The 288,358-nt window shown below is 34.8% G+C and overlaps 3 protein-coding genes across 9 annotated transcripts; 1 reads left to right on the forward strand and 2 right to left on the reverse strand.

The window, feature by feature from the left end:
* Window positions 1-66,717: 66,717 nt before the first annotated feature.
* Window positions 66,718-200,048, forward strand: LOC123674581 (optomotor-blind protein). Of its 6 annotated transcripts, none has more exons than XM_045609500.1 (9): window positions 66,718-66,933; window positions 85,897-87,044; window positions 126,086-126,199; window positions 126,969-127,122; window positions 165,648-165,674; window positions 184,801-184,947; window positions 187,090-187,166; window positions 197,914-198,107; window positions 198,182-200,048. In XM_045609500.1, the coding sequence occupies exons 2-9, from the start codon at window positions 86,563-86,565 to the stop codon at window positions 198,904-198,906; spliced, it is 1,920 nt and encodes a 639-aa protein (XP_045465456.1). In that variant the 5' UTR covers window positions 66,718-66,933; window positions 85,897-86,562; the 3' UTR covers window positions 198,907-200,048. The 6 variants fall into 6 exon arrangements, with proteins under 6 accessions (XP_045465456.1, XP_045465454.1, XP_045465455.1 ...); XM_045609498.1 differs by lacking the exons at window positions 66,718-66,933; window positions 126,086-126,199 and adding exons at window positions 84,428-84,598; window positions 125,922-126,035; XM_045609499.1 differs by lacking the exon at window positions 66,718-66,933 and adding an exon at window positions 84,428-84,598.
* LOC123674582 (leptin receptor gene-related protein) lies at window positions 144,092-144,914 on the reverse strand. Its single transcript, XM_045609505.1, has 2 exons — window positions 144,420-144,914; window positions 144,092-144,156 (listed from the first exon to the last, which is right to left on the reverse strand). Exons 1-2 carry the CDS (start codon window positions 144,745-144,747, stop codon window positions 144,110-144,112), a joined length of 375 nt encoding a protein of 124 aa, XP_045465461.1. The 5' UTR covers window positions 144,748-144,914; the 3' UTR covers window positions 144,092-144,109.
* A 24,034-nt stretch (window positions 200,049-224,082) lies between the features above and the next one.
* LOC123676442 lies at window positions 224,083-225,656 on the reverse strand. 2 transcript variants are annotated; one of them, XR_006746943.1, is made up of 4 exons: window positions 224,834-225,656; window positions 224,592-224,696; window positions 224,304-224,530; window positions 224,083-224,221 (listed from the first exon to the last, which is right to left on the reverse strand). XR_006746943.1 is itself a non-coding variant. In XM_045612322.1 (3 exons), the coding sequence occupies exons 1-3, from the start codon at window positions 225,473-225,475 to the stop codon at window positions 224,195-224,197; spliced, it is 1,062 nt and encodes a 353-aa protein (XP_045468278.1). In that variant the 5' UTR covers window positions 225,476-225,656; the 3' UTR covers window positions 224,083-224,194. The 2 variants fall into 2 exon arrangements, 1 of the variants encoding a protein (XP_045468278.1); XM_045612322.1 differs by having other exon boundaries at window positions 224,304-224,696.
* Between the last annotated feature and the right edge of the window lie 62,702 nt (window positions 225,657-288,358).

Raw genomic sequence — 288,358 nt, forward strand, 5'->3', positions numbered from 1 at the left:
TCTAGTAAGGAATTTGGTAGTTAATGCAACGGGTGAACCCTTGGTTAACTTTCATCATATCGGCCCTAAACGCCTTTAGAATAATTTTTATTGGGGTTAATTCATTTGTTTATACCCACAAGCCAACAATTCTTGAATCATTGAAAGTCATCATTCAAGCCACTATTGACGCCATACGGCCAGATTTATTGAAAAATTGAACAGGTTGAAGGGAGTATGTTACTCGTAGCCGCGGCGGATATATGCCAAAAATCATATTTAAAAAATAAGTACCATGAAATCATCTATCAAAGTAAGATAATAAAAATTTCGTTGCAACATAATTCCTGTCTTGTATTATCAGTTAAAGTTCTGCTTAAAGCTCTCAATAAAACACCAATCACCGATTTATCAAATAAAGATTAGGTAATAATCATTCAAAAAACCCGCTGAAAGTATCGTTGAAATTTTTGGGAATCATTATGTCATTCAGTTTACTAGTAATAGATAGAGATTACTGATGTGATTCTCCATAATTAATTCCACTGAACAATTAATGGAAATAATAATTCAATTTGCATAATCGAAATATTGCGTTGACTGAAATTTGTAGTTGGGATTATGTTCTTTTATTCTACAGTATGGAATTTAATTGTCATGCAATAAAATTTCTAATTGAATCATTTGTTACTGTAATAAGGTTATACCACTTCATCCTTTCAAATCGGTCTATATGCGTTGATTAAATCCAAATTATCAGTGGTAACGATAGCAAAACCTATTTAGGTCTTCATTTCTATTAGAAAATACTGAAATGATTCGTCATATCCATTCTTCCGGGTAATTTGAAATCACGATCTCGATTATATTATTTCAACAACATATTTTCACAAGAGCATGTTTCAAGAAGCACATATGAAAACAAACCAGTTAAAATATCACAAGAGCATAGACAATATTCGATATTACACCGATTCACGAGACGGTGCTTTTTGAAAAATTCAATGAGATTTCACAGAGCATAACTTTTATTAATTTTTTTTTTTCTTGGGGGAACGTCCCAGAACGTAGATCATAATATAGCAGAAGACAAAAAAATTATTCCACGTCATCGAGGATATATTCATTCATCAATAATTATGGAAAATTCTCGAATTTTATTGGTTTTTTAGAATGTATTTATCTCTTTGATTATTCATCAATTAAGTAATTAATGAATTAATTGATTGATTAATTGATTGATTTGATTATTCATATATTTATTAATTAATTCATTCATTCATTTATTCATTTATTTATTTATTTATTTATTCATTCATTTATTTGTTTGTTCATTTATTTATTCATTTATTTATTTATTTATTCATTCATTCATTAATCTATTCATATATTTATTTATTTATTTATTCATTCATTTATTTATTTATTCATTTATTCATTTATTTATTTATTTATTCATTTATTTATTCATTTATTTTTTTATTTATTCATTTATTTATTTATTTATTCATTTATTTATTTATTTATTCATTTATTTATTTATTTATTCATTTATTTTTTTATTTATTCATTTATTTATTTATTTATTCATTCATTCATTTATTTATTTATTTATTTATTTATTTATTTATTTATTTATCTATTTATTTATTTATTTTTTATTTGATCATTCATTCATTTATTCATCTATCTGACTATTTATTCATTCATTCATTCATTTATTTATTCATCTATTCATTCAACTATTTATTCATTTATTTATTTATTTATTAATTCATTCATTTATTTCTTCATTTATTCATTAATTCATTCATTCATTCATTTATTTATTCATAGATTCATTTATTCATTCATAGATTCATTTATTTATTCATAAATTCATTTATTTCTTCATTTATCATCAGATGCATATAGTCGGAACAGTAATTCGACATTTTTTATTCATTCATTCATCATTTTATTCATCCATTCATTCATCCATTCATTCATTAATTTATTCATTAATTAATTCATTTTTATATTCATTCATTTATTATTCATTCATTCATTTGAGCCTTTAATCATTTATTCATTTATTTAGGTATTTATTCATTTAAAGTGAACAACAGATGAGGCAGTAGCCTTTAAATGTCAGTTACATACAACATTGAGCTATGAAAGTTATTCAAAATGTAAAATAATAATAATAAAAGCTACTGTGTAGCCAAACAGGCTGAAGACAAAATAATGAAGTTGAAATTATTATTGATGCCACGATATCGAATGAAATAAATTCCTCAACATACCGTGGCATTCGAGATGTGCAGATATATGTACTAAATACCATAAAATAAATAAACATATTCTGCTGTTGTTGGAATATCATTTGAATTGATTCATTTATTTATTCGATACTCTACGTTGATTTTTTATAATTCTGGAGACTAGGAATTTAGAATCAAGCCTCAAATTTTTACTATACAGTCTATCCACAACACGCAAAATTTCAACTCGGTCGGATCTGTTGTCACAGAAACATTCACACAATGATCCCAGCCGTCCCACACAAAATATCAGTAGCAAATCCATCCTTTCCCTTTCATATCCAAACCCCGGTTCATTGTCAACAAAGCAATTTGTTCAGAACTCATCTCTTTATGTTTCTCCCCAACACCCGAAGCTGCGATAAAAAAACGCGAAATAAACCGTTTCTATCAATCCACACAACGGCAATTAATACGATTTCCAAACAAACCTATCCCACGGCAAAAAAACCTACAGGTTCATCGGAGTCGAAATTCCTCCTGTTTTCTACAACGTCCACAAAGGAATAACCCTGGGGCTTCTTTCTAGAGGGAACATGCAACCACTTAACGCGTTAAATGAAATGTTAAATCTTCATTTCGGAACGATTGTGCCGACTGGCATATCCAATCCATGATAGCGTCTCCGAGAGTATTGTGAGGAAGCCTGAAAACGTTTCTACGATTCGCAAGAAACGTCTTCCTTTTATTCTTGTTCAGGGGTGCATCCAGCGGTATCTCGTGCTTTATTTCCTTCAAATTTGCCGGGTAATCCGGCGCTGGGGGATATAGATACTTGGGCAATAATAGAAAAGGTTGGCTGGATACGTTTCTTTAATTCTTTACGTGTAAGGTCTGAGGAGGATGACCTGATATTTACTGTACCTGGGTTGACCGATTTAGAGCGAGATCCTGGCGATTCTTGGTATATCTAGAGAATTTCTTGGAATGTTGGCTGATTCACAGGGGTTTGAAGTAGGTGATTGCAAAAAAAATGGACTCGAGACTGAAAAAAATATGAAAAACGAAGAAATCACTCACGTAAAGTCAAGTGCTTTTTCCCACTTCTGGATTTTACTTACGAGGGTAAAATACTCATACAGAACTATTGCAGTTTGCATAATAATGTTATCAAATAGTATTTTGTTACGGTTGGATCAATTATAAACCAACATTCAAATATTTCACCTGTGCTGAAGAGTTAATGAATCTTTCAATCATATTTTATCTGTATGATGAATGTGATAAAATTCTAAAATATAACTGATATTCTTTACATGACAACAACATTACTTGAGAGTTTGTGCCTGGAAATTGTTAAGCCGTTAATCTTCATTAGAAATAATTGTCTCAAGGAAGAAATTTTTCCACAAGAACTGGAAATTGAAATGTAATATCTACGTATTAAAGTAATTTGGCCAGCATTAACAAAAGTTTTCGATGAGGATGTAAGGATTAGAATGTTAATTGGAATATTTCGAAAAAAAATGCTTCTTTGGTGAATAAAATGAGTCTACTGAAATTAAAGATCAACAAAGAACAAGTTGAGTGACAACATAAGGGATGGGATAGAACATATAAAAAAATTGGCGTTCCCCAAGGCTTCATATTGGGACCTATATTGTTTCTGATTTTTGGGACAAATATGACATCACGGGTGAAAACGTACATACTGGTTTGAGAACAATTCCGTTTACTGGTGATACTATCTTTTTTTGAAGGCATCAGAGTCAAAATTCAAGAAGAAATAGAAAAAATATTCGATCTTAAAACAATCATCGGTTCAACTGTAATTTCTCTCGAAGAATGAACGACAGAACAACTTGTCATTAGACCAAAAAAAGAAAATGTTGAGAATATGAAGCAAAAACTAGCAGTAGCCATCAAGGTACTGGGATGACAGCCCTAACAACCTACTTTGTGTCTTTATATGAAATTCTCCTTTTGAGTACGTTCATGTGAGTGAAAGATTCACTTTTATACCAAAATTGAGCAAAAAAAGACTCTTTGAAACAAACATAGAGCTGCAGAGAGGAATTTTGAGTCTTTAAAATTGATGCTACATAGAGAAATGAAGAACACCTGATCCTGATCATTCCTCACCATGGATACAGACCGAACATCAACAATAATCTGCCCTCACGTTTGATAGTACTGACAAGAAAAAAGAATTAAATATGTACAAAGGAATATTCACTTCCTAATACGATATATTCAGTAGATGAATTCATACAAAGTTGATAACTAAAATTTTTTAGACTCGTAATGGATTAATGTTATAAATATATGGGCCTTTGAAAACGAAACAGACGAGAAAACACGCGGAATGAACTCATTTTGAAGGGGACAACTTTTCAGATCGAATTCACATCCATATCGTTTCAGCCTAAAGTTACAACGTTAGAACCCCTACCCCTAAATTTCGAATAGTGAAGATTGTGTAAATGATATCTCATTTGAAGTGCCTTTCTTCAGCAAATTAAATGTTTTCTCATAAGATCCATTGGTTTCCAAAATATTCATATTTAAATTTTGAATAACATTGGTTTTTCCGTCTAAACTGCTGTTTATCAGAATACTGTTCTCCCCTCAAAAATAAAAGTTTATGAATTTTCTTTTTTATTTTAAGAACCTTAAAAAAAACAATTTCAAAAAACATGTTTCGAGAACATTCGATGACAAAAAAAAAACATAAATAATAGCTGAAACTCTGTAAGATACTAGGGTATCGTTCCTTCTCCCACGCTCTCACACTGATATTCTGTGGAATCTAGTCCTCACGTTTTCTAGCATTATTGGCGTTATTTTTCCACATTCTTTTTTAATTCATCGCCCCAACTCCCCTTAACGATACTCGCTGTGTAGCGTAGGTTTTCCTCTTTAGATGATTACAGCGAAAAATATTAAACGTAAAATTTTTGGAACGATTTCTAAAACGTTCTTTGTCTTGACGTGCATTTCTGGGAGCACTTCATTGAATAAATCTGATGTACGATTCTGGAACGTTATTTTTGAAAAATGAAGAAATCATTTTAAGTCTATCCACCATCTGCCAACAAATGAAACATTTTCACCTTATGTAGTTTTTGATGAATTTAATAAAAAATAATTATTTTGTTGTCTAGTGTTCAAGGATTGTCATTGTAACCACAAAATAAATCAGTGAACATTTCATTAATTCATATGGGATGCTTCACGGAATGACTAAAGCTGAACAAAATTTAAACTTGAATATCTCAAAGACGAATGGATCAAGTAAAAAAAAATTGTTATACTGAACTCAGGATAGAAAAACCTTTCTAATGAGGTATCACTGATTCCATCTTTCCTATTCAAAATTTGGGGGTTGGTGGTCTAATACTAAGGGTTGAAGCGATATGGTTGTGAATTTGATCTTTGAAGTTGTCATCCTAGATGCTAAAATCAATGTGTCTGTTTTCAGAAGCCCACCCTGTGGCCTGTATATACGTATATTATTGTTATTATAGATCTTATAAATTCTTTCCCTATTACGTATATAAGACATTAAGACTGACTTCGGAAGGAACCACCCATCATGGCCTATTAAATCTGATCTATAAAACAAACATTCCTCAAAATCCACGTTAATAAAGATAAAACTCCCGTTTTCACCCTTCCTTATCTCCATATACGAACCACAGAGGACGTCCCACACTTCCTCAACTTTTACCACAACTCTTCTCGTACTATAGCAGATAAGACAGCCACAGAAAAACAGGTAAACACCGTATCTTATCCCGATTTCCGGTACGTTCAAACGCCGCCGGAAGCGCCAGTGGCGCCGCCGCGTCGGTGGCGCCCTCCCGCTCGACAGTCGTTCATTATGTTCTGCAACTACCCGTGAAAAACCTCACGGGTAGTTGCTAATTCGTTTCTTTGAGATATCGGCGAAAGGATGCTGCTTGCGTTACATGTGCTTCGAGTTAAGGGGATTCGTCACGACGAGGAAGGTGGAACTCTGACTAGACGGTTGATTAAGGAGGTATATAGATGATATTAGTGAGGTTAGGCGTGAATTTGGACTTACAACTGAGAATCCGACCACTGAACTAATCCCGTCGGTTGTAAAAAACTTTTGCAAATTTTTCAGGATATATTTGTTTTCAAGCACACTCCTTAACATTTATTAACTAGCTATAATCAATAATTTACACAAATTTTAAACTTTCATAAAAATTTCATATAATACACACACCAGCAAAATGAGGGGAACGGGCAAAATCTGAATGAAGTTATAGTTTCCTTTCTCGTAAGCCCTGTAGCCGATTATAAAATCCCTTTTTCGAATTTCACATTGATATAAAGGGTGTTTTTTTTAGAGCTATAGAACTTTAAATTGCAATAAAGCAATCATGGTTGTTCAATTCAGGAATGAAAAAGTTAGTAATCATGGCTCTATACCGATCACCATTGACTGTAACGTTCTGGCCATCATCGTTTTTGAAGAAGTAGGGACCAAGGATTCCACCAGGCCATAAAGCGCACCAAACAGTCAGTTTTTCTGGATGTAACGATGTTTCGACATACACTTGAGGATTAGCTCCACTCCAAATGCGGCAAATGACGAACCAGAAGTGCGCTTCATAGCTAAACAAAATAAAATGGACGTAGTGCGCGGTACGTATTCCGCACAGAACCATTATTTTCCAAATGAAATTGCACTATTTGCAATCGTTGTTCAGGCGTGAGTCTATTCATTATGAATTGCCAAACCAAACTGAGAATAAATCAATTGACAGCTGTTAAATCCGTCTCCATCTTGAACAGTTATGCCAACTTAAAGTTATATACCTCCAAAAAAAAACCCCCCTTATATTACGAAAATAAAGATATTGCCTCATCTTTTCTGAATATTTTCTCTTTTATATTTCATAGAGTACTGTTGTTGGACGAGAAATTAATATTTTGAATCGTAAAGCTCTTGAAGTTAATGTCAATTGATACACAGAACCAGAAGTTTATATAAAAATCATTAAATGGTTGAATGTATTGAAGAATTCAGTTATCATTTTTCGACCCATAAACAGAACCATCAATACAATGAAAAGACGTTCGTCACATTGATGAATTGTTTTCATTGAATCAAAGAAAAACTACCATTAAATCGATGAAAAGTTCATTATTACACTTTTCGGTTCAACAACTAACACTTGACGTCAATTTCAGAATCGTGTTATTAGTGACCAAGGATTCATAATATCAATGAATAGGGGTATACGTTGAGGAATGAATTTATATTATATATATTGAAGAAAAAGTACATTTTATATCGATGAAATTCCGATGATTGCTATTCTTTAATAATATGGATACATTTTTTTCAATGTACTGAAACCATTCAAAATGCTGTAATTTCACTCGAATAAAGATATCGCAATTACTAAAAAAAAAGGAAATATTGAGAAAAGATGGGGCAACATCCTATGTGTTCGTAATCTTTCTCGTCTGTCAACGATTAACTCCACAAGGTATCCTGCATGAAAAACCACAATTGTTTGTTTGCCCCTGTAAATAACAAAAAATAAAGTAACTGAGGACGTGATTTAAACAGTTATGTAACGAGGAATCAAGCTACAAATCAAACTTAAATTGCTATAATAAGACAAAGATTCAAATGAAAAAACTACTTTGCTATTGTGTATAATTATGGGGTCGAAAAATTCTAAAAAAATTCTGACTTATCTATACTATCTTTCTGAAATTCATCATGAACAATCCAGTGATAATTTCACATGTATAAACCAAATTTCAACCCAATCTGTTGTTACGGAAATATTTTTTTTTTTTTTCGATGTTTCACTTGAATTTTCTACGATTCCTGTGGCGCAAGCAACATGAAATTCCGCAAGAATATTCTATCATTTTACAACCAACTGAAGAGATATTTAATTGATTGTGTCAGAAATTTTGGAAATATGGGTAAAATAAGATTTCCTATACATAGCCATTGAGTGGATTTTTTTCTTTATACTCACAGGGAACACCACCAACAACAACAACAATTTTAATGAGGTTTTCCAATAATCTTTTAACAATAACCTACACTGTAGAATTCCAATATTTTTGATTTGCGAAAAAAAAAATAGTTTTTGTAACTTGTCGTTTTTCGTACAAGAATCAAGTTATGGTGTCCCCACAAAGCACTAATGTGATTTCAAATATTCGTAAAAAATCCTACAAAAACTCATTATTAAAGAGGCCAAACGCAAGTTTTGTGAAAATTCATAAAAAGACTCCTAAAAAACTTCCTTTCGATGAAAGTTGGACCTAGTGGGATATTCCTAACTCCTACTAATCCTTCAAGATTTCAGTTGATTATAGAAACTATGAAACTATCGAAAAATTGAAAATTTATAAGAAAAGAAACTAGAATGAGTGACAAACACAAAAATTAATTACAAACAATGTGAGAAACATGTATCATGAATAAATGAACTAATATTCCTTGAAATATGAGAAAAAACCTTTAGCATAACAAGGAGTCACACTGTCACATCGTTATCCCAGGAGTAAGCCACGTTTATGCAAGGAAAACAAACACTGGTTTGCGGTCTGGAGTTCAGTGAAATAAGATTTGCACAAATAAGTAACCACTCAAAAGCCTGGATTCTATACTTATCTGAGGATGATCATGTAGGTATCGAAGGAATTCCTTTCTTGTACTTAATAGTCAGATCAGATTCGCCAGAAGAACTTCTCTTGTGAAACTCCCTACGAAGATCTTGAGTTTATGACGTAAAATATTGCTAGGTATAGCCAAATTCGAAATCTCTATCTTTTGTCCAACATTATTTGATTTGATAATTTTATTGCTATCATCCACATACATATATAAATTTTGAAAGTTCATATTACTATCTGGTAAGTCACTGAAATAGATCACAAATAGTACAGGTCCCAGAATGCTACCCTGAGGAACTCCATCTCGTGATGCCTCCTTGCACGACTTAATCACTTCTGCTTCAACGTCCAAAGCAACTCGTTGTCTACGATTTTCTAAATAACTCTTGATCAGCAGCAGTTCCATAGCTTTCTAATTTACTCAAGAGAATTTCGTGCTCAACGCAATCAAAGCCTTTGGTTAGGTCAAGAAAAGGCCCACCTGTTGTTTCACCCTTTTCAAAACCCCCACAATGCTCTCAACAAGTTCAAACATAGCTGTATCCGTGATTCTGTTTTTGATGAATCCATGTTGGGATATGTTGAAAATCCCAAATTGATTAAAGAACTTTACCTTTGCATCTGCTTAAAATTTTTCAAAGTGATGACAAATGATTGATAGGTCTATTATTTTTTATTTCTTCGTGGTTGCCTCTTTTTAATGAAGAAAAATACACTCTCTAAAAGATCGGTTGATGATATAGCATTAGAATAATGGTTTATTGCCTTTTTTGACACGATCTAATTTGGATCGATGCAAAATGTTAGTTCAAAATTACTAGTCTCGAATGCCGGTGCGAATATTTTCGAAAAAATATTACTCTTCTCCAACCCAATAACACAAATGGAATACTTCAAGAAATGGAGATCTACTTCGGAGGAACTACAGTAAAGAAAGAGAAAGCAGAAAACGTCAAAATAGAAAACCAGACGAAAGAATGGAAAAAGGAAGCAAAATATTTGGGAGTAATGAATTTAAACAAACAGATAGAAGAAAACAGAAAAAAGACAAGGCTATTGCACGGCACACTGTACCCGTTGCTCAACCCTAAAAGTAAACTTTCTATAGAAAACAAACTGAAGATAATCAAAATAGTGCTAATACCAAGAATTACGTATGCAGGAGTAGCCTGGTATGATACGAAAGACAATAAAAATGAACAGTTGCAAAATACGCTAAATTCAGTAATAAGAACAGCGGTTGACGCCTCATTGTATATAATTAACCAATAAATCAGAGAAGAACTGAAAATTGAAACTATCGAAGAAATGGTCAATAAACAAAGAAAGAAGACAATAGAGATGCTGAAAGAGCAGGAGAATAAGGAATTAAAAAAGATAATACAAATCAAAATAAGAAAGACAGATAAGAAGAAATACCTCTTTCAAAGAACTAAATAGAAGACAAAAGTGACATGAAGTAGGGAGGAAAGCCTTCCGATCAGACAACAGCAGAAAATAGGAGAAATGAAATAAGAGGCGAAGGGAATGTAACTGTAATCAACCCAACTGATTTTTCAGCTCAGAACTCTCTGCAGAAATGTATGGGATATCTTGAGAACACACAGATCTCCACCCCCCTAAACAGTACCATAGCTACGCCACTGTATTGTCGGCAAATCAATCGCACGTTCGCGCATAATGGCAACCGATACGCGATGCGACCGCGATCCCACACAACGCGGTCCGGTCGCGCCGTAAACAACGCTACGGTCGGTAGAGGGCAGCACAAGAACTACCCAGGTCGCGTCGGACGGACGACAGCTGAGGCAGGGACCACCCCGACATCTCGTTACCGCGCCGGCCGTTGCAGCCTCGGTCCGAAATGCGCTTCACGACGGCCTCCTAGTATCGGCGGGAATAAATCATCGAATAAAGCTGGACGGACGACGAAAACGTCGAAGGACTGTGGGAGGCGGAGAGGGTTCAGGGACGAAACGGTCATAAACGTTGATAGGGACGTTCTTCTTCTTCTTCTTTCGTTTTTGGGCACCGCGGTGGCGACAATGCGGCGTTATTATACATCATATTATGTTCGATCGATGATCTACATTATTTTAGTGGCAATACTTGGATTCAAATGTGTCAGACTCCGAATGAAACCCCACCATCTCCATTTCCTTACCTTCCTGTATTATAGTTACATTAATATTCGGTTTCAGTGTTATAACGTCTGTTTCAATTGTTGTTGTCCATGGTTTGAAGGTTGAGAATCTCAAACTATGTTGACATTTCTGTTCAGTAAGGTTTGGTATTTCTTTATGAATCGTTTAACGCCAGAACCACACTTTCCAAATGTGGAAATTTACTTTGAAAGAAATAAATCTGTTCACTTCGTTCATTTTACGGTCAATATGAGCAGAAAATGAGCAAGCAACTCGTGCAGTTATTGATACCACACATTTCAGTGTTTTGATTCAAAACCATCAACAATAACTCAGATCTTCTTTTTGTTTGAGGTCGGGAATTTACATTCCCTACGCCTCTGATTTCATTTCTCCTATTGTCTGCTGTTGTCTGATCGGAAGGCTTTCCTCCCTACTTCACGTCACTTTTTTCTTCTTTTTGTTTCTTTGAATGAGGTATTTCCTCTAATCTGTCTTTCTTACTTTAATTTGTATTATCCTTCTTTATTCCTCATTCTCGTGCTATTTCAGCGTCTCTATTGTGTTCTTTCTTTGTTTATTGACTATTTCTTCAATAGTTTCAATTTTCAGTTCTTCTCTGATTTGTTGGTTAGTTATATACCATGGGGCTTCAACCGTTGTTGTTATTACTGAATTTAGCGTACTTTGCAACTGTTCATTATTATTGTCTTTCGTATTGTCCCAGGTAACTCCTGCATACGTAATGCTTGGTATTAGCACTGTTTTTATTATCTTCAGCTTGTTGTCTAAAGAAAGTTTACTTCTAGGGTTGAGCAATTGGTACAGTCTGCCGTGCAATTGCCTTGTCTTTTTTCTGTTTTCTTTTATCTGCTTGTTAAAATTCATTATTTCGTCCAGTATTACTCCCAGATATTTTGCCTCCTTTTTCCATTCTATCGTCTGGTTTTCTATTTCGACGTTTCCTGATTTCGCTTTTTTTACTGTTGTTCCTTCGAAGTAGATTGCAACTGTTTTCGATGTGTTCACTTCGAATCTCCATTTCTTGAAGTATTCCATCAGTTTATCTAGGTCTATCTGTAACTGCCTAGTGAGTTTTCTGTATTCTACTGTGATAGTATATGCAGTGTCATCTGCAAACTGGGCTATCTTTTTCTATTCATTTTCGGTATATATGCCATGAATAAGTTGAACAGCAGCGGTTCTATCACCGATCCTTGGGGAACTCCGGCTTCTATTTCTCTGATCGTTGACCTGGTACTATCGATATTCACCCTAAATTTTCTATTTGCCATGTACGATTGTATCAATCTCGTAAGTTTGATTGGAAATTTCATCAACTTCATTATGTATATCAGACCCCGATGCCACATTTTATCAAAAGCCATTTCTATATCCAAGAATATTGAGAGGTTCATTTCTTCCTTAATATTTTCAGTAAGTCATATCAGTTGATGAATCGTTGAACGCTCTTTACGAAACCCAAACTGGTGATCTGGAATTATTTTCTTTTCTTCTACGAAATCGGTCAGTCTTCTGTGGATTAATTTCTCTGCCACTTTATTAATTGCCGATAATAGGCTTATGGCTCGATAATTCGTTGGGTCTGTTTTGTCTTTTCCTTTCTTCCAAATTAATATTGTATCCGCCCTTTTTCCATTTGTTTGGATAATATCCTGCTTTTAGTATGAATCTGGCTATTTCAACGATTCAATCTGCTTTTCTAATTTTAATGTTTTGATAACTTCTTCAATTTCTTCTGCAGTCACTTTTGTTGAATCTTCTTCCATTTCATTGTGATCTTCGTCTCTTATATTTCCGTGTATTTCGACTGATTGGTTGAACTGGTCGTCGTTGATTTTTGGATTCGACTTAAATTGACGTCCAGTGATTCTGCCTTTTCTTCATTTATAACAGCTACTTGATTTTCCTCCTTCAGTTTTGGTATCTTCACTTTCGTTTATCTTCTAGTTAGTGCTACCGTCATTTTCCACAGTGATTGGTCTTCCGTATCTAGTTATTCTAGCTTCTTATCCCGTTCTACGTTGAACACTTGTCTATATCTGTTTTTCACTTCGTTGGTCAATTTATTCAGTATAATTTTGTCACCGGGGTTTAATGTGCATCTATACTGTTTCTTCGCCTTTTTCTTTTCCTCTAACAATATACCACGTCTGAAGGCATTTTGTGAGATTTAACGACTAGTAGTGAAATCTTAGTGTTTGAACGTAGTTTTTCCACATGCCCTCAATAAGTTGTTTTTTTCATATTGCAATATTTCACACATTTATAACGAACTGCTGACAGTAGCAAAGTCGAAACACACCATATCGATGATTGCTGATGTAAAACTGTTTTTACGAGTTCCGACTATGCCGTATCGTCAAAAAAAAATGCGACCCCTCCTCCGCACCCCCGGGCCTCGAATTTCATCCGGGGTCGATTCCTTTTATTCCGGCAGGACGCACACAAACGACCCGCCGTTTCCTCCGTAACGCGCGCCGTTCCGCGCGTCCCGTATCGCTTTGCCAAATTGCTTGTCCGTCTCTCCTCTCATTGTGCGTCCGTTTCCCTTCTACTCCTTTATTGTGTATCTTGACCCTAAATTTGACAAATACGAGAGGAACACACAAACAACACGAACATATCGGCCGTAGCGCCGCTGGGGCGGAAACGGAACGCTAAAAGTGCCGGCGAGGGTTCGGCTGACGGGCATTCGCAAATTAGAATCACTTCTTCTTCTTCTTCTTCTTCTTCTTTAGTTGGAATTATTTTCTTTTTCGGTACGAGCGATTTTGAGTAACGTTTGCGTTCTTTTAAATAAGTGGTCAAGAGTGCTGTGGAGAAATTAGAGTTGATTTTCTGTGATGACATGTTAACAAATGTTAGTAATATGGTACAAGCTAAGCGCTACTTGTAATCACAGAAAATCAACTCTGATTTTTCCACATCACCCTTGACCACGAATTTAAATGAGCACTCTGTATTTGTAAATTGCAAGGAATTTATCTATAGGGTGTAACATGAGTGGTTGGCCTATAAGTGAATGCATGCAGACTTTTCAGAAAAGTAGCTTGTTGTACAGGGTGGGGAAATAAGCGAGGTAAGCGGCTATATCTCAGGATCCACTCATCGTAGAGACTTGCGGTAAAAAATTTTACCACCCAAGTGTACAAGAAAACACACTGGAAATTGTATTGAAGTTCATACCTCTTACCGTTAGGGGGCGTAATAGCTACCGTCAAGTAGAAAAATGAATTTTACTCGAAAATGTTTCATATGAAGTTGAAGAAAAAATATCATCACTGTAATCCTTGGAAAATTCTCTATCTTTTTAAAATGTCACTTTCGATTTTACGAAATAAGGGTAGGTGAAAGGGAGAAATCTGACTGTTTGAAATGCCTGTAACTGCAGTTTGGCTTAACATTTTTGAGCGAATTAGATCTCGCCTGAAAGATAATATCTTGTTGATTGAGGACAAAAAATACTCATGATAAATGTGTTTTTGCTGGTTTCGATAGGGGGCGCTAAGTCAGAAATTCATTGTTTTGTTCATTTACTCCGAAATTTCAAATGTAATGGTAGGATTTTCTTAACAGAAACAGAAATTCCATCAGATTTGCATGAAAAACCCTGAATTTCGCAAAGCGATAGTTTCAGGCGTTCTGAAGTTATGGCCGAAAGAAGATATTCTTTCTTTTCTAAATTGTGTCGTCTTTCGGCCATAACTCCAGAACGCCTGAAGCTATCATTTTGCAACCTTTTGGTGTTTTCATACAATTTTTATGGAATTTCTGTTTCTGTTAAGAAAATCCTATCATTACATTTGAAATTTCGGAGTGAAATGAACAAAACAATGAACATCTGACTTAGCGCCCCCTATCTAGAACAGCAAAAACAAATTTATCATGATATAATTACTATAATTACTAACATAATTGACCAGACATCAAATCGTATCAATTTTGGAAAATTTCGAAATTTCTCCTTAAGAAAAACTGTGGGTCTGAGGCTGAAATTGTAAGGCGCAATTTATAAAAACATCCTCCAATAATTAATCAATGCAAATGACTTCGACTAGTCTGGTCTATTAAAAGAGGCTGGGAACAAGAATATCATGATGATGAAATAAGAAAAATCATATGTTTGGTCATTTACACTTTTTTGGTGCACCCTGTGAATATCCAAACAGATTGTAGCTCTAATGGAACCTAATGATATTATGGCGAAAAATAATTCGAACAGTTTAGCAATGAACTATAATGAAGCGAAACGACAATAGTAGAATACCCTGTAGATATATCTATTTTCATATACAATAACAGTTAATCAAATATTGTTGAGAATTATTATAATAATGATTAGTTAATCATTGTAAGAAGTATTGTTCTTCAAATAACGAATGTAAGAATTAGGTAAAAGTGTGAGAATAGCTTCAGCTGAACTTTCGCCTTATAAGGGCGGCTATTATTATATGAATCTTTTAAAATAAATTAATTCCTGGACTCATTACAAATATTTCGAATAGGAATTGAAAACTTAGATCCAATAAATAGATTCGGGCAAAAAAAAACGAAGATTAGACTTTTTGTATGTCTTTTCTTTCCATATTCTTTAGACAAGAAAAAAGATGCTCTCGGAACCCTCTGTTTTTTTGATATATGTCATCAATTTAGAGGTTGATTTTTTTTAGTTGAATCAGTAAAAAATATCGAAAAACAAATTTTTGACGAATCATCACAGATCGCTCCGAGACCTGTAAAATTGTTCGTAAACCCTCTTTTATTTATTGCCGTAGTATACAAATCTGCAATTAAATGCAGGGGTTTTATTTTGAAATTCCAAAGTTGACCCCCATATCATATTCGGATGAAATTCGAAACAAATCTGTCCTTTGTTCTGGTTCAGAGAGAAACAGATCATAAAAACGTTATTAGTTCTTCCTGCGTAGAGCCTAAAAAGCTGAATTTTGGAATAACTCTCTTTATTGATTATCTTCATTGAAACACAAATTACTAGTAGAATCTAACTGATAGAAATTTCAAAAATTTCCAATAGTAAATGAAAAATATCAGGATTTAATTACCTTCTTTCTAAATCAATTGAAAATGTCCTGCATTAGTCGTACAACTAATTAACAAAATTGTACCTAACTTCTGAATACCCTTAACACAATTTGATACTGGAAAATTGCGAGTTGGTAGGACCACAATATTTTCGGATATTCCTTTAATTGCTGTTCTTCTGCCGACAATGCGTTCAAAGAGTCGAGAACATTTAATCTGTTTATTTAGCTAACCGTGTCCTTTGGGGGTATCCGAGAGGAGTGTTATTTACCTGCTCAAGTAGGGACTTGACCAACAAAAGGTTCTAATACGATGAGTATTTATCCCTTATTGTGTGGATTGCACAAAAAGGAAATAGCGTTAAATTGATATATCAGCTTGTAGGCTCCTGTAGGTTCTGTATTTCGGTAGGAACAATGACAAGAGACGGAACCTTTTGGTTTATTATCTTCCATAGGTAACCATTGTAATCCATCACACTTTTTCAAATCCACATAGTATTAATTCGTTATGAGTACAATCAAAACATAAATATAAAACATTATACAAAAATATCATCCTAAAATAGTACATTGTGTATCTAGTAGTCAGAGCAATACTTTTCTCGACGACAGTGAGAATTGTTGGTCGAAGAACAAACGTTGAAATTTCGCACTGTGCTTGTACCACAAAGAACAAATACTATTTTTCTGGAATATCATCATAAAAGAAGGATTTTCTATTTAATTGACGATTTTCGATAACAATATTATTTCTCTTGAAATCGTCTCTTTGACAATCGATTAGTTTATCAATTTTACAAAAGACAGATTATCATTATAGGTACTTATTCCGGTTTGAAATCTACTAATTCAAATCGGAAAAATGGAGAAGGAAAAAAGGGTTTTCTTTGACCTCGGGAATATTCGATTGAAATAAATTTATGTACAAGACAAAGACTCGCCCTGTATATTAAACGATTCATAGGGGTTTCATAAAACTTTGATTGAACGATACACTCCTTGATTGTTTGAACTTCGAGGAAGTTTAAAAAATGAACTGAAATTGAACACAGAAATTATTTGATCGAGCAAATCACCAAGATAAAAGTTTACGAAACTCACCATTAAAATATTATAATTGATTGTGTTATGAAATGAAAACACCTTTTTATATTTATTTGGAATGATAGGATGGAAATGGTGAAGAGAAATCTTTTCACCAATATTTTGCAATCCTTTGATGAATAAACTTTCAATTCTAGAGGATTGAAAATAAAAATTGCTCCTGAAACATCAAGGAGCCGCCCAAAAACGGAATTAAGGTCGGCAAAGTTTGTCAAAGAGAACGCCGACAAGCCTGATGAGTGCATGAGTTTTAGCGTCAACAATTCGCAAAAGAGTACTATGAGGTTTACGCGTACGAGATATTTATGAGTATAATGCATAATGCGGTATCTTTGATTCTTTGATGCTTTTTTATGTTAAATTTCAATGCTTTCCTTACTGGTGTTTCAGACTCGATTACATTCTCATTCAGTATTTTGGATTTCTACACATGGGATTTTTGTTGATCCAACTTGAAATGCCGCCCCTGAATTATGGCGCCTTAGTCGACCGTCTACACTAGATCATAAAAAAAATGTTCACATATACAGATATTAGCACTATTTTTATTATCTTCAGCTTGTTTCTGAAGAAGTTGCACTTTTTGAGTTGATCAGCGGGTAGAGTTTCCTGTGCAATTGCCTAGCCTTTTTTCTGTTTTCTTCCATCTGTCTGCTAAAGTTCATTATTTCGTCTAGAATTACTCCCAGTGGTTTTGCTTCCCTTTTCCTTTCTATCGTCTTATTTTCGATTTTGACGTTTCTTTTCTCTTTCTTTATTGTTGTTCGTCCGAAGTAAATTGCATCTGATTTCGTCGTATTCACTTTGAATCACCATTTCTTGAAGTATTCCATCAGTTTATCTAAGTCTATCAGTAACTGCCTAGTAATTGTTTTCTGCATTTCACTGTGATATTATAAGGCAGTGTCATCTGAAAACTGGGCTATCTTGCATCTATTCGTTTTTGTATGTCTGCCATGTATAAGTTGAACAGCAGCGGCCCTATCACCGATCCTTGGGGAACTCCGGCTTCAATCTCTCTAATCGTCGACCTGGTATTATCAATATTCACTCTAAATTCTCTATTTGCCAGGGACCCTATTCTCGACAAGTGATCTTTCAAAACGTATATTTTCTTTCAATGCTGGGACCGTATTCTCGACAAGTGATCTTTCAAAACGTATACGTTCTTTCAATGCTCGGAGCATATCCAAGAATATTGCACTAGTATATTTAGACAGGTTTATTTGCTCCTTAATTAGTTACGACGTTAATCGTACCAGTTGGTGGATTGTTGAATGCTCTTTGCGGAACCCAAGCTGATAATCTGGTATTATTTTCTTTTCTTCTACGAAATCTGTTAGTTTTCTGTGAATTTGTCAAATACTTTACTAATTGCCGATAATAGGCTTATGGGTCGATAATTCGTTTGGTCTTTTCTGTTTTTTTTTTTTTCAAATTGAGATTGGATCCACCGTTTTCCATTTGTTTAGATAATATCCTGTTTTTAGTATGAATCTGGATATTTCAATGATTTCATCTCGAGTTTCTCCTGGTAACATTTTAATTGCTTGATTTTGTATTCCATCTATTCAGGGTGCTTTTCTATTTTTCAATGTTTTGATAATTTCTTCTTTATTCACTTCTTTTGGATCTTCTTCCAATTTTATTTTCATCACTCAAACTTGTTTATTCGAAGCAAAAATATTCAAATAAACCGAATTTAGATCGGTTTGTTCTCATTTCCGCCAAATATACAAGTTTTCGTGGGAAATAAAAAATTATCGATAAAATTTTAAGTACTTATAGTATTATTACCTTTGAAAATTTATAAATATCAACCGTTCTTTTTGACCTTTTTTCTTGCAACGATCTGATAAATCACATTCTGAAGTTTCGTACCCTGTATGTAAAACAATATTTTCTATCTTACTATTATGCAATTCTGAAAGAAATACGAAATCGACAACTGGTAAACTCCTATCCATTAGTGCGATGAGTCCATCATCTTGAGGACCTCCTCAATCTACCAAGTGAAACCGAACGCGGTCTGTTTTTCCGCCCACACATTCTCATGGTAGTACGAAACGCGGTAATTTGACGTTAATAGAGCCCTAATCAGGACCGGTGTACATGCAATTCCAGCCGCGGTAATTAGTTTTACATCAGTGCCATATGACATTTCGTATGATTGTCGGTTCCGTGTGACCTGGCGCTGTTTAAAATACACGTTTGAAGGCAAATTGTCTTTGTCAGGAAGCTGCCGTTCAATTACTGCAATTGGCGGTTTTGTATGTGGCCTTGATTGCCGACGTAATTATGGTGGGAGTCGATTCTGTTTTGAAATTCGGTGGAAAGAGAGAGTTAGCTACTATGGGAAAACTGACAACGAAAGTTTTCAACGTCCTAGTTTAATAAGGATAATACCTATATTCATTTTTGAGAATTTGTTGAACTAGGACGATGCAAACTTTCCTAACGTATTATTTCTTATTCATTATTGGTTTATAGTCCTATTATTCAAAGTAAATTGTACATATAGAGGCTAACTGATCTGCAGTTGATGTTCAAGAGAAACAAAAATCATTTACGAGGCCACCCTTACAAGCTTGCCAAGGAAAAATTCAAGACTACTGTTCGACAGAACTTTCTATCAAACAGAATACTTGAGAGGTGGAACCGATTGCCATCCGACGTGGTGACTGCGCCATCAGTTAATATCTTTAAGAATCGCTATGATAAGTGCGTCTCAGCTCTTTAATTTTTTTTTTTTTTAATTGCTTTTATTTATATTGTATTGAGGTTTATTACCTCAACTCTCATTGTATCTAATAATAATAACAGAACTAGGGAAATGAAATGTCGACGTTCCGACCTTCATTTCTGGTATTTTTCAAGGCTTTAAATGGAACATACCTTGAAAACTACATCACTCAGTGAAATATACAAATACAAGAAGAAACAGGGCCATGAAAAGCTGAAATAGAAACTAAGGTACGAAAGACAACAAAGCAATACGGTTAAACTTCTTATAACATATAGGTATAAACAACAACTAATACCTATTCATGTACAACACATAGGTATTCATATTTACAAAAACACCTACCTATTCACATGAAGTAGGTAAAACCTTCATATATTTCAAGAGTAAACATACACTGTGTTGTCAACAATTCATCAACTCAAGCTAGGCCTTTGTCAATTTTATAAAATCTTTAATAATTGGATTCTAATCTAGAAGGAGCATTCATTTTTTCACAATAAAAACAATAAATCCGCCCGTGTCTGAAACATATCAAGCGGCAAAATGTCTCTTTCCAACAAGCTTCTTCTTCATAAGTCAACCATTCGGCCGGTCATATCTTACGCATGTCCGGCTTGGGGATACGCCGCAAAGACGCATCTGCAGAGTCTTCAAGTCGTGCATAATACGATCCTAAGACGAACCGTAAACGCACCATGGTTTGTCAGCTACGTACGGATACATGAAGACCTGCAAATATCATTCCTGGACGACCATCTTAAAGATCTGAGCGTGAAGACCTTCATTAAAATGGAAAACCACGCAAACCCCCTAATGAGGAAGGCTTGCGACTACGATGAAAAAGCTCCTAGAAAACACAAACGACCAAAGATGGCACTTCCCTAGGAAGTATTGTGTTGAAGCCAAAACCTTACTGGCACAGAGATTGTGTAATGATCACACAAACTTTCTGAGTGGCATATTGCCACCTGCTAGATCAGAATCAAAATAACTCACCAGAGGTGAATTATATTGAGATGGAGCAGCAAAAGGATAATAACCTGACTGCAAAAGATAATGAATTTCCAAGTTCTATACCAAGCATCATGTCATATGTCTATCAAATGTCACCGAAAACTGGTATGTTCAAAAAATACAACTAACAACGAATCATCCGTTTGTAATTATCAAGGATGTTATGATATATTGATCTTACATTATGAACATCAGTTCTCAAATCAACCGTGTTATTGAAAGAGGTATGTAAACATCTCTTTCAATAAGTATTCTCTTTCTTCCAGAAAGGTAACCTTCTCAAAATCGAACCTGTGACCGTCATTGAAGTAGTGGGCAGCAAGGGGTTGTTTTTTCATTATTATCTCTATTGATGGGTAAACAATATTATTTGTACTGTTAAATTCAATTTTTGAATTGTTGTTTGGTCATTCCTATATAACATTAGTTACAATCCAGACAAGGGATCCTATATATCACATAAGTCTGCAAGTCATTAGTGGTTCCATCCTTGACTAAGTAAAAAGAATTTCCTCATATCAACAAATATATTATCACTACATACCCACTTTGTATTCAAGCTTCCTTACTCCTGGACGTTCACCTCACACAATAACAAACAACATCAATAACTAATAGACGTTCAAGGATACTTAAGATGATCTTCAAATCATTTAAAGATTCTGAAAACTATAGGAAGTTAGCTCTAAAAATATTCGTGTCATCTCTAGTACAGAATAATTGAATTTGGCTGTGGCTGAGTACTCTGACAATGATCTTCAACATCAACAGATTATCGAGCAAAACAAACGAAATGATCGCTACAAATGAGTAGATTAAATCAATCTAAAAAAAAAGTAGAAGTAACCATCTTACTGTATGTTGCTTAGAAAGTAAACAACGGTTCTACACAGAACGAAAGTTGAAGTACCAAGTTGATGTGTAATTTACAGATTTTTCCGAATCATATATTAGGTACATTCGATCATGGTTCTGAAAGTTCCAGTTTTCTCCGTCATTTAAACTAATATTCAGCTTATACCTTGCTCATAGACGTCAATGTCTCCCATCTACGTCAGAACACATCACGTCTGGGGTCCCACAGAGTAGCAAACTTGGTCCACTTTTATTCATCGCCTATCGCAAAACGACTCAACAGGAATCTTCGATATTAATTCTTAACTTTATGCTGATGATTCAAGATATACCTGGAGGTATTTACGCCTAAATTTACTTTTCCACCATATATGAATAGGAGCGACCTTCTCTGCGCGAATAGAATACCTATATGGCTTCATTGCATTTTGATACTCCTACCTTGAATATAATTGAAGGACAGTTATTGTATTATCCTATTTCCTTTATAAAAATAACCTTTGTTTCGGTAGGTACTTTATAATTAAAGAATTGGCAATAAAATAACTGTCATTCGATTTCCATTCAAATGAATTTTCATTATGTAAATACCAATTCAATGAGATATTTGAAACTTGAATATACACTGCGCAAAAAAATTGACGCACATTATGGAAATCTCAAATTTATTCTACAACTGAAGGTGTTCTCAATGATAATTATTTTTATAAGAATTATGCATACATATGTTATCCACTTTCAACGTTTTTCTTCAATACAGAGGTTTTTTCTCAGCAGTAATAAAAAAAGATGAGATTATCAGATTTTGAATGTATTGGCTCCATTTTGAAATCAATTGTTCTCGATCAATTCTAGTGATCAATAGTTTTTCTTTCGTTTGATTTTTTACACTCGATCGCTATGCAACGCGAAACATGCAATTTGACCCAAGAGGAATGTGCCCAAGTGGTAGTTTTGCGAGAAGGTGGACATACACAAGAATTGCAGAAAGGTTTGGAGTTTCCCATACAAGTGTGTCCAGAATGTTGCAGTGGTTTGAGGAGACAGGTATGAATGTCCGAATATCAGGACAGGGTAGACTACGGGTAACAACTGCCATTCAAGAACGTTACTTGAGAGTTTCTTCGCTGAGACAACGGTTTGCAACCGCTCGCCTCCTTCAAAATCAGCTTGAGCAAACTCATGGGGTGCAAATTAGCACTCAGGCAATAAGAAATCTCCTCAGAGAATATGATTTAAGGCCTCGTGTCGCGGCAAGAGACCCAGCTCTCAACCCAGCCCATCGAAGGGCGCGTTTGGATTTTGCGAGAGAGCATATCCATTGGGAAGAGGCTGATTGGGAAAGAGTTCTCTTCACAGATGAGGCTAGATTCTGCCTCTACCATTGTGATCGACGTTCCCTTGTATACAGACGTCCACATGAAAGATAATGCCAGACCCCATCGTGCGCGCATCGTTCAGGAGTACCTTGAAGAGGTTGAAGTCTCTCGAATGAAATGTCCATCAAGAAGTCCAGATCTCAATCTGATTGAGCAGGTTTGGGACAACCTCAATTGAAGGCTGAGAAGTTCAGAAAATCATCCAGCTACTCTTAATGACTTAGGAATCCAACTCAGAGAAACCTGGGAAGGATAAGATCAGAACATTTTAAGATCACTCATTTTGAGTATGAACCGTCGTTGCCGAGCTGTAATTAACACAAGGGGTGGAAATACCAAGTATTAAATCACTTATCAGCATTCCAGTATTTTGAAAATTGTTCATTTCTCTTCTTTCACATAAGATTCGGTGAAATCCTGAATTTTTCTTCCATTTAATGTGTCTTGTTTCGTTCACAACCTTCCTAAGAGAACATAAAAAATAAGTTATAAAGTCAATGTAGATTTAACTTTCATTAAAATTGAGATTTCCAGAATGTGCGTTAATTTTTTTGCGCAGTGTAGTACATTATGCTTTCTTCAGATCGAAATTGAAATACACTGCTATATTCTGGAGTTCATTCCATCAGGTGTATATTGAGAGAGTCGAAACATTAATTCGAAGTTATCGAAACCTCCTTATTCTAGCAGAATAAAAACGAAGCGAGTACTTGATTTTTTTTTTAAATACAACAAACTTATAAATGGAGGTCAGCCGAAAAATAGAATATCTGTAACCTATACTTGTATACTGCAAAAAAGAACATGTGAGAGCCGTTTTCAACATTGAGCGAAGAAAACATTCGGTTTATACACACTTAACGTATGAAAGAAAGACCACATAGCGTTACACTATAATCTTCAACGTCAACTTCACTACCCACTTTACTTCACCTACCATTTGTTACTCGAAGCGCCAAGAAGAAACAAAGACCCCATTCTCACCAAGTCCTTCGTAAACGAAGGTCTTTCATTCATATCGAAAAAAAAATGTTAAAATCGAAAAAATCTCCGGCTCCTCAAGCTGTTCCATTATGAGCCAACGTAAACACAGGTTCGAGCAGTCCGAAGACAATAATTTTCTATACGAAAACAATAATATAAAAACAATTGTGTCCGGTGGATATTCCGCCTCTGTGTTACGAAGTCGGGTGTGTTGTGTGTGAGAAAGATGCCATCTGTCGTGTGTGGATTGAATCTTCACACAGGCAAATAAAAATATGGGTGTATTATTGTTATTAAATTGTCCTTTGTCGGAACGTGCTGAATGATGCATGATGCGCTGGTTGGGACGATGTCGTTTTTTTTTTTTTGGTAATGATAGAGGGAATGAGGAGGAGTTGCCTCCATATTCAACATGGACTTTGAAACATTGTGCAAAACTTTTTAACCTTCCGATCATAGCCAGATGGCATATTATACATGGGTGTCCATTTTATTACTTTTGAACATTCACATTGTAACCGGTAACTACTCTGAACTAATATACCATATATGTGAATGTCCCGAATATTTCTTAATTAGAGAAAACTTCACCATCAGATTAACACTGAAAGATAATCTGTCTCAAGAGGCTGAAATGAAAAATACATTTGAATTCTGCAAAGAAATAAATATATATGAATGGCTATAATACTCACCATACCATTTGTGTTGACTAGGTGACATCAGTGATTGTTTTCCGCATTCTACTGTGATAATATATGGCAGTGTCATCTGCAAACTGGGTATCTTGCATCTATTCATTTTCGGTACGTCTGCCATGTATATGTTGAACAGCAGAGGTCCTATCACCGATCCTTGGGGAACTCCGGCTTCTATTTCTCTAATCGTTGACCTGGTACTATCGATATTCGATATTTTGATTGGAAATTTCATCAACTTCATTTTGTAAATCAGACCCTGATGCCACATTTTTTCAAATGCCTTTTCTATATCCAAGAAAATTGCACCGGTATCTGTAGAGAGGTTCATTTGCTCCTTAATATTTTCCGTTATTCTTACCAGTTGATGAATCATTGAATGATCTTTACGAAACCCAAACTGGTGATCTAGAATTATTTTCTTTTCTTCTACGGAATCTGTCAGTCTTCTGTTGATTAATTTCTCTACCACTTTAATGATTTTCGATAATTGGCTCATGTCGATAATTCGTTGGATCTGTTTTGTCTTTTCCTTTCTTCCAAATTAAGATTGTATTCACCATTTTTCATTTGTTTAGATAATATCCTGTTTTTAGTATGAATCTGGCTATTTCAACGATTTCATCTCGAGCTTCTCCTGGTAAGTTTTTAATTGCTTGATTGAGTATTCCGTCTATTCCGGGTGCTTTCCTATTTTTCAATTTCGATTACTTCTTCAATTTCTTCTTTAGTCACTTCTTCTTCCATTTCATTGTGATCTTCGTCTGTTATATTTCCGTGTCTTTCGACTGATTGGTTGAATTGGTCGTCGTTGATTTTTGGATTCGGCTTGAATTGATGTTCCAGAGAGATTCTGCAAACATTTCTGCCTTTTCTTCATTTGTGACAGCTACTTGATTTCCCTTCTTGAGTGCTGGTATCTTCGCTTTCGTTTTCCTTTCAGTTAGTGCTGTCGTCATTTTCCACAGTGATTGGTCTTCAGTATCTAGTTCTTCTAACTTCTTGTCCCAGTCTTCGTTGAACACTTGTCTAACCCTGTTTTTCACATCGTTCGTCAGTTTATCCAGTATAGTTCTGATGCCATCAATATTGAATCAGCATTTTAAAAAGTAACGGACACACAGAACGACAGAAAATGAAATCAAATGGTCCAGAATGTTTTTCGCGAGCTAAATTTTATATTCGGGAACCAAAATCTACTTTCCTTGAAAAAGATTTAACAGAACTGTCTACTGTCTTCGATAAACTCTGTAACAATAATTTATTCCAAAAAAATTTCAATACAGTGAAAATCTACCCGATGAAGCAAACAACCTTTGTTTTCTTCATTCAAAAATCCTCGTCATTAGTTTCATTTACATTGTAAGTTGTAAAGATAAATATACCTAGTTGGTTGTTGTGGTTACAATGGTTAAGTTACGTCGATTAATTCTGACATATGGGGTTTGACATTCAAATGACCTTTCGCCACATTTTCAAATTCAACAACCGATTGCAGTCGGTCATTAACGTCAGATTAACATTTCCCTTGCTTTGTTTCCGAAATCAACACACAAAACCATCAACTAAATCAAGGCCCACTTAGATCTATTCGGCAATTTACTAATTACGAGATAAGGGCCCCCAGTAATTAAAATCTCACTAATATTCGAATCTGCCGTCCAATTTTTTTCTGTAGCGTCCGATTTGATTAGAATTAATTGGATAAATGCGAGCCGTCGACAGGATGCTTTCAATGTTTTCTAGTGGAGGAGGGTTGACTGTTCCCTGAGCCGGGCATTAAATTTTATTGGAACAAATTGGCCCCGTTTTAGAGTAGAAGGATGCTCGTCGAAGGAATTCTTTTCACAAGATGAAACGTTTCGGGCCAATTGAAGGTCACCAGCGATGATTTTCGGTGCTGATAGAGGACCAGTTAGACGTCGGTTGGTTGTGTCGTTGTTCTAGATTGGGAAATTGGATCCTTCATTTTAATGCTCCTATCCGACTTGTTGGAGATGATTCGTAAAAGTGAATAGAGGAAGGTGGTAGTTTATCAGTTCTTGACCTCGAATAGGAACTGAACATCTCAATATCTTCAATGTATAATTTGGCCAAGGCAATAAATCATGTTCTACAACCTTCGAAACAAATATCTGATCGAAGATTCTAATTGAAGTCTTTTTAGGTATTTATACCACATCGGTTCCAATGCAAGAGTTCAAGTCCATACTTCCTTGAAGAAGCTATGATATTATTATATTATCATAAAACTCAAGGAGTCTATACTAGATGAAGATTTTTCAACATATCTTTATATTACGTTAGAGTTCTTACTCATTATTAACAGAAAAAATGAAATTCAATATTCGGAAATAATTTTTTCCAACTGAAAATATTTCCTGCTATGCATACTTATTTCACTGAATAGTAAAATAGATTATCTAAGATCTCATGGTTAGGATGTGAACAATATCAATCAGTGGTTCTCTGTGGTCTAATCTAGATTTGGGCTCAGATTCAAATCAACAGAATAAAAAGGTGAGGTTTCAGTTAATAGTGAGTTTTTGAATTGTAGAACTCTGTAGACGGCAGACTCGAAATTTTATATCAGGACTTGGTACTGACTCAAGAACCCTTTGGAGGTGGCCCATTAGTTTGAAGTTAACACCTAACAATATTTGATACTATAACATCTGACTTGTTAGTTAATATTGAAAAAAATGAATAAAAGCTTTTTGTCACTGACTGATAAGCTTAATGAGGAGATATTTAAAAAAAAGCTATGATATTGCATCATTCTCTATCTACTTTTCGATTCGCTAATCCTGAGATTATTTTGTATATTGTTCTCAACTTTAGATGCAAATGCAATGGGTGATGATAGAATTTTTAGGGTTATTTTTCAGAATTGTTCACCATATTTGTTGTCACCTAATGAAACCTCATCAATATCTGCTTGGAACTTGGCTCATATCCTACCTCGTGTAAAATAGTTGTCGGTTGTCCACTCTCTAAGGATACCAAAGATACTTAACTCTTTAGATGAACTTCGACCAATTAGTATTTTGCTGTTTTTATCTTGAATTTTAGAGAATTTGTATTATCAATAACTTTATGTTTAAGACCAAATCACGTTGCTACAGCACTTTAACGTATACTTGACGGCGTTTTGCTCGACTGGGGCAGTATTATGGCTACTATATAGGTTTTTTGGACTTTAGTAAAGCCTTCGACTAAATCAATCATGAGCTGCTTCTTGCCAAGATGGAGTATTATCAACTTTCTTTTATCATCGAGTGTTTGTTTCTCAAAGGAGTACAACAGGGTTCGATTCTGGGTTCACTCATGTTCACTCAAGTAGCTTGAGCTTGAGTTGAAATCAACTCAAGTTTAAGTCCAGTATAAATTTTCAATATCAAGTCAAGTATTTATTTATTAAGTACTCGGATTAACATTGAAAAACTACTACTTGACTTGCCCTTCAGTTGATTTCAAGCTACTTGAGCTTGAGCTTGTGTCAAGTAGTTTGAATATCAAGCCAAGCCGTGAATCCCTAATTGGAAGTGAAACAATGATTGGAAAAAACCAAAACAACAAAAGAGGAAATTCAGGCCGCGTTGTACCAAGATAGACATGTCTACCTCGGTGATCCAAATAATTATTTCGATGCATTTCGCATTTGAAACAATCGGGATCCAGTTCTCTAGTTATAGGATATTCGCACATGGCTCAGAAAATTTGGGTAGTTACAGGAGTTGTTTACGTTTTTACGGATTTTAATAAAAATGCTATTTTTTCTTCTTTCAATAGTAGTAAAATAGTAATTAATCAATATTATGGAAGACGTAAATTTTATAATCCAGTGGTGTTTTATGAGACAATAATTCTGGAGAGCTTTCATATGAAAATAATATTAATATTCAAATTAAAGAAACCCATGAACGTTTTGAATATATCCCAAAAAGAAAGCAAAGCAATGAGAAATTTTAATGTGAGATGGTATGATAAATTCTAATGGCAATGTAGAAGTGCAACAACAAACTACTATTTTTCCTGTATGGTACTTTCAAAAAACTTATTTCTTCGAACGAGTTCAGAGTTGTTTCATATCCTTAGGATATGTTTGGCCATTTTCATTTTATTTGGAGTGTTTATGCTTGTTACGTTGTTATTTTTTCTTTGCCTTTTGTTTTTGTATCCTTAGGTAGTATCTATTCGGTTATATATTTGGATTACATTATTTATGGTAATAAGATTAAAAAATTAACAAAAAACTATTTTCCCGAGAATCAGCATTCTTTATACAGCCAATTTTTAGATACGCTTTGCAGTTCTTAGTGAATGGTCGTAACAAAAATTGTACCACGTTACTGGTTTGATAATGAACTCTATGCATGTAAGACTCCACAGAACTAAAGGATATTTATAAACGCAATAAATGATTTCATTGAAAAAATAAGAATAATTTAATTGTCACACATATAGTTGTGTTGTCACAACATTGTCACTGGAAGGAAACTCTGATTATGTTGAGCTGTGAAACTACCTCAGAAAGAATGTATTCGGCGAAGATATATAAATTTGCCGAAAAACTGCCGAATTCACGTCAAGCTAATTAAACTCTCATCAATCTATCCAAAACAACTTATAAAAGTAAGATTTTATCACAACCAAAGGAAGATTTGAATCATTGGCAAATATATGTAATATTAAGTAATACTGTAGGAAATAGGATGCCATATCTTCTAAGACTTCTCAAGTGTAGAGTATCCAGTAAGATCTCGATCCAATCAAAGAACTACTAAAACCAAACTTGCCTAGCAATAAGCTGTGACTGATTAATTTTAAGCATCACAGATTATTCTAAAGAATCAACATTATCGATAAAAAATCGTTGACGCAGACCTTCAAAAAGAATTCAGTTCCAAATCACGAAGTGGAATGTGAAACATTAATAAAACATCATCCAAAAACGTCATTCACAAAAACCTTTCAAGATTCGCAGAAACGAAAAAAAATGGGTAAAAAAGAGAATTCATTAATGACCCCAAATATACCCAAACTACCAATAATTTTCTAATCAATTACCACACATCCCGAACAATCATTTTCATATCATATCCCTCGAGCCATACTTCTCATCAAAAAAACATCATTCACATAATCTTCTCAACTTTTGACCTTCTCATGACAACCAATCCATCATACGACCAAATTAACCGTCCAGGTAGACGTCTAATGCCATCCTAATGCCAATAATTTCCCCATATCTGAACACAATTCAGGAACGCCAACATAAAAAGCAACAATAACCTCCCACCCACGAATTATCACGTTATAACCTCGAAAAAAACATTGTTCCTAGATTTCCACGTACCAGTCTAACGTCTAACCTATTAGATGTTCCTCTTTTCACGGTATCATGTGTGTCACGCGATGCACGGTCTAAAAAACGGGCGAAAAAAACGGCCGCTAAATGTAAAACAAATTGTATACCATTAAAATTTTGCGCCGGACGGTTTCGAATTGATAATAAATGACAATAATGAAAAGGAGGCGTGGTAAATATTGGGTAGATCGCCGGAAGCGACTCTACCGGCAGCTTTTCTAACTAATATAACAGTCGCGACGATGTGTGTGCATGCGGTAATGATCGGGTAGATGTAATTAGGTGTAGTGGACATGCTGTTTCGTGTAAGGATGTCAACGTCGGTTTCGGTCTTTAGTTAGATCATTCTGTTTTGAAGCAGCTATGGACTTTGTGAATTGATGCTCTCGATTTTTAGGATTTTCAGACTAGAACGTCATCGTTTAATTGATTGGCGTTTGATCAATTATGGGCTGATAGGAGTGATGGGTTCGATGGTGTGATGCAGCGAAAAATAAATCTGATGGCATTTCATTACAGATGTACAGAACTGGACCGACGAAAACTTCAAAACTCAATTTTCAAGTTTAAATTGAGAAGACAGAACTTGTCTGGTTTTCTCATCCCTGTAATTTCAACTATCGATAAACATATCTGAACCAATATGGAAACCTCATAGAGAAACGGAACATTATAATGATGAGTTTGAAATCATACAATTTATAAGAAACAAAATTAACATAACAAATAAATTTTCATTCGTGCAGTAAAGGTACTATTATCGCAATAAAAGAATGAGAATATATAGAAAAAAGCTAAACATTTTTGTTTTCTAATAATTTACAAATTATTGAAAAAAATCTTACTAAAAATTCCAAAATAGCTTTGAAGCAATTCTGAACTGAATACAACCAGAAAAAGTAAATGATTTTAAAACCGCAAACGCCTCTAGTTAAATTTGAAAATTTAAATTTGTTAGTTGAATTGCATAAAAAAGATAAGCCTATATTAGACCATTTGTTTGAATTATAATAGCTCCTTCAACATAACCATCAAAAAACTGATAAAATCATGCCAACCTAAATTAATTTCAAAACAAATTATTCAATAAAAATTTCCATTCTTACCTCAAAAATATTAATTAACCACAAAATTCAAAATTATTTTCTTTCGATATCTATTATCCCTCCATACAAAACAACTGAGCTGTAAGATAATCTATTAAAAATGAATAAATAAATTCAACAATAACATATATCAATTAAATATAAATCAGAAAAAGGACGATTTTGGTTAACCCTTAAAGTACTTATGAGCAGAGATTTTTATGAATAATTCAGAAATCAAATTTGAGAACACACCTCAAGCAGAAAATTTCTTTACTGGAATAGGTAATGTCCATGATATAATGTTGCTGCATAGGCACATGGAAACAATTAACAAAAAAAAAAGGATTCTATAAGCTGCCATACAGTAATTGCCGAAAAGTATGTATAGGACAAACATGGTGCACTTTTCAAGAAGAAATCAACAAATATCTAATAATGAACATAAGAGAAATTCAACATATTCCAACCATCTATTCGAACTAGCACATAATTTTCACCACGATTTGGAAATTTTTCATTTTTTTTGGAAAATAAAAACAATGCTCTTACCTACCTAGAAGCCTTCTACGGCCCTAGATAAAAAACATAATAAAATAGGAATATTACTGAACGACCAAACAAATGTCTAATAAATCACCATAAAAAAATTGGGGTAGTAACTTAAGAAATATTATGACATCACTCTTTAAAAATGAATGACTTCATCAGTGACATTTTATGTCTTGATGTAAGGTTAGGTCATAAGGAAGTTGAGAGGGATTACCACTACGTGGTATCAGTATCAGTGAAACTTTGGTAACCACTCATTTCCCCTCTGGCGCTCCTGCGATGAACTAACTTTGTACACTGGACGAAGTTGTCATTCATTTCATCTTCTTTCTTTTTTCGGAGTAAATAAGTAGAGGGCAGCAATGTACAACGGCAGTCACGAAATTATGATTTTACCACTTTTGTGATGATTTTTGATAGGTTTTTTTCACGACTATTTTAGAAATATATCAGTGCTTTGTACAAAGTACATATCATCTATTTTTTGCGAAAAACGAAAAGTTGATAGAAATTTTTGTTTCCATCCCCAAATTGAAAATATTTAATTTCTTCCATGTAGAATATTGTCTGGGGAAATTATGTGAAAGCCCATAAAAATCGTTATTTGCAAGAAGAAATTTCTCTTATTTCGTTTTGAACAGAGCAACCACCTGGTGGTATTCCTGCACAATTGAAAACTCAAATTGACCTATCTGAGCGTTCTGCTTGAGATCATTCAATAACGGAGTTATGAAATTTGTTCCATACTTCATCCACACAATTTATGACTGTCTTCGAGAAGGTAGTATAGGGTGTTTTTTTCGAGTTATATAACTTTGAGTTGGCATTACTGTTCAAGATGGCCACCGATTTAACAGCTGTCAAGTGATTTATTCTCAGTTTGGTTTGGCAATTCATCATGAATAGACTCACGCCTGAACACTGCTTGAAAATAGTGCAATTTCATTTCGATTTTAATGGTTCTACGCGGAATACGTATCGCGCACTACATCCATTTTATTTTGTTTAGCGATGAAGCACACTTCTGGTTGAATGGCTACGTCAACAAACAAAACTGCCGCATTTGGAGTGAAGCTTATCCTCAAGTGTATGCCGAAACACCGTTACATCCAGAAAAACTGACTCTTTGGTGCGCTTTATGGGCTGGTGGAATCATTGGTCCGTACTTCTTCAAAAACGATGATGGCCAGAACATTAGAGTCAATGGTGATCGGTATAGAGCCATGATTACTAACTTTTTCATTCCTGAATTGAACAACCATGATGTCCAACAAGACGGCGCAACAGGTCACACAGCTCGTGCCACAATCGATTTATAGAAAGACACATTTGGTAACCGCCTAATTTCACGTTTTGGACCTGTGAATTGGCTTCCAAGATCTTGTGATTTAACACCGCTAGACTACTTTCTGTGGGGCTATGTAAAGTCATTGGTCTATGCGGATAAGCCACAAACCCTTGACCATTTGGAAGACAACATTCGCCGTGTTATTGCCGATATACGGCAACAAATGTTGGAAAAAGTAATCGAAAATTGGACGTCCAGATTGGACTACATCCGAGCCAGCCGTGGCGGTCATATGCCAGAAATCATATTTAAATGTAATGCCACAAGATTATCTTGCGGATAAATAAAATTCATGTCAATCGAATAGTCCATCGTTGTTTTATTGCAATTTAAAGTTCTATAGCTCCATTTATCATTAAGATTGTAGTAAATATTGCAGCAAAAATTTTTTTATGAAATTCCTGTTGGTCATTCTCATCGATATAGCCTTAAAACCTCAATCCTGACCTCTAGACGCGTTGCCACAGCACCTGCCCAGGGCCAATCTCACCGTCCTGATTTACCGCTTATTGTTAACCTCCGATATCCATCACCGAAACCTACCGACGTCCGCTCCAATCTTCGATCTTGGAGACGACGTCCGTCCCACCTTTAGCATTCCTCGAGGAAATCCGAGAAGAGACGTAACCCCGACAGGCTCTCTTTTTGTTCATTTTCTGCGCGTTTCATGTTTTGGCCGCTTTTTTCGTGGTGGCGCCACGTTCGGCCCCGGCATGCTGCGATCCGTCTTTGAGCGCACGGTGCCGACAATTATAATGCGCCCGCACCGTCCTACATATGTAAACATGCCGTATAAATTAAGCGAGCCGGGACCGGCGACGATGACGCGATGCGTGGCCGACACGGCAATCGTCTCCGATCGGTTCTGGGGACTGGGATGTGCGAGTTTTTGCGAAGCGTTCGCCGAACGTCGATGCCTCCACGAAATTTGCGACGCGAGCCTTTTTTTTTCTTGGCGGACGAATAAGACGTTGACAAATATAGGAGTTTTGAGGACCCGTCGACTGCTTTATGAATCAGTCTTCTCTCGTGCATAGGGAAGATTGAGGATGCGGTCATGCTGAAAAGATTGAAGACAATAACGGAAGAAAAGAAGATCATTTCGGTTTCCAAAGCCAACCTTCAAGGTACAACTACTCCGAGTAGTCGAACAAATCACGGATGGATAAAACCGCAAAAAAGTCACTGGGGCCGTGTTTTTGGATGAGGTCAAAACTTTTGATAAAGTATGACACAAAGGATTGCTAGGTATACAAACTGCTTGAGGCAGTCGATGGTCCAACTTATAGCCTCTTACCTGCATTCTCGCAGTTTAGAGCCAAAGTTGACGGAGTACTTTTTTCATAGAGGTCTCTTTCAGCCGGAGTTCCGTAAGGATCTCTACTGTCTCCGTTATTGTTCACAATTTATGTACCTCACATGCCGAATACGGGGAATACCTCTTTGACACTGTACGCCGACGATACCGCCATTCTTGCCAGTTCGTGATGTCCAAAATGGCAACGAAAAGGAGCTATCTGCAGACTTCAATCTTGGGATGCCTGATGGAGACTTGAAGTAAACCCTGAGAAGATCGAGGTCGTTCTTTTCAGCCGAAAGAAGAAAAATCCCCAAGGACACGTCGTAATTTTCGGTGGGAGGATCGAATGGAAAAACAAGGCCAAGTATTCGGGAGTGATACTTGACAAGAAGCTTACTTGGAAACAACAGGTCACATCAGCTGTGACAAAGGAAAATACAGCAGCGGCAGTGTTGCAACCGCAACTTTGCAAAAGCAGCAAAATGTCTCCTTCCAACAAGCTTCTTCTCTATAAGTCCACCATTCGGCCGGTCATGTCTTACGCATGCCCAGCTTGTGGATACGCCGCAAAGGTCCATATGCAGATACTTCAAGTCAAGCAGATTACGATCCTGAGACGAGCCGTAAATGCACCATGATTTGTCAGCAACGTACTGATACATGAAGACCTGCAAATACCATTCCTAGATGACCAACTTCATATGAGAGTGAAGACCTTCAGTAAAATGGAAGATCACGCAAACCCTCTTATGAGAAAGGCTTGCGATTATGATGAAAATGCCCCTAGAAAGCATAAAAGACCGAAGATGGCACTTCTCTAGGAAGTGTGTATTTAAGCCAAACTTCGACTGCCACAGAGATTGTGTATTGACTACAAAAACTTTCTGAGTGGCATAGTGCCACCTGCTAGAGCAGATCATTATATCTCACCAGATGTGAATTATATTGAGATTGAGCAGTAAAAGGCTAATAGCATAACTGCAAAAGAGAAAGGAGTTCTTTATGAATAGGTCATGAGGTTCACCTAGGAATATTTCTTCTTCTTTATGTGTCTTCTTCGGTTTGGCTATCCTAAAAGCTTTGCATATTTTTGATACTGCAGATCTAAACAGTTGGTAGTTCTTACAATTGTACCATTCTCTTAAGTTCTTCAACCATGAATTCTTTCTTCTTCCTATGGATCTTCTGCCCGTTATATTTTTCTGGATGATAAGCTGTAGCAACTGGTATTTATCTACCCTCATAATATACCCTAGGTAATGCAGCTTTGGCACTTTGAAAGTAAGTACCATTTAAATATCTGCATACTCCGCAAAATCTGAACATTCGTCACTTCCTCTGACCACGATGTTCTCAATATTCTATACAGTACATCCACATTTATTGCTTCTGATATGGATTGTGTTCAGTGTCCACGCTTTCATACCGTAAAAAAGAATTGACAGCACGAAACATCCCACAAGGCGAATTTTAAGCTTAAAAGGGATAACCATCACTCGGTTTTTCGCGTATCAGTCAAAATATGGTACCCATTAATTTCTCTTCTAGCGCTTCTGCGATGACCAATCTTTGTACGGTGTACGAAGTTGTACATTCACTTGATCTTCTTTCTTTTTTCGAAGCAAATGAGTAAAGGGTAGCACTGTACGACGACTTTCACGAAATTATAGTTTTACCTTTTTCGTAATGATTTCTGGTAGGTTTTTTCCACGAATATTTTAAAAATATTTCAGTGTTTTGTACGAAGTACATATCAACTATTTCATCGCGAAAAACGAACTGTTACCAGAATTCTTTTTTTTCATTCGCAAATTAAAAATATTTACTTTCTTCCATGTAGATTATTTTTTAAGAAAATTATGTGAAAATTCCATAAAAATCGGTGATTTGTAACAAAAATTATCTCTTATTTCTTTTTGAACTGAGAACAACGTGGTGATGTTCCCTCTTAATGTCCGCAGAATACCTTTTCTATTTTAATAAATGTGGTTCTAGCTTTTTCCACTCTGGTTCTAATTTTTTCAAAGCTTGTTATTCAGTTCCTAGGTAATAATTGATTTATGAATTTTCACACTCAATTTTTTGACGGATGACCCTGAAGTTTTTATTCGATGTCAAAACTGTAATGGAATAAAAATTTCAAAAATTCCGAATCTAATAGAGCTAGCACTTTACGGTGAAGAATATTATATTGGGAATCATATTTAAGGTGTTTCATGTGAGTTTTAGCTCATTTGAACTTAACCGCCGTTATAAGTGTCACAGGACACAATATAGAGGACAAATCAAGGGTAACGTATAGAGATATATGTGATCCCCAAGGGCACAATAACCACATAAACGAATGAGCCCTCAAAAGCTCCCAACTTCCATCAGTGCTTTCCTTTTTTTTGTAATTCTGCTTCAATTTTCTGAAAATTTGATGTTGAACAGATGAAATTTCACTCTTCGTTCTGATTTGTTATTCTTTAAATAGATGCAAAATTTCGAACCGGGCGAAACTGTTATCACTAAGAATTAGGTTTTCTTTCAACAATAGTCTGTTAGAACTTTCTATGGTCCTAATGACGGTATCCACACGAAATTTGTAATGATTTCAACCCGATCGGATATGGAAATATCGGTTATTCCTTTTTCAACATTCTTTATGAATTGTCAAAGATTTTGATGATGTGATCAGCCTGAAATTTTGCACGGATCTGAAAATCGTTATTTTATTTCGGTAGCTAAACACTCAATTCCGTCTGTACTGTGGTCACGGAAATATTGGATAATATTTTCTTTATATTCTCCTCGAATTTCTATGATTCTGGTTAAGCTGTCAACATGAAAATTTGCACAGGCTTCATATTGTAATTTTACATCCAAATGATGATTTTCATATCGATCAAATAAGTTATTTCGAAATTAATAGGAACAGAAAATCTAGCTTCAGCTGAGGTTTTAACAGCATTTTATCAACAGTTATCATGTTTACGGCCGGACTGACAAACATCCTTGAATTTGTAGTAGTAGAACCTCATCAAAACCTACTCAAAATCAGAAAAATGCAGACATTGTAATGAAATCATAGAGCGATCTGTTCGGTGAACGAGCGCTCAAAAAGAAGGCCTTCCAACTCCCTTCTCTAATCAAAACATTCATCCCCAAATCAATTCGTTCTTACATAATTCGAAAGCCAGTCCATGAAAAATCAATACAATATGTACCTATTATCCAAATGATCCGATCCTACTGAAATTAGGAAGCGATAGTAAGGCAAAACAGGGGAAAAGAATTCAATGCACGCACCAGATATCGATTAGGGAAACGGACTGAGCCCTCTGCGATCGTGACTCACACTTATCTTTGTACAATTGGACTCCATAAGATCTGGGAGAACAACAAAAGATCCTGATATGGACCAAGCGCATATCATCTCAGTCCTACTCCTTCAAACACTTTTTGTAAAATCAGGGCTATGTTAAATAATATAGCATTGGGATTATTCACTCAATTTTTGAAAGGTGAAATGAAATGGATATGATAAATGAAAAAAATATAAAAAACTCAAACAAGTTCTGAAACTGTCAAAAGTGTGAGAATAAATTGATATGTATTAATTTTAGTGGATTAATTTTTTCAATACATAATATGAAAAACTACACAACATTTAAAAAATATGCAAGAGTCATAATGTTATTCAGTAACTGGTAGTAAAGTGGTAGAGAAACTATATAGTATAGTTTAATAAGTTTGAATAGTTGATAGTTCGTATAATTTTTCTGTTGGGTAGGTGAGTGGCTTTCCGTAAATGATTTCTATTATCCACTTTTGTATTACTTCCACCTGTTTACTCGCCATTCCACACCATACCAGTACACCATAGCTCAAGTGAGGTTCAACTAACGCATAATACACTTTCATCAATTCATCTAGTTCGCATATGTCTTTCAAGGATCTAATTCTGCTTATAAGTGATCTTACTTTTTGTACTACTGATTTTGATTGTTCTTGCCATTTTAAATGAGAGTCTCTCATTATACCTAAATATTTAATTTTTTCTGCATTTCGTACTTGAAAAGGTAACCCATAACTATTTTTAACTGTGAGTATTTCAAACGTGGGCTTTCCGCTCTTTAAGCTAGTGAACAACATAAACTTGGTTTTATCCATATTGACAGTAAGTTTTGTGGAGTTGAGGAATTCTAGTATTTCTGTAAAGTCTTCCTCGATTTTTAAATCCAATGAACTCCATGTGGGGGCTTCATAAAGGACTACAGTAGTCTAGGAAGCTTACAATTTAATTCCGAGTACTTAAAGTGAATAGTTCATCAATGTACAGTAAAAATAATACTGGCCCTAGGATCGTTCCCTGCGGAACTCCATATTTTTTTTCACTGACATACCCTAACGTATCTAGTAGCTTTACTAGGTCCACGGTGTCGATATAGAATCTATAAACATGCATACAGATGGCATTTTATTGTCAATGGACTAGTTTTCATTTTTTTGTTAAGGTTTAATTCTAAAAATTTAAGTAAAATGAAACAAAAATGTGGAAGAATCATTGAAATATCTCTAGAAATGAAAAAGTTATGGGACTTTGAAGTTGCGCTTGAAAGAATAATTTCATAGTCTAGTGTGTGACGTCATGCCACTTACACGAGGCGACTGGTATTCGCAGAGTGCTTACGAATTCATTGGTACATATGGTGTATAATCACTTGTGCCGTTCGTGTCGTGTTTTGTTCATTACACGATGGCTGAAATAAAGAAAATCCTGCAAATATTGCATTGTGCCTATGTGTGCAAGCACGAAAATTAAAAACCCCAATAAATTGTTTTTTCATGTACCAAATGACATGAATCAAAGGAAGAAGTGGTGCAAATTAATGAGGCATGACTTAATTGGACCTAAAACTAAACTTCATATGTGAATGAAGACCATTTTGATGTAAGTACCTATCAGTACTAGCTGTTTATTTCTGATAATAAAAATACTAAGGTGTAGTAAGTTGGTTTGAAATAAGTTATTGAGTTAAAATTACTTTGTCCTTTCACGAAGTCTTCTTCCATTATGGTGACATAATAACAAAACTCGAGTTAAAACTACACTGTACAACTACAAACGGCGCGAGAGCCTTGGCGCGGCTCAGTATTTAAACGTAATTTATGGTCTAGCGATCACAGGCAAGTGGCGTGACGTCACAGACGAGTCGGAGACCAAAGACGTTCCGCGCTAAAATACGTAAATTTAAATAAAATATTTCTCAGTCATTTATTGATGGATTTTCTAAATTTTTTCACTGATTTATCAGTTTTGCTCTATATTTTAATTCTATCGTGTCAAATATAGTATTATCAACATAACTAAACTAGTCCATTGCTTCGGTGATTAAGCTTACAAGTTCAGCAATTTGATTTAGCAGTAAAAGGATAACTGCAAAAGAGAAAGAAGTTCCAAGTTCCAATTGGTGCTCCTGACTTCACGTCAGTGCTCTCCTTATTTATCTGATAGAAGGCATATGTAGGACACTCAGATGCGAATGTTAGTCCAATCAAAAACAACAATCTATATTTTCAGTAAAATACAATTACAGTTTCGCTTTCCATTATTGACGCAAGACAACGATCATTCCGTTGATATCACAGGATACGTAATTGTATAGCTAGAGAATCAACTTAGAAATAACAAAACCTCGTTGAGCTTGTTTTCCTTCAATCTCCCCCTCCAAACAACACCCCGACCTAACAGCGCACAACGCCAATTGCGTCTAGGAATAAATAATTCCGCGTGTCGTGTAGCTCCGTGCGACAACAAGCGCTTGACGGAAATGTTGTTGCGGTCGTGCCGAGAAGGCGCAACGCAGCCTGCTCAAAAATATCCATTAACGTCCCGGAGAACAAACAAGAAATGGCACAGATCATATCTCGTTCCGGATTTATTCGCTCATAGTGTTATTGTTCTATCCGCGAAGCCATATATGTATAAGCACGTTTGGTTCGACTCTCGCTCTCTCTCTCTCTCTCTAGGCGAATCGCGGGATCGATAAAATTATAGCAGCCTACGCGCCATATTACATACTATGCCGCTGCAATTACCTCAAACAAAAGAGGTTTTTTCGTGCCACGAACAACCAGTGACGTGGCATCGGGTGAACTCATGGAAAATCCGAACATAAATCGATTACACCGACCTAAAATGAAGAAGCCATCGAAAAATCATGAAAGAATATGAGAACAGCCTTCGGACATTATGAAAACAATCAAATCACTCCAATCGGAAATATTGGGTAATTTTTTCCACATTGTGTTTGACTTTTCTATGATTCGGTTCACCGGAAATTTTTTATCAAGCTTGCATATTATTGGATGGAAGCTTTCTCATCCAATCGTTCCTATGATGTGAGAGTCGGTGAATCATTTTCCACAGAAAAGCCAGTCACTTCTGGAGTACCCCAGGGCCCCATTTAAGTTTTACTATACACCTCTGACCTTCCCTGTTTGCTCCGCTCGATATGCTCTATGTTCGCTGGTGATACAAAAATCTACAACTTTCTCCTCGCTGGGAAACAGAGTCTGCAACATGACTTGAACGTTATTAGCTCTTGGTGTAGCGATTGGTGCCTTCCTCTGAACGTTGATAAGTGTAGTGTGCTTCATATAGGAAAGAATAATCCACGGGCGGCATATTTTATCGATGGGGGATCTCATCTCAGCAGTGCTCGTCACTACGCTTAGGTACATTCACACCATTGCTGTCCGGGACAGAATGTCAGATGAGGCCGAATGCCAGGAGTTGAGGCGACATATAGCGTCAGCCGCGAATGCAGATAAAGGGCCAAAATTATTTCGAGATGAACAGAAATCAGCTATTCTGAGATCTGGTGACTTGAGAAGAGATAAACCGTAAATGACCCTGAGGTCACTAAACAAGGGACAGTTTCTAAGGATGTGGTCGCTGAACTATGGGCGACAGTGGGCGATGGACAATGTTTCCCTTCGACTAGATCCAGTCTGAACAGATTACCTTTGAAGGGACCATGGCCTGAAATGAAACAGGCCAGAGGGAAACTTGGGCGAAACCAAGGGTTGTTGGAAATAAAATGAACAGAAGGGATCCAGTCGTAGGTACAACGACCCGAGTCAGACGTCTTCCAGTCCGACTGCCAAAAAGAAAAGAAATGGCGCAGTAAAACATCCATGGACCGACGGATCGTAGAGGCCCTACCAGGGTCGTCCAATGACATGGATGGAATGTAGAACTCTCCGAAACGAAATTCAAATCCTCTCAGAAAAAAAGCTGCAGTCCGATGAACGACGTAATAGTGTGCGGGTAAACTACCCGTCACAACTTGAAGAAAAGATGTGGTTGCAGTTCGATACGAAGGAAAAATAAGGAGGAGGAAATTCCGCTGAGCCGACAGAATGACCCGTCGAACATGGAAATGACCCAGGCGGTGATATCATGCGGAGGCGCAATGAGGAATTATTGGCAGAAAAATACCTTTATAGAAGATGATCAGAGACCGAACCTAGTGCTCGTCGAAGACGAAACAGCCTGGAAGCCACCACCTGCGCTTTTTCACGCAAGGCCTTAGCGTGAGGAATAAAAGTCAGGCCAGAGTCAACCACTACTCCAAGGTATCTATACTCCGATGACCAGCGAAACAAGCCCATAGAGGATCAAATTGTTGGAGGACGTCTACGGTCGAGAGAGCCCCTCAACATGACTTTCACAGACTTGCCCTGGGAGATGGAAAGCCACTCAAGCACCAAATCAATAAGGCGCTGAAGGGCTTCTTCGAACAAGCGCCGGCTGTCAACGCTAACAACCAGGGCTGCATACGCTATAGCAAGGCCACAGTCTCCCGCTAGGAAAAATAGCAGCTCATCAAACGGGACAAAGCACGTCAAAGGAAAACCGACTGGCGGGAGATGGGGAATCTATGAGAACTGTATCCAGCTATTGCGATCTTGGGCTGGTGGTGACTGAGGATTTGCAGTAGTCTGAGCATGTCTCCTCGATTTGCGCCAAGGCCGAACGCTTGACTTATTGTATCAACAAGATGTTCGGGGGTAGAGACGTTTCTACTGTTCGTATACTTTTCACTACATATGTGAGACCGATACTTGAATATGTGGGTCCAGTCTGGTGGCCATCTACGAAACGCGACGAGGACTTACTGAAGTCGGTGCAAAGATGGAACACGCGTATTTCTTATCGATGGGATCTCCTATCCTACGAGGATCGTCTCAAGTTTTTTGACCTCCCCTCCTTTAGAAGCAGGCACCAAAAAGGAGATTTGATTATAACATACAGTTCCCTTCGCGGTCATTTCGGAGATGAGATTTGCGACATGTTTAAGAGAAACTTAAATCATCTCAGAGGACATTGTTTTAAACTTTTTAAGGATAATTTTCGAACAACCTATAGCCAAATTTTTCTATCAAATAGAGTATTTGACGTTTGGAACAGTTTACCTATAAATGTTGTCGGTGCTGCATCGGTGAATGTTTTCAAGAATGCCTTCGACAAGTGGAGAGCGGCATCGTCAGTGATTTCGTGAAGGATTTTCTTTTTTTCAACGTGTGAACAGTTTTTCGTAGACAATACATTTTGAGTTCAAAGAATTTATTCTCAACTCTTGTATTTGAAAATAATAATAATAAAATTGCTATTAAACATATACACGCAAATTTCAACTCGGTAAAATGTGTTAACATATCAAACGAGCTTCATGGTACTTGAGCAACCAACAGATAAAGGACGACCCAAAGATAGAAAAATGGGAGAAATAATCAAGAAATAATCATGAAAGCTTCCTGAGGCAGCTTTCCTGGCAATGTTTCCAAATAATGGTGAAATTTAAGGTTTGGCTGCAGCGTGATACAAGGTGAGCATCCTATGGGGGTTTAGTTTCGAAAGTTAATCTTTGTTTTTGACGACCATTCATTTATAGTTTATTTATCTCGAACTAGGTAGCTTGTGTTCTCCGATTTAACTGCCTTAGGTAAGTCGTTTTCTTTCAATACTCGATGCTTCAGAGTGAACAACATCACTTAAATGTCTTTGAAGCTTACCTTTATTTGTCCAACAATGAAATGGATAATAAGCGAGGATTGAAGGTGATTTATACTTTTGTTTTCTGTGTTCAGAACTGGACATTTTTTCAGAAGATCTAACAAAACACAAAAATCAATTCATAACGAATTATTTATGTATAGGAGAAGTTCTGACGAAGAAAATTCATGGTGCAGTTACAATAGCGATATGATTCTTGGAATCACAGCCTAGTGTTTCTGAATCACGATTCTGATAGTTTTCCAATACTCTTATGATTTTAGTACATATAGGAATAGCATCATTTTTCCTTCTCAACAAGTATGACTTCTGTTAGTCCATAAAGCTGTCCAATGAAGAATCAAATCCATGCGCGCCACTGATCCTTATGGTAATCGACCTCCAGCACACACGATTGTCGCTAATAGTGTAGAGTTTGCCCAGAATTACCTCTGTGCATATGAACGCAGGGTAATTGAGGTACAGGCTAATTGATGTTCGGATGTTACCGGAGAGGCCATGCGACGACAATGGAATATGGATTATGCAGAGTAGGCGGTGGTGGTGGTGGCGGTTGGATGATACATATTTGTGTCGTTAACGAAATGTCAACTTGAACGCAATTACCGGAGTAGATACAATGGGAAAACTTTAAGAGTTACAACAAGGCAACAACTGATGTGAAGTCGGTTTCTTGTTCATTCTTATTTTCTATTATATTGTTTCTTACTACTAGACCTCTATGGAACTTGTGCGAGTTATAATATATACTCATTTCTTTTCACACCATTAAGTTTTTTCCATATCTTTTTTTGAGTGCTCGTTTGGCGAACCAATAGTTTCAACATTCAGTGCATTTGCAAGTTTCCTCAAATTGTCAAGCTGATTATGTCTTCAGAATAATAAAGGGTATTTTTTTTCGAGGTATATAACTTTAAGTTGGCATTACTATTCGAGATGGCGACCGATTTAACAGCTTTAAGTGATATATTCTCAGTTTGGTTTGGCAATTCATCATGAATAGACTCACGCCTGAACGACGCTTGCAAATAGTGCAATTTCATTTCGAAAATAATGGTTCTGTGCGGAATACGTATCGCACACTACGTTCATTAGCTATGAAGAGCACTTCTGGTTGAATGACTACGTCAAAAAACAAAACTGCCGCATTTGGAATGAAATTTATCCTCAATTGTATGTCGAAACACCGTTAAATCCAGAAAAACTGACTTTTTGGTGCGCTTTATGGGCTGGTGAAATCATTGGTCCGTACTTCTTCAAAAACGATGATGGCCAGAACGTTACAGTCAATGGTGATCGGTATAGAGCCATGATTACTAACTTTGTCATTCCTGAATTGAACAACCATGATGTCCAGGAGCTGTGGTTCCCAAGACGGCGCAACATGTCACACAGCTCGTGCCACAATCGATTTATTGAAAGACACGTTTGGTGACCGCCTAATTTCACGTTTTGGACCTGTGAATTGGCCTCCAAGATCTTATGATTTAACACCGCTAGACCACTTTCTGTGGGACTATGTGAAGTTATTGGTTTATGCGAATAAGCCACAAACCCTTGACCATTTGGAAGACAACATTCGCCGAGTTATTGACGATATACAGCCACAAATGTTGGAAAAAGTCATCGAAAATTGGACGTCCAGATTGGACTACATCCGAGCCAGCCGTGGCGGTCATATGCCAGAAATCATAATATTTAAAATGTAATGCCACAAGATTATCTTGCGGATAAATAAAATTCATGTTAATCGAGTAATCCATCGTTGTTTTATTGCAATTTAAAGTTCTATAGCTCTAAAAAAACACCCTTCACTGGACCTCTATGGAACTTGTGTGAGTTATAATCTATACTCATTTCTTTTCACACCGTTTAGTTTCTCCAAAATTTTTTTTTGAGTGCTCGTTCGGCAGAGCAATAGTTTCAACATTCAGTCCATTTGCAAGTTTCCTCAAATTTTCAAGCTGATTATGTCTTCAGAATTATAGAACATTTGAGAAGGATATTGGAAAAGAAATACAAGATCTAAAATCTGAATCTTTTCATGAATATACAGTATATTCGATCGGGTTCAGATTTGGCGAGTATATATGATATAAATATTTCAAAATTTCATGAATATAACTTATCCAAATCTAAGAAATCCGAATGCAAGAAGAATATCGAAATGCAGGCAACAGAATCTAAGAAAAAGCCAATCAGAATCAAAGGAAAAGAAACCAAAGAAGAAGCCAGTCAGAATCAAAGAAAAACCAAATCCAAATCTTAAATCTAAGAAATCCAAATCTAAGAAATTGAAATCTAAGAAATTCAAAACTAAGATCTCCAAATTCAAATCTAAAAAATCCAAATCAAAGAAAAAGAAGCCAAATAAGAATCCAGTCAAAATCAAAGAAAAACCAAATCCAAATCTAAGAAATCCAGATCCAAGAAGAATATCTAATAGCAGGCGTCAGAATCGAATTAAATTCAAGAAGAATACCAAAAAAATGCTGCCTCCACTGTTGGGTTGAGGCTAGTGGGCTTAGGTAGTGACGATTTCCCCAGTCTCGACTGAAAAGTTCCGAAGCTAAATTTGAACCCTGATTTTCAGAGCGATTATTCTTTCTGGAATGTATGTTTATTTATTATTATGCTGACGAAAGGAAAAATAATAGGAGCTTTTTCATTTCAACAATAAGATAAGTAACATTGTGTTGAGAAAAAGTAGCCTTATTCTAGTTTTTCATGTCATGTCTCTTTGCAGATTAATTGACTAATCCCAATGAGCATACATACGTTCGATTCAACATTTATTCAACGTTGTATCGTTGAAATTCACGTTACCGGTGGAATTTTCAACGACATAATAATAATAATAATAAGGTCTTCATTATATGTCATTGTTCATGTTGAATATAAAGTTTAATCAACCTCTCAACCTTTTTTTGACTTAAATGGTTGTGATAATGGAATATCCGTTTTAAATCCATGATGAAACTACTTTTGAATTTGCAAACAAATATTTTTTGTGGAAAATACTGATGTTTTCCTTAAAAAATGTCCATACCTATTTTCGATAGTTTTCCGATATTCATATAGCCCGTGAAAAAAAAAATGTTTCAATAAATCGTACGCAAAAGTCTAAGTTACCATCGACCGTTGCCCACCTTGTATTGATGGAGAAGACACACTAAGAAGAAGGATTTTTCGAATAACTCTTCCTCAAAAGTGCAAATAAAATATATTCCTAAACTTATATGTCTAAGTACATCGTTCCACCATAAATAATCAATTAGGCCGATGACGGTTATACCCCATTTTATTCCTCATACAATAAAAAAAAACTGTACCCAACCCCCAAATTTAAGTTTCAACAATAGGCATCCACATAAAACTATAGAATTTCTGTTCTTTATAGTCGACGAGTGCAAACCGCAATGTCCCACTTCGAACAATTGCAGGAACAATATTAGATGATAAAAAGTGAAATAAATTAATTAAAATAATAAAAAGTGGATCTTCAAGAAGCGTAGGAAATTTTCAAATTTCGTTTTAGTTCTACCTATCAAAGTTTGAAAATTGAATTCAAGATATTAGTCAATTCGATATCCATAGATTTTCTCGTCGAATGTGAGAGCCAATTTCAACTTGCTCACAAATATTCTTATTGCAACAATCACAATCATTTTGAGATTGCTGCACTTAACTTCATCTTCTACGATTTGTTTAATTTCAGTTTAAACACAGGAAAGTACCTGCAGTTATGAATTTTCAATCACAATTTTCATGAAGTCAAGTAAAAGAAATTTCATAAAATACGCAATCAAAATTCAAATGAAATGTATCCCAGATTGTTTTGTTAGTTATATTTGAAAGAATTTTAGAATTTAGAATAAGAATGTAGATAATTGGTTTTGGAAATATTAATATATACCTCGGTAGTAGAAAGATTGGAAAAACTATAAAATGATTTTGTCGTGTCAAAATAAAGTTTCAAAATATACGAGATGAAGTAATTTTGTATTTCAAAAGTTATTAAATGAATATAATTCAATTCGAAGTAAGTTAATATTGATGCATAACAATTGGCTCCCAACGTGGGGCAAAAAATTATTATCTTTTTAATTTCGAGGCATTCCATTTTTACATTTCAAATAGTGATAAACTTCTCCCTAAATGGTTGTGACAACGGAATATCTGTTTTTAATCCTTGATGAAACTACATTTGAATCTGCAAAAAATATATTTATTGTGGAAAAACAAGTGTTTGTTCGTTAAAAAATGTCTATGCCTGTTTTCGATAGTTTTCCTTTAATATATTTATACAGCCAGTGAAGAAAAATTTTTTTCAATAAATCGTACCGTAAAAGTCTTAGTTACCATCGACCGTGGCCCACCTTGTATTGATGGAGAAGACACACTAAGAAGAAGGATTTTTCGAATAACTCTTTCTCAAAAGCGCAAATAAAATATATTCCTATACTTATAAGTGTACGTACATCGTTCCACCATAAATAATCAATTGGGCCGATGACGGTTATACCCCATTTTATTCCCTATACAATAAAAAAAAAAACTGTTCCCAACCCCCAAATTTGAGTTTCAACAATGGGCACCCACATAAAACTATCGAATTTCTGTCCTTTATAGTCGACGAGTGCAAACCGCAATGGCCCACTTCGAACAATTGCAGGAACAATGTTAGATGATAAAAAGTGAAACCGCACGTATTGAGCGGACGAACCGTTCACAATGAGAGACAAAATTATTATGTTATCCAATACCTCATAAAGAACGTTTGATTTTGATTTGTCAGGGGGTGGGTCAGCATCTAACAGTGTCGGACTTAAAACATATTATGATATTTTCTGTCGAAATATGAACGAAAATGTGAAAATCATTTAAACATGAACAAAACAAATGAAATTCAAAACAGAAATGAAGATAGAATAATAACAGCAGATAAGAACATCCACACCGTTAAATACAGAATTATGAAAATTATTTTAGAATTGATGATGTTTATAAATTCTTTTGAGCATTACAAAAAAATTATTAACTGCAAACAAGAAAGCATGTGATAAATATCAGTATAAGCAGAGGAAATGTGAACGGGGCATCATACATTTCCACGTATGATACAAAACTACAGATGAAAACCTCAGAAAAAACTTCCGTAGGTGTAAGCTGACATATTTATTTATTTATCTTTTCATCTTTCTTTTTCACCAGAAGTTTTGATGACGCATATATTATAATTGAATCTCAAAACAAAAAAGAAAAGAATCAGAAAAAAGTAATAAATATTATAGTTACCATAACAGACGACATTATATTTATGATGACAATTGAAATCATCACAATAATTCTATATCGGAATTTCTAGGCCAAAGAGGCGTTTGTATACCTATAATAATGGCAAAAATATTACTACCAAAATTTAAAAGCAATGAAAAAAACTCCGTCAACTCCACCATTCCGGAGCAATTCAACATTACTAACTTATGATTTTGCAACATAATAAGCCAGACCATAAACATGAACCCAAAAGTTAATCTATCAATACATAACTGTCAAAAATTCTTCTTTCACTGAGTTTTTCTTCAGTTGCCATGTGGGTTTCTTGAAGAAAGATCACGTCACTATCTATGGTCAATGTCAATAAAAAATCACTTTAGTCATTAGAAATATATTCAATATATAACTGAATGAAACTAAATTTGCTGCATACATATTTCAAAGGAAAAATTTAACATGCATTTGTGGAATATGAATCTTCTGAATTGAAGAACTGTTCTAGATCCGTTAAATCTTATTGTTGCTCGCAAATTTCTAAAATTTTCTAATTTTGAGCTGATAATGCTCTTAAATTATTGGGTTTCACTCACCAATTGGGAATTCTATTTTGAAATCAATTAGATACGTCCACCGTGTGTGTACAGAATACTCTCAAACGGTTAGTGAAATTCTCAGAATAAGTTCAGCGACCGAATATCTGTGTTGTATTTGTTGATGCGCGAAATACGTAGTATATTTTCGGAGTTAAACTCAAAAATAATACCCAAAAATACCAAACTGATCAATCTGTGACTCATAAATTAGTTGCAGATTCAGGAGTTTATTTTTGAAAAATTTGTCAATTTCAATAAAAAGATTAATTTTATTTTGTGGCTGAATATATTTAATGGCATATATCGGAGAGGGGAAAATTTTCAATTTACTATTCCATTTATGATTTTCAAATGCTGTTTCATTTCTTCAAGATAATGTTCGAAAAAAGTGATAAATTGAAATTTCTATGTCTTCAATTTATGTTGATTTGCTGGTTGAATCAGTGATGTATTCAATTATAATTGTTAAAAATGAACTGGGGGCACATCTTTCGAAAACTAATTCAGATCAGAAAGTTCTGACTTCGCTTAGAACTTTGTGCTTAGAAGACTGAATTAAGCTGAAGCTTGAGCTCTCGAATACATGTTGGTGTCTTTCCCAATTGTATTTGATTAATTGATTGTAGGTATGTACCATCAACGTTATTGTTCGAAAGAAATCAAATCATCTTTTATTCCAGAGTATGAAAATAGGATTTGTTGAAAAGGAAACATATTTTCACAAATTTATGTTTTATTCACATATTAACTGTTCAACTCATTTTGATTATTTTGTTTTGCATGTTGAATAGATTATTCATGAAATATATTGTAATTTATTTCCATAGGTTTAAAAAATTCTTGACGTTGTCTAATTCGCTTTCAACCCAACGTATCGTCTGTATCTGTGATAGGCATCTTCAAATTCCTAGATTTCTACAACCTTCGCATTTATATTATACCAAAGAGACCCCTGTTGAAATAAATCCATTGAATCAGTGTCAACGACACCCCCTGATTCCAACCCTGGTAACCACGCACACCTAGGCCGGTAGAGATCACGTCAGAGCAGATGCAGCGGCAGCACAATGCAATCGAGAGAAAATAGAAACTACCCCATGTTTTGTGGGCATGAGCCAATGGAAATGCATATTGCGAATCCTTTGTGTCATGCAGCCATGATTAAAAGGTGATATTGGTTACTGGATTAAGTTGCCGCATTGAATCGGAGAGTGCTTTGGGGCTATGCACGTTGCAGACCCGGTGCCGGACTGGCGTGAGATATGATTGGTTCACAGCCATCCTATGTGACATATTCAACAGTCACCATGAATTTTCTTTTGTATCTTTAATAGTCCAAGAGTTGGCAACGAAAATAGGTGAGAGATTTCTAATAGCTGAAATTTCAATATATAGTTTTTGGTACGTACATGAATCAGCAACCACTCGCAAAGCCAGGTAGTGGCAAAATTATACAAAGATGCCAAATTTCGATATTTTCTATTGAAGTTTTTGATGGCTTAAAATTGGCAGGATACTAATTTTTAGTACTAAAAATGTAAGACACTGGTTAAACCAAATACAAATTATTAATTTCAAACAATGAAGCATATGTGTCTATAATCTTAGTATTAGCAGCGGAAATGTAACGGGGCATCATGCATTTCAACGTATGATACAAGAGAAGAGATCAAAACCTCAGCAAAAACTCTGTCTCCCCGTATAGCTGTGGTGATTGGTTTATGTGTTTGTTTACAAAATAAGCTGACACATTCATATTGAAGGGCTTCTTCTTCATTCAAATAAAATCCTTTCATCCTTCCTCTTCACCAGAAGTTGACAACGCATATATTGTAATTAAATCCGAGAACAAAAAAGAAAAGAACCAGAAAGGAGCAATAAATGTTATAATTTCCATCATGTACAACATTGAATGATGACAATTGAAATCACCACAATAAATTGAAGGATAAGAAAGATTCAAATCGAAATTTTTAGGCCAAAAACTTACTAATGATTTTCCTACATAATAAACCAGAGAACAAACAGAACTCAATAGGCAATAAATCAATACATAACCTGCTAAAAATCCTCTTTCACGGAGTTGTTGTTCAGTTGTTTTGCGGGTTTCTTGAAGAAGGATGACCGCCGCGTCATTGTCTATGACCAATGTCGACAAACTAAATCATTCCTGTTCTTAGAAATCCCTCCAATATTCAAGTAAATGGTACCAAATCTGCTCCAAAATCGGGAGGGTTTATTCAACCAGGACCGATTCTCCAAGTGATGATTTTTCGAATCCTCAGGTGTACCAGGATCGCTACAGGCCCCTTATATTGGTGAAGCATCTCCCGTAGATTTATACTGATTGTATTCTAAAGGCTCATTTTCGTAATGATAGTTTCTGCATTAGTTACCGTCGTTACATTCAAAAAAACTTCTTGTATCTTCCAGGACAAGTTCGCTTGTAAATGCTTGGGAAGCGTCAAATATATTTCTTCTTTGGATCTACTTTCTTATCCATATTTTCTCAACCTTTCTGTCTTCTTATTTCAATAATGGTAGCAACAGCTGCGAGTAGCTCAGTGTCTATCATTTTCACGAGGTTCGCTACTACTATCATGAAAGTATTTTCATGAGAGGACTATCATCGTTAATTTCAAATTGAAATTTCAAACCAAATTATTGTTGAACACGAATAGTCAGTACGTGAGATGTTAAAATTTCGATGTCGCTGTTAGCGTTCTATTGGCTAATAATCCGTGTACTGCTTAGTTATTCTAGATTATTCAAAATGAAATATCAAGAGAGCGTAATCACACTCATTGATTCAGTAGCCAATTGGGCCTTTGCATGGATTTTCCATATACAGTTCTGTGGTCTCCGAGAGAGACGATAGCGTATGAATAAACGTACGCTAAAAGGCTTCACTTCACGCCAGCGGTATCCTCATTTTCTCACGTGAATTATATACATAATATCTAAGCAACGAATGAGAGTCATTAGAAAACCCTAACAGCACTATCGAAATTTCAACAACTTTTTGTCAATTATTTACGCAACAGCGGATTAATAACAACACAACAAATTTCATTTTCGAATTGTTCACTACATGATCATATGATTCATAAAGGATACCGCACACTTATTCATCAGGAAAAGTGGCCTCCTCTCAAATTGGCTGAATTTTTAATATGTTATAGTCCAGTCATTTCAAACAAAACGATCAATAGGCAAAAGTTTTTCTATTGGCTAGTTTTGACACTAAAGACCCTGAAAACTCTCATTTGTTCTCCATTATTAAACAATACAAAACGTTAAGTATTTTATTTCTTTTATTATTATTGCAATGATTAGAAGAGGGGGTAAGACAGGACTGCATCCTGTCCCCATTGCTGTTCAATATTTACTACGAGTTTACGTTTAGGGAAGCTTAAGAGAAAAGATCAGAATGCATTGAGGTGAATGGTGCCGTAGTGAACAACATAAGATACGCCGATGAAACCATAGTTCTTTCAGATAATATAGAGGATCTGCAAAAACTTATAAACTTTATAGTTAGATGCAGTGAAAAATTTGGCGTTTTTACAAAGAAGCAGAAACAAAGCTACTTGTTTTCGTAAAAACAACTATAACTGCGCAAATAAAAAAACGGGCGCACTATGATAAGATGCTATGTGTTTTCCATTCTGTTACATGGGTGTGAAGGATGGACTCTCGATCCAAGTACAGAGAAGAAACTGCCGGCATTTGAGATGTACCTTTATAGACGCATGTTGCGGATATCTTGGGTGCAAAAAATGATTAATGAGCAAGTACTTACCTTAACGCGTAAAGTACTTGAGCTCCTCTTCAGCATCAATGAAAGAAAGACCAGATACATTGGGCATGTGATGAGGGGTGCAAAATATGAGCTTCTGAGTTTGATAATAAAAGGTAAGATACAGGGCAGAAGATCGGTGGGTAGTACCTAGACAAAATTCTTGGCTGAAGGATTCAAGAAGATGGTTCGGTTGCACCTCCACCGACATTTTTAGGGCAGCTACATCTAGAGTTTTGATTGCCATATGAATCGCCAACCTTCGTTAGGAGACGGCGTACTAAGAAGAAGATAATTATTGAAATTATGTTCCACCAAGTGATTAGCGAAGAATGAATTTTGTTTATTACAATTTGAATCAAAACGCGACAACTTGATCAATACAATATACAATTTGAGCTCAAAACAATGGTTGTGTACTTCAAATATGCTCGTTTTCTAAATTCGACTGAAAAGTAGATTTTCATGAATCTCTCACTCTTCTTTGTTTGGACTTTGTCTGACATCGAACGTAATTTGATTGGCCAAATCGCATCTTACCATCATAGATGGCTGCCGTGAAAAGGCATGAAAACGCAGCTCAGATACCTAATAACAACGTAGTTTGCGAATTGCGGAACCCGAGAATTTGCGCTCCAATGGTATTAAAATCAGCGTATGTCATTATGTCGTGACAGGGTCTGAAATGATGGTGACGATCGCTATCGTGCCGACATGGTCGGACGATTTTTCAAACAGTTCATGTAGAAAGGAATAGGAGGAATACTGATAATTAAAGCTAGAGTGAAGGTATTTTGTGAATCAAACTGTTCACGACAGAAATTCTCGAGAAAATATTGTACAATCAGGTAGAGGGAGCATTCGTTCAAATCCTGGAAATACAGTGCGCAAAAGAATTAACGCACAGAAATCTCAAATTTATTCTACAACTGAAGGTGTTCTCAATGATAATTATTTTTATCAGAATTATGCATGCATATGTTATCCACTTTCAACGTTTTTCTTCAATACAGATGTTTTTTCCCAGAAGGAATAAAAAAAGATGAGATTATTAGATTTTGAATATATTGGCTGCATTCTGAAATCAGTTGTTCTCGATCAATTCTAGTGATCAATAGTTTTTCTTTCGTTTGATTGTCTACACTCGATCGCTATTCAAGAATTGCAGAAAGGTTTGGAGTTTCCCATACAAGTGTGTCCAGAATGTTGCAGCGATTCAGGGAGACAGGTATGAATGTCCGAAGACCAGGACAGGGTAGACCACGGGTAACAACAGCCATTCAAGAACGTTACTTGAGAGTTTCTTCGTTGAGACAACGGTTTGCAACCGCTCGGCTCCTTCAAAATCAGCTTGAGCAAACTCATGGGGTGCAAATTAGCACTCAGACAATAAGAAATCGCCTCAGAGAATATGATTTAAGGCCTCGTGTCGCGGCAAGAGGCCCAGCTCTTACCCCAGCCCATCGAAGGGCGTGTTTGGATTTTGCGAGAGAGCATATCCATTGGGAAGAACTAAAGAAAAACTATTGATCACTAGAATTGATCGAGAACAACTGATTTCAGAATGGAGCCAATACATTCAAAATCTGATAATCTCATCTTTTTTTATTCCTGCCGGGAAAAAACATCTGTATTGAAGAAAAACGTTGAAAGTGGATAACATATGCATGCATAATTCTGATAAAAATAATTATCATTGAGAACACCTTCAGTTGTAGAATAAAATTGAGATTTCCATAATGTGCGTTAATTCTTTTGCGCAGTGTAGTTGAACCGAGAGTGGTAATGTTATGTTGGAAGAATTTTCAGTCGATCTGTTGATATTTTCTCGAATTTTTAGTGTGAAGATACAAACATTAGAAATCAATTACCTTTTTTCCACATTTGTCGATAGGATATCTCTCAATATTAAGTATCAAAAGCCGTATAGGCATATTTTACCGATCAAATATAGATTTTGGCTGAGATCAGTAGTTCTTCTCTCGTGAAGGTTTTGCTCGATTCCATTATTTTTCCTTGGTTTTAATGAATTGATGTCCACCCCTACCTAACTATTGAAAAGACAAAAGTTACATTCACATCATGATTTATCTTAAGCCATTGTACCTACAATACGTTCATATTTAATGTGTCATTTTGTTATTACTGTTGGAATTTTCTTGTTTTCGGCTCTTTATTTGTGTCATATTGATTGTTTTTTTATGGAGAAATTGGTATGTAATTAAGCAGAAAGTAAAATCGCCCACTAAAGCCTTCTGCCAAAAAAAACAATGCACAAGACGCTTGGTCCTAAAACAAATTGATTTTTACTGGTTTCATATTGATGAATCTCAACAATATCTTCAAGAAAAAAAGACATTTTGTGTTTTTAAGTTGCGATAGGTTGATCCATTTTCCAATAAAGAAGTTAATTGACCAATATAGGTACCATTTTTAATCACCCAAATCCAAGTTCATAATAAAAAGCTAATTGACTTATGAAACTCAGCGAGAATTTCAAACCATTCGATAAATTAAGTGCAATTAACAACCCTTCATTCAGATCTGTCGGGATGAGCAGCTTACAATTTCATTACAGAACATTCAAATCATTTTCTGTAACAATATCTATCCAAAATAATTCGTAAATTCTTTCAGAAAACGAATTCAACTTTCTCGGTTTTAGGTTAATACTCGTATTCTTCTCAAGTAAATTTCCTGAATTGTTTGCTTTAGTTCTTTACTTTCTGTGGTTAAATTTGGATTGATTTGTCACTATGATGATACAATCATTGAATCATTTATGATGAACCTAAATTTTTCGATAATGTGAAGGATGTTTGACGCACTATGCTGTATCAGAGCCTGAATGACGAAATTTTAGGTATACTATGACAGGTATAGCACACAGATTTTTTGAATTTTATGATTTAGAGATCATCTTATATGCCTTTGAACAAGAGAATTTTGATTATTGGCAGTAAATGTGCTTGTCCTGTCACAGTGACGGAACCATGGTAGTGTTTAGGGGGGTGGAAGGGGAAATGGATGAAAAAATTCTCATAAATTAAGAAATTATATATGAAAAAAAGTTTTTCCAATAGACATACATGTAACGGTTTATGTTCACTAAAGAATATGATAATTCTAGGTTTATAATGATCTTTTGGTGAAGATTAATAACTGCTCCAGGTTCATTACTGTTTATATAGAGGGTTTTTAGAGCTATAGAACTTCAAATTGCAATAAAACAACGATGGATTATTCGATTGACATGAATTTTATTTATCCGCAAGATAATCTTGTGGTATTACATTTCAATAATACGGCGAATGTTGTCTTTCAAATGGTCAAGGGTTTGTGGCTTATCCGCATAGACCCATGACTTCACATAGTCCCACAGAAAGTAAGTCTAGCGGTAGTCTTGTTGAAACCACAGCTCCTGAACATCATGGTTGTTCAATTCAGGAATGAAAAGTTAGTAATCATGGCTTTATACCGGTCACCATTGACTGTAACGTTCTGGCCATCATCGTTTTTGAAGAAGTACGGACCAATGATTCCACCAGCCCAGCCCATAAAGCGCACCAAACAGTCAGTTTTTCTGGTTGTAACGGTGTTTCGACATACACTTGAGGATTAGCTCCACTCCACATGCGGCAGTTTGTTAGTTGACGTAGCCATTCAACCAGAAGTGCGCTTATCGCTAAACAAAATAAAATGGACGTAGTGCGCGATACGCATTCCGCACAGAACCATTATTTTCGAAAAGAAATTGCACTATTTGCAAGCATTGTTCAGGCATGTGTCTATTCATGATGAATTGCCAAACCAAACTGAGAATAAATCACTTGACAGCTATTAAATCAGTCGCCATCTCGAACAGTAATGCCAACTTGAAGTTATATACCTCAAAAAAAAACACCCGTTAGAAAAGTACACTGACATCCAGTTCTTCAAATAAACTCCTAAATAAATCTAAATAACTAGAACCTAATTTTTCTTGAAATAAAGTGCCCTTATCAATCACTAGTGCCGAAATCCAGAGAAAACACCATTTTCTCACGTTTAATCCACAAGACCTTCACACATGGTTTACGAAGAGTACAATTTTCTTGCCAACGGTCCCCCAACCAACGCTCGCAATGCGTGCTGCAAAGTGCAATAAGATTGATCCTTAACAATTGGCGCCCAACGTGGGGCAAAAAATCATCATCTTTTTCAATTTCGAGGCATTCCATTTTTACATTTTAAATAGCAATAAACTTCCTAAAAAGTATTTTTCATAGAAAAAATGGAAACCAATAGCAAAACCACAAAACATGTGGATGAATAAAAAATGCAAGAGAAAATGTGGAAACACAACAAAAAATAGAAATGACTATACCATTATAATAATATTTTAATAAATGTAATGTAGGTTTTATGGTGTATATGAAAATTGAAATGAAAAATTTCAAGGAAAGAATGAATATTGAAATGGCAGATTTCCACAGGAGATAAAAAAAAATGTTGTTAACTATAAATAATCGAATTTGTTTTGTACGACATATTCAGAAAAATTTCAAATGAGAATGTAGATAATTGTTTTTGGAAATATTATAAATGATTTCAACGTGTCAAATAAAGTTTTAAAATATACGAGTTGAAGTAATTTTTCATGTCAAAAGTTATTAAATGAATATCATTCGATTGAAAGTGCAATTATATAATATTTCCAATAGACATACATCTAACGGTTTATGTTCTCTGAAAAATATGATGATTTTAGGTTTATAATAATCTTTTGGTGAAGATTAATAACTGGTTCAGGTTCATTACATTACTGTTAATAGAAAAGTACACCGACATTCAGTTCTTTGAATAAACTCCAAAATAAATCTGAATAACTAGAAACTAATTTATCATGAAATAAATTGCCCCTATCAATCACTTGTGCCGAAATCCAGACAAAATACCATTTTCCCACGTCTAATCCACAAGACCTTCACACATGGTTTACGAAGAGTACAATTTTCTTGCCAACGGTCCCCCAACCAACGCCCGCAATGCGTGCTGCAAAGTGCAATAATATTGATCCTTAACAATTGGCGCCCAACGTGGGGCAAAAAATCATCATCTTTTCCAATTTCGAGGCATTCCATTTTTACATTTTAAATAGCAATAAACTTCTTCCTAAAGTGTTATTTTATAAAAAAAAAATGGAAACCAATAGAAAAACCACAAAAAATGGAGAACAGGAGGATAAAGAAAAAATGCAAGAGAAAATGTGGAAACACAACAAAAAATACAAATGAATATACTATAATAATAATACTTCAATAAATGTAATGTAGGTTTTATGGTTTATATGAAAATTGAAATGAAAGATTTCAAGGAAAGAATGAATATTTGAATGGAATGGAATATTCAGATTTCCACAGGAGATAAAAAAAAATGTTGTTAACTATAAATAGTCGAATGAAATATATTCCAGTTTGTTTTGTACGATATATTTAGAAGAATTTCAAATAAGAATGAAGATAATTGTTTTTGGAAATATTAATGCATAGCTCGCTATTAGGAAAATTGAAAAAAATATAAAATGATTTCAACGTGTAAAATAAAGTTTCAAAATATACGAGTTGAAGTAATTTTTCATGTAAAAAGTTATTAAATGAACATCATTCGATTGAGAGTGCAATAATAAAATATTTGCAATAGACATACATGTAACGGTTTATGTTCTCTAAAAAATATGATGATTTTAGGTTTATAATGATCTTTCGGTGAAGATTAATAACTGGTTGGGTTCATTACTGTTAATAGAAAAGTACACCGACATTCAATTCGTTGAATGCACTCCAAATTAAATCTGAATAACTAGTAACTAATTTTTCATTAAATTAATTGCCCCTATCAATCACTAGTGCCGAAATCCAGAGAAAACACCATTTTCTCACGTCTAATCCACAAGACCTTCACACATGGTTTACGAAGAGTACAATTTTCTTGCCAACCGTCCCCCAACCAACGCCCGCAATGCGTGCTGCATGTCATTCAAGAGAAACTTATTAAGTTTAATGCGACACAGGTATGACATATGTTATTTTTCGAGCCATTAACGTGTTTACTCTTTCGGGCTGTGACCGCTGCTACCTAGAACAAATCGCGTATACGTCAGTACCTACAAATTTACATGTCCGGGGCTTCAGTTGAACGAGGAATGAAACCGGAGGAGTGAATGAAAAGATCAGATAAGCTCGGATAGGTGTCCGACCGTATTGCGCTATCTAGATATGCCTTTTACGTTTTGCTGCCCCCCAGTTACGCCCACACTGTGTACGCGTCCGGATTAAAAGGAATATAAAATATGCAAATTGGTAACGAGGCAGCGAAAGTCAGCCAGTTGTTTGTGCAAATCTTGGCAGAATTTTTATTGTTCTCGTTATTTCGATGTGATTTGGTTGGGAAATAATTTTGCAATGGATCTTCAAGAAACCTAGGAAATTTTCAAATTTCGTTTTAGTTCTACCTATCAAAGTCTGAAAATTGAATTCAAGATATTAGACGATTCGACATCCAGAGATTTTCTGGTCGAATGTCAGAGCCAATTTCAACTTGCACACAAATATTCTTATTGCAACAATCACAATCAGTTTGAGATTGCTGCACTTAACTTCATCTTCTACGGTTTGTTCGATTTTAGTTCAAACACAGAAAAATACCTACTGTTATGAATTTTCATTCACAATTATCATGAATCACAATTTTCATGAAGTCATGAAGTAAACGAAATTTCATAAAATACGCAAATAAAATTCAAATGGAATGTATCCCAGTTTGTTTTGTTAGTTATATTTGAAAGAATTTTAGAATTTAGAATAAGAATGTAGAGAATTGGTTTTGGAAATATTGATGTATACCTCGGTAGTAGGAAGATTGAAAAAACTATAAAATGATTTTATCGTGCCAAAATAAAGTTTTAAAATATACGAGTTGAAGTAATTTTGTATTTAAAAAGTTATCAAATAAGTATAATTCAATTTAAAGTAAAATAATATTGATCCATAACAACTGGCACCCAACGTAAGGCAAAAATTTTATCTTTTCAATTTCGAGGCATTTTTTTTTACATTTCAAATAGTGATAAACTTCTTCCTAAAAAGTGTTATAAAAAAAGGAAACCAATAGCAAAACCACAAAAATTGAAGAACAGGAGGATGAATGAAAAAATGAAGAGAAAATGTGGAAACAACAAAAAAAAATACAAATGTAATAACTGTAATGACAGGTTTTATGGTATATATGAAAATTGAAATGAAAGAAATCAAGGAATAAATAAATAAATAATCAAATGAAATATATTTCTGTTTGTTTTGTACGATATATTTATAAGAATTTCAAACAAGAATGTAGAGAATTGGTTTTGGAAGTATTAATGCATAGCTCAGTATTAGGAATATTGAAAAAAATGTGAAATTATTTTAACGAGCAAAATGAAGTTTTAAAATATACGAGTTGAAGTAATTTTTTATATCAAGAGTTATTAAACAAATATGATTTAATTGAAAGTGCAATAATATTGATCCATACCAATTGGCGCCCAACGTGGGGCAAAAAATTATAATCTTTTTTAATTTCGAGGCCATTCATTTTTACATTTCAAATAGCAATAAACTCCTTCCTGAAAAGTGTTTTTCATTAAAAAAAATGGAAACTAATAGCAAAACCACAAAAATAGGAGAACAGATGGATGAATAAGAAAATGCAAGAGAAAATGTGGAAACAACAAAAAAGTAGAAATGAATACAGTTCAATAGATTTTATAACTGTAATGACAGGTTTTATGGTGTATATGACCATTGAAAGGAAAGATTTCAAGGAATGAATGAATATTCAAATGGCAGATTTCCATAGGAGATAAAAAAAATGTTGTAACTGTAAACGATCAAATGAAATATATAAATATATTTCAATTTGTTTTGTACGATATATTTAGAAGAATTTTAAATGAGGATGTAGATCATTGTTTTTGGAAATATTAATGCATAGCTCGGTATGAGGAAAATTGAAAAAAATATAAAATGATTTTAACGTGTAAAATAATGTTTCAAAATATACGAGTTGAAGTAATTTTGCATGTCAAAAGTTATTAAAGAAATATCATTCAAGTGAAAGTGCAACGTGAGGCAAAAAATTATCATCTTTTTTAATTTCGAGGCATTCCATTTTTACATTTCAAATAGCAATCAACTCCTTCCTCAAAAGTGTTTTTTATAAAAAACAAATGGAAACCAATAGCAAAACCACAAAAATAGGAGAACAGGTGGATAATTAAAAAATGCAACAGAAAATGTGGAAACACAACAAAAAAATAGAAATGAATATACTTCAACAGATTTTATAACTGTATTAACATGTTTAATGGTGTATATCATTTGAAATAAAAGATTTCAAGGAATGAATAAATATTCAAATGGCAGATTCCCACACGGGATAAAAAAAATGTTGTTAACTATAAATGATCAAATGAAATATATTCCTGTTTGTTTTGTACGATATATTTAGAAAAATTTTAAATAAGAATGTAGATAATTGTTTTTGAAAATATTAATGCATAGCTCGGTATCAGGAAAATTGAAAAAAATAAATAAAATGATTTTAACGTGTACAATAATGTTTCGAAATATACGAGTTGAAGTAATTTTGCATGTCAAAAGTTATTAAAGATATATCAATTCAATTGAAAGTGCAATAATAATGATCCTTAACTTTTGGCGCCCAACGTGGGGCAAAAAATCATCATCTTTTTTAATTTCGAGGCATTCCATTGTTACATTTCAAATAGTGATCAACTTTTACTAAAAAGTGTTTGTTATAATAAAAAATGGAAACCAATAGCAAAACCACAAAAATAGGAGAACAGGTATATGAATGAAAAATGCAAGAGAAAATGTGGAAACACAACAAAAAATAGAAATGAATATACTATAATAATAATACTATAATAACTGTAATGACAGGTTCAATGGTGTATATGAAAATTGAAATGAAAGATTTCAAGGAATGAATGAATATTAAAATGGCAGATTCCAACAGGAAATGAAGAAAATGTTGTAAACTATAAATAATGGAGGGTGGACAGAGATATATAAATGAGGGCCAAATGAAATAATGGCAATCCTCTCAAAATATAGTTTCCCTCAGTCTGATAAATGAAGCGCTTCCCAACAATTAAAATGATCATAAAGCTCTAACCTCTCTGAAACACCCTCGTTTTTTCACCAATGATGTTGACATAACCCTTTCTGCACTCGAATCCATCCCTACGTCTCTGAGACGTGCCTTATCGCTGCCGTTGCCGTGGCAAATGGCAGTGGAAAATCACTTTATTACCTTCGTCTCTCTTTCCTTCGCGCTAGTGCTTGGATTTAACGTATATAGCGCCATGAAGTCCTATGATTGCTTCGAAAATCTGATGATAGCCCGCGCTCTCTTAATAGTACAGGGCAGTAATGAGCTTCCTCTGTGGGAAATTTATCAGCTATTAGAATTTTTGATGCTCGATGGTTCAAACAATGCCACATAGCTCTCAAGAATATGGTGACCAAGGAGTGGCCAGGATTTTTTTAGAGGTGCCAAGATTTTTGGGATGGAATCGAAACAATTGAGGAATGAACGGTGAAAAAAGTATTATGTGTATTGATATTTCATTAAAAAAAACATAAATTTAATGAACAGTCGAAAACAGAATTTTTTTTATGAAATACGAAATATTTATATATGTATGTGTATAAGTGTATGTTATGAAATATTATATTTTATTAAATAAATCCAGTAAATGACTAAAACGAAAAATAATAAAAATATAGCTTTTCATAAATCATCAAATAATTCAATGACAATATCTTTCAGAATAAAAAATAATATTGACTTTCCTAACAGTATTATCAATACTAATACAAAATGAAAGAAAATAGTCTATGGCATCGAGAGAATACTTTTATTATGATTTCAAATCAAATTCAAGCACTGTATTATCTAAATCGATATTTTTTGCTCTTGCCTTTTCTATACTGAGCATTGAAATATATGATGAACTATCATTCACCATAGAAGTCCTTAAATGAGTTTTTATTCTCTTCAAACAGAATAATGTTTTCTCTCAAAAAGTTGTCGAAACTGGGTAAATAGTAAGAAAATTATCGAAAGTGAGAAAATAACTCTGCAGAAGCTCACACAAATCTGCCATTGAATGAATATTTCAATTTTCGTTTGCTTTAATTAATCAATTTCCACTAGAATTGGTACATTTTTCTATTATTTTTGACGGTATTCACTTCTTCGAATGTCTCCATTAGTCCATTATACTTACGTTTTGAAAAATTGATCAAATAACTTTTTTCTCCTGGTCCATCTAGTTTAATTCATGTCAGATTTTTTTGCTCATGCAATATTTCATAGTGAGACGGTTAAAATTTAGAGGGGGCACCCCTGGCTAGCCTCTAGCGTCGCCACTATTGCTACATTTTGATTTGTTCTCTTTAAGATTCTAGGAGATTTCTTTTTAGTTATAGGTAGTTTCATGACATATCAATTGAAGAGGTTTTCTAAATAGCAGGATAACTGCATTGTATCAATCTATATTTTCTCAAATAGAACCCTTATTTTCCGAAGTAAGATATCTAGATAGCGGACTAGTTTTTTTTAAAGAAAAATTGCGATAACTTTCAAAGTTTGTCCATACAAGATTTGCTCTAAAAATAGGTTCTATGCCGTTTCAATCTTTTTATACATTGAGATTTCTATATAGAAGGCTAAAAATTAAATTTTCAATAAAAAATGGATCGAACCGCTATTAAGATGCGGTATAAATGCAGTAACTAACCTAAATTTTATGGATTATTGAAACCTGTTTGTATTTGGCCGTTGAAAAAGTCTCCTGAATATCATTTTATCATGAATTAGGTATCCATGGTTATTGCCTTTCTTTTATATCAAAACTGAAGACTAAAACCACTAGGTTCGCTAAATGATTTTAATTTTTACTTATAAATTTTTGTCAATGAGTTCATAGATTTCATGCATAGAAGTATATTGTTGTGAAATGCTCGCTTGAAACCAATTTTGTCGAATAGCAAACCACAAATGAACTAATACGGCTCTTGCTCTCCAACTAACGATTCAAATATGCTCGCGATACCTCTCACTTGGCATTTTTCAAACTCTTCGCGACAACCCTTTGCTCCCTCAAAGAGAAAATCCACACCATTGGCAATTTTCGATATCTGGTCGAATATACAAGTGAGACTGTTTATCGATCTTGTAGGGAGAGATTCGTCACACACACGGACGACTTCGATGAATAAATGATCAAGTTAGAACACGAAACTGTTGGTTTGCTCTTCTCTGGCCTGTTATCTGGTCGAGTGAACGTGCGTTACTTTCCTTTTGAAGAAAAGGAAGAGTTTTTGAATGATAAATAATGTCCATTAGTACAATTCGTTAGAATGAAAACGAAGTAACAGCAATGATGAGGGGTTGAAGTTGCTTTAATCTCACATTCAATCAGATATGTATTTCTTTTAGTCTGTAATCATTTTTTTAAAAACTCCCCCAGAAGAGCTCTATATATTATTTCGTTTCCCTATCTGTATTTTCCCAAAGTTGAGACGAAAATGTCCTTAAATTATAAAGCTTTACCGTTCAAAATTTATTTTCCTGTGAATTTGCAAAATACGAATTCCATGAAAATTAAATGTAGGATTCAGATGACAGATGTTTTCATCGAAATTTGTCACATACAATATTAAGATGAACTGAAAGTTACTTAAGACATAAAGATAAAATTACAGAAGGGATAATGAAGAAACAGACGGAAAAGTTTTTGGAGCCTCTTCAAGAAATTAAAATAGCAAAATGAGCATGGAGGTCACGATCAGAAACACTAACTAAAGTTTTTCTCTGAATAACTCCTTCTAACTTCACATACCAGTAGAAAACCCATTCGAGCAAAGTCAAGTTTATCCCAGAACCAACCGTAGAAGAAATTTATTTCAATGAGGCAATAGGCGTAAGAAAGAAATTTCGGTCCTCTAAAAAACACAGGGATCAAAGAATATTGGACGTCTACAGTGGCGTACCCAGATATAAGCCTCAGAGGGGGATAAAGAAAAAAAATTTCAAATTTTCCTTCTTTTGAAGAAGTTTTCCAAAGAAGTTTGCTTACTCATATAAGATTTTGATATATAAGGTTGTTACATGTAATGGATATTTCTCCTGGGGGGGGGAATATATCCCCCCTTATCTCCTCCTTGGGTACGCCACTGGACGTCTAGGAAGTGCTTAACTCATTCGTTTCCACTCAGGTCTTCTATGAGGTAAAATAATTCACTCATTTGACACGTTGATTGCTTGTGGCAAGCGGCTGCTGAAAGGAAAACAGTGGCTATAGTTGGTATAAGTGAATACAAGTTTATTCATCTGATATATTTGTTTAATTCTGAGCTGGTCGACTAAATTCACTATTTAAAGACCCTGTATATTGAGAAACGTATCTTTCATTTATTGTTAGACAAACTGATTTTATTGTTGGCACTCATACTCTACCTATTATCACACTGTACAAGAAAGGTCTATCGAACATCGAAACAATCTATCAACCCCTGTGTGGCGGATCCACAGTACTATTTAGGGCGTAATGTAGATATAAAAATTCTCACCTGACATAAGGAAAACATGAATATATTTTCAATAGACATAACAAAAATAATAAAAACAAATGAAATGTCGTGTCAAAAAATGGGATAAAAATATATTTCTGCTCATCCTGTAAATAGGTAATTGAAAAAAAAATTTTTTCAATAATATTATTGAAAATAAATAAAACAAACAATATTTTGAATATGTAAAAACAAATTTCCAAAATGTATATTCAAGGTGAAAATAAAGTATCACAAAATAAACTGAGTCAACATAACAAAACAAAAATAGCAAAAACAAGTAAATAAAATTCCGAATATCATTCATTAAAAAAATGACAGATAACGTTATAGTGATCGAATCGTATGAACCAACTTGGAGAAAATGCGTTTACATTTTTGATCACTGGTATTCATTCATATTTGTTAAGGGAGGTTCTCACCACGTGGCTTGCACTTTTAATTAATCCTGTCTCTTCTGCGTTGTTTTTGAGATCCCACCAATTTTCAGGATGAGTGAAGCAATCTCTTCCTCCGTTTTACCTTCATTTTCTACCATAAGAAAGAATTCGAAATGCTTTTTTACGTCTTCTTTTCTAATTTTAGTACAAACACATTGTTTTGTGTATGTTGTGTGGCCTGTTTGGTGAAATTAGTTTCATTCATATTCAACTCGAATGGGCTATATGAGAAGAAGTGTTCTGAACACATATGTAGTTTTACATATGTTTATAAGAGATCAAGATATAATTCGCAAGACCGTTGTCAAGTGCGCTACGCCAATTTTGCTCTTCGTTGTTTTCAACGCTTATGTTCGCTTTTATTGTTTATTCCTAGAATCCTTTTTAGTTTATAAACTCCGATTATTATTGCGGAAAAGTGATTGTGCCGGAGCATTGCTCAACACCCGGGAGATCATTCTGCGTTTCCATCACAAGCAGCTTAGAGGGCCCTCTACGACCACCAGGAGCACGAGCAGGGTAAGAACGTTTTTTTTCGGCCATTTCTTTTTTAAATTTTCTTTATTGTGTAGCGGTCATCTTACGGATCACACAGAATCGCCTATTACTCGCCTTCGTTAAACGTCCAGTTTTCTCTCCGGTTGAAATCGAAGGAGGGTGGATAAAATCGCTAATTTAATTTTTTTTATTATTTTGTGCTACCCTTATACGCAGCACACACATTTTCAGACTTCAATAAGACTTTATGTTCAACATTTGTATGTGAAAATTCATAAAAAAATATTGTGTGTTCGAAAAATTATATCATGCATATATTTATCCTTAAAAAAAAATCATATAATTCTTTTTTCCATTCCAAAAAATCAATGAATAAGGATTTTCCGCAATGATGAACCCTTCGAAATGAAGAAAAGTGAAAACCTCATATAAATCGATGGTGGTCTTTAGAGTAAAATAAATCGTACTCACTCATTTTAATTGATCACTGAAAGCGTTTAGACCCTTATTAAGGATGCTGTTATACTGAACGCATTTACTCTTGGTTGAAAGTTGATGTGGTTCTAAATCTAAAACTGAAAATTTCGACGAGGCTCGAGGGGAAGGGGGGCTAATTACCCCCTTTACCTCCCCCCCCCCGTAAACCGCCACTGTTCCCAAATCAATTTCACCTATTGTTGAGTTTTGGAATTCCGTTATGTTCAGTTTTTTGTTATTTTGTAATGTTAGGCTTTTTCTGTCTAGATGTGGAATTTATCGAAATAAAATATTCACGTGAATAATAAAAATTACAAGAAGGATTCAAATTCTCTGAAATTCCTATTCGAAAACGGAACCAAACACATTTTGTGTCAATACTTAATTTCTAGTCATTTTTCTTCGTTCGGTAAACAAATATCACAAGATCTAATGTATTATTATAACTTCTATTTCATAGATTTGCTTTATATTTTTTCATTTTACTTATTTAAAAAAAAAAATATTTTGATGACGATATTTTGATGAGTTCTTCAACCACTCAAAAATATTACTCATGAGAAAACCTTTCAAATGAATATTCAACGTTCAGAAACAAGAAATAAACCGTCCAAAACATCCACCGCAACCCTTCCGTCAAACGTCAATAACGCGAAATCCGTCGTTAACGACTTTACGGCCGTAGCCTCTTCAACTGTCACCTCCCCCGAAGCCACCAAACCTTGCGTTACGTAGGGCGCGCAGCCAAAGGGTAAGTTGGCGCTGCAAAGACCGCGAAGGTGGCTCGTCTAAGGATGCGACGATGACAACCTCGACCGCTCTCGATCAAAGCGAAGCCGCTTTTGTTTGGCCGCCGGTAATTAGAGGAAATCCCCTCACAATGGCCGTTTCGCGTAAAGGCCGTTTCCGTGGCGACTGGGTCTTGTTTCATTTGTCGTTTTCATTGCCGGGGTACTTAGGGACGTTTTGAGGCTTCACCCGCGGGTTCCGGCCGTGCCCCCGCGTCCGCCGTTAGGTAAGTAATCCTTTAATGCCCCAGGTGGGACGATTGAAGGGGTAATTAAGTCGGATTAGTAGTGCGGCGTTGGCGATCTGCGCGGTTTTCCGAGGTTCAGGGGAGACTTATCTGGTTTCGAGAGGGAAATTATTGGAAATGGTGTTATTTGTTATACATCTCATGATGATTAGTGGTTCAAAATTCATGGTAATTATAATCTTTACGCTCTAGGTGTAGGATGTGGTCACATCTAATGAGATTTTTGTACCAACTCAAAACTCTTTGTTAGTGCATGTAATGTAATGTAATTCTTCAAACATAATGTTATCCTGATCTGGCAACCCTCCGAATCTCCAATTATCTTCTGATTCACTTCGGGTTTTTCAGGAAGATTCGAAGTGATGCCAAGATGTGAGAATATACAGGGTGATTCACCGGGAAGGCCTATTGGACGTTTATGGAAAACTAATCATAATTTTGAGTTAAAAATTTGCATATCGGGGTTTGTGACAATGATCTTTCTCCCTAAAATATTTTCAGGTCTCTACAACTTCCGGTTTTACCGGAAACAGACTTCTACTTCCTTATTTCAAATGGCACACCCAGTATATTATTTCATCATTAGATAGCATTTTTTTATGACTATTTCGGCAATATGCCATTCCTTGGGAAAAACTCAATGGTTAATGAGTTATTGGTATTCTTATGAAAAAAATGGTGGCGATGAGGACACATATTTCTTAATATTACCGCAGAAAAAGCTTTTTAAAAAAAAATTTTTTTTTTCGATTCCGCAAATACGTAGTATTATGAGACTGTTTGCGGTTTGGGCCAAAAATGTACAGGGTGTTTATAAGAGGATCATGAACTTGGACAACTCAAATTCATTAAAACTCAAGATTTTCAAATTAGAACCAATATTTTTAATTATATCAGTCGATACTACGTCTAAAAATAGTGGGGGTTACTTAAGCGAACCCTATACCTAAAATCAATACTTTAAGAGTTATCGAGGAAGAACTTTAAATGAGGAAAAACCGCTATTTATAACTGTGTGGAGTAGTCTGCGATTTCCGAAAAACACAGAAAGAAACTGAAATTCGATGTTTTCATAACTAAATTTGACATATCAAGGTTTGTAATGAAGTAACAGATAGTTATTAACACAGTTATAAATAGCGGTTTTTCCTCATTTGAAGTTCTTCCGCGATAACTCTTGAAATATTCATTTTAGGTATAGGGTTTGCTTAAGTAACCCCCACTATTTTTGTACGTAAAATCGACTGAAGTAATAAAAAAATTTTGGTTCTAATAAAATTTCATGATAGAAACATATAACCATTTTCAATTCTACCAATAAAATAACAAACAAAAAATTGAACCCTTATCAATATAAATGTCTATATTTGGGAGAATTTCAGGACTTGGGACTTTTATATTTAGTATTTCTTGTTCTTCACTTCTTCAAATCAGGAGAATTTCACTGAACATTATTATTATTACCTGCTTTTCCAGTTTTGCCGGATCTTTTTCATTCTGTTAAATATGAGATAAATTATTTGGTTTTTCACTCAGAATTTTCCTGATCTAACCTCTAACCCGAAACCGTGCCAACGATTCCTTTCAACTTTTTTGAGTCCCCGATCGATACTGCCCAATTTTTCTATTCCCTTTCTCAAAACTGATCTCTCATAAAATGGACCTATAGCTAATGGAATTGAAATCAATCCTATGTAATTTACAAAAATTTACGTAGAAGAAATATTCAGTTCGAAACTTTTAGATCATCATTAATGGGAATTTGACCTTCGAAGACAAATTTTAAAAACTGTGTTAACCACTCAATTCATGTGACATTTATGGCTGATAAATTTTTCCGGAACAAAAGAAGAAAGAAAAAGAAGGAAACTTCTTCCTTAGGTGTTGTTCGGAATGACCACTCTTTTTATTAATTAAATTTTATTTTCCAAAGATAAAATTGAAATTTCTGTTCAATGACTGTAATAACATATTATTGCTTGATTTTTTCCATACTTACATTTCTCTTCATCTAAAAGAAAATTTAGACAACAATTCAGGTAGGTATCTACTCACATATCTATGCGATGAAATCAATAATTTTTAATAACTGGGTCTGAAATTCCAGTCAGTGTATTATTATATGAAAATATTATTCAAACTATACAATTAGACCGATAGAAGGCTGGATCATATCAGTACGCGTGCCTTCCATCCACTTTCGTATTCATAAACAGGTTAGGTGAGGTCTCCAATCAAAAACAATTTGCATCACTCAATAGTTATCAAATTCCCACTTTCATTCAACCTTAGTTCTTTGGGGTGACCACTCAAATTCCTATTTTTATTGAACAAACTTGATAGCTGACTCAATTTTAATTTTACCTTAGACTCGTAGATTTACCTATTATCATTTCATTTTTAGATATATCTGTCGTTGGTAACAAATTATTAAAAGTCTTATATCTGGTGAAATATCTGAATACATCTTCTCCTTCCTCAGAAGAAATCTGAAGGCAGCCTATATGTCCGGTAGTGAATGATATACATCTCTCATTCGTCTCATATAGATTGAAATATCAGAAATATTTAGGTACTAGGTACTGATAATAATAATAATATGATATGATTTCGTTTACTGTAATCTATCTTTTAATGTAGTTTAATTATTATTTCTTTTGAAATTCTGAAAAAATTGGGGTGGATTCTAGTCTAGAAACTTTTGAAAAATGGAAATAAAATTCTAATAATTGATCTACATTAAAAGATAGAAATCAGTGAACGAAATCATATCAATTAGCTCCCCACGTTGGGCGCCAATTTATATGAATCTCCTCAATATGAATTTTGAATATTTCCTTAAATAGATCTAAACAAAAAATATGAATTTCTACTTGAAATAACTCTTTTCTCAGGTGGGTTTGACGGAAGTAACAAAATTCATATATATTTTTTTTAAACTACAACAAACCTATCTACCTAATCAACCTAATCTAATATTACCTAACTATTAAAATGAAATATATTATATATGATACAAAAAACAAATGAAAACACTTATTTAAGAAAATGTTTTTTTCAATTCAGTCCAGCTCTGTATTTTCTTCTTTGAAAACTAAAAATCCACGATAGCCAGAAAAAGAATGGAAGAGAGATGTCAAGAAGAAAAATAAAGAAGAAGAAGAAATTGAAGGAAAAATATAAGATCAAGATCATAATATTGAATGGAATTGAAATACCGAATAAGAGTTCTGAATGGAATTTGGAATTGGAAAGAGTTTGGAGTTGGAACGTGAAAATAGCATGAAATAGGATTTTAATTTTTTAAGGAAGAAAATACAGAGATGGACTGAATTGAAAAGAACATTTTCTTAGATAAGTGTTCAGAATTTTTTTTGTAATGAATTTCATTTTAATAGTTAGGTAATATTAGATTAGGTAGATAGGTTATTTGTTGTTTAAAAAGAAAAAAAGGATAAATTTTTTTACTTTCTCTGAACCCACCTGAGAAAAGAATTATTTCAAGTAGAAATTCATATTGTTTGTTTGGATCTATTTCAGAAAATATTCAAAATTCATATTGAGGAGATCCATATCAGTAGGTACATATGTTATATTTTCTTCATGAACTTTATTGGAAATACCTCATATATTATCCATATTCATTATTCATTATTATTTATTCTTCATTATTTCCAATATGTAGGTATTTATAATATTTATTATTATTTAAACTCCAGCAATAAAAACATTGCTCTCTTAAATACCTCAACAGGTAATTGATAATTCTGGAGCGACTGGAGCAATCAATTATCTATTCATCACCAATTACCAATTTCGAACAGGATTCCAACATTTGAAAAAAATTTTGATCCTTTATCATATTTATAAAAATGATATATGTATACTTTGAATATGTCTATAACAATGAGTCTGACCTCACAACTGAACTATTTCTGCATAGTAGTATACCTAATGGTAATGGTTAACTAGCTATTCAAACTGAAAATCATAATAATGAGTTATACTGAAAAATATAGGTATGTTATCAAATTTGGAAGGAATACCTAATAATTCTATGAGTGTTAGACATTTCACTTATGAATTAGGTACTATCAATTATCCTTCTATGCAGGTACCTTCCTACAAATCGTAATCGGCTAAAATATGGGAGCGTTAAAAGAGAATTTGAGTATATTGACACTATTGGAAAGCAGGGAGAGAGACAAGAATGTACCTAAATTTCCGTGAATATTTTTCAGTAAATTCACAAACTCGGAAGAAGAATAAAGATTTCGTCAAATAGGGACAAGTTCCTAAATTGGTTCTCAAGTAATGGTAAATGAAAACGATGTTACCATTCGATCAGTAAAAAGAAAGACGGAATTACTCTGTAATAAAGCACTTTTCACGATTTTCTATTAATCTTATAAAATACATTAAATTACAAAATTGCACGTATTCTAATTCGATACCTGAAAGGTTGAATTTTACACAGGCAGGACGAATTGATATGAAACCACAAGACATCAGACTCATATCAGCCGTTCAGAAATTTTTATTGATGTTGAATAAAATTCACACAAATTCTTCAGGAGTCATCCTCAATAATGAACTTCAATTGGGTACTCGGCAAGAAAACAGGCCATTCAACTCAAACCACCATTGGTTATCTATACATTTATAAATTTCGGTGCTTACAATTTGCTCCGAAGGATGCCAAAATTCTCCTCGTAGGCATAATAATATCTATTCTCATATAGTATTAAATGTTTTACAATGGACAATGTGGTAAGTAAATATTTTGCTTTTCGATAAATCAAGCGCAATGGAAAAAAGCTAAAAACTAATAAGTAATAGGACAAGATAATACGCTGCTCCATAGTAATAAGATTTTTATTTCAATAAACTCATCAGAATGAACACAAGTCAAACTTGCGTGAAATATTTCAAAGAATGTTATTTGAGATCTCGAGAAACTATTTAGCATGAAAGCATAGCTAAAGTTATATTTTAACCGCTGTCAAAAATTAAAATTGAGATGATATCAAATGATATATTTCACATCGATAGGGAAGACATTTTGATGAATATTTCTTCATCTTTCGTAAGAATGGTCATATAAATCAATGATTTGTTGATTAACCTATCAGTAGATATCTACCCTCGGAACTATTTACGTATAGGTATTAAGAATTGATGATGTAAGACACTAACTACCTCTATGAATTCTATTATTTAACCTAATACTTGATTGAATTTTCGATCGATTGAATTGTATTCTTATGACGATTCAAGCAATTGAAATATTTTTTGAATAGCTTATCTATTCTCAGATCCCTGTTTTACACCATACGAATTTGAAGAAAAATTTTCAAAATAAATGCGCAATATTTCCGTGATATACATGAGTATTTGACTTGTACATATATTTTAACAGTAGATTTTTGACGTTAAAAGGAAGACTAATTTCCTTTACCATTTTTTCCGATTCGGCCTAGATAAGAACAATTTCATGGAAGATAAAGATAAAATATTTGTCTCTTGATTTTTATCTCATTTTTGATGATAATTACGAATTGAAATGATATCCATCTGTGAAAGTTTTAATCCTGAACTTCAAATTTCGAGTGTTGCCAAATTTAAACACGGAACACTAGAATTACAAAATAAAAATTAATTAAACTACTAAATTTATTTGAAGGTATCTTAAAAGTTCGAATAAATTATGTTCTGACCTAAGATAGTTATTTGCAACATTTATGCTGTTAGTGTTATATAGGTACGATATGTTAGAATGAAATGAAAATCTTCAAACAGAATATTGGAGTAGGTACCTACCTACATATTTTCAAGATATTTAAATTCAATTTCCCAAAAAATTATGTGGATGCAAAATAAATCACTGTGCCTTCTGATAGAAAGCCTTTCTCTATAAAATGAAGCATTTGATTCGTTCTAACTATTTCATGAAAATATTGATCTGCATCGATATTTTTGAAGCCATCAGTATGAAAACATGGAAATGAAATTTAATGGCTCTGCATGTGCACATTTTAACCAACTCGACTACTTGATTCATCTTGATTTTGGCATTGAAAATAAAGTATTCGATATAAATTTCCACAATTGAATATCCTGTTTCTTTCAATTCGTTTAATTTGTTTTCACATTAAAACAATTATGGCCGTTCTGAAAGAAAGTTAAGCTTTTGCTCTGGGATGAATCATTCGAGTAGCAAAAGAATAATAGTATTCAATCTCAATCACATAAAAATTTGTCTACTATGTACCTAGTGGTATGTTTCGATGTAAGCTTGAATGACCTGAAAAAGAATACAGTAATGATCGTTAGAAGCAGTCTTAAGTCGGATTTTCAGATCTTGTTGTCATTATAATGGGACTATTTTTTGATAACTTTTTTAAACATGGGCTTCAAGAATGATCTGGGTTCTTCAAAATAGAATGTTAAATTCAATAGTATCTTCATATTAGCAGAGTTGTGCCAAAGCTCAGTAATTTGTAATGAAATGAGGTTGTCTTATTCAAAATAACTCCATTTTCAAACTGAGTTGGCTAGTGCTTGTATTCTAAAATCTCAGACATGACATCAGAGTGAATATTCATTTCTGTGATTTTTAGCCAAAGTACCCAATTTTTCGAATTCCACAAATAATTTTTTTGTAAGATCAAAGTACTCGAAAACGGTGCTTTTTACGAGAAAATATGAATTTCACTTTGATTTTTCAAATTAGCCAAATATTTATTAATAAGCATTCAAGTTATAGGAATTTACGAGTAGGGTTGTTCGAATTTCTGGTAATTTTATGGAACGTAATGTTCCTAATAAAGGAACTGAATGTTTTGTATTGACTTTTGTGTTCAATTTTTAACAATCTGTATCCTTTTAACTGGTCCGAATCGGGAAAAATGGTAAAGAAAAACAAGTGTTTCTCTTGACCTCAGGAATCTTCGGTTGAAATATATGTACAAGTCAAAACTCACCCTGTAGGTATACATATACGCAAAATTTCCACTCGGTCGGATTAGAAATCATTGAATAATGTTGCGTATTTTTTTTCTATAGTTGTGACAATGTGAATAGTTTGAAATTCCGCAAGAATAGGTATAAAATAACGATTTCAAATTTCGTTAAAAATTTCCTTCAAATTATATCATCAGATCCAAAGGAAATTCGAATAGCTAACAAAACAGAAATATTTTAATGACGAAATTTCGTTAAAATTTAATTTTTTTTTAAATAAAAATTTAAAGCCCATTGCAAGCCTTAATTTCAGCGTTGCATATCCCGATTGTCAATAAATAAATTTAAATATTATTCTTATGTTTTCTGGTCCCCCAATCGGGTAAACACGGCCCTGTCTATTATATTGGATATAACAGGGATGGTGAAAAACTGCCTTGTTGGTTTATAAATTTGAAAAAAATTACCAAAAATACGCATGTATGAAAGAAACCATTTATGAATTTATAATTGAAGGTTGTTCAATTTAAAACACTTTTTTTCTACTTTACACTTCAATTTAATGGTAATTATAGAAAACATAAATATGAACACTACATGAAAATAATACAATTGTTCGTCTACTATTCAGATTGATAATCTTGCGACACATCACATGAACCGAAAGAAATTTTTCACAATTATCGAAATGAAATTGAATTAAATAGGTTGAAGTTATGGAATAGGTCTAGGTATAAATCATAAAGACCAACGAAGAAAATGTATAAAAGAGTAATGAATTAAATAAAAAATTCGAAAACATGCTGTATTTCCAGTCCTAAAGAATTTTCGCTGACTTTAAAAGAGTTCATTTTTTTCCACGTATTGTCTATAAAAATACGAAATACTCTATTCCTTAGGAATCTTTGAACTAAAACCAGAACCATAAACTAGAAGAAAAATAATCCTGGAAAACCAAATTCAAAAGATCCACAATATTTTATTGAGAAATTCTGTTGTCCTTATCCAGCATAATCTTCTGATGAATTTTCATCCTCACATTACCCATTACATTGACGCGCCTCATTCCCAAGCACAACATTTCTTTTCCAAGCATAAATATCGCCATCAAGCAGGCGATTCGACAAACACCGATAAATACGAACGAATCTCAACAAGGAAAAAAATGCGTGTCTCGTACGTTATCTCCTCAATATATCGTGCGTTTATTTCTGCCACGACCATCTCGAATAACAGCTAATTATATGTTGGGAACCTCAATGTACCAAAGAAATCACAAAAATCGCCACTAAAAGCGACAATAAATCAAAAGATAACGGATCAAGCAGACCAAGACTCTCATTAAAAGATCGGGGAGCCTTCTCGCATTCGACTGACGCCACAGACTATCGCGTCTGCTGTGGCCGGGGGCGGGGCCTGTCGGTGGTGGGAGGTAGGGGAACGTGGGCGTGACCTAAGCGACTTGATAGTCGACGGTCGAGTGTAAACTGACACACGGCGATGTTCTATTTTATGTGCTAAAACTATAAGCAAAGGGGACTCGATTTTACACATTAAATAGTGGTTATCGTTTGATGAAATTTTACGGTTTTTATGCGTCTGGGGTATGTCGCTGCTATCGTTCTGATTTAACGATTGTCCGTTTGGGCTCTCCGACTGGTCCTTCGAGACCGGAATGGAGATTTTGGGCGATGAATTGGAGATAAATGTTGATTGGTGGTCGTCGTCTGTCCTGGCACGAGATGATTGATGCATGACTGTTTACAGCTGTTTTTTAGGGTTATTTGGGCCTAATTTTATTGATATTGTAGGTACATATTATTATTTCATCCAAAAATTTTTTTTTATCGATAACCTACACCTACCATAGTTGTGTATTTTTGAATTCTTAAATATAGAAATTTTTTTTTATTTATCTTTCAAAGTTTCACTGAAGTATTGTAGTTGTTCTAGATGAAAAAGTTAACAAAAAATTGAGAAAATATAAAATTTATGTCTTTTACTAGCTCTAAGAGTAAAGAACTCAACTACGAGTTATAACGAACACACAAAAATTGTCTTAGACATTCGAATAAAGAAAACAGATAACATTAAATAAATACTTAGTAACAAAATAAATTCAGGTAGATTAAGTATAGGTACGATATAGTTGAAGAGGACTTAGTGATGTTTTTACAAAGAAGTTGAAATAACACTTATACAAAAGTGGATGATACTGAAAACAGTTAGTACTTATCTTATCTAATATTTTTATTCTGATCATTTGCTTTTATAACATCAATAATTGTTTTTTATAATCAACGAATCAATGTTTTTTTTATATTATGTTTTAGGCATTTCTGTTGATAAAAAAATTCCATTTTTTTTCGAAAATCGAACCAATATTATTATAATAATTCAGAGTAAATTGATATATTTCGAGATTAATCTGTGAAATTTATACTTGTTAATTGTAAATCGGAACAAAACTCTTCATGATTTGTATAAAAGAAGCGCAGTGTTACAATTCCTATGCTAATTATAGGTTTCAATACCTACTGGTGTAATTAGTAACAATTTAATTCTAATAAAAAAAAAACTTGATTATTTTATGCATCCTAATTTTGCCGAGTTTAAACAAGTTCTTTACATAGGGACATATATTTTATTAATTACTTTTTATAAACTATTTAACAGCGAATCAACATGAAATATTCATCCACATCTTGCGAATGTTAGGTATAGGCAAATACGAGGGTAAATATTAAACTCAATCTCAAAACTACGCGAAACTTCAGTTACAGATATAGCTACTTTAATCAAACAACTATATTCCCTTTCATTTTCCTTTAGATACTTGATCATTTTCTTACTGTAGGAGAGTATTATTTGTCAATACGATAGATTTCGTACTCCTCGTCTAATTGTGGTAGGTATTTATTTTTAATGGAAGCGTTAATCAAGCATTACATAAACCGAAATTAAGAGTCGCTTTTCGTATAAATATTGTTTTCGGCCACTTCCATTGCAGCTAGTACTCGCGATTTGGATTTTTGTTACCTCTCTTCATTTAATTTTGGACTGTTCCATTCTTGACAGAAAAATACATCTCAAAAGGTAGTATAAATGAAACTCGGTGTAAAATTGCAATCGATGTGTTACATTAATTTTACATTGTCCTCATAATATAAATTCTAGCAAACAAATAATCAACTTAGCAATGTTGAAGGTTTTTATGCAATATAGAAGATACCTGAATGAATTAAAAAATAAATAATAGAACAAGCCACGATTTTCTTATTTTGATAATGCCTACCATTACTTAAATATAATTTTACACTATCTAGCAAATCTAGCAATCTAGCAAAAAGTGAAAAATTTCTGTTATCTATCATATTTCTAGTGTTTGTATTATTATAACTTCTCACATAAAAGTTGATTTTCTTTTCAAGTCTCTGCCTTATTCAACAAATAACCCAATTATAACTGATTTCCATAGCGACATCTATTATTGATTGACCAATTTGGATTGCATATCTACTAGGTAAGTAATATTTTTTCAGTGCCAATTTATTTCCTACACATTTTTTTTTTAAATGTAAAAAGAAGCTTTGATCTGCTTTTTGATTTTCTGTAGTTTTGCCGGATCTGCTACCGATTTCAATAAACTTTTTCAAATAATTTTCATGAATATTCAGTTCTGATAATAATAATAAAAAAATTATTAAATTAATAATAAAAAAATTATTAGTTTTGGTGCATCTTTTCCCGATTTGTAATGGTGATTCATAAAAAGTCTATAAATTTAAAAAAGTAGGAGTATAAAAAACACGCGATTACGCGCTCATTTGTATATATATAGGAGTCTTTTTCATGAGATTATCTCTCATTTTTGTTTGTACCCCTAATTTTCCGGGTGATTTTTTTGAGTCGAATAAGTTGAAAATATCGAAAAGAAAATCTCATGGAAAATATTTCGAATAAAAAGTTGATATGGTTTTGAGGAACATATTATAATCAATTATGCTACCTCTTTCATTCACCCCCACAAGTGGAGGGAGGGGGTCGAATTTGGAATTTTGAATAGAAACTCCTGGTTTTTATTGCAGATCCGTATCCTACTACAAAAATACACAACTGTATCTACTGATAATTTTTCCAGTTAAGTCACAGGGGGGGCTGTCAAATCGAATTTAAATTATCCGTTTGAACGATCTTGTCGTATATGTGTTCCATTAATCATTCACATGAAATTCGGACGTTTGGAGGAAATTTGAAAAGCCAAAATTAGCTAGAATTTATGGGAAATGAATTGCCAATATTGGTGGAAGATCTTAATTTAGAATCATGACAGTACATGTGGTTTCAACATGATAGCTGTCCAGCCCACCAGAACAATTTTCGGTGTGTACCTATAGATTCATTTGAAACTTGAATCGATAAATGCATAGAAGTTGATGGTCACTACGTTGAACATTAAGGTGATATTTATATCTATTGAGTTTTCTGGTAGAGACAGCTTGATGGAGATTTTTATTTGATTAGAATAATTTTTATTTTTTTTTAATTTATACATGCTTTTAATGAATGAGAAGTATTTCAATCAAAAAACAGCAAATAATTTCTCAATATTCAAATGATCAATGATAGTACATGTACCTACTGAAAACAATAGTTCAGCAGGAATTCATTTGAATGATTAATAAAACGGATGTAAAGGTCGTTTCGATAGAAAATTCAAATTAGATCGCAGAGCCATCTGTGACAAATCTTGAAAAATTGTTGTGAAAAACTTTTGTTTTTCTACAATAAAAAAATAGGGATTCCCATTTGTATAGGTATACCTAGCCAACATCTTTCTAAAATATACCTAAAAATCAAAAATACCTATTTGCCAATAAATCAATTAGGTACTGAATTGAATCCAAAGATTGTTGATCAAGGGTTAGACACCTATCCATTTGCTTTAATAGTATGCGATAATTTTGACTTCTAAATTAAACTGATAATTGATTGATTGAATTACGTTTATGGTAATTATCCATTTATACCACAATATAATGAATCTGCATTAATTATACCTTATATTCTTGTTGATTGAAAGCTTCTACAACTTACATCATTTCAATGAATGAATAATTGATAGTTTAGGCATGACTTTTATTAGGTTATTTCACACAATATTTTATTATTTCCTCTTTTATTGCAAAATATTTCAACACTTGTGAAAAATTATATTGAATCGACCTACCTAGGTACATGTATAGGATCTAGGTGAATAAAATAATAATAATTACTTTAGACATATTTAAATTTTTTGAAAAAAAACTTTTTCCCAAGCTATACCTAGATGGGGCTAGAGCTTTGAAGGTTAGAATATTGCATTCTGTTTCACTGCAATAATATCTACTGTTTTTTAAAGGACCCCGCACGTTTAGTACGGAAAATGGCTTTCCGTGAATTTGGCTGAATTTTTGATATTTTGTAGTTCTTGATGAACTGATCAGAAAAGTCCTTAGCCACAAAGCTCAAAAATGGACAGTTTTCGAGATATGGAGCTTTGAAAATGGATTTTTTGCAATTTTTGGGGTTTTTGCTCATCAATCGGGGAGCTCTCATTTCTGGTTCTGATGGAATTTGGATGTTCGGCGGCCAGAACCCGACTGAGAAATGATCTACCTTGGTTATATTAGGCACCGCCATCGATAATTTTTTATACACTGCTCCACATTGGCTATGAAATGAGATATAAAATCCAAGATCTTCCATACATCTTTTCAAGGCACAAGATGACGCCAGAATAATTCACATGACCGAGAAACGACATATTGTGAGATTGTTTTAAGACAGGCCATAATATCTGAATCCTCATATATCTGATGTCCAATAATATCAAATATGTTAGCCGAAATGTTCATAACCAGGCATCGCGAGCTGTAATGGGGGAAAATGGGAAAACTATAATCATATTTCCTCGGGGATAACAATTGTGATCACTATTGATCTCATTTACATATGATATGTGATTTGTTTCTCACAAATCTCGATAATCTGACAATGGGGTGCCAAGACATTTTCCTTGGAATGTCTCGAAATTGATGATAGCATCTCACAGACAAACGAATCCGTGAAAATGTCTGCAGTTTTGATGCAATATAGTACTATACGGGTAGAATATAGAAGTCCAAGTGTTGGAAGCTAACTATGAATGGAACATCCGATATTAACCCACGAATTCTTGAAAATAATTTTTTTTTCTATGAACTTTTTGAACTTCACACATACGAATGAATACTATCTAATAATATGATCGTTGGCTAAATGAATGAGTAGATCAATCAAAAACAATATAATAATGAGAGTGACATTCATAATAATAATAACAATAATGATAATAAACAAAAAACAATTTGAAATTATATTAGCAATCGCAAGAAATCATTTAGAATATTATGAATCGAATCGAGGGCAAAATTATTATTATTGTTATTATTATTATGAATGTTATTCTCATTATTATATTGTTTTTGATTGATATACTCATTCATTTTGCCAACGATCATATTATTAGATAATTTTCATTCGTATGTGTGAAGTTCTTAAAGTTCATAGAAAAAAAAAATTATTTTCAAGAATTCGTGGGTTAATATCGGAAGTTCCATTCATAGTTAGCTTCCAACACTTGGACTTCTATATTCTACCCAGATAGTACTGTATTGTATCAAAACTGCAGACATTTTCACGGATTCGTTTGTCTGTGAGATGCTATCATCAATTTCGAGACATTCTGAGGAAAATGTCTTGGCACCCCATTGTCAGATTATCGAGATTTGTGAGAAACAAATCACATATCATATGTAAATGACATCAATAGTGATCACAATTGTTATCCCTGAGGATATATGATTATGATTTTCCCATTTTCCCCCATTACAGCTAGCGGTGCCTGGTTATGAACATTTTGGCTAACATATTTGATATGATTGGACATCAGATATATGAGGATTCAGTTATTATGGTCTCTCTCAAAAAAATCTCACAATATGTCGTTTCTCAGTCATATGAATTATTCTGTGTGTCATGAAAAGATGTATGGAAGATCCTGGATTTTGTATCTCATTTCATAGCCAATATGGAGCAGTGTATAAAAAATTATCGATGGCGGTGCCTAATATAACCAAGGTAGATCATTTCTCAGTCGGGTTCTGGCCGCCGAACATCCAAATTCCATCAAAACCATAAATGAGAGCTCCCCGATTGATGAGCAAAAACCCCAAAAATTGCAAAAAATCCATTTTCAAAGCTCCATATCTCGAAAACTGTCCATTTTTGAGCTTTGTGGCTACGGACTTTTCTGATCAGTTCATCAAAAACTACAACATATCAAAAATTCAGCCAAATTCACGGAAAGCCATTTCCCGTACTAAACGTGCGGGGTCCTTTCATGATTACTTGTCATCGAAGGTTTTTTCTGTTACACATTAATTTTATTTTATTTTTGAACGCAATATTGTAAAATTACAGGAATTCTTGTTACTTTTAGTAGCTATTTGCTTAGAAAGTGAAAGTCATTGAAAAAAATTTCTATTCTTTATCAACCAAAAAAATAAAATTGTCAAAACTACAATTCAAAATGATGAATAATAAATGATTATTGAAAATATTAAATTGAAATCCACAATTTCATAATTTGGGAATTTTTATTTATTATTTATCCTCTTTCGTGGTGTTTGGAGTTTTCAAATTGAAGTTGATGAAGCTAGTCTGCAATTATTATAGGTAGGTAACGCTTTGAAGTGGATCGGACAAATAAAATGAAAAATAAAAAAATTCCGTTACTTGGTATTCAAATTTATTCATTTATTATATTGTTTCGCTATTGTCTTGAATTGAATTTTATTTTTTTTTTATTGGTCGATGTACCTAACCTTACTTAAAATAATTCAGGATGAAATTGTGTTCCTGGAAAAATAAATATGTGTATACTAATAATAGTAATAGTAAGTAGATGCTAAACTATTCAATATCAAATATTAAATGTTGAAATTAAAATAAAATTAATTCAAATTAAAATAACTGAATACCAATTGTTAATTGAAAAAAAGTAGATAATACTACAACGATACTAAATATAATAGATACTCTTTAATACAAAGTGTAATATTTTGTAATATTAATATTAAATAATTTAACTTATACCTAGTAGGTAGGTTTAATTCACTATTTGAAATTAATAGCTTATTTATCATTTTCTTTCAATGATTTTAAGATTCACCTGCACATTTGATATGTATTTTTGAAGATGAAAAGTTAGGTATTGGAAATTAACTGAAATAAAACTTACTTTCATTATGAATGACCTAGGTATAAATTATATTTGGTGATCTAGTCATGAGATCAGAGCTTTTGAAACATAAAATGTGTCTGCTTGTATGTATGCTAGGATTGCTACGTGTGGAAGTTTGCATTTGAAATAATTCTAAAGAAGTACTTACCTATTGCTCTTTGAAATTATTACAGTTCACAATTTATAGTGGTTGAATGAAGGGGTTCATAATTTCTTTTTCTAAAGATGAATATTAATACTTACTCTTAAAATTTAATTATTAACATGCTATGATATTTCAGTCCAGTTAAGATTTATTTTGCAAAATAAAATTTTCAAGGATTACTCCAATTATCAATATGTAAGTACTTCATTTCTCTAGAACATATCATTATATAAGTTATTAGAATTTTCGTTCTAATTTTAAAAATTGAAAAGGGAGGAGCCCAAATAAATTAAATAATGCGAATTATTTAGATAGTCAAAGATTAAAATTATCATCAAATTCAAGCTCATGCTTTCGTCTGAAAGCGACCACAATTCACTCGGAAATATCGCCATCCGAGAAAAACCGAAAATGACCGGAAAAAACAAACAGGCAAGCAATTTTCCCCGAGACGAATTTTCCGATTTCCACAGGGGTAGTTTTCAATGCCGAGCGCATGCTCTCGTCCATGGACAAAGCAACGCCACCGTCAGATGCTTCACGCGACCTCAGTTGGTGCTAACGGGGATCGCGTAACGCATCATTCTAGTCGCCTATGCCGTTTTCTCAAACACTTTTTACTACGCGATTTTGTTATTGTTTTTCTCGATTTCTTATCGTGTGAAAAACCACCTCGAACATTGTCCTACGATGTGAGTAGTGGTGACTGCTGCTGGAGTGAACATAAACATAGTTGATGGTTGGTTGATTTTTTTTCTGGAAAAATTTCGATAGGAAAACTTCTTCACCATTTTTTATTAGGATGAAATATTTTCTCAACAATTATCCTCGAATTTTCGCATTACTGATTTGAACAATGCAGGACTTGGAAGAGGATCAAAAGACTGTTCCCTGATCCGTCGCTTGCTGTATATAGGCGGAGGACAATCTTGCCTTAATTCCACTCAGAATCTGAGTGAAAAATAATAATTTAAGAATTTTTCTATCAGTCAGAAATAGTTTTAATAATTTTAAATATATAAAAAATTTAAAACAATTTTTTTGTTAGATATAAAATTGAATTTTTATTGCCAGGAGGATTTCATTCAATAATAATTATAGACTTATATCGAATTGGAGTAGATATTTAATTTATATATTTTTATTGTAATTCATGCTCTTTGCAAACATCATTATTAGATTAATAAATAAATTTCTTTTAAAAAATTTCGCATAATTATTAATGATTTTGAAGTCATATATAGTAATATAAGTGAGATAGGTATGAAGAGTCAAACTATGTTCAATCGTGATTAATTTCCAAATCAAAATTGAAATATTCTCTCTGTTTACTGGGAAAAAAATATAGAATTACTAGCTAGTGGATAGGAAATATTTATTTCAATGATAATATTTTTGTCACTTCTAATTTTGAATAATTCAGTTTTTATGGTGGCTTAGAAGGTCTAGAAAAACTTGAAAAATTATGAGTATTAAAACAGGTTTGACTCAGTCAAAATACAAGAACTTATCATATGTCAATCATTGAGTAAAATTCATAATGAAAAAGAAATTATTTTCCAATTATCCAATTAGCAACAGTTTGGAGGAAAAAACTAAACAAAAACTATCATTGTGAGAAAAATTGCAGTAAAATTTCAGAGGCTAAATTATTTGATTTTCCATAAAAATTTGGTGAGATCCATCAACTACTAACAGAAAATATTTTGAAAAAATATATGCACCAATCATATATTCATAACAATGTACCTAGGCCAAAAAAAATTCCAAAGACCAAATAGCTAACAGAAAATAATAAAAAAGCAGAAATCAGGATTCATAACTATGTACCTAGGCATAAATCTCAGTGAACATAATTTCACCTCAATTATTAATAAGATAATTCAAAAATCTGAATCAATATGTATTTTCTAATAAGAGCGAAAAAAAAAGTTTATTGTAGAGTATTCTTTAGATCAAGTATTTTCCAACAATTTATGATACATCCCTGAGGCTCATCAAAAAGCATAAAACTTTAAACCAATCTCTTATTTCCAGATCAGCTAACCCTGCAAATAAAGAAGAAAAAAGGCATCTTCCAGAAAAAGAAAAAAAAAAGCGAACGAAGCCAAACTCTGCAAGTTCTAGTTCGCCCGACTGGAAATGTCCCCACACAGACTCTGCAAAAAGTAAAACAGGAACCCGGCGTAACAAAAAGCCCGAGTAACGCCTTCATAGGCATAACCTCCTAACTCCTGCCCACCATAAGTGTTAAAAGAGTGGGGACAATGTCGCCACCTGATTGGCCAATCTGTCGGAGCTGACACCAGTCGACCAATGGCAACGCGTCAGTGTCATTAACACACACTGACTAGATCCGCTACGTTTCCTTCTATAGTCTTTGCTTACACTTACAGTGGTGTAGAGGTGTCGCTGTTCACACTTCTCCAAAAACACCCTCAAATCGCAGCTAGCCCTGATTTTACACTGGGTACGTCGCGTCGCGTCATTCTCCGCGTGTGTGTAACCGGACTGTGTTCAGTGCAAAAACGAATTTTGAAAAATTCTGTTGTGATTCTTGTATGCGTTAAGATGTTGGACGACTGAGCGGGGACTATACCACACCACGAATTGGCGCTCCCGGGGGATGTTAAAGGATTTTTCATGAGAAATCTCGAGCGGTCAAGAATCGTCAGATTCTACCGCTTTAAATAAGGTGGCCAGATGCGTTTCGACACCCTGTTGGAGTCCTCCTTAGACGCCAAAGTGAAAAATACTATGGCCTATCACCCCTTCTTGCAACTGCCGCGCCAGACAGATTTCAGTGTTTCCTCGTTGTTGACGGCGGCGAACAACAACAACTCCAGCGCCTCTCCGGCAACCCCCAACTTCTTCCCGTCAGCCGCTTTGGCGGCGTTCGGGGGGCAGAATCCTCACGCTTGTTACCCGGGAACTTTGATTCCGAAAATCAACCATCCCCATGCCCACCACGCTCTCGCGGGTCATCCCTACACGACCGCCGAAGATGTGGTGTTAGCCGCTGTGGCAGCTCACAACCACCACCCTGCGATGGTCAGACCCTTACGTGCAATACAACCAGAGGAAGACGGCGTCGTCGACGACCCTAAGGTTACCTTGGAAGGCAAGGATCTATGGGAGAAATTTCACAAGCTGGGGACGGAGATGGTTATCACCAAGAGCGGAAGGTAAGGATCTTATTCAGGTCGAGAGACCGATAAAGATGCGTTTAAGATACACGTCTAGTGGCGGTTTGTACCGATCCGAGTGGATTAGTTACGTGTGAACTGCTCCTTACTTGTAGGCCTCTTTGAGAACGTCGGTGCGTTCCTAGCGACGGCAAACGTTAGGCTACGCTTTTTACATTGCCTCACGCTTCAAGCATGAGCTAAGCATATTTCACACGTAACAAATTATATTGATCAAGAAGGATGATTAAATATCCATAAGTGTTACTTGTGTGACTAATTATCCCAAAGCTATAAAATAAGACGTAAACAAAATGTGCAAACGAACTTAAATTAACGTTACAATACAACTCATGGATTTGTGTACTTTTCGTTTTGTTTGCCGTTACTTACCTTATCGATTTAAGCACTTAGAATGGGTGAAAGTGAAATGTCAGGATTTATTTCAATACTTTAGACCAATAACAAAAATACGAACATGAATAATCTTTCAAGCCGAAATTAAAATTGAAATTTGTTGGAAAACAAACGTTATACCCACATATAGATATGTGATGGATGATGAACAAGAAGCGATAACATTCAACTAACAAGTTTTACCACTTCGAATATTAACTGATATTAATAATAATAAAACATGTTCCGTCAGTACATAGGCACAACGCATAATGATACCTAAGTACCTAGTGTTTGATGAAATATTGAAAAGGGTTCATATACCTGAAGTTATCCATATAGGTAAGTAGAAATAGGTACACCTATACACATAAACAATATTATAAATAAGCATTGCCAATATAGATTAATTGGGAGAACGAAGCTAGTATTTGCTTGCCTTTACTATGGATTACAAACTTCAATTTTACTATCTAGATATTGAAATGGTATACAAATACCAAACCTACCAAACGATACAAACATTACCTCTTTATTGAAATTAAAGTTCATTGTACCTACTCGTCCAAAACATTCATCAACATATTTTTCTTACACATACAAAAATTATCTATAAAGTCAGATAAACCTTTATAAGCTTGAATTAAATATAACAATAGTTGCCCACTAATGATATAAATCGAAGGTAGCATTAAGTATATAACTGAAAGAACAATATGATTTAATTCGATATTTAGAAAGATTACTTTTTTGTTATACCTATTATCAATTTGAAATTATAACCTAAGCACTGTATGTCTTGTCAGATTTGAAAAAGTCTGAATACCTAGTTAATTATTCAGGACTGCTGCTAGGAGAAAAGAACTATGTTGTTGGATTCGGTGTTGAATGATTATATAGCTATATACCTATACCTAGGTATACTAACAAGCAAGACAAACAATGAGTGGAGATTCCAAATTTTGTTTGTTGAATTCGCAATAAAAAAAATAAAAACTAAATAAAATTTTAAAAAGTGAAAGAAGCTTTAACTTTACATTTAGTCGTTTAGACAAGAAATATGGAATTTACATAATTCCTTATCACTAGGTATATTGAAACTATTTTCCTACAGATTAGTCAGTTGATGATTAAAACAGTGTGCAGAAAAACAAATTTTGATTTATGATTTATGTTTGAAAGAATATATTTTTCTGAAGATCATTCGATTTTTGCATTCATCCTATATATTCACATTCCGCATAATAAATGTCATCTCAATTCATTTTGCATCGACGATTCCTTACTGAAAGTTGAAAGGAATCATTTTTAAACATTACCCAAAAAAATATTATTCGCAGAATAATACAAATGATAAACTGAACTAGGTTCCATTGAGTAGATTTAAGCAATAAAAAAATATTTATCCTATAAATCCAAAAATGTTTGAAGAACTATCAGATAGATATGTCACAATTATCATTCTTCCATTTATACCGAGTCAAACAACACAAATATTCCATGCATTCGATCAACACCTGTACTTCCGTTTGTATACACAAAAACATTAGGCTTATTATTATGCTTATTAAGCTTTATATAATCTTGGGATGGTTAAGTCTACAAGTTCTTTATGAAATGATTAATTCTAATGCTTGTAAATAGAAACCAACGTTCTTGAATAACAATTAAGTAGGAACGTACGAGGTGCATCCGAAATGAGAATGAACGTACATATTTCAAATCGATTCTAACTTTGTTTTGAATTCGGTTATAGCCTACTTTCAGTTGATTCTGATAGCCACGAATATTTTCTATTTGAATTCATTATGCAATACAAATATACAGGGTGTTTCCTAAACATGCGGCAAAAATTCAGGGGGTTGTTCCTTGGACTATTTTAAGCATGTTTTGTCCTTGGATGATTTTTGAAAAACCTCTTTGTTTCGAAGAGACAGGGCGAACAACATTTTTCATATTTTTAAAATTAATAATAGTTTAAATAAAAATGCGTACCGCACTGTGTTTACTAAGTAGGTACAATTTATTTTTAAATTTGTTTAACAACATTCCAATTACTAAAAACGGCCAGTTTTTTGACTAAAAATTGATAAGTGCAGATGGTAAAGGAATACAGATTAAACACGGTTTTCATTTGAAATAAGAAATGATCCTGGTGTTTTTGAAAGGGTTCGGCAGTCAATGAGGAGAAGATTGGATGCTTGTATGCTGGCTAGAGGTGGTCATTTTCAACAGTTTTTGTAGGTTGAGTTGAATTTTCATGTAATTTTTCATAATAAAATGTTATTATCTGAAATTTTGTTTCCCCTATATCTTCGAAACAAATAGGTTTCTCAAAAATCATCAAAGGACAAAATATTCTTAGAATAGTCCAAGGAACAACCCCCTGAATTTTTGCCGCATGTTTAGGAAACACCCTGTATAGGTAAAAAAATAATAAATTGTTATGATAAAGAGAATAGGCTAGGAGTGTGAAACTCTTGTAGATCTTCCATAAATCAATCAATTCAAATTGCCGTGAGCTGCTGTAGATAGCAATGAATTATCTGGAATGAAAACGAGAATAGCGCAAGTTGAAAATTCCATTCTCGCAATGCAGCTTTCATTCACTGCAAAAATCATCGAGTTATTCCAGCGTTCTCATGGAAATAACGTCTTTATATCGTAATTGCAAAAATATTTTATGTACTAGGTATAATCTCATCGTGAGATTCTTATTCAACAACCACGGTACATCTGTTAATGGATACAAAAAATACAACAATTGACTAATCTAATCATCAAGTGTAAAGTTCTAGCATATTTTTATAAACGGTATACTTAATTAATTTTGATTGGTGTGAATTCAAATGAATTTTCTCGAGGACTGCCAAGTACGCGGTGTTATCAAGATGAAAATGAACCGAACAATTCCATTGTGATGATTGCTTTTGTTGGTCTAATAGTTTAATTGAACTATTTAAATACGCTAGGCCATTGGCGAATCTATAATTTTTCTCATTGAAAAGTGGTAGAAGAAACTAGTTTTATTGTTATAAGTATTTCTTTTATTTTAATTGATGTTATCATAATCAAATATCTATAATAACTTAAAATAATATAATAAAGGCAATTTATTATTATTATAAATGTTAATGTACTTCGTACGTAGGTCCAGCAATATTAATGTTTATAACCAAAAATGATGGTTTCAGTTATTTTAATTCAAAAATACAAAGCGTTCTGAAGACTATTCAAAAAATGCACTGAATTCGATGAGTTTGATGAGTCCTCGTTCATTTATGCGCCAATTGCGATCTTTGATAACTTGCAGACGATCCTACTGCTCTTCGGCATGAACACTCAAGTGATTAATTTACACATACAAAATAAATTTCAACCAAATATTGGTTAATCCATTTTGGATATTCAGCTTGAATTTTCTGTGGCTCTTTTGACATAATCAACCTTCAATTGAGCTTGAAATTGTTATTGTATATCTACACTAAAAATTTTAACTCGGCCTGATCTGCCTTCAATGGAATATTATAGTTCTTGCTTTTCAATATTTTGATTGAATTTTCTCCGGTTCTGTTGCCGCCATTTACATTAAATTTTGCCAGAAGCTTGAAATTGATATTTTACTTATCGAACCTTATCGTTTGGGATCATTTCCGGCTCAAAATTCAAAAAAAAATTTTTCTAACTGAAGGTTGAGCCGACCTCAATTATTTTTACATTTTCGTATTTAAAATTATCGTGACCCATGTTATCTGTTTGGTTGATCATTTTTTGTAACCGTAAACCGATTTGACACGTTCATATAACCGTGTTATACCGAGCAGTTTCGAGTGGCCATATTATATACCGATAATAACCGACCAAATCGTATTAAACCGTTCAAATGGATGACGAATATCTTCCTTCTGTAAATTAGGAACAGGCTATGAAAGTGTTGAGAAATGATTTTAGAGTTGTAGGTTTTTTTGTGGACGCATGTTAGGTCCGGATGTATTGCAGGCGCTGATTTCTACAGCTGATGGCGTGATATATGATGAATATTTGACTTCTTCCGCAATTATTAATTATGTGTGAAACTGTGAAATATACTGATTGAAGAATATCATCTTCCAGACTAGCTGAAACAAGAGATAGGTTTCGGATTCAATGAAAACAATTAAAGCGAAAATTATGATTAGTTAACTACGTCGAGACTTTTTTGAGACATTTACTACTAGTTTGTGATAATCTCGTGATTTTATTTTATTTTAATAGTGTCTTTTTATCCTTACTCATACTTATACTATAGTTAATTTCATTTAAGATTTTAGTTAGTTATATCGTTCATTGATATTTTTCAATATTATTTGTCGAAATATAGATTTGCAGTTTGCGGCAATTTCTTGAATAATTAAAAATTAAATGGAAAGTTTATTTTTGTTTGATGAGAAAAAAAAATCAGATACCCCAAACTCAAAAGAGGGTCGTCGTAGACTCCATCTACCTATTCTGCTCATATCTTGAAGGAATAAATATTTAGCACAAATTTATCACACTTTCAAAGTTATTCTGAAAAAATGAAAACCATCACAGTTGTTGGTACCTACTCCAGCCAACTTTTAATTTTCTAGGAATATCGGTCCAGGCAACTTTTTTAGAGATTGAATAAAACCGCAAATTGGCCACAAAATGTGATATCACAGCGACTATTTTCAAGTTATAAAGTAAGTGGGTCGATCGAAATATTTTATTGTTCCTACCGACAAAGAATATTTGAATAGCCTAACAATTATTTTCGATAATAGAATTTTATTGAAATTGTAACACTTTAGTACCGAATTTGGCTTGGAATTTGGTTAGAGCAGGTATAATCAGTGGATGAAGATTGAAAAAAATTAAAGATGATATAATTTAATTCTTTTGAAGGATGGTAGCCTTTTCTGGCTTTTTTTGATTCAAATACCCAACAACATATTCAATTACATAATTGAAAAATGCATAGGAAATCAAAAGAAATCAAACTTACCAAAATTTCTAGGAGGAAATAATATTAATGATATAACAATTTGTTTCATTTCAATCTAATTATTTGTTATAGGTAGAGATATATACAGAACTGAAGAAACAGGTTCATTGCAAAGAATTATTCAACCCAAACCAAAATTATGTCACGTAAATCAACTCCACAATGTTGTATTGATGTGATGTTAGGTTGTATATACTTTTTCTACTGGATCCTGCATTCTTCTTCGGAATAATGTTTGGCTTTACCAGGCTTTCCATATATGGCGAAAAAAGGTTGTTTTTCACAAACGCCTTTTGTAACGTTTGATATTTAATAATATTTCAAGAAGAATTTTTTAAATGATTTGTTGATTGGAATTAGGCTAGTTCACTGATTTTGAGAAGGCACAGTGTTCATTATGGTTTATAAAAAATTATATTATAATTTAGTAGGTACCCATATATTAGCTCCATTGCCGAAATAAGTAGCCAGAACCAAAACAATACAGACAAACCAATTGAAATCGAAAATGTAGTATAAATAGATTCATTTTAGACTCGACCAGTAGGACTGTTTGCATTTATTTGTAAATGTATGTATTTGTTTTTATATTATGACTCTGCTAAGTCTCTGTAGACCTCTTAGAAGCTTGGAGCTATTTTTCAGAAGAACAGGCTGTGTTGTGTACATAGGCTATGTTATTGTGTCCCAATCAGGCACAGCGTAGGATAAATTTTTATTCTACTCACGTTTTGAGATCAATTTCTCAATAGTATTTCTATTCTTTATTTTCAGTTAGATCCCTAGATATGAATATTAGTTTATGGATATTCTAGTCTTCTTTGGAGGAACGAAAGTAGTTTGGTAGATACGTAATTAGCTTTTCGTACAGGGATTCACGGCTTGGCTTGATATTCAAGCTACTTGGCTCAAGCCCAAGCTCAAAGTGCTTGTGCTTGACTGGAAATCAACTCAAATTCAAGTCAAGTAGTAGTTTTTCAATGACAAGTCAAGTATTTATTTATTAAATACTTGATATAACATTGAAAAACTACTACTTGACTTGAACATGAGTTGATTTCAAGTCAAGCTCAAGCTCCTTGAGCTTGGGCTTGAACCAAGTAGCTTGAATATCAAGCCAAGTCGTGAATCCCTATTCGATAGATCTTCACCAATTATTATCTTATGAATTCAGAGTTAAATAAGAAATATGACACAAAATAAAATTTGTCCATCCTTCGAATCAATTTGTGAATCTTTCAATTGCATCCTCATTGCCAGTGAATGACATTTCGAGCGTTTTAGCACTTTCGCCAGCAAAATCCACCGAAGTAATCACATTAAAGGGTCGCAATAAATTTGATGAAAAAAAAAAGTGAGCTTGTGTGAGCGATGGATCTAAAGCACCGTGAGCTCATATATAAGGCTGTATCCTCCAAGAAGGGCTGGGAGAGAGGGAGGCATGTACATTCACCAGTGCAGCAAAAGCGGGGTGCCAGTAATTAGGGTCCTTATTGAAAGCGAACTCTTCTACCCTCTTGCTCTTATGTGTAGTTAGATGCTGGAGAGGGGGAAGGTACGCTGCATGCGACCGCGGTCTTTCTCTTTCCTTTTCCCACCCCTCACGCGTATAAATCAATATTCGCGGTGTACAGTTATCCTTGTACAATTTTTTTTATATTTCGCTCAGTTTCCGGCAGTTACTTCGATAAAAATTACATTCGCAGATTCGAAAATGGAAGGAAATATACTCACAAAATGTACGGCATCCAAAATGCAGTCATTGTTTTATCTACTTCAAGTTTCAAACTCTGAACTACATGAACTAATATAGGAACAATAACAATAATTTTAGTATACGTCTATGAATACTAAAATTCCTTGAAACCACATTTTTTTTTACCAGAACTAATGACTATACATCATCGTTATCGTTGGAAATGAATTTTCATTCATTCACCTACTTGTATGATGTTTCAGCATAAGTATGATTTTTTCATTTTGTTATTTTCTAATAACCACAAATTTTTGAGTTTCCAGGATTTTCGATAAATTCTATTTTTATACCTTTGATATTTTTGAATTTATTAAAATCTTTGGCTAATAGGTATATATCTCCTCTATTAAGTACCTTAACATTATTTAAAAAAAATCCTATCGGACAATGTTGCAGATCATAATAAAAAATGAAAATTACTCTTTTTAAAAGTTTTCCTATTTTTTTTTCGGAATCCTGTTTGAAAGTGAGAAAAAACGTAATACTCCGGGTGATTTTTTGTTGAATCAGTGAATAATCTAAAAAAGGGAAAAATCTTATAGATTTTTTGTGGTAGACCACTGATAGTTAAGAAAAATGTAAAAAGATATCTACCGATTGCTACCGATTTCTAGACAAAAATTTCGAACAATTCTCTAGTAGTTAATTCTCAGGAAAATCCAATCAATTATTGAAAATATCCAGTAAGTAGCGAAGATTAATAAAAATTCGATAAAATGTTATAATCATCACAAAAAAGGAGGACTACATGAAACACCCTGTTAAGGTTTTTTTTTAATTTTCCAAGGAATCTCTCATTTTTTTTGTACCTCGAATTTAGGAATACTCTTTATACCTACAATATTTTGTTTAGAACACCATTATTTACGTTTTAAAAGAAATATATAGGCTCTCAAGTGATAAAAACGAGTTTGGAACGATTTTTTCTTGGTAATATTTTCATTTTATACCTTTTTGAATGACACTTTGTCGAGTACCTTGTTCTTCAAGCTTGAAAAAATTAATATAAATAAATATATTTTATTTTCAGTAGGTACGAAATAGTCATCTTGACAATGTTTTGAAAAAAATGAATTCTAGAATGTGTTTTGTATGCGTAAAGTAAATTTTTTACATCAATGTTATCCAATATAATTGATAATTTTCATTAGGAATAGACGGAATCAACCTTTCAAAAAGCTGCCTTAAATAGGTACGAAGGTATCTGTTTCTCTTCTCGCATCAGTGTTGAACGGATATCTCCCGATTTCCCAAGTTGATTAGAGGTGGATGGATCTTTTGCCTTTCCCTTCGGCCACTTGAGTCGGGAGTGCGAGAAGAAAGTTGAAGCGATACTTCACAACTTGGGAGATTCGCCAGCAACACTCAAGTTCTGCTAGAATTCACACTTTTAAATTAGCCTCTTTTCACTGGTTTTTCCCGGAAGTATTGTTCGTTTTTGGCTTGCGAAAATCGTGAAGGAAAACGAAGAAATTTTCCCTCTTTCTGCGTTGTGTTTTTGGCGATTGCGTGATTAACGATGGAATAACAAGCTCATACTAAACATTTAAAATTAAAGGTGGTAATACTAATAAAATAAAATACTTTTGAGCCTTCAACTGACGAAAACCTTTTTTATATACTATTTTGTCTTTATGCAAGTTGTTTCATAACCATGCATCGAAATTTTGAACTCACTGCCAAAAAACTTGACATAAATAAGGAGAAATGAATTGGGAGCGTAACACTTAACTTAAGCCAACGAATCAACAAAACATTAGTTGAACGACTTCAGCAGGTAATCTATATTCTATCCTGTTCAAAAAGCGACTTTGAAGTGTTATTTTGAAATTATAACATGAAAGAAAGTCGGCAGAAGCCGTATCAGGGTAATGCGGTGGTTGTTTGATAAGATCTGTTGAACAAATCCATGTATTTTCCTGAAATCCAAGATGATGTTTATATTTAGGCACAAAAAATGAAACATATGCCATATTTATGTTTTAAAAATTATCTTGTTCTATATGAAATGAAGTTAGATTAGTCATATCATTTATAATGGAAGAATAACTGAAACGGACACTGGCAGACAATCGAAACAAAAAATTCACAAATGGAATTGAAAATGGATGAAATAAGGGAACTAAAAAGGAAGTATGATGTTGCACTGAAATTTTTACATGTCCAGAAATCCAAGAATTTATCAGATGGACAATTCGGGTCCTGTAATAATATATGACGTTTTGATAGCTTATGAGACTGTGACAATTGATGTCACATTGCAGAAAGTAGATAAACGTCCGTATATGACACATTCTTGTTGGTAGAACGAGGTGGGATTACAATTGATCCATTACGTTTGAGACGAAAATTAAATTTTAATAAGAAATTATAAGAAATTCAAATTATTCGAACAGAATTGAACCAAGTCTTGTTAATGAAATTTTCATTTCGTTTTATGATGTTTCAATGGTGGTTGTCTTGTTTAATAACGTTTTTATTTGACTTAAATATTTTATTTATTAGTTGATACTTTAACCTTCGAATTTTTCTCTCCATTTTTAGTATGGTATTTTCGTCGTCATCAATTAAATGCTACAAATCAATATAAATTCGAAATATTTCAGATTACTTGAATAGGCTCATAGGTGTTCATGTCGATTTACAAGTTTTATGAATATGGTGAGTGACGTATGAACCATCTTCTGGTATTGTATAGTGAATTGTTCTTCAAAAAACCGTTTCATCCAAGCAACTGATTCAAGTGAAAAGTTCCAACATAATAAATGTCAATAAACTTTTAAAACTGCAATGTCTAATGTTCACCATACTAAAATTCCTATCAACTAGCAAGCCATGTTCCGAAAACTAAAAACTTTATGGGAGAATTTTAGAAATGATTATTAGACATTGTAATATTAAAAGTTTATTGACTTTTATGAAAGTGAATATTGTGACCTCTTCACTTGAATCAGTTTCTTGGATGAAACAGTTTTTTGAGGAAAAACTCACTTTTGATCATTGAAGATGGCCATGACAATATAGACGAAAACTTGGATTCATGAAATACAAAGTTTTTCATTGTTCTTTTGAATCCATTACCCGTTACGCACCACCTTCATAAGTGTCGAATATACAGAGTGAACACAAAACGCCATAACTGCTCGAAACCAGCGGAGAAGATACCAGCGCGTTCTGCGGGCCTCCAAAACCCAATTTTCCGGTGAAATGTTCGAATTTGTATTCGCTTGCGCGCGTCTGTCGAGGCGAAGCCTTCGCCCAACGTGGCCTGTACGTTCTCAAAGTTCACCGCCATTAAAAAAGACGTGACTTATAATAAATTGGTAAGCGTGTTTCGCATACCAAATGAATTATGTATTTTTTACGCAAGATACCAGTTCGATCGGGTGGTCTCCTTCGAAAATTACAAATTGGGGTAATGTTCCATGGTGAGCGCGTACGGGGGGCGGTCGGAAATGAACTTACCGCTAGTTGGACAGCGCCATATTTCGACATTTTTTCAACGTAACGCTTATTCTTGAATTTCTATTTCTAATTCTCTATTTGGCTATTTGATAGGATGAAAAATATTGTATGTACTATCTATTGACATTCGCATAGGTAAGACTTTAAAAAACGATATACGTAGGCACATTATTTTGACAAAAAATGTTACTGATAAGCAAAAACAGCTCTTCACGCTCGAATAATATAAACCTATTAATAGTATTACAAAATGATGAAAACGTATTGAATTGGCCGAATGAAATGAACACGTTTACAATCAGTTGCATTTTCGTTACTTTGCCTTGCGTGTGCTATCGTGTAATTCGAAAGTTTCAACAATAAAATATTATTATTTTTTTAAGAGTCTGAACATACTTATTATGATAATAATAAAAAGAACAATAAATTTGATGTCATCAGCGTCATAAGAAATTTAAGAAGACTATAGAAAAACGAGAAACCCACTGGCGTGAAGCCAGGAGCTTTGAAAGGTCGTTCAAAAATACGTCAATCCCTTCTTTTGGGAAACACATTTACAGTGTGATTCCTAAATACGGTGCGAAACTTCAGAGGGTGATTCTTTAGGTCGTTTGAAAAAAAAATGTCTTACGAACATATGTCCGCATTTGCTTCGTTTCCGAGATACAGGGCGATGAAGTTCTCAGGTCTTTTTTTGTATAAGAACTGGAATTTTATTCCCTAAGCCTCTACTTTCATTTCTCCGATTTCATACTGTTGTCTAATTGGGAGATTTTTCTCCCTACTGCATGTCACTTTTTTCATCTATTTGGTTCTTTGAAAAAGTTATTTTATCTTATCTGTCATTCTTATTTTGATTTGTAGTATCTTTCTTAATTCTTATGCTCCTTCAGCGTCTATATTGTTTTCTTTCTTTGTTTGTTAACTATTTCCCCAATAGGTTAAATTTTCAATTCATCTCTGATTTGTTGTTTTGTTATATACTATGGGGGGCCAACCGCTGTTCTGATATTTTGCAACTCATCTTCATTATTGTCTTTCGTATAATACCAGATTACTCCTGCATATGTTCTACTTTGCATTAGCACTGTTTTTATTATCTTCATCTTGTTTTTAAGGAAATTTTACTGGCGTACAGTGTCCAATGCAATTGCCTTGCATTTTTTTGTTTTCTTCTATATGTTTGTTAGAAGTGCATTCTTTCATCTAGTACTTCCAGATATTTTGCTTCTTTTTTCCATTTTATCGTATGATTTTCTATTTCAACGTTTTTGCTTTCTCTTTCTTTACTGTTGTTCCTCCGAAGTAGATTGCAACCCTTTTCGATGTATTTACTTTGAATCACCATTTCTTGAAGTATTCCATCAGTGTGCGATGTTGAAAACGTTGATGTTGAAAACGGTATGAATAAATTATGGTCTAATGTCAAAATTTGACATTTTGGCGGTTTCAACAATGCATTATTCCTGCCAATCATTCGGGAATATACTGATAAAGCTTTCTCGTTGATAATCCCTTGTTAACATTGAAACTTTAGAATTCTATTTTGAATTTGTCATTATTGACAGCTCAAAGAGCTTCCAGGTTTATTGAAAAATGAACACAAACCGATTCAGCGCCATCACCTAAAGGAATATTAAACATTTGAATTGTTGAAAAAATATTTTTCCCAAATAAAACTCATTCTTCCAATTTTATCAGATATTTTTTTTTATTTTCATCACTCAACTTGTTTATTTAAGGCAAAAACATCAAAACAAACCTATTTTATCAATCGGTTCGTTTTCATATTTTTGCCAAATACATAAGTTTTGGTGGAAAAATTATTCGATTAAAGTTGAAACACTCGTGGTATTACCCTAAACCGATTCGCTTGAAATTTTCTGAAGTTACTTGAAGTAATAAGGCGTTCATTTTGCCTTAACTAGATTGAAATTATTAGGTCCATAGTGTCGCCTCAGTGTTTAGGAATCACCATGTCTCAAATGGTGCTGATCTATTCATGAAGAAGCGCTAAAAACTAGTGACTTTAAGGCAGTATTTTCCTAATTTTTTTGATTGGGAGATTGATGGATCAAATTTGCCTGAACGTTAACATACACTCACATCCGAAGACTCAACATTATAAAACTTTCCGATGAAAAACTCCCCTTCCACTCAATTCCGTAGAGTGAGAAGAAGAACTAACGACCCAAGTGAGGAATTCGAATATCTCGTCGGCCTCCCTTCCGTCTAGGAGGAGAAAAAACGCAAGTAATAATATGGCGCTGGTGAAATATTCAAATATACAACGCATATTTCGTCGGGGGCGATATCAACATTCGTCCTCGGTTATTCCTCGCATTTTTCCTCGCGAGAAATAGCTCTCAAATGAAATATACACATTCTACCCTTGACGCGCGAGTTTCTTCCGTCATTATCGGTCGAGCGGGTTGCTCCGGGGGGGTTGAAGAAGGGGGGTCGGAGCGTCTTGTTTTTCGTCTCTCGCGTAGCGGCGCCATTTCATGCAGATGAGTCTGGGGGTGAATTGAGAAGTTTGCTGCGGTCGTTGAATTTTTCTCCTCATTTCGGCGTCTCTCTTTCGCGATTTTTCTTCGAATTGAATTGGGGGAAAGTACAGTTGATTAACGAATTGTTTGATATTTCTCATATAACAAAAAGTCTCATGTTAGTAGTAGTAGTCATGTTTGTTTCGACTAGATAATCCAAAATTTCATTCGTTGTATAACGAAATTCCTTAAAATAAAGAATGATACCGGAAAAATCAACACTTATTGCAAAAGAGTTGATTTCCATTATTATCTCCTCAGCGTAACAGTATCTATAACAGAAAAATCACAAGATAACATTTTCAGAACATACATACAAGGATTTTTTTTTCGAATTTTGTTTAGCGTCTTCATAAATCATCCTAGTAAGATTTACTTGTAGTAAGTTTGGAAATAAGATCTCACGCAAGTTCAAACCAAATTAATTGTCAAAGACCTAGAAAGGGTGATAATTCAATGAAATTATTGAACAAATTTAATAACTACGTATTAAGCTTTTTTATTAATAGGTGTGAATAAACAAATGGTCTACTCCACTATATATATTATATTATTTTTATTGATTATGAAGCTGCATTCAAAATTACCTAATTTGTAAACCTATATTAAAAAAAAAATATTATACCTGTTTTGTCAAGCTGTATTTCTATCAAACAATTGGAAGTACCAGAGGATAAAAAAAACCAAAACTCGATTGGTAAACCTATATATCCATACTTTTTGACACGAAAAAATATTTTCTTTGTGAAAATACCACTCATTTAAGTAGAATAAAATGTTTTTTTAGTGGAAATATCACTCATTTTAATTGAATAAAATGTTTTCTCAGTGAGAATTCATTTGAATGAAATGAGAAAAATTGCCAAACGCCAATTTTGTTGAAATCGATAAGGTGCTTTGTTGAAATCGATAAGGTGCTTTCAACTAATTATGAAAATAAAAATTGGTATTAGAATTCACCTTTAAGAGCTATCTCATCTTTTTACTATATAGCGTCATAATTTTCAACAATTCAGGGCATTTTTTGATCAAATCGTCAGAACGTCCTATGATAAATTCGAAAAAGCGTTCAAAAATACAATTTCATAAAAAATAGAAAAGATGAGAGGAAAGACGGAGCTCCCTTGAAAAAAAAATCATATAAATTGGGCGAAACGGGGCGGCGAAATTCTATGTCACCGGGTCGCCAAATTCTGGCGGTGGCCCTACGGGGGGGGGGAAGGAGTTGATGGATATAAAAATTCTCCTAAGACAAAAGTAAAATAAAAAAAATTCCAATAGACATACCAAATAATAAAAACAAATAATATAGTTTGGTATGTCACCAAAATTATTTAAAAATATATTTCCAGTAAAAAATATCTGCTAAACATAAAAATATTTTTTTTTCAATTAAATATTAATAATAAATGAAACGAACACTATTCTGCATATGCAAAAACTATATTAAAACACATTTCCGAAAATGATAAAGAAGGTAAAAATAACATACACATATCACACAAATAAAATAAATTGATATAACATAACAAAAATAGTGGAAACAAATAGGTAAAGAACATTTATCACAGTCATTGAAATAAAATAATCAGTTAGGAAACATTATAGTGATCGGCTCGTATGAATAAACTTGGTATCTTTTTCACATTTCTGATCACTGTTATTTGGTTCATATTTGTTTAGAGGAGTCTATACCATTTAAGCGATTAGTTCAAGAATTAAATATAAATAAATAAATATAAATATGTTTCTTCCCAAATAAATCATCAATAACATAAATAAATTAATAAATGAATGAATTTTATACTAGAGACTATCGATTTATATGAGATTTTCATATTATTCTTCTGAAGAATTCGTCATTGCGAAAAGTTCTTATTTATTAATTTTTTTAGAATGAAAAGAAAAAAAAGAATTTGTTGATTCTTTTATTGAAGAATGAATACATTTAGAGATATAACTTTCCGAAGAAACATTTATTTTTTTATGAATTATCACTTAAAAATGTTCGAAAAAAAGTTTCATCAGAGGCTGAAAAAGGGATCTTCTCGGGGATCTTCTGAAATTAAAAATAAAGACGTAAAAACGTATTTTGAATTGTTACATGTGGTAAAAAAGGACGGTAAATTAGAAGAACGTTTGAGATTGCTTAACGCATCCTGAAAAGTGGTGGGATCTCAAAAACGCCAAGGAAAGAGGAGCAGTTCAACTTTTGGCAGATGATGAGAATGCCACGTGGTATTGACCCCTCTTAAGGATGCAGCAAGGCTTAAATCATTTAATCTTGGTTGAAAACTGATATTGAATGTATTTTGAATTTATAGTTGCTTAAATAATTATTGAAATGTATATTCATCTTGAACCGTGAAAATTCATATCCTTTATCATTAAATTTCGAACTTATATACTTCAGTGACAAATTGAGTTAGATCCGTGTGTAAAGTAGATCTACGGCTCTCTGTATCCGAATCTTTTGCGACAGCACCGAATCCCGAGACGAAAACACAGGAATTTCGGTATAGGGTGACCCGAACGACCCTTCGGTATCTTCTCCGCGACTTCAAACGCGAATTCGAGAGAGGGGTCGCTGCAACTAAGTACATCAGAGACGGGAAACCGTTCGGGCGTTAGACCGTGGCGGGCGCTACGCCGCCATGATTACCTTCTCAGTCCGCTCCCGTTCAATTTGAACCGAATTTCCCAAAGGTGCCAACCCGATGTCGGGCCAACTGAACTGTGTGCGCCGCGCGCCCGATCTCAGAGACGCCCGGGCGTGTTGGGGCGAGAGCCTCCCATCACGTCTGAGATGATGTGCAAATTGTAAAATAATAATCCGGGACTCTATTTCGACGCTCAAAGTGTTCCGGAATTATTTATCAAAGGTATCGTGGCAGCCGGGAAGGGGTCGAAGGGGTGGGGGAGGTAGAGGGAGAAGGGGATGGCGGCTATACGCTTTCATGTGTGACGGGAGGAATTTCGTCTATTTTTTTTTCTTTTGGGGGTTCGGGTCAATCTTCGATCCGAGTAATGAAAATTCTCATAACTATTCCTGTTTTGTGTCGAATCTAAAAGTCTAGGATAAATCAGTCGACTTTTGTTTTTTCCTCGACTTAAGTTATTTACCTACTCAATACACTTCGCGTAGCTTATGATAACATTAGGTGTAGTAAAAATATATTCCTTATTTTTTCAAACGTTCCACTATAGATCATTAGAAAGATGAGAGTACGTACTACAAAAACTTTTGTGACAGTATTGTGATTAGTTGATTCACTTAATTATGAGCGCGAGTCAAAAATCACTAGCAAAGAAAAAATACGCTATATTTCATAGTTTATCTTCGATAAAGGCGAAAATGCAAGCCAGGTGGCTGAAAATGGGAATAATTGTTATGGTCTTGATACTGCAAGGGCTATAATAAAGGTAGTTATTTGATTTCCAAGTGATAGGTAAAATAAAAGAATATTCACTGAAAAACCAGGCCAGAATCAGATTGACAGTAGACTGTACTATCTAATCAATTAATCATCATTCAACGAATGATTTATGTGACAAACAAACGAATATTGCTTAATTCCTCATTCTTCGGCAGTATGTTTTCTTTAAGCTCTATAGTGCAATTAATTTTGTCGTTTAGGTATCAGTAATTCTCATGATTCTTGCACACAGTTCACGAAAAACATACCTTCATTTCTTGAACCGTTCGAATGATATATATATATGATATATGAAATAATATATTTAAAAAATATAATATAAAATGTCGATCGAACATTCAATCGAATTTTTTCAAAACGAAGATGAAAATACCCCAGATTTACATATGCAAACTTTGCTCAGAGGTATTTTGAAAGTAATGCTGGGATGTTTAAGCTGTTGATTCGAGTTATTAAGGAAGTTATCTACTATGTTATGTTCTAGCCGGGTGCTAAATAAATTTTATTATTATTACGTGGCAGTATATCATTCGACCTATGAATTTCAATAGATCATCAAAATGTTTTTTGAGTTCTGAAAAATATTTTCACAAAAAACAAATTTGAAATGACAATTACTGAATTATTTCATTTTTAAAGCAGAATCATGCTCAAAATATTTTGATAATTTAATCGATCATATTAGTAGATCTTGTGATATAACGTACGAAAAAAATATTACTGATGAAAATGTATTCTTTGTGCAAAAGGTCAGAATACAAATTAGACCTATGAGTTCAATTATACAAGGTCCAGAAAGCTGAAATCACGTTGAAGATAAAATTTTTCCAATATCCGTAAACCCACTCCTTTTTGAATAGGTATTCTGAATTATTTTCTCAAGACTCAATCTATAGTTGAAGGTTTTTCTATACCTAGACTACAGAACGAAGAAAAAAGAAAAATTTATATCTATTCAGTTTATAAACTAGCATAATAATAAATGAAATGATATGTTTTCTGAATATTCCATAGCGATTGTAAGAATTATAAGATTATTCATTTCAATTCGTTCATATATTTTCAAGTACCATTATTCTTTGGATGTGACCATTCTACCGGAATAGAAGACTGTTTTTTTTATTTTATTGTGGATTCGTAGACTATCAACAATATTTTATTGAACATTAATAAGAATTTAGTAAGACGTGAATTCTTCATTAGCCATGTTAGACAGCGATAAGTAGTAATAACATTGAACAACATGTAGAATAGTTATTTATAATACAAGTGCAGAAGGCATTGATATTCTTCCACGAGTTCAAAATTCAAAAACGAGCCACGAAGTGGCGAGTTTTTGAATGAACGAGTGGTAGAATGAGCCTTCTGTACGAGTATTATACATTATTTTCTCTAATTCATTGCATTTTCATTGAAATTAATGAAATATTTCCAATAAATATATTTTAGTGATTTTTGCATTGAAAAATGTTGGTTGGCAGAACTGATTTCTTTAAGGCAAATTGATGAATTGACAGATAAAGCCGTGGCGGAAAGTTCGGAGTACCAACATAGAATAATAAAATATAACCATGAAAACTGTGCGTTTTTGATATATTCTCGCACGATTTTGTTCTACAAGATGTGGAAGAATGAACGGAATAACCACAGAATTAGAGAAAAAACATGACCAAAACAATCCAAACAAATAATTATCAAGAAGTGGTTCCTATTTTGGTTAGGATTAGTTCATATACTGGATATACGTAATACCTGGTAGATTTTGATTTCACACGATTCGAAGACATATTTTTAGTTCAAATAAAATATTTTTGTGGAAATTTTCATTGCTTGTAAAGTGAGTACCTATTGTGAAATTTTTTCGAAATCCCCTGTACCTACAGTCTCAACAACCATGTAACCATACCATCACCGAAGGCACTCGATTGCTTCACATCGGGAGATCGATTTTCCCATAACTATTCTGGTATAAATCAACCATCTATTAATGAAGAAATAGGCAAACACAAATTACCGCTTTTAGGTTTTTAAACTAAAACTAATACATCAGTCTGCTTATTAAAATCGAACCAAACGCATTATTACCTGCCTGGATAACTCCGTAAGAACCTATAAGAGGCAGATGACTTGATTTCGTAGAGAAAGGCAGGAGCAATTATCCGAGGACAGGGGCGTAGCAAGAGGGGGGGGGGTACGGCAGCAACGGATCACGGTTGAATCCATAGTTCAATTTCGTGATTGATTTGTTCCCTGACTGAATTTCAGATTTTTTATCAGGAAAGAACACTTAACATTTGAAATTTGGTATGATGCTTAGATGCAACTATACTATACAGAGCGTCTCACCATTGACGCGACGCTCTTTAAGGTTAGGAGCTGAATTTTCGTTTTTCTTTCGACACAGTATCATTAGGCTCCATTAGAACAACATTATTAAAATATTGGAAATAAACACGCTAACAAAAAAAAATTACCAAAGATATGTCTCTTCTTATGGAACACCCTGTTTTCCAATGAATTTTCTGATTACATGGACGGCAAAACCTAATAACGTCGAAATTAATAATAAGTATACTGACTTTTAGGTAATCATTAATAACTCTACTGGGTGTTCAAAATGGGACAATTTATTGGATGACTTATTCAAATGTTATAATTGGGATTATTCCAAATGCCACAACTTTTATATTTTATTTTTTTAGGTAGCTCATTTTATTATCTTCTTGAAAATTTTTGAAGTTTATCCTGCCTATTGACGTTGAAGTCATCAATGAATCGTCTTATTTCAAACATCAAGTAGAGTTCACAATATTTATCAAAAGCTCACTACTTACCTCCATTTTTTTAGTATTCACTTTGACAATCTCATTCAAATAAATGTATTCTTTTCGAAGTTATTGGATTTTGCCAAAGACCCTCCAATTCACGAAAAATAGAAATATCTCAAAAATGATGTTTTAAGCAACAATAGCGAAAGATCCAATCGAAGTTATATCATGCGTGTTAATGTATATCTTCAATTACAAACTTTCTGCGTGATTTTTGTGTCGATGGCTTTATCAAAAAAAGAGGAGAATCAAGGCAAAATATCGAATAAACATTCCAAATATTTCCAACAGATCGGAGTGGATTGCTATTTAAATATAATAATAATACGTTAGTATTACGTCTAGATAAACAACAATGATATAATAAATCAAATGCATATAATATAAAATGAATGAACTAGATCCTGACAGTCCTGACACCAAGTCAGGTAATTTTCTCAAATATTTCAGGTTTATCAACCTATATTGAATCAATAACATTACGAGAATTACCTACCATGAAGAAATAAACGAAAGAAAGAACTTAAACCTGTTCATAATACCGGAACGGATCAATTAATTGATTCTTCTGTTAATTGTAATGTTTATAGTTTGCTTTTTTTAATATCCTTCATTATATTTGAAAGAGAGAGTAAGTCAATTATTATTATTTGAAATGTTTGCATTCTAATAATCTTCAAACAGGGCACATGTTTGTGTCTGTTTGTGTTTTCCAAACTTTCAATAGTACAGATGTTATGTAAACGGCTGAATTGCTCCTTTTTTGCCATCAATAAAATTAAGAACTTATTACCCCTAAAATCAATTTTAGAAACCTATTACTGTTTATGCTATCCGCATATAGCATATAACATACTCATATGGGGCGGTACGTCTGAACTGAATAGAGTTCTCGTTTGTCAAAAGAAAATTATAAGACTGATATTTAATATCCATCCACGAACATCTTTTAGACCTTATTTTTGTGACAATGAAATATTAACAGTAGCGGGTATCTACTTGTTTAAATGATTACTTCATACTAAAAAGAATGAAAAAACCTTACTAAGCTATCAAGTTACCATTCTTACCCAACAAGGAGCGGTGATATCCTAGTAATTCCTGGGCACAGAACATCAAAATACGAACAATCTCCCAACTATCAGGGGATTATTCTATTCAATCATTTATCAGTCTCTATAAGAAGTAGAAATATGTACTATTTCAAAAAATTAGTTAAGAATCTGTTACTGAATAAATGTTACTACTCTGTAAGAGTAGTAATCTCTTCAGAGGACAATGACTTAAAACTATACGAGTAACAGTCAATTGCAAATTTTGTTTAGTTTAATCTTTTTGAATTTTCTTTCTTTTGCTTTATTATGACCGGTCCTATATTTGTTTGTCTTAAAGGATCAAAAAATGTTATTATTATTATTATTATTAATCTTCGAGGCGAATATCTGTGACCATTGGGACGGTTCCAGGAAGAATTTTTACGACAGTGAGAATTCCTCCCAATCATCACGTTACCTTCTATTTGATTATGGCTGCATAATGATTCTAGAATTAACTCTTCAAAACATCATCACCGCAAGATTTACGATATCCACGGCCTCTCTAGGCCCAGACCGTTGTTTACCACCTGCCTAGCAGAAGACCACACATAAGATTTTTACTCTGCCCGTTCGAACTTCGAAATTTGGCCGTACCATATATAAAAAAAATAATCATACGTTACGTGTTAAATACACCTTGTGACCCAGTCGTTCTCTCGCATCTTTATTTTCACTTAATGACTAGAGGAGAAGTAAAAATTACTCTGGTCCACTCTGTATACCTTATAGCGAATGTCAATAAGGTATAATTTTGTATTTATCATATTTTCAATGAGGTGGCCACAGTCGACCAGCTGGTCCTTCGAGTCGGATAGCACTGGCCGGCGGTTGATACTACGCAGGATGCCTCGGTTCGGTTGTTACGGATATACTTGTTAACATTAGTCGTTGTTTTAAGTTTTAACCCTAAGGAGTTATAGTCTAAAAGGTAGTATCAGCTCTTAACTATTCAATAATAATCCCGTATTGACCCGGCCCAGAGGCGTATCCTGGGTGTCTTTCATTTCCATCTTTCGCCTTATCTATTATGAATATATGCAACGGATGTTGAATTTTTACATAAATTATTTGAACTCACAAAATGTTATTTATTAAATGGTTATAACTTAGCCATTCAATAATAGAAAGTTGCTTGACAGATTTTTCAAAATCTCTCAAACTATTCGGTGATATTCATTAACTACATAAAACGGGAATATTATAATTCGCATGAATATTTTCGAAAAAAATTAGCTAAAAGGTAACATTTAAAACGTTGCCTAAATGTTCAGTGATTTCAGTTGGGACTCAAAACACTCAAGTCGAGACTCAAGTGATATAGGTTGTATATATACGAAACTCGAAGGCGTTTGTTTTCTTTAGATATGTTCTATGGTTTTTCCCTAACCAGTGTTTCAGTTGGATATATATTTCTGTTATATTCTTTGTTTTAATTTGATGACGCATATTTTTGTGCTAAATTAATGTTTAATTTTGATATTTATTTACCCATACATTCATATTGTGCATTGACACCCAGTCAGTGTTATAACATTAAATATTATTTTATATTACCTGTATTGAATATGTTTTTTTTTTTCAATAACTTCCGAACTGCATATTCGCTTGAGGTGAAAGTGAAGCATTCTAAAGGGTGTTTTTTTTAGAGCTATAGAACTTTAAATTGCAATAAAACAACGATGGATTATTCGATTGACATTGAATTTTATTCATCCGCAAGATAATCTTGTGGCATTACATATAAAATATGATTTATGGCATATGACCGCCACGGCTGGCTCGGATGTAGTCCAACCTGGACGTCCAATTTTCGATTACTTTTTCCAACATTTGTGGCCGTATATCGGCAATAACACGGCGAATGTTGTCTTCCAAATGATCAAGGGTTGGTCGCTTATCCGCATAGATCAATGACTTTACATAGCCCCACAGAAAGTATTCTAGCGGTGTTAAATCACAAGATCTTGGAGGCCAATTCACAGGTCCAAAACGTGATATTAGGCGGTCACCAATAAATCGATTGTGGCACGAGCTGTGTGACATGTTGCGCCGTCTTGTTGGAACCACAGCTTCTGGACATCATGGTTGTTCAATTCAGGAATGAAAAAGTTAGTAATCATGGCTCTATACCGATCACCATTGACTGTAACGTTCTGGCCATCATCGTTTTTGAAGAAGTACGGACCAATGATTCCACCAGCCCATAAAGCGCACCAAACAGTCAGTTTTTCTGGATGTAACGGTGTTTCGACATACAATTGAGGATTAGCTTTACTCCAAATGAGGCAAGTTTGTTTGTTGACGTAGCCATTCAACCAGAAGTGCGCTTCATCGCTAAACAAAATAAAATGGACGTAGTGCGCGATACGTATTCCGCACAGAACCATTATTTTCCAAATAAAATTGCACTATTTGCAAGCGTTGTTCAGGCGTGAGTCTATTCACGATGAATTGCCAAACCAAACTGAGAATAAATCACTTGACAGCTGTTAAATCGGTCGCCATCTTGAACAGTAATGCCAACTTGAAGTTATATACCTCGAAAAAAAACACCCGTCACATAAGTTCATCTTGATCGCATAGCCAGAATCTTAAAAAAAATCAGGATTATCGAAAAGACCACAAAATCGACGGTGTTGGGAATTTCACTGTTGATATGAAATAACAATTCCGTGATCCGTGCAAAATTTCGATATGATCACATCATCAGAATCATAGAAAATTCAAGAATAATTTTGGAAAAAACTACCCTTTATTTCTGTGATTACAAAGTCGATCGGGTTGAGAGTTTGAATGGAAATATCGAAATAACCATGCAAAACTGTCAAATAGCTCATTATGCAAAAAGTTTCGTTTACTGAGTAAAATCGGGTTCCCTTTTTTCCAACCAACCCCCGTATTCACACCCATATTTCATCACCTCGTATGACGAGGCACCCCATATGGCCTCCCACCCCACCTCATCATATATCGCATACAAAAAATGAAGCGTTAAAACCGTGATCATCCCTCATCTATTTAGGGCGTTTAAGGTAGCCTTACATCGAAAGGTAGCCAGAGAGACAGCTGTGGTATATACAAAACGAGGGGGGTTGTTGTCGAATAATATTCTAACGCCATTATAGCGATACCTGAGCATTCGGGCATGGCCTGTTTGGATTCTAGAACGAACGAGCTGTCATGCGAACATTTATTACATAAAGAATTATGGCAGATTGATGTTGTTTGAAGAGGGTACAAGTTTATTTTGTTGTTGTTCGCGTTGGGCCAGCGTTTTTAATATGGTAGACGATGGGGAGGGGGGGGGGTATCGATTAAAAATTTAATGAAGTTGGTGCCAATGACGTTCAGTTGTTTGTTAATGATTTGAATTTTTATTAGGACCATTTAAGACTTGATTGAAATCCAAATAACATATAAGTATACCATATTTCGTACAATGAGAACATTTGGAACAGATTTTTACATTTTCAACAATTTGATTCAAATATAGGACTTTTAAAATGGTTATCACACATCAGTTAGCATCGATTTTTATGGAAAACTATCATAGTTAATTGCATGAAAAAGGTTTTGAAATATAAACATCGATCTTCCTTGAGTTATCTGGGAGATAAAAATTGTTGTTAATGATATCATCATAACCAAAAAAGTTTTAATGATTTTGGCAATATGCAGTGCTAGTTTAGATTTGTCCTATTTACGCTCGTATTTACGTTTGTATTCTGACAGATAAATCCGTGACGGCTGACGGGAGAGTTCGAAGTACCAACATATAATAATAAAATATAACCATCAAAGCTGTGCAAATCTGATATATTCTCGTACGATTTTGTCCAGAATTTGATTGTATGAATAACAAAACGTTTGAAAAAAAATAGCATATTTCATTCGGAGTTGAAGTGACTTTTTATGGCTCGCTTAAATTACCCGCCTCGCTCCGTTCGGCGGGTAAACACAAGCTCGCCATGAAAAGTGACACTTCTCCTCCTTATGAAATAATATACTATTTTCACCAACTGTTGGCAAAAATTATAATATATAACTGATGAACGACAGAATGAAAACCGCTTAGAAGAACGAACTAAAAAAATTAACGCCTATTCATCTCAGAATTCATTCGGTATAGGTATGTTGCCCTCAAATCAGTTCAATTCAAAATGGGGAATTTAATCAGTCTTCAACTGGAAATGACTCTATCCACATCACCCTTCGAAAAACTCGAAATTTCGTCGATGATGCCCATCGAATCGAATCATCGGTTTGATACGCCAATAAATAACAATCAATACCCGAATTGAAACGTCAATTGCCGGGCTTGCAGTGCCGTGGCAATCGGAATAATTACCGCCTTCAATCGCTCGACTCTTTCTCTCTCTTTTGCAACAATTAACGTTTTAATAAACGCGCACGCATCCCGCTCTGGAAAGCTTTTGTTTGCAGGGAAGCTTCCTCGCCATACTCCGGTCAAACTGGCTAAGGGTCCCCATAGATCCCAACTGAAGAAAGGGGACAGGGAGTGTGGGAGAAAACCAATCATCGATGGGGTACCACAGGGGTCAATTCTGGGACCATCCATGATTCTGATTTATATATTACTGATTTGTGTGAAACTTTTAAATGTAATCGGATTCAGTTTGCTGACAATGGTTTCATACAGGGTCAAGCTGCAGTGTCATAATGAATTAATTGGCAGATAAATGAGGATCTCAGTTCCTTGGCATTGAAAATGAAGAATCATAATCTACACTTGAATCATGATAAGGCTAATCTTTAGTTGATCAGGAGTTTCAAACTTGGTGCGTTTTCTGTCAAGGTTCTCATTTAGGGTTCAAAGCGTTATATAATTCTATAATGTTATTTTGCCTTATTAATCATTATTCTTATATTTTTTATGAGATTGAGAAATATATTGTTGAGTGATATCATGGGTAATACTAGATTCTTTTTAAACTGGCAGTACCAAATGCAAATCGAATATATAAGAAAAACCTGATTGCACCGTAGTTTTGGGCTTATACACCGCCGAATTTCTGAATGCAAGTTTTCCGAAGAAAAACCTGGGTTCTGCCAGCTAGCTGTCTAATTAAGGTGGTGCCTAGTCAAAAATAGTGCAATTACCAGATGCAAAAAACCACTACAAATCTGATTACGGAAAAATTCTTTCCGATTATCCCGGTCTGCCTGATAGATTTTGTCCATGGGTCTGTGATAGCCTTAGTGTCCGCTTTCGTGAATGGTTCAATGATAAATGCAGATTACACCTTGTGAAACCTGTAATATAAAGATTATGTTAATCTGGTTTGTTTTGGAGTTAATAAGGCTACATGGTGATTAAAGCGAGACTGTTTTATAACGCTTTGTATATGCAGACGTTCAGTCTGCACTTTTTCGTGATTTCTCCGCATTGGCTATTATGGGAAAGTACCATTTCAGACTTCAGACATCATGATGAAAATTGTTATATATTGATTAAGGCGTCTAAAGGGATGCAAGATTGAAGATTGGTTTTGGATGTTTGGTATAGAAAGGTTTGTTTGATATTATTCATTCATGTTGTGTCAAAGCAATTTATGAGGTTACCCCACCTGTTTTTGCTTCACCTACTATGCTGTCTCTCACAACTAAACGAATAATTAATCATGAAGATATTACTTACTGAACTTCAGATATATGGTCATTTGCTTAGTTTAAGGCCAACATTATTCTCCTTTGCAGTTTTAGATCTGAATATTTGCATAGAATTATAGTTTTTTTCATGTTAATCAATGAGGTTTATTGGTTTATTATTTCGAATAATGAATCTTTGGAATTAATTGAGGAAAAAATCATTCGAATCTCACCCAATAATTATTGTTATCGGAAAATATTGAAGCTAATGATAATATGAAAGAAATTTAGAACAATCAGTTGCTAAACGACATTGCTAGAGAACAAAATCCATTATTTTTGAAAGCGAAAATTAAGGATTCAAACCAAAAAATATTACACTATAACGAAAAATTGACCCATAATCAAGAAAATTGGGAAGATCTATTGCTATATCATGATACTCAATACAACATTTTGGTTAGAAGGTATACATTTTGGAATAGGCATTTTTCAATATAATCCTCATAATCACGAATTAACCTTCAATCAAATCATTATGACGCAGTGGTATCGTTGGACTCGGCTTAGGTTCGAATCCACTGTGATCAGAAACATTTTTTTTTGTTAATCGCTAATTGCAATGATTTGATATATTCTATGAGCAAATAATGAGCAATGCTGTAAATTTTGCAGTATTTTTGACTTGAACAGTTAGGGCATCTCTGGAAATTTTTCGAAAATTAAAACTTCGACGACAGTTAGGAGACCTTTTAACTCTAGAATTATAATCGTTCGAAGAACAAACTGGAAACAGACTTCACATTGTCAGCTCAAGCAAAGCCCATATGGCAGTAGTGCCCGTTTTTGTTAGCGTCATTTTCGGTTAATTTTCGGGTGTTTATCTCAGTCGAAGATCCAATATTCCCCGGGTCCACTTATTTCACCATCAGCAATGGGTTTAAACACGGGGGACCTCGAGCAATGCCCGTTTTTTTATTGGACACTTTAACGTCGTGAAATCGCAGCCTCCATGGGAATGAAACTTTAATAATGGGTTACGTAGGTGAGAAAACGATCTTCCTCAATTATGTACAGTCCGAGACTGGAATCTGGCCGGTTGTTTATCTTAGGTATAGCAGGGTCCAAAAGTACCACAACTGTGCATGGGTATCTGGAGAATTCTTACCTTTTTGTATACTTCCGCTTCATCGTTCATTTTGATCGATTTGATTAACGGTTTTAATGCATTCCCAATGTATTTTTACCGTTTTCCTAAAAACAACATGAGTCACATCTCGATCGAGTAAAAATATTAAATTCGTTTGTGACTAATCAACTCAATAGATGATATCAGGTTAATGTCAATTAACGTTAACAGTGAAACTTAATAATAAATTCGATTGAGTCACACTTTGAAGTTTGACTCTTGGCTGGTTTCAAAGGCGATTGCATAAGCCGATTAAGATATTTTTTGAAGCATAAAACGTGTCCCTGTCATGAGTAAATCTTTAAGTATCATATTCCAAAAGCTTCGAGTGTTTTCATTCGAATATGCAGTTCGAGAAAAGAACAATAATAAATCAATGACCTATTGCATTATTTTCTGACCAGGACAGGAGGACATATATCCTGATAATCTGCTTCCAAAAATGATCCTTCTTTGCTCCAACGTCACTAAGTCCGGCATAACAAGCTGTCACTCGATAATCGCCGTTTCTCCACTGATCAAACGAAATCTACCCAGAAAAAAAATGATAAATCCCGATAAAGATCCCAAGAAACCGAATCCTTATCTGAAGCAATTCATAAAACGGACAGTTATAACGAGAAAGATACAACATTTCGCCTATCCCAAGAATAAGTTATCGCCGAACATAACCAAAAGCTAGATAAGAGACACATCTGTAGTGTCATAGGTCACTAGATTGACACCAGCGACTTCGAAGATAAATTTAAACATTACGCAATAATGTTTTCGATACTTTGATGTGCTCACTGCTGGTTTTATTGATGTTGTTTCAAAACAAAGGTTGTGTATTGATGGATAAATTAATTTTAAATGCACGAAAACTGTCATTGAAACAGTCTGCCCGATGAAACATGGCATTAAAAGTTGATACTATGTATGAACTAAGGATTCTGAAGGTGAAAACAAAGTCATAAAACTTCATTAAGTGATACTTCCACTCTAAAAATTAAGGAAGACGAAATTTAATATAATGCATTATAGAGTAGTTACATCCATTTTTAATATTCATTAAAAAGTCAATGTTTGTTTCTGCGACTTTATCGATTTTGCGTATTCTTCATCTGAGTTGAAATGTTCTACAGTTTTTGACAATTAGTAACTTCGGAAATTCTTCCCAAAAGCATTCCTTGAGGATTATTCGCAGTCGACCCATGACGGAGTAGTCGTAAAGTGGATAACAAGAAGACTTTGGCGCCATATGAATCTCTTAACTAATTTCTAGCAGCGTCCTTCGAGCCTTTCTGAAAGAGAATTAATTTATGCACTTATTCTTTGCAGTAATGCCTCTATTGCCTCACAAAGTCACCGTCCATAAGCCGACCAGTTTATGACTTCGGTGCCACTTTTTGAAAGGCACTCTCAAGTACCTTCAAGTACCTTTTAATTTCGGCCAATTTTCGGCTAGACTGGATCTCCAAAGAAATGGATTGTATCCAAAGAAAGATCCTGGAGATAATACTTATGTAATACCATTGTAGGAGCAAGGGAAGAAACATATCGGTAACAAATCGTTTGTAAGTAGGTGATAAACCCTTCTTCTCGGATAACGATCTACTGGTGAGTCGGAACGTACTCTAGGGATTGTAGGCGCCGTTTTTTTAATTGGCTCTTGTGAGTTTTTGGCCGGTGCCAGGGTCGTACCCGGTGAATCTGCGTCTTAGAAAAGTAGGCACTGATCTTGATTTTCCTTGGCAGGTGATTTTAAGTCATTTATCTACTCCTATTGAGTTATATATTCATAATTCAACTGCTTTTGAACACTTAATAATGTCTATTAACAAACAGCGTGAGTTATTATAACTCACTACTATAACTCACTATAATAAATCGGTAAAGATGGATCTGTGCTTCTATACTTCTGTGCTTCCATTCGATTGGCCGAAAGGGAACATTCCATTATTGTTATTGAGGGGAGAAATGTCACTTTGATAATTTTGACGTTTATAGATAAGTTTTGAAGTTTGTCAATAAAGTTCTTTCTCTATTCTTGTATTTTAGTATTTATTATGATAGTCGTAGATAAAGTATAGTATTCAACTTGCGGTAATGGTCATAACTCACTTGATGAATTACAGCAACTTCATATGCGTGAGTTATGACCTACATTACCGCTCGTTGAATAATATACTATTAGTTATCATGTTTGGACCACACATGAGTAAGAATCAATCATTCGAATTAATTCGCTTAGTGGGAATTTTTGTGATGTATAGCATCAAATTTCTCAGCTTTGATTCAAAGAGTAGTTCACTGTTCGATTACGGTTATTATTTCTTCACAAAATATTGATTGGTTTGAAATAAAGTTATGGATTTTTTTTATAAATCTTCAATTTCGATTGTTTGTTCCCAACAAGTTATATTTTTCAAAGATAAATTTCAGATGTGATATTTAAATCTAAAAACAACGTTGGTTGCACTGAAACACTTCGAAAAGTTTAAAATTGAGCAATTAAAAGAGTATGAGAGAAATGACTTCGAAAATGGTCAAGGGTTTGTGGCTTATCCACATAGACCAATGACTTAACATAGCCCCACAGAAAGTAGTCTAGCGGTGTTAAATCACAAGATCTTGGAGGGCAATTCACAGGTCCAAAACGTGAAATTAGGCGGTCACCAAACGTGTCTTTCAATAAATCGATTGTGGCACGAGCTGTGTAACATGTTGTGCCGTCTTGTTGGAACCACAGCTCCTGGACATCATGGTTGTTCAATTCAGGAATTAAAAAGTTTGTAATCATGGCTCTATACCGATCACCATTGACTGTAACGTTCTGGCTATTATCGTTTTTGAAGAAGTACGGACCAATGATTCCACCAGCCCAAAAAGCGCACCAAACAGTCAGTTTTTCTGGATGTAACGGTGTTTTGACATACACTTGAGGATTAGCTTCACTCCAAATGCGGCAGTTTCGTTTGTTGACGTAGCCATTCAACCAGAAGTGCGCTACATCGCTACACAAAATAAAATGGACGTAGTGCGCGATACGTATCTCGCCCTCAAATCTGTGCATTCCTTTTATATCAAAATTTCTATAAATAAAAGTCTTTATTATCATTATTAATAATGATTCTTCAGGTAGATTCATAGGAATATCATTGATAATTGATTATTTATCTAGACTCGCACGGAGCCATATATTGTTTCCCGAAATAATGAACAAAAAGATGAAAGAAAAATATAGAAAATAAAGACGAAGAAAAATTCAAATGACTCGGTGAAAAAACAGAAATTTCGAATATACAACGCACTAAGAAAATCGGAGTACCGCCCTGGAACCTTCGATTTCGGCAGGTCCGATACCTTGCTGCTCACTACGGCCGCCCCCCGCCGCGCTGCGACTGACGGGCGCCACTGGTACTTACTAAACAAATACGATACTGTAATGGCCCTACCTGGCCGTTTATACGGGCATCCTTCCTGCTCTAAACGAGGGACACAATGCAGAACGATGATTTATCTCGAGACGGTTTCAGTTTCGTTCCATCGGCAGTGGACTCGTGTCCGATTCCTTTGTTTCTGGCCACAACCAGTGGTCGAATCACGGATTATGATGAATGGTAAATTGGGCCAGGGGTTGCGCCCCAAATATTCCAGGAATTCGACGCGGTCCACCGTATATACATATAGGCGTTTATTTGTTGATGTTTTCGGAAAGGACTGTCCCTGACCGGCACCTGCATTTTAATTTCCCTGACTTTAAGTCGGTTAACTAACGATCCTCGACCGGTTTCTTGTGATAAATTGACATCTTCAGTTCGAGATTGGAATCGGACAAATGTTTAGTCCTGTCCGAACATCAGATCGATTCCGATAGCTCAACACTCCACCAGAAAGCCACTTGATTTGGGGCCTTACCTTTACTTTCCGATCCGACCAGTTTATTTATGAAATTATTCAATTGGTAAAGATGCCGAAATATTCGAACGATAAAGTCGTATATCAACATATACCTAGTTAAGTTTGTAGCTTTACTTGGAGTTGTTTTTAACAATACATTCTTAGATACTTATGTTTTGTTTACAATCTTCTCTCCTACGAATTTGAAATGGGGAGAAAATATAATTTTTATCCTTCAGGGAAGTAGTAAACTGTTTATATTTTTGGTGCTTTCATCTAATTATTTTATAAAGAAATAGTGAAATTGGTGGACCACTTAGTTCTATGATCGGCAGCCAACATAATTGTCTATCAAACTGACACCAAACCTGACACCAAACTGACATGAACCTATATAATTTGATTTCGATTCTCGAAGTCTGATATTCTTTGAAAATCTACCATTCTCTAGTTCTGTGGCTAATGCGTTCATTTTATGAACATTTTCTAGAACAGAATCTTGCGAGATAATTGCAGATTCGCACAGATTTTATGGTTATATTTCATTATTATGTGTTGATACTCAGAACTCTCCTGCTACGAATTTAAATAATATTTGTCAAATTTGTAATACAGAAAATTGTCTGCCTACCCAAATGTGCCAATGCAGAAATCACTGAACGATATTCAATGAAATTTCAATGAAATGGATTTTTATTGAAATCAATGAAATATTTCATTGAATATCGTTCAGTGATTTCTGCATTGGCACATTTGGGTAGGCAGACAATTTTCTGTATTACAAATTTGACAAATATTATTTAAATTCGTAGCAGGAGAGTTCTGAGTATCAACACATAATAATGAAATATAACCATAAAATCTGTGCGAATCTGCAATTATCTATAATAAGAATAAGAGGAAAATCATTTCTCTAATTCTGTGGTTATTCCGTTCATTCTTCCACATCTTGTAGAACAAAATCGTGTGAGAATATATCAGAAACGCACAGTTTTCATGGTTATATTTTATTATTATATGTTGGTACTCCGAACTTTCCGCCACGGCTTTATCTGTCAATTCATCAATTTGCCTTATAGAAATCAGTTCTGCCAACCAACATTTTTCATTGCAAAAATCACTAAATGATATTTATGGAAATATTTCATTAATTTCAACAAAAATGCAATTAATTAGAGAAAATAATGTATAATACTCGTTCAGAAGGCCCATTCTACCAATCGTTCATTCAAAAACTCGCCACTTCGTGGCTCGTTTTTGAATTTTGAACTCGTGGAAGAATATCAATGCCTTCTGCACTTGTTTTATAAATAACTATTATAATACTCGTACAGAAGACTCATTCTACCACTCGTTCATTCAAATTTTGAACTCCTGGAAGAACATTAATGCCTTCTGCACTTGATTAAAAATAACTATTCTTGACGTCTAGTGTCAAATAACAATACCCGGGTCGACTATGTTGATGCTTAACTCTGAGGTTTCCTTAATACTTAGGGCCAGTTGCACCATTTGCCTAAACATTGATTACTCTCTGATTTATTAAGAGAAATCAGAAATTAAGATGTTTGAATTTTAATCAATGTTTAGGCAAATGATCCAACTAGCCATTATCATTATAATGGCTAGTTGTATTTTCTAGACAAGTTTCACAAAATAATTTCGAGAGTTAGGGCCAGTTGCACCATTTGCCTAAACATTGATTGAAAATTTAAACATTGATTACTCTTTGCTTTCTTCAGAGAAATCAGAAATTAATCGATGTTCAAATTTTAATCAGTGTTTGGGCAAATGGCGCAACTGGCCATTAGCTTTTTCATAATGTCAAAAATATTTATCTACATTTATTCCTCTATGTTCTACATAACCTAGACATAAGGACACATTCTTATGAAATACCATTCAAGCTCATTTAAACTGTCACTATAGAACATTATGGAAATTCAATGTTGTTATCTCTTGCCTACAGCTTCCAGAATAGACATTTGCATAAAACCGTGGCATGTTGAAAAACATGCCATCAGAATCTACCGAAAATTCGATAACTCGATAATTTCCTACAAATTGGTCCCTGTCTGGAATTCCAAAAACGACGCGAAATAAAAAAAAAATTTGGAAAGTGTAAATTGGTATAATTGGTACGAGCATCCATCCCACGATGGGACACAGGGTACCAGACAGTCGTATCGTGCATATAGTATGCCTTGGACCCGTTGTTATGTCTTGTTTAGGCGCCTGCTTCGATGGTACCCTACAATTACGGGAGATCGCCCGGGGCAGCCTCCTGTCATAGCCTCCCATTATCCTACTGATCGTACTCTGATACTATACCTGTTACCAACATAACCATAATAATATATGCTTTTGTAAATACCATGTTGGTGGCGCTGAGTCGTGGTAACTGTTCCCTTCTTGATTTATTGATTTTTGGGACGGTAAACGCCCACGTGACTAATGCTGGTTAAATAAATGCGAATTCCGAGGGCAGTATACTCCAATTGTTTCGTCTAGTCCTCCCATCCCTAAGGCGATGGGCTTCCACTACTTCATACCTATGTGTAATTCATCTCAACTCACTCTTGAGTTGATGAACTTCAAATGACGTTTGCTATTGGCTCGTCAAGCCCTACACTACACACAACACGCTATTTGTTATTCTTTGTGGATTTCGATCCCAATTTTCAAATGTTCATGAAACATAGAATTGATTTTCGATACAATGGAAAAAGCAAAAAAATATTGATACAAACCTACTTGGAAGATTTTATTTTTCACTTTGAGATATAGGCCATTATGTATCTTATCTTTTCTCCTAATTTACGATACTCACGAAATGTTGATTGAGCATGTGTAACACTTTTTTGCAAATGATTTTCTGAATATCTGTTCGATGGGATGGAGGTTTTTTTCAATTATGGAGAAAACAAAATTCTTTAACAGTGTCTCGAAACACCAATCGTTCAAAACCATTCTCGTCGTTTCAAAATAATAAAATTATAGACATTTGACTATTTGAGCAAAACGGTATCCCGCTGTTGTTGGGAAATTAGACGAGTAATCTAAATCTGTGGCAAATCCGTTCATTCTGCCATTTCTTGTAGAACAAAATCGTGCGGGAATATCTAACGGGTATTTTTTTTTCGAAGTATATAACTTTAAGTTGGCATTACTGTTCAAGATGGAGACCGATTTAACAGCTTTCAAGTGAATTATTTTCAGCTTGGTTTGGCAATTCATCGTGATTAGACTCACGCCTAAAAAATGTTTGCAAATAGTGCAATTTCATTTCGAAAATAATGGTTCTGTGCGGAATGCGTATCGCGCACTACGTCCATTAGCGATGAAGCGCACTTCTGGTTGAATGGCTACATCAACAAACAAAACTGCCGCATTTGGAGTGAAGCTAATCCTCAAGTGTATGTCGAAACATCGTTACATCCAGAAAAACTGACCATTTGGTGCGCTTTATGGGATGGTGGAATTATTGGTCCGTACTTCTTCAAAAACGATGATAGCCAGAACGTTACAGTCAATGGTGATCGGTAAGGAGCCATGATTACTTACATTCCTGAATTGAACAATCATGATGTCCAGGAGCTGTGGTTCCAACAAGACGGCGCAACATGTCAAACAGTTCTTGCCACAATCGTTTTATTCGAGGTTTTATTGAAAGACACGTTTGGTGACCGCCTAATTTCACGTTTTGGACCTGTGAATTGGCCTCCAAGTTCTTGTGATTTAACACCACTAGACTACTTTCTGTGGGTGTATGCGGATAAGCCACAAACCCTTGACCATTTGGAAGACAACATTCGCCGCGTGTTATTGCCGATATACGGCCACAAATGTTGAAAACCGTCATCGACTCGGAACTTCACGGATTCATCTATTATCTGTTAAATTTGTGATACAGAAAACAGTTCTGCCAACCAACATTTTGCAATGCAAAAAACACTAATATTCATGAAAATGAGTTTTCATTAATTCGATGAAAAATTCAGTGAATCAGAGAAAATAATGTATAATACTCGTACAGAAGGCTGATCCTCGGCTAATTCTAACACTCGTTCATTCAAACAGAAACATTCGCCACTTCGTGGCTTATTTTTAAATTTTGAACTCGTGGCAGAATATCAATGCCTTCTGCACTTGTATCATAATAGTTATTTATAATACAAGTGCAGAAGACATTGGTATTCTTCCACGAGTTCAAAATTCAAAAACGAGCCACGAAGTGGCAAGTTTTTGAATGAACGAGTGGTAGAATGAGCCTTCTGTACGAGTATTATACATTATTTTCTCTAATTCATTGCATTCTTATTGAAATTAATGAAATATTTCCATAAATATATTTTAGTGATTTTCGTATTGAAAAATTTTGGTTGGCAGAACTGATTTCTTTAAGGCAAATTGATGAATTGACAGATAAAGCCGTGGCGGAAAGTTCGGAGTACCAACATATAATAAGAAAATATAACCATGAAAACTGTTTGTTTCTGATATATTCTCGCACGATTTTGTTCTACAAGATGTGGAAGAATGAACGGAATAACCATAGAATTAGAGAAATAATTTTTCTGAAATTGTGTTGGTGCTTAGTACTTCTTAAGACTGATTATCTTTAATGAAAGCCAAAAGAGCTGAGAGTTTGAATGGCCTTGTTTAGCAAAGTTTTTTGGAAAATGGTTATGTTAAGTCTCTACATTCATGAATGGCCGAGTAAATCAAAAAGAATCGATGAATGAAAAAGATAAAATAACAAAATCCGGTATTAATCGATGCATCATCACAAAACACAAATTGACCAGTGTATTCTCAAAACCATAATCAATCCGACCGTTCCATCCCGAGGCCCAAACATATCCGCTGAGAGAAGGACACGTAATAACAGGTTGGCCACATTAACAAAGATTTTATTTTCATAAACCATGACAATGGGGCACGGCCTACTCGACCTGTCTGATTTATGGCTTTTCTGGGTACCCCCAAATAATGGCCTTATTTCCACTGCAATTCCTACGGTCAACATCATTCGATCGAGGCCCAATTTTCCACTTCCTGTTTTTCGTTCACGTTCACGCGGGGTGGACGACGAACAGGTTAATTTTTTCTGATCGGGCTCCATAACGAGTTGACGAGAGGCAATTTTGCAGTGTGTTATTAAAGAACGGTTTGGCAGGGCGATATATCACTGCTAGAGACCGACTCGCGTGCAATTTTTTCCTTCGACTATGTGGTTATGTGGGACTGATTGATGTCGGGGTTATTTGTTTAACTACACCTAGTTGCTGCGTCATTTTCGAGCGAAAACATTGTCGGAGTGGCGTGGATCTACCGGCTTCTTATTGAGACGTGTGTTTCTGCAAATACCGCATAGGTACGGCAATTGTCGGGCTGTGAAAATTGACATGTCACATGGTTCATAATAAAGGGTGTTTTTTTTTAGAGCTATAGAACTCTAATATGCAAAAAAACACCGATGGATTATTCGATTGACATGAATTTTATTTATCCGCAAGATAATCTTGTGGCATTATATTTTAAATATGAGTTCTGGCATATGACCGCCACGGCTGTATATCGGCCGTATATCGGCAATAACAGGGCGAATGTTGTCTTTCAAATGGTCAAGGGTTTGTGGCGTATCCGCATAGACCAATGACTTTACATAGCCTCACAGAAAGTAGTCTAGTGGTGTTAAATCACAAGAACTTGGAGGCCAATTCACAGGTCCAAAACGTGAAATTAGGCGGTCGCCAAACGTGTCTTTCAATAAATCGATTGTGGCACGAGCTGTGTGTTGCGCCGTCTTGTTGGAACCACAGCTCCTGGACATCATGGTTGTTCAATTCAGGAATGAAAAAGTTAGTAATCATGGCTCTATACCGATCACCGTTGACTGTAACGTTCTGGCCACCATCGTTTTTGAAGAAGTACGGCTCAATGATTCCACCAGCCCATAAACCGCACCAAACAGTTAGTTTTTCTGGATGTAACGGTGTTTCAACATACACTTGAGGATTAGCTTCACTCCAAATGCGGCAGTTTTGTTTGTTGACGTAGCCATTCAACCAGAAGTGTTATAGTGTTATAACTATAGTTATAACACTAAAGAAAACAAATAATTTTAGGGATTTTGAACACAAAGTGCGCTTCGTCGCTAAACAAAATAAAATGGACGTAGTGCGCGATACGTATTCCGCACAGAACCATTATTTTCGAAATGAAATTGCCCTATATGCAAGCGTTGTTCAGGCTTGAGTCTACACATGATGAATTGCCAAACCAAACTGAGAATAAATCACTTGACAGCTGTTAAATCGGTCGCTATCTTGAACAGTAATGCCAACTTAAAGTTATATACCTCGAAATAAAACACCCATTATTATGAATCACCCTATATACCGGGTGTCCACCACAGACGCGTATCTCATTTAAAGGTTATTAATGAAGATATTTTGCAAATATTTCCTTGCGGTGTGTATCGGGTAGTCCGCAGTATAATATTAAATAATATTCATATATACAGGATGTTCGAAAACAAAGATATACGGCCGGTTTCTGAAATGTCAATCCACATAAAATTTGACTTAACAGCTGTCAATTCTATGGTGAAGCGTCATTTGGGTTGCTGAAAGTAAGGTTAATACTCCTTTTATTTCAGCATTCTACCATTCAACACAGTGGTCAAATAATACATGTAAATTGTACGTCAAGCGCCATTTTGGGTATCTGAAACGCAGTTTAATTTTTCTTTTCAAGTTAAAAACGCCATACAGCATAGATTAGTTAATTTCACACTGTACAACATTTCAGAAACCCAAATGGATCTGACATCGCCTTTAAGTTGAATATTGTATTGGTTGCACAAAGATTTGATCAGTCTCTCAGAAACCGGGAATAGACCAATATTAAACTTTTTTCAATGCAACAGCCTGTACATGAATCCAAAAATTAAACGGCAAGCTGTAATAATCCTTCAGATCATTTCATACTCTACTAGAAACACCATTTACAAAAAAATGGCTAAAAATTGAAAATATGGAGATTTCTAATTGGTAATTAATGAAGAAACCACTAACTTCGACGATGCAGACAATGATTTTTCGAATAGACATATTTGCTACTGCTACACAAAAAAAATTGAATTCTGGATTATAGTCAATATACGAAATTAAGTACATCATAATGAAGATTCGAACATTAATTACAAAAAATAGCCAGACACTTCCATATTTCAAAAGCGAAGAGTTTAGGAATAGAAAGCTTACGATCGATTCATATAGAAAGTGCTTTTCAGCTAAAAGCAACTTTTTTTTTCATTAAAATGAAATTATTGCAGCATCGGTTCTTCATTTTTCCTTTAGTTTCATTTTCAGAATTGTACATTTGAAGATCCGAACCCAAAGTCATCAGGAGATCAGGTGAAATCGACGGGTCTAGATCGACAGATCGCCGGTAGATACTTGTTTATAATTTTATTCATTGTAGAGACTTGAAGGTTGATATGAATCAAACTCAATCAGATTTGAACCAAGGTTAGGCAAGGTGTAGCTCATTATCGTTAGGGAAAATGCATCTCCCGAAGAAAAATTTCGAATATGAACTCAGATATACAGTCTGGTCTGGATTTCGCCATTCAGTGAATCCTTTCGAATTTCAGACAGATGTTTCCGCAGATGAAGTTCAGGGTGTCGGGCCTGGACCTCAAGGCGAAATACATCCTCCTGCTGGACATCGTCGCAGCAGACGACTACAGATACAAATTCCACAACAGGTGACTCTTGCAAAGCCAACTTTCTAATTTTTTTTATTTCTCAATTCCAGGCGCATGTTTCCTGCCTACAAAGTTCGCGTCTCGGGTCTAGACAAAAAATCGAAATATATCCTACTTATGGACATAGTGGCAGCTGACGATTGTAGATACAAATTTCACAACAGGTTAGATTTTTTTTCTCGATGTTACCTCTTAGATTTTCCCACCTTTTTGTTGTCTTGCTCGTGAATTTCGTATACTGCAGACCAACCGTTCAAAACCGTGTTGTCTTGCCGGTTCAAATGTATAGCGTTCTCTGTTGCATACGAAGTTTACGATTGCGGGTGTTTGTTTTTGGCAGGATGGATCAAACTTTGAGTTGTCAATTTTAAAGACCCCCCCACGAAAACAGATGCCCGATTGGATGTTGATAGGCACGGAGCATGCGTTTGTTAACAGTAGTCTTAGATAGTGTTTCGAAGCTGGCTGAAGAAATTGTGGGACCTCGAACAGAACCGCGAGGTACTCCACAGGTGTATCATGCATGATTTGATGTTTTATGTCTTTTGTTCAATGTTTATTGGGTATTGCTTGATGTTTACATAAACTTGAACTATCAATTTTTTCAATGATGATAAGTCGTTATAATTTCTGATTTTTGTTTGCATATACAAAATCTGAGGGAAAAATAAGTAATATATACCTCCTCACTTAGGGAAACAAATAATTTCAGGGATTTCGTTCAATCATTTCAAATATTTTAATGAATATACCCCTGTGCATTATCTTGCTCATCTTCAGCCAGCAGCAGTCTCCCAGTGTAGCCACAAACCAACACTCTCTAACTAGCATGCATCTTCCCTAACTAACATAATAATACTCAACCCTCCCAATTGAAAACGTCTTCGCTAATGTTCTTCTAAATTAACGTCTTTACTTTGTCCTGCGTTTTAGCCGATGGATGGTGGCAGGTAAAGCAGATCCGGAAATGCCCAAAAGGATGTACATTCATCCGGATAGTCCTTCCACGGGGGAACAATGGATGCAGAAGGTGGTCTCTTTTCATAAGCTGAAGCTAACGAACAATATATCCGACAAACATGGTTTCGTAAGTACATTGAACATTTTTTTTTCAATTTTTATTATAGCAATTGGGCTTATTTAATGGCGGTGACATGAATAGATCCGATTGATTTGTTTGTAGGTCTAAAATTTTTAAGAACGCCGCGATGAATCGTTCAGTTTGAATATGCTCGTATAAAAACGTAATGCTTTGAATATGTCAGTTGAGAATGAGATAAATTATGGAGAGGCTATCCACAATTCGGACACCAATTCGGACTGTTCCTTCAGATATGATCTATTCATTTTTTTATTAATATTATTCCCGGCAAGAGAACGTTTATAAACTCTCCTCATTGACTGAAGAAAATACATTTTCAGGCTCTATAGAGTCTTAATTATCGTTATATTTGACCACCCTAAGTTGGGTCCCAAATGGTAGAAATTGTTCGTCTTATTATGTCTAATACCACCTGTTTTAAAATTTGTGAATGATATTTTGATACTAATTCTCTCAAGTGGGGTGTAATTCCTTTGACAAACAGAACTGCTTCTTATGTTTTCAAAACTCATTAAAACCAACAAAATAAGCTCAAATATTTGAGCTCAGCCATAAATTAAAGGGGAACCTTTGGAATCTGAACAATTCAACAGTTTAGTCATCTTTATTAGTTATTAAGAGAGTACTCGAAAGTACTATGGGTCTTGCTGTCTTCCTATGAATATTTTTTGAAATTTTGTTGTGATCATTTAAACTGGTGAATCATGCAACCCCAATTTTTTTTAACAGAATTTTTGACGAAACGAAACAAGGCAAATCAAAAATAGGTGTTGACAAGAATGGTATCTTGCAAAATCTGTTCAACTTTTGTGTTGTCCGTAAAAGCAATATATAAAGAAAAATTACTATCACAGTAGATTGTAACTAGACAGTTACAGATAGGCCTAGATAAACTAATGGAATACTTCAAGAAATCGAGATTCAAAGTGAATATGGCGAAAACAGATGCAATATACTTCGGAGCAACAACAGTAAAGAAAGAGAAAGCATCAGGAAACGTCAAAATAAAAAATCAGAAGATAAAATGGAAAAAGGGAGCAAAATACCTGAGAGCAATCCTTGATGAAAGAATGAACTTTAACAAACAAATAAAAGAAAACAGAAAAAAGACAAGACAATTACACGGGAGACTGTACCCGCTACTCAATCCAAAAAGTAAACTTTCCTCAAAAAACAAGATGAATATAATAAAGATAGTGCTAATGCCAAGCATTACGTACGCAGGAGTAACTTGGTATAATACGAAAGACAATAATAAAGATCAGTTGCAAAGTACACTAAATAGAGTAATCAGAACGGCTGTTGGCGCCCCATGGTATTTAAGCAGCCCACAAATCAAAGAAGAATCGAAAATTGGAATTATTAAGGAAATAGTTAACAAAGAAAGAAGATAATAGATACGCTGAAACAGCATGAGAATAAGCAATTAAGAATATACTACAAATCAAAATAAGAATGGCTGATAACAGGAAATAACTCTTTTAAAGAACTAAATAAAAGAAAAAAGTGACTTGCATTAGGGAGAAAAGTCTCCCAATTAGACAAAAGTAGGAAATCGGAGAAATGAAAGTAGAGGCGTAGGGAATAAAATTCCAGTCTTTATACAAAGAGAAGAACGGAGACTTCATACGTCGGCAAGTTACCACCCTGTCACAGAGAATATTCACAAAATCATACATATTTGTGGCCTAGATAATCCTCATTATAAAAGAGTTGCCAAATAGATCACCATCTGAAATAATTAAGCAGAAGCATCCCTTCATTTTAGTCATGTATCTAAATGTCAATAATTGAGGGTGTACATTATTTTCATCACTAGGTTCTTCAATGCATATTCGTTTTGATTCTGGGCGAAAATCCCTTGATCGATTTTTTCAATTATTGAAAAAACCCTCATATGGCATAATGGTGGAATGAACTCACTGATATTTTCACCAAGAATGTATAGTTTTTGTTTTATATCACTTCAAAGAAGTTTTTCAATCAAGAAAAAAAAAGAAAAAGGAGAGAAGAAAAAAAGACCTGAAAAAAAGAAAGCCATAGACGTCTCAAATTTCTATTGGCGTGTAGTTGATTTTTCTTATTATTATATAATTTTTGAGTCATGTTATGTGTTTGAATAATCTATTGCTCGGAAACAAAATGAAATACAGGGTGTTTCAGCATTACCATCCAATTATAACTGTTCGAACTCGTTCTATCTCGACCAAAAACTCACCCCTCCATCTCTTTCCTGTCCAAATCATCCCGATCAAAAGGTCCTGCGATTCCGACGAAGATGTTTCGGATAGCTTTCGCCCCCCGGGACCTCGGACCATTTTAAAGGGCTGCGGGGATCTTGGGGGCGCGTTAAAAGCTTCCGCGGCGGGGGCAGCGGGGGTTGGAACCGAGGGAAGGGGACGCCGAGGCGGAAAACCGCCAAACCGAGTCTCTGATGCCGCCACGAATTTGTATAATGCGCTTTTGGGCGTGTGGATAGGGTATCTTTCGGCGGGTAGTACGGTATCTGGAGATTACAGTAGGTATAGATGGAGTGTTGCGGGGATTATTGGTTTACAAGAAGCGGAATTGTGTCCCTAATGGACTTATCGTATGGATTAAGGGTATTGAAATGTTCGATAGAAGCCTATCATTTTTTTTTATCCTTGTTATGTGCGGAAGGGTGCATGCAATCGTTTTGTTCTGGATGAAGGGCGCGTGTGAATCACATTATACAGAGGGTTGCTTTTAATAGGTAAAAATTCAATTCATATCGTTTTTTGGATACTCAAAAGTATGAATACTCTGTAACTTTGTACACTACCTTTCTCACTAGGTTTTTCAGTTCAGATTCTTTAAATTTGTGGAGAAAACCTTCGTATGGCAGTTTAGAATGAACTCGCTGGTTTTTTTCTCAAAAATGTATAGTTTTTCTTTTGAATCACTTTGGAAATTGAAAGGTTTTTCAATCTTATGTCAATTACTTCAATGAGGAATTCAAAATTTTTTTCATTATCATAAAATTATGGTGTTTTTCTAAAACACCGCTTCAAGCTTATTGCCATTTATCTCTTCCTTATTTGCTAATATTTCCATTTATTGATATTTTTCTTCATCAGAATGAAAAAATTTCGAAAATCTTGGTATGCTAAATTCAAATAATTGAGATAAGATTGGAAAACTTTTTATTGAAGTGATATAACACAAAAACTATACATTCTTGGTGGAAAAATCGATCTAGGGATTTTCGCCCAGAATCAAAATAAATATACATTGAAGAACCTAGTGATCAAAGTGATGTACACCCTCAATTATTGACATTTAGATACATGATCAAAATGAAGGGTTGCTTCTGCTTAATTATTTTAGATGGTGATCTATTAGGCAACTTTTTCATAAGAAAAATCATCTAGGCTTCAAATATGTATGATTTTTTCAACATTATCTGTGACAGGGTGGTAGCTTGCCAACGTATGAAGCCTCAAATTTTCTTTTTGTATGAGGACTGGAATTCCCTACTTTTCTGATTTTCTCTGATTTCCTTCTGTTGTCCAATTGGAAGACTTCTCCCTAATGCATGTCACTTTTTTCTTCTATTTGGTTCAATGAATGAGGTATTTTATCTTATCTGTCATTCTTATTTTGATTTGTAGTATCTTTCTTAATTCTTTATTCTCATGTTCTTTCATCGTCTCTTTGTCTTCTTTCTTTGTTTGTTAACTATTTAATTAATAGTTTCAATTTTCAATTCATCTTTGATTTGTTGGTTGATTATATACCATGGGGCGAAAACCGCTGTTCTGATTACTGTATTCGGCGTACTTTGGAACTGATTCTTATTATTGTCTTTCGTATTATACCAGGTTACTCCTGCATACGTAATGCTTGGCATTAGCACAATTTTCAATATCTTCAGCTCGTTTTCCAAGGAAAGTTAACTTTTTTTCGTTGAGCAGCGGGTACAGTCTCCCCTGCAATTGCCTTGCCTTTTTCTATTTTCTTGTAACTGTTTGTTAAACTCCATTCTTTCATCTGGAATTACCCCTAGTTATTTTCGTCCTTTTTCCATTCTGTCGTCTTATTTTCTCTTTTGACGTTTTCGGCTTTCTCTTCCTTTACTGTTGTTCCTCCGAAGTAGATTGGAACTGTTTTCGATGTATTCACTTTGAATCGCCATTTCTTTAAGTATTCCATCAGTTCATTATCTAGGTCTATCTGTAACTGCCTAGTAATTGTTTTCTGCATTCTACTGTGATAAAAAATAGCAGTGTCATGGTTTATTAGTATGTCTGCCATGTATGAGTTGAACAGCAGCGGTCCTATCACCGATCCTTGGGGAACTCCAGCTTCAATTCCTCTGATCATTGACCTGGTACTATCGATATTCACCCTGAATTTTCTATTTGCCAGATACGATAATATTAATCAATTAAGTTTGGTTTGAAATTTCATCAACTTCATTTTGTATTTCAGACCTCGATGCCACAATTTATCAAATACCTTTTCTATGACGTATGAAGCGAAAGAGTCAGGTTCAAATCCTAACCTAACCTTTTGAATTCCGTGATATATTTACCTTTTTTAAAAATTCATGTCAGATTATCAATAAAATAATTGCTATGGTGAACCCAAATACTTGCTGTTCGATACACTCGAATTCATTCATAGGCGTATCGAATATTCCGCATTTTTCACACCCATCATCTCTCGATATCGTTTTGTGCCCACATAACAGGAATCGCCATATCTGCGATCATTCTGGTTGATTAAACCAACACAGTTCACGTTAATTCAATGGAGTTTTGAATCGAATAAATGGCCTCCGGCCATCATGAGCCACCTAACATTATTCTATCAATCAATCAAGGCGTTCGAGATATGATAGGAGGTGATTATTGTTTGGGTCCATCTAGAGGTTGGCGCAAGAACATTTTCCGATCGACTTACACGTATCTTATCCACGTTTCGAAGGTCGAAACTCGACGATAGGCGACCTCGAGTTTTGGAGAAAAATTCTGTTGGTATAAAGTCTGGATTTTGCAATATTGGTGACAAGGAAGGTCGTCCGTGTTTTTGGTTTATTATTTTCAATAATAAAGGGTGTTTTTTTTCGAGGTATATAACTTTAAGTTGGCATAACTGTTCAAGATGGCGACCGATTTAACAACTGTCGAGTGATATATTCTCAGTTTGGTTTGGCAATTCATCATGAATAGACTCACACCTGAACAACGTTTGCAAATAGTGCAAAATGAGATTGCCGTTGTTCCCGATTTTCATAAGCGAATTTTGTTTAGCGATGAAACGCACTTCTGGTTGAATGGCTACGTCAACAAACAAAACTGCCGCATTTGTAGTGAAGCTAATCCTCAAGTGTATGTCGAAACACCGTTACATCCAGAAAAACTGACTATTTGGTGCGCTTTATGGGCTGGTGGAATCATTGGTCCGTACTTCTTCAAAAACGATGATGGCCAGAACGTTACAGTCAATGGTGATCGGTATATAGCCATGATTACTAACTTTTTCATTCTTGAATTGAACAACCATGATGTCCAGGAGCTGTGGTTCCAACAATACGGCGAAACATGTTACACAGCTCGTGCCACAATCGATTTATTAAAAGACACGTTTGGTGACCGCCTAATTTCACGTTTTGGACCTGTGAATTGGCCTCCAAAATCTTGTGATTTAAATCGCTAGACTACTTTCTGTGGGGCTATGTAAAGTCATTGGTCTATGCGGATGAGGCACAAACCCTTGACCATTTGGAAGACAACATTCGCCGTGTTATTGCCGATATACGGCCACAAATGTTGGAAAAAGTCATCGAAAATTGGACGTCAAGATTGGACTACATCCGAGCCAGCCGTAGCGGTCATATGCCAGAAATCATATTTAAAATGTAATGCCACAAGATTATCTTGCGGATATATAAAATTCGTGTCAATAGAAAAATCCATCGTTGATTTATTGCAATTTAAAGTTCTATAGCTCTAAAAAAACACCCTTTACCATTGGAATCATTCGAGGACCAATCGATTAAAGAGCATTAGGGCTATTTCTTGAAATTCGGTACGAGAATTGGTTAATATACAGGGTGTTCTTTTCAACATTTGGCACGAAAGTCTTAAGTTCCAACCCCCAGTAATCCTTTGTTTTTTTATTATGTAAACTGCTCTTATTCACGATTTCCGATATTCTATTGAGGAAATAATAGACCACAGTGCAAAAGTTGTTTTTTTCCGTCCTTGCGAAAATGTTGCAATTGGCCCAAAGGGTCGAAGGTCGAAGGGAACAGAAATGTACGAATTTCCGTCACGCCTAGAGGTGGAGCGGACCCGTCTTTTGAATAAGACATACAACGAACCATATATTATGCATTTAACACCAGAGCTTCTCTTTCGCTCGGTAAAAACGCGTAGGGCCGGGATGAATACAAAATTAGGTTAGGCGGAACAGGGGTTGACTTGATGATAGACTGCGAGGACCGAAATTCATGTTCATCATGAACCACCAGCTCTTCGTAGACTTGGTAATGAGAAAATTAAATTGTAATGGTCTTTGGTAATGTATATGCGGTCGTTGTTGATTTGGAATTAATTCAGGTGCAACCCAATATTCAATTTGTTGATTCTAGGATAATTATTGAACGGTGACACAGATAATTCTTCCGAAAAACATGTTCATAAATTGGGAGTAGAATGAAAAATGTCAGAATGTGTGGATGATTTCAAGAAAAAAATAGTCCTAATACATTGTCCCACAAACGCTTTATTTTCAAGATACAGGGTGTTAACGTTTGATTTTTTCAAGTTTTTTTTTCTCATAGCACCTTCAATTCAGAAGTTTTTCAAATAGACTTGGCGTAGATATTCCAATTTGAAGTTTTCCTCATCTGCTGATTTCGAATGGAAATATCCACTTGGCTCTCTTGGAAAATTATTCATTAAACGAAGAAAAAGGGAATAAGGACAGTCCCTTAAAGGGAAGTGCTTTCCTTAGACACGTGTGACGGGCTTTGGTCCCTCTGCAACACGATAAAAAGTGTTAGAATGAGCAACACTTGAAGGAAATAACAAACAAACAAAATCAACAACAGAAGTCAGCTGTCCATTTGTGGTTACAGCAGCAACTAACATTATCACATGGGAAGCTATAACTACCTGCGTGACATCTGAGTCGAAGAAAAACAACAATGTGGGATGGCTTACTTGGAGAATTGTTCATTAAAAAAAGGAAAAGGGGAATAAGGACAGTCCTTCAAGAAGAAACTTTGGTCCAGTACTGAACTTTTCGATTTTTTATAGTTTTGTCGTATCTCCTACCGATTTTGAGAGGAAAATATATTAAACAATACCCTAGTAATCCTCAGGAAATATCCACAGTTTTATAAAGATCCAGTTAGTAAGCTGTGATGAATAAATTAATTCTAAATTTTGGAACTTATTTACTCAATCTGTAGAGAAGATTAATTAAGATCCGATAAACTGGTATAATCATCACAAAAAACTAGGACTAAAAGAAATACCTTGTATCTCGAATAATAAACATTTGCGGGCGCATATTTGAAGGATTTTTTTTTAGTTATCCAAGGAATCTCTAATTTTTTCTGTACGTCCAATTTAAGAACACCATGTATAGACCAAATGACTCAGATATTCAATGGCAGGTTTGGGAGTTCATACGCTATTTTTCGAATAAATAACATCAATATGAATTTGAACGAGAGTACAGCATCTCCTTATTTGTCTCTATTTGAGTGTTTATTATATGATACTGAGGTACTGAAGCGCAAGCTCAATATCGATTGCTCTAGTTTTCAATTCAGTACTACATTTATATCTGGCAGTTTCAGAAATCAGAGATCTTTACTTTTTCTAAATCCAACAGTCCCAACTACGACAATTAATTAGTGGCTAGACCACCAAATACGACTAAACTCAACTTATTTGAAACGGGTCAACACATTGTGATCACTTGCTGTCTTCAGAACTGATCAAAAGCGGTATAGCCGTCTTTGACTGCGTTTCTCAGTGGCGTCTCTCGCTTTCAAAAGGGCAGATTCTTCAAATGAATGTCTGTATATAATTTTCTTTTCGTCCGCTCAAATTATTTATCAATCCTTCAACTAACAGTATCAACTTCGATCCTTTATGATATCATCGACATTTATTTTATTATTTGAGAGGCTTTCACTTTATAAATCTTTTCATAAATGGAAATCGATAATTATTCATCACTTTATTATTTTCGATTGAATGAAATATTGAACTAGAAATGAGAAATTAACTCTAATTCAATTTCTGAACTTTTATGTCCTTATTTATCCGTTTATTTATTTTTGAATTTTTTATATTGAATACACTTGTTTCAGCATTTTTACTTTACTAATTCAAAAGACGGTTGAAGCGATTAGTTCATTCTCAATTTGGATTTGATTATTTCGATTTCGGTTGAACTTGTCGGAATGATGATCATCATAATGTTTTTTATCCTTAGGACTTGGAATATTCTGCGAGAATAAGAAAAATATTTGTATAGTATTTATGGAACTAACGTCTGATCAAATGATTTGTTCGAAATCACTTTACCCATTTAATTAAAGCACGTGTCTGAATATTGAATCTTTCTCTGTTTTCATGAATGCGTGCGGTAGACGAGAGCATCAAAAAAACCCGTACGACACTGAGTGTCAAACGATTCAAAACCCACGTTTCGTCGCATTCTTCCCTAATTACCACATCGAATTCATCTTTCACGCCTTTCGTTATTCAGTAACACGAACCGATTTTTTTTATTCGTTCTCTCTAAAAAAAGGCATTCTCGGTTATTTTCCCTTCATCTCGTGTGTGAAACTGAATGATCGAGAGTGCGACACGTGAAGTGTCATTTTGGCTCATCTAGACGAAGTGGTCAATTACGAAAAAATGGTTATTTGTGTGGTTGTAATTCACGTTGTTCCATATGCCACAGTTATGTCACATTGATGCCGAATGATGAGGTTCGTTTTGAAATCGAAGTGGGTTTATAGTTTATGAATAAAGACTGAATGTACTTTCAAGAAAATTTTTATATTGTATTTTCATGAAACTTGATCATTTTGCGATATTCAATTCTTTTATGATATTTTCAATTTTTGTCAATAAGGCCGTTAGGAAGAAATTAAAGTGTTGGCCTATTTAATTGGCGTTCAAATAAGAATCATACCTGTTTATCCGATAAAGGCATGATATACGCGTGCAATATCGCAGAAGATCGCAGAATGGACCCAACTTTCTGGTCTTCAAGTTTTTTAATACTCTGCCTGTAAGTTGGAGATCGCTGCCTTTTGGCCTTTTATAGGATAAAATTAAAGCATTGTTACTGGATAAGTCTCCTTATAATTTTAATGAGTTTTCAATTTGAAGTTTGATTAGTTGCTTTTGAGACACATGGTTTTTTGTGTAATTTATAATTTTGTTTTAGATGTCTTGCTTTTTTTTTGTGATATATTCGCTTATGCGTTTGACGTGTGTAAATTCTATTGTATATTAACACCAATAAAGCTGTTTGATTGATTGATAAAGGCGTCTATTATTATTATTTTTTTTCAAATACGCATTCGTATGTATTTTAAAATATTGATCTCATGTCACATTTTGACATCATAATGATAGATTGTGTTACTCATTGCTCATATTTTCGTCTGAAGCGCAAATATTCAATTTGAATTATTAGGTTCATCCAGAAATATTCAATTTGAACTCATAATGAATCTAGGAAACACCTACTGAAGCTTGAAGATGTTTTATTCAAAATCGGTAGATACAAATAAGTTACAATATTGTCCTTCATTGGTGATGTGGAGATATCTTCAGAATACGACGGTGTAACCAAATTTCAAACACCACTTATGTCCTGGAGGACGCTTCTGTCAATGTTCATGCCACGACAAGATACAAAAGTACAGGGAACATAGACTTATTTCTGTTTTCATTGCCAAGTTGCTCATAAAAAGTTTTTTTATTTAGAGGAAGGAACTTCAGGCTTCCTCGATTCGACCCTTCACTTCACTTCTTTATTGATGTTCTTTCTTAAATTCGTATGACTCTCTGTACAAACCTTTTGTGGATCTTCAATCGAGTGGTTAGGTTAGGTAAGGTTAGAGCGGTTGGACTTCATGTTTTGATATAATCACGAATTTCCTTATTTTTCACGTTTAGATTCAGTTAATATTTTACACTCACTTTCATTATTTTGTCCATCAACCTCTGCAACTCATCACTGGCCATGATAAGGGCCGTATATATATTTCTCCATTCATAACAATGCCATCACTAGATGTCTGTCAAGTCGCTTTAAAAAAGAAAAAGCATGATTTTCTTTGGAATATTTGAAAAAAAATAGACTTCGTTTCATAGCGTGAATCTTTTACCCATCTCAAAACGGGCAGCGACTAAATGAAAACGCCAGTGTAGTCCATTAATTGTTCTCTAGCATGTCGCCAACGCTTCTGTCGCGTCTCCCGTTCTATCTGCCCGATTATCGGGTGTTAAATGACCTCATAGGCCATTTATCCTCCGCCACTCAAAAACTCCGGAACGGTAGCCGCACAGCCGAGATAGCGGACCGTAATTTAGATATCAAATACAGGGCTTTCCACTCAGCCCGGACGGCACCCGGTCTTCGTATACCCGTCCGAATATCGGAATTCTATCGGGGAATTAACCGAATTTGATGGCCGGACCAGTCCCCCGATTCGAGATTTCCGAAACTCCAGGGTGGTCCGGGCTAATTGGAGAAACGGAGATCTTTATGACGATCGAGAAAGAGTAATGTTCATCATGAGATTCGCCACGGCGAGATTCTTATTCTGTTCAAATATAAGACTGAGCAATATAAGTGAGTAAATAGGATTTCGATTTAATCGTTTATATTGCTCCGTCTTATATTTCAACAGACTCCTTATTAATCTAAGAATAAAATGTACCAAACATCTTAACATAGAATATGTATTCACATATAACTTCATGAGCTAACGGAGATTCTTCAATTCTATATTTTCTTAAATATCAACATGATAAATCTAACCTGATATTGACAAGAATAATAGAAATTATTGTAAATCTGGAGAATATCACAAAATTGAAAACATCAATAGAAATGAAATTTAAATAAATAAAAATAATGTGAAGAATCGTTCTCGTCTTCATTGTCAATTTCACAAACACAAACACATTCTTAAATTGAAAAATTCGCAAATTTTACAGAGGTGGACATCTCAAGAATAAAGCCATAGAATTTGTTTTTATATTACTCTTCTGTGAAATCGATATACAAATCATCAATTTACAATTGATATCTGTGTTCCGCTGTGAGAACGATCCTGGCAGTATGCTAGGGATGAAGAAAGAATAAGATTTATGACTATTTGAATAATATCAGTTGTCCTATGCGCAAACCATGTGATTTACTTTGTTTATATTGCTCCGTCTTACATTGAACGGACTAAATTCAGATATTGAAAAATGACTATCTGGGCAAAAGATTAGATCAGAGTTAATGAATTAATAGAATTTAAGTAGTGTATTTTTAGAATATTTGGCTTTTTTCCATTCGTTTTTTTGTCTTATAATCATTTCTTTGTTGATTACTTCGATTAGTTCGCTTCAGTCTCATTTCAAGCATTTTCCATCGTTCCAAATATTTGGCAAATGGGAACTGAGTTATCTGCTCTTCGTTTTTGGGTTATCTGAAGCTAAAATTTTGCTTCATTAAAAATTAATATCAACTGCAGAATCAAGTTAAACTTGACATATTCATTCATACACATTCATAACAGTGATTGAGTTTTGATGGACTGCAGCAAAATAATTTGTTTCTATTTACATGCCAAAACCATACTGGTTTTTTATTGGATAAATGCAATAAAATTTTCATTGCACCGTTGATGATGACAAATATAAAGGTTGAGTAACACATTACTCTTTTCTGTTTTCAACTGGATTAAAACAGTTTCAGTTTCAACATGACAGACATTGATGCCTCTTATCAACGAACATATTCATTTTTTCGAAATTATTCTTCTCTTATTAATAGTCATTTTCTTAACAAGAATCTTATTCGTGTTGATGAAGTTACAAGACGACGGGCAAAGTGATCCCAAGTAATTTTCAATCGGCCCCTAAATTGATTTATGTGTAAAGAGCGCTTATTGTGTAAATATGGCGGCTGAAGCATAAAGCCCCCTATACAAATATGTACAGAAGTATTAAACGACATTGTAGGCTCTACTTAAGAGATGGACGTTGTTGACACTGTCACAAAAAAACTAAACGAAATGTTGTGTTCTTCTCAGCTCCTTAAAGTTGTACAGAAACCGCTGAAAACACTAGTCAAGGTCACTAGAACATTCTTAATTCTTTTTTAGTCTAATTTATATATAGGTATTGTATAGAATTTGAATGTTAAAAATACTATCAGGCACTTGACGTATTGAAGTTCATTGAGTTGTATCGTATGCAAAAATTTACGTCGTTACTTTCACAACTAATACGAGAATTATGTTCAAGATAAGATTGTGAGGTAAATATTTCAAAATTGAAAGGTGTTTTCGATGGTAGTGGTTCTGAAACGAAGAGGATTCATAGAAATATAATGTTTAAGACTCCAACCGACTCATTATCTTTTTTTTATGCTTTCTTCTTCTATCTTTTTTCTACCACGAATCAATACCCTTAAAAAAAATAAAATTAATTGCTGCTTTTTTTGCACAACATCTTTGAGGTTCTTTCCATTATTTTTGGCTTGAAATTTGAAAACTACAGATATTTTTCTACGAAATGAGTAGTGAAGAAATATGTGAGCCAACTCTAGAACGAAATTTAAGTTCTGCTGTCGTTTAGGATGTTCCTAAATTGCGGAAGTGTTCTTAATTAAGGTACACACGAAAGTGGGAGATTCCTTGGATAATTTTAGGTATTGGCCCCCAAGCGCTTTGTTTTCGAGATACAGGGTGTTTCTTTCAGACTTTTGGATTACTCGAGAATTGTTTGAAATTTTTTTCTCGAAATCGGTAGCAGATACGATAAAACTACTAGAAACCGAAAAATGAGGTATTGGACTAACGTTCCTTGTATTTTTTTCTTAACTACTAGTGGCAAACCAAACAAATGTTCTGGATGAAAGAAGCGGGCACTGTTCCAGAGAAAATATCACCGTGTAGGTTTGCATTAAAAATAAGAATATCACATGATAAATACTTCAAATTGAAATATCAATTTCAAATTTGGGTTAATTATCTTGTTAAGGGAAAGTGCCTAAAACTTTAACACCCTTTATCTCTAGAACAAAACGTTTGCGGGCCCATGTTATATAGGACTTTTTTCCTAAAAATGAACCTAGGAATTTTTGTTTGTACCTTCAATTCAGGAACACTCTGTACATTCAATTTTTTGAGATTATTCTGCCGGCTATCAATCATCTGTAGATCCGATGATGACCCGATTGAATAAGAAGATGTCAGGGAGAGGAAAGAGGGAAACAAGTCTGGGGTCAGAGATGAAGCGATGAGAATGGAAGGCCTGTTCATATATTTACCTTCGGCTCCCCGGGACAAACGTTCTGCAAATATTTGACCACTATTGTCCTTCCGCCGACTACCGCCGCCCATGCCGGCTGCTGTATTTTCGCGGAATTCAATTAATAATCGCTTTTTTTCCTACTCCCGCCTCATGTTCGAGAGGGCTCTGGATGGCCGCGCGAAACGTCGTTTCTGTGAAATGAAGACAGGCGACGACGTCGTGCACTCCGGAGGATCCGAACGAGACGATAGATTTATGGACCACAAGGCTTCGACGATGTTCGAACGCATTCTCGTTCCGTAGAAACAAGATTGATTCTTTTCTCTTTTTTTTTCGGTATTTCTCGTAGACTTTCAACACTGTTGGAATTGTCGTAGTTCTCCCATTCGTTCCGTACATTTTCAACAATGTAGGGAGGGATGAGGCAAAATGCTATCAAATATTTCATAGGACTAAATTTTGAACAAATCCAGGATAAATAATAATTCATTCATTTCTTATTTTGCACAGATCTTTTTTTTGTTTAAGGTCCGGAATTTACATTCCCTTCGCCTCTAATTTAATTTCTCCTGTTTTCTGCTGTTGTCTGATCGGGAGGCTTTCCTCCCTACTTCATGTCACTTGTTTCTTCTATCAAGTTCTTTGAAAGAAGTATTTCCTCTTATCGGTCTTTCTCACTTTAATTTGTATTATCTTTCTTAATTCCTTATTCTCGTGCTCTTTCAGCGTCTCTATTGTCTTCTTTCTATGCTTATTGACTATTTCTTCAATAGTTTCAATTTTCAGTTCTTCTCTGATTTGTTGGTTAGTTATATACCATGGGGCGTCAACCGCTGTTCTTATTACTGAATTTAGTGTACCTTGCAACTGATCATTATTATTGTCCTTCGTATTGTACCAGGTAACTCCTGCATACGTAATGCTTGGTATTAACACTATTTTTATTATCTTCAGCTTGTTTTCTAAACAAAGTTTACTTCTAGGGTTGAGCAATGGGTACAATCTGCCGTGCAATGCCTTGTCTTTTTTCTGTTTTCTTCTATCTGTTTGTTGAAATTCATTATTTCATCCAGGATTACTCCCAAGTATTTTGCTTCCTTTTTCCATTCTATCGTCTGGTTTTCTATTTTGACGTTTCCTGCTCTTTCTTTCTTTACTGTTGTTCCTCCGAAGTAGATTGCAACTGTTTTCGATGTGTTCATTTTGAATCTCCATTTCTTGAAGTATTCCTTCAGTTCCTATTTTGGAAATTATTATGGTTTTCATTCTTTCCCCAATAAATTTGGGAGGAGAGGGTAATCCATCCTCCATTTACTGCGCGCTCCTCAAATTTGTTACCATATACTTTTTTCCCAAAATTTTGCATAACTATTCGCTACTCTTTGCAACTGAATTTTAAACTTTAGAACATTTTTTGTCCAATTTTAGAGAAGTATCATTACCATTAGAGCTACATTCTCGAATTGTTTGGAAATAGACAAAGTTGTCAAAATAGTAAATAACCTTACATGTTTTATATTATGGAACACACTTGATTGAATTATCCTATTGTGAGGAATAAATAAACCCAAATTTGCTGAAAAGTTACCGTTTTTGAGATATTTCGATTTTTCATGAATTTGGAGAGTCTTTGGAAAGACCCATAGAGTTATAAACATAGATACAGGAAGTATACGCAATTTTTACATGTCCTTAGCATGGTTACATTGTCGGATTGTGATATATTTTCAAATTCACAATTCTATCATATCATTATAAATGTATATTATATTGATTGAAATATATTTATTTGAGTGATTCTCAATTAAATATGTAAATTTGAATATTTGGAATCCGATATTTCCCTAATTGTCGAATTTAAAGCATGCAGAATATTTATTATTTTCTATATCTACCTGCTGAAACCCAAGGTTCTGTAACTATTGCTCTTCTAGTGTCATGGGTTGTTTCACTCCATTTGGAGCATTTGAAGTATGTTTTCTGAATTTCTGATATATTTAGATATTCATCTCAATATATTTTGAGTTGATATAAAACGTTGATTCACTATGTCCCATAAAAAGTGCGTTCTTTGTGGAGTAACCCGCGAATTTAGTGAAATATCGAATCACTGATATGTTTTCATTTCCGTGCGCTTCCTTTAAATTTGATAGTTCATGTTGGGGACAAAATTTGTTACTGAAAATTACATATGCTCCCTCTATCTATGTTTATTACTCTCAGGAAAGACCTAAAAACTTCAAAATGAATAAATTTATTCGGATGAGATTTTAAATGTGAAAACTAATAGAATGGAGGTATGTAATGACTTTTCAATAATCATTGAAATCTCTACTGGGTGTTCACAATCAGATAATTCATTGATGACTCATTCAAACGTTAAAGAAGCTTATTTCAAATGACACTCCCTATATTGTATTTCTCATTTGGTAGAGAATTCTTCGAAGAAAATAAATGTAAAATGAAACGTTCGGAGAATAATATTAAAATTTGTTTTGATATCAGTGAATGGATTGTTTTAACGACATCATGCCATTGCTAAAGTAAATGAACTATACAGGTCCTAACTTTCCGAACAGACAGCGTTATCTCAGCGGGTGAGACACCTCCACCGAAATTTTCCCATCTATCGAAAAGTTTTTACATGAAGACGTTCCAACGATGGGACGAGCATTATAAACCCGTTAAACAGTACCCGGATTATCCGCTCAAAGGTGCCGACGTATTGTCGCCGATTTGCTCTCATTATTGCCCCCACAAAGCCCGATCTAGGTACTTACCAAGCATTAGGCATGTTCAAAACACGTCGTCGCTCTCTTCTGTGGTAGCCCATATAATATTCAGTGTTCCCATTCAGCGCTACGGAACCATCCCATTGTCAGTGTGAAAGGGCTGCTCCAGACGGTTTTGTGTTCTTGTCAAACACGAGACCGCACCTGTTCAGTGTGGTGGTTGATGCGAGATGAGGATCTGACCACCTAGAGACTGCGGGAGATAGGCTGGATCCTTAATTTTCATTTAATGCGGCTTTGTTGCCCACAAAGACGAGATCGAAGCCATTCCCGAAGGTCGAGAGGCCTTTCTCTCTCAAAAACAACTGAATCCTGAGTCTTCTGAACTCATGTATGAAATCTAAACTTGCTGGCCACTATTATTTGTCAAAAAATGTACTTCCAAAGTTTCTTCCTGAAAATAATTATGGCGTGAGTCATTTATCATATTTTTGCAACAATTTTCTTGAAAAAACCAAACAGCATACTTAAGTAATACTGCATGAGTGGAAGGTTAGATTTTTTTCTCTTTCAATAAGGCCAATCTTGGAAGAAGATCATTCTGCATTCAAATTTGTCTATTACAGATGAGGGTCTTTCTATGGAAGCTTACAGACTTTTCAGAAATAAATGCTCCGTCTTCATGCTATGAATTTGTCACCTCAAGGAAATTTTCTTGCATCTTGCCATTTCTTCGAGCTTCTCTGCAAAAAACCGAAAAAATTTGGAAACAATCTGTACGTTCTCTGAAAGATATCTTTTGGTACAGGGTAATCAGATTATCAGATTTTGAACTCGAATTCTCTCGGCTCAATTTTCGAAAAATACAGTTATTTGGGCAGAATGTTAGCTTGTTGTTCCCTTGGAACAATCACGGAATAAAACAACCGACTTATGTATAATCTATATTACCACATAAAAGTAGAATCTTCACTATCGAATGTGAGGAAAAAACAAATCAGCGTACCATAAACCACTACATTACCAGATAGGGTCAAACAGCATGCACCCCATTGTATGATTGGTACTCTGGATAAAACTATCGGCAGAGCGAATGCACTGACTACTGCTCCCATCGTCAGAAATACTGCATTTTCCATACCTATATTACTGGAGCTTGATACATCAGGATATCTTCTCGCTACCATTAATGGTATTGGGGATAGTACGTAGAATAGAATGACGAGGAATGGGTACCAACTTGAATAGGCATTGAGAGCACAAGCTAAGATTACAAGCGTCATACCCAAAGATCCGGTAAAGGCAAGAGCTACAAGTGTTTTGATTCCTGCCATTATTGTCTCATTCGACTTTAATTTTGAACTTTTTGGCGTTTGGTGAAATGGTTTATTTTATTTCCAGTTTAGAGATCTACTAAGGGTTTTACATGCGAAGATCAGTGGATCACGTTGATTTCTAAGGCAAGAAAACTTTCACTGACAGTTACATATATTTTTGTCGCTTGACATTTCTATTCGATGTGATTTCATAGATATCTGGTAATATTGACAAGTGCCGTGTTTTTGCGTGTTGCTTCCAGGCTGGACATTGTAATTCCAGGAAAAGAGCGGGCTAATACAGTGTTCCTGAATTGGAGGTACTAACGAAAATGAAAGAACCGTCCGAACATTTTGAGAACGAAAAGTTCTGTAAAGCATGAACCCCTAAGCGCTTTGATTTCGAGATACAGTGTGAATTAGAGATAAAGTTTGAATTTTTTCAAGTTTTTTGCTCATAGTACCTCCACTTCTTTAGATACTTAACTTCAATTTGGCAAAGATATTCCAATTTATGGACATATAACCAGGAGCGACAATATCCAACACGTTCTTGCGCAAGGAAAAAAAGGCAAACGCAGGCGCAGTAGATTTCCCTCGTGTTGGATACATGCTGTTACACAGTTACTTAAGGGGGATTTCCGCATATCAGTCAACTTTGGTACCCATTCATGTCCCCTCTGGTGCGCCTGTATGACCAAACTTTGTATAGTACACGAAGTTGTCTATTCAAAATAAGTAGAGGGCAGCACTGTACGATGACTTATAATATAATGAAATTATAATTTTACTTCTTTTGTGATGAATTTTGGTAGGTTTTTTCACGAATATCTTAAAAATACATCAGTGCCTTGCACGAAGTACATATCATCAATTTGTTTTGCTTTTTGGAAAGTGTGAATTGTAGCCGCATCTGGGAATTACAGTGGTTGCTAGATAAAATATGTAAATTTTTTGAGTCAGGAATTCGATATTGTATGGTTAGTTTAGATTAGGTTTAGTTCGATATCGTAATGGTTATTTTTAAGAATTATGCGATTTTTCCCAGACTTTAGGAAATTCTATTGTCAATGCAAAATTTATAGAAAAGCGATTCTTTTTTAACTGTTTTATCCATCATTTAAAAATCGTATCGTTCAGAATGATCTCTCGCAATTCTGTAAATTTAATTCCTAACCGCACTTGAAAACCGATTGAATTGAATATAATAAAAAATTATCAGATTCCTCTCACAAACTGTTGGATCCCGCTTAGGCCATGTTTACACGAAAGACCATCAAATTGCCATAACTCACCATCAGAGCATTGTCCATAAGCGAAGGTAAAAACAAATGGTCGTTTGATATTCAGCCGTTGGAACGGCCGACGAAGGTAATGACGTTAATAATCATCGTTATGCCGCCACCACAACCATCTCCGATTACGCACAACAGGAATACGAAATCAAATATTAATATTCACACAATCTCCTAATGGACGTCGCTGTTATTTGACAACAATAAATTTTAAGCGGCGACTGCAATGACGGAGACGTAACCAATGTAACCATTATGCTCGTTGCTGTCATTTTTCCGGACGGTCATTTGGAAAACGGATTTCTGCCCTTATCTTACCGGCGAATCGGATATTTGATGGTCCGATGGTAATTTTATCACCATTAGTGACGACCGATGTTTGTACAATGGTTGTAATGGCTGCTGTTCTTGTGTATGCGCGCTTCCAATACGTTGTCTGCTACACGGATATCATGATAATTCTATATGTACTTTAGTTATAGATCCATTGATGGCATTTCGACACGAACTTCAGCTATTTCAATAATTGAGTTTATCTTTCCGGGTACAATCTTTCGAGAATTGGAATTGAACACAAGATTCGACGTGTGATGACAATTTTGAGTTATCAACTTTTCTCAACAAGCTATCGATTACTCGTCCTATGGTTGTTTGATACAGCTTTAGTCTATTCGCAGATTCTATATTTATAAAGGGTGTTTTTTTTAGAGCTATAGAATTTCAAATTGCAATAAAACAACGATGGATTATTCGATTGACATGAATTTTATTTATCCGCAAGATAATCTTGTGGCATTACGTTTTAAATATGATTTCTGGCATATGACCGCCACTGCTGGTTTGGTTGTAGTCCAATCTTCGATGACTTTTTCCAACATTTTTGGCCGTATCTCGGCAATAACACGGCGAATGTTGTTTTCCAAATGGTCAAGGGTTTGTGGCTTATCCGCATAGATCTTGGAGGCCAATTTACAGGTCTAAAACGTGAAATTAGGCTGTTACCAAACGTGTCTTTCAATGAATCGATTGTGGCATGAACTGTGTGACATGTTGCGCCGTCTTGTTGGAACCACAGCTCCTAGACATCTTGGTTGTTCAATTCAGGAATGAAAAAGTTAGTAATCATGGCTCTACACCGATCACCATTGACTGTAACGTTCTGGCCAACATCGTTTTTGAAGAAGTACGGACCAATGATTCCACCAGCCCATAAAGTGCTCCAAACAGTCAGTTTTTCTGAATGTAACGGTGTTTCGACATACACTTGAGGATTAACTTCACTCCAAATGCGGCAGTTTTGTTTGTTGACGCAGCCATTCAATCAGAAGTGCGCTTCATCGCTAATGGACGTAGTGCGCGATACGTATTCCGCACAGAATCATTATTTTCGAAATGAAATTGCACTATTTTCAAGCGTTGTTCAGGCGTGAGTCTATTCATGTTGAATTGCCAAACCAAACTGAGAATAAATCACTTGACAGCTGTTAAATCGGTCGCAATCTCGAACAGTAATGCCAACTTAAAGTTATATACCTCGAAAAAAACACCCCATATTATCTTCAAAATTTCAAGCTGGGATTTAATATAGAAACGGTACCTACAGGTATTGTTCTACTGTCCCAATAATGCTCTAGATATAAAACTAAATAAGTGAATCTAACCTAAATATCGTTTTATAGAAGATGGTATACAGAATCTAAATAATCTTCCGAATCCTTGTCTATTCCGAAAAAGCCCAAGCAGAACAGAAGGAGCCATCCAAATCAATTCTGGTCTGGGACGCTCTAGGGGGTCATCAAGGGGCAAATACGCAGTATGTGGTCAATTATTCGAAGGTAGGATCTGTCTCCACACCGTGTTATTAAAAAACTGAAGTCTGAAACCTTTCCACGGAGGGCAGTATCCACCTAATGCATTTTCTGGACGAGACGATCATCATTTCTGTCCATTTCAGCTGTAGAAATAATATTTGGACAGGTTATCATAGAGCTAGATTGGATCTAGCGCCACTGGCCACGTCTAAAACTATCTAAATACCTGCCTGTTCCTCAACACTGCCCCAGGTAGATTTGACAGGTGAATTTTCGGTAAAAACAACATATTTCTATCTAAATGAGGTTTTAAACATGGATTTGCATGCAGCCTCGATGTTCGTCAACGTTTTCTTTGTTTTTTCGACTGCATTCGTTTCATACTTCCGAGAATATCTTTTCTTTACGACGTTGTTCTAATCCTTTGTGGCCCAAACCTTGGTCGCGGCACCCCTGATTACGATCTTAAGGGCGAACGTGATCTGTTTCTTAAAATTACGTTGTGAAATTTATGAAACAATTGAGTTGGACATGTTCAAGATCTTCCTTGCATCGACCTTCTAACAAAACCGACATCAGAAAGGGTATGAAATTCTCAAATCAGAATTTAACTACACTCGTTAAGAACATGTCAGTTTGTTAACTACTTTTTTCTAAAAAAAGCAAAAAGCAAAATTTTATTGAACTATATTTAGTGGAAAAAGGAGTTCTTTATTGCACTAGTGCAATAAAGTTTTTATTGCACTCATCTCTCATTCTACTTCAACGTGCTGTCACCAATTGTTCATTCACTTTCAACATTGAGGGTAAAAATAAAGTTTGAGTTAAATTGTTCGTAAAGTATTAGTTCCTGTTTCAATGCAAATCGATATTAATAATAAAGTATTCCAGTTAAGCTTTTCATTTTCCTACACCTAGTGCCGCACCTCAATAAAGCATTTTTTGCTTTTTGCATGAACGTAGAAAAAATGTTGTATGTAACTCGTGCAAAAATTGTTTATTGCACTCGACGTGTTGTCCAACTCGGCCTTACAATTTCACGTCGAGTGCAATAAACATTAACTTTTTGCATTTGTTGCATAAATAACTATAAAATGTTTCAATATTTATAACATTGGCTTTTGCAAAAAAACAACAAAAATCAAAAATTCATTAAAGCTTTTAAGATCTACTTGATTGGATTTTTAGGATTGCGATGACGTATAATGAAATGTATCAATTTTCACAAACAAAATTTCAACCTACTCTTATCTGTTGTTATGGAAATATTGGATCCTCTCGATATTTTGATGGAAACTATCATTCCACTCAAACAAGCAAAATTTTATTTCCATCGGATGTGTTGTCATGGAAGTATTTTTTATCTCGATATTCTGCTTGAATATTTTATGATTTTGGTGAGTTGAAGAACATCATATTCTCCATAGAGGTTGAAATTGATATTTTGCAGCTAAATGTGAAATTTCATTTTACTTTTTACTCATTGAAGTGAAATCAGCACTCAAAAATATATCAATCCTGAAGATAAGTAAGTGTTCATTGTGAAACGTGAAAACTATGAAATACTTTAGTGCTTATATTCAAAGGAATTTTGAAAAATATTCATTAAATACTAGCACAAAATGAAAATTGATTTGTTATAGTCATTTTGATGAAGTTTCTGTTCAGAATTTGTAAACTTTTTTGACATATATTTTTCATAGTGATTTCAACCAAAACCAAAGCACCAAAGATCGGAGAAACCACGTTCTTATCCTATCGAAAGGATATATTGAAGACAAAACCGTTCGAAAATATTCGTACCTCGTAAACAAGAACGAAATGCTCATCCTAGTGTGTCGTGCTCCGATGCCGCCTTCGATTTTTTCCAGACTGCTCGATTTTTGGCCCACTGGCTCGGAAATCCAAAGGAGCCGGCAAAGTTAAACCTCTGCCGTCCCTATCTGTACCCTCCTTAAGGCTTTCGAGTCGAGAAATTACCACGACAGAATGAACAAACGCCACCTCGATTTTCTTCCAGACGTCAGTTTTGTCTTCGTCAACCCTTTTGTGGGTCGAGAGGCCGTCTTTCCGACGTTTATTCCGATACAGTGTCGCTGTTGGGTACGCGCGAGAGATTTCATGTCTATCGCCACCTCCGCCATCAGGATCACTGGGTCCTGGCTCGTCTTTCGATAAGATATCGGATTAGGCGTTTTTAGGTTCGATGATTTTTCCATGTTCTCGTCGAAGAGAACGTTGATATCAAGTTCTCCGTTCGATGGTTGGTCATTTCGTTTTTTTTACGGTACGTCATGCACGGAGAATTTTGCCGAGATCATCCTTATTTTATTATCTGTGATTTTGTTTGAATGATGATCAACAGAAGGATTATACTACTAGCTCAAATATTGGAAATTATACTGAATATTATCGCGTATTCAAGGCCATCGAGGAAATTAATGAATAGAAAAAAATGTGTATTGACGTGAAGTTAGAAGCATTTGAGGTCTTGTTGAATTTCGTATCCTCTTAATTTCGAATTAATCTTTAAACAGTTATAATATAATAAAATAATTGAAAGTGATGCAACCACAGGAATGAAATTTGGCACAACTATCCGTTCAAGGACTGTGGTCCTCAATGCAAAGTTTCATCACAATCGGAAGAGTACTTGCGGAGATACAGGTCATATTGTGTCAAAATCGAGTAATTTTTTTCTATGGTTGTGATGCACCCACAGGAATGAAATTTGGCACAATTCTACGTTCAAGGACTGTGATCTCTAGTGCAAAGTTTTATCACAATTTGAAGCCCCCCCTGGAAGAAAAAAAATTAATCGTTATTAAATTTTGCAGATATTCATTACTATTCATGAAATAACTATTCAAATAATCAAAAAAATATTTACACTATTGAAAATCATGAAATTAATGTAATTTATTGTTATTTTATATAATGTCACAACCTGAACGACCATGGTTTCTCCCCCTAATTTTAATCCTGGGTACGCCATTGGTGCTTAATGCTATAATACAATTTTAAAAATTGAAAAAATTCATAAAGGATCTGGAATAGTTCAAAATTGTGTTAAAAAAGTTAAATCGGCAAAATTAGGTAATAAAACTGAAAATTAATAACGAAAACACCGACCATAGCTGTCGCAGCGATTTAATCTTGCGTGTGGGCCTTTTCAATTTCCAATTAAAACAAACTTCATTAATTGCCCATAATTCACAGTCTTAATAACCGTCAATTCGAGCAGGAGAACTAGAAATACCCCTAATTCCGTCTCGTAACCCACCGAAAACCCCTCAAACGATAAATTAGGAAAACCTTCGACGGGACATTTAACAGTCCCCCAAAATACCGGGAAACTTGGGACATAAACCATAATGAGAACGGTGAAAGACCGCATTCGAATCCGCTTTTAATTTTCGACCGTACAGTACGCGTCAAAAACCAACACAAAACTTACGTATACGTCACTGATGAATTATCTCTGACTGTCCAACTTTTAGTTTAATGTGTCGGGCTGTAATAATTCAACACCCTTTTATGGTAATATTCCGTGGCAACGAAGCCTTCATTTTATTCCCCGAACATCGGCTGATGGTTAGTTTTTAGTACCTTCGAGGCCATTAACCACACTGAAAAAGTGAGCCTTCCGAGATGGATACTTAAGACACTGTTGTTGCGTAACATCCAATAAATTCTCTATGAGAAACTAAAGTGTATTTGAAAATTTATATGCTCTCTTATTCTTGATTCTTTTGATATTGATTCGAAACACGCCAATCTCATTTAAAAAAACGTTGCTTTAGTTCATAGTTTCGTAATTAAAAATCCTGCTGAAAAGTCGAGCACGCCACTGGATTCTACGTGAGAAAGTGCCTGTATAATGTTTTAATTTCAGAGCTCTATCATCAGTATTCGCGGAGATATAATTTTTCTATAACTCGTAACTTCACGAATCTAAATAATACAAGTAATGCACCTGATTCAATTCAAAATGGCTTATATACATAGTTGTGAAATTCGGTAAGTGATGAAATATAGGCTAAGTTGTAGGAGAAGTATAGAGAGCAACAGCTGGACAAAGTCCTTCTTCTCACTCGTGTGTTTGTAGCAAGAGCCTGAAAGGCTCGTGCCACAAAATTCCATAATCGTGTAAAAAGTTGAACTCCCCCCACTATTAGATGTCTTCTAAAACAATGTTGTTGCGGTTGCAGTAAACTGATGGAATACTTGGAGATTCAAAGTACATCGAATACATCTAAAACAGTTGCAATCTACTTCGGAGGAAAAACAGTAAAGAAAGAGGAAGCAGGAAACGTCAAAATAGAAAACCAGACGATAGAATGGAAAAAAGAAGCAAAATATCTGGGAGTAATACTGGATGAAAGAATGAATTTTAACAAACAGATAGAAGAAAACAGAAAAAAGACAAGGCAATTGCACGGCAAATTGTACCCATTGCTCAACCCTAGAAGTAAACTTTCTTTAGAAAACAAGCTGAAGATAATAAAAATAGTGCTAATACCAAGCATTACGTATGCAGGAGTTACCTGGTACAATACGAAGGACAATAATAATGATCAGTTGCAAAGTACACTAAATTCAGTAATAAGAACAGCGGTTGGCGCCCCATGGTATATAACTAACCAACAAATCAGAGAAGAACTGAAAATTGAAACTATTGAAGAAATAGTCAATAAACAAAGAAAGAAGACAATAGAGACGCTGAAAGAGAACGAGAATAAGGAATTAAGAAAGATAATACAAATTGAAGTAAGAAAGACCGAAAAGAGGAAATACCTCTTTCAAGGAACTAAATAGAAGAAAAAAGTGACATGAAGTAGGGAGGGAAGCCTCCCAATCAGACAACAGCAGAAAATAGGAGAAATGAAATTCCGGACTTTAAACAAAAAGAAGATCTGAGAGGTTGCAGTAAACACGTTCAGAAACTGTTAGCCTTCGTTATGGATTTTTATCACTTCTGCTCCAATTTATTACACGAGCAACACCAAAATGTTGCCATTCGTAGACTTCAAGCGTCTCATAAATCATTTAGAAAATTACCGGTGTTACTTGCTACGTACATCAATCATACCTCCTTGATTTTATCGTTTACACATCATTGTTGTACCTTGGTAACTGACGAAAGTCTCTCTTTTATAATCGGCCAAATTATTCCAGACAGTGTCATTAGTCTGTAATTGGCCTACTGATAAAGTTTTATGCCTCATTTCGGCTATCCTATCGACATTGACATGTTCATTTGCTGTAGTGCCAACTTCATTGTCGTTATAATTGCGAAACTGTCTCTGTGAGCTTTTACACACACTCGAACTGCGATAATAATCGAGGATGTGAATAAATGTATTTTTGGAATAATTCAACGAAAGTGTGGTCATTTAGGACCTTGCTTGATAGTATTTTTGTCGCATTTCGACCGATAACGTGGTACTTCATTTGGCAATCGTCTATCGAATAACTCTTTCACTCTAACGGGTGTTTTTTTTCGAGGTATAGAACTTTAAGTTGGCATTACTGTTCAAGATGGCAACCGATTTTACAGCTGTCAAGTGATTTATCTTCAGTTTGGTTTGACAATTCATCATGAATAGACTCACGCCTGAACAACGCTTGCAAATAGTGCAATTTTATTCCGAAAATAATGGTTCTGTGTGGAATACGTATCGCGCACTACGTCCATTTTAGCGATGAAGCGCACTTCTGGTTGAATGGCTACGTCAACAAACAGAACTGCCGCATTTGGAGTGAAGCTAATCCTCAAGTGTATGTCGAAACACCGTTACATCCAGAAAAACTGTCTGTTTGGTGCGCTTTATGGGCTGGTGGAATCATTGGTCCGTACTTCTTCAAAAACGATGATGGCCAGAAAGTTACAGTCAAAGGTGATCGGTATAGAGCCATGATTACTAACTTTTTCATTCCTGAATTGAACAACCATAATGTCCAGGAGCTGTGGTTCCAACAAGACGGCGCAAAATGTCACACAGCTCGTGCCACAATCGATTTATTGAAAGACACGTTTGTTGACCGCCTAATTTCACGTTTTGGGCCTCCAAGATCTTGTGATTTAACACCGCAAGACTACTTTCTGTGGGGCTATGTAAAGTCATCGGTCTATGCGGATAAGCCACAAAGCCTTGACCATTTGGAAGTCAACATTCTCCGTGTTATTGCCGATATACGGCCACAAATGTTGGAAAAAGTCATCGAAAATTGGACGTCCAGATTGGACTACATCCGAGCCAGCCGTGGCGGTCATATTCCAGAAATCATATTTAAAATGTAATGCCACAAGATTATCTTGCAGATAAATGAAATTCATGTCAATCGAATAATCCATCCTTGGTTTATTGCAATTTGAAGTTCTATAGCTCTAAAAAAACACCCTTCACTATTCAGTGCATTGATTCTTCAAATACCATTATCCGATCATATTTGTTGCTTCTGAAAACTTTCCTCTTGAGGTGCTATTAATGCTGGAAATATTTTGATAGTTTATTAGTTCTATACAAGTATTATAACTTTCCATTTACTTGTGAAATCTATATTCGTTTTGAATAGTTATTTATAATACAAGTGCAGAAGGCATTGATATTCTTCCACGAGTTCAAAATTCAAAAACGAGCCACGAAGTGGCGAGTTTTGGAATGAACGAGTGGTAGAATGAGCCTTCTGTACGAGTATTATACATTATTTTCTCTAATTCATTGCATTTTCATTGAAATTAATGAAATATTTCCATAAATATAATTTAGTGCTTTTTGCATTGAAAAATGTTGGTTGGCAGAACTAATTTCTTTAAGGCAATTTGATGAATTGACAGATAAAGCCGTAGCGGAAAGTTCGGAGTGCCAACATAGAATAATAAAATATAACCATGAAAACTGTGCGTTTCTGATATATTCTCGCATGATTTTGTTCTACAAGATGTGGAAGAATGAACGGAATAACCACAGAATTAGAGAAATATTTTTCTGCTTGGCAATACCTCTTGTTATTCTATCCACAAAAGTGTCCAAACGTGAAAACAAACCCGCCCAATTGAAAATCCAGGTTTTTCCGATCAATTTTCCTATTCTCCTCGCGTAACATATTCGTTTTTAACGGGCTACGTGGTTTTTTTTTCGCATCGTCGAACGAATTAACACGTTCGAAAAACGGCCAGCTTGATTAACACCGTTATTTAAAAGCGATACCGTCCTCTGTCCGTTGTCATTGGGACCTTGTTTGCGATGCTGATCCACTATCTAGATAACAGGAGGCGGTATCGAAAACCTATCGGATGTTTAACAAATTCCCGAATTGCATTTCATTTGAATTTAACGTGCCTGGCGATGAGAGTGCTGCGAATGTGCTGAATTATCTTCTCGGAGCACGCAAATGTTCCGGTCTCAGGACTACTTGTAGGACACGAAGAATACTACCTACTTTCAGAGGGATTAATATTCGTGAAGAGCATTTAGTCCTTAGAGTTAGTAGAATTTTTTGAAGTTCTTTGTGAATTTGAAATTTATTTGAGGCAATAAGTACGTCATATGTTTTTTATTAGAAATAGTCCCGTTTCAAGTTCTTCTCGAAAATTATAAGTGCTTTTTGCACAATAATATGCTGTAATTGATTATAGGGCATTAAGTGAAGAGAGAGACTATGAAATCAATAAAAATACTGTGTACATGTGTGGTTGCTTCAGTTTTTGTGATTCAGATCCAAATGAAAAGTTGAAGAGTTGATCATATTTATTTATTTTGTTATTAAACTGCAAGCTAGAACAATATGATTTGATTAGCTGTAAATGTGATCCATTTCCCAGAAATCTACTTGCTTCTGAAGGGTGTTTTTTTTTAGAGATATAGAACTTCAAATTGCAATAAAACAACGATGGATTATTCGATTGACATGAATTTTATTTATCCGCAAGATAATCTTGTGGCATTACATTTTAAATATGTTTTCTGGCATATGACCGCCACGGCTGGCTCGGATGTAGTCCAATCTGGACATCCAATTTTCGATGACTTTTTCCAACATGTGTGGCCGTATATCGACAATAACACGGCGAATGTTGTCTTCCAAAGTCAAGGGTTTGTGGCTTATCCGCATAGACCAATGACTTCACATAGCCCCCACAGAAAGTAGTCTAGCGGTGTTAAATCACAAGATATTAGAGGCCAATTCACAGGTCCAAAACGTGAAATTAGGCGGTCACCGAACGTATCTTTCAATAAATCGATTGTAGCACGAGCTGTGTGACATTTTGCGCAGTGTTGTTGGAACCACAGCTCCTGGACATCATGGTTGTTCAATTCAGGAATGAAAAAGTTAGTAACTATGGCTCTATACCGATCACCATTGACTGTAACGTTCTGGCCATCATCGTTTTTGAAGAAGTACGGACCAATGATTCCACCAGCCCATAAAACGCACCAAACAGTCTGTTTTTCTGGATGTAACGGTGTTTCGACATACACTTGAGGATTAGCTTCACTCCAAATGCGGCAGTTTTGTTTGTTGACGTAGCCATTCAACCAGAAGTGCGCTTCATCGCTAAACAAAATAAAATGGAAGTAGTGCGCGATACGTATTCCGCACAGAACCATTATTGTCGAAATAAAATTGCACGACGCTCTTGGACCAAGCCACTCTGAAATCAGAACTATCTTGGCAAAATCTAAGTTGTTGAATCACACGAATATTTGATTTTAGACATTGTCTTATATGTTTTATCATCAATAACACATTTGATGGCTTATAATTTTGTTTACTCATCGTCATGAAGATCTGTTAATGTTGATATCCAAATCTGATACCACGAAATCCAAGAAACCACGAAGGTCGTTGGAAACTATCCTCCCAACTGAAGAAAATCATGAAATCCTATATTCCGTTCTACGCAAGGAACGAAACCTTTTGCAGGGCAGGTTTTTCCAACTTCAACTGGTAGGCGTTGAATTTTTAACGATAAAACCGGAAGCTCACGGAATTGATGGCCACGTTGCAGTATCTCTCCTCGAACAAAGACGCGAAGAAGGTATCGTATCGCATGTTGTATCAGGGGCGTAGGGGGGTTGGTGAATATCTGATCCGAAAATCCCCCGACTATCCCCGTTTTCGAGGCCCGTGTTCGTGCGTACCAATAACACCCTTCGCGTTTCTGTATCGCAACGGGAAAAGCGGAAAACCACCCTTAGGTACGCCGGTCTTAGGGGCCTCCTCGGATCGGCCTGGTAATTTGGTAGTGTTAATACAACAACGAAATGGCCACTAATGCTTCAGAGGTGTTTGGCTTATGGGGCACTGACATGCGAACCGGCTATATATAGAAAAAGCAGGGGGGTGGTGAACGGGGGCGGTTTGTCCCAGCGGGGCGGTTATGTTTTATTTACGTTTGGCTTTCTTACGTATCGACTGGGGGCGAAAAAGTTTTCCCTTTTTCGTGGGTTTTATGTGAGAAATGCTCGGTTCTCACGATGCCAGATCGATTTGCACGTCTGAGAAGTTCGAATGCATGTCGGGAAATGTCGTTGGCTTTTTTTCTCGCTTCTGAAGAAATCAGATACCGTCATTCTTTCTTAATTTGTCATCAACGAAAGACGTAAAAACCGATTGAAACTTTGGCATGTAGATTATTGTTTAAGGGAATTTTGTGAAAACCCCATAAAATCGGTGATTTGTAAAACGAAATATCTCTAATTTTGTTCTGAACTGAGCAGCCACGTGGTGGTGATCCCTCTCAAAACTGCCTTTTAACCATTGGGCGCTTGGGCCGAGCGCCCAGGAGTCCGGTGCCCCAACCTAACCTGAAAGGGTCTGTACGTAACCAGAATTTCTGTTTATAACTTTCCATAGCAGAAGATAAAAAATTCTTTATAGTGATAGCAAATGATTTTACTGAAATATTCTAGGAATTCCCTTGTCTATTCGCATTTGTGTTCAAATTCGATAAATTGAATGAGATCTCAAAGAGACCAGAATATAGAGAAATACCGACAACTCAAAGTACTATAGGGTGTTTTTTTTCGAGGTATGTAACTTCAAGTTGGCATTACTGTTCAAGATGGCGACCGATTTAACAGCTGTCAAGTGATTTATTCTGAGTTTGATGAATATTAGCTCTCAATGGGCAAGAGTTGCTAAACCATTGACTTAATATGGTCTCACAAAAAGTAATCGAAAGACGCAAGAAGGAGAGGGCCAGTTCATAGTACCACTTCTGGAAATAACGTTGTCACCAAGGCCTATTATATTGACTGTGAAATGGTCGAAGAGCTCTATGAACTTTGCGAACAGATTTATCTTTTTCAAATGAAGCATTTGGAAGCATTAGCCTTCAACGATTCATACCTTTATATTCACTGGTTAAGTAATTTACTGCATTCTTCATGATAATACATTCAATTTCACAAACAATGACAGCGAAAAATGAGAAAATTTCGATATTGCTCAACAGAAATAATCAGGCTCTTTAACCTTGAACGTCTAAGTAATTTTGTACTATTGTCTTTTTTATTTTTGCCTTGCATTGCTGATCGTTACTTTTTTCCAATATTGAGCTACTGAGATAATTTGAGCAAATTTTCTCATTCTTTGAAATTTTCACGAGTAACTTTAAGAACAACTCAGGTAAATTCTCTATAAACCTTGGAACATTCCAAACTGCAAAATTTTTCAAATATGTCCGTTTGCCAGCTCTTTCCCAGCGATATCTTCTTCTCAACCTTTTCCAAATACTATATACAAGAAGGTTCGAGATCCGCTGGCACGGGCAGTGAGTGGCGCCATCAATCATCTACGTACGAACTACGCCCATGGCTGTCTGCTAAACAAACATATAATTATGTATATGAACCTCTGTTTATCCCAGGCACTATCATTACCACAATACCTGACCACTTCGACCACCTTGCTTCTTCACGACTCTTTCTTCTCTCTCGTTCGCTGATCAGGACCTGATAACTTGGTACAATCATGGTAGGTGCCCAAGTCTCAGACGGTGTACTTATAGCTATAGCGATCGAAATTTCAAGAACGTTCCTTCTTGCGTTTTGAATTTAATGAAGGATTTATTTGATTAGGTATCAACATATTATATCGATTGTTCCGTATGCATTTAAAAATGTGTTATTGGCAATTAAATGACAAAATATTCGAATTTCTTTTTTCTTAATCTTCTCATCGTCCATTTGATGTTTTCTCGCAAGATATTTACTTGGAAGTATAAACTATCAAGAGCCTCATACCTAGGGAAGCTTCTTTTTTTCATTAGTGATTGAACCGGTTTTTTCATGAAGACCATTTTGATACAAGTAATAATTTTATTATTATATAATCCCTAATATTTCCTTTTTTTTTTTGAAGGATTCAGTCCTTACTTGGTGGAAATTCATTTTGATTTGTTAAAAAATAAATATAAACACTTACTAATTTTTACAGAGTCTGTGGAAATAAGTTAGTGTTTATATTCATTTTTTACCAATTATAATATTTTTTCTACATTCATGCAAAAAGCAAAACTTTATTGAACTATATTAAGTGGAAAAAGAAGTTCTTTATTGCACTCATCTGTCATTCTACTTCAACTTGCTGTCATCATGACAAACAAATATTTCAGCCTGAAGGAAATAACGATATACAGTTACCAAGTACTAGTACGTTTACAGCAGTAACAAATCAAGAAGTGGATTTAAAAAGTACTTCACTACAAAATATTTATATTGAAAATTGCACCAATTGTTCATTCACTTTCAACATTGAGGGTAAAAATAAAGTTTGAGTTAAATTGTTCGTAACGTATTAGTTCGTGTTTCAATGTAAATCGATATTAATAATAAAGTATTCAAATTGCGCTTTTCATTTTCCTACACCTAGTGCCGCACCTCAATAAATCATTTTTTGCTTTTTGCATGAACGTAGAAAAAATGTTGTATGCAACTCGTGCAAAAATTGTTTATTGCACTAGACGTGTTGTCCAACTCGGCCTAACGGCCTCGTCGGACAATTTCACGTCGAGTGCAATAAACATTCACTTTTTGCACATGTTGCATAAATAACTATTATTGTAAGGCTTACTTTAATTCATTGACATGAATTAAACAAGAATTGAATTCAATGGATTTCAATATTTTTTTGCTTATATTGCAGCCGAAAAATAAATTCACCCAATATGCCAGAACACAAGTAAGGACTGGTTAAGGGAATAAATAAATTTATTCGCATATGAAAAAAGCGGCCTTCAGTTTAACTAGAATCTTCTTTAGCCAATACCAAATTAGAGTCTAAATTGACAATTATCATATTCAAAAAAATGAACAATTGACAATGTTCAAATAGTAATTGAATAAAATGAAATATTATTTCGAAAATCGAAATCCATAATCAAATTCGAACACCTGGTGTCTTGGAAACCAGAAATATTTGGTTAAGACATACTGGAAGAATCATTATATTTTTAGGTATCTACATTTCAGAGATTAAACATTCCTAATAAATCACCCTGTATGCTAAAATAAACAATAATTATTTCGATTTTTCACATATAAGCTGAGAGCTCCAGAACAATGATTCACAGCGTTTTTGGAAAATTATCGATATTGGGGTGGGAAACATAAAAAAGGAATTTAAATATTTGTTTTGAAATAATCAAAGTCATCCTTTTATCGATAAAAATGAAAAAAAAATTGAATAATTGAATGAATTAAAAAAAAACGGCAAATCTATCATTGCCATTCATCAACCCCTAATAATAATTCGTTGGGATCTGTCATGCCATTTGTCTACGCACCAACTGATTCCCCGCAGTCAAACTGACCCGTAAGGCCATCAGCAGACAGAAGAAGGTATACAGAGAGAGCAAACGAAACCTATTACCAGATGAGTTATGGTCCCTTAATTGTATTTAACCACCGACTTCGATGCCAGTCTTTATATAGTTAGCCCGGCCACGATGTAACTTTCTGAATTTGAAATGAGAGTGTGGCGCCTGTTTTTAATTTACCGGACCTGCCTTTTGTTTCGTTTTTTCATTTGGGCATTTTTCGTTTAAGCGGAGGAAGTTATGCAAGACATCCGATCCATCTTTCACCTTCTTGTCTTGTCCTCTATCCAAATTAATATCTTCGTTGTTCTTTGCTTCGGTTTTAATTATGAGTTATGTGGCATACGGGCGTGAATTTAAATGTCTTAGCTGTAGGTATTTTTTATGAAAGATGATTCATATTTTTCTGATATTGTTTCGAAGAAATCCAAAATTAAATTGTGATTGTATTATGCGAATGATGCTAAATAAATGTTATTATTATTATTATTGATATATTAATATCAGATAGATTTGATTTAATCTCCTTAAAATCAATTTTATATATGTAGGACAATATGAACTTTTTTTTTTCAATACAAACACCATGGCTACTTCACTTCAACTGATATCAGTTTAAATGAAGCAATAAGCTATTTGACTATTTAAAATTTTATTGTACTCTTTATTGTCATTCTCACAGATTAGATTTCAAATAACGATAATATATATTAGTTCGAAAAAAAATGTTAATATTTATGCAAAAAATGCTTTAAAAACTGGAGTACTTCATTTCTATTAACACGTGGGAGAATTTGGAATGGTGAACATACGATAACGGCAATTTATGCGATAAATGTGTTGCTTTTCCGTTTTTTTGTGTTTAGCGTTTTGCTGCGAAATTGAACTATTTCTACAATAAAATATGCTGTTATTTTGAAAATTCAAACAGATTAATTTTTCTTATAAGGTCAATCAAAATATTATTGAATTCAATAATATATATTGCTTTTCTAAGAATTTAGAAGAATTTACAAAATATAATAGTAACTTAATAATTTTATCAATTATGGAAAATCAGTTTTACAAAAAAAAAACTGTTGAATTGATATGTATTATAGCAGAAGGTTTCCTTAATTGCGCTGGATTGTTTATAACTCCTTATTGCGTGAAATTGGATTTTGGCAAGCTATTACTTTTATTTTTTGATTGCTTGTTTGTTCTCTTTGGTCATAACGTCTATAATTCTGAAATTTTTAACAAACGATAACGTATGAAAAATTTATCAAATAGCCTATTGTTGTTTGTAATGCAAGTTAGGAAATGAATTATGTTTTCTCAATTAACGATTTGGTTTGATCTATAAAGCATTTTCAAGGAAATTCGACAACTTTCAATGTAATTTTGTTTAAGTTTAATTGAATCACATGAAATTTGTTTTTTTCTCGACTAATAAAATTGTTCTAAGCTGTAGATTTTTTGCAAAGTCAATCACTTTTTTCTTGTGTAGCACTTTAATTTCAAATTATATTGGGTAAAGTGATATATTTTTGAATTTTTGTCATTCTTGGTACTTCACAAGAATGCCAAATCCAATCAGAACTTGAAATTTATTGAATTATTAAATTTATTTACATAAATCGTATTGAGATATCGATTAAACGCAACGGTAAAATATGAAACGGAATAAAGTAACAAATTAATTAACAAACAACAAATTTTTGTGAAAACTTCATGAAGAGAGCCATTGATGTTCAATCAAAATTTGAACAGCAAACAATCAATCAGCGATCAATCGAACTATCAAATTATATCACTGTTAATAAAATTCCATCCGGACAGCTTTCGGAACCCTTTTCCAAATAGAATTTCGAAATACGTAGGACATCTCCAAGATTTCGTCAGCGCACATCGGCACAGCGTAATTAAACTTTATCTCGCGGCTCATTCCCGATCTTTAATACACAAAAGAATGACCAGCACATCGGCTATATCAAAGGTGGTGATAACATTGCTATTAATTACATTCTCCCAATTAATACGATTTGATTGACATAAATCGTTCGGTGCGAGAAGAATAAACATCTAATAAGACAAACATGCGACACATTATCTCCCTTGTTGTTTGTTAATTTTAATTTCGAATAATTAGCATGGTCATACGTAGAAATAGGAGCGATAACATTTGTTGGCTTCCAGACTTTCTTGTGAAAGGTCAAGTAACACTGACAAAGCCAATGGAGTATTTTGAGTAGGCGTTTAAACTTTAACACAATAACCAAAAGAACAAACGGTAAATAAATGATTCACAGTTTCATATTATTCAAAAGTTGTACCATTTGTTAGTATTACTACAACCGTTTGACTAACTAATTATAATTAATGTCGCTAATATCTACTGTAGCTATACCCCAAATACTTCAGCTGATGACTTTTTTACTCTTCTATACTTTCTTCTACCGAAGTTGAGTTCTTTAAAATATATATCTGTTCAATATTTGCTTTCTTGAAAATACAAATTCGATCAAAATGAAGATGTATTTATATGTAATATAACAATTTCAAGTGAAGTTTTATGTTGATTGCATAACCAGAACTAGAGAAAATTCAAGAAAAAATTCTCAAGAATATACTCACTATTTCAGTTAAAATGAACCCGACCCAGTAGAGATTTTGCGTATACATTTAGAAATTCAATTTCAAGCTTCTTGCAAAATTTCGTATCAATTGTTCAATCAGAACCATTGATTTGTTCAAGCAGAATATAATGAATAAATATTTCAGTGACAACATGATTAGACCGAATTTAAAGTTTGGGTCTAGATGTATATAATAATAATCTCATAAATTTTAATTTCCAATATACAACAAAAATAATAAATTTGATGAGGGGTGTGGGAAATTAATAAGTGTTTTAATAGCACTCTTCTTTATTCCATTCAGCCGACGTTTCGATCCCGATGGGGACCTTCTTCAGGATTCTACAATAGCAATAGAAAACAGAGAAAACATGGTACATGACAAAGCATGTAAAAATAGTACACGCCGAAATACAGAGTTGTAAAGATCTTATTTGAACATAAATCAATAGTTCTCAAGAAAGCTACGAACAAGAACATCAACAATCTCAGCGAAAAAAGATCTGATACTTCGTTAGCACAGGAGTAGAAATCAATTATAATCATGTAAATAAAGTAAACAGAATAATCAAATGAGAGGTTGTCAAAACTGCTGTCAACCAGACTTGCCGCAGAATACACGCACATGACAGATGAAACATAGAATAGCATTAAATCACATTGGTCGCAGCAATTCACTCTCACCGAACTCAGAACAAATGCGATTGTTAAAAGATGCCATGAACTGAAATCCAATCCCCTCTCACTGAACTGGTCCAGAACATAGAAATCATTTTTTCACGTTATCCCTACGACTGCAGAACTTGTGGAAATTCTAATACTATTTTTACATGCTTTGTGATGTACCATGTTTTGACTGTTTTCTATTGCTATTGTAGAGTCCTGAAGAAGTTCCCCATCGGGATCGAAACGTCGACTAATTGGAATAAAGAAGAGTGACATTATAACACTTTTCAATTTCCCACACCCCTTATCAAAAATATAATAATAATTTTATATTATATATATTAATAAGTATTGTGTCATCTGAACTATGGAAAATTCAAGTAGAACAGCAATATGTTAATACCAAATTTTAGCACTCCATCTAGAAAACCGACAATAATGACATAATAGATCACATTTGATGTAACATATTCAACTGTACCTTGATCTCCATGTGCTCTTTCATATTGATTTCGTGATGATTTTCATCAAAACATTTTAGGGTATTACAAAATTAGAGTTCAAATGAATTATATAGATCGTCAAGTATGACTCATTTCAATTTGATAATTTGTGTTGTAAATATAAGTTTTCTATAATCAATAGATATCAGCCAAAATATAAAATTTGCTATTTGTAATAATTTACTCTAGTATCAATGAAAGCATATCAGAAAACTTTTTGGACTTTGCGTTTGAGGATTTTATTTCTGTGATTATTGCTGGGCTGGCTTCAAATTGTTGGAACGTATGGTACAATTTCAGTTGAAGAATAGGGCAAGAATTGTAGAGCTATGAAGAGAAAAAAATGGAGATTAAGTTAGGTTAGGTTTTCGAGTTGAATAATATAATCAAAAAAATAATCGTATTTTTATACAAACGAAGTAATATATCAAGAGATGTAGTTACCTAGAATACAAGAGTTTCAAATCCTTCAAACATATCATTAACATAGCCCTAATAGTCACTCTGAAAAGGAAAAAACCAATTTAAAAATATAAGATAATTATCAGATCGCTGCAAAATTGTTCGCCCAATAACTTATTATGAAATAAATAGAATTATTTGGTTTAAGTGGTCAGAAGTCTCATAAGATGTTTAATTGTAATAGTGTCAAAATTTAAAATCATTCAATATATAACATTTATACATATAAGGTTTAAATTCTCGTATCGTGGCTACCAAAACTATATAAAATCTCACAAATATTATTCAATTACTTTAGTCTCTTCTGTGACCAACAGAACGTTGTAAACCAGCTGGACTTCTTTGTCCCTCAAAAGACCGCTCTCCCTTTCGGTAGTGCCGTTTGGTACATTATTTATAGCCAAAGATTTTGTCAGCAGTCCTAGATGAACGTTATATTTCACCTTAGTTTTATCAGGTATTTATACCTGTGTTCTTTCCTACTCAGATCTTATCGTGTTATATTTCTTTTACCAAATGAATGTCGTCGTTTCTTATGTGTTTGAAAATTCCGTTTTGATTGATGTTTTATATAATGAAATTCTGTTGAACATCCTCTGATTAGACCCATTTTTTGTTACCATACATAATCTTATATCAATAACGGATGCATGCTCTTCGAACATTGGCTATTTGTGTTCTTGATAATTTTAAGAGCTTTCTAAAGACGTATACTAAACTATGTTTCGTTTCAGTTGAAAGAAAGAGCTGTTGATTTCCTGGTATGTTGCATTAAAATTAATTTTCTTACTAATTAAGTCGATACAATTAATAGTTTTGAATTTTTTCATCAGTTGAAAGAACGAATTTCAATTCCATAATGTAGAGAAAAATTTCTTCTGTAGTTTGTTTTTTTTTGGTAGTGAAGTTTGAAAGTAGTTATCTGGTGAAAATGTTCATTTGAAATTTTCATCGACGGTAGATTTGAAAGGTTTTTTCATTGTAGAACATAGGGAAAAAGTTTTGAGAAGAACCAACTAATTATTTAATAATCTATTTGGTATATGGAAAGTGCTTTCTCTGTAACATTAACCTTTTACCCAATCGCCAATTGTAGGATAGATATTCGAATGCGATGATTAAATTGATTGAAAAAATTTAAAAGCGTATATCCGTAAAGCGTGCAACATTTGCTTTATACTCAACTCAGAATTTTCCAATTAAAATAATATCGATATACTCGAATATCATCCTAAAAGGAGTTTTAATTTTTTCGGAATAATTACTCTCATTTCTGTTAAAAGCCTTCAATTTTCGTCTCTTACCTTTTGAATTCGATCGATGGCGGTTTGAAACATCTTGACTTTATGGCATCGAAAAAAAAAACGGTATATAGTATAAAGTACCGATTTGAAATGGCCTGTATGTTTAATGGGACTGAAAAAGTCGTTAAATTAATTACTATAGCATTCATTTAACTACTTTCAATACAGAGATGGGTTTTACGGTCCGACAAAGACTATACTTGGTTTAATCGGCGATTAAAGATTTTTAAGGCATATTGCACCGATGGATCGCTCGAAATTGTGGGAAAATAATATCGATGGGCCGAATATTGAAAAAGGAGCATTTCACCTAATTATTGAACATATACAGTTTGATGATTTGCGTGTTATCATATATTGAGAACGGAATTTTTAATCGGTTTTATAGTTTCCTCAGAATTCATGCGATATTGCAGCTTAAATATAATTTGTTTTAAATATTTTTTTCATTCATTTGTTCATAAATACATCCAATAGGCCGGTTGATGTAGAGAAAGAGTTTTTAGATAATTCGGATATGTCGCTAAAAATAATTAATGCAAAAAATCCTTTAGAAGGTTCTGCACTATACCAATACGAAATTATGTTTTTTTTTTATAAAAGAATAAATTCCAATTCGCCTATACTAGAATTTGAAAGCCAGAAGCGAAATAAACCTATACAACCTCTGAATGAGAAAAAATAATCAAGTTTTTCTGATCTGTGGACAATCTAAGCCATTGAATATTTTTTGTTTTTATTAATTTATTTTGCATTTTGTTGGGTTATTTGCAGGGAAACTCGGATGAATGACAAGATGCAAGAAATTACGAGAATGACAGAATTTTCGGTGTTGATTTTGTAAAAACCGCAATATTTTCTTTTTCAATTAGTAAATATCACGAATTCAGACAATCGTGAATTAAGAATATCCTTCTCTCGTGATTTGGTGCCGATATATATTTATATATAAATAATTCTTCTGAAAATTTGATAAATGACGTACTGTTCGAAACTATCACGTGACATCATATTTTCATTGGATTCAGATCGATTGGGAAAATTTTTATTTATAAAAAAATACCTATTTGAACTAATCCGCAGAATTCCTCACTTCACGTCAGGAATTTTTTTGATATTCTTGAAATAGGTCTATAATATTAATTCACATTTATCCATAATAGCATATAGAAATTACGTTGCTTTCAATGCTTTCAATTTATTTTGTTTGTGCGAAAAAATTATAAATTGCTCAATCCTGTTCTCGAAAATTTAAAATTTTCTTGATAATATAATTACTTTCATACTACGACCGTCCTTAAAAACTTCAAATACAACTCTCTCAACTCAACCTGAAAGTGACAACACCAAGATAATCACGTTTAATCTCATACCTCCCCTTTCGACGTATAAAGAAGGACGCTTTCGCATGCCACCGCCCTCTAGTCCAACTCTGCCCAAACTCCGTTCAGACCGAAGACAGAGACGGAAGATCCGGACTGCCAACGCGAGCGAGAGAGTGCGAAAGGGGCGTGGCCAGATGGCGCCACCGTCCGGCACGCTGGGCCGGGATAATTTTATTTTTAAAGATTGCCTGCCTGGCAGCCTCCTTAATGATCCCTTCGGACCGTGATTTCACAGAATTTAATTTATAAAACAAATAAAGAGTTAAACGTCTCCCTCCGCCGCCGTCTTGCCCCAGCCGCCTCTCGGCGTTGTTGGAGGTTCTCAAGGCCAACGCGACCTCGCGGATGATTTAATAACGATTGTCACTGTGGCCGGCGTTTAGGTTAGGTTTTAGTGTCCTTATAAGGAGTTCCTCAAGTGACTGGCGATTTGGTCTCCATGGGACGAAGAAATCCATTTCGTCTTTTTTGATGGTCGACAAACCTTGTTCTATTAGCTCGGATCTCATTGGAAGCTTGACTCTTGCATTGACTACGGTCTGATTTTCTTGATTTATGACTTCATTTCTATGTTCTATGGACTAAAATTTACGACAACAAGAATTCAACATTTATTTCGAATTGAAACTTGTGAGTGTCGTAGGCATGCAACTGAATATTTGTTATACTCATATCCAAATTTATTTGGTGCCTTCGCAAACAATGTTTTTCGCTTATCTTGTGGATACTTGTTTATCACCACATTCTACCTAAATGCTTTTCATTAAATTTGATTTCTTACGAGGGTCAGGTGTCACAAAATTGCTAAATATAAGTAATTCTCAATTCTCGTTCAGTAAGCAAGTTTGAATGATTTTTAAACTTTTTATGGGAATGAAAATAATAATTGTTCAATTCGACAACAAGGCTACTTAATGTAACTGCGTTTGGCTAATTTAATCGGCATTTTTCGGTGAAATATTTTCCATTTATTGACATTCTCACAAGTATGACTTTTAAAAATGATGGATACGTTTTAAAATCTGCAAAAAATATTATTAAATATGCAGGACATCCCTAAAAACTCTAATGATTCATACTTTTATTTATTTCTCTGATATCGACATTTTCCACAATGAAATATGCTAGTTATTTTAAGAGTTTGAACTAATGCATTCTCCCATTAGGAAAAACTTTTAAATTTCAGTTTTCAAACACATTCAATTCTTACTTCAAATATACTTATATATTGGTATGGTAAGAATATAATGAATGGAAGTGACTCTTTAATGAAATTCTACTAATTAAATATAAGTTCAATACTTATGCCAAAGAGATTGAATCAATAATAAAACAAATGCTTTCGTATATGTCACTTAATAGTTCCATATTTTGTGGAATTGTCTTTGCGTGGCCTTCCCCAATTCATCGATTGCTATTTTTTTTATTAGAAATATTAGGTTATACGAATTGAAATTTTTCTCTCATTTAGGTGTGCAATAAAGATCACTGAATAATGATATGTAGTTATAAGATTAATTTTCTAATGATTCTGTGGTTATTCCGTTCATTCTTCCACATATTGTAGACCAAAATCGTGCGAGAATATATCAGAAACGCACAGTTTTCGTGGTTATATTTTTTTATTATATGTTGGTACTCCGAACTTTCCGACACGGCTTTATCTGTCAATTCATCAATTTGCCTTAAAGAAATCAGTTCTGCCAACCAACATTTTTCAATGCAAAAATAACTAAATGATATTTTTGGGAATATTAATTTCAATAAAAATGCAATGAACTACAGAAAATAATGTATATCTAATACTCGTAAAGAAGGCTCATTCTACACTCATTCCACTCGTTCATTCAAAAACTCGCCACTTCGTGACTCATTTTTGAATTTTGAACTTGTGGAAGAATATCAATGCCTTCTGCACTTGTATTATAAATAACTATTCTTCACAATCATCTTACTTCTCGTTCAATTTTTTGACCTGTCTTCTCTTTTCGACATGTGTAGTTCATGTTCACCTAAAATTAAACCACGCAGAAAGGAACATCGTGAATAAAATATCGGCCATAATCCTTTGAAGTTTCACTTAAAGCTACGTCGAATCTATATATTCCTTATCCGTCTTGAACGTCATCTCCTTATGTTAATTTTCGTCCATTCAATGTTTATGCGATGAGTAACAAGGTATTTATTGAATATTTCAAAAGCTACGTTCGAGTAAATTATTCAGAAGTTACAGCTGGTAATGATATTCAAGACTTGGGAAAAAGTGTGTAAAAACGTATACCTAGGTTGAACGATTATTCAGCATCAGAGCTTGTAGCTCTACTCTCACAGATGCAGAATTTGGTCTGGATCTTTGAGAAAATGTTTAGTTTTCATCGATTTCAAAAAATGTTTTCAATATTTTTAGTTGGATTTGGGAAATAAATGATTACGGTTACGTATATTCGTATAAAAACAAAAATTATTAGTGTTTATTGAAATTCGATTAATTTATTTTAGTTTTTCGTGAGTTGGGGAATATCCTTTTTGAGAGAAATTATTATACTTTAGATTTCCATATTATTGTTTTTATAAAAAGTATTGAGAAACTGGGAATCAATCAACTCAGTTGTCAATTATAAGACGAGATGGGGTAATTGATACACAAAGCTTACTCTACTTTCGAAACGAAATGAAAAGAAAAATTAAATAAAAAAATGTAATGATGACAATAGAATTGGCGAAATATATTTTGATTATTTTATGCTTCCATGTTTATTTCTCGCGTTAAATGAATAAACATTATTATTATTTTTTCCCATTTTCGAAATCAATATTGCCACAGAAACGATAATCAAAGAACCCGCTAGATGATATGAAGCGAAAGAAGCTGAGCATGCCTCAAATTTCATTAACCCGACCTGAAGGAAGGAATTTTTCATAAAAATCCGCCATAAAATCATCGCGCCTATAAAATCGAAAAAAGAAGAAGAGAAATATAGTGGCTCGGCTCAGCCCGACTTATACATATAAAAAAAAAAACTGTCAATTAGCCGACGTTCTGGTCGTTATAACTCCGAGCGGGGAGAAATTCTTCAATATATCGAAATAAAACGTCCCACGGCTGAGGCCGTAAAGATAAGAGGAAGAAGACGAAGGCCATATTGCATATAAAGTTCTCGCGTTCTATGGACGGCTCCCAGTTTTACGCACCGCCATGGGAATGAATACGAATGGATAGATAATGGTTAATCTGGGTAAACGGAAGCGGTTTCTTTATTTGATGACCGATAGGGTCTTGGTCCAGTCGATTTTTATCTGGAAAGGCATCGGGGTCGGGCCCCTTTTGTCTGGATCATCTCGGATGAGATTTGTACGCGATAGAAATCAGAATTCTAGATGAATTCTTGACTCCTGACCAGCAAGTCAAGATAGTGTTAGGATAAACAACTTTCAAGGTTTTGGCTGTACCACTGGCAAAATGTCCTTGGAACATAGATTTACGTTTACACTTACACCTTATATGGAAACGAAATTTCTTGCCTTCCTTTATTGTCCCATTTTTACTTGTTTCTTCTGCCGATGTTTTCGGAGTTATCTCATTTTGCCTTTTAATTTTATATTTATTAATTTCGTTTTTTTTTGCTTTTCAACGGTTCCAATAACCTTTCGGTCTGTTTCTTTCATATCTATTCATTGGTTTCTATCTTCAATTCGTATATTTTATCTTTTGGATTCTCCTGTCGCAGGGAATTCTTTTGACATATCTAATTATAACGGATGTTTTTTTTCAATGTATATAACTTTAAGTTGTCGAGTGATTTGTACTCAGTTTGGTTTGGCAATTTATCATGAATAGACTAACGCCTGAACAATTTCATTTCGAAAATAATGGTTCTGTGCGGAAAACGTATGGCGCACTTCGTCCATTTTATTTTGTTTAGCGATGAAGCGCACTTCTGGTTGAATGGCTACGTCAACAAACAAAACTGCCGCATTTGGAGTGAAGCTAATCCTCAAGTGTACACCGTTACATCCAGAAAAACTGACTGTTTGGTGCGCTTTATGGGCTGGTGGAATCATTGGTCCGTACTTCTTCAAAAACGATGATGGCCAGAACGTTACAGTCAATGGTGATCGGTTTAGAGCCATGATCACTAACTTTTTCATTCCTGAATTGAACAACTATGATGTCCAGGAGCTGTGGTTCCAACAAGACGGCGCAACATGTCACACAGCTCGTGCCAAAATCGATTTATTGAAAGATACGTTTGGTGACCGCCTAATTTCACGTTTCGGACCTGTGAATTGGCCTCCAAGATTTTGTGATTTATACCGCTAGACTACTTTCTGTGGGGCTATGTAAAGTTATTGGTCTATGCAGATAAGCCACAAACCCTTGACCATTTGGAAGACAACATTCGCCGTGTTATTGAGATATACGGCCACAAATGTTGGGAAAAGTCATCGAAAATTGGACGTCCAGGCTGGACTACATCCGAGCCAGCCGTGGCGGTCATATGCCAGAAATCATATTTAAAATGTAATGCCACAAGATTATCTTGCGGATAAATAAAATTCATGTCAATCGAATAATCCATCGTTGTTTAATTGCAAGTTCTATAGCTCTAAAAAAAAACACCCTTCAGAAGAAGCGTTTTAAAAATATGTTGATTATTGAGTACAAAAATAAATACGTAATGTTTATCATTCAATTTCTGGGTTTTTTTTTCGACATAGCGTAGATATATTCCTTTTATTATTATAGCGCTGAAGGAACATTTTTATAGATCCTACTTCAACAAGACCATTAACAAAAATCCAACAAACTAAAAGACAAGGTTGTTTGTTCAACTTTATGACCCTTTCGCTCCAATCCCTGTATCGTCGAAGAGATACAACAGTTCCTAGGTTGAAAAATGTGGTCCATGCAGACGACATCGAAGTTCATCTCTTGGACAGCGATAACTCAAGACGCACGGGTGGCTATCTAGCGGTTACCGGTCGGACTAAAGACAGCAATTTTACATTAACGTAGCGAGGTATCTAGACGCTACCGTAGAGATAAGAATCCAGTCGGCCAAGACGAATGGCGTGCGTTTTCAGCGCGGCCGTCTTCGACCGATCAGCTGCGCCGCTTTTCCTTTTAACACAAATGCATATATATTCAAGAAGAGTGATAATACAGTACTTAACTGGTGTTGAAATGTTAAATAATATGAGGCGGTCTCATTGAAGTCAGCGATGGCGGCCTTATAAGGAGCGGGTTTATTATTTTTATAAAGAGATTCGGGGAAACCGTGGGCTGGCAGACGAATAAAAATCGGGGAAGGCGATGACGCGAGGGGATTTTTATCGGCGGTGCGAACGACCTTGTGTGAATTTCGATCGGGGGACTTTATGACTGTTTAATTTCGGTCGAGCCGAGGTGAGGACTTGCTGAGGTCGTTATCGGATCAAACAGTTAATTCGGATCCCGCAGTTAAACGATTCTGAGTACTGTCAGATCCTCCAGATGGCGCTGTTCCGAGAATTGCGACATCTGGGTTATAAAACGCTAACTGAAGTATCCCATCGAAATAACTATTCATTTTTTAGTATTCGAGATAAATGTGGTTTTATATATATTATGCTTTCGCTATTTTCTTTAAGGTATAGGTTGAATGCGATAGCTCCTAGAGGGCAATTAATATGTTAGGAGTAGTAAAAAGGTATCCATTATTTTTAACTGTATCTCGCGTTGTATGAGTCCGATCGGGTTTCACTAGATATCGTTAGAAAGATGAGATTTTTTACTACAAAAACTTCCCTGACAGTTTTGTGATCAGTTGACTCAGTTAAGATTAAGAAAATACGCTATATTTTTCTTCGATACAGCCGATAAGGCATTAAACCAGGCGGCTAAAGATGTAAACATGATCCTAATAGTGTTACAGTGTAATTTCGATGTCAAAAATGTACCACGCACTGGAAGGCCAACTGCCGATGAAATCATTGACATTGCAGAACCAAAAGTCACTGTTTCGGTTTCCCAAAAGCTTAAGATTGAACAAAAATCTTTTTGTAATCATTTGCATAAGATTGAACTCAAGAAGAAGCTCAATGTAAGGGTACCACAAGAGCTGATGCAAAAAACCTCATAGACCGAATTTCCATCTTCGATTTGCTGCTAAATACCAACAAAATCGATCAATTTTTGAAGCGGTTGGTGACTGGTGATGAAAATTGGAACACTTACGACAACGTTAAGTGAAAACGGTCGTAATCGAAACGCGGTGAGCTGGTGGAAACGGTGACCAAGCTAGGATTGACGGCCAGGAAGGTTTTGCTGTGTGTTTTCATTCAAATACAGAAAAACCTAATATATATGAAAAATAATTGGCGAAAGCATCCAGTTGTAAACTTGTCAAAGCTATATTAAAAAATGGGGGTCCATACATATCTCAAATCGGTTAAATGTTGATAGAGTTATAATAATAATAGTACCTCCATTTGTAAAAAAAGGGAAATAGATGATATAAGTCTAGCTTAGGCTACTTCTTTTAACAAGAATCAATAAAATTAAGAAAACATATGATAAAATCGTGGAGACAAGAAACAATAACCATGAAGCAGCAATGATAACAATAGTGGAAATTGTTCTCTTAATAACTCTTCCCTCAACATTGTTCTTAGTGAGCAAACAAAGAGCAGCTCACATAAAATTAAATAAACATTGTGTACCTTCACTGCATTATAAGTGAAGGAGCGCTGAAACATGGCTGAACGGAAGCTTGGCAACATCCGCCTTTGTTCATGCCAAAAATCAACTTTTTCCTCAAAAAGGTACACGAAAAGAACAACTCAAAATTCTCTGATACCGTTATCGTCATCTGAAGCAGAAAAATATAAAGAGAATATTATCGAATAAGCCGCTATGGAGGTAAAATTTTTGTTTATAACCCACCCCAGACGTTATATGTAAATCGTTTTACAAAATGAATGTACATAATATTATTCGAACAGCAACGATTAGATTCAATAGAACTTCTAATAAACACGCATCGAACCACGACGCCTCATTGCTCCTGAAATATTGAATCGTTCGAGAACCTAATGGTCAACTTAGAATTCAATCCGACCCGACCACAAATCACGTCCATTTGCATGTGCTAATTGACGCAGCCGCCGAGCGGACACGATCCGCATCCATCAGACTTTTTTCCCGTACCCGTCCGAAGTGTCCGAAAGATCATGCGCCACTCGGCCCCCCTAGACGTCGGATCAGATCGCGGTACGATATAATTAGCGTACCAACCTTAGATTATTTACACCAAGATAGAGCATAGTGAGAGAGAAAACGTGGCCGAAATAAGATAGCAATATGTTTATTATTTTCGTCAAAATCAAAACACATTCCCGCAGCTCCCTATTGGTGGCTTTCTACCACGTGACCTGGACGTGCGAATGAATTTCATTATGGCCGCCTTCTTTGACAGCTGATGCTTAGGTGCAACAAGTTCAAACTCATCGTTTTGAGTTAACCAAGTGATTTTTGTAGTGAAAACGAGGTTGGACAATAATTATTTGCTGTATTAAGCTGAAAAATGGTTAATTCCTGTGTGATATGTAAAAAAAGCACCAGTAAAGACTGCGGGCGATCCATACATCGGTAAGTAAACACAACAAATAATAATTTACCATAGGCGTAGCTAGGAATACCTAGCTCTCAATATAAGCATATTGTAAACTTATTTTAAAATTTGATTTGGATAATATGAACATCTAAATATAATATTTCTAATTTCAGTTCCAGTAGCACATCTCCAGATGAAAGGCCTGTGACTCCAGAACCATTAGATACTAATAAGCTAGGTAGTGTCAGGGAATCCTCAAAACTGAGTAATTCTGAACTATCCAGAACTTTAACAGCTAGTGATTTGTCTGCTACACTGACTACTTCAGATTTATCTGCTACATTGACTGCTTCAGATTTATCTGATACATTAACCGCTTCAGATTTATCTGCTTTTTTGACCGATACAGAATCCTCTGGTGCTTTGACAGTTTCAGAATTGTCCGGTACTATGACAGCTTCAGAATCGTCAAGCAACTTGGTATCCTCGGAAGTATTAACAGTAGCACATCCAACTACGTAAGTTTTACTTAATTTTATATTTATAATATTGCAAAATATATTCTGGTTCATTATATAAAACCTTCTTATTTCAGTTCTGAAGCTAAAAGTTCTGTACCAAGACCAAGAAAAAGAAAATGTTTTGTTGGTGATGTAAGGGATGAAGATTTCAGGACACCAAAACAAGGAAAATTTGCCTTCTCCCTTGCTAAACGAAAAATTGCAGAACAGAAAAAGAAACTGAAAGCATTGAGGATGAAGAACAGAAGACTGCAACAGAAAATTTCAGATATTTCAGGACTACTGAATAATTTGAGGGAAATGAACCTTATATCCGATAATGCTCAAGATTATATAGAGGTAAGTAAGATTCAGCTTTGCATATATTTGTGGAATGTAATTATTTTCAATATTTCAGGCATCGTTACCAGGTCCTAGTAGAGATATGGTAAATAGACTCATAAGGGGATCAAAAAATCAGAAATTTACACCTTCTCTACGAGCATTTGCCCTATCATTACATTTTTACTCGCCTAGGGCCTATAATTATGTTAGGGAAAAATTCAATAATTCACTTCCACACCCAAAGACTATTTCTAAGTGGTATCAGACCATCGATGGAACTCCTGGCTTCACAACTGAAGCCCTCAGTGCATTGAAGAACAAAGTGCAGCAGTCTGCGGGAGAACAAATTTATTGCAATCTGGTGATTGACGAGATGGCCATTAGAAAAAAAATCGAATTTATTGCTGGTAAATTTTATGGATCAATAAGTTTTGGAGAAAAACCTGAAGTGGATACTTTACCAGAAGCTAAGGAAGCACTTGTGTTTTTAGTTACCTGCATCAATGGTCACTGGAAAATTCCAGTAGGCTATTTTTTGATAGATGGATTATCAAGCAGAGAAAGAGCCAATTTGGTAATTAACTGTCTGGAGTTTTTGAATGAAGTAAATTTGAGAATAACTTCTGTTACTTTTGATGGAGCAGCTTCGAATTTGAATATGGCGAGTCATTTGGGTGCTGATTTTTCGAATCCTCAATCATTGAAGACTCACTTTGAACATCCAGTCACCAAAGAGAAGGTATTAATTTTTCTTGACCCTTGTCACATGCTCAAACTCTTGAGGAATTGTTTAGGAGACAGTAAGATTTTGAAAACAAAAAATGATAAATTAATCAAATGGACCTATCTTGAAGAACTTGTGAATCTCCAAGACACAGAAGGATTGAATGCAGCAACGAAGATAAGAAAACGTCATTTACATTTTGTGAAAGAAAAAATGAGAGTGAAGATTGCTGCGCAGACATTCAGCAGGAGTGTGTCGGATGCTCTTAAATTCCTTGAGTTTGATTTGAAATTGACAAATTTTAAAGGTGCTGAAGAGACTGCAAATTTCTGTCTCTTAGTTAATGATTTATTTGACATCTTGAACTCAAGAAATAAATTCTCTCCATATACATATAAGAGGGCATTATCTTTTGAAAACATTGATTTATACGTGGAAAGGTTTTCTGAAGCAAAAGAATACTTCATGGAACTGACTTTGAATGGAACACCAGTATTATCTTCAAGAAGGAAAACAGGGTTTCTAGGGTTTTTAATATGTATGGAGAGTCTTGAGGAAATATTTAGAATGTATGTGGTGTCAAAAAAATTAGACTTTTTATTGACCTATAAGTTCTCTCAAGACCATCTGGAGGTATTTTTTGGTGCTATCAGGAGTCTGAATGGATACAACAACAATCCCACAGCCAGACAATTTCAGTCAGCATATAAAAAGTTGTTGATAGCAAGGGAAGTGAGAGGTGCTGATTCTGGAAATGTTGTTAATTTGGACAATACATCAATTCTTCATGTTTCGTCATATAAAAAAATAACAATAAATGATCATAAGGAGGACTTGGAGGAGACTGAAGAGTATAAAAATTTGTGTGCAGCGTTAAATGATCATGATTACTTTGGTTCTTCAGGATGGCAATTATCTTCATATATACAGGATGTTTTAATTTATATAGCAGGATTCGTTGTCAAGTCATTGAAAAAATGTATCACTTGCTCAAAATGTCTTGATATGTTGGAGACTTGTGAAACATATTCATTTCTACAGAAAAGAAAAACGTATGGCAATTTATTCAAGGCATCCAAATTTGTCATTAAGATATGCACACAAGCAGAAAAAACAATAAGATATATGATTTCTAACAACCCTAATATTTTGAGTACAAAGTCTGAAAATTTAATCAATAAGTTGATTCATAATTGTATTGTCTGTTTACCAGATGATGTTTTGAATGCATTTGGCAATCATGTATTTGATGAAGGGTTTCTAGAAAGTCATGAATTGCCTTTGATAAAACTGATATTGAAAAGATATTTCACTATAAGAATTCACCACGAGACAAGAAAAATGAGCGATCAAGTGGTGAATCGAGTAAGAAGCATGCTCACACATCTGATTTTGTATCAGAATCAATAAGTTTTTTTTTTATCTTTACAATTGTTAGTTTTAAGTTTTAGGGTGATCAGGGTGTATAAAACACTCTTTTTTGATTGTGTACTTTTCGATCCTGTTTGGATTCAATTACCAAGGACTATAGCAGTAGTAGATATGGATTCTTAGTTATTTTATTATAAACATTTCTGAAGAATCGATTATCAGTATATTTTAGTTACCTATCGTATTTCTTCAAATCATTATTGTAAAAATCATTTATTTTATGTTACATGTTATTTTTTATGGAAGTTATTAATACATCCTTGCTTGATAATCAATCCTGATTATGCAGGCTTTCAAGTTTCAATTGCTATTCCACTATAAATACTGATTCTCCGTCCATTCCATTGCAAAACTCACAAAATTCCAATCATCTATCTTATATAGTGGAACAAAACTATACATTCATAATATCATTTGCTCTCAAAGGTGCAGGTAATGGATGGACAAGGTTTCAGTAAGTAAGTAAGGCCTATTACAGCATTAATGAGAACTGATATGATTATACTTCACACTTGATGTAAAACTGACCTATCTAATACATTTTCATGTCGAACTGGATCAATAAATTTATTGTTATTTTTGTTATTCAATTTAACATAGTATTCAGGTGTAATACCCTTAAATTTCAAACCTTTGCAGTCAAATGAGCTCCATTTGTAATAACATGGTGGTCCCCAATAAAAATCTGGACTCACCTCAGAACAAGATATCAAGCTGTGTTAAAATCCAAATTTAGATACAGCATCATCTTGTATGGTAATAACCTACCATGCAGCCTTATTGAAAAGTGACCTGAATAGATGTATTCGATATAATAGGATTGTTAATAAAATCATTGATAATGATATAACATTCAATTGTATAGGTATTTGTAATTATTAAAACCAGAACAACAATATTTGAATATCATATTTGCTATTTCAAATCTCTTTTCATATTGAATATTTTTTCGAATCGAAAATATGCCTGCACTATAAAAATTCTGCGTATAACAATGATTTAGAATAAGATGAAAACATCGGGAAGGTTAACAAAATTCATAAAAATAATGACATTAATTATGCATCCAATGAAATAATAATTAAAGATTCGATAACCTTTGAAGGATTTATTTCTATTCTTAACAAATTTTTAGATCCACGCCACTGACTTCTATTTACGACAACACACTTTGTTTGTAAACAAACAGTGTTTATTATGGGAACAAAACATTCAGTTCATCTAGTAAGGGATTGCTCCATCTTGTTGTAAATAATCTAAGGTACCAACCTCCCCACCGTTCCCGATACGAGCCGATTCGCCGCGGTTTGCCCCGAGCGTGCATAGAGGGCGATACGAGTGCGGTCCGACTATCTCCGCCAATATCTACCGGATATTCAAATGTTGGTACGCGTGAGAGCCCGGTCCGCGTGCAGGACCACACAGGCAAGTCGACAGACCTCGCACAAATCATCCATACGGATGGAAAAACGAAGAACTGGTTTGCCGTCGTCGTCGTCCGCTCCGAGACTACTGAAATATGCATATTTTCGTATCGGAGATCTGTGTTCCGTAACACACATAAGGGCGGACGCGTCTTCTTCTTCTTCTTGCTCTTCTTCTTCTTCTAGGGTTCGAGATGCCTCACCGTTTATCTGTCGCAGCATCGACAACGGAATGCTAGCTGGCGCCAGCGTTTGGACCCGTGGTCTACTGTCGGACAGCTCGTTGCTAAGGGGCTAACTCATGGGTTTCGATTACGTCCTTTTCGCTGCCAGTCGAAATGCGCGATCGAACTTCGATATAAAGTTAACGAATATTACAGGCAGTTGATGGCTCTTTATCTTCACAAAATTATTTTTTTCGGATCTTATATTATGTGTCTATCTATCCATTCATTTTTGAGTCGTCCTTCTTTCATAAAAACTATGGTCCACTGTTTATCAAACTCTGATCGAAGAACGGCCGTTTCTTCATTGAATCTTCATTTGTCTTTCGATTTGCAGGATTATTCATATTATAATATAAAAAAACGAACGTTCGAAGATAGAAACTTCCATCACACACGAACCATATATAAAAATAAGTTCTTTGAAGAAATAAAGGAGTAAATTCGAAGAAATTTCTTTATTTGGATCTTGCTTTGCCATATCCAATCACTTATTCGCACTGTTTCATTGAATAGACCAAAAATGAATGACTCTTTGGAAGCTTCAATCAGATAGAGTGCTCTGATCAGTTTTCGGAGAACTGCTTGGTTTGTTTGTTGTCGTTTGATTTCTCTTTGAATTGTCAAACATGTTTATCTCACAGGAAGAAAGTTCTGTAATCATCAATGTTTTAAGTTTTGTAGATTCAGTTTTCTGATTACAAATCTTAAATCAAAACTGCATGGTATGCCTTACTTTTAAAATATGTGCGTCCAAAGTTTCATTGTTAATAAAGTGAATATAAATAACTGTTAACCTGCAAAGTTTTTTGAATAAGCGAAAAAGCAATATTAACATACATACAGGGTGTAACTGAATAAGTGTAAAACATTTAAGGAGGTGATTCCTCATCGAAAAAAAGATAGGATCTTTCATATAAAGAAACTTCATTGGAGCATCCCTTGTTAAGATACAGCCCCTTAAAGGGGGTACATAAAATTTGTAATGTTTGAAGGTAGACATATTGAACATTCACTATGATTTCTACATGTTGTGTGTTTTGTTATTAATAACTTAGTTTTGTTTATTACCCTTTAATCGTTTAATGCAGGTACTAACTACAAAATAACAATAAATCCAGTTCGCATTTATGACGATGTATCTCTGTAGTTGTTCGTAAAATAATGTTTTGCTGCTTACTGGTTTATTTTGGGCAAAAAACCCAAGAGACATTTTTTGTTTAGAATGAAACAGGCTATCGGAAATAAATTTTTAAATGGTAAACAAATAATAAGACAAAAAGTTACATTGGAAATAAATTTTAGGGGTTACGTTTTTCACCCCTTACAACCATGGGGTAAACCAAATAAATTACTGGCTAAGTGTCTTTTTGGTAGTACAAAACGTCAGGTTAATTTCAATATTGTAACTTTTTCAGTGCTTGTGAAAAAAATTGTTATACAAATTTTATGTACCCCCTTTAAGGGGCTGTATCTTAACAAGGGATGCTCCAATGAAGTTTCTTTATATGAAAGATCCTATCTTTTTTTCGATGAGGAATCACCTCCTTAAATGTTTTACACTTATTCAGTTACACCCTGTATATAATATGCTTGGAAGGCTCAGAATGTTATCTGAAAGATAATCAGATGGTTCAGAGGGTTATCACTTCAGAAAAACATAACTGGAGTGTTTATAAATCGGGTAGAAAGCCATTTATTTTGGTAACTTTCTGTTTTTCGCAAAAAAAAAGCACTGATGTAAATTGAAAATATTCGTAAAAAAACCTACAAAAAATCATTACAAAAGAGGAAAAATTCTAATTTTGTGAAAATTTTTAAACGGACTAGCATGAACTTCCTCTCGCCGAAAGTTGAAACTATTGTATCATTCTTAACTTCTACTGATCGTTCAATCGTTCTCACAGCACCGCACATTATTTTTGTCCCTCTTCTTTTAGTTAAATATTGACACATCACGACTAAGACTCGTTTCACACTTATACGGTGCGATTCGGTTCGGTGCGTATTCGATTCGTTTTCGGTAGCCGTCGGAAAAGTGTGAAACGATGATACGGTGTGTGTTTGGTACCTAATAGATAACTGATAGAACCAAAAGCCCCCTCGACACGAATCGGTTTCGTTCGGTTTCCATTCGGGTCCAGAGTTCACAAAAGCAATTGGTCGTTTACACACATACGGTTTAGTTTCGGTTCGGTCACGTTTTCGGCAAAGGAAAATATTATTTTATTTTCAATTTCTCATTTTAAATTTTACATTTGGAAATGTCTGATTCACTTGACATTGATATTGAGCGGCTGATTACATCAGTCCAATCAGTCCAGTCGTGAAATAAAACCTTATACTAACCGAGTGTGTGTGAAGAGTTTTCATTCATTTTAGGCGCTACCGAAAACGAATCGAAACGAGTCTAAGTCACGTGGTGGTGTTCCCTCTCAAGACCATGAAGATTTTTATGTGTAGATGTGACTCTCATGATTGTGTTTCTGTCTGACTTTACACTTTTAGGTTCAGATTGATTTGCCATTCGAATGACCGAAAGCTTGGCGACATTCAATAAATAGCTTAACTCAGATCCCAGGGGCTTTCTTTCCCTAGAAAAATATATTTATATTTTCCCGTGTAGAAACTACATAACTCAGTTTCTATATACGTAAATAAGGATGGCCCACATGAATATTTTCTGATGACGATATCTGCATCTCAAATTAATGAAATGAACGTTAGTTACTGTAACTGCAATTGAAGCGCATTGTGTTTTGATTTGTGGACAAGGAGAATGGAAGAGAGATTGAGGTTTGTTATGATGCTTACTATTCTGAAAGCAATTGAAGACCAGCCTACTTGTGCTAGTAGATCATGACTGAGTCGTCGTCAAGAATATTTGGACGATGTCAAAACCTAGAGAGATGGAGCAGGCATCTGCATATATTTAATTCACAAATGTTCGAAAAAATTCTGATCGGTAGAAACATTAGTCGGGAATCGACGACGAATCGAGAGACATGTTAATCTGTTGATATTTGGACGTGAAGCTGGACGAACCGTCCAGCGGCCGATAACAGGTTCCCGTTTCGATTAAATCGACGATCCCCTCTTAATTGGCCCGCCGATTTCCCGCCAGGCATCGACCGCACGCATAAATAACGAAACTACAAATGTAAAATTTCAGCTGATCAGCGCAGAACGGACGTGTAAAGATTCGCAAAGCGGGCGAAACGACCCGGTAACATATAACATAAAGAAGCGGCCACTTTGACGGCGATCATCGGATATTATTTATATTTGTATTAAGACACCGCTCGGTGTGAGGCTCGAAATATTAAAATGAGCCTTTCCCCCCACGGCCGGCCGTTATGGCAGAGCTCACGTCAGGCGAACGGGCATAATTTTCGCATTTGGATTCACCGACTATCGTCCCCGTTCCTGAAAACGCTCATTTACCTACCCAACTGAGGTTCCTGGAATGTCGCTCGAGGTTTTTACCCAGAACCCTGACTCGATTCGCTATGAGTAAGACGAATCACTTCATTCTGTCGAAAACCTCAAAGTACATTCTTTTTTTGAAATCGTTCAAAAATACCTACTTCCTGTGGAACACAAATTATGCTAAGACCCACATTTTTCTGCACCGAAAACGATCCGACTTAGCATAATTTTTTCTACCCAAGCCGCCGAAATCAGTTCCTACTGGCTTTTTCTTAACAATTAAAAACATTATTATGCATATCGAACCTGTATTATCACTATTTTTTATATGTATAAGATTTGTTGCAGTTTGTACAATTATTAACATAACCTTACTACTATCTGAAAAGTTAGATCCTTCCTTGAAGTGTTATGTTACCTGAACAGTCAGCGACGTTAACATACACTGCGCAAAAAAATTAACGCACATTCTGAAAATCTCAATTTTAATGAAAGTTAACTCTACATTGACTTTATAACTTATTTTTTATGTTCTCTCGGGAAGGTTTTGAACGAAACAAGACACATTAAATGGAAGAAAAATTCAGGATCTCACCGAATCTTATGTGAAAGAAGAGAAATAAATAATTTTCAAAATACTGGAATGATGATAAGTGATTTAATACTTGGTATTTCCACCCCTTGCGTTAATTACAGCTCGGCAACGACGGTTCATACTCAAAATGAGTGATCTTAAAATGTTCTGATCTAATCCTTCCCAGATTTCTCTGTGTTGGATTCCTACGTCATTAAGAGTAGCTGGATGATTTTCTGAACTTCTCAGCCTTCTATTCTGCTCAATCGGATTGAGATCTGGACTTCTTGCTGGCCATTCCATTTGAGAGACTTCAACCTCTTCAAGGTACTCCTGAACGATGCGCGCACGATGGGGTCTGGCATTATCGTCCATAAAAATGAAATTTTCACCAATGTATGGGGCAAATGGCACTACATGCTCTTCAAGAATGTTCCTTATATACCTATCAGCATTCATAGCTCCATTATCAACGACCACTAGGTCTGTGCGAGCAGTCAAAGATATTCCACCCCATACCATAATCGATCCTCCCCCGAAACCAATAGTATTCAGGAAATTGCACTGAGCATATCTTTCATGTGGACGTCTGTATACAAGGAAACGTCGATCACAATGATAGAGACAGAATCTAGACTCATCTGTGAAGAGAACTCTTTCCCAATCAGCCTCTTCTCAATGGATATGCTCTCTCGCAAAATCCAAACGCGCCCTTCAATGGGCTGGGGTAAGAGCTGGGCCTCTTGCTATTTCTTTCATATATCTGAACCAAAAATATCGAATACTAGAAGGGTCCATTACCAATCTCTGTCGTCAGTGTTTTATATATTTAACCTTACATTTGTTAGGCGACAACTCTGAAATAAGACGTCACCCGTCAAAATCTTATAACTGCCATGTTGAGATGCTTAACCTAGGATAACCTCTGATTTTTCATTCTTATTTCTTTCAGACGATATTGAACTCTATGCACAAATACCAACCAAGGTTTCATTTGGTGAGGGCCAACGACATTCTAAAGCTGCCCTACTCGACGTTTCGGACGTACGTCTTCAAGGAAACCGAGTTCATAGCTGTAACAGCATATCAGAACGAGAAGGTAAGAATTGAAATATTTGTTTTGATTTTAGAGGTATTGGAAATGTCAAAATCATCATCACATCTAGCTCGTCCACTTCGCCATTAGTGTAATAACAATTAAGAATGCTAATTCGAGCGTCCAGCTCTCATATTCCGAACTCAAAAATCCATCGTGATAATTTCTGCCTAGATTTATGGCCGCCGATGCCTCTAAAAGCGTTTATTATCCAGAACCTCCAAGTGTTCAAGAGCGGCGACTGGCATAAGTTCGAAAATTAACACTGTTAATGAAGCAATTTTAACGGAAAAGACTTATCTCCACCACTAGATTACATGCAAACGTGTTCTGTGGGACGTTTTCAGACGATTTGAATAGATCTGCATATTTCTTTCGCTGCTAGAAACGTGCTTGGAGATGTATCCGATAGAACCAATTATAATATGTTGTGTCATTGATAATTCCACTAGGAATGAATAATAAGACTACCTGCATTATCTAGTGTTTCGATAATTTTCCTCTTCTAAATGTCTACGGAAATATTATAGTTTGATGTTCTTGAAAGTAAAGTAGTAATACAACGAAGCATAACTACAAAACGAATAAAAATTTGTACTTCGGGCGAGAGATCTGATAATCTGATATATCAATAATATTTCAGAATTATTTTACTGTATTGTAAATTGTTGTACTGGTTTCCAAAATACAATATCCCGTAAAAAACTTTTCGATACAAGGATACTGTAATCCATTCAAATTCTTAGGTCGAGGGATCTACGGTTATATTGTTTCCTAATTAGCTCTTATTGATGCCAAAAACATTCTTGGTTGTTGTTTCATAACAATTCAATCTGAATTTCTTACTTTTTGAAATGAATATGTACTGTTATGGATCGTGTAAATTATTTTTCATTTTAGAATCGAATTTAAAATTTGATATTTCAATCCAATAACAAATATAATTTTCACGATCCATAACAATTGCGCCCAACGTGGGGCATCAATTTTTATGGATTATGCATTCGGTCTATTCTAAATTACAAAATAATATACACGATCCATAACAATTGGCGCCCAACGTGGGGCATCAATTTTTATGGATCGTGTATATTATTTTGTGATTTAGAATAGACCGACAATTGGCGCCCAACGTGGGGCATCAATTTTTATGGATCGTGTATATTATTTTGTAATTTAGAATAGACCGAATGCAAGATATATTAATCTGCATTTTTTTCTTTCGAAAAACATTAATTTGAATCAGAACAAATGAAGCGGGTATGAAGATTTTAATATTCTGCTAATTGAGTTAATATAAGTCACACAAATAATCATTTCAAAATAGTATTATTTTCCTTATGTGGTACACTTTTCCATTAAAAAAAATTGTAACTATTGTTATGAAAGCAATATAATGAAAGTGCCATTCGATTCAATGTTCAGATTGCGTTTATATTTGAGTCGATATGCGGGAATATTTATTGGCGGATATTCCATGCATTGTTGCATTCAGACGTTTTTATCAAGTTGTAATCGAACTAATAGCTCAATACCAGTCCGCAGAATTCGTCATTCATCTTCAATTAAAACTTGGAATTTCAATCAGCTATACGCCTAGCGAATGCTGTCTTTTTAACGTTAATTGAATGCGACATTCACGATGTATTCATTAACAATTCCCAATGGACGGTAATTATATCATACATATATTGTCACGATCCTTCGATGATAGATGCCTGGCAAGTCTGCGACCGACGTTAATCGTCTCCTTATTGGCACTTACCAACATGCAGCATAATAGGAAAAGTTCACCATGACACAAACGAATCCAATACATCAAATAATAATCAAAGTGACTGATTACCCCGATATCAAAAGTATAATTTCAGTCGATACTCGGTTTTATTGCGACGGAAATAAACGGATATCATCGGTACTCAATGACACGGAATTGTAAACTATGTAACAGAAGCGTTTATGGCTTTTCAGATCGGTAAATTATAGATGAAGGACTGTTGAACTCGAAAATGTCATATATCCACTCTAATGCACCAGGTTTGAAAGTTGAAACTCCAATTACGTATTCATAAACGGAGTTTATTGCCGGAAAAGTTCCATATTCTGCATGAATGCACTCGATTGATGAATGTTTTTTTTTTGCAGATCACACAACTCAAAATCGACAATAATCCGTTCGCCAAGGGATTTCGGGATACTGGAGCAGGAAAAAGGGAAAAGAAGTAAGTTTCAATTTTGGCATCCTTGCCCTTAAATGAACATAATATTTTGAATATTTCGTAATTATTTATACATCTACAGATAGAGATTGTGATGCATTGTGCTTATGAAAGCGTTTACATTGTTAGCGTTTTAATTATTTCACATTAGAATTGAAAAACTTCAAGAAACCATCAATCGTTGATTTAGTTTCAAATTCACGCTGGATCCAGTATCCAGTGGTTCATGAATAATGGGATTAGTGAGCAAGAAACTCTCAGACCTTTTTTTTGTTTGAGGTCCGGAATTTACATTCCCTTCGCCTCTAATTTCATTTCTCCTATTTTCTGCTGTTGTCTGATCGGAAGGCTTTCCTCCCTACTTCATGTCACTTTTTTCTTCTATTTAGTTCTTTTAAAGAGGCATTTCCACTTATCTGTCTTTCTTATTTTGATTTGTATCATCTTTCTCAATTCCTTATTCTCGTTCAGTTCTTCACTGATTTGTTGGTTAGTTATATACCATGGGGACCCAACCGCTGTTCTTATTACTGAATTTAGCGTACTTTGCAACTGATCATTATTATTGTCCTTCGTATTGTACCAGGTAACTCAAGCGTACGTAATGCTTGGTATTAGCACTATTTTTATTATCTTCAGCTTGTTTTCTAAAGAAAGTTTACTTCTAGGGTTGAGCAATGGGTACAGTCTGCCGTGCAATTGCCTTGTCTTTTTTCTGTTTTCTTCTATCTGTTTGTTCAAATTCATTCTTTCATCCAGTATTACTCCCAGATATTCTGCTCCTTTTTTCCATTCTATCGTCTGGTTTTCTATTTTGACGTTTCCTGCTTTCTCTTTCTTTACTTTGTTCCTCCGAAGCAGATTGCAACTGTTTTCGATGTGTTCACTTCGAATCTTCATTTCTTGAAATATTCAATCAGTGTATCTAGGTCTATCTGTAGCTGCCTAGTCATTGTTTTCCGCATTCTACTGTGATAGTATATGGCAGTGTCATCTGCAAACTGGGCTATCTTGCATCTATTCATTTTCGGTATATCGCAAGAAACTCGTGCAGTTATTGATAGCATATCAAATTAATTTCACGGCATTCAGACAATTCTTATTGCTAGTTATTGATAGTTTTCTCTCTAATTATACTGTTCCCGATTCACAACCATTAACATTATATAGAAATGTGCGAACCAGAAAGCATATTGATACTATACCTCCGAAATGTCGATACGTCACCATTTTCAACTTGTTGCCCTTTGTCCTTCTAGTACGTAGAAATTATACGTAAGGATCTTAGCCTATAAAATACAGCTCATGGAAGAACTAAGGCGAAATGCTATCGTTTACGTCGTATTTTTGATGATTGACGTTTTTGCAGAAGCTGTCATGTTAACTGGCCCCGTCGATCATGTGACTTAATGCCCCTCGATTACTCTTTATGCGGCTATAATGAGTCATTGGTTTATACTTATAAACCAGCTACGTTTTAAAAATTGGAAGTCTATATTCATGTCATCATTGACGCCGTACGGCCAGATTTATTGGAAAAAGTAGTAAAAAATTAAACTGATCGAATAGGCTTTGTAAATTGTAGCCGCGACGGAGAAATGCCGGATATCATACTTATCAAAAAAATGTCATGAATATATCGACCATATTATAATAATGAAAAACTATTCAACGACATTTCTGTCTTGTACTATTATTCAAAGTTCTCAGGCTCTTAAAAAACAACCATTACATTCAATTTCACAACAGTTATGAACCGGAAATTATGCATATTATTAATTAACAAAATCACTTAGACACATTAAATATAAATGTGAAGTTTGTACAATTGTTTATAGTAATGGCTTGTTCAGTCCAAACTGAGTTACCATGCTCACCTGACGAAGTCATGTTATCATGACGAAACAATTGTTGTGAAAATAAATATATAAAGCGGAAATAAGTTATTTTACTTTTTAATCACCAAACTGAGGAAGTAGAATTATCACTTTTATTAATTTTTTTTCTTTTTTTTATTCACTTTTTTATTCTTTTTTTATTCACTTTTGTCTTTTCAATGATTAGGTGGAAATTATCTTTCAAAACGGTGTTCTCTTAGAAGTCAGTCATTTCTATCTGTAGTTCAGCACTAGGGGAGAGTCGGGTAATTGTGCGCAGCGGCTAATCGTGCGCATACCTTTATTTCCACAATCGGGTAATATAATTTCGTAATCATCATGCAGACGCCATCTCTTGACAAAATAATGTTCTATCCCATACAAGAAGGGTAAATCACGGCACCTTATATATCCAAAATGGCCACTTGGTTGTTCACGCATGTGTTGCTCTTTTGAGTGCCTTGGTGAAAATAAGCCATAAGTATTTTAATTTTCACTTTTTTAAAAAACCGTTTTCGTCGATAGATTGCTTGATGAGTCTCCTTGACACTGATATATTTAGTTCAAGCAAAAAAAAATTTTTTACTGTTTTATAGAATTCGAAAGTTAAATTACTCATTTCGGTTAATTGGGCGCAGTGCGCACGATTAGGCGCTAGTGCGTACAATTAACCTCAGAACAGAAAAAAGCGATGTTCCTGTCCCTAGTACATCTACTATTTTAGAAGAGTTGAGTCCACTTCCACAACCAAGGGTAGCTAAACGACAAAATCGTAAAAAAAAAATGTCTGAAATATTGACAGATACACCAAACCGAGAAAATTTAGAAACCGCAGCAGCGAAAAAGTTATTGAGGCAGGGGAAATTAAAAGAAAAAGAAGAACAAAGTAAAAAAGGAAAAAATATTATAAAAGGACCCAAAGCAAGTCAGAAGAGAAGCACAAAAAGAAAACTGTTCGAAGAGAGCAGTGAATCTGAAGATATATCAGAAAGTGAGTTTTATAACGATGACGAGTTGGACGATCTGGAAACGGAAGACAATGAGAGATGCGTTATTTGCGGGGAGGGCAGTATAAAAAATGAGATGTGGTTTAAATGTTCAGTTTGTGCGAAATGGTCTCATGCCCTATGCACGGGAGCAGACAGCCCTGAGGGATTTACCTGCGATTTTTGTGATACCTAATTATATTTTTAAAATTCTTTTTATTCAATAGAATAATAATATTTTTATATCGTTAGAGTTTTGTTTATTTATTGTTTTTTTCTTATTCAATAAAGGAATAACTTCTCCTGTTCAAAAAATTGTGTTATTGGTTCCTGTTTTCAATGCGCACAATTATCCTACCTATGCGCACCATTTGCCGCATACTTCGGGTAATTGTACGCAATGTTCATTTTTCAAATTTTATATTTCAAAGTCATAACGTGCATTTCTATTTTAAATATAATAGAGAAACTTATAGCCAAACCATTGAAGAATCTTAATGAAAAATCTAGAAGTTCAATCGTTTATGATTTCCAAAATATTTCAATTTTGGCTTAGGTGCGCACAATTACCCGACTCTCCCCTATTACTTCCAAATATTTGCAGCTCATTGCTCCATTCACCATCAAAACTATGATTCGTCCTCATTATTATAACATAACAAGAAAGGAGGAAATATTGTATCTACATTTGAAATTAAATTTCAAAGACTTGATAGTATTATTGAGAGTATTGAATCCTAAAATAATTCTATAAAAATTCCGTCAAATTTCGTCAATTTTAAAATGATATTCTCAAATTCTACGAGGTCCCTAATTGGTGACCCCCTGACTACACTTTTCTGTTCCTTTTCTCATCGTCATACTATCTCAAATTATTCGCATCTTTATGTCAACTAACGACATGTCTTAAGTGATCAATTGCTTCCGCTTGCGATCGATAGAGTCCGGCGATTACGGCAGGAAGACGGGATAAAAAAAAAAGAGTCCCGAATCCTGCCGATAGCCTTTTCCGCCCTGTCAAACAGCACGTACGGAATAATTCGTAGGGAACCAAATTGAATCCTGCGCCCGTCCGTTAGTTTCGGCTACGTCTAGGGGCTGTTTTACACAGGTCGGACAATTTGAGCGTCGGATTGATCACCTCCGCCAACATCTAAATCCTGCAGCGTCGTTTCCTGCTGTGGTCAATAACGGGGCGAAAGGAAGCGGGGGACAGGACCGGATTGGGCGCATTGGACAGCATATTATTCGTAGATAACATTCAGAATTGACCTATTAGAAAATATCAAGGATATTTTTTTTTATTTCGCTTGAGATTCAGCTTCAAGATCTTGTAAATTTCGAAACATTACAGCTGTTTTCTTACTAAATGAGTTCATATTATATGTTATTTGTTTTTCAAAAATTACGATTATTTTTGAAAAGGAGCAATATAAAAAAATTGTTAACTTCAACAATGGTTGTTTCTATATGTCTGTTAAACACTGCTATGGACTTCTCTTGTGCCCAACTGCTTGTATGACTGTAATGCTCTTTATTTATATTGAATCTCACAGGACCATGTCCTTGATTCAAATCAAATAATAATAATAATAATAATGTTACATGTGTCGATAACTCTCAGTATTAGCAGAGGAAATGTGGACGGGGTATCATACATTTCAACTTATGATATAAGCACAGATAAAAACCTCAGCAAAAACTCTGTCTCCCTGTACCCTTCATCCAAACAAAATTCTTTCATCCTTTCTTCTGGCCAGAAGTTGACGACGCATACATTATGATCAAATCTAAAAACAAAAAGAAAAGAACCACAAACGAGTAATAAATGTTATAGTTCCTATTATATACCACATAAATTATGAGAATTGTAATCACCACGATAAATTGAAGGATAAGAAAGAATCATATCGAAATTTATAGTCTAAAAACTATAAGAGGGTTTATACATATTAATGACGAAAATTTTACAAAAATTTGAAAGCAATGAAAAATTATTCCATCAATTTCACCTTTCCGGACCAATACAACTCCACTAAACAAGTGACTGATGGAATACTTCAAGAAATGGAGATTCAAAGTGAACACATCGAAAACAGTTGCAATCTACTTCGGAGGAACAACGGTAAAGAAAGAGAAAGCAGGAAACGTCAAAATAGAAAACCAGACGATATAACTGAAAAAGGAAGCAACATATCTGGGAGTAATACTGGATGAAAGAATGAATTTTAACAAACAGATAGAAGAAAACAGAAAAAAGCCAAGGCAATTGCACGGCAGATTGTACCCATTGCTCAACCCTAGAAGTGAACTTTCTTTAGAAAACAAGCTGAAGATAATAAAAATAGTGCTAATATCAAGCATTACGTATGCAGGAGTTACCTGTTACAATACAAAGGACAATAATAATGATCAGTTGCAAAGTACGGTAAATTCAGTAATAAGAACAGCGGTTGGCGCTCTATGGTATATAACTAACCAACAAATCAGAGAAGAACTGAAAATTGAAACTATTGAAGAAATAGTCAATAAACAAAGAAGAAGACAATAGAGACGCTGAAAGAGCACGAGAATTAGGAATTAAGAAAGATAATACAAATTAAATTAAGAAAGACCGATAAGAGAAAATACCTCTTTCAAAGAACTAAATAGAAGAAAAAAGTGACATAAATTAGGGAGGAAAGCCTTGCAGCAGACTGTACACATTGCTCAACCCTAGAAGTAAACTTTCCTTTGAAAACAAGCTGAAGATAATAAAAATAGTGCTAATATCAAGCATTACGTATGCAGAAGTTACCTGTTACAATACAAAGGACAATAATAATGATCAGTTGCAAAGTACGGTAAATTCAGTAATAAGAACAGCGGTTGGCGCCCCATGGTATATAACTAACCAACAAATCAGAGAAGAACTGAAAATTGAAACTATTGAAGAAATAGTCAATAAACAAAGAAGAAGACAATAGAGACGCTGAAAGAGCACGAGAATAAGGAATTAAGAAAGATAATACAAATTAAATTAAGAAAGACCGATAAGAGAAAATACCTCTTTCAAAGAACTAAATAGAAGAAAAAAGTGACATGAAGTAGGGAGGAAAGCCGCCCGATCAGTCAACAGCAGAAAATAGGAGAAATGAAATTAGAGGCGCAGGGAATGTTAATTCCGGACCTTAAACAAAAAGAAGATCTGAGTTTCCTGTTGTTAACACGATCTATTTCAATACCTTTTATAGAATGCATTGTATTTGTCAGTTTTTGAGCTTTGTTTTACTGATTTCAATTTTTATTGATTTCCAACTTTTTTCTATAGTACCTTACATATCGCCTTTTCGAATTGTAATGGTGAATCTGAATTTATAGATTCAGCAATCAGAAATCTCTCCAAATTGAAAGTCCGTTCCAGATCTAACCGGGTTCACATCAAGCCCACATTATCTCCAATATCAAGTGCAGTCTACAGAACAGTCGGCGGCTGCAATTGATACACCAGTGGCGTGTGGGGGCGATTTTCGGTGGGGTCGTAGACAAAGGGGTCGCAATCTCGAATTGTAAGGAAGTTAAATTGACCGACTACTTTGATAATTACACCCCGGTAACATTTTCTAGTGTCTGCGGGGCAGAGGGGGGGATTGAATTCGAAAGAATCCGATCGTACTTCGGCTATTTAGTGACTCATGTTTACATCGACTGGGGCCTTTGTATTAATCGGATTGAGATCGGGAAGTGGGCTGTGAGAGGGACCGGTTAAATTGGCGGTTTTCGGTGACTTTGATCTTTATGCGTCCGCTTTTTCATCCGGCTTGATTGCCAAAATTTCTTAATGAGCTGACTTGATTGAAATTTGGATTTGGTTTAATATGTATGAAAAAACTTTAAAACGGCGAAGGAGGGTGAGAAGTATTTCAATCATTCCGATATATGAATTCTAAACTTGACGTTTAATCCATGCTTAAGGAAGGATGAGACTTTTTTTTCGGAAAGCGTCCCAATTATGAAATTGCTATATTTCATTATATATTTTGCTCTCGATAAAATTATTGCATCATTATAAGCTGAATATATTTACATTAAAAGGTTTTACTTCATTTTTATTTCATCTGCGATGAAAAAAAAAATGGAAGTTTGATGATAGAAGTACCGAAAAAAAAATCTTGTTTTGTAGAAACCCTAAAATCTTTTTCATTTTTTCTCCTTTATATATCTGCTGCATCATACCTAATCTAATGTTTTCATTCAAAATTGCAGATATATTCGAATTTCAAAATCTTTTATCTCCAGATACACCTACTAGGATGAATAACAAGAGTTCAACGATTATTGATCATGTTATTTCAAATAAAATTCTGACATGCAAAGTAACTATCACGTCTATTATTCTGTAGACCATAAAGTCATGCAAATAAAAAATAAAAACTAGATGCAGAAAAAATAATCACTTGGTGGGTAATCGAATTCAAAGAGAGCAGATACTCGACTTTAAATTATTGACTAATAATATAGTTCTAAATGAAGTCAACGAGAATTAAAATCTTGAACATAAATGACTGAATAAACCACAAATATATAGAATCAACCAAGCAAAGAGACAAGGAATATAAATGATGAAAAATACTTTACCGAATTGTATGACTATAACTAAGTTTAAACGATAAAAAAATAGAGTTAATAGCCTTCGGAACAAATTGAAAAATAATCTCATTGAGCAAAAATTATTTTTGGCAGAAAATCAGATGATTAAAATGGTGTAATGAATGCTCTGATGATTTGAAGAAGGAAAAAAAGAAAAGAAAACAAATTAATCGAATAAAAGGACATGATGAGAAATAGAGTAAATAACCTGCGGAACAATTTGAAAAACAATAATATCAAGCAAAAATTGTTTTTGGCAAAAAACCAGATGTTGCATTTTCCCTATTTGAACCAATAAAAATGATGTTATAATAGTCTTACCAATACAAACTGCTCTCTGCTTCCACACAGCACCGCACTGTATAAGGATGTAAGGGAACAGGGTAAAGGATTGAAATGGAACAAAATGGGATTTATACAATGCAAACTGTCCTTCTAATGAACTGTCCCAATATATTTAAAATATCCGTGAATGAAACCAAAACCGATATATTAAACAACGAAAACTTTATACTATCAAACTTCAACTTTTCTTTCCGATAACTATACATCTCATTAATAATCTGACAAAACATACCTCTCGATATCCCTAGACTACGCGACGTTGCCAAAACTAAACATCATAATGACTTAAAAAGGGCTAAAACACCAGATGTACTGAATACTCTGATTGGTGGAAGAGAAAAAAAAAAGATCGAAGGGGGAAACAATTCTGCACAAATTTTAAATAAATTAAACATCAATTTTTCTTTATTAGGAACAAAATTGACGAAACAAATTATAAAAAAAAATGGTTATTTCCTCATGCTTTTTTTTCGTAATTTTTTCATGTTTAGTAAATTTTCCAATACTAAATCAAGTTGTAAAAATTCTCCCCCTCCTCACCATATTCAAACTGAAATTCAGTTGTTTTTAATTAACCCCAAAAAGACGCCACCCCGACCGCTGAGTCTTCGCAATCAATTTTCGACCTAGACCGAGAAGCGCTATCGTGCCCCATCGGCGGGGGAGTTCGGGGGGGAACGCAGGATTGACCTTAAACCGTTCCCGGTTATCCCGGGACGCCGAAATGTATGCATATCACTTACTGTAAATGCAAATGCGACCCTCTTACCCCTTAATCTGCACCCTTTATCCGCGCCGCGGAGGTGGCGTATGACCTTCCGAAAATGTCAACGTTAATTTGATACTGTTAGCGCTGCCGTCGCACCCTAACGAACAGACAGACGCTACTCTTTATTTTGCGGCGTATCTAATTTGAATTTAGGCCAGAGACCGTTCAACAAACATCCAAACAGGATCGGTTTAAGACTTGGTTTCTATTCCAGATTTTTTCGTTTTTTTGTTATCTGATGTTTCCACCTTTACCTTTCATTTTTTTATCTATCATCTTTTTTTTTAATTTTCTTCATGCTGTCTTCGAATATTTATTTCACATAATTTCTACTTGTAATATGTAATATCTATTCCTCTGGATCTTTTTGATGTTGTAATTTTTTACTCTATTTTTCAATATGGTGTGACCTAACCTAACCTAACCTTGTAAATTGAACTGTCACATGTTCAACCAAGGACGTTAAAATACCGGATTTATTTTTCAACATATTACATAAATGCATCTTCCAAAAAAATAAATAAAAATTTATCGCATACAATAAAAATAAAATATTTACAAAAACTTATATTCATATAAACTCATATTCATGCAATTCTTCAAAAAATTTTAATGGCACTTTCAAAATGTTATAATATGATACAATTACTCAATTGACGTGCCATGAGCATATAAAATTACGTGATACTTCCAACAGAATGTCAATCATCACATTTTTACAATTTTTTAGAAAATACGGAAAGGTATACAAAAATAATTAATGCATGCTGGGAAAGAACTATATTTTTTTTTTCGGCAGCATATCATGGAGGAATTACATTATTCATTCTAATTTGTGTATTTTAGATGAAATCCACGTTTTATATTATTATTCATTTTCTCGAAAATAAATAGTTTGTTTTTTCGTCTCAAAATTGACATCACACAAAAATTGCGTTCTAACTATTCCTTAGATCTTGTCATTTCTTTCACCTTCCCTGTGTATTCTTAAAACTCTAAACAAAGTGATTCTTTCTCAGGAAAATATTCTGTGGTTCATAGGGTTCCCAAATTTTCAGTGGAATCTGATGGATAGATTGGAAAATAAAAAAAAATCTGAAACTATTATATTTGATGGATTTCACCTATTAATGAGATATTCAGAGTTTGAATCTGACCAAAAAATTTCAAGCGTTTTGTACATTTTAATTGAAATGTCTTACCCCTCTTTCTATTTTAGTTTTTATCCTTATAGTTTCATTGAGTTCGACAGAAGTACTCTCATCATGATTAGTACGTTCATCATGATTCTTATCTGAAAAGCAGATGGTCCAGTTGCTAATTCAACCCTGTAAAATAGTGCGAAAGATAAAGGCTTCCTTCTTGCACATATATTTTATCCTAACGGCATAAAAATGCAAAGCCGAAAATTGTTAGAGAAGTGAATGATGTGACGCCCCCTGATCTCGTCCCAGTGTAAATTAAAGTCTTTGTTGGTTCTATCAACCCAGCATGGACTTATCTAGCGTTCCGCATAATTTTCACCCCGGGGTTGGAAGTCGACCTGCCCCCAGACTGTCGCTAATTTGTTTTTATTAGGGGACGTCTAACAAAAACCATCTTACTACATGTTTTCAAACTAATGCATTTTGAGAATCTTCGCAAAACTTCGATCAAGGTACCTGTAAGGTTTGAAACGTTTTGATGGAATATCAGATGAGCTTTCAATCAACGTTTATCTTGAATTTCGTTCCTGAATGTATATATTCTAAAATTACGACATATTTTCGAATTCTATAATTATATTGAAAATGGTATAATGAGTTCTTGTTGAGATCTTAATCCAATAAAATAGAGAATGAGAGATAAGCAAATTCATACATAAGGCGACTTTGATATCACAATCCATCCATTAGAAAAATCTGCATGGAGACAAAGATCAAAACACTTCATCTTGTTGTAGTGGTTCTCTCCGAATAATTAAATCATCTTACCATTGAAGATAAAATAAAGAATATGTAACAGTTTGCTTCAGCGCATTTGAAAATTGATCTCGAGTGATAGCTCTATAAATATTATCTCCTTAATTTTCTTCCCTCAAAAATGTGTGCTCTTTCTCAAAATATATCGAATAAAGATGTTCTAACAAATCATTTTTATTATTGTTTCAGGCAAGCTATGCTGGCACAGAGGCACTCAGATGACAAGACAACGCATCCTCTACCGGCTAGAATGTCAGCTGACAGCAGCACAGTATCAAAAACCGATGATTCAGAGCTAGATGTCGTCGGCACAGCTGATAGTCCGAGGCCATCCCTTCAAGCATCGACCCCTATCGCTTCTTCGGCCAACCATTCAGGTAAATATCACCCCTTACAGCTACAAAAACGATTTTTCGAATCGAAACAGTATTTGAATGTAAATTTTCTCCAGGTGCTGAAGATGACTTGAGGAGGAGACTCCACGATGATTCCGGATCAGAGTCCAGCTGTTCAGAATCTCCGAGAAGCACTGCATTCAGAGCAGCTCCTTCTTCTCCCAAAGAGTCAAGCAGTGCCGGGCCGTCTAACCCTTCTGGTGAATACCCATCGCCGAATATAAGCGTGGGACCTCCCATTCATCCACCTCCTCATTTACTACCTTATCTCTACCCCCACGGAATGTACGGGGGAGCTGGAGGTCCTCCATTTGGACCTCCTCTCAGTCTTTTCACTGGTGCTCATAATCCGGGGATGAATCCTAGTCTGCTTTTCAACGCACAGCTTGCTTTAGCAGCGCAACATCCTGCGCTGTTTTCCCACTACCAAAACCTAGCACATCCAAACCCCCATGGTCATCATCTATCACCAACGTCCCCTATACACAACCACCTCAAGGGTGGCCACCGTTTCACCCCCTATACAATCCCTAACTCCACCACTGGCGTGAGCTCCTCGCCTCTGGGCAGCGCCTTCGAAACAGTCACACCTAGCTCTCACACCAGAAGCCTCAGCAACTCACCATCCGGTAAAATAAGAAGTAGTTCCTTATCTCCTCCAATGAGGCCCAGCACCACGTCGCCAAAGCCAGAAGTATCGTCTTCCCCCAATGACCTGAAGAGCATAGAGAAAATGGTGAACGGTTTGGACGTTAAGCAAATAGAAGAAGTGGAAAAGTAGTGCTAGTGATCAGCCATATTAGTTAATATTAGTATTGGCATAACCGTACTCTTTTAATCCTGGGATGTTTCTGCAATACGAATTCCGGTCTATCGATATGAGTCTGGAAAATGCGAAGGGTTTAATATAATACGATATCACGAACTGTCTACGAATGAAAAAAGTAATTTTGTTAAATTCTTCGAGGGAAAAGGGACTCGAAATTGTACCTACTCGTGGTAATCCAACTCATTCGAATACCAATTTTATTGATGAATGCGTTGGTTCCGATATTATATTTTTGAAGTGAGGGCTTTGCAATAGTATAATTTTATGAAATTCTAAACTTAAACAGTTAAAATCACGAAATAATCATTTGAAATGTCATATATCATACGGACTGAGTACTCAGCACAATAATAATAATCTCTTCACCTCAGTAGTGCAAATTTATAGTGGTGCTTTAAGTTTTCGGAAACAGTCAACGGCTTAACTGATCTAATGATTCTTCAACGAACATCTGAACAGTTGGTGTTCTTGATGATGAAAAATAGAACATGTTCACTTAAGGCGTTTTTGTTTCTTTCATGAAGTAGACAGTACTTTATTTCAGGAAGTTTTATAACCCGAATAAATGTTCGACAATTGTCTGCAATGATGTTCCTTTTAGAGATCTGTAAATATCCTAATGTAAATAAACTTGTTTATTGTTTGAAAATTTGTAAATTGTATAAAAATTAGAGAACATGTGTAAAAAACTTATTCTATTATTTACCAAAAAAAAATTTCGTGAATTCTTGTGCAGAGAAATTGGAGTGTCTTCAGAGGCTTTCATTATTTTGAACTATTTTTCGTTGTTTTGTTTTTCCAGTTTCTGCGCAAGAATACCGATAATTTTCTGTTTATTGGTAGGATTCCTCTTTAAAATCGAAGAATATTTATTATGTAAATATTGAAATTGTATAAGGAAATTCACAAATTAAACCTATGGCTTATATTACATTACGTACCAGTATTGAAAATTTAGATTTATTGTAAGTATGGCATTTTTTGAGTAGTAATTTTCTATACTGGATACATCTGTAAACTGTTCTAGAGATTGTAAAATTTGTCGAGTGTATATGTGGAAATATAAGTTTAAGAGTAAAGAATATTGATACCTACCTGTCTGTTTTATTAAACCCTTGAGGTCATGCTTGGATGAAATTCAATTATCTTTGTCAATGACAAAAACTGAGACAAACCCACTCAGTTTCAGAATGAGTTATTTTAAGAATTGCTACGTCGAATTTAGATCAGTGAGTAGGAGAAAACAAATCGATGGAATGACTAATTATGTTGTTCATTATTGCATTAGTTGAGAATTCATAGGGAGGCCCTTTGTTTCCTAGAATTATAACCTCGGGTGTATTTTCGGGTATTGATGATTATTGATTTACGAACTGTAGTTTAGCCTTCTTTCGAATGTTAAAAATTGATTGCTGAATTGATTAATGGCTCTAACCATTTGCTTATACAAGAATTGAGTAGCCAAAAATGGTATAAAATGGATATATTAGATTAGACCCATTAATAATCGAATTCAATTATGTTCCATCGTTTGGACATTTCAAACAATGGAACCAACCTTACCATTGGTGTAACTAGATTTGATTCATGAGGGGGGTTTACCTCCACTTTGAAAAATTTAAATCTTCCAACTTTTTATATATCAATTTTTTTTTTAAATTATTACATACAATTATTTTTTCTTCGAATCACTGAGGGGGTAATGTCTCCAATAATCCCCTCGTTACACCCTTGAACCTTACTAAAAACCTGAGGGGAAATTTGAGGTCTAAAGGTCTGGTAAACGACAAAGTGATCAGACAAATATGTCTTATGTCAAAACATGAACAGGTACATCTAACATCAGATTTGTGTTTTTAAATGAGAACAATAGTTTTCATGGAGTGAATTACTCTTGAGAGTAAGTCAATCATATGATCTAGGATGAAATTATCGAACAGCAAATGAATTGAAGTATTTAATTACATGAGATCGAATAAGGGGTGAATTTCGATGTGAGCTTGAATACAAGAAACATGCTTAATTAAATAGGAAAATCCCTGCAGATTTCGCCGATGAACAGTGAATTTAAATTGTTTAAGTTAGGGTTAGTTATTATGAAATAATAAATATAAAAAATAACCTGAAGAAGAATACAGTAATGTCCGCTAGCAGCAGCCTTTAGTGGGATTTTCAGATCTTGGTTGGTGTCATTTTAAAATAAGATTATTTTGTGAAAACTTGTTGTATCATGACTTTCGAGAATTATGTGAATTCTTCAAAACAGAATGCTCACTTTGATGGAGTAACTTCATATTATCAGAGCTGTGCCAAAGCTCAGTAATTTGTGATCAAATTGTAGGAGTTGAGGTGAGCTTTATCCAATCTTCATTTTCAAAAAAGTTGGTTAGTGTTTGATTTCAATTCTGAAATTTGATTCGTGACAACATAGCAAATATTTATTTCTGTGGGTCTTTTTTTACAATAGCATTTAGCCAAAGTACCCAATTTTCCGAATTTCGCACATATTTTTTTTTTAGATCAAATCTCGAAAACGGCGCATTGTAAAAGAAAATATGAGGAATGCAATCATTTTTCAAAATGAACGAATATTCTTCAATGAGCGTTCAAATTACTTTTAAGAGTTGGTTTCTTTGAATTTCTTGAATTTTAATGGAATGAAATGGCCACAATGAAGAAACTGAAAGATTCGTATGAAATTTTGTTGTTGGGGGGAGATTTATCATAACAATGAAAAACGATAAGATGGAAGAATTTGGGAAAAGTCTAAAACAAAAAAATATTCATCCAAGAGATAATACAGAAGAGAATATATATCGTTAATAGAGGAGAAACAAACAAGAAAATGAACTGAATAAAAACTAATTGATGGAATATATAATTTCTTCGAGAAGGAGAAATAAAGATTGATTGAGTTGGAATGGAATGGATTTGATAGAAGAGCAGTATTGATTTCGAAGAATTTATAAGAAAGCTGAAAGATAAGTAATTTCAAGTTGTTTCATACTTGATATTAGAGGAGATAGTTAGGTAAGATAGATTAGTAAGGTTGATTGTTCTGTTGAACAAAATTATAATTCTGAATTTTTTAATTTGAAGTCTTATTTTTATTTTTCAATTGTGACTAGAATCCACACCAATTTTCGAAATTTTGAAGTAAATCATAACTAATCAACATAAAAAGATAGATTTCAGTAAACGAAATCATATCAGTACCTACCCATCTAATGCTCACCTTGTCTAACAAGAGGACAAGAACAGAAAATGAATAGAAATACTGCTCACCATAGATTTTCCTTGGAAAACCACAGATAGCCTCAATCAATTTGTGTCGTCACTTGTTTGAATCTGTCAAATATCTTCTATATATGACAAGCAGAAGTGAAATAGAAAAACAACGTGGAAAACTTTTCCCCACGAGCAGAACTTCTCGGAAGCCGAGAATTCCCAGAAAAAAATCAGCCGCGTGGGAACCGACATCAGCAAGAACATACGTAACCTATTTAAAATTCCTCCATCATCCTTTTCCGAAGCGAGATAAGAGGGTCACTCAGTGAAGGCCGAGCTGGTCGGCTCTAGAAGCCAGGAATCTATCAATCTCAGCCACACATAAATCGCGAGGGAACAATGCAAGGACATAATTTCATATAATAACGACAATGAGACACGATGAATTACCGGTGCACGTATTCCAGCAGTCGACAAATACAATTAAATGGGCTTGACTCATGACTACCAACTGTCTGAATATTAACATGTCTCCTCAGCCATGTTACTGCTTTGTTCCAGCTCGAATACGGCGCGAATTATGCCTCTTGATGTGTTGCCATGTGAGGAAAAATGAAGACATAAATTTTGCGACGTGTGGGAAATTTTCATCGACGAATATCTGAATGGTCGTTCGAATTTTATTTTGAATTCTAATAGGTACCTATGAACCAAGAGAAGGTGGTATTAATTTTCAACTTATCTAGGGAAATATTGCTCTGGTGGTAAAATACACCCACTTACATGTCATTATTAGTTATTTATAATACAAGTCAAGAAGGTGTTGATATTCTTCCATAAGTTCAAAATTTAAAAACGAGCCACGAAGTGGCGAGTGGTAGAATGAACCTTCTGTACGGGTATTACCTATGCATGATTGTATAATTTGAGAGTTAGTCCCGAAAGGTTGTATATCCGTAGAAGTAGTAGTGCAGAATTCATTAGATTGGATGGCTTCTGAATTCGAGAAGATTCTTTATTGCAGTGAAACACGCAGTGGTGTCTGAATTCGTTTATTGTGTGACTACACAAGATATGCTAACTCTGTCAGTACTGTTTATATATTGTATGTGTTCTGCTAGAGCAGAGTTTCATCATCGGCTGTCCACCTGTAGATTGTTGAAAATTGGGCTTTTGGTTAACGTAGAGTTTCATCATGAATGGTTCATCTGAGAGAGGCGCACCTTCAAAATTAGCCGAGCACATCTTGTCAAAATAGGTATGAATATAACTTCAGAATATATCTGGTACAGATTCCGTTTAAGAATTATTATCGTGCACATGCAGGTACATGCCGACACGAACAAACCATTTCAGTATTTTGCTACTAATTGCTAGATTTTTGTTCGATTGGATGAGTCTTTTGAAATGATTGAGGAAATAGGATCTCATATGGATGCTATTTATCTTAACCGCGATTTTTGGATGCTGAACATACTACATGGATAATTTAATGTATATCCAATGTCTGTCGAGCAAATCGTGTACATGACCTCTGTCCGGAATCAAGTTCTATCTCGAATTTTCATTATTGAGCGAAACACCATCACTCTCGGCTCAAAATTTGAAAACTGCTGACAATCGAGCGGAATGATAGGGGAACGAGACTCTCTTGAAACAAAAGTTGGAAACAAAAATCTACGCAGACACTACAACAAAAACGCAATCAACAACAGAACCAATCAGTATTAAATAGATGAAGATATTATTGAAAAATGAATAAATGAATAACTCAATAAATGAATGAATAAATAAATGAATCAATGAATGAATAACTGAATGAAGAGATCAATAAATGAATAAATTAATAATTGCCAAAATCAATTAATTAATGAAAGAATAAATGAATTGATAAATGAATAAATAAATGATCACATGAATGAATGAATGAATCAATGAATGAATAAATGAATGAAACAATCAATGACTAAATGGAATTGCCTTCTGCAACGAGTATTAGACGATATTTTCTCTATTTCAATCAAGTTTTGTGAAATATTGTCGAAATTCAATGAAAAATTCAGATTATATATCCTAGTGACATTTGTATTGTTTCTTGGCACTTGGTGTGACTTTTACCAAAATTTATAAATTGCAGATATGAATTTGAATCTTACGTTTCGAATTTTGAAATAATTCATAATTACGCATCTAATTCGTGAATTATTTCTGCCGAAATCGAATTAACACCAACAGAATTAAAATAAATTGCGAATAATGTCGCAAATCTTTTCAGTTAATCCCAATTACATTATATATATTGACAATCGATGTGTGTTGAATTTTGATAGGATTGGAAGTCTGTGTAGACAATCGCAAAACGAAAAATATAACTGAAAACAATGGTGTAATGAGTTCATTACAGCACTGTTTTTAGAACTGTAATGAATAATGATTACGATACTGAAATCGAGAAATAATATTTACTTATACCCTTTTATGAGAGTTTCAAATTATTCAGTTCAGTTAATTAGCAAAATAGATTTCGCACTAGCTTGAATACAACCTCTCGTTTTCCGACACATACGAACGCGTACATGACATTACATTTTCATACAGATTTCGAAAAATGTTCTCATTCACCTGTCTTCTCGATGATATGAGAAGCTAGCTAATGAATTCGTCATATAGAATACAAAAATACTAATACTGATAAACTAACTTGAAATCGAATAATAATAAACTGTAGAAGTCAAATACATATCTTACAAGGATTTAGAACACAACCCGTTAAAAAAACACGGGCGAAAATTATTCAGAACAGTCTGAAACGCTCTAATCCCTGCAGCTTTGATACCTTAACGTTAATGCAAGAGGTCATAAACAAATTCTCTGGAGTCAGTGGAAACTTACCCCGGGAAATCCGGGGAGAAAACGGATACCCCCCTCTGGGGAGTAACCCAAGACGGAAACATAAAATTTCATAAACCGCGCAGCGTGAATTCGGATATCAATTCAAATGGCCCAGAAGCGCCAAGTGCTCTGAAATTTCTTTAAAAGCGCCTCATTAAACTCTGTTAGAGGACAGAACGTGATGGAACCCCCATGGTCGTGGTGCGGCGTCGAAATCTAGCGTCATATGTCGCGTCCGACACCCCATTTAGCACGTCGATGTCTTTGTGTTGGAACTATCGCACCGTGAATGTTGAGGGGGTTTTATTGCTGCAAAAATGGGTGAGAATTAAATGATGATAAATGCGTGCATCCAATAACTATGAGAAACTCGGAAAACTTGGAGAAAGATGCCGTTTTATCTCCATGAAAACTTTGGATCCCTGAAAATTACTGAATACTCAGCATAGGTGGGATAATACTTCTGATATTCGTCGAGATTTTTTTTATCGCGTGTCCACTTTTGTTATTTTTATCGTTATTGAAAAAATGAATCTTTTTTGACTTCTTTTATGGTTGTCTTCTCAAAGTTTGTTTGTACAATTTTTCTGTATCCATAACTGTTGTATTTATTTTTTATTTTTGTAAAAGAACTAATATAAACTGAAAACGTTGGCTTTTTGATAAGGATTTGTTCCTTTCTTCCAATGAACAACCATCATCATTTCTAGAGCCGAGATATTCATTTATCCATTTATTTTTTATTTATTCATTTATTTATTTATTTATTTATTCATTCATTTATTCATTTATTTTTTCATTTATTTATTTCCTCATTTATTTATTCTCCCATTAATTTATTCATTCATCTATTCATTTATTTATTCTTCATTTATTCATTAATTCGCTTATTCATTCAATCATTCATTCATTCTGTCGTTTATTTATTCACATATTCATTTATTCATCCATATATTCATTGATTCATTTACTGATTTCTTCATTGATTCTTTTATTCATCCAATCCTTTTTTTTTAATCACTCATTCATTTATTCATTCTTGTAATTATTCTTTTATTTAGTCATTCAGACCTTATCAACCATCAATGAAATGTAAAATTCAATTATCGATATATCGACTATCATTTTCTCTCAATGTTTTCCTGAAGTCACAGACTCTTCCATTTAATTAGAAATTGCGGTTTTCCTCAGTTCAAGTTTTTCCTCGATAACTCCTACAATTTTCATTTTAACTATACGGTTTGCTTAGATACCACTTTCTTTACATACGTAGAATTGACTGAAAGAATGTTGTAATTTGAGAATCTTGAGTGTTGATGAACATTGTACATTATTGGTCCAAACCTTAAGCAATTTCATAATACTACGTATTAGCAGAATTGAAAAATCTTTTTCTGCTGAAATATTGAAAAAAATGTGACTCCTTATCGAAACCAAATTTCTTCATAAGAATCTCTTTAACTCATGAATCTTTGGTTTCACAAAAGTTGAGACATATTGGTCTAATTATCATCAAATAAGCTATCTAATGATGCAATAATATACAAGGTGTGCCATTTGTAAGAAGAAAGTAGTTGTAGCGGATTGAGAATATATTTTAGGGGGAAAGATAATTGTCTCAAACTCCATGCAAATTTTCAGTGGAAATACAGATAAATATCCTATAGACCATCACCGTGGATCACCCTGTATATGCATATGTATCAAATGATAAGCTAAGGTATAAGGTTCTAATCACTGATGATGAATCCTGAGTCAAATTCAATTCTGGCTGAACGTAAACATTATAACACTCGAACAGAAAAAACTAGAAACTTGAAATTTTCAGGGTAGGTTAAGATGTCGAACGCTTCACTTTAGTTGTTGTAATTTCATAATGTAAAGTTGAGGGGGTAAACACGTAGTTATTTCATACGTAGTTCTCTCAATCCTATGATAACTGCGGTAATGCGGAATATGCTATCACTCCAAATCATAAAACCCGTTCACAATGGTGTCCGGCCCATATTGATATTTCAACTTATCTCAGAAACGTTGACTGATGCAAGTTTTCGAAACCAGAATACCTATGATTGAGTGACCATAGTTAATTGCTTTATTCAATTGTCTGGAGATATCATTGGCTTCTACAGGGAACGAGATGTCCAAATTGCGATAACTCCGAAAAATGGTTCTGTCTGTTCGTTGATGAATCTCGGTTGTTTTCGACTGAATTTTGTTTGAAATTGAATAGAAATGCTTAAGGTGATTGATGATAAGCCATACTCGAGTGTTTTGTGCTGTCTGTTTCTGTTGAGTTGACACCTTTTATCAAATTAGGTATGTTTCGTTTGTGTTGATGACTATTGGGCGTCCGAGATGATAATCTGTTGTTTTTAGTGTGATTATTCCAGAAAAAATTGATGCTTTCATTTTTTCTTATGACCAAAAAAAAGGTTTTAACTGTGTCGACGAAAATTTTATAGTTTCTATACAGGATATTTGATTGAAGATTTTGTGTAATTTTTTTCACTCAAAATGATATTAACTATTCTCTTCCTTTTTTACGTCAGGGACTCCATGTAATATTTTTCGGACTACTGTATTAAGTAAACCAACAAACAGTTATATGTATATAAATGTTCAGCATAAATCCTGTCGACCGTAATTTTTTCCTTGAAACAAAGGGTCCTGGCAAGAGTAACAACTCCACCCACACTAAGCGTGAAGTTGTTGGATTTATAACAATGCTGGCCAAATTTGCCGCTCCCTGTCTAGAGAAAATATAGTTACGGCAGCAATTATACCGCATTTTCAGCTCTAGTGGACCTACTGAGTTGAGTGCAAAGCCATCTGTCACTTAATTTGTTCGTTTTTCTAACAAGGCCATAAAAAACTGAGAAAAGCACCGTAGAGAAAGAATTTAGGATCTAGAGAGCGTTTGTAAGAATTTTTTAAAGAAATTTGCAGCTAGTTAATTGCTTCGATATATGTTATCAATAATTCTGCTCCACAAACTTGATCTCTGACATACCGTGAGGATATAGAATGATTCTTTCATCACAATGGCATTCATTACTTTTTCGGCAACAATTTTCTTTGTGAAACGGAAAAATATGATTGTTATTTACTATATAAGTAGGATAAAGGCGTCATTACTATATGAGTAGCAAACGAGTGCGTAGCACGATTATATTAATGATGCATTATCATACAAGGACAGAACAACTTTTTATCTACATGTGATGAAAAAAATTAAAACCACGTTGTAATTAAATTTTGTGAAACTCAACTGAAAATTATCCTAGTTGATATCATTCGTCCTCAGATCATAGAAGTATGTTTATTACATTGACAACCGTTTGATGTATATCAAGTTGGTTAGGTCAAATTTTACTCAAAAGGTATTGTTTAACCTTTTGAGTAAAATTTAACGTGCTTGGTCGGAATTGGTGATTCAAATAGATTTCTGTCCTATATAGAAGAAGTAGTGCCGGTTAAGTATATGTTCTAATAATGTCTGAATTCTTCTGTGAAAAAATGCGCTACGTACTGAAATTTGAGTCGTGTAATGAGTTTCATTACTTGAATGAAACAAATTCAGTGGTCAAAATAAAGCAGTCATAAATAAAAAAGTATATTGTAAATATTTGAAAGGTCAGATTTTTCTTCCTTTCGATACTGGCCATTATGAATCGGTACAAGTCATGGAAGGTTAGTCTTCTATTTCGGATGATTTTTATTGAAATTTACAAATTTTTCGAAAACAAATGCGACGACTTTTCATAAAATGATGAAGGTCTGACCATCGTGGGTTCTTGCTGTATATATGAACAAAAGAAAGCCGACTGACAATCGACGTGGTCAGAAAATATTCCAGGGGTATCCACCTCGAAAGATTCATAACCGAAACAAAAGTTGCAACGATTTTGCACGCTTCAATTCACTCGATACTGGAATTTTCAAAGACGAGGTAATTTGTCAATTCATCGTATGCGGTTGGTCTGGATGCGGATGCACGTATCTGGAGAAAGAAACAGAGAGAATTTTCTGGAAGATTTTCAATAGTTATCGAGACTTCAGGAAGGATACGTTCCTTGTTTTAAATTTCAGCCATTATTTGTTCAATTTGAGATTTGGAATGTATTTTATCGGCAAGAATTGTGTCGGGATTCTCGGTAAGTATTGATAAGAATATTTGCATTCATCAAGTAATAATCTCACCAGGACGAATTGATTAAATTTTGAAACAGTAGTATTTTTTTAGAGTCATCCATCTTGTAGAAAGGTATTTCAGGTTTCGCAGAATTCTTTTCGTGTCAAAGAGTTTCAGAAAAACTCCTTCTGAGGTTTATTTTTATTTCTAATATCGTTGTTCATTTTCCCAAAGCTCCTCCCGTTGGATTCGAACATCAAAAACCTTTCTTGGGATTGAAAAATATCCAGAAGTGCTTCCTTGAGATATAGAAATTGGAATAGCACGTACGTTAAACCAATATTGTTCCTGAAATTGAAAGAATACCTGCGTAATACCTGGCGTTATTACATCAACTTCTCTGAATTCTCTTGGAGTACTATAGCTTCCTGGAAAGATTTGGTGATTAGAAAGCTGAAAATAATCTACAAAAGAGGTTCCATCCTAATAGCACAGTAATTCATTAAAAACCGATTCAACTCAAGTTTTTATTTCAATACTATTTGTTTAGAGTGAAAAGGATCGATCTTTGTATATTTCAATTCAATATTGAATTTGTAAAGACCTGGGTAGGAGTTTTGTTGCTAAATAAGCCGAACAACCCCTAGAAATCAGTCTTTAGAGTCTCATGGGCAATTGTAACGTTACAAAGTATACTTAATTACCTTTTCGGATCGAAAGCATTTTGGAAATGTTCGTTACTATTGGATCAGAATACTGGATCAGCGTATTTTGTGATCCGAATTTGCGACGACAAAATAGAACAATTTCGCATTTATTTTTTTCTCGTGTAAGAGCTACATAGCTGAGTTTCTTGATAACTCCACACTTCATAGTTGTATTTTATAAATACAGGCTTTCACTGTTAACTGACAGATGGATGCTGAGAAATTATAAGAAAAAAAGAAATTAATTAGTGCCATTATTCACGAAATTATGCACGAACATTAATTTTGTCATTTCACATTAATTTCAGTTCGGTCAGTGAATAGATGGAATTGCTTTGATCTTGAATTCATTATATGTAGGTGAGTAGATCCGCATACTTCAAGACCACTATTAGCTCAAAATTAAAAAGCTAAAACTGATAATACAACAAACGCGCAAAAATACTCTTTTAAAAGGTCGATATATCTGAGAATAAGGTAAATATGATTTTTTGGATCATTCTCCACTAATATGTTTACGTTTCGTCCCTACATGCCGAAAGATATACAACATCATAAATCCTATAATTCAGAAGATTATCGTATTATTCAATTAAAGCCGTGAAATTTATTCAACTTTTATTAAACCAGCGCGTAAGAGGCTTCAGACATGGCGTTAACGTTTTCCAGTAATTTCTTATATATGCAATTAACATTGCAATCTCATAATTTTTATACGAACCATTACCGCGCTTTTTGGCGAGTTCGGCGGCAATAGCGTTTCTTGCGGTATCGATAGTCGGGGTCATCGGAACCGATCAACCCATAGATTTCGAGGATTTCTGTGGTATTTCGCCGTAAAATATAATTGGGAAATAACGAAGAACAGGTAGCTTATCACTTATCACTAATCGGGCCTTTTATCGCCACGGACCGGTCCACTGTCGGCAACTACAAAGGAAACCACACGCTTAATGTATTCGGATTCTGTGCGAATTCGGCAGCTTTCCCTGCTTGCTGAACGGGTTGGTCCGATTTTTATGCGATTGCGGATTCAGAAGGTGTGAATTCCGATTTGTTGACAAGTCCCTGTTGCTCGGTGGCAGCGACAACAACGTCCAACTCACAATCTGATCGATCTTTCGGAATATTTTAATCAGTTCCCGTTTGAAGGCGTAGATTCCTTTGGAGTTTTGGGTTCGATACTTAAGGCTGATTGAGTCGCTTCAATTGAGTTTGTTTTATCGACCATAGACAACTTTGAGGAGAGTAATTGGGTCTACTGGTCCAATTCTGCATTCGTTTTGATAACAACCAATCAAAGGATTTGGCGATAAATGTTTATTTTTTGTTATTCGTTCGAAAAGCTGAATTTAAATTACAGAATTGTCTGAAACGAATTCAATTGATGGGTCAATCGTTATAATTGACTCTCGATTCATTAATTAACGTTTCCCATTTTTTGCTGCACTCCCTGATTGTTCCTACTGTATATATCCAGGTAAAATTGTCAAAATATCCAAGAGAAACATGAATATATTTATGCGCTTATAAGAGAACTGTTGTGTGCAGTATATGGGATTTCATTGTCGGTTTTTTTCATGTAGATGATGAATTATTCAGCATATATGAACTAAATATACCCTTAGTCCTGTTCGACAAGAACAAATGCAGTAGCTTAACAAATGAATCTAAGGACTGTATTGATGAAATAAGATTATTTGAATTTCTTGGAGAACAAGCCAACCGAGCTATCGGTTATATACAATCTATATCCAAACTTCCAAGTACTTGGTTATTGTCAGTCAAAAATGCATATCGTAAGTGATAATCTTTGGCACGGAAATAGTAGTTAGTACTTGTTTACCAAAATAATTCGAAAAAAGGTTACGTTCTACACGATAAACAATGTCAAAAAATAAACAAACAGCTAGATAAATATGGATGTGAAGAATAGAAAGAGAATATTAACCAATGAGTTCAAATAAAGTAGCGATCATATGGCGATCGAAAACCCACAAAAACGATAGCTAAATATTTGGCTGTTAATATCACAAACGTTGCCAAACAGAATCCAGCAGATTTGAGTAACTTTTAGACGCTGATGGCTTTCACAGATCTAGTTGACATACCTATATATGCGCTATATAAGCGTTATAGCTTTGAAAGTTGAATAATTCCTTCTCAAATTGATGACCATATCATTTCTTACATTATCATTCACAAAAGTCAAAATCTTTGGATTGGGAGAATATTATTTAGAAACTGGGAGCAGAGATTTCGTGAGACACTGTATTTTTGGATTTAAGAGGGAATACTACCACGTGACTGCTCAGCTCAAAGTGAAATTATATATTTTTCCCCTCACAACCACCGATTTTTATGGGGCTTTCACATAGTTTCTTAAAACTATAATCTACATTGTAGAATGTTGAAATATTCGGAAAAAACTTACCGACAGTCATTACAAAAGAAGTGAAACTATAATTTTGTGAAAAACATAATCGACCATCGTACCCTCTACTTATATGCTTCGTAAAGACACCAAGTTCTGCAAGGCCTATTTTTGAAAATGTCGATGAAATCACTTCAAATATTGAGGAAGAACGTCATGTTAATAGTCTCAGCATCGAGCAGGAGCTGAACATTGATTATTTTGATCCATTTTCAGAAGGCTGGATTGAAAAAACGCTCAGTGTTTGGGTCTACACGTTCTGATCTAAAAAACATCTCATGAACCGAATTTCCCTCTGCTAATCGCTGTTGAATCGAAACAAAATCGACCCATTTCAGAAGCGAGTAGAGACTGGAGATGAAAATGAGACACTTACAAAACTGTCAAGCGACAGAGAGTGTGGTCAATAGCCAACGAAGAGGCTAAGATCGTTAACAAGCCAGGGTTGAAGTCCAGGAAGGTGTTGCTGTATGTTTGGTGGGATTGGTAGGGAATACTCTACCATACGCTTCTCTCCTCTGGTCAATTCTCAATTCTGCCATCTATTGTGAATAACTGGATCGTTTGAAGGTGGAGATCGCACAAAAGCTACCACCATTGGTGAATAGGAGAGGAATAGTGAAGATCCTGGAGCTAGGATGGAAAAATCGTATGCACCTACCCTATAGTTCAAATCTAGCATCAAGTGATTACCATCTTTTAGCCGAGGTTTTTTGCCAATAGGGACGAGGGCTTCAACAAAAGGAACATTATGAAGTAGGATTCTCGTTGGTAACAAGCTATCGAACAGAACGACGCATATTTGACTCAAACTGGATGATTGTAAAACATTTTATGAAGCATTGGAATAAAGTGAAAAATAAGAAAGACAAAATATTCAGATATTTTGTTAGCTGCAGAACATTCTCTAAAGCCCTGGGAAGTGAGCCCTCGATTCTACAGACCGAGATAATGGCTATTTATGTATGCGCCCAGGAGTGTCTCAAACTGAACCTCAAGGGGGCGCATATCTACATCACCACGGACAGCCAAACCACGCTGAAATCCCTGAAATCGTGTTGTCAGGGGTCTCTGCTGACTTGGGAGTGCCGTAACACCATAAAGCAACTGGCCAGAGGAAATAAGGTGACTCTACTATGGGTACCAGGGCACTGTGGGGTTGAAGGAAATGAAAGAGCTGATGAACTTGTGAAAAGTGCATCAAGGTTTACACCTGCTGGAGCTGAGCCTTCCTGTGGGATAGAAAAAGACCAATATAAAGCTGCGGTCCAGCTATGGGAGTTGAACAGCAGGACAATCCACTGGACTAACACTTCTAGACTTGTTCAGGCAAAGAAATTTCACCTACCTACGCCAAAAAGCTCCTGAAGCTGTCGCGAGCCGAGCTTCGGGTGATGGTGGGACTGCTGACGGGGCACTGTCGGTACAAACATCATTTGTACCGTATGGGAAAGTCAGCAGACGAGATTTGCAGGCTCTGTGGATCAGAAGCAGAAACAGCCGAACACTTGATATGCAAGTGTCCGGAGCTGGCTGGCCTTAGAGCCATTCACATGGGTAAGCCGGTCCTGGATACCAAAGAGGTAACGGCCAAGGCCCCTAAGGAGGTTGTCAATTTCATTAACTTCGTTGGCGACTTCCCTGGGTTTCTATGAATGAGTAGGGTAGTGAACAAAAGATCTGCATGGTCGCAGTTCCCGGAAGGCTTACCGAACCAAAACGATGCCAGTTCAAATAATAATAATAATAATAGCTGCAGAACATAGAATTGGTCCATATTGCTTTGTATTCGATTGGTATATATGGCTCAAATCTTAGGTCAGAAAACAATATAAATTTGAGATTTCAGCTGAAGATGTACTCTAAATGAATTTATTGGGAAATGCAAATGTGTGAATTTACATTGAGTACTTTTCTTGTGCCTAATTTCTGCAGGAAAGTATATGCTAAGTCCACTACTAATTATAATTATAATTATAATAACTAATTGTAACTACTATAAAGATGCAGAAATTAAATTTGAAGTCATAGCAAAGTGAATGAAGGAAGTTGGGTGAAGTTGTAGTAAAGCAGCGTTGGGGTGGGTTCATTATCTGCGAAGGTGACCAATTTGTTTTACATGAGAAAAACTCAGAATTATCCACGTTCTCCCGTTCTTTTCATTTTCTTTTTCTGTGACGAGAATTGCAAACAATGCAGTGCTGGAAAGCCATTCTGTCGGACGTTATCGGACCTTTCCAATCTTATCCGAAGCAACTATTACGCAATTCATCTCTCCGACCTTCTTCTTTAACATCACTAATACAGCGGTCAAGTTTCCTGATATCTTAGTGGCTCCCAGAGGTTCTATTGTTTCCGTTCGAATTCAAGATTATGAAAATAAGAGGGGTTGTACTGTCGTGTTAGCCCGGAGATTACCATTCCCCTGTATTAGCAGGGTCAGATTCCTATCAACGATATTGGGAATTGATAACGAATGGCGATTTATTGGATCCGTTTTATTCACTCCCTCGGGATCCTGGTCTTGTCGAGATTCATTGGGGTTGATAATAAGGATGGCCATCCCTACGTTAATAGTATTATCGAATGAGACAAACATAAGTCCATATTGAGAATGATGAAGATGTCAATTTTTGTTGCGTTTTGTGTCTAAAATACCATTTAATGATATATTTTCATTTTTGTAGACATCATTTGCAAAATTGCAAAATTTGGTTCATAATATTATGGAGTAGTCATGAAATTTGTGAGCTAGTTCAAAAGGGTATTAACTTTCCCAGTAAAACTAGATACTAGATACTAAATACTCAATACTAAATACTGAATAATAAATACCAAATTCTAGATACCACATACTAAATACTTCATACTGAATACTGAATACTATATACTTCATACTGAATACTAAATACTGAATACTAAATACTGAATACTTAATACTAAATACTAAATACTAAATACTAAATACTAAATACTAAATACTAAATACTAAATACTAAATACTAAATACTAAATACTAAATACTAAATACTAAATACCAAATACTAAATACTAAATACTAAATACTAAATACTAAATACTAAATACTAAATACTAAATACTAAATACTAAATACTAAATACTAAATACCAAATACCTAATACTGAATACTGTGTACCAAATTCAGAATACTAAATACTAAATACTAAATACTAAAAACTAAATACTGAATACTAAATACTAAATACTAAATACTGAACACTAAATACTGAATACTTAATACTAAATACTGAGTACTAACTAAGAAATATTGAATATTTACTAGATACTGAATAAAAATTGCCGAATATTTCCCTGATTCCATAAAAAAACAAAGAAGGTTTCAAAAAAAAAAGAAAACCACTAACGCGAAATGAGGAGCTTTTGAGCGCTCGATAATTCATGCACCAATGGAACCTCTGGAAACCACAGAACTTTATATAGGTTTTTATGCGGTATTCAAAGAAACAATTGAAGCATCAATCAAGGATCACCCAAAAACCTCTGACTTCACGGATTTACTTCCATAACTGTCAACTGAAACTTTTTATGAAGCTTAAAGTTGTTCTTTTTCATTTACTTGCAAAATATCATTGTTCATCTTGTTCGAACCTACAATACAACACAATATTATACTAAACTAACTAATATATTTGGAACAAGCAATTTTTAGGGTACCAGTGTTCTCTAGTTGGATCTTGACCATTAACTATTGTAGATTAGAATCTACCACCAGGTTAAGTTTCTAGGTCCTTTCGTTCGAAAGTTATTGTGTATCCGGATGGACGGACAGAATCGAATTTGACCACGGATTCGTCATCAGTGCGTTGAAATGATAAAGCGATCGGTACGGAGAAAGATATCACATGTAACAAAGATGGAAATACTTCCATCGAATTGCATTATGAAAATTAATTTTTAAATATGAACTATTTTATCGAAATCGGGGTAGAAGCATCATTATTTGCTCAAGAATTGAGCTGCTTACTTTATCTTCTTCCATTGAATAGAATTTTGCATTTTTAAATTTGAAATATTTCACCAAAATCGGGGTACTTTGCTCAAGAATCGAGCTCTTCACCAACCTCAGTTTTCGAATGCAATACTTACCTAGTTTTCTGTATATTAATAATAATAATAATAATAATAATAATAGTTTATTAATCCTGTAAAACAAACAAGTGCATAGGACAAGTCAGCAAAAAACATAATTAACCAGTTTCAAATGAGTCACAAAGATAATCATTTACACAATAATAACATTTTTTCAACATCAATGCTTTAACAACTTTCTTAAATTTATTTACATTAAGAGATTTTATATAATCTGGCACATGGTTATACAATTTTATACATTGATATAATGGAGATTTTTCAAATTTACTAGTTCTATGCTTAGGTATAAATAATGTTCCCTCATTTCTTGTATTATAACCATGAAAACTAGAAAGTTTTTTTATTTTGTTTTCGTTCTCCTTAGTATAGGTAAGACATTTGAGAATGAAAATAGAAGGCAATGTGAGAATGTCATTTTCCAAGAACAAACTCTTGCAAGAAGTACGTGGACCCACCCTGAAAATCATGCGCAAGATTCTCTTCTGCAATATAAAAACTCTACTGGCTCCAGATGAGCTCCCCCACAGAAGAATATTGTAAGACAAGTGGGAATAGACCAGGCTATAATAAATATTAAGCAGTGACCCCAGAGGTACTGAATCTCTGACCCTACAAATTGCATAAAATGAACTATTAAGTTGTTTGCACAAAACATCAACGTGCAAACCCCACCCCAAATTTTCGTCAATATGGATGCCCAGAAACTTGGTGCAATTTTTTGCTGTTATGGTATTATCTAGATGACGAATGACCAAGCTACGATCACTTTCTCCGATCGAGAAATGAATAATTACAGTTTTGTCAACATTGACCATCAAATTATTGGTACGACACCACATTACAAAGGAATTCAGTAAAAGCTCGCACAACCTATGCAGCTCCAGAAATGTGGGGGCTGAGATGGCTACTGAGGTGTCATCAGCAAATAAAGCCAATTTGATTCCATCCACTGATGACTGTAAGCCCTGATAGGTACACAAGTTAATTACCATTTCTCTTAAATTTACTGGTAGGTCATTGACAAATAGTAAAAAAAGCAATGGCCCCAGAACAGATCCCTGAGGCACACCCATACCTAACTCATGCTCGCCAGACAAATGGTCCTGAACCCTTACACGCATAGATCTACCCTGCAGATAAGTGCCGAGCCAGTCTAAAAATATTCCTCTGAAACCAAGATTATAACATTTGTCAATAATAAATCCAAAAGGCAGACTATCGAAAGCTCGAGACAAGTCAAAAAATATACCAGCGACAAATAAGCCAGTGTCGAGACATTCATAAACAAACTCAATAAAATGAATCGCTGCCGTCTGAGTTGATCGGCCAGTTCTGAAACCGTGTTGAGCACTATCTAGTATATTGAATTCATCAAGATATTTCATCATTCTATTAAATACAATTCTCTCGAAAACCTTAGAGAATACACTCAGAATGGAGATGGGCCTATAATTCTCAATATCATGAACATCATTTTTTTTTAAAATAGGTATAACAATGGCCTTTTTAAGAAGGGAAGGAAATACGCCCGTGCTTATTGATAAATTTATACAATGGGCAAAGTGCCGATCAATGTCAGGACCTATCAATTTCAGAATTCTGGCGGAAATTGAATCAGTACCTATACATTTTTTGTTTTTTAGAGAATTAATTACATCAACCACCTCATGATTCATTACAGGATAAAAGAAGAAGTTGAAATTCAAAATACAAGACGTGGTACATGATATAGATAGTGAATTTCTATAATAATCTCTGAGAGTGGCTTCAGTTACTGTGGAGAAATGTTCCGCAAAAATTTCAGCTAGTTCATCAGCTTCACTATGCGGAACATTGTCAACAATGAGAACCATAGATTCTTTCTTCTCAGTCTTTCGGCCAGTTAACGTATTCACCATCGCCCACAAAGTTTTATTCTTATTATCTGATTTTTCAATAATGTCACTATGATATTTGAGCTTTGAATTCTTTATGAGGGACTTATAAGAATATTTGGCGTTTCTATACAAATTATAAGTAGATTGATTTCTAATATTCGTATGCAACCAATAGATATCCTTCAACTCTCGTTTAGCAGAGATGATTTCCGGAGTAATCCATTTTTTGCGATCATGAATTTGTTTAGTCCTTCTTATTAATGGACAACATGTATCATAAGTATTCTGAATAATACCGACAAAAGCTTTGAAACATTCATCAACATGTGTGCGTTCATATATTTCATAGAAATCATTCATGGATATCCGATAAGTAAACTCATCAAGATTTTGCCTACTCATATCCCTGACTAGTTGATTGTTATTAGTTGATAGAGGCTCATCAATGACATTCAGATCAGCGAGAAAGTCAAGAGATATTACACGATGATCACTAATATGTGCCTCAAAAACCTCAGTCGTACAATCAGACAGGTTAGCATTTGTTAATATATAATCAACCTTTGAAATTGATACATGGCCAGTTACGTTTGTAAATATTCTTGTTGGGACCTTAGATGTTATATTTAAATTGAAGCACTCCAACAAGTCGATCAATAGTTTACAATTTTTTGTGTTGATTGTCAAAAAATCTACATTGAAATCACCGCATACAAAAATGATATCGACCAAAGAGAAACAATGAATCAGTGCACATGTTAATCTCTCCAGAAAATGAACAAAATCACCAGAACAAGGTCGGTAAACACTTATAATACCTAACTTAAAGTTACCTGCCACTAGCATGATTCCACACATTTCACATTCCAATTCAGAAGAAAACTTCGAAACACACAACTTCTTCACCTGTAATCCAGATTTAACGTAGATAATAGATCCTCCATGAGCTCGATTTGGACGGCAATAGGAATCAGCTTGAAAGTATCCAGGCAATGTCATCGTTTTTACACTTTCGGAACTGCACCAATGTTCGGCAATACTGACAAAGTCAGGATTATTTTCCGACAGGAACAACTCGATGATGTCCAATTTGTTTGATATGCATTGGACGTTCAACTGTACAATTCTCAAATTTCTTTGTTTGGCTATGTCTAATCTGCTGGACGATTCACTTTCTTTGGTTGAAAAAACCGATGAATACTTGCCTTATTTGGCCAATTTGATCCGTCGAGAGCTTTCTCATTCTCAGAACTCGAAATAAGCACTTTAAATGAGGAATAGCTTTCAGGATATTTTGAAGTTAATTTTTCACACTTGACTGTTGAGAATTTTTTTTTTAGAAAAAGTTGCAGGTTTTCGACTGTAGTATCCGGTTTTAAGTTAGACACATGGAAAGCCCTGTATTTTTCTACCCCTTCGACATTTGAACTGTCTACATTTGTTCCAATAACTAGTGCTTTATTACGTTTTGAAGCAGCTCTTTTGTGGGAAACAACATTCCATTCAGTTTCCTTACTAGGTTTATTTGGTAGAATTTTCTTTAAATTAATGTTGGGAATAGACTCATTAGCAGCATTATGTAGATTTGATGACTTGGATAATACAACTTGGTTTTCTTTTCTTGGATTGCTGTTCATCCGTTTCGTCGGAGCGGCAGAAGTCCCCGCTGACGGAACCATTGTTGTAGGAACTAGGGTAATTCTTGAGCGAGCATGATCGTCAGTTACGGCGTCCTTTATTCTTGAAGAATAACTAACTAAATCATGTTCCGCCATCCTCATGTTGACATCTGTGTTTATTTTTAATTTCTTATTCAGATCGCTAATCTGCGTATTTTTAATGATGACTTCCGATTCGAGTGTAGAAATCTTATATTTCAATAATGAATTATTTTCTACTAGAATCGAATTTTTTGCTTCCAATTCGAAGATTATTTTAAGTAGGAGTTCTTTATGGGATGATTCATTTGATATAGTTTTAACACTATTTGGCAGCGGAGAAACATCATAAGAATTTTCATCGTTGGAGTTTATGAAATCCTCATCACAACACTTTTTTATCTTATTTGCACAACCAGGGTGATAAACTTTAGTGCAATTATTACACTTCACTATATTTTTTATAATTGTACGTTTGCAATTACCACATTCAGGAATATCAACTTTCAGAGACTCGCATGAAACAGCCTTCTTACTCGACGACATGTTGAACAATTATCTTCATTCGAAGTAGCGTTGATTTCATTTCAATACCCTCAAAGTATATTTGCATCCTCGTAATGCCTTTTCTGAAATATCCTACCCAACCAGGAAGTGCATATATTGTGCTTGCCATTGTACCAAAAGCGATCGCTACCAGTGTGAGAAAGACGGTAGCGTTAAAACATCCGTTTTTTTCCAAACGCCGACAACCTCCGTTGACCATACTCCATCTGCAACATCGATATAAAACATCAGTGTTACATTAATTGCTCAACTATCGCAATGACACCATATTCCCCGAACCTATTCAATTTCCATTCAATGCGTATGTTATCGACTTCTATGGTCCGAGGCGACATAGCCGCTGCCTATTTCCGCAATAATTCACGGTATCGACACCGTTCAGTGTGATTTCTATGCGTGCGATATTTTCTGTGGTCGCCGTTGCGAGGGAGGTGGAGGAGTAAGGGGTTAACGGATAAAAATCTGTGCGAATGTGTGTCAGTTGTGGCCTTATAAGCGTCTTCGGAATCAGCGTTAACGACACCTACACTGTAAATACATTAGGTGTACCTTACAACAGTACTAAGGATATACACGGCATAAATTCTTGGCACCAGAGACCAAACCATAAATAAATTTTCATCAAATAATAGTTTCTTTGAAACATAGTAGTTGGATTGAAGTCAGTAAGGCCAATAGATAGATAGATAATTTATTGATGCTCTTTTACAAAAATTCATTGTATTGCACACGTCACAGGATTCGATAAAAAGTACAGCTTCGAAATGATATAAATCATTTCTCATCATTGTCAGAATATAAAAATAATAGAGATAACTTAATATAGTTATACAATTCTTAAATGATACAAAGTATCATTGTCAAAATATAAAGGCATTACTCAATAAAGTAATAACTTTGAAATTGTATAGAGCATTTCTCATCAATGTCAGAATATAAAAATAGTTGGAATAACTCAATAAAGTTATACAATTCTTAAATGATACAAAGTATCATTGTCAAAATATAAAATATGAATGCATTACTCAATAAAGTAATACGACTATGAATGATATAAAATACCATTCCTCATTACAAACATTACAACACAAAGAATAAATTAATTTAAAAAAGATTAAAATTGGAGTAACTCAATAAAGTTATACAATTCTTAAATGATACATAGTATCATTGTCAAAATATAAAAGCATTACTCAATAAAGTAATACGACTATGAATGATATAAAATACCATTCCTCCTTACAAACATTACAACACAAAGAATAAATTAATTTAAAAGAGATTAAAATTCAAACTACTGGACAGGAACTCTTGGACACTCCAGAACGCATGCTGCCGCAAAAATTCACCGACAGTTTGCTTATACTTTTTGAGACTGAGCCTTTTCACCTCTTCAGGTATCTTATTAAAAAGTTTATGTGAAATGAAATTAGGTCCATTCTTGGATTTTTCTAATCGCATATACTTAGATTTAATGTTGTTTCTATATCGTGTGTAATAATCATGGGTATCACCAAACTTCGGAAGATCCCTGTTATTATTATATGCATAAACAAGACATTCATAAATATAGATAGACGGAAATGTCAGGATTTTAAGTTTTTTGAAAGCGTCTACGCAATCATCCCTGTAGTTTAATCCAGCAACTATTCTAACTGCTCTTCTTTGTAATCTGAAAATACCCTCCCTACTAGAACAGTTACCCCAGATCAGTACACAGTATCTCAGATGTGACTCGACCAGACTATGATAAGCAACCTTGATAACATCCTTTGACACAATGTTGGCCAAGTTACGGAGCAGGAAGGTATTTTTTATTATTTTGGATGCTATTTCATTGGCATGGGAGATCCAGGTGAGACTTGGATCTAGGTAAACTCCCAGAAACCTGACCGATTCACTGGTAGTATGATTTGAAATCCCTCTCAAATTGAACAACATAGTTTCTGTCTTTTCTGCATTGCAAACTAGCATATTTGATACGAACCATTCCTTGGCTCTCAGCTCTGCCACTCTCGCAAGCTGTTCAACCCCATGCAGTTCTCGATGCCCCACTGTAATTCCAGAGTCGTCAGCCCACAGTAGGTGTTCATACATAGCCATGAAGTAGGAGAAATCATTCATAAAAATTATGAATAATAGGGGTCCTAATATGGAACCTTGTGGTACCCCAAGACTTAACAGACCCTCTGCAGACCATGTACCATTGCAAAAGACCTTCTGCTTCCTGTCTGTGAAATATGACATTATTAGTCTTAGACTAATCTCATCGAACCCATACTTTGCCAGCTTGTCTAGAAGAGCCTGCGGGGAAACACAGTCGAAAGCTCGACTCAGATCTAAAAATATTGATAGTGAAAGCAAGCCCTTCTCAAAACAGTCAAGCGTATATTCAACAAAACGTAATATAGCATCACATGTTCTCGATTTCTTTCTAAATCCGAATTGATTTTTGTATAAGAGATTTTCACTCTCAAAATGGTTCATTACCTGATTATGGATTATTTTCTCGAAGACTTTTGAGAAAATTGGAAGTAGCGAAATCGGTCGATAGTTTTTTTTGTCATTCTTATCACCTTTTTTGTGTATAGGGATTACTTTTGCCACCTTCAAACAATCTGGAAAAACTCCCTCCTCAATGCAACGGTTCACCATTCTAGTGAGGGGCCTCACTATATGATTAATATTCCTTTTCAGGAGTGATATTGATAACCCGTAGTAGTCCCTCGATTTACTACCCTTTAGGGAACATATTGCATCTCTTACATTATTGAAAGACACTTCCTGAAATCGAAAACCATTTTTATATTGATAGTTTGTATCTGTAAAATTCTTAGGTTCAGTAATTCCCGTTTTTGGCAAATTATCTACAAGTTCATGGGGTAAGGAAATAAAATAAGAATTGAAATCCTGGGAGCTTATAGGGATAGATGGAATTGCCTCAGGATGTCTCTTCCTGTTTATTATTTTCCACATGTTTTTGCCAGGATTATTTGATTTCAATATGAAATTATCATTTGCTGACATTCGAGCCATGCGCAAAGCTTTTCTGTACTCACTACGTACTTTATTCCGCACCATCTTTATGTCATCAGTTCTAAAGTGATTATACATGTCATTGTAAAGTCTCACTTTCTCCCTCATCGCTACCATGTTACCAGAGAACCATTTTACCCCGGAGTCGCTTGTTCTGGTTTTAAGATCAACCTCTGGAAAAGATTCGAGGAAAATTTCTATGAACCGATTGTGAAAAGCGTCAAAACAATCATTGGGTGACAATGAATCATCATATATAAAAGACCAATCTTGTTCGCTCAATATATTGTGCATCATACAAAAGCCTACCTGAGTTAAGGGTCTGTATCTGTTTTTGGTAATATAGTTAGTCAGTGCTAAGGGTCTTGGGATATTAATGCACTGTGCCTTGTGATCCGAAAACTCTACTGTTAAAATTTTGGGAAAAAAACTGCTCGATCCCGAATACCTTACAAAAATGTTATCAATGCAGTTATTGTTCCTCGTTGGCTCATATATTGTTTGCTTCAAACCGTACGATTGAAAGACCTCCAACAGTACTTCTGCGTTCCTGTCCAGTACATTATTGCTATTTATATTAAAACACACATTAAAATCACCTGCAATAGCAAGATCATCATTAATATTTACAAAATTCAAAACATTTTCAATTATATTCATAAAATTATTAAAATTACCTACAGGTGAACGATAAACTGATATCAGGGTTAACCCCTGTTTCTTTATAGCAGCTACTTCACAATCAACTTCTACTGATAACTCCACTATTTTTCCTAGGACTTCGTATTCATGGTTTCTACTTAAAATCATCGTACCTCCACGTTTATTTCTTGTTCTTGAGAAATTGGAAGCTACGTGCCAACCACTTGAGCAGTATGTGTCTGCAACCCCCAATGGCAGCCAGTGCTCTGTCACACAGATCGCATCACACATATTATTTTCCATGAGAAACAGGTCCCATTCATTTACCTTATGGGGACTCAGTCCCTGAATATTCAAATGTAACACTTGGAAGGTGTGTGTATCATCTTTAGTTTTATTGTTGGTCATGTTTGTTCCTTTCGTGTGGTTTTCCTGTGGAAAAACATCGACACATAAGCATCACTCGGCCAGATATCACATGATTTGGCTTTTTCTAGATTTTCTGCATTAATGGAGACTTTATAGGAATGATAGTATTCAGGATGTTTAGATTGCAACTGGGTACATACAGCCTCCTCAAAATTCTGCTTCACCATGCTTATGAAATCCGATGATGTTGTTTGTGTGTTGATCCTTGAAACAAAAAGAGATACTTTTTTAGGAATAGCCTTTATATTGCTATCTGTTGCCTTTCCCATAATGGACCATTTATTATTTTTATTCTTTGATGTCTTCGAATTGACAACAGGTTTGTTTGTTTGTATTTGTTGATTCACGACATTCTTTGATATCTGTCTAAGTTTGACGGCAGTATTTCCTTGTTTATTTGTTGACGTTGATTCATTTGAACTACCAAACTTCATATTTTTAGTTTTTATTCTATCTTCAGATAAAGAGACGGAAATTTCGCTGCTATCCTTGTTCATTTCTTGATTCACCTGTTTGGCTGAATGCACAGATACATCTGAATTTTTTACATTTCCACACACAAGAGACGGTAACAATGACTTCTGCACAGATTTATGAGAGTCGGTAGGAGATCTCGTAGATGGCACCATACTAGGTGAATTTTCACCAGAAAAATTTCCTTGATTTTCTCCGATTTTTTCTAAGACATTATTATAATTCTTAAGTATTTTTATCTTATCCTGTAGTTCCTCAATCAGTTTGTCCTTACTTTCAATAATTATGTTCAAATATTGATATTCCATATTATTTTTGATTTCGTCATTTTGCAATGGGGTTTTACGAATATTGTTCAGCCCAACTGTTTCATCTACTTCAGTTAAACTTTCAATCTGGGAGACGGAATTCTCAAAACACACTTCGTTAAGATTAATAAGACGAGACCGCAAACTTTGGATTTCCAATTCTGCTTGACACAGTTTTGAGGTTATGTAATCACAGCAAACCAAACTTCCATCCTGGTCTACAAAAATTCCACAAATTTTCAGTACACAACTGAAATGATATGTACTATTACAATTGTTGCATGTTATGAAGGTTTTCACTTCTTTCACACACTTCTTACAGAAAGTTTCTGCACTATTATTAATACGTGGTGCCATGTTGAGCGACGAATGACGAATGACAATTTAAGAAGCAGTCCTGCATAGTCTAAATCGAAGCAATAAAAATTTGAAAAACTTCAAAAAGCGTTTTCTATTGGCACAATAATATAACCAGGACATTTTACACAAACAATTCATCACAATTTCATAACATGAAAAATATGAGTCTATTATTACTGATTCGCTGTTTAATACTTTTTTCAGCTTTTTACTAACTTTTATTTATTAAACATTTCTGCTACGTTGGTTAATACGTTTATATTTTTTCTTATTTTCATACTATATTCTTTATTCATAGCCACATATTCACCAGTAATTTTTATGAATTTTCGTGTATAGTTTTTTAACTATTATTTGAAGACACTTCGAATTCAGAAGTAGGCCATCTCTGTCGTTCAATTTGCAGTTTTTCTTCAATAATCAATTTTGATATACTATATTTCGAAATCAAATCCATTTTGTGAATCAATAATTTATATTCAATATTCATCACTGAAACAAATTTACGGATATTTAGAATATGAAACTGTTACAGGCTTCCTGAATAGAGAGGCCGGAAATGTTTTGAAGAAGCAAGTCTACATCCAAATAACGAACTAAAGAGACTAATTGACTACAACCCTGTTGAAGATGTTATTATGAGAAAGAAACTGTACGAAAGAGAAAAAAGTATTTTATTCAATATCCTCAAAATCCGAGGCGCATATCATAAAATTTGCGCAAACCGGAAACTTTGAAACTGCGAGATCATAGAAGTATCCGGATCTTAATAAGTATATTCTTATTAAGATCCGAACCTCCTCACCTCCTCACCGAATTCCTCACAGGGCATTGTTGCCTCAGGAAGCACCTCACGAGAATGGATTTAGCAGAAAATGACGGGTGCAGATTCTGTGTGGAGAAGGAAGAAACATCGGATCACCTGGTGACGGAATGTCTCGCCATCACTTGCCAACGCAAAATCTGCTGAGTAGAGTGAGAAGTAGCCTCCTTGGAACCTTCCCAGATATTGGAGTTCATTATAACTTTGGAACTGAAAGGCGAGCTGTAGATCATGTAGATCATGATGGGGATACAAAAGACTAAATGGAAACAGGCCGATGAAATCCCCTTCAATTGAATCTGTATCTTTAGCGCTTCTAGGCACACCGAAAACGTTTATCGAGATTGAATAAATTGGAGCTAAATGTTATCAATTGAGAGGTAAGAGTGAGAGAAGTATATAGACGTACAACTTTGCTTCAACCGGTTTTTTTCGAAATTCAAGGCTTTAATGTAAAAAAACTGGTAACACATTTATGATTCAAAGTATTGTTCATCGCTGGCCACTACTTTCTCCCATCTTTCGGGCAGGGTTCGAATCTTGCTTTGAAAAAACTGGTCATCCTTTGAAGCGATCCACGAATCCATCCAATTTTTTACTTCCTCATAAGTAAGTGCTGGTCAGCCAGGCCGTGTGTCATTGATCGAAACAAGTGATAGTCCAAGGGCTTATTCTGGAAAATACGGCGGGAGGGGTAGGACTTCCCATTACAACGTTTCCAAGTATATCTGCTTGACCACTTTTGCAATATGCGGTCGAGCATTGTCATGCTGTAAAATCACTTTATCATGTCTCTCGTTGTATTGCGTCCGTTTGTCTTTCAATGCTCGGATCAAACGCATTAATTGCTTTCGATAACGATCGTTTGTGATTATTCCAGCCGGTTTTAACAACTCATAAAACACAGAGCATGACCTTGGAACCATGAATATTCGGTTTAGTCGTTGAAGTGGAAGCATGGCAGGGATATCCCCCTGATTTTCTGCGCTTGAGATTATCGTAATCAACCCATTTTTCGTCTCCAGTCAGAATGTGATGCAGAAATCCCTTCCTTCTTTGCCTTGGAAGCAGCTGTTCACAAGCAAACAAACGTCGTTCAACATCTCTCAGCTTCAACTCGTACAGCACCCAATTTGCTTGTTCCTGAATCATTCCCATGATTCTCAGGCATTTTGAAATGGCTGGTTGCGTCCCTCTCAATGATCCTGACAATACTTGTTGCGCTTGACACGAGTCTTGATCAAGTAATGTCTCCAATTCTGCATCTTCGAAAACCTTTCCTCTTCCACCTCCATCCTGGTCTTCGACGTTAAAATCATCGTTCTTGAAGCATTGAAACCATTCTCGGTACGTTTATGAACTTATAGCGTTTGAGAGCATTCGATTAGCCTCAGCTTCAGATTTCTCCATACTAAAGCAGAAAATTAAAACCTCGTGCAACTGACGAGAATTTGGCTCGTAAGCTGACATGTTTAATCGAGAATAACTTTATGAAGCAGACACAAATCTACTAATATTTCGATGGCGTTATATTAACAAATACCTGAGCTTATTGTATGACATCTAGGATCTATTTATTTCGACCGCAACAGGCATATATGTAGGCTTGGTTAATCGATCGTCTAGAGGTATGATTCGATTACCTGGCCTTTCGTCTTTTTCTCCGTGACTTTGTTGGATTTGTAATAATTAAACTCTTTTCAATTATTTACATTTATTTACAAAGCCACACTTATACAGTACAAACTCAGTATTGAGAAGATCCTAATTACGTCTTAATTACAAGTTTCTCACTACGGTACTGAATTTCGTCTTTAACTCGTTTGTTGATTACTCGAAACGTCTTCGTTTATCACGTCTTCGTCGTACTTCAAGTTTTCGGTCGTCTCGTCTCGAACTCGTCTTAATTTAGTCCGTGAACCGTCTTTTCGTCTTTCGTCTCAAGTTGACCGACCAAACTTGACTCGTCTTCGGCTTAAGTTGAACTGTACCCGTCTTCGGCTCAATTTGAACTTTACCCGTCTTCGGCTTAATTTGAACTCCGCTCGTCTTCGACTTGATTTGAACTGACTCTGACGATTGGGACTTACTCTGTCTCGAATATCGACCTCCCTTCTTTCGGCTTGACCACAACCTTAGGAAAAGTACCATTCCCTAGTTCAATAAGAATTTCGCCGTACCGCCCACAAAGATCTTCGCGGATTCCTGGAAATCGAATATTCTCGAAGGACAAGAACCTGATACACAGATGTGACACATCGGGTACGACCGTGTTGTCTTCGAACTTTCTCAAGCCCCCAATAAATCCGGTTGACCATCGCAATTATTTACGGTTAACAATTACTGGATCCAACACATATTGCAGAACGGCGGAAGCAAAATTGTACACCCAATAAAAGAAGCATTTGTAGAAGCAGTAGACTCTGTGTGGAATGGACAGAAATCGGATTCGAAGTCCTCACTGTCCGGCCCTGTCCGCGAACAGTAGCCGATGTAATTAGTTTAAGAGCAAGTATTCCGAGAACTGGAAACGACCGATTATAGCGAAACAATTCCCGTTATCTCCCGACGTGCGGACAACATCCGTCCGAATAACGAACTGGACGATCGGAACACTCTCACCGGTCCCGGAGAGCGGCGATATCAAAAAGGTCGCTCACAATGCAATTAGCCGATGCATGAATAAATTCTAGTGCCGCCGTTCTCTTACCGACGACTCCGATATATGGACAATTTCGAAATTTTTACCCATTTTGCCGCGAACGCCCCATCAAGCGACGGCGTAGGTGGCTGCAGTATTGCTCTTCAGATAATGCTCGCAGAGGTCAAGATGAGGACCACCGTGGTACGAAAGATAGAGGTAATCTCTTGGCATCCAGGTGAATTCGAGAGAATGGACTAGTTTTAATTTTTTTGTTAATGATTAATTCTAAAAATTTAAGTAAAATGAAACAAAAATGTGGAAGAATCATTGAAATATCTCTAGAAATGAAAAAGTTATGGGACTTTGAAGTTGCGCTTGGAAGAATAATTTCATAGTACGTGTAAGTGGCGTGACGTCACACACTAGACGACTGGTATTCGCAGAGTTCTTACGAATTCATTGGTGTACAATCACTTGTGCCGTTCGTGTCGTGTTTTGTTCGTTACACGATGGCTGAAATAACTTACTTTATACATACATATAAATTACTCACATAAATATGTTTTGCCATTGATAGACTTCAACAACCAGTACTCAACTACAAACTGTATATGAAACGTTTTTTAGATAAATCATCGTTATAAGTTGAACCATGATGAAGCAAACTCAAAAGATACTTACTTGAAAAGTTTAACTCCTTTTATTTCAGCACTGACATAGGATGGATTTGAAGAAAAAAGTTCCATCACTGCGAATATATCTATTTTAGGCAAATTGTCACTTTGTCCTTTCACGAAGCCTTCTTCCATTATGGTGACATAAAAACAAAACTCGAGTTAAAACTACACTGTACAACTACAAACGGCGCGAGAGCCTTGGCGCGGCTAAGTATTTAAACGTAATTTATGGTGTAGCGATCACAGGCAAGTGCTGTGACGTCACAGACCAAAGACGTTCCGCGCTAAAATACGTAAATTTGAATAATCTATTTCTCAGTCACTTATTGATGGATTTTCAAAATTTTTTCACTGATTTATCAGTTTTGCTCTATATTTTAATTCTATCGTGTCAAATATAGTATTATCAACATCACTAAACTATTCCATTATCGAATTAAGCTGTATATACAAATAGCTGAGAACGAGATTAATGAGCTAACCATATCAACGGCAGTCATACCATAACGTTACATTTCAATCGCCCAAATTGGGAGAGTCAAATCATATTCCTGATGCTTTTGTCTTGTAACGGGTGTTCTTTCAGCTGCTTGAAAAGTTTCGTTGGTTGTTGCCCATTTGTTTGAAAGTTGACAATGCCAAACTGTTGTGTTGACATTTCGTTTCACGCCAATTACATTCAACATAATCGTAATTTGGGGTATCGCGTTTTCGTGAGGATTATTAAAACACTGATGGACGACAGACGAGAACTTTGTTGTGGTGCAGCACTTGGAAACATGCTTGAACACTCTACTAACTCAACTGGTCAGAACACCGTAACTTACTCCACTGAACACTCCTTTTCCCAATTATATACCTGGGTTACAAACATAAAATCATATTGTATGTACACCGTGAATTTCTTTTTCCTTTTCTTATTCTCTAAGTTGTATGCCTGCGCAATGGTATCATGGTACTTGCACACTAATAAGGGTTGGTTAAAGATATTCTCTATTGTATCTTTCTGAAAATCTTATTAATGAGAAAGTTGTATGCCCAAGTACCACGAAAGACCATTGTTATAATAATGCTGGTACATGTATTTTAAGTATTGTGATGACCAATTCGGCTAGACACAGACATTATGTCTAATTGGTTTTTGTCGCCACTGCAAGCAATTCGTGCAATTATTGATCATTTTCGTACTAATTTTAGTTTTTTTGATTATAAAAAAGACAAATAAATGTGCGTATCGAAGAGAATATTTCTGCTGTAGAGTGAAATGTTGAAGAAGATGCCGAAAGGTCGATACATCGCCGTTCTCAGCTTGTTGGCCTTTGTCCTCCGACTACGGAAAATTTCACGGCTTATTTCTTCTTCCTTTACCTAGGTGATTCCTTTTTTTTTGATCTTCGCATCTATCCAGGTAAACCAACTTTATCCCCATCTTTTTGTTGGGCGTCCAGGTTTTTTTTCCATTGGGTCGTTCATGTTTGCTGATATATGGAATTCTATTTGACGCCATCGTATCAATATGGTCACTCCATTCCCTCCTTCTTTGCCTACTTCACTTGACAACTTCCTGTATACCTAACGTTTTTCTTAGTGACTTGCTGGTCTGTCTATCTTTCAATGTTACCACCGAAATTTTCCTCAAGATCTTCATTTCTACCGTTCTAAGCTTCTGTTTGGTTCTCTCTGTTTCCACACAGGTTTCTATGGCGTAGGTCATAATTGGGCATACCATTGCTTTATAAATTCTCACCTTACTTTCTTGTAAAGTAATGGAAAGGTTTAATAAATAAATAAAAACACTTGACTATACGTTCACAAATTTAATAAAATATTATATTACGTTGACATGCATGTTTCGGGTTTTACCCCATTCTCAAAACTAAACAGAATAATAAACGGTACAAATTATACATCAAACAAAACAGATGTTAACACCGGAGATAAGCGGAACTCCAGCTGATCGTTCACAATTGGCAATTTTTGTTTATGTGCTGAAGATATTTCTAAACATTCTAAAAGATCTAATCGCTTACTTTTCTCTCCTTCGTGTAAAATTTTGGTTTTATTGAAATCTATAAAATGGTTACAAGAGATACAATGAGTTGAAAACCCCGTTGTGGATTTATTTTGTAAAATAGATTTTTTATGTTCTTCAACCCTAACTTTGAGAGAACGACCGGTTTGACCAACATAAAAAGCAGGACATTCGTCACAGAACAACTTATATACACCACTTTTTTCTGAATCACTTAACTTATCCCTACCATCAGAAAACATTGATCTCAAATTTTTCTTGTTTGTACACACAATATCAACTCTGTTTTTTCTTAATCTATTACAAACTATGTCGCTAATCTGTGGAATATAATTAATATATACAAATCTCTTCATTTGATCTTTAGGTTGAGGTGGATAGATACAAGTTAAAAGTTTTTCACGTTGTTTTTTCAATATTAATTTATCTATTATGTCAGGAGAGTAGCCGTTGTTCTTTGTTAATAACTTTAACATCTCAACTTCTTTTTTGAAGTTATTCTCCGATAGAGGAGTGGAAATAAGTCTGTGCACAAGGGAATGAAACGCAGACATTTTAATTCTATAAGGGTGTGAACTACTATTATGAATGAGAACATCGGAAAAAGTTGGTTTTCTGTAAATATCAAAATCAAGATGGTCATTTACGATTTTTATCTGAATATCCAGGAAGTTGAGTGATTTATCCACATTTTCCAATTCCAAAGTGAACTGAACACCGTCATAAAATGAGTTAATAAGCTTTAGAAATGATTCGAGTTCTGAATCCGAGCCAGTCCAAATACAAAATACGTCATCAACATATCGCTTCCAGTACAGTACATATACAGTCAGATTATTATTCATTATGGAAAATATTTTCTTTTCCAAATGTGTCATAAAAATTTCACTGAAAAGGGGGGATGAAGGAGAACCCATTGGTAGACCATCTAGTTGTTGATAAAATTTCCCATTGAACTTAAAATAGCTCTGTTCAAGACATATTTGTAGTATTTTCATTGTTTCTTCAATTATTTCCGTACTGAGTGAAATATTGTCATGGAGTTGTTCACTGACTAAATTTTTGATTTCTGCAGTCGGTATGGATGGAAATAAATTCACTACATCGAATGAAATCAACCTGGCATTTGAGGGAATTTTGAGGATCTTTAATTCGTTTGTTAATTGAACTGTATTTTTGATAGAATAAATAGGATTATGTTGTATCATACCTGGTAACATCGAATTCAAGAATTTACAGAGCTTCAAAGATGGTGCATGAGTATATGAAACAATGGGTCTCATCGGACAATTTTCCTTATGTATTTTAGGAAGAGCATATAATAAGGGTATTCTGGGGTTCATTATGGTCAGAGGGAAACTCACTTGAGATAACAAGTTAGGGCAGCTCTTAATTGTCTTCTTCACCGCAGTTTGGAATTTTGATGTAGGGTCAAACTTCAATTCTAAGAAATTATTAGAATTCAATAAACTTTCAGTTTTTATCAAATAATCATTTCTGTTCAAAAATGTGACTGTATTGCCTTTGTCAGCTTTTGTTATGATCAGGTCATTTTCTGAGGCTTTATTTGTGATACCATTCTAACTTTTGCAATTAATCGTAAAATTATCCCTAAGCAGCAACATGGGTTCTTACCTGGATCTATCCTCACCAACCTTTTGCCTTGTATCGACGATTGGACCAAAGCTTGGGACTCTGATATTCGTCTACTTCACCAAGGCATTTGATCGTGTGCCCCATCGCATCGCCATCTCATAGCTAAGCTCGAGCATTTGGGTATACGGGGGGCTTGTCTATCGTGGATTGAATCTCTCCTGAGCAACCGGACGTCCCGTGTCAGAGTTGGGGAAAGCACATCTTCTGACTTCCAGGTCACCAGCGGTATTCCACAAGGTACAGTGCTGGGCCCCATTATTTTCCTTTTAATCACGTCGGATACTCCACCCTCTCTTCAATCAAGATATTATTTGCCGATGATACGAAGCTGTACAACTATCCTCTCACATGTGCTGTGTACTCCATGTGGGCAAAAAAATCATAAAATCGAATACTTCATCGACAATACCTTGGTATGGAGTTTTGAGGAGCACTGTGATTTGGGATTGATATCCGATCTTTCCTGGTCCAGCCATATAACATCTAGATAATAGAGATAATAGAGCCAAGCAACTATGCTACTCATTATATCGTTCATGGTTGCAGCTTACAGACGTGAAAGCTTCTGTATTTATCTTATGAATTAAATTCGCTAAATGTTTCTGGATTGGGTTGTAAGTGGTCCTCTATGAATATCAGACAGTGAAAAATAAGGAAGCATTGTACCACACCCATTGGAGTTTCTTCATTCACAAATTTCAGTTGTACTGTACCATCCTCAATTTAGTTACGTTAAGATGTGAACTATAAGAGTTTCATCAGAAATATTGCCTCTAATTCGAATATGTTCATTGGTGATTTGAAGAGCAAGAGCCTGAGCTCGAATTCATTCTCAGCTTATTCCTCATGTTTCATCAGATTCAAAAGGATTTTACTGCAAATAGATTAATCGAATAGAGAAAGTCAGAACCTGGACATTCGAGATCATATTAAAACTGAACGGAGTATAATCCAGGAGACAGGAAAATATACGAGTACATAACAGTGGATTGCAATGAATCAGACTCCTTCGCCTCATCCGCCATCTGCACTATCAATTATGAGAAAATCTCCACTCGATACGCAAATTATCGTTTCTCACATTTGAATGTACAATGGATTTGCTTTCACAATATCCTCATTAGCTTCAGAGGTTACTATCCCAACTCTGATCAACATAACATATTTGTTACAAAATTATTTCTCCGCGTAATATATTGAGAATGTAAGAATATCGTACGCGAACTGAACGTAATCTTATTCACGTTTCTCCAATTTAAAATTATAACTATAAGTCGAGTTACTCTCCAGTCTGTGTTTTACGATCTTCTCCCGTAGAATTATATGATATTATAATATTAATTATACAGGATGAGCGAGATAGGTAAATGGAACTATAATACATATAATACATTTTTTGCAAACATATGTTCTAACTATCTTCAATTTCGCGGCACAAGGTGTTGAAGTTTTGAAAGTATTCGGGATAATTTTAGACAGTGTTTATAGTATATTTTTTCAAACAATTGTTGTCGTTTTGGACAATAACATTAATTTGATTTCCAATTCAATGTCCTTAAGCCTCAAGAAGTGCTGAGTATAAAAGTGGCTAGCTCCTGCTGGCTTGCGTTCATAGGATACATTGTGACTGCAAAAAAATTGACATTATGTTGACAAAACGAAACATACAAACCCCAGTGTAAAAACACGAACGGCATTTGCGATTGAATTGAATAGGTCAGCCGGCATTCAAACTTCGATCAACGGACATAATTTTTTGTTGTCGGAAACAAAAATTCTCTTGAACATTTTGGATTACCCAAGGATAAATATGTAGATATGGAAATATACAACTCAGATCTTCTTTTTCATAAGGACTGGACTGGAATTTTATTCCTTACGCCTCTACTTTCATTTCTCCAATTTTCTTCTGTTGTCTAATTGGAAGACTTTTCTCTTTACTGCATGTCAATTTTTTCTTCTATTTGGTTCTTTGAAAGAAGTATTTCCTCTTATCTGTCATTCTTATTTTAATTTGAAGTTTCTTTCTTTATTCTCGTACTCTTTCAGCATCTCTATTGTCTTCTTTTTTGTTTGTTACTTATTTCCTCAATAGCTTCAATTTTCAGTTCTTCTTTGATTTGTTTGTTGGTTATATACCATGGGGCGCCAACCGCTGTTCTGATTACTGAATTTAGCGTACTTTGCAACTGATCCCTATAATTGTCTTTCGTATTGTACCAGGTAACTCCTTCATACGTAATGCTTGGTATTAGCACTATTTTTATTATCTTCAGCTTTTTTTTTAACGATTTTATTTTTTGGATTGAGCAGCAGATTTAGTCTCTCGTGCAATTGCCTTGCCTTTTTTCTGTTTTCTTGTATCTGTTTGTTGAAGTTCATTCTTCCATCTATAATAATTCCCAGATATTTCGCATCCTTTTTCCATCCTACCATCTGATTTTCTATTTTGACGTTTCCAGCTTTCTCTTCCTTTACTGTTGTTTACTATATAAGTTGAACAGCAGCGGTCCTATCATCGATCCTTGGGGAACTCTGGCTTCACTTGCTCTGATCGTCGGCCTGGTACTATCGATATTCACTCCAAATTTTCTATTTGTCAGGAACGACTGTATTAATCTTGTAAGGTTGGATGGAAACTTCATCAACTTAAATTTGTAATTTGTGTATCAGACTTTGATGCCACATTTTATCAAATGCCTTGTCTATATCGGAGAATATTGCACCAGTATCTGTAGAAAGGTTCATTTGCACCTTGATATTTTCCGTTAGTCCTACTAGTTGATGGATAGTTGAAAATATACAAGCTTTCTACTAATAGAAATAAAAGAGAAGAGACAGCAATCGTCTGGTTAACAACAGAACGAAGCTGGACACAACCAGTGATAAGTGAAGGAGTTGTACCACCTCTCCACCCTTAACTCTTGCACCTAATGGAGAAACTATAAATACTGTATTAAAACATATTCTGTGGTTATGCCTATCACGGGATAAACGATTAGACCACGCCAAGGAAGCCTGGAATTATTCAAATGAGATTTGTTTCTGTATAAGTAGATGAGGTGATTGAGTACGAATAATACAACCAGAAGAACTGTTGATATGTGTGATGAAAACTAATTTTTATCAAAATGAAAAACAGACATACTAAAAGAAATACTCGAGAACGGAAAAACAAATCGAGATGAAATGTAACCAGCTCATTATCCAACCGCAGCATTCACGATCTGTACATTCTATGATTGAGTGATTTATCTGTGGTCAGCGTGCGAGATGCGAAAAGGTCATCGTTGCCGCGTGTCTGATTGGTATACGGCATCTAGTGACCGTAGATCCATCGGTACGGCCGTTCAAAGCCAGGGTCCTGTCACATAAAACAGGCCCTGTGCTCAGGTGAGGAACCGCCGACGGGCTACCGCAATGACGCACCTGCGGGGACCACAGACGCGAATTCATAAACCAGAGAGAATGGGCGAGCGCCGATCCGGCTGTATCGTAATTACCCTGACGTTACCTATCTCTGTGGTTGGGACGGATTTTTCAGCGCCATTTTTACGACCGCCATTAAGCCCATTTAATGGAGCGAGAAAAGATTACGCGTATATCTGTCGGCGGAGTTACGGCGGTTGTTTGTTTTAAAGTATGATGAACGCTGTTCAACGTTCAGCCAGCGTTTGTTCCTTTCGAATCGATGGTTTGGAATCGAATAGTATCACCAGATGTGGAGGCATCTGCGGTTTTGGGAGTTATGGTTACTTGAAAGGCATTAAACAAATGATACAAGGAACTTAATCTATGCATTTAATTTGGGGAGTAATACAAATTTGTACCGGAATTTTCATTCAATGCCGCAGCTGCTGCTTCAAGATTTTTTAATCACAAGTTATATCCCTTCTGCAGAATGCAGAAAAGGAATGTTACTTATCACCAGCTTCAGATACAATTATTGTAATTGAGGCATGGTAGCCTTATATATTCGATAGAAATGATAAAGAAAAAGCTGGTTAGAATTGATCCAAAAGTTTTATGGAGCTAATTTGCAATCATTGTAATCATTAACAATGATTGCAAATTAGCTCCATTAACTTTTATTCGATAGAAATGATAAAGGAAAAGCTGGTTAGAATTGATCCAAAAGTTTTATGAAGCTAATTTGTAATCATTAACAATTGCAATGCATTGCATTAGCCCCATAAACTTTTATTCGATATATATATATATATATATATATATATATATATATATACGACAGGATTTTTACCTTGGTGCTCCCACCCGGTTGATCCTATATAACCACGAAAGTGTGAAGAGAAAAAAAAAAAAAAAAAAAAAAAAAAAAAAAAATATATATATATATATATTCTTTTGAGAAAGAGCAATACAAAATATTAATTTCAAACAATCAAGCATATGTGTCGATGAATCTCAGTATATTCGATAGGAATGATAAAGAAAAAGCTGGTTAGAATTGATCCAAAACTTTTATGGAGCTAATTTGCAATCATTGTAATCATTAATAATGATTGCAAATTAGCTCCATGAACTTTTGGATCAATTCTAACCAGCTTTATCTTTATCATTTTCATCGAATATATAAGGCTACCATTCCTCTTTAGTGATTCAATTCAATATTTTTTCTAGAAAGTGCTAGAGCCAAAGAATCTTCTTACTAGGGATTTTGTAGAAGAGATGACGAAGTGCGAACTACACTAGGCTAAATTTTTGAGAGGGATTAGTTTCATTTCCTTTCCACGCTTCCTATAAACTGAAATGCAATTATGTTGGGGGAACGGTCATTTTTATGAACTGACTTGAGTATCTCAAAAGAAGCCTCGAAGGGGCGCATATTCACATCACTATGAACAGCCAGGCAACGCTGTGATTCCTGGAATCATATAGCCAGTGGTCTCTACTGACATGGGAGTGCCATAATACCACTAAGCAACTGGCCAAAGGGCGTAAACTAATTTTACTATGGGTACCGGGAGATTATGGTAAGGAAACGAAAAGCCGATGAACTTGCAAAAAGGGCATCAAGTCCTTCTGTGGGTTCGGAAAACAAGGCAGCGGTCCAACAATGGGAGTGGGACAATAGGAGAACCCCTTTGGAGAACAACTCCAGGTCTTGCTCAGGAAAAAAAAATTTGTGGTGCTTTCATCGACCTATACTAGAAAGACTCTGAAGCTACCACGAGCTGAGCTTCGGGTAATTGTGTCAGTAGTTGAGACCTGAAGGCTCTGTGGAAAGGAAGTAGAAACAGCCGAACACATAGTGTGCAAATGCCCGAGGCTGGCCTTAGAACCACTCACATGGCCGGTCAGTTCTGGATACTCACTATAGTTCCTAAGGATGTCGTCAGTTTCGTTAACCGTATCGACGGCCTCCCTAAGTTTGTATGAATAAGAACAAAAAAACAAATTAGTCGCAGTTCCCGGAAGGCTAACAGAGCCGTAATGACCCCGATTCAGTGAATAATAATACATAATTATACCCCAATAAATTAAACAGCATTACCCTGAGATAGTTAATAATGTAAATACATTATAAAAACAAACTTGATAGAACTGGAGAGGTGGTTTTTGAAACTTAATATAACAACTTTTTTCAATCCTCCTTGTAAAATATTTCATTTCTTGGGGCATATTTGTACACAAAAGACTGTGAATCGTTGCGTTTGATAAAGGGAAACAATGAAAATGGTACCTTAGGAGAAACAGAAAAAAAGGCTTAAATTTGAATTTCCCCCTGTGGATGACGTCAGCAATGTGGAGTTAGAGGACGTTGTTCGTAAATTATAACGTCCTGCTACCGCCAAAGGTACCGAAAGAACCTCATCTTTGCTTTATTTGTATTTCAATCATACCCCATGGGACAAAAGATAGTTATTTCTGAACAAATCTCTTTTTTGTGTATTATTTGACTGAAAAATTGACCACACATCCATCAGAGCAGTTAATTCGATTAACCACGGAACGTTTTCGGACCACGTTTACTCTTATCGATAATTCGTATCCCCAGAGACGCCGTACGGTGCATACAGAAGAAGCTATTGCTGCTGTAGAGAGTAGCATTGAGGAAGAGCCGAATGAGCCTATCCGCCATCGAGCACAGGAATTGGATCTGTGTCCATCTACTTTATGGAAGATTTTGCGGAAGGATCTTGGTTTGCGTGCTTACAAAATCCAACTCGTGCAAGAATTGAAGCCAAACGATCATCAAGTAAGACGTAGATTCGTCGAATGGGCCCAAAATGAGATTGCCGTTGTTCCCGATTTTCATAAGCGAATTTTGTTTAGCGATGAAGCGCACTTCTGGTTGAATGGCTACGTCAACAAACAAAACTGCCGCATTTGGAGTGAAGCTAATCCTCAAGTGTATGTCGAAACACCGTTACATCCAGAAAAACTGACTTTTTGGTGCGCTTTAGGGGCAGGTGGAGTCATTGGTCCGTACTTCTTCAAAAACGATGATGGCCAGAACGTTACAGTCAATGGTGATCGGTATAGAGCCATGATTACTAACTTTTTCATTCCTGAATTGAACAACCATGATGTCAAGGAGCTGTGGTCCTAACAAGACGGCGCAACATGTCACACAGCTCGTGCCACAATCGATTTATTGAAAGACACGTTTGGCGACCGCCTAATTGGACGTCCAGATTGGACTACATTCGAGTCAGCCGTGGCGGTCATATGCCAGAAATCATATTTATAATGTAATGCCACAAGATTATCTTGCGGATAAATAAAATTCATGTCAATCGAATAATCCATCGTTGTTTTATTGCAATTTGAAGTTCTATAGTTCTAAAAAAACAAGTAGCTCAAGTAATATTAAGTATGTTATTTTTTATGAGCTTGATTTTCAAGTCGAGTAGTTGAAATATCAAGCTTCTTGGCTTGATGAATCCCTAGTTCCTGCCATAGAAGCAGTAAGAGATGCTTTCATAAAAATTTTGTTGAAAGGTGACCCCTTCTCTTCTACTCACTCAGCCTGCTGCTAAATACGCCACTGCGACTTTTAATCTTGTTGAACTTCGATCGAGCAGCAATTGTAAAATTATCTTCATTATAATCCGCAATCTGAGCCACCTGTCTTTCCGCCAACAATCAAACCGAACAAAAAACTAATCAACCTTAAATAAAATACATTTTCAATAACGAATAAACCGCAAAAACTGCCCAGTCTCTTAGAAACTACGCGAAGGCACAGGATCGACGGTTTTTCTCCTCCACTTAATGGCACCATCTTGATCGATTCCGTCAATAACGCGATATTGGCTCTTCAACAAATTAAAGGAACATACGCGTACCTCGCATTACAAGGCGGATATCGTTTTTTAACTCATACCCGACTAATTACCGAGTATCTCTCTCGGGTACTTTCTTACTCGAAGACGCACTCGCAGCGGAGAGCTAGGAATTGTCTTTGATCTAGCCGACTACGAAATAGATCCAGCGTCTATGAGGATGCTGTATTTAGTGTTTTATGCACTTCGAGATGGAATTAAACAGCAGCGATAATTAACGGCTCGAGATGGCGTGCAGAAGTGGAAGAATGGTAGGACATTGAATGCGAGTTTGCGGAATTGTGAACGGTACCAGTGTTGTAGAAGCATCGGATCCGATAATTACCGCATCGATTACTTCTCACATTGCGGTAAAACGATCGATCTTTGAATGAATGAAAACAGCCAGTTGGTCATTGATTCTAGATCATCAATTTTGATCGGCAAGGTTACCTTTGAACGCCCTGAGTATTATTCACAGAAAAATTCACCTTGAAAATAAAACTTTTCCTCAAGCTATCATAATGTATCGAGAAAAATAATTTAAAATAGATAAGATAAAGCCATTTTGAATATCATATTCCACCCCTGGAAACCTACTCACTAAAGTATTTCTTACCATAAGATATACCATTTTAACCTTGGTCATTCGCTACTAAAAAACAATCATTAACTCACTTTGTATTGGTATTTATAATAGAATAAATCAATTATTGCAGTTTCGTTGAGGATAAATATTTAATATCTCCCTCCAAAGAAATTTGCACTTGAGGCATAAACTGTAATGTACCGTAAAATATCCTTCTCTTGATTTCATTGTCGCTAATAATAACAAAAAAAGGAAAAGGTACTTAAGAACCTCAGACGAAAGCCTCAACTACTTTTTTCTATTATTATAGGTGAGCGAACTTCTTTATTAGAAGTAGAACACTGTGGATATTCGGGATTGTAGTCATTAAACCAAGCTTTCTGTTTTTAAGGTTCCGGTTCCTAGCATCTATTTGCCAATTAATCATTTGATACTTTTTGTTTGTAACTTTATCATGATTTCTCTTGTGTGTTTTTTTTGCATACCTAAGTATGTCTTTTATAGGAGAGTCTCTTCTTTTTGGTATTTGATTTTTTTTTTCAGTTCAACTCTATTTCTATTCCTTCGAGGTTGATCTCTGAGTCTTTCATGAAAGGTTAACAACTCGTGATTAATAGTGCTTTTTCAAATACTTTCCAGGCATTTAACTCAGGAAATTTGTTATAGTTTCTCATATAAAGTGTCTGTGGATTGATTGGTTCCTTACGAACGAGGTCATTGTAGCCTTGCAGCTCTTAAGAGGAGGGGTTTATACCACGTTGCTTTCTCGTGATATACCAAAGTTTAACTACTTTCCACTCCTCAGCATTTTTGATATTTCACCACTTTTCAGGATGAGTGAAGCAAATTGAAACGTTCCTCTGATTTACTGTCTTTTTCTACCACATGCAAGAATCCAAAATACTTTTTTACGTCTTATTGTTGGTTTTAAAAAGACCGTTTCTCTGCCTTTGAAAAGACTCTTTGTATAATATTCTTATGTCAAAATTCATAAAAAAATAAATGTTTTTTCGGAAAGTTATATCATGGATATATTTATTCTTCAATATAAAATTCATTCAATTCTTTTTTTTCCATTAAAAAAATTAGTTAATAAGGACTTTCCGCAATGCAGTACTTTTCAAAATGAATAATGGTGAAAACCTTATATAAATCGATGGTCTCTAGCGTAAAATTAAGCGTACTAATTTTTGAATAGATCGCTGAAACGGTATAAGGACCCCTCTTAACAGTTCATTTCTTATCCCTGTTTCTTCTTGATGAAGCTTTTTACTGCATAGTCCCATACTGCTGATCCATATGTTAGCCGAGGTCTTGCAATTGACTTGATCATTCTCAGTTTCGTATTTTGGTTCATTTCTCTCTTTCATTCAATGAGTGCGTTCTTCCAAGTGAGTAGTCTATTTCTAGAGTTACTTCCAGATACTGGATTTTCCCATTTTAACTCTTCTCCATTTGTTCCAGAACTTGAGTTGATCTGTAGGCTTCTTTGCTGTAGTATAATAGTCAGGCTCTCTTTGCCGTTTATTTGAATTTTTCATTTAGGTCCTAGAACTGAATCTTTGGGCATTCCTTCCCTTCTACTTGATTATTGATAGACAGTGCTTCATTTATTTTGAAGTAAAATTTCTGACTATGAGGTGGTTTCTTATTATCTTGAGGGTTGCTCTCACATCTTAAAGCAGTTGTTCTGTGGTTTGTTTGTTCTAAAATCCTTAAGTAAAATGTTTGGTAAGCCTGAGTGATTGCAGTTTTGTGAAATGATCTCTTCTGACTAAGAATTGCTCGACTGTTATCAGATTCAGTGCTTTTGTTTCATCGTTCAGTCTTCCCTGCAATGATTCTTTCAACCATTTTTGCTGACAGTAGACTTATTGGCCTGTAGTTTCGTTGGTAAACGCATGCTTCTTACTGTTTTTACCCATGATGGCTGCTGAAGTGTATCGAGATTATATTATAGTTTTGGCTCTCGAACGATACTACTATAGCACTCCGTTATGACATCAATCGGCTCAAGTGCGCGCATTTAAGAAAAAGTCATGCTGTAGCAACATAAAATGGCAGATGCTATGAGGTACCTAAATATTTACCTCATCATATAATAAATCAGATAATTATAAAACTAATCTCCAGCTTAATCAAGTTCATATGAAAAATTACGATAACAAGCTTTAAAATTCGATATTAACTATTAATTGAAGAAGAACCTTTCGAAGGATTTACCACTTTCCTAATTAATAATATGGAGAGTACTCGAAAAGTACTGTTAGGCTCCTACATTAATTCTCGGTTCCAAGCTAACAGTAGAATAACAATCTTCATCAGTTATCCACTACGATGATACCATAAGAATTATTCCTCTATCGGGACCATCGTTCTATACTAAATTTCTCCTTTCAGGATCAAAATTGTACGCCACTTTTTCCAATCCTGATTTGCGATTGTGAGTATATGAACGTTTAATTCCTAAATTTGTCTTCATAAAAACTGATAAAAATCTATCATTAATTAACAAACGCGGATCTCAGTATTATTTGATCCTTGATTATTTTAATTTTAAACGAAAATGAACCATTCTTCAATTTTCACAGTGAACAACCTGAAAAAGGGGTTTTTCAATCTTTGGTTTGATATTGAGAAGCGATCTCCTTATTCGTATATCAGAAAATTTGAAAGTCCCTTATATGAAGAAGATGTATCTCTTTTATCATACTTCCATAACGTTATTCTATTTCATGATTTTATTTTGTGAAATGTGGAATGATCAAAAGTATGTCAAAACCACTGTAATAAATTGAAGAAATTATCTTCAATGATTTTATCAAAATCCTTCTGCTCTAGCTTTTTATAAAATATAAAAACATCAAGAAAAGAGTACTGAAGTGAAGTCGACGATCTATTGAAAAAACTCATAGCAATTTACCGAGTATGAATGGTATAAAGATAGTTATAAAAATTAAAAAACGGATAAAACGCTATGAACAAATATATTTCTTCAACAATGAAGTCAATATGTATGTGATTCTTTCTAAGAAATGATCAACTGTATTTTTCATCTTCCTCTTATAGGTTGTTTTCTCCTTGTAATATGTTATGAGTCTCTAAATATTTTAATTGCTGCATTTTTCAAGATCAGTCGAACTCAGTGTTTCCCTCATCAGAGGACAACGAAAATTATGAGAGACCCAGAGCAGAAAAAAAGAATAGGACAGATATATGCTGAATATATAGCTGCAAGATCATACCCGATCGTACCAAAAGAAATTAATAATAAAAATAAATTCAATAAAGTATTGAAGATATGGCTGATAGAACAAGACCGAATTGTGATACATAAAATTATTAATTCCACTTAAAAAGAGAAAAAAAGAGGGAGAAACGTTGAAGAGAAAAAACACACCGCTAAAAACGACAGGGGGAAAAGATCCGAGAAAGAAGAGTCACCGATGAAGACGAAGAAAAACTGATGAAGAGACGTAGGTACCTATACCGACTGAGACAGGAATCAATCAGAGTTGAAATTTATTTATCATTCATTATGTATAGTTGCTAGTTTATCAGTTTTTTTGTTGCCGCGAAATAAATAATAATTGGCATGCTGTACACAGTTATTAACTCAGTGTTAATAACTCATAGCTTTACTTTCTGTAGTTTATTTTGTATTTTTACTACATAAACTCTATTCTAATCCATAATTTCTGAATATATTTTATTCAATTGAAATTATCTAATACAATCTTTATCAGCAGTATGTGTAGGTTCATCCTTACCATTTCTTATATCCCACAGAGTGAAACGAACAGGCATAGTGTAGAAACACGTTTCTAGCCACCACAGTACCCTGTTAATTATTTAGCATTAAGTACCTACAATACTTTATATTTTCTACGTCGGTATTATAAGGGTACTTAGATCTGAATTATACACATTAGCCTTTGTGTTAATGCTTCAGAATGAAAGTTACGAGGTCTTTAAATGAAAAAACTTCGAGTTACTGTCTCGGGCAGGTAGGTAAATGAACATTTGTTGTGATGTAAGTACCTACACCACATAATAATTTCAGACTCCCTGTATAATGAATTGAGGAAATGATATTGATGAATGTGAAGGATTCGGAGGGTATGATCACACACGCTTGTTTATATATTAATTATTAGCCAATGAATTGAAATAATGGATAAAAACAATGTTCTACTGCGTTCTTTTTTATTTCACTAAATTGTTTCGTGAAACCATGAATTCTTCAGTTACTGATGTTATAACAATTGAAATATATGTCTATAAATAATGAATAAAGTTTACGAAAAATAGAGAGGAGTGTTTGAAAATGTTTGCGTTTTTAAGAAATGTTTGATGTAAGGGATTTTTTCAGGTTCATTTGTTCATCAAATAATATTTATTCTTATCACATCTACTAATTTTTAAAGTTTATAAAATTTTGTTTTCAATATATAAAATCTCAGAGTTGTTATCAAAATAAGGTATGCCTGTTATGTCCTGAGCATGTTTAATTTTGTATCTCTAATATTGATTGTAAAACATTCTCTGTGTTCTTTAATCATGCCTGGAATATTAGGTACTCCGTTTTGGACAAATTTTTAACCCCAGTTTCCCTTTTCTTAGGAGTTCATCTTTATTCTACATTAATTTTCCTTATAAACTATTGGTACGTATTAAGTTTTAACTAATACTATTATAAATAAAATAAAACGAAGTAATTTCCACTATATTCCACTATATATAGTGGAAATTACTTCGTTTTTTTTTATTTATAACGAATTTCCGCCAAGTAAGGACCGAATCCATTAAATAATACTATTATGTCGATGCATCTTCATATATCAAGCAATCTTTGCGGATAAATAATAATAATATATTAATAAATTGCCTTTATTATAGAAGAGAAAAACACATATCAAAAGGCGAAGTATAGCATATCTACTTTTACTCAACCTCTATAAAAAAAAACGAAAATTTGTAATAACAAAATAAAACTACAATTCTTGAAATTCTTGAAACACAAAATTTCTTATCATTTAAAAATTGGGAAATATTAAATTTATTGCTTGTTCATACCGAACTGTGATCAAAAGATTTTTTAAAATTGTGAGAAATCATTTCTCAATCTTATTTGCATAATGGTGTTGTACTCTTTGTCAAAATGAACCTCTGTAACCTTTGTCTTTATATCATACTTTTGTAGGCTGATATTTTCGGTATTATGAGTGGTTGGAAGGGAAATGTATGGTGCTATCTATATGTCTGTTTTGTTTGTTGGAATCAGCATATTATTTTTTCACAAAATCTGAATTTTTCGAATTTTGCTCAAAAAATTATCTCAAGAGGTTCGAAAATCGGAAAAATTCTCTTCATTTCATGGACAACGGATAAAAACGAATAGAAATATTATTCTATATATATATATATATATATATATTTAATCTATATTCATTATACCTTTCAGTGTATGGATTTTGAATAAAAATACATTCTATGATCTAACAAATTTTTCCCATTCTGCCCTGTTAGTTGCTCACTCTTTCGCTTATTCTTTTTTTGCAATGATTTTCGGTAGGTTTTTATTCACGAAGATTTTGAAAATATATTAGTGCTCTATAAAAAGTATATGTCATCAATTTTTTTTGCGAAAAACGAAAAGTTAACAAATTTTTCCATTATTTTCATTTTCAAATTGAAACTATTTACTTTCTTTCAAATATATTTTTGTTCAAGGAAATTATGTAAAAACCCCATAGGGAAGATCGGTGATTTGTAAGAAGAAATATCTCTAATTTCGTTTTGGACTGACAACCACTTGCTGGTATTCCCTCTTAAACCTATTTTTCAATAATTTTTGTTCTTTATAGTAGGTTCATAACAGATTATAGATTGTAGTAATCGTTTCAGAGATATGAAGGTGAGTTGGTGTTTCTTAAATGACACAACCTATATTTTTCAAAACAGTTTTTTAGCCGCAGATTTGCAAAAGCATCCCATTATCGATTTCTCAAGAAGCCATTTCTAAGGTATTGAGTTTTCGACTTGATTTTTTTGATGATACACCTTATGAAGGGTGTTTTTTTTAGAGCTATAGAACTTTAAATTGCCATAAAACAACGATGGATTATTCGATTGACATGAATTTTATTTATCCGTAAGATAATCTTGTGGCATGAAATTTTGAATATGATTTCTGGAATATGACCGCCACTGCTGGCTCGGATGTGGTCCAATCTGGACGTCCAATTTTCAATGACTTTTTCCAACATTTGTGGCCGTATATTGCCAATAACACGGCGAATGTTGTCTTCCAAATGGTCCAGGGTTTGTGGCTTATCCGCATAGACCAATGACTTTACATAGCCCCACAGTAAGTAGTGTAGCGGTGTTAAATCACAAGATCTTGGAGTCCAATTCACAGATCCAAAACGTGAAATTAGGCGGTCACCAAACGTGTCTTTCAATAAATCGATTATGGCACGAGCTGTGTGACGTTGCGCCGTCTTGTTGAAACCACAGCTCCTGGGCATCATGTTTGTTCAATTCAGGAATGAAAAAGTTTGTTTTCATGGCTCTATACCGATCACCATTGACTGTAACGTTCTGGCCATCATCGTTTTTGAAGAAGTACGGACCAATGATTCCACCAGCCCATAAAGTGCACCAAACAGTCAGTTTTTCTAGATGTAACGGTGTTTCGACATATACTTGAGGATGAGCTTCACTCCAAATGCGGCAGTTTTCTTTGTTGAAGTAGCAATTCAACCAGGAGTGCGCTTCTTTGCTAAACAAAATAAATTGGTCGTAGTGCGCGATACGTATTCCGCACAGAACCATTATTTTCGATATATTGCACTATTTTCAAGCGTTGTTCAGGCGTGACTCTAATCATGATGAATTGCCAAACTAAACTGAGAGTAAATCACTTGACAGCTGATAAATCGGTCGTCATCTTGACCAGTAATGCCAATTTAAAGTTATATACCTCGAAAAAAAACACCCGTTTTATAAATACTTTTCATCTATTTCAAGATTTAATTCATTTTATGTCAATTACATGTCTGCTATCAAGTATTATATAGGATGTCCTATTCAAAAAACATGAAATCACCTCCATATGTCTAAAACGATAATTCATATCTAATTAAAAAAAAAATTATATTGATTAAAATTATTATATTATTATATGCAATAGTCGAGGTAATTTTTCATAACCAACATATAAATGGTATCTAATCAGTGTCTTCGCAATTTTAGATAGTACCGGTGAACTTTCGACAGGCGGTACACTTTACCAAACAACTTGAAGGCCCTTTATCTGAACCATCATTGTTATTGTTCCTGGTCACCATAAAACCAATCAGGCATCTTTTCGAAGGAGACCGATCTCCTCGTAAATCCTGTCAAACTCACACGATCCGGTCACAGTAGTTTCCGCCTAGGCACGCAAAAAAAATACACTGAAGCGACGCAAATGAAATTAAGGAATACTATACACGATACCAAATCACAGGTAAAACGACTCGTGTCCTAAGTTTTTGAGGGTCGTCTCACCGCCTGTCGATCGTCGCCGTTTTCGGTACTATTAAAAACGATGTTCGACATAAATTTTGACGTTTCTTTCAGGATCCCGAGATAAGAAATTAAACGTCGAATTTATTTACGGGGCGGGTCTGAAATATGTCCCGTTTTAGGGGTCGTAAAAGTGGAACCATATCGGTTATGAATTTTGACGGGGCGGTTGAGATTTTGATGAGGTCTTGGGAACGATAATACTGGGATTGCACGATTCCTGGAAGCAATGAAAATGGTCAATCGTTGAATCCGGATGAGAATATTAGTTTTTGGGTCGAGTTTACTGGTTGAATAATTAATACAGATCTGTGCGTCAGCCTCCGATTTCTGTTTATTCTTGGTTATAGCTACACCACGAATTTTAACCGTTATTAATTTTATTTTTTTTATTTAATTTATTTGTTTCTTAAACAGATTACAATATCTTTTCACATGGGAAACACAACAACTCACTCAATCTATATCGAAGTTGAAGTATTGAAAACATAAACCTTAAATTCAACTAAATCAAATTAAATACGAAAACAGTAAGATTACAAACTTAAATTAATCAAAATACCCATGTCAGAAAAACAAATTCAAGCTATTGTAAAATACCTGAGGAGGTTGGTCAATGCTGAGTTCACACATACAGAGGACTTCGTTTGATATTTCCAACATATTCACAACTGGTGAACAGTAATTGGAAGCTACTGTCGAGGGCATATCGAAGAGAATATTCAGTCTAGTAGTTCGAGGAGGAATTCTTAGTTGCATTAGATTTCTCAGGTGTGGAGTATTGCAGTGCTGGTGAAAAATCTTATAACACATCTTCACTATGTCGTGTAGTCGTCTGGTCTTAAGTGCTGGTATCCCAAACTCCTTTCTGAGTCTGGCTGATCTCACCGTATTATATAATCTGCATATAAGTTATATTCATTTTAATATAAAAATCTTAGAAACTTGTTCTGGACTTTTTCTAGTGTTGACTTGTACAGTAGAGGGGTAGGATGCCACACAGTCAAGCAATTTTCGAGTTTGGGTCTGACTATACTATTTAACACAGAATCATAGTGTCCAAATTCTAAAATCTCTGCAATGTCTCATTACAAATCCCAAACTGCGGTAAGCCTTTGCTGATATACTCTCGATGTGACTCTTGAAAGAGAGTGCGATATTATACCCTATGCCCAAATCTTCGATTTTATTAACTCTTCTTATTTCTTCTCCATCCATGTTGTGTCGGTGCTGTACCATTTCCTTTTTTCTGGATAAGACGACACATTTCGATTTATTGAAGGATAAATCATTTTTGACACTCCATTGGTAGACGCGAACGATATCAGATTGAAGATTCAGGCAATCTTGTGCAGTGTCAATTCTCCTATAGATCTCTGAGTCGTCTGCAAACATTAAACATCTAGAGTAAATCAAGTCTTGTGTTGAGGCGTTAATAAATATAATGAACAACAGTGGTCCCAAGTTTGATCCCTGTGGTACTCCCGAATTCGCGTAAAAGTTTCCAGATGAAACACCTCCGTACTTTACTCTCCTTCAGTTCTTTTATGGAAGAAACATTTTGACTACCTTCAATCCGAAAACCAATGATTGCGCTAATGTCCTCTCGAATTTCTTTCACAAAATTCTGCTTTTAACCATCAATTTTGAATAGTCTGGAACATTATGGGATGATGTCAATATCGAAATTGCTTATTTTCATCAGTAAAAATCGCGCTTCATTATGCAACAGTTTTCTCTCCTATTTATAATTGATTTTTTTTTATATCAGATGCTAGCTAATATTGCATTTGAGGATTTTTATTCAACAAACAGAATGTCTGATTAAGTTCCAAGCTATCTCAGATTTTTCTAGCATTGATACGAACAACATATTCAAAGTTCTGTTCCAACTCTGAATCTGCAGTAATATAGTTATATTCCTCATGAGTACGTAAAGTACCAGTTTCTACTTTTACCTGCTCAAAACTTACTTTGAGCTCTAACAATAACATTTTTTCCACTAGCTCGATGCATTATAAAAAAAAAATGTAAAAATGACATTAATACAATACATACATAAAACAATGAAATATAATAAAAGAATAATGAATATTACTAACAACTTACTAGCTTTTTGACATCATCATCCCAGGATAACAAAATAAATTTAGAAATGCCCAAACTATTTAAAAATTTAGAAAACTATGAATTAGAATTCTCTTCATATTCATAGCTGTTTCGGACACCGTCGGTGAAGAGAAAGGATAAAGAAGATTTTGTTTGGATGAAAAAGAAGCCCTTCAATATGAATATGCCAGCTTTTTCTGTGAACAAATACACAAACCAGTTACTGAGATCTTTATCTGTGCTCTTGTATCATACGTTGAATTGAATGATGCTCCACCAAGATAGGAAGTGTGCATAATGTTATTATGTTGAATAGAAAATATTTTTAAAAAACGTATTTTCTTCGGTGAGATTGATTACCAATATGCGGTTTTCATTGAACTTTTTCTTAGAGTATTTTACTCCCTTTCGACAATTTTCTCGACAGATAGTGGCTCAGAGGAGGATAAGTTCATTAGATTGCTGATTTTCTAGTGCGGATTCTTAAATTTCTTCAATGGTTCCCTGATGTTAAATTGGAACCGATTTTTGTAAGGTTTCAACTAAGATAAGAAAAAAATGTTAGAACCCGATACGTACCTATGTCAGACATTTTATGGAATCTCACGACTAGGGGTGAAATCAGCAAAATAAAATTATATCACTAAAAATTTGACAATTATTATCCGACATAAAATTAATAAATAATTCAACCAAGATGGAACGGTTCCTGAAAAACATTATTCATTCAAAAACAGTGTTGACTGATTTTTCGATGCGATAAAAAGGTATTCGCCTCAATTCTTGACGAAACTTCCTGTGTTTTGAGATTACACAACTATCTATTTATCTTCTATTTTTTTCCTGCTCGTTAAATTCACACAAATATTTATATGTATCCTATTAGAAATTCAATCTGTGGTCCCACCGAATAATCGATAGAAGATTAGGAAACCATTTCTCGTTTTTTTTTTGTTTTTAAGAATTTCATGTGTCATCTAACACCGTTGACTCCGTGGAACCAGCTACCTATTCCGGTGAAAAAATGCGATGGACGAGATAGGTGTGAAGTGACCATAACGAGAAATTTACAAACTGGGATTTTTATATTTGGGCATTAATGTGTCGCTGCCGTAGCAGATACGATCTGAATCACGAACGATCTTCAGGACTTGGAGATTAAATGGAAGAATTACGACACAAAAACGTTGAATGACTGTTGAAAATGTTCGTTTTGGGACGGAGGTAACAGAAGGTAGGTATTTATTCGATAGAAACGAGGAGTTTGTTCCTTGGTATGATGTCGATTGCATTATCTGAAATCCAGATACCACGTCACTCTTTCAGTAGTTTTCAATTGATTCAATAATTGCATTAATATGTCTATCAACAATCATAGTCAAGAATAATGATACTTTATGGATTTATGAACGAAGGTATGAAAATTATGAGAGTTTTATATCGCCCGAACGGATAATTATCTGTTGCATCCGCAATGCAAATATTGGACAAGTCCAGATATTGCTTTTCATTTCAATGAAATTTTCATTTCATTGTTGTAGGCATTATCAGGATTATAAAAATTGGTTGATGTCTGAAATTATTTATAATAGCCTTATATTTGATGGCTAACAAACTATTTTTTTCAACTCCGAAAAAAGTACTTCCTCGAGCGGGACTCGAACCCGCAATCTCCGACTCACTAGACCAGCGCTCTCACCAACTGAGCCACCGAGTAAATTGTACCTCATATCGAAGAACCGCTTCTCCCGGAATCAAATGTTAGTAGAATCCCTTATAAAGGATACTTGTAAAGTATGTATTTCGCAAGGATTAGGGAAAGTGAATATTGGGACCAAAAGTTCTCTTATAAATAAGTCCAATCCATTCCGTGCATTTCTTGTCCAAGATTTAGACAAAAGTCTGAAGTGCTCCAGAGTTCACAACATCTTCAAGGGACAGTTTCGTAATCCATGAAAAGGCTCCCCTTGGTAAAGACCGTTTCATCAGAAAGTCGCCTTAATATGAAGCTTGAAAAGGGCCTCGTTTTCCTGAAAATATTCCGACCGTCCTTTAGAGAAGGCTTTCTTTTATTCTAAAGTTTTAAATTTCCTAGGGTTGGCTACTCTGGGAACAAGTGAATTATTGTCTGCATTTTATAATAATGAGCGTTCATTAAAATTCGTGGTCAAAAGTGCTGTGGAGACATTCGAATTGATTTTTTGTAACAACGAGCAGCGCTTAGCTTGTACCATATCACTAACATTTGTTTACATACTTCGAATCTGGGAAGAATATGGTACGAGCTAAGCGCTACTCACACTCACAGAAAATCAACTCTAATTTCTCCACAGCACTCTTGACCACAATTTTCAATGAACGTTCGTTATTTCATAGAAATTGAAATTTTGTTGAATAGAAATTTTGTTGAATGGAAATTTTGTGTATGAAGTGAGAGTAAATGAAGGTCCTTGATTTCAAATAAATTAATTTCAAGAAGAACGTTGTGTAGTTAAGAAAAACCTGTTATGGGATGATGGAAATGACACAACAGAATGAGGTTATGTTTTGTAGTCATAGAGTATGCGTGAAGTAAAGGATTCCTTTCTGGCCATAAAGGGACACTATCTGGACTTTATGAGAAAGGACACTTCAAACCATTTTCTAACGTCAAAATTGGTTTGTGAAAAACGTTTCATTTGTAAAGAAGACTTCTCACGGAAAACGAGACTTTATTTTCGTATATGAAACTAACCCTAAGTCGCTTTGAATTTTTAACATTTTCGTATTAATTCTATATTTCCACTTTGCTGAAGCTGAACTAAAATTGTAGGTCTTGAGTTTCCCTTTAATTTGCATAATCGCATTGGATACTCACTGACCATATCAGCAAAAACTAAATTTGTGTGTCCATGATGAATAGGTCTTTTGAAACATAGGTTAATATTGGCTATTTATTTTTAAGTTAAGGTTGATGGAAGTGTATTTTTTTTTCTTGAGCTCAAGCAACGCGACACTAACTGTGTTCAATATACACTCAGGCCAATGATTTTTTCATTATTATTATTACTTATAATTCTCATTTATTCACACTTTCATTCGAAATTATAATTTCAAGAAATTTGAATAATTTACTGAAAGAGCTTAGCAAGCTAACCAACCACTCTCTACTGAGTTGCAGCACAACGTAATGTGGTGTTTCGCTTTTCGCCTTGTTGGATATTTTACTCTAAGTCAAAATCATTAATTTATGTAAAAATTAATCATTTCAACATGAGGTATTCAAAATCTACACACACAGGTCTTCTCTTTGTATAATGACTGGAATTTTATTGCCTACGCTTCTACTATAATTTCTCCAATTTTGTACTGTTGCCTATTTGGGAGAGTTTTCGACCTTCTGCATGACACTATTTTCCTCTATTTGGTTCTTTGAAACAGGTATTTCATCTTTATTTTTTTTCTTGAGGGATTTTTATTATTTTTCTTCTCTATTCTCGTGCGCTTTCAGCGTCCCTTTTGTTTTCTTTATTTTATTGTTTATTTCCTCAATAGTTTCAATTCTTCTCTGATTTTTTGGTTGCTAATATACCAAGGGGCTCCAACCGCTGTTCTGCTTACTGTATTTATTGTACTTTGTAACTGATCTTTCTTATTGTATTTCGTATTATACCAGATTACTCCTGCATACGTTATGCTTGGTAATAGCACTAAATTTATTATTATTATTAGCTTATTTCCTAAAGAAAATTTAATTTTAGGGTTGAGCAGCGGGTAGAGTCTTCGGTGCAATTGTCTTGCCTTTTTCTGTTTTCTTTTTCAAATCTACTTTACAATAACCTTTTATAGGTCATACAATCTTATTTCATCATAATATTACCTATAACATTTTGAGTTCTTGGTGATTCTTCAATCTATATGCATATACTTGTTTGCTTACGTATATTCGAAAGGAAATATGCAGAAATATGGAAAATGTGAAATTCTGCATAAGTAATAGTTAGGGCATTACCCACTTGCCATAATTTTCATAATGGTGCAGAATATAAATTTGAATAAGTAACTGTATGACTCAGTTATTATAGAATTTAAAAAATTAGTACGTTGCACTGTAGAATGGAAAATCCCACATTGACATAATTCGACTCGGTATAATCGCAATATGCAAATAGTTTAACGGAATCATCGGGTTTTTTTTTTACTGTGTACCTAAGACATGTCTTACACTCGACATCACGTACTGGCACGCCCGTGCACACCTTCCCTAAATGAAAATTTACCCGACAGGAGATACATCAAGGTAGAATAACAAGAGGGCCATTATTCTATCAAATCTAGATGAACCATCAGCCACAACCACAGAAAAGAAAACGTACGACATGCAAGAAGACCTAGGCGCGACTGTGACTGTTGTTGTAATGAGACACGTTATCATTTCGCATCCGGACTTGTATACAGTGTGATTCACTGACGCATATACATTAGATTTATAAGTAAGTACATAGGTGTGTGACTTTGCTTCACGACCATTTTTTTTCCAGAATTCGAGGCTTTATCCAAAAAAACTGGTTATACATTTATAATTCAAAGTATTGCCCATCGCTAACCTCTACTTTCTTCCTACTTTAGGGCATCGTACGAATCTCGCATTGAAAAAACTAGTCATCTTTCGAAGCGATCCACAAATCGATCCAATTTTTTACTTATACGTAAAACCGGAAGTACTGGTAAGCCAGGCCATGTGCCATTGATCGAAACAAGTGAAAGTCTGAAGGAGCAACGCCTGGAGAATACACCAGGTGGGGTAGGACTTCTCATTTCAACGTTTCCAAGTATGTCTTGATCACTTTCGCAACATGGGGTCGAGCATTGTCATGCTGAAAAATATCTTTATCATGTCTTTCGGTGTATTGCGGCCGTTTGTCTATCAATGCTCGGCTCAAACGCATTAGTTGCGTTCGATAACGATCACCTGTTTCAACAACTCATAATATACTACTCCGAGCTGGTCCCACCAAATATGAACCTAGGAACCGTGAATATTCGGTTTGGCCGACGAAGCATGGCCAGAATATCCCCATGATTTTCTGCTCTTGGGATTATCGTAATTAACATCCAGTTGCAATGCGATGAAGAAATCCCTTCCATCTTTGCCTTGCAAGCAGTTGTTCACAAGCAAACAAACGCCTTTTAACATCTCTCGGCTTCAACTCGTACGGTACCCAATTTCCTTGTTTCTGAACCATTCCCATGATTTTCAGGCGTTTTGAAATGGCTTTTTGCACCAATTTCAATTATCTTGCTAATTTTTGTTGCGTTTGACACGAGTCTTGATCAAGTAATGCTTCCAATTCTGCATCTTTGAAAATCTTCTCTTTTCCACCGACATGCTGATCTTCGACGTCAAAATCACCGTTCTTGAAGCGTTGAAACTGTTCTAGGCACGTTCTTTCATTAATACCGGCCTCAACAAAGGTATTTGAGAGCATTAGATGAGCCTCAGCTAAGTGAAATATTGACATTATTGCGTGAAAATTGTTTCATATGACACCACATGACTAATATGAATGACTGTTAGAACTGTCGAAGAATTTTCTTCATAGGTAATTTTATATTTTCATCGCCCAATTCAGGTGCTAAAAAAATTGAAATGACATGCAGAATTGAAAAATCTCTTATTCATTCTACCGGCACAGTGTCAGCGTAATCTTCAGCCTATGGAATACATTAAATTAAATAAGGCGAAAAGCGCAAACATCTCGACCATTCCTCGATAGTCCGCAGGCTGGTAGCCTGAGTTATGGTAGGTGTGAAATCGCCTTCACCGAGGTGTGGACATGTCGGACTTAACCAAAGGTGCCGACCCGTTGTTGGATGCCGATTACGCGGTCACCTGGACCAGAAGGATCGATTCTCGAGCTCTGACTAATTATGCGCCGTGAGAGGAAAGACTACTGGTTGAATTGTTTGTTTGGAAACGCAAGTCGTAGAATAAAAGGGCATGGGTGTCTTCGATGATTTCAGGTTATTTTTACTAAAAAAATATTTATCTACTCCTATTGAATTATATATTCATTATTCAACTGCTTTTGAGCAATTAATAGGATCTATTAATAAACAGCGTGAGTTATAATAACTCACTACTATAACTCAATATAATAACTCGGAAAAAATGGATCTGTGCTTCTATACTTTTCTGTTTCTATTCGATTGGCCGAAAGGGAACATTCCATTATTGTTATTGAGAGATAATTTTGACGTTTTCAAATTAAGATGATATCTAATTATTGTGAATGTTTTGCTGAGAACGATTAATTCAGATGGTGAAAATGAAATATTATTTATTTCCAAAAGACAAACAGCTAATGTTACCATACAGCAGTGGCGACGCCAGTTTTCAAAAACAGAGGTGGCCAAGAGAGCGCCGGATTTTTTTTTGGGGGGGCCAAAGTAAGGCAAAATTATAGTTGTGCCAATCTTTTAGCCTTAGTATGTCAAATTTTAGGTGGGCCAGCATAATTTCAGGGAGGCCAGCAGATTGAGAAGCATACAGCATTTATTCATCAATCATAATGTTGTAATTCTCAGCCATATCTGATTTTTTGGATGGGATATTGGCTTGTGTGTCATCTGCATAAAATTGCGCTGAGTATAGTTTGAATGCTAAACTAAATAATAGGAGACAAAACAAATCCCTGAGGAACTCTTTGGGAGAGATTAAGAGATCACGACAAATCTGCACCGACCCTCACAAACAGTGATCTGTTGGATAAAAATATCGAAAAAATAATATAGCATCATTACTTAGCAAAATATAGCTAATAATGAACTGTTATAATATGTGTAGCCATGTGCAATAAAGCAACGATGGATTATTCGATTGACATGAATTTTATTTATCCGCAAAATAATCTTGTGCCATAACATTTCAAAAATGATTTCTGGCATATGACCGCCACGGTTGGCTCGGATGTCGTCCAATCTGGACGTCCAATTTTCGATGACTTCTTACAACATTTGTGGCCGTATATCGGCAATAACACGGCGAATGTTGTCTTCCAAATGGTCAAGGGTTTGTGGCTCATCCGCAAAACCCAATGACTTCACAAAGCCCCACAGAAAGTAGTCTAGCGGTGTTAAATCACAAGATCTTGGAGGCCAATTCACAGGTCCAAAACGTGAAATTAGGCGGTCACCAAACGTGTCTTTCAATAAATCGATTGTGGCACGAGCTGTGTGACATGTTGCGCCGTCTTGTTGCAACCACAGCTCCTGGACATCATGGTTGTTGAATTCAGGAATGAAAAGGTTAGTAATCATGGCTCTATACCGATCACCATTGACTGTAACGTTCTGGCCATCATCGTTTTTGAAGAAGTACGGACCAATGATTCCACCAGCCCATAAAGCGCACCAAACAGTCAGTTTTTCTGGATGTAACGGTGTTTCGACATATACTTGAGGATTAGCTTCACTCCAAATGCGGCAGTTTTGTTTGTTGACGTAGCCATTCAACCAGAAGTGCGCTTCATCGCTAAAATGAACGTAGTACGCGATACGTATTCCGCACAGAACCATTATTTTCGAAATGAAATTGCACTATTTGCCAGCTTTGTTTAGGTGTTAGTCTATTCATAATGAATTGCCAAACCAAACTGAGAATAAATCACTTGACAGCTGTTGAATCGCTTGCTATCTTGAACAGTAATGCCAACTTAAACTTATATATCTCGAAAAAAACACCCGTTAGAAGTGGAAACATTCTTTTATTTTCCATTCAATCTACAAATGTACAAAAAAAGTTTATTTTATTCAGTGAAGTGTTCCATAGTGAGAGAGAGAGAGAGAGAGAGAGAAATAAATGAAAGAGGTTTTGGCATAATTGGAATTCACCCCTCAAAACCACCAACTTTTTATGCGAAACTTTTTTCCGTTAGATGCTTCCTTTTCGAAAGATTGAACTCAAGAAAAAAACACCTGGTATATAAACTATCCAATCGAACCATCAAAACTATCGAAAAACAATTCGCCACCCACTTTCCTCCATAGTCAACGTCGTACGCCCTCTAATGTCTTCCAAACCACCATTTAACGACAATGTCAAGTCTATAAATCGAGAATTGTTTGTCTTGGAAAATCGTAATTCCTCTGATGATACGTATCATGAAGAAGGAAATCGATATGAACGGCTGATGAAGGATGATCGTCACATGTGAGCAAGCATTACGTTCACAGTATGAGAAATACTAATGGACGATGATTAATATTTATAAATTACCTATACCTCGAATACTGTCATTAGTTTAATCTGAAAATAGGAGAATTGCGTGTATCGCGATGTGTACAATTTTCATGAAAAAACCGGAGTTAACGTAAATATAAGTTTGTAATTGTTCGATTAGACGGTAGGTTCGAATGAAAAAGGAAGATAAGAGGATGAAGAGTTCTTCCGCTGCGTGTTTTTATCAAGTTTAACTTGATGGGTATTCTCATCAGTTGCTACAATTATGGGCACTCGCCGTTTACGGACTGGTTATTTAGTATTCGTGATAATTTGAAGGGAAAAAAGAGATTGCGAATATTAAACAGATATTTATTACTTATAGGACTTTTTTTGAGCGCTACATCACCGAAAAGAGAGCTTATTATACCATTTTATCCCAATGTTTATAATTTTTGAATTATGAGCCGAGAATAGCCTCCAACGATAAGGTTCGGCGCACTTTGTAAGATCCGTGGGCAAATTCAATTTTTTTCGTTCTTCCAGCTAGCTGTCAATACGATTAGATTAGACTTATTTGAGGAGGTTCCATTTCACTGCGACCTTATGGTCTATAGCCCCTGAGCTATTTTCACCTTCCAGTTCCAGAGTTCTAATGAACTCCGGTATCTAGCTTCAAAGAGGCAATTCCTCACTTCACAAGTTTCTTGTCCCACGTAGATTTTGCTTTGGCTAGTGATGGCGAGGCATTCCGTCACCTGGTGATCCAGAGATACTTTCTCCTTCTCAAAGAATCTACACCCGTCATTTTCTGCAAACGCATTCTCTTGAGGGTTTTTCTAAGGCAACAATGCCCTATGAGGAATACAGTGAGGAGGTGTAGTCAATATTTTCTTGCTAAGATCCAGATATGTCTTGGACCTCGTAGTGTCAAAGTTTCGAAGAAACTTTTTGGAATAATTCAAACCTGACAGATTCCGCCAGAGTGTTTCTTTTGCGGTTTCTTCCTTCTCCAGAAACTCTTTCTTGTAGGTACGTTTGCCTATACCACAGAAAGTTTCCGGGCAATTGAAAAGAGTTTGTGCTCTTTTTCTGGCAAATGTGTTGGCCTCTTCATTCGCTTTGATTGAACCCAGACTAAAAAGACCTTGTTATTCTTGCCTTTCTCATTGAGTTCTCTTCGGCACTCCAATACCATCTTAGAATGGATGATATGTGAGCTCAGTGATATGATAGTAGCCTGACAGAATGTAGCAGAAATGTGATATAGCAATACATTCTGATAGTCATAACACGATTATTGTCTACCGAAACTACCAGAAAAGTTGAAATTTTTAGGATCTCGAATGCCGCGGTTGAATTCGTTTATAACCAAAATCAGACTTTGATTTCCGTAAATACGGTCATTTGAAATTTTGTTGAATTGCTTGATGAAAATGTTAAATCTACGAATTCGATCAGGATGGAATTTTGCGTTTGACTCTGCTCGGCTCTTATTTTTTGTATAAGGAATGGAATTTTATTCCCTACGCCTCTACTATAATGTCTCCAATTTCCTACTGTTGTCTAATTGGGACTTTTCTCCTTTCTGCATATCACTTTTCTTCTTTTTGTTGTTTGAAAGAGGTTTATCTTTTTATCTATCTTTCTTATTGGGATTCGTATTATCTTTCAGAATTCCCTATTCTCATGCTCTCTCAGTGTCTCTATTATCTTCTTTCTTTTTTGTTAACTATTGCCTCAATAGTTTTAATTTTCATTTCTTCTCTGATTTGTTGGTTACTTATATATCATCTGGCGCCAACCACTCTTCTGATTTATTTAGTGTACTTTGCAACTTATTGTCTTTCGTATCATACCAGGTCACGCTTGTATACGTCATGCTTGGTATAAGCACTATTTTTATTATCTTCAGCTTGTTTTCTAAGGAAAGTTTACTTTTTGGGTTGAGCAGCGGATACAGTCTCCGGTGCATTTGCCTCGCCTTTCTTCTGTTTGCTCAAGTTCATTTTTTTCATCTAGAATAACTCCCAGATATTTTGCTTCCTTTTTCCATTCTATCGTCAGATTTTCTATTTTTACGTTTCCTGCTTTCTCTTTCTTTACTGTTGTTCACTTGTTTTTCCGAAGTAGATTGCTACAGTTTTCGTCTTATTCAATTTGAATCTTGAGATCTTGAATTATTTCATCAGTTTATCTAGATCATATATTCATTTTTGTTATGCCTGCCATGTATAAGTTGAACAACATCGGTCCTATTACCGATCCTTATGGTTTGCGGATTCTCTGATCGTTGACCTGGTACTATCGATATTCACTCTAAGTTTTCTGTTTGCCAGGTACGATTGTATTAATCTCGTAAGTTTGGTTGGAAATTTCGTCAACTTCATTTTGCATATTAGTCCTTGATGCCACATTTTATCAAATGTCTTTTCTATATCCAAGAATATTGCACCAGTATCTGTTCAATAGAGGGGTTCATTTCCTCCTTAATATTTTCCGTTATTCGTACCAGTTGGTGGATCGTTGAATGCTCTTTGCGAAACCCAAACTTGTGATCTGGAATTATTTTCTTTTCTTCTATGAAATCTGTAAGTCTTCTGTGAATTCATTTTTCTATCACGTTAATAATTACTTATGAGGAGATAATTCGTTGGGTCTTTTTTGTCTTTTCCTTTTTTCCAAATTGAGATTGTATGCTCCGTTTTCCATTTGTTTGGATAATAATATTCTGTTTCTAGTATGAATCTAAATATTTCAACGATATCATCTCAAGCTTCTCCTGGTTAGTTTTCAAATGCTTAATTCTGTATTCTGTCTATTCCGGGTGCTTTTCTATTTTTCAATGTTCTGATAATTTCTTCAATTCCTTTTTAAGTCACTTCTTTTGGATCTTCTTCCGTTTCATTGTGATCATTTACTGTTATTTTTCCATGTGTTTCAACTGATTGGTCGAATTGGTCATCGTTGGTTTTTGGATCCGGTTTAAATTGATGTTCTAGTGATTCTGCAAACATTTCTGCCTTTTCTCCATTTGTCATAGCTACTTAATTTTCCTTCTTCAATGCGGGTATATTTCGCCTTTGTTTTTCTTCCAGTAAGTGCTGTCATCATTTTCCACAGTGATTGGTCTGCCGTATCTAGCTCTTCTAGATACTTGTCACATTCTTCGTTGAACACTTGTCTGACTTGTCTGTTTTTCACTTCGTTGGTCAATTTATTCAGTATAGTTTTATCACCGGGGTTCAATGTGCTTCTAGTTTTCTTTAAAAACAGGGATAACTCTGCGGTACATATGGTTGATCATAAATATGAGACAAGAACTTTAAATTTTAATTACATTAAGTATAGACTGACTCTAACAGAGAAACATCTATCTCATATGTGCATAAACGTATATAAAAGATTACCTGATGAAATTAAGAAAATGAATACTCTCAATTTATTCAAAAAGAAAATAAAAAATTTTCTTACGACATCGACATAAGAACCCTACTCCCTGCTAGAGTACTTGTAATGAGGTTGTGAGATGCTCAATAGGGGTAGGAAATATTTTTAGAAATACTTTGAGTTATTTTTATCGACACTGTTTGGTTTTATGTTTAGAAGTTGTATCTATAATGTGCTTCACATGACTCAAAATTAAGATTATTATTATTATTATTATTATACTGTTTCTTCGCCTTTTTTTCCGCTAACAATATACTCACGTCTAAAGGTAGTGGACTCTTCTCTGGTATTCTTTTGATCTTAGTGGACGGTTCTTTAGCTAAGATTATTCTTTTCTCAAAAACCTCGATTGCTTCGTCTAACTGTTCACTGTTTTCTATCATCACACTTTTTGTTTGCATTTCACCCAATTGATTGATGTTTATTGACTCAGAAAACTCTATGTTTCTGTAGCAATTTTCATTTTCATTCTGAATTCCGTGAACATAATAATTATATGAGTGGGTACGAAACTAGACAAACTTTCGACTTTTCTTATTTTTATAAATTTCATGATGAAGTTGATGCATATAATATTGATCTGTTATTGCAAAGTTAAGGTCAAGAACTGTAGGAATTCATTTAAAATAGTATAATGTCCAATTTCCTCACATACACACACAGAAATAATTCTTTTTATGGAATGTAGTCGAAGAATTGAGAAAAATAAATCAGTTGAATGAAAAATAACAATGGAGAAGAAGATATCATTCTTAACCTTTTAGAGAGAGAGTGAGAAATACCCGAATAGGGCCAAACCGCGTGAAAGCCGCAATCGAAGTCGCCTTATCCAGCTGTCGCCCGAAAAGGCAGACGAATTATCGCGTCCGACACCCAGACGTGTAAAGTTGGTTAGTTATTTTCTCGCCACCGCCACCGCCGCCGCCGCGATGTCGATTGTGCGACGATTGACAGGCCGGCGGAATAATGTTTGCGAAAAAAGCGCAAAAATGCCGGGCCTCGACCCGTCCTGTCGACCTATCTCTCTCTCACTCACTCTGCGGATTCCGATAAACGCGCGATTCGGAAAAAGAGCCACAACTTTCGCGCTGTATCGCAATTTATGGCGTTAATTGGTGTGATTGATGGACCGAGCCGGCGGATGCGTTGACACTTGTTGAGAGCACCGGAATTATGGGATTGGCCGCGAGAAGATGCAAACGAGAATTGCTATAGGTGTCGGGATCAAAGGCTGCAAAGCGCGTAGCTGCCTATTCTTGGCATCTTCAGTTGGCAAGAATCTTAAGAGATTTCCAATAAGAGCATATTTTGAGGACTCTCATTTATCCATTTCATCCTCAATTTCATATCTTATGGTACGGCACTGAGTCTCTGTTCCATATTATAAATGTTCAATCACACGATTCTTGTAAAGGGTGTTGTTTTTAGAGCTATAAAACTTTAAATTGCAATAAAACAACGATGGATTATTCGATTGACACGAATTTTATTTATCCGCAAGATAATCTTGTGGCATTACATTTTCAATATGATTTCTGGCATATGACCGCCACGGCTGGCGCGGATGTAGTCCAATCTGGACGTCCAATTTTCGTTGACTTTTTCCAACATTTGTGGCCGTATATCGGCAATAACATGGCGAATGTTGTCCTCCAAATGGTCAAGGGTTTGTGGATTATCCGCATAGACCAATCACTTTACATAGCCCCACAGAAAGTAGTCTAGCGGTGTTAAATCACAAGATCTTTGAGGCAAATTCACAGGTCCAAAACGTGAAATTAGGCGGTCACCAAACGTGTCTTTCAATAAATCGATTGTGGCATGAGCTGTGTGAGTTGTTGCGCCGTCTTGTTGAAACCACAGCTCCTGGACATCGTGGTTGTTCAATTCAGGAATGAAAAAGTTAGTAATCATGGCTCTATACCGATCACCATTGACTGTAACGTTCTGGCCATCATCGTTTTTGAAGAAGTACGGACCAATGATTCCACCAGCCCATAAAGCGCACCAAACAGTCAGTTTTTCTGGATGTAACGGTGTTTCGACATACACTTGAGGATTAGCTTCACTCTAAATGCGGCAGTTTTGTTTCTTGACTTAGCCGTTCAAACAGAAGTGCGCTTCATCGCTAAACAAAATAAAATGGACGTGAAGCGCGATACGTATTCCGCACAGAACCATTTTTCTCGAAATAAATTGCATTATTTGCAATCGTTGTTCAGACGTGAGTCTATTCATTATCAATTGCCAAACCAAACTGAGAATAAATCACTTGACAGCTGTTGAATCGGTCTATATCTCGAACAGTAATGCCAACTCAAAGTTATATACCTCGAAAAAAAACACCCGTTATATTCATCCGGTCTGCGTCTTGCCTAACGCGCTTCTTTATCTAGCACGTTATTTGAAGGGTGTTTTTTTTCGAGGTATATAACTTTAAGTTGGCATCACTGTTCAAGATGGCGACCGATTTAACAGGTGCCAAGTGATTTATTCTCAGTTTGGTTTGGCAATTCATCATGAATAACGGTCGCAAATAGTGTAATTTTATTTCGAAAATAATGGTTCTGTGCGAAATACGTATCGCGCACTACGTCCATTTTATCGTCGACAAAATCGTCCATCAGGGCAGTTAATTCGATGAACCATGAAACGTTTTCGCACCACGTTTACTCTTATTGATAACTCGCATCCCCAGAGACGCCGTACGGTGCGTACAGAAGAAGTTATTGCTGCTGTAGAGCGTAGCATTGAGGAAGACCCGAATGAGTCTATCCGCCATCGAGCACAGGAATTGGATCTGTGTCCATCCACTTTATAGAAGATTTTGAGGAAGGATCTTGGTTTGCGTGCTTACAAAATCCAACTCGTGCAAGAATTGAAGCCAAACGATCATCAAGTAAGGCGTAGATTCGTCGAATGGGCCCAAAATGAGATTGCCGTTGTTCCCGATTTTCATAAGCGAATTTTGTTTAGCGATGGAGCGCAATTCTGGTTGAATGGCTACGTCAACAAATAAAACTGCCGCATTTGGAGTGAAGCTAATCCTCAAGTGTATGTCGAAACATCGTTACATCCAGAAAAACTGACTGTTTGGTGCGCTTTATGGGCTGGTGGAATCATTGGTCCGTATTTCTTCAAAAACGATGATGGTCAGAACGTTACAGTCAATGGTGATCGATATAGAGCCATGATTACTAACTTTTTCATTCTTGAATTGAACAACCATGATGTCCAGGAGCTGTGGTTCCAACAAGACGGTGCAACATGTCACACAGCTCGTGCCACAATCGATTTATTGAAAGACAAGTTTGGTGACCGCGCAATTTCACGTTTTGGACCTGTGAATTGGCCTCCAAGATCTTGTGATTTAACACCGCTCGACTACTTTCTGTGGGGCTATGTAAAGTCATTGGTCTATGCGGATAAGCCACAAACCCTCGACCATTTGGAAGATAACATTCGCCGTATAATTGCCGATATACGGCCACAAATGTTGGAAAAAGTCATCGAAAATTGGACGTCCAGATTGGACTACATCCGAGCCAGCCGTGGTGGTCATATTTCTGAAATCATATTTGAAATGTAATGCCACTAGATTATCTTGCGGATAAATAAAATTCATGTCAATCGAATAATCCGTCGTTGTTTTATTGCAATTTAAAGTTCTATAGCTCTAAAAAAAAACACAAAAAATATCATTTATCCATTGTTGGCGAATAATCTCTTTATGTTTTTTTTTTTTGTTGATTGTTCACAGAGCACAAGGAATATGAGGTTTATATTACCTGGGAGTTGAAACTTTATACATTTTTATCATCGTCAATAGACAGCACCAATTGTCGTCTCGATGATTGATTGCTTATTCCATATTAAAAAAATTCAATTTGTTATTGAAGTTTAGTCAATAAACTTATTATTATTATTATATTATCAACGTTGATTAATTCAACTTATTACCTTCGTCTAAGGATCGATTTCTGTCACAATGAATCGAAATCCACCATTCTCAACTATATCATAACGAACACAAAATTCCCGATAAACGTAAAAAAAAACATCGGAACCGTCTTGCCTGAGCCTATTATCAAGTACGCGACAAAAACCTGCATTTCTGTATACTTAGCTTGCACATCTCATCTTTTTTCGGCTTTTTTCTGGTCGACGAGTATCATCTGAACGCCTAATAGACTTAAACTTCAATTACAGTAATGAATAGTAATCTCTGATCGCGAGGCGTCCTGTCCCAGGCCACTTTGATTGATGAGTAACCCGTTCCAAAGCCATCCCGACCATTACAGGTGATTTATAAAACCGGAAAATATCTTTATTAAATAAACATCTACCTGGTCTTCGATGCAGCGACTATTATGCTCAATTAATTTAAGAAAAATTTGAATAGATTTATATGATAATGGCAGCATTTGCTCAGTTTTTGACCCGTTGGATCGTGGAATCAATCAGATTTTGCTATCGATGGATGCTGAATGCTGATGGATATCTATCTGGATCTATGAGGAATATACGTTGCTGGAATTATAATGGATATGGAAAAAAATTGTGATTACTCAGTTTAAATACTTCATTAAGTTTAAAACGCTATACTCGTCCCATTACATTGAATTTGAAAATTTCAACAGAATTGATCTGCCTGAAAGCGAGTGGTCATATTCCTGATTTGGCGTGTTTATAAGTAGGAACCAAGAAGTACTCACTCGCATATTGTTTTTTGAATCGAATAGGTCACGAAAATAGCATGTACTGGTGGGCAAATAAGAGAGGTAAGCGGCTATATCTCAGGATCCACTCGTCGTAGAGACTTGCGGTAAAAAATTTTACCACTAAAGTGTACAATAAAACACACTGGAAATTGTTTTGAAGTTCAAACCTCTACAGCAAGGGGGCGTAATAGCTATCGTCGAGTAGAAAAATGAATTTTAATCGAAAATGTTTCATATGAAGTTGAAGAAAAAATATCATCACTGTAATCCTTGGAAAATTCTCTATCTTTTTGAATTGCCAATTTCGAATTTACGACATCAAATAAGGCTAGGGGAATGGAGAAATCTGACTGATTGAAATGACTGTAACTACAGTTTGGCTCAACATTTTTGAGCAAATTAGATCTCGTCTGAAAGATAATCTTGTTGATTGAGGACAAAATATACTCATGATAAATTTGTTTTTGCTGCTTTCGATAGGGGGCGCTAAGTCAGAAGTTCATTGTTTTGTTCATTTTAGTCCGAAATTTCGAATGTAATGATAGGATTTTCTTAACAGAAACAGAAGTTCCATCAAATTTGCATGAAAAAACCTGGAGGTCGCAACGCGATAGTTTCAGGCGTTCTGAAGTTATGGCCGAAGGAAGATATTCTTCAATTGATGCACTGAAAAACCAAATAGTATCTTTAAGTTCTGACAGAAACAGAAATCCCATCAAATTTGTATGAAAAAACCAAAAGGTCGCAAAGCGATACCTTCAGACGTTCTGGAGTTATGGAGAATTGATTGGATTTGTATTCAGATATAAAAAAAAATATCCAATCTTCATCGTGCTTGTAGGTGTTCTCTTTGATATACTATGCCGAATCCGTTTTTGGGGCAGCTCCTTGATTTTTCAGCAATAATTTTCATTTTAAATTTTCCAATCGGAATGTAGACTCTTCAAAGGAATGCAAAATATTGGAGAAGCGTTTGGATTTTTTTATTTCTATTTTATCACTCTAAAGAAATAGAAGATACTTCATTTCAAACCACAATCAATTCCCTACATATGATATTTTTAATCGCTTAATGTATATGCAAGTGAGTCTTTGTTACTTCAGGAAAAACAGCTAGAGGTCATAGTCAGTAGACAAAAAATATTTCTCTACCAGTCCAAAATATGAGTTCACAGGAATACGATTATCTAAGTTGAATAAAGGAAAAAACAAAGAATTATATGTTCTTACCAATCAACCAATCTCGAAATGAATGCAATATTTTGTTGGTTTTGCAATTGTTTTTTTTTTTCAAATGAATATTTCCTCTAAGTTAATGTCAAAATTTTTCAAACAGATGCATTCAATTTTTATTCTCTGGGAAGAAGTCCCCGATTACCCAATATTAATTTTTTGTATTTTGCTGAGTTGACTGTTGTTAGTGTGGCAAATTCGGTCTCTGCCAAAGGAAGAAGTTTCGCTACCTCTAAAATTGGTAGGTTACACACTCTCTCCTCTCTACTCTTTACACTATACACGAGCAGGAATAAGTTTGTTTAGTTGTGTGTTCGTCTGTCCATAGAATTGTTGTTAATTTGAATCACAACCCACGCACAAGTGTCATACTTTTGTGGAAGATTTATGTTTGTTCATTCATTAATTAAGGTAGAATTGATGTTTATTATTTTTTTGTACTTCGGAATGAATAAACATTATTATACATTATTATTATTATCACTCTCTTCTCTCCTTTCATGAGAATCAGTGCCTAATGTGAAAAAAAAAAGAATTTTCAATTTAAAATAAGGATTCAATTTAAGATAAATTCAAATGATATGACAATAGTTTATAGAAAACGAAATCGATCGCCAAAAATAAAATTGTGTTTTCGTTTTTGTTGTTCTCGTCTTATATTCATGTGTTCATAGGTATGTCACGTACAGGTCTGACCTTTTGTGACTTCTTTCTTGGTTTGTTATCTTTACCGATACATTATATTATAGGAGATTGTAAGATTGTAATTTATAATGAATAAACTTTTTATTATCATTATATATTTTATCGACTGATATATAAAATCTACTATGGAAAAATTTAGAACCAAAAGATCAAACCAAATGAAACTTCAGTTAGTATATTTAAAATAACGGATTAAATGTTCATACTAAATTTGAGTGGATTGTTATATCCGGTTCCCTCATGTAGATGAACAACACCAACAACAATGGCGTCATAAAATCTCGTGTATCGATTAAATTTGTTGATCTTGTGCTGTAGGTGATATATGAATAGTTACTGTTAAGGCGGCTTAAATACGACAAAGTATACAAGTAATAAACCAAAGTCTGCTACATCTCAAATGAGTGCCGAATAGAAAAAAAAAATCATTAAATCACCGAAATTCACCTGTCCCATCGCCATCAACCGTCCCAAATTGACACTGATCAATACCGGAGGCCCTGGAACCGAGGACCATCTAAAACTTAAAACAATCCCCAAACAGGTATAAGAAAAACTAATTTCAACCTTCACAAAATCCGTTTGCGAAGGGGATAGCACGCCTATTTGGCATCCCGCGGAGGGTGATCCACAGGGGTCCATTCTTGGGCTGTCACCGGCGCGCTATGCGCTTGTTACTTCCATCTATCACTCTCTTATCGACCACTAAATCTGGACGGGATAGAAAACGCATAGAGATCTACCGGCGATATATTATGTAAGTTAGTGGATTCGTGGTGACGTTTGTCCTTTCGGGGTTCCGCAAACGTGGATGACGGGTGCTATGGTGGCGTGAGGCGGCTGGAGATTTTTCGGACTAGTAATTATGCGTTTGTGGGTCGATTTGAGATTTTTATGGTTCGACATCGTCCCCGAGTGGCTGCTGTAGGATGGGTGGATATTTAGAAGGGTTTCGGATCTTTGCCCAGAGGATATTTTGATCTTTATCTTGTATTTGTTTATTTTTCTTATACAGATTATATCTTTTGAGGTATGCGTTGGAATTGCATGATTTCTAAATAAGTGATGGAATTTTGTAACTGAAAATAATTTTTATTACAGCCAGTTCCATCGATTTCACTCAAATATTAGTGACACTTTGACACCAGCTCAACACCAAGCACAATAACATATGATAGCATTTGAAGAGTGATATATTAAATGATATTTTATTTTTAAAATTTTGAATGAATATTTTTCGATAGGATTTTCAATTGTATCTCAATCATTTCAATAATCAATATAACATTTTTTGTTATCATTGAATTACCAAATTTTATTTTTAGCATTAGTTTAAACCAATTGTCATTTTTCGCTTGTTTATTTGGTAATATTTCCATTTATTGATATTCTGAATTTCAAATTTTACACGAGAGAACTCACAAAATTTTCATCGAAAAACTGTATGTATGAAAAATAATATAGAATTTTGAAATTAGTTGTTGAAATAATCGAGATTCGATTGAAAAACCTTTCAATTTTCTAAGTGATATTTCTGGTCGTGAAAATTAGTGAATTTATTCTGAATTGCAGAATGAAGATGTCTTCCAAAAATTGAAAGAATCTATCAAGCGATTTCGAAACAGAATCAGAATGAATCTGTACTGAAGTACCTAATGAGATGTAATGTTGGTACACCCTTCAGAAAAATTCGAAGAATTGAAGATATTATTCAACCGAAACAAATTTTAAATCTTGAATCAAAAGAAACACCAATATATATAAGTATGCGGGGTTTTTTTCTGAAATATACGAGAAATTGAATTAAAAACAAAGTGTAAAGCTGTTTAGGTAGTCGGTAATTAAAATAACTATTTGCATATATATTGTATTATAGGTGGAAAAAACCAAATCGGGTTAGTTACACCATTTATATTTGAGAGCCACTGGACTAATTTTTATGATAATCAACTTCTCGGATTTTTCTCCATTCCTAATAACAGAATAATTATGACAACACCGAAAAACTCCTCGAAAAAAAAATTGCAATAAATGTTTTCTGAAAATCCGAAATTGAGATCATTTATCAGAAATAGGTACCGGGTTTTTCACCATAATTTGACACCCCTTTAACTTTGTTATCAAAAGAGGTACCAAAAAATGTTTCCTACAAAAGTTCCATGAAATCGATTAGAGTTTTTTCAAATGAATTTACAAAACGAAATATATACAGAGTGGGCAACATATCGATTGCAACTTCATTTGTTCAAATAGAACACCCTGTATATTTTTCTATATTCGACTAGCTCTTTTTCCCCTGACTTCAAATATATAACAAACGTTATCTATATCTATCTATCTCTCTTATTCTGAGTACCACAGAGTTTCAAATTTTGAGAACCACCTAGCATGCTCAGTAATCACTCAAGTGGTAGGCTGCGATAACTCAAAATGCCTTTTTTTGAGTTATCTCGTTGGCAATTGATGCCACGATGCAGAATATGAGATGATATCAATTTGAAAATGGGAGAAAAACAAAGTTTGGAATAAGAATTGAGAAAAATACGAGTATCAACATAATAATTCTGTAAGGAAATTTGGTATCTAGACATTTCAACAGAATGATGCATTTTTTTCGCAACTGAATTTTATGTATAACATTGTTTAAAACAAAGTGGGCTGCAAGTTGGATATATTCGGTTACGCATAAGATTTTCAGAGTTAAGAGTTGACTAGACCAAAGCATCATTGACTGATATTATAATAACTATCCCAATAAAAATACAATTTACGAGAACGTTTTTACTGTGTGGTTCCAGAGTCTAGACATACAATAGAGTAGTGTGTCTGCACCTTTCACAAGTTAATTGAAAAATAAACGTGAAAAATGAAAATATATAAAAAAAGACAGAAAAACATGTTTTGTTTGTCTGTAAATGCTAATTCCTAAGAGAACAGAAGAAATTTCATTACTACCGAAGGCCTAGGTAAATTGGAATCAAAATTAATCAACATAACCAATGCAAGCGAGTTATATTTTTGATACTGTTCATAGGTTTTTATAGTAGTTCCTTTTTCAATTGTTTTTATTCAAACCTTCAGCATTCCTACAAGCAAATTCCTTCATTTATACCTCATTTTTATACCTAACCAAATAACACATATTTACCTACTAGATAAAGGTTATTAAGTTTCGATGAAATGGTATGAATAATCTGCAGTTCATGTTATCACGAGTGTGAAAAGTTCATCACGATTCTAATCGTCTCACCGGCCTCTATTCGAATAGCAACTTATTGCAATCAACAATAATTAATTCTACCATAGGCAGGAAGTTTGATACTCCACATTCCAAATACCCTCATGTAGCAGTTTTTGATTCATTTTTCCATAAGAGACATCTGTCGCTTGTGAGGAGCATATGTGACGCGAGTAATGTCAACCACACGTGAATTATTTGAAAATTCATAAAAAACCTACTCGACATGAATAAAACAAATTGGAAGTAATGGATCATCAGCTAGACATGAACCTTTTTTTATGTATACATTTTTGTTTCAGGAGAAATATACTTTATGAATTTCATTGAAGATGAATAATGCCTCATATTTGACGGACTTTCAAGAGCGTAGATATTTAATTTCAATACAATTTATATAATTGGAAGCTCTTGTGATTGTCGCAAATTTTCGACATACTTTCGTCTTTGTGTTGGGAATGGTCATTTCAGCAAACTCCTCTAGAAATACTCGTAGCATATTTTCCACGTGAACAAAATCTAATTTATTTTTTCGGCATGTCCCAGTATTAATTAAGGTCTTTGTTGATGCGAAAGTGTCAATTACAGTACACAGATGAATTGGATTAATGTTTGATATAACTGCAGTTGAAGGTAGGCATTCATTATAGAACCAATTCAATCGCAAATGAAGTCCAACTTATCCATCCGTTGAAGACATGGTCATAACATTCTTCCGAATCAAATCCACATTTTCAATTTGGTAGCTCCAGAAATATTAATCTGGTGATGCAAATCAATATTTTCATTCGGTATAAATGTAACAACGCAAATTCATTCCATTGCTTTCGGTCTAAATGAAGTATGAACTGTACATTTCATAGTTATTTGTTTTGAACCCACACAATTTTTTGGGAATAAGTACTTAATTATCTTAAACTTCTTGAATTCATGTATGGAAACTACATATTTTGTAAGGTTTCATTGAATTTGATGATGTGTGCAGGTTCCAGGGTGGCATAGCTCATTATGAAACTATCTCTTTTCATCTAGGTCGAATCGGAAAAAAAGATAAAGGAAAAAGTGTTTTTTTTGACTTCAAGAACCTGCTGTTGAAATATACTAACTGGCATAGAAACACCACGAAGGAGCTGTTCAAATTTTAAATTTTGTTGGTGAAACGTAGATAGTATAGCAAGAAGTAAATGATTGAATTTGGAGAAAAAAATCGTGAAGCTTTTTTATGTGAACAATTTTTGTTACTTAATATTGTAGTCGTTTTTTTGCAAGTTTTTAGAATTTTACAACAAACCAACTGTTCGAAGTGATCCATAGTCGATGTTAAGTTGTTGTTGAAATGCCTAGAATACGTTATCGCCAACTGAGAATTTTAAAGAGGTCAAATTATTGGTCTACGAGAGGCAGGTTTGTCATTTCGAGAAATCGCTAACTGTACGAACAGAAATCGAACTACTAACTTATGAGATATTGTCAAGCGTGGTTTGATAATGCCTAAAATCAAAAAGAATAGACACCGGACGTCGAAGGGGCACAAATAATGAAGTTCAAGTTCGACGTCTCAGACTTATGGCCATTAGAGACCATTTGTGACAATTCGATCTTTGGCAGATGAGTGGTTAGGAAAACAAGGCACTCTTATTGTCAGTTAGTAAGGGCTTTTTCTCCATCCAAACAAAATCCTTTAAACCTTCCTTTTCACAAGAATTTGACAACGCATATATTATAATTGAATTTGAAAACAAAATAGAAAAGAACCAGAAAGCAGCAATAAATGTTATAGTTTCCATTAAAGACCACAAAGAACTGTAACAAATGAAATCAACACAATAAATTGAAGGATGAGAAATTCCAAAATTTCAAATCCAAATTTATAGGCCAAAGACTTTACGGTGATTTGTACTGCAACAATTATGCACGCTTCAATCCATATTAAGCTACTGGAATTTCAAAGACGCGGTAATTTGTCAATTCATCCTATGCGATTGGTCGGGATGCGGATGCGCGTATCTAGAGAAAGAAACAGAGAGAATTCTCTGAAAGATAATCAATAATTATCGAGACTTCAGGATAGATACGTACTTTGTTTTAGATTTCAGCCATTACTTTAATTTATTCAGAATTTAATTTATCGGCGAGAATTGTGTTAGGATTCTTGGTAATTGTTGACATGAATATTTGCATTCAACAAGTAATAATTCCACCAGAGCGATTAATTTTGAAACAGTAGTTTTTTTTTTCAGAGTCATCTATCTTGTAGAAAGGTATTTCAGGTTTGGTAGATTTCTTTTTGTGTCATATAATTTCAGCTAAACTCCTCCTTCTCAGGTTTATTTTATGATGAATGTAATCATTTCTTTATAATTTCTTGGTGAGCAATCTGAGGAGGAGTTGTAAATTCAGGTTTACATATTCCAATATCGTTGTTCATTTTCCCAAAGCACCTCCTGTAGGATTGGAACAAAAGAAACCTCTCTTAGGATTGAAAAATATCAAGAAATACTTCTTTGAGATATTGGAATAGTACTTACGTTAAACCACTTCATTTCCTGGAACTGAGAGAATACCTGCGTACTACCTGGTGTTATTACATCAACTTTGCTGAATGGGAATTGGAGTACTATAGCTTCCTGATATGATCTGGTATTCAGAAGGCTGAAAATAATCTACAGATGAGGTTTCATCCTAATAGCACAGTAATTCATTAAAAACTGATTTAAGTCAAGTTTTTATTTCATTATTATTTGTTTCGAGTGAAAAGGATCGATCTTTGTATATTGTATATTGTTTTGTAGCCTAATAAGCCAAACCACCCCTAGAAATCAGTCTTTAGAGTCTCATGGGCAATTTTAAAGTTACAGTACATATTGAATAGCGAAAATTTCACAGAATTTCAATGTAATAAAAAATACTCCGTCAACTTCACCTTTCGGACCAATTCAACACCAATAACTAATGATTTTTCAACATTAGTTGACATAACTCGATAGTCAATATATCAATACATAACCCAGCAGAAAGATAGCGTAGCGTAAGTAGCTCTGCTACAGATAGGTATCAGTTTGGTACCGATCTTTCTGGTCGAAGCGCCCAATAAATTTATTCCATTTGGCTTTTCCAAACTGCTTGTCAAGAAACGAAAAATCGAACCTTTCAAGCATGCATAACATCAAATCAAATTTATTTCAACATAAATTAGATACAATGCGTAAATACATATAAATAATATATTAATCAAATGAAAGAAACACATCTAAGCACTGGAGTGCTTGTATTATGTAATTTCCACCCCCCTGGAAAGAAAAATACACATTTGAAATATATCCTGACAAGCTAAGGTGGCTACATCTTGAAATATTTGAGTTGAAGGAGCAAGGTGAACTCAGCGGACTGCAGAGGTAAGTGGATTTCATTTATATTTCCTCAATTCCTAAAATGGTGGAAAATATTATTTTTTATTCATTTTTTTTTCAATATCATAATTATAACACAGATCACTCATCTAGACATCACAGCTTATCTGATTCTTCATTTCTGCTTCAAATTTATTTTTATTTTTTATTTGTCTCATATAGAGAGGAAGCATATTGTAAAATTTTGGCCCAAGATAAAATACAAAACGCTGCGAATGTTTCTTCTTAACATATTTTTATTTTTTTTTATGGCGTGTCACTTTGTAGCTTGATTAAGTAACGACTAGACTTCACGTCAGTACTTTCCTCATTTTTTGACATCGTAAAAAAGCGTTAATAAAGGCTTTATAAATGACATCCTACAATACCTTCCTCCCAGCCCTATATCGCTTCCTCCTTCGGTGTTATACCTCACCACGCGCGACCGGACCCGCTGACAATGGTAATCAATTCGTACAATTATCCCGCCGACGACTTTTCATTCCCTAATTAATCGACGCGAGTGCGCCCACGCCGTCAGGCGTCACTCGCCGTCAAGGCGCGGCCGATGCGCGGAAGGACAACAGCCCGTTTCGGACGCGGCGACAAATACGTCTCTAATGGCAGCCCAATAATATTAACGTCGTCGTTTGTAATATAGACGGCAGCCCCCGTTTTGAATGGACGGAACTAATGCGTCGCGTCACGGCTCGTTCGCCATGATTAGAATACAATCGCGCCTGTCAGCTCGTCTAATTTGTGTGCTCGGCCGTTGTTGGAGCCATCGCGGTACCGACGGTGGTGGTACGGCCGTACTGGAAAATCTTCGATAGTATAAAATTTGCCTGTGCTTCTTTGGACATTTGTTATTATTAGTGTGTTCTGTTTTACCGGAAAACATTATTATTATTTTTTTCATTATTGCTATGACACATTATCATTTACTCAGATTTAAAGCGAAAGATTCTGCATGATATGCACTAAATCACGTTGTATTATGCCCGCCACTCACGAGGCATTTTCTCGAGCATTCGGAAGCCAGGCACCCAAATGCTCAGCTTCCAAATGACAGCCAGTCTACACTGATTGCCACCCAGGCTGCCATCGAAACCTGCCACTCAAGAGGTTGTTTTATTGAGTATCTGACAATTTATCAGGTATCGCCGGAACTTCGTAGCGTACCAAATCTTTACATTGTGATAAACATTCATTAATTTCTCTTGAAATAAACTCGTTTTCTTCGATATCAAAATGAAATCTCTTCTTGGAAATCCCCTTCAGTATAAAAACTGATATTTAAGCTAATTTCATGCAAATTAGATAATAACATCTATAGTTTCCGAAATATTTTTTGATACGACTTTCGGATTCTTCATTCGATTCGTAAACAGAAATTCCAGGTTGGTTTAAAAAGATATGTACTTTCTGTTACCCATACCAAAGGATTAATATTCAGAATAATAATCCAATTAGAGGGATTGGATATTTACTTTTAGGCTTTGTCTGGCATATGTCCAAAATTTGATTCTTTTTATGAAAAGATCTTTCTTCCATGAAATGTCCCATTTGAATGTAGTGTTCCTAGTCAATCAGTATTTTCATCGATTCGAAAGACTAATCGAAAAACAATTTTTTTGCAACAACGTGTACTCATATCTGTAATGTGAGAAAATGAGGTTTGATAAGTTCGAACCAAATTACCCGAAATAATTTTTTTTATTACCAATTCGATTGTTCTAACCTTATACTGTCCTAAAATGGAGGAATTACGAAGGCAAATAAGAGATTCCTTGGATAATTTTAAGAATAAAAGTCCCATAAACATGAGCCCGCAAACGCTTTTTTTTTGAGATACAGCATGTTTCTTTAGTGATGCTTACATCAGTTTATCGAAACTTCATTAATATTTGCTACAGAATGGGTAATTTTTTTTTTTTTTTTTAATAATAAATAAGTTTATTGAAGCAGAAAAAATATAACAAAAAACAGTTTCTGAAATACAATCAATTTGTAAGGTACGCATCAATAAACAAATTATAACCCACAAAAGTATATACTTGTTCGTGGGGGAATAATATAACAATCATAAACTCCAAAAAACAACTACCAATGAGTTTAGATAAAACAAATACAATATAAGTACAACAAAACAAATGTTCTAAACAAAGTTAACCCTGTTGAAAATTTTCTTCCAAAATTCATTATCTTGTGACTTGATCCACGTCTTGACTCCTCTGGTGAAAAGTGTTCGAGAATTTACTGCCCTTAGGTTTGAAGGTAAGATGCTATATAAATTAGTATAAATTAGTATATTATATATAAGTATAAATTAGTATAATTAATTAATTCATCACCGCTTACTAACTGGATGTTAATAATAATTTGGATTTTCCTGATTGCTGATTTTTCTCGAAATCGATAGCGGATACGACAACACTACAACAAACCAAAAAGTAAAGTACTGGATCAGAATTTCTTCTTACATTTTTCTTAAGTACCAGTGATTCACAAAAAAATAGTTCTGGAGGAAAGAAGCGTTCCAGAAAAATATCACCCTATATATTTGCAATCAAAATTAGCATATCACAAGATGAAAACTTTTATTTGGAATATCTATGCCAATTGAAGTTACAAAGCGGAAAATAATGAACCTCGGACATAGACGTGCTCGTAGTACGAGAAATGTACTCATTTTGAATGCGATAATAAACTCATAAATCGTAAAAGGGTCCGTATTTTTACAACCTCTTGCGGGTGGAAGCCTCGGTCTAGCGATCCATCCTACACTGACTGCCATTTGGAAGCCAGGCATGTAGGTGTCCGGATGTCATTTGGAAACTAGACATTTAGATGCCAGGCTTCCAAATGCTCGAGAAAATACCTCGTGAGTTGCGGGCATTAGGTATTCTGAACGATTAAACCTCGTATGAAATCGATCACACAGTTCAGACTGTGAACAATAATTCCACAGGTAGACAGCTATTTTGTTGTTGAGGTTTTTTGAGCTGATTCTATATCAATTTGATGTCCTGAATCCAAATAACGTATTCATTTTTATCTAGGAGCTCAAATTTTTGAAATATACAATTTTAGAGAAATATGTTACATTATTTTCATTCAAATCCGTAAGTGTAGTAAACAAAAATAGATACGAAATTCTTATTTCAGTTTTTCAAAATACAATATCATGTCTACTTACAAACAAAAGAAAAACATTTAAGAAATCAAATAGTCACTCAACACTGCGGAAGCTTCCTTTCTTGAATGTTTTTTTAAACAGTTTCTTTTTAAACTACAGCAGTAATCTGCCATCATGTGTATGTCACATCTTCCTTGGTAGATGTCTTCCATAACTTTAATATCTTGGTGATATCTTTCAAACTGTTCCTCACTCATGTCTCCTAAATTTTCTGGAAAACGGTCTAAGTGGCTGTATAAATTGTGTATATTAATAGTCATATTGCATCTTGTTAACCATTTCAACTCCATAGTTTAGGCGTTATGTTTGTCCAGAAAATTTTCTACAACTGCAACAAATGATGTCCAAGCTTCTCGTTCAACTTGATTCATCAAATTCATGAAGGCAGGATCATTGTCTTATTTGTGGGCAATGAAATATCCTTGCTTTGAGGTTTTTTATGCTCAACTGATGCATTTTTACCCCCTTATATGGATAAAAGAACCATTCTTATTAAGAGCCTTCACAAATCTCTTCATTAAGCTCAACCGAGAGCTCAACTTTATTTGTAACGGAGGAAGTATGATGTTTTCTCTTACTTACCAGAGTTAGGGGATTAAAAGAGTCAGTTCAGGTACCTGATAGGCAATGATTTCAGTTTATAGATTTACCTGGAATTTAGTGACTGAGAACAAAACCATTGTACCTACATTAATGAATATATAATAATTTTAGAACCCTCATAAATTCATTTACTGAATGAAAACCACATTGGTAGCTGAATTGATGTTTCTAAAGAAGTAGAGTAGATAGAGGAAAACGGATTGCATGTACAGATTGAGCGTCCCAAATATAGTTAAAATCAGCTCTAAAATTCCAGGCACCAAAAAAAAATTAGTATAAATACTGAAAAATTTAGGAATGAGTGAAAAAAAAAGAAGTAATCATCATTGTTTGACTGATTCCCGTAAGTATCCGATTTCAAGAAATGTATATCAAACGACTTCTCCTGTTCACTGAATTTCGTCTTCGTCGATTTTCGCTGCTATATTTCCATTAAAATTTGTTTTTATCAATATGATTCACATGATTTTGCTTCCGGATCTACTGAAGTTAGCAGCAATGTATTAACTTTGGAACGCGAAGAATACCTGCTCTTCGATTTCTAAAATTTATTTAAGACCATACTGAACAATTTCGGCAGCCAGTCAGCACATTCTCTTAACAGGCTCAACTTCTTCAATACTTTAAGAATTTGAAAGAAATATGGTCAAGGTATTCAGTTCGAACCGTAGATAGCCCATACAAAATTTAGCTGTTCAAAATAAAGGAAAAATATGATTGATCAGAGAACATAAGAAAAATACACGAGTTGGATACTCTGTGTTTATCACTAATCTAAGTTGAATGAAGTTAATAATAAACTTATAATACAATGTTAGCCTATTCATTTGATTGGCATTGATCTAGACGAGCGGGGCAGTCTTTTCGATCAAGTTGAGATTTCTTCCAATTACTTCCCAACAATCATCCCCAAATATACCCATGAAATATCGTACTCTATCCATCATACCAACTTTCAACATCAAAACACCAATCGGTCTTATTTTAATGAAGAAAGAAATCCAGATCGAAAGTATAAGTGTCCAATCCAGAGGGCAGTCTAGTGAAAATTCAATTTATGTTGGAAATTCAGCAATTTCTACCGTTTCAGTTCATCTAGCTAATACGTGTGTCCTCCATCCGCCCAGTTCGATTCCTGTCCATCTCGAGATCCCGCTCGAAGGACCAACGAGCTGGTCTGCCCGGAAACCCCGGTATCTATCATGTAGGGAATTACAGTATTTGGACGTTGGTCACTTGCCAGCGACATTCGCTCGCTCTCGTTTGTTTTGTCCCCATCGATCAACGGCCATCGGACCCCTCTGCAGCCGTGGAGATTTTCGCCCGATGAGTTTTGCATGCCGTTGCATCGACTTGATGGAGGAGAGAACTGGTCGTGCGTTATGAACGACAGTTCCTTCTGGTGGCGTCAGCGGTTTGTTGGGATGATTGAATAGATTACCGGACTTACTGGCTGCACTTCGGCAATATTCGGTGAATTCGAATGGACTTGGAAAGTAGATCAATAGATTTTCATTTATTGATTGCCAACCACTTTTGTATTGAATAATTATATGTATATGCGTGAACAAGGGAGGTTTTGAGCACATGTTCATTCATGCGTCAATTTTACCTTGGAGTCCTCTCCTAAATATTAAAATAATAATATAATAATAAACTTTATTTAGCACTCGACTATTGAAAACAATACAAATGTTATCCACTAACTTAATTAAATTCTTCATAAATATAACTCATTAAACATTTTTTGAATTCTCTATAATTATTACAATATTTGATCTTTTCAGGTAGTTTATTGAAGATAACTAATCCCCTGCTAAATGTGGATTTATTCATTAATGTTGTATTACATGCGAAGAATGTACTTAAAAAGTAATATTGTTTGAAGAAAGTTGGAGTTACCGAAGGATGAGTGAAATATTTTATGTTAGTCACAAAACCGTTTCATTTCTCTGATCGGTTGCAAGAAATTTGTAATGATTAATGGAAATCTTACAAGTGAAAGGTAAAGGGTGTTTTTTTTAAAACTATAGAACTTTGAATTGCAGTAAAACAACGATGGATTATTCGATTGACATGAATTTTATTTATCCGCAAGATAATCTTGTGGCATTACATTTTAAATATGATTTCTGGCATATGACCGCCACGGCTGGCTCGGATGTAGTCCAATCTGGACGTCCAATTTTCGATGACTTTTTCCAACATTTGTGGCCGTATATCGGCAATAACACGGCGAATGTTGTCTTCCAGATGGTCAAGGGTTTGTGGCTTATCCGCATAGACCAATGATTTTACAGAAAGTAGTCTAGCGGTGTTAAATCACAAGATCTTGGTGGCCAATTCACAGGTCCAAAACGTGAAATTAGGCGGTCACCAAACGTGTCTTTCAATAAATCGATTGTGGCACGAGCTCTGTGACATATTGCGCCGTCTTGTTGGAACCACAGCTCCTGGACGTCATGGTTGTTCAATTCATGAATGGAAAAGTTAGTAATTATGGCTCTATACCGATCACCATTGACTATAACGTTCTGTCCATCATCGTTTTTGAAGAAGTACGGACCAATGATTCCACCTGCCCATAAAGCGCACCAAACAGTCAGTTTTTTTGGATGTACCGTCGTTTCGACATGCACTTGAGGATTAGCTTCACTCCAAATGCGGCAGTTTTGTTTGTTGACGTAGCCATTCAACTAGAAGTGCGCTTCATCGCTAAACAAAATGAAATGGACGTAGTGCGCGATACGTATACCGCTCAGAACCATTATTTTTTTAATAAAATTGCACTATTTGCAAGCGCTGTTCAAGCGTGAGTCTAATCATGGTGAATTGCCAAACCAAACTGAGAATAAATCACTTGACAGCTGTTGAATCAGTCGCCATGTTGAACAGTAATGCCAACTTAAAGTTATATACCTCGAAAAAAACACATACATAATGAAGATTACAAAACCACATGTAATTCCATTGATGTTCCGTTGATGCAAGATGACGCCAAGCTTCACGCCGCTCGAGTTTTGAAAAATTATCTAGAGGAATTCGGTATCGCTATCAGGGTATGGCCAGCTCGAAGCATGGATTCAGATCCCATAGAGAATCTGTGGAATATTAGTGGGAGAAGATTACAAGAGAAACGTAACTTGAATACTTCAGAAGACTCACGGCAGAGACTGATTGCAATTTGGGAAGAGGTTGACCAAATGACATAAGGTCTTCGTGCCAGAGGTGGAAATACTTCCTACTGACACGATTTAAATTGTTTCTTTTCATTTTGTTCTGTTTTCCCGTTGTTAAATTAGGATCTTCATTTTCCATATTTTCTATAAGATCATGTTATGCTATAAAATGGTGTAATTTCTGGGGTGAGGGTATTACAATCCAATCGATTTGAGAAACATTCTTCCAATGTGCGACTAATTGCTATATAACAATTGATAATTTTCCAATTATTGACGAAACGGAATTCAATATTGATGTAACTTCCTTATCATCCAACGGATTTTACCGATTGACGCATTTAATCGAGGCATTATGACAATGAACCTAATCTAAAATTTCAAAGTCACATTCTTTCTATTCATGTAGTATAGCGTATCCGGACGAACAAAAATTTATAATTTCAACCTAGGATTTTTCATATGTTCGACATAGCCAATGAATTAAATTCTGAAATAACAGACATTCCTCAAATAAAAGCGCAGAAATATTATTTCAATTTCATAGAATATAGCACAGGTTTTATTGGGACACCACATTGATTTGATTGATTTACTCGTTCATACGTATATTGTTTGTATGTTCATTACTAATTGGTAAATGCAATTGTCCATTTATCTTTTTTTGAATTGTCCGGAAGAATCATGAGAGAAAGTGATAAACGACTTAACATAATACAGGACAATGATTTGACAGCCATTGTTCAAGTGTTGTTAGATTTGATTGGTTCATTCCATAATAAGGGAGATACAGTATAATTATCGTATTAACATATACAAGTTCCCACTTCCATAACTATTTTTCAACGATTTGGATAATTTCAGATTTATTACAAGCAAGGTTAACCTTGTTCGAGACCTTGTCCACCTAGAAATGGGCATAGAAAATTTTGATTAGAATGGAATGACCTACAAACTTTGTTTTACTGGTTTGTATTTTTTCATGCGAAATATTCTGTTTTAGTTAATTTGATTCTGAATTTTCATCAAGTGAGGACCAAATCCATTGAATACAACCAATTTACCATCACACCCGATTATCCTACAGGCTAACGCATTGTCTTATCGCTCGGCTGATGAGAATTCTTTTTTATATGTCATAATTTGCTAACATAATATGACCTACAAACTTCTTTTCTCAAAGAAAATGAAAAATTTCTCTTCTACTGAAAAATTGTAATGTATGATTTTATGACTCACAATACATTTGGCCTCCATTTCTAATACCCTTGAAAGTCATACCTTCGATAAAACATATAAAATCGAAAACGGTTCCTACCAGCATATATGTATTATCGCTCCAAGTATGGCCTCAAGTAAAATATTATCCTATGCTGGAATTAGTCTTAGTTAATTGCTACTAAATCGCCGGTAATGTGGGCAAAATATCACGTGCTGCCTGCCGTAATTCAACTTAATTTTCTTCGAAGCTGCTAAAATACGCAACATACTGGTACTCGTAGATGCAAATTTTAATTGTCAGCTAATTATAATATCTAAGAAATATCGGTTGTCATGGAAAACTAGACGTCCAGTTGCACCTATGAAGAAACATAATCATTAACAGTCTGAAACGGTTTACGAGGAATATCTTGTTAAGCAGAAACCGTGGCTGGTAGTTGCACCTTCAATGAACATCAAATCAAGCTATACTATAATGAAAATATTCAATAATCGAACTCCAAAATGCCTTTCATTTTTCTTCATTTTTCGGGGTATACAGTTTCCCAAAAAAAATAAATTACTGTAACAATAACGTGGAAAAAAATTATATCGATCGCATAAAATATAGAAAAATCAAAGACTACAAATTGATGAGAACAGCTAGGTACTAATAATACATAAATAAATTGTTATGAGAGTCTTATAGTTCTGAAACTTATCTACTAAATACTAAATCTACTACTAAATCATTTTTTAATGTTCAATGAAATGAACATCGAATTTGATATTTTCAGATTATAATAATTATTAATTATTATTGATCATTGATAAACGTTCATTATTTTCGAAAAAAAGCTTCGGCTTCTTCAAGCTCTGAATTTACTATCGCATTTGCTCTGTAGTTCCATATATCTGTTTTTAGTTCTTTTAGAACATGTTTCAGCTTTTGGCTTCGTTTATTCAGTTCTTTATTAACTTTTGCTCTCTTTGAAGTTCTGTAGATTTCTCTGAATTTCCATTTTCTCTTTTGCAGCACGCCTATTGCTTTGTAGTTTCATCATGTGGATGCTTTAGATCTTTCCTTTCGGTTCTGTAAGTACTCTACTCTTCGACTTCTCCTATTTAATTCTCTAGCTTGTTAACTTCGTCTTCTAGTTCTTCAGGAGTTCTTATCAATGAGATTTCAGTCATTTTCTTCTTTAGTGTTTCTCTATACTTCTACTAGTCTGGAAAATATTTCGTTAGAAATTTTTTTGTATTCGGCCCGTGTCCCACCCAACCTCAGTTCGGTTGGGTTTATAATCCAAGCGGTGACGTTCTATTGAGTATAGCTTATCGTGAAACCACATTTCTCGACCTAGTTGAGGCCAACCATAAAGGATTAAAAATTTAAAACTTTTTGCAGAATTTTGCGTGGATGAAACCATAGAATACTGTTAGGTAAGTGGAAAGCACAAGAGGTGTAATGTTTGTATGATATGTAATGAATAAAGAATAGAATAGCCTTCATTGGTGATATTGCATAACAATATAGTTGCTTTCACAAGTCATAAACAATACAATTAATAGGTGAGATGACAAAATTCAAAATATATATATGAAGAGCACAATACAAGCCAAAAGTCATCAAAATGATAAATGATATGAATACAGACAATAAACAATATATCCACACAAAAATAAAAACTATACATATACAATATTATAATAAATAATAATAATAGATAAAAAATAATGAATAATAGATTGCATTTCATAAGAGACGGACAACCTTAAAATTTAAATTTAAAAAACTCTTCCACCGAATAGAATACATTCTTCACTAATCCCTCCTTCATTTTAATCTTAAAATGTTCAAATGTTAAGTTCTTGAAAGAGGAGGGTAAAACATTATACATTGATGTTGCGCAGAAGGCGAAAGAGTTCTGGGATCAGGGACCGTATTCTCGACAAGTGATCTTTCAAAACGTATACGTTCTTTCAGTGCTAATTACACTGAATGAACGTATACGTTTGAAAAGATCACTTGTCGAGAATACGGTCCCAGGCACAATGCAGTGATAAAATATACAGCTTATACAGATGGATGAAAAAGATAGTACGTTACCATTTAACTCTAACAAGAGAGAATATATGATGCCTCATAGGGCCATCGACTACGCCCAGAAGGCATACTGAAAAGTTGACAGATTCTTTTTCTTCTGTGTATTTCGACAAATACTCAAGCCGAATCGAGAGCCGAATATCTAATAACAAAAAAACTTAATATTTCAGTGACAAGAGATCCACAACAGATGAAATTTTGCACATATAGAATAGCTATAGAAAATTCAAGTAGAATGTCGGAAACACTGAACAAGAAAAGCACTGACGTGAAGTCAGTAGCTTTGGGTGCTCCACGCTGAATCATGCATCTATGACATCCTTGAGGACAGCTTAAATAACGACCGTTCATTTGAATTCGTGGTCAAGGGTGATGTGGAGAAATTATAGTGGATTTTCTGTAATTACAAGTAGCGCTTAGCTTGTACCATATATAGTTCCCAGATTTTGAAGTCTGTAAACAAATGTTAGTGATATGGTACAAGCTAAGCGCTACTTACAATCACAGAAACTCAACTCTAATTTCTTCACAGCACTGTTGACCACGAATTCAAATGAACGCATTAATATCTATAGTTATGTGGTATCTAAAGGTACAATTGGATGAATGATTGAGCACACCAAAGCTTTTCACTTTACTGCAGTGCTTTACTTAGTTTACTTAATCTTCCAATAATACTGTTCTCACGAAATTCTTCAGAAATAATCGTATTACATTGTCTTAACTGATTTCAAACATAACTTCGATCGGATGGCTGCACATTAATTATCGAGAAAACAAAATTCAATATAAAGTCAACTCCGGAACCGTATATCGGATTTTACCTATTAATCTAGCCTGAACCTACCTTGACAACTCTAACACATTCCGTACGAAAAATATTGTATATATACTTCTACTTATACTTCTGTCAATCGACCGAAGAGTATTGATTTCGACTTAGAATTTTTGATCAGCAAATCTTACATGAAAATTTGAGGCCATGTTTGGCTGGAAATTCAATCGATGGAATGAAGTGAGTAATAATTAAAATAATGTCATCAAAATAGAAAAATCCATATAACTTAAAAACACATTTATTAATGTAAATGTTTACATTGAAAATTTCAAATGGGGATAGGGGTTCTGCTCAACTTAAGGATAGGTTCTGGTTTCGGACAACATATTGTTACTGTGAAAAATAGAGACCAGCACTCTATTCTATTAACAATCGAAGGGGGCGCAGATGGCATATCGTCCAATATGTTGACTATAAATTGTATTAGCAGATAGTTTTATGTAATTCGCCTCCGAACAGGGCAACCGATGGCGTTTATAACGTTTATTTAAGGTGTCTTCTGCCACTTAGGCTTGAACATTTGGCACCTGATCCTCGACATTTTATGGGGACACTATCTGCAATACCATCTATTCTTAGGATAGTGTGAGGGTTGATTTTTCACCAACTGAGCAAAAGTTTAAAACAACATGGCAATTATCGCAAAGACGATGAATGTGATAAATGACATTTTCAAGAAATTGATTTCACAAGGTGATATTTCCCATGATTGATTCAAATCATTTATTGTTTCAAAGTAATTTGATGTTACCCTCTCCGCCTGGTCAGAATCTTTTGCAAGCTACTGGTTCAATATATTTCACTAATACATTTTTGATATCTTATATATTTACACGAAATGACAGAAGAAGGTAGTAATTGATATAATAGATATCGAACCTTTTGAAAAAAATTACTTTGATCTTAGTTAAACGGTCCTGTTGAAATTGTTGTGTCATTATAACTATCAATGAGTTTCAGATCGGAAGAAATCATATTTTTCGGATTATGGAGAAAAATTGATCTGAATATACCTTTATTCAAGAGCTTTTAGATACCAGTACAAAATTCATTATGAAATTCACCATAGA

This window comes from Harmonia axyridis, chromosome 3 (genome assembly GCF_914767665.1).
Source record: "Harmonia axyridis chromosome 3, icHarAxyr1.1, whole genome shotgun sequence".
Lineage (NCBI taxonomy): Eukaryota > Metazoa > Arthropoda > Insecta > Coleoptera > Coccinellidae > Harmonia > Harmonia axyridis.

What these genes read in the sequence shown, in the direction of transcription:
- LOC123674581 (XM_045609500.1), top strand. Translation starts at nt 86,563, where the DNA reads ATGCGTTTCGACACCCTGTTGGAGTCCTCCTTAGACGCCAAAGTGAAA. An exon ending in CAGCATATCAGAACGAGAAG is followed by an intron (nt 184,948 to 187,089) that starts GTAAGAATTGAA and finishes TTTTTTTTGCAG; the next exon opens with ATCACACAACTCAAAATCGA. An exon ending in GCAGGAAAAAGGGAAAAGAA is followed by an intron (nt 187,167 to 197,913) that starts GTAAGTTTCAAT and finishes TTTTTATTATTG; the next exon opens with TTTCAGGCAAGCTATGCTGG.
- LOC123674582 (XM_045609505.1), bottom strand. Translation starts at nt 144,747, where the DNA reads ATGGCAGGAATCAAAACACTTGTAGCTCTTGCCTTTACCGGATCTTTG. An exon ending in TGGTAATGTAGTGGTTTATG is followed by an intron (nt 144,157 to 144,419) that starts GTACGCTGATTT and finishes GGTTTTTTGCAG; the next exon opens with AGAAGCTCGAAGAAATGGCA.
- LOC123676442 (XM_045612322.1), bottom strand. Translation starts at nt 225,475, where the DNA reads ATGGAATATCAATATTTGAACATAATTATTGAAAGTAAGGACAAACTG. An exon ending in AGCAGAATTTTGAGGAGGCT is followed by an intron (nt 224,697 to 224,833) that starts GTATGTACCCAG and finishes GTTTTTCCACAG; the next exon opens with GAAAACCACACGAAAGGAAC. An exon ending in TATCAGTTTATCGTTCACCT is followed by an intron (nt 224,222 to 224,303) that starts GTAGGTAATTTT and finishes TTGCTATTGCAG; the next exon opens with GTGATTTTAATGTGTGTTTT.